The sequence below is a fragment of the Rosa rugosa genome, chromosome 7 (genome assembly GCF_958449725.1).
Source record: "Rosa rugosa chromosome 7, drRosRugo1.1, whole genome shotgun sequence".
Lineage (NCBI taxonomy): Eukaryota > Viridiplantae > Streptophyta > Magnoliopsida > Rosales > Rosaceae > Rosa > Rosa rugosa.
The window spans coordinates 10,308,538-10,591,148 of record NC_084826.1 but is presented as its reverse complement, the minus strand read 5'-3'; the positions used below and the strand labels follow the sequence as shown (position 1 = coordinate 10,591,148).

The 282,611-nt window shown below is 37.7% G+C and overlaps 23 protein-coding genes, 6 long non-coding RNA genes and 5 pseudogenes across 96 annotated transcripts in view; 11 read left to right on the top strand and 23 right to left on the bottom strand.

The window, feature by feature from the left end:
* The window catches only part of LOC133720759 (uncharacterized), a 1,950-nt pseudogene extending 891 nt beyond the window's left edge, over positions 1-1,059 (bottom strand).
* Positions 1-1,977, bottom strand: part of LOC133723640 (uncharacterized) — a 22,868-nt gene extending 20,891 nt beyond the window's left edge. The window contains exon 1 of the mRNA XM_062150532.1: positions 1,475-1,977. Coding sequence (XP_062006516.1) covers positions 1,475-1,523 — 49 coding nt within the window. The 5' untranslated portion in view covers positions 1,524-1,977. The remainder of the gene's footprint in view (positions 1-1,474) is intronic.
* A 9,894-nt stretch (positions 1,978-11,871) lies between these two features.
* On the bottom strand, positions 11,872-18,840 carry LOC133719740 (uncharacterized). 13 transcript variants are annotated; one of them, XR_009851445.1, is made up of 10 exons: positions 18,330-18,840; positions 18,112-18,199; positions 17,266-17,371; positions 16,331-17,184; positions 15,922-15,986; positions 15,373-15,748; positions 15,085-15,288; positions 12,466-12,565; positions 12,275-12,348; positions 11,872-12,180 (listed from the first exon to the last, which is right to left on the bottom strand). It is a non-coding gene; the product is annotated as an uncharacterized LOC133719740 (long non-coding RNA). The 13 variants fall into 13 exon arrangements; XR_009851447.1 differs by lacking the exons at positions 11,872-12,180; positions 12,275-12,348; positions 12,466-12,565 and adding an exon at positions 12,589-13,144 and having other exon boundaries at positions 15,398-15,502; positions 15,649-15,748; XR_009851438.1 differs by lacking the exons at positions 11,872-12,180; positions 12,275-12,348; positions 12,466-12,565 and adding an exon at positions 12,590-13,144 and having other exon boundaries at positions 15,373-15,502; positions 15,649-15,748.
* Positions 18,841-20,961: 2,121 nt separating this feature from the next.
* Positions 20,962-22,413, top strand: LOC133722815 (mitogen-activated protein kinase 9-like; annotated as a pseudogene).
* Positions 22,414-22,851: 438 nt separating this feature from the next.
* Positions 22,852-25,761, bottom strand: LOC133721484 (L-type lectin-domain containing receptor kinase IV.1-like; annotated as a pseudogene).
* Positions 25,762-30,972: 5,211 nt separating this feature from the next.
* LOC133723407 (uncharacterized) lies at positions 30,973-32,191 on the bottom strand. Its single transcript, XR_009852985.1, has 2 exons — positions 31,430-32,191; positions 30,973-31,308 (listed from the first exon to the last, which is right to left on the bottom strand). It is a non-coding gene; the product is annotated as an uncharacterized LOC133723407 (long non-coding RNA).
* An 11,150-nt stretch (positions 32,192-43,341) lies between these two features.
* LOC133719689 (phragmoplastin DRP1A-like) lies at positions 43,342-47,603 on the top strand. Of its 13 annotated transcripts, none has more exons than XR_009851380.1 (10): positions 43,342-44,237; positions 44,404-44,430; positions 44,653-44,725; positions 44,971-45,013; positions 45,115-45,180; positions 45,286-45,409; positions 46,095-46,145; positions 46,260-46,492; positions 47,058-47,148; positions 47,273-47,603. XR_009851380.1 is itself a non-coding variant. In XM_062145858.1 (8 exons), the coding sequence occupies exons 2-6, from the start codon at positions 44,405-44,407 to the stop codon at positions 46,467-46,469; spliced, it is 396 nt and encodes a 131-aa protein (XP_062001842.1). In that variant the 5' UTR covers positions 43,343-44,237; position 44,404; the 3' UTR covers positions 46,470-46,492; positions 47,058-47,148; positions 47,273-47,603. The 13 variants fall into 13 exon arrangements, 4 of the variants coding, with proteins under 4 accessions (XP_062001841.1, XP_062001842.1, XP_062001840.1 ...); XR_009851381.1 differs by having other exon boundaries at positions 45,109-45,180; XR_009851383.1 differs by lacking the exon at positions 44,971-45,013.
* Positions 47,604-50,098: 2,495 nt separating this feature from the next.
* LOC133721224 (uncharacterized) lies at positions 50,099-57,002 on the bottom strand. Of its 6 annotated transcripts, none has more exons than XR_009852115.1 (6): positions 56,815-57,002; positions 56,160-56,275; positions 55,289-55,565; positions 54,811-54,849; positions 50,521-50,646; positions 50,099-50,372 (listed from the first exon to the last, which is right to left on the bottom strand). It is a non-coding gene; the product is annotated as an uncharacterized LOC133721224 (long non-coding RNA). The 6 variants fall into 6 exon arrangements; XR_009852116.1 differs by having other exon boundaries at positions 54,811-54,846; XR_009852114.1 differs by having other exon boundaries at positions 54,811-55,565.
* Positions 57,003-57,011: 9 nt separating this feature from the next.
* LOC133721222 (uncharacterized) lies at positions 57,012-66,633 on the bottom strand. Of its 10 annotated transcripts, none has more exons than XR_009852111.1 (10): positions 65,153-66,633; positions 64,990-65,064; positions 64,741-64,910; positions 63,884-63,993; positions 63,545-63,642; positions 63,253-63,435; positions 58,722-58,937; positions 58,277-58,353; positions 57,375-57,491; positions 57,012-57,140 (listed from the first exon to the last, which is right to left on the bottom strand). XR_009852111.1 is itself a non-coding variant. In XM_062147772.1 (8 exons), the coding sequence occupies exons 2-7, from the start codon at positions 64,796-64,798 to the stop codon at positions 58,867-58,869; spliced, it is 390 nt and encodes a 129-aa protein (XP_062003756.1). In that variant the 5' UTR covers positions 64,799-64,910; positions 64,990-66,633; the 3' UTR covers positions 58,277-58,353; positions 58,722-58,866. The 10 variants fall into 10 exon arrangements, 3 of the variants coding, with proteins under 3 accessions (XP_062003756.1, XP_062003757.1, XP_062003758.1); XR_009852110.1 differs by having other exon boundaries at positions 64,990-65,052; XR_009852108.1 differs by adding an exon at positions 64,150-64,491 and having other exon boundaries at positions 64,741-66,633.
* A 2,498-nt stretch (positions 66,634-69,131) lies between these two features.
* On the bottom strand, positions 69,132-85,420 carry LOC133721384 (uncharacterized). Of its 8 annotated transcripts, none has more exons than XM_062147983.1 (26): positions 85,180-85,420; positions 84,959-85,079; positions 81,354-81,407; positions 81,026-81,079; positions 80,748-80,805; positions 79,549-79,632; positions 77,375-77,456; positions 77,145-77,297; positions 76,767-77,040; positions 76,540-76,642; positions 76,329-76,453; positions 75,232-75,313; positions 75,022-75,151; positions 74,792-74,943; positions 73,929-74,300; positions 72,550-72,925; positions 72,295-72,372; positions 72,011-72,203; positions 71,532-71,776; positions 71,325-71,427; positions 71,128-71,236; positions 70,738-70,819; positions 70,306-70,433; positions 70,049-70,220; positions 69,606-69,930; positions 69,132-69,490 (listed from the first exon to the last, which is right to left on the bottom strand). In XM_062147983.1, exons 7-16 carry the CDS (start codon positions 77,378-77,380, stop codon positions 72,910-72,912), a joined length of 1,413 nt encoding a protein of 470 aa, XP_062003967.1. In that variant the 5' UTR covers positions 77,381-77,456; positions 79,549-79,632; positions 80,748-80,805; positions 81,026-81,079; positions 81,354-81,407; positions 84,959-85,079; positions 85,180-85,420; the 3' UTR covers positions 69,132-69,490; positions 69,606-69,930; positions 70,049-70,220; positions 70,306-70,433; positions 70,738-70,819; positions 71,128-71,236; positions 71,325-71,427; positions 71,532-71,776; positions 72,011-72,203; positions 72,295-72,372; positions 72,550-72,909. The 8 variants fall into 8 exon arrangements, with proteins under 8 accessions (XP_062003967.1, XP_062003966.1, XP_062003963.1 ...); XM_062147982.1 differs by having other exon boundaries at positions 72,550-72,607; XM_062147979.1 differs by lacking the exons at positions 69,132-69,490; positions 69,606-69,930; positions 70,049-70,220; ... (6 more) ...; positions 72,295-72,372; positions 72,550-72,925 and adding an exon at positions 73,258-73,700 and having other exon boundaries at positions 84,959-85,099.
* LOC133722814 (uncharacterized) lies at positions 83,582-93,983 on the bottom strand. The gene is made up of 13 exons (XM_062149680.1): positions 93,514-93,983; positions 93,061-93,110; positions 91,668-91,784; positions 91,520-91,575; positions 90,905-91,013; positions 90,730-90,753; positions 90,449-90,643; positions 90,295-90,369; positions 90,074-90,211; positions 89,802-89,852; positions 88,968-89,719; positions 83,900-83,965; positions 83,582-83,812 (listed from the first exon to the last, which is right to left on the bottom strand). Exons 5-13 carry the CDS (start codon positions 90,987-90,989, stop codon positions 83,582-83,584), a joined length of 1,617 nt encoding a protein of 538 aa, XP_062005664.1. The 5' UTR covers positions 90,990-91,013; positions 91,520-91,575; positions 91,668-91,784; positions 93,061-93,110; positions 93,514-93,983.
* A 1,589-nt stretch (positions 93,984-95,572) lies between these two features.
* On the top strand, positions 95,573-105,736 carry LOC133720630 (uncharacterized). Of its 10 annotated transcripts, none has more exons than XR_009851955.1 (17): positions 95,573-95,910; positions 96,041-96,224; positions 96,457-96,561; positions 96,833-96,893; positions 97,102-97,179; positions 98,721-98,840; positions 99,016-99,100; positions 99,574-99,685; positions 100,284-100,612; positions 100,886-101,025; positions 101,114-101,257; positions 101,419-101,522; positions 101,616-101,716; positions 102,527-102,576; positions 103,455-103,563; positions 103,892-104,025; positions 104,366-104,537. It is a non-coding gene; the product is annotated as an uncharacterized LOC133720630 (long non-coding RNA). The 10 variants fall into 10 exon arrangements; XR_009851951.1 differs by lacking the exon at positions 101,114-101,257 and adding an exon at positions 104,602-105,736 and having other exon boundaries at positions 95,575-95,910; positions 104,366-104,424; XR_009851959.1 differs by lacking the exon at positions 101,114-101,257 and having other exon boundaries at positions 95,574-95,910; positions 101,641-101,716; positions 104,366-104,535.
* LOC133720629 (L-type lectin-domain containing receptor kinase IV.1-like) lies at positions 104,574-108,458 on the bottom strand (annotated as a pseudogene).
* A 5,252-nt stretch (positions 108,459-113,710) lies between these two features.
* LOC133722452 (L-type lectin-domain containing receptor kinase S.4-like) lies at positions 113,711-116,348 on the bottom strand. The gene has a single exon (XM_062149344.1). It carries the CDS (start codon positions 115,991-115,993, stop codon positions 113,951-113,953), a length of 2,043 nt encoding a protein of 680 aa, XP_062005328.1. The 5' UTR covers positions 115,994-116,348; the 3' UTR covers positions 113,711-113,950.
* A 3,401-nt stretch (positions 116,349-119,749) lies between these two features.
* LOC133722314 (ribulose bisphosphate carboxylase/oxygenase activase, chloroplastic-like) lies at positions 119,750-122,414 on the bottom strand. The gene is made up of 7 exons (XM_062149195.1): positions 122,219-122,414; positions 121,631-121,938; positions 121,430-121,535; positions 121,250-121,335; positions 120,638-121,110; positions 120,262-120,543; positions 119,750-120,142 (listed from the first exon to the last, which is right to left on the bottom strand). Exons 1-7 carry the CDS (start codon positions 122,264-122,266, stop codon positions 120,027-120,029), a joined length of 1,419 nt encoding a protein of 472 aa, XP_062005179.1. The 5' UTR covers positions 122,267-122,414; the 3' UTR covers positions 119,750-120,026.
* A 2,069-nt stretch (positions 122,415-124,483) lies between these two features.
* LOC133722521 (uncharacterized) lies at positions 124,484-126,301 on the bottom strand. Its single transcript, XM_062149404.1, has 2 exons — positions 124,828-126,301; positions 124,484-124,718 (listed from the first exon to the last, which is right to left on the bottom strand). The coding sequence occupies exons 1-2, from the start codon at positions 126,190-126,192 to the stop codon at positions 124,605-124,607; spliced, it is 1,479 nt and encodes a 492-aa protein (XP_062005388.1). The 5' UTR covers positions 126,193-126,301; the 3' UTR covers positions 124,484-124,604.
* A 4,485-nt stretch (positions 126,302-130,786) lies between these two features.
* LOC133723717 (transcriptional regulator TAC1-like) lies at positions 130,787-131,850 on the top strand. Its single transcript, XM_062150596.1, has one exon. The coding sequence runs from the start codon at positions 130,885-130,887 to the stop codon at positions 131,446-131,448; it is 564 nt and encodes a 187-aa protein (XP_062006580.1). The 5' UTR covers positions 130,787-130,884; the 3' UTR covers positions 131,449-131,850.
* A 4,416-nt stretch (positions 131,851-136,266) lies between these two features.
* Positions 136,267-142,307, top strand: LOC133722813 (protein DA1-like). The gene is made up of 7 exons (XM_062149679.1): positions 136,267-136,445; positions 138,592-138,661; positions 138,873-138,974; positions 139,083-139,290; positions 139,523-139,590; positions 141,734-141,809; positions 141,997-142,307. The coding sequence occupies exons 1-7, from the start codon at positions 136,267-136,269 to the stop codon at positions 142,305-142,307; spliced, it is 1,014 nt and encodes a 337-aa protein (XP_062005663.1).
* A 2,130-nt stretch (positions 142,308-144,437) lies between these two features.
* LOC133723784 (uncharacterized) lies at positions 144,438-145,681 on the bottom strand. Its single transcript, XR_009853267.1, has 2 exons — positions 145,147-145,681; positions 144,438-144,670 (listed from the first exon to the last, which is right to left on the bottom strand). It is a non-coding gene; the product is annotated as an uncharacterized LOC133723784 (long non-coding RNA).
* Positions 145,682-153,014: 7,333 nt separating this feature from the next.
* On the top strand, positions 153,015-156,856 carry LOC133721744 (uncharacterized). Of its 2 annotated transcripts, XR_009852327.1 has the most exons (4): positions 153,015-153,238; positions 154,127-154,389; positions 155,996-156,073; positions 156,168-156,839. It is a non-coding gene; the product is annotated as an uncharacterized LOC133721744 (long non-coding RNA). The 2 variants fall into 2 exon arrangements; XR_009852326.1 differs by having other exon boundaries at positions 153,015-154,389; positions 156,168-156,856.
* Positions 156,857-161,485: 4,629 nt separating this feature from the next.
* LOC133720076 (uncharacterized) lies at positions 161,486-163,084 on the top strand. The gene has a single exon (XM_062146263.1). It carries the CDS (start codon positions 161,680-161,682, stop codon positions 163,069-163,071), a length of 1,392 nt encoding a protein of 463 aa, XP_062002247.1. The 5' UTR covers positions 161,486-161,679; the 3' UTR covers positions 163,072-163,084.
* An 11,142-nt stretch (positions 163,085-174,226) lies between these two features.
* On the bottom strand, positions 174,227-175,844 carry LOC133722812 (uncharacterized). Its single transcript, XM_062149677.1, has 2 exons — positions 174,456-175,844; positions 174,227-174,337 (listed from the first exon to the last, which is right to left on the bottom strand). Exons 1-2 carry the CDS (start codon positions 175,842-175,844, stop codon positions 174,227-174,229), a joined length of 1,500 nt encoding a protein of 499 aa, XP_062005661.1.
* Positions 175,845-177,992: 2,148 nt separating this feature from the next.
* LOC133722811 (L10-interacting MYB domain-containing protein-like) lies at positions 177,993-178,346 on the top strand. Its single transcript, XM_062149676.1, has one exon. The coding sequence runs from the start codon at positions 177,993-177,995 to the stop codon at positions 178,344-178,346; it is 354 nt and encodes a 117-aa protein (XP_062005660.1).
* A 12,106-nt stretch (positions 178,347-190,452) lies between these two features.
* Positions 190,453-192,196, bottom strand: LOC133722227 (zinc finger protein 10). Its single transcript, XM_062149051.1, has one exon. The coding sequence runs from the start codon at positions 191,686-191,688 to the stop codon at positions 190,756-190,758; it is 933 nt and encodes a 310-aa protein (XP_062005035.1). The 5' UTR covers positions 191,689-192,196; the 3' UTR covers positions 190,453-190,755.
* Positions 192,197-211,270: 19,074 nt separating this feature from the next.
* Positions 211,271-213,070, top strand: LOC133721580 (tropinone reductase homolog). Its single transcript, XM_062148235.1, has 4 exons — positions 211,271-211,512; positions 211,613-211,820; positions 212,274-212,600; positions 212,710-213,070. Exons 1-4 carry the CDS (start codon positions 211,430-211,432, stop codon positions 212,878-212,880), a joined length of 789 nt encoding a protein of 262 aa, XP_062004219.1. The 5' UTR covers positions 211,271-211,429; the 3' UTR covers positions 212,881-213,070.
* A 2,536-nt stretch (positions 213,071-215,606) lies between these two features.
* LOC133723792 (tropinone reductase homolog) lies at positions 215,607-217,125 on the bottom strand. Of its 3 annotated transcripts, XM_062150658.1 has the most exons (6): positions 217,112-217,125; positions 216,839-216,898; positions 216,483-216,690; positions 216,174-216,390; positions 215,917-216,017; positions 215,607-215,777 (listed from the first exon to the last, which is right to left on the bottom strand). In XM_062150658.1, the coding sequence occupies exons 1-6, from the start codon at positions 217,123-217,125 to the stop codon at positions 215,607-215,609; spliced, it is 771 nt and encodes a 256-aa protein (XP_062006642.1). The 3 variants fall into 3 exon arrangements, with proteins under 3 accessions (XP_062006642.1, XP_062006640.1, XP_062006641.1); XM_062150656.1 differs by lacking the exon at positions 217,112-217,125 and having other exon boundaries at positions 215,905-216,017; positions 216,839-216,915; XM_062150657.1 differs by lacking the exon at positions 217,112-217,125 and having other exon boundaries at positions 216,839-216,915.
* Positions 217,126-225,311: 8,186 nt separating this feature from the next.
* LOC133720235 (uncharacterized) lies at positions 225,312-226,147 on the bottom strand. The gene is made up of 2 exons (XM_062146444.1): positions 225,845-226,147; positions 225,312-225,755 (listed from the first exon to the last, which is right to left on the bottom strand). Exons 1-2 carry the CDS (start codon positions 226,071-226,073, stop codon positions 225,538-225,540), a joined length of 447 nt encoding a protein of 148 aa, XP_062002428.1. The 5' UTR covers positions 226,074-226,147; the 3' UTR covers positions 225,312-225,537.
* Positions 226,148-232,362: 6,215 nt separating this feature from the next.
* LOC133723946 (tropinone reductase homolog At2g29340-like) lies at positions 232,363-233,737 on the bottom strand (annotated as a pseudogene).
* A 9,023-nt stretch (positions 233,738-242,760) lies between these two features.
* LOC133723940 (tropinone reductase homolog) lies at positions 242,761-243,987 on the bottom strand. Of its 4 annotated transcripts, none has more exons than XM_062150815.1 (4): positions 243,859-243,987; positions 243,552-243,759; positions 243,131-243,457; positions 242,761-243,002 (listed from the first exon to the last, which is right to left on the bottom strand). In XM_062150815.1, the coding sequence occupies exons 1-4, from the start codon at positions 243,933-243,935 to the stop codon at positions 242,832-242,834; spliced, it is 783 nt and encodes a 260-aa protein (XP_062006799.1). In that variant the 5' UTR covers positions 243,936-243,987; the 3' UTR covers positions 242,761-242,831. The 4 variants fall into 4 exon arrangements, with proteins under 4 accessions (XP_062006799.1, XP_062006801.1, XP_062006800.1 ...); XM_062150817.1 differs by having other exon boundaries at positions 242,761-242,975; XM_062150816.1 differs by having other exon boundaries at positions 243,140-243,457.
* Positions 243,988-248,212: 4,225 nt separating this feature from the next.
* Positions 248,213-249,617, bottom strand: LOC133722651 (tropinone reductase homolog). Its single transcript, XM_062149521.1, has 4 exons — positions 249,460-249,617; positions 249,121-249,328; positions 248,703-249,029; positions 248,213-248,591 (listed from the first exon to the last, which is right to left on the bottom strand). The coding sequence occupies exons 1-4, from the start codon at positions 249,534-249,536 to the stop codon at positions 248,421-248,423; spliced, it is 783 nt and encodes a 260-aa protein (XP_062005505.1). The 5' UTR covers positions 249,537-249,617; the 3' UTR covers positions 248,213-248,420.
* A 951-nt stretch (positions 249,618-250,568) lies between these two features.
* On the top strand, positions 250,569-252,418 carry LOC133723444 (tropinone reductase homolog). The gene is made up of 5 exons (XM_062150265.1): positions 250,569-250,740; positions 250,873-251,080; positions 251,483-251,699; positions 251,802-251,911; positions 252,034-252,418. The coding sequence occupies exons 1-5, from the start codon at positions 250,664-250,666 to the stop codon at positions 252,202-252,204; spliced, it is 783 nt and encodes a 260-aa protein (XP_062006249.1). The 5' UTR covers positions 250,569-250,663; the 3' UTR covers positions 252,205-252,418.
* Positions 252,419-261,634: 9,216 nt separating this feature from the next.
* Positions 261,635-265,261, top strand: LOC133723360 (ultraviolet-B receptor UVR8-like). 2 transcript variants are annotated; one of them, XM_062150177.1, is made up of 11 exons: positions 261,635-261,914; positions 262,001-262,074; positions 262,166-262,250; positions 262,470-262,607; positions 262,715-262,951; positions 263,120-263,335; positions 263,613-263,656; positions 264,032-264,214; positions 264,405-264,495; positions 264,583-264,623; positions 264,721-265,261. In XM_062150177.1, the coding sequence occupies exons 1-11, from the start codon at positions 261,716-261,718 to the stop codon at positions 264,841-264,843; spliced, it is 1,431 nt and encodes a 476-aa protein (XP_062006161.1). In that variant the 5' UTR covers positions 261,635-261,715; the 3' UTR covers positions 264,844-265,261. The 2 variants fall into 2 exon arrangements, with proteins under 2 accessions (XP_062006161.1, XP_062006160.1); XM_062150176.1 differs by having other exon boundaries at positions 261,640-261,914; positions 264,580-264,623.
* Positions 265,019-270,226, bottom strand: LOC133723359 (transcription factor LHW-like). 7 transcript variants are annotated; one of them, XM_062150174.1, is made up of 11 exons: positions 269,980-270,226; positions 269,409-269,805; positions 268,757-268,981; positions 268,216-268,309; positions 268,093-268,134; positions 267,862-267,965; positions 266,384-267,587; positions 266,181-266,288; positions 265,565-265,798; positions 265,340-265,465; positions 265,019-265,254 (listed from the first exon to the last, which is right to left on the bottom strand). In XM_062150174.1, exons 3-11 carry the CDS (start codon positions 268,786-268,788, stop codon positions 265,165-265,167), a joined length of 2,034 nt encoding a protein of 677 aa, XP_062006158.1. In that variant the 5' UTR covers positions 268,789-268,981; positions 269,409-269,805; positions 269,980-270,226; the 3' UTR covers positions 265,019-265,164. The 7 variants fall into 7 exon arrangements, with proteins under 7 accessions (XP_062006158.1, XP_062006154.1, XP_062006153.1 ...); XM_062150170.1 differs by having other exon boundaries at positions 268,757-268,963; positions 269,409-269,892; positions 269,980-270,224; XM_062150169.1 differs by having other exon boundaries at positions 268,757-268,963; positions 269,980-270,224.
* Positions 270,227-273,630: 3,404 nt separating this feature from the next.
* On the bottom strand, positions 273,631-274,260 carry LOC133722809 (uncharacterized). Its single transcript, XM_062149675.1, has one exon. The coding sequence runs from the start codon at positions 274,258-274,260 to the stop codon at positions 273,631-273,633; it is 630 nt and encodes a 209-aa protein (XP_062005659.1).
* Between the last annotated feature and the right edge of the window lie 8,351 nt (positions 274,261-282,611).

The following is a 282,611-nucleotide window of genomic DNA, read 5'->3' as shown; positions in this document are numbered from 1 at the left end:
AGCAGAAAAAGAAGGAAATTTGGTCCAGTGCCTTATATCACCATCGTGTCTGTCACAAGTTACACAAGCATTTGATTGTTATTCACCATCACAACTAGCTAAATATGCGTCCTTTCTCAATTGTAGATAAAAGAACAAAAGCCATACGTTGCTTCCCACTTCTCAGTGAAGAAAGTATAATTCTTGGTGTCAACAATCTCCCCTTCCCAAAAGGTGACGACCTACCACAATGAAAAGAAAGTAAATGCTCAATGAAGGCTTCCTATGATGAAGATACAACAGTTTCATTTGAATCGAGATAACATTTGATTATAATGCAGAAAATCGAGAAACAAAAGATAAAACAGATCAAAGTTCAATTCACTTTATGTCGAAGAGGTTGGGGATTGGAGAAACAAACAGCTAGATAGCAATGTCCAGAAAAAAGTGGTACCTCGAATTAATACGCAAGAGTGAGTTGCATGCATATTTAAGCATGCTGTCTAACTTAGTTCCAAACCCAAAGGAAATATAAAGAAAACCTATCTATGCTATGAGACACGCAGTTTTCAGCAATTAAATGGATACGAAGAGGCAAAGAGACGGTGAGTGAAAGACTGAAGAATTGAAAATCAGGCAAACTAAATTGGCTGCAGCACCCAACACAAAGAATGCATGCTTTGATTTAACTGTATGAAGCTGGCCATCTAATATAATTCCATTGCAAGATAGAGAGTACAGACAATCACAGCGCTATGGAAATGGAAACACCAATGGGCTACAAATCTCCTCATATAAACCCTTCAGACCACTATCTCAACAGATGTCAAGTTCCGTAACACTCCGCAGCTGCTTAACTAATTGACTGTTGTTAATGAATATATTGATACAAATCTAATACTAAAACATTGACATGAGGGCCGGCGATCAGCAAGGAATAGAGCAATTTCTTACTGGTGTGTCAGCCATGGGAACATTAAGTGCTTCCATGGTTCCGCACAGATAACCATTCTCAAGATCACACCCTTGTATCCGAACATTTACTCTCCAAGTTTCATCTTTTTGCAGACTCGAAACAGAATAACAGAATCATTAACTTAATGCTACAATAACATACCAGCAGTGCTACAATTCAATTCCCCATTTCCCAGAATAGATAATCATTACCAAACTATACAAGATCAAAAGCAGAGGGATTCCAATTTCACAGATTACAGAAGCCTAAGAAATATAACAATTACAGAAGCCAGGGGAAGAGAGAGAAACCTGGCCAACGCTTAGAAGTGTGAAGGGTGGGGGAGATGTCTGTCCGCAGTTTGAACCTTCAAGTGATGCACATATAGAATATGAGGATTTAGGATCACATTTCACAAGTGAATAGTTGTAAGAAGAAACAGTGAATAATTGGATCGTTGAATAGTTGAGGTTTGGCTAAGAACCCTAATAAGTATAAGGAATGGTTAAAGCAGTGGTGGTGTGAAATGGAGGGAAGTACCTGAATGGTGTTGAGGAGGCGCGGAGGTCTCTGCCGCTCGGACCGGCATTTCTGAGCTCAATCAATCAAATCCCAAACAGAGCCAAGGGACTCCGATTCAATACACCGTAGATTAGAAGAAGTTGACAATAGGATAATCTTTAGCCATGAATCCATGATCAGCCACCCCTCAATAGACCCAAGACAATAAACCCCCCCCCCCAAAACCTCGAGGAAATATAAAATATCACTAGCATATGATTCCAATGAAACAAGTTTCCGATTACCATCACTCACAAAGCAAGTTTGATCTTCAATGTGGAAGGAAATAATATAACGGTGGGAAGAGAGATGAGCAAAAGCCGTGGATTCGTGGAAGTTGAGGAGCAGGAAGGCAACTCTTGGTAGCAACACCTATCTCCACAGCAGCTCGCCAAGAACACATACTTGGGGAAACACAAGGTAATCCGATATGCATAGCCTTTGTAAAATCAATAGCAAGATTTCTTGTGGGAGAGACCATTAGACCACCTCTCCTCCGCCTTTGAATCAGAGTAGTAGCACTACTGTAGGCCTCATCATTTAGGGCCGGATGATGAGGCCGGACACATCCGGCCCTTGCATTAGGGCGGGCCGGCCAGCCCTATCCTTTCTCAAATAGGGTAAGATAAGGGTCATGCAAATGAAGCCCGGCCCTTTAAGCCCTAATAATTTTTTATTTTTTAAATATGTTTCTCTCGGGGGCGGATCCGTGGCCACCTAAATTATAGTTAAAATTATACTCTAATTGTAGACCATTAGATCATATAACAACTAATGGTTCAAATTAAATAATATTTTTTAATTTGAACCATTTAAGCCCGGCCCTTTAAGCCCTAATAATTTTCTATTTTTTAAATATGTTTCTCTTGGGGGCGGATCCGTGGCCACCTAAATTATAGTTAAAATTATACTCTAATTGTAGACCATTATGGTTCAAATTAAATAATATTTTTTATCGGTTTTTTTTTAATAAATGCATATTCTAAAATACAAAAAGTATAATCACTGTTTCCTTTTTTCTCACTCCTTCATTTACCGCAGGAAAAGCCCAATTTGGAATACCAAATCAAATGAGATTATCTATTTAGTCACTTTCTTCTCTAACCTCAATACCTCATTAATTTTAAGGTATCAATTGGAAAACTATTTAGAATTTTAACATAGAGTAAATTTTGTTTAGAGGTTGAGAAAAAAAAAATTCTTCGTTTGTTGATTCTACTCCTTAGGTGAGTTGCATATCAATCAAAAAAAAAAATCAATTTTATTTTCTCAATTAATTATTTTTCCTACAACAAATGAATTTAGAGAATAAGAGAAATAAGAAAGTAATTTGAGGAAATGGCTCCTGTAATTATTGAGCATTTTTTAAGTTGTCTGTAATAATAAATTTGAAGGAGAATAGGAAATAAATTAATGGCTGATTATTTGATTAGATATATAATAGAATATATTATTTAAAAAATAAATAACACATTTTGTTTAATTTGAACCATTAGTTGTTATATGATCTAGTGGTCTAGAATCAGAGTATAATCTTAACTATAATTTAGGTGGCCACGGATCCGCCCCCGTTTCTCTTTAGTCTATAACATACAACTTATCTCTTTTTTGTAATTGATTTCTAAGCTTTATTTTCTTTAATTTTTGTTTCCTTTGTTAAACAACAATTAATTTTGGGAGATTTAGAGAGATAGTTAATTAAATATAACCATCTTAACTAATATTTATAAATGTTATAACTTATAAGTTAATATATATATATATATATATATATATATATATATATATATATATTTACAGATTCTATCCAGAGCGGAGCTCCGCTTTGAAAATTAACGTGTGAAGTTCGAGTTTTGGGTCACTTTTCGGTCGCATATCCACATCTCGACCGTTCAGTTTTTAGGTACTAGTGTATAGATCGTCTCTGCAAATTTTCAGCTAAAATGATGATCGTTAAGGCATTGATAATTGCCTTAAAGCTAGTACGGTTCAGGTTGACAGATTCAGTTCGTCCATTGGTTTAAGCGAGTTAGATACCTTAACGATAATCAATTTGGCAGAAAATTTGCAGAGATGATCTATACACTAGTACCTAAAAACTGAACGGTCGAGATGTGGATATGCGACCGAAAAGTGGACCAAAACTCGAACTTCACACGTTAATTTCAAAGCGGAGCTCCGCTCTGGATTGGATCTGTATATATATATATATATATATATATATATATATATATATATATATATATATATTAAATATGATCAACAAAAAACAATGAGTCTTGTATTACCTATATAACCATTGAGCCACATTTTGAGATAAAAAAATAAAAATAATATATTTCTTTTTGTTAAACAAATTAAGGCCCATTTCGGCCTTATTTGGCCCTATTTGGACGGCCGGCCTGCCCAGCCCTTTCGGCCCTAGTGGCTCGGGCCTTTCGGGCGGGTAAGGGTTAGCATATTTAAGCCCCGGCCCTAAATTTTGTTGACTTTGACTAGACCCGGTCCGGGCCGACCCTAAGCCCTAAAATTTAGGGTAGGGCCGGCCCTAGCCCGGCCCATGATGACCGGCCCTTAGTATTTTCTGACCACTCTTCTAAGTTTAATCAGCATCACTCTGAGCTTGCGGCCAGTAAGTTCCTGTCTGCGCTTGGGACAAAGCAAGAGTATTGTGTACAGCACACAAACAATAGCAAGTACTCAACACACAATGAAGACAAGATTTCTCATAGTGAATTCTCATAGTCCACACCAATTCCGTTATCTATATTCACTACTAGAAAAAGGGCATAAGAGAACACATCCTATGTATGCCTTTTGATACCTATAGGGACAAATATGTGTTCCCATTGAGCCATAGAGACACACTAGTAAATTGACCTGCAACATGATACCTATAGGGACAAATATGTGTCCCCATTGAGCCATAGAGACACACTAGTAAATTGACCCGCGCGATGCTGCGAGTTTGTTTTTTTTTCTAAACTTCATATGGAATAGATAACGGGCGGTTCTAGTTGGACCTCTAAATTTGCTATTTGGACCTCCCATACTTTGTATACCTCTAATTTACTTTTTAGAATATTAGAAAAGCTAAGTAGACCTCCTTATTTTTACCAAAACACCCTTGAACATGAAATATAACAATCTATTACTCTACTTTTTATCTGTATCTTCAACCACGAGAAGAAGAATAAATCAAAATCACATGATATTGCTCTCTTATGAGTAGGTTTCTCCTCCACCAAAATTAATCAAAGGGTTGGTTCTCCACAAAAACCCTTGAAATCCTTCTTTTAGTAAATTCAAAGGGATTCCAATTTACTAAAAGAAGGATTTCAAGGGTTTTGGGTTGGAAAATCGAGTAATAACTATATCATAATATTCAATGAATTTAGTTTAAGAAAATTTCAAATCAGATTGTTTTGAATTTACTTTTGTATTAAATGATGGGTCATCTATAGAAATTATTATTGTTACTTAATTGTTTTAGGTAAATTATGAAACTATACAGGCAATATAAGGAAATTCTAAAAAAATAATAATAATAATAATTGAATGTTATATTTGGGGAGGCAAGAAGAGTTTTTTTTTTTTTCTTTTCATTTTTCTCTCTTTGTCCTTATTTGTCTTTTCATATGACTTGACAAAATCTATTAATAATTAAAAAAAGTTAGAGGTCTAAATATGAAATTTGGAGGTCCAACTAGAACCACCCATAGATAAATACTCACAATCTAAAAAATATAGGCGCTACTTAGTATATGATTTGTTTTGTTGTTAATATTAGATTAACAATAAATGGGATACAACAACAACAACAAACTTTTTCCATGATTTATAGAAATGTACAAATATAAAACAGAATTGTTCTCCCTTCAAAAAAAAATTAAAAGAAAAAGGGAATATGGCAGAATTGTAAAAAAAAAAAAGAAAAAAGGTTTTGACAGAATTGTAATTGGAGTCAAAAGATGAGGGTAAAACCGTCACTTCATTTTGTGAACAGTGATGAACAGTAGTAAGAGGCTAGGAGCTTTAGTATATTTAGAATAACATATGTGTGCCTATTGCTAAATGGAACACATATATCTTAAGTGTGTCCCCAAATAAAAGAGTAGGTCCCATGGGTCTTGTAGTGTATCTGGATTTTGTATCAAGTGTAGTACAATACTTGTACAAATACAGTAAAAATATACTCACTCTTGGGGACACTTACATCTGTGCCCTTGTGCACACACCTAGTTCACTCAGCTAGAGCAATTTGTTCATATATAACTATGACCATTAACCACAACCTTCAACTTTTCCATTCCAAAACTAAATCCACAACTCTAAATAGTTTGTGCAGCTCTTAATCACCAAATAACCCATTAAACAACATAAAATTTAGTAGATCTTTTGCTATTAATTCAGATTAAATGTCACACTTCTCTGTACACTTCCATTGGCCCTCAACAATACTTTTTACATTCCACCTGATGATTTGAACTATCTAATCGAAGAAACTAAGAGCAATATAAAGGTTTATAACATAAACATACATAACAGTACTTATTTCAAAGAAAACAACAATAACTGGGTAACTCGCACAATGCTAAGCAACCAAAGGCCCAAAATAACTCCCAAAAGGCATGCCCAATTTTAAAACTGAAATGCAAACAATAATCAACCATGACCACAATAGAACATATAGGTTTGTTCAAAGTAATCCAAAAGCAAAGTTTCTGAAAAGAGGATACCAATTAGCAGAGACTAAGAACTGACTTATAGAATATATCTTGGGATGGCTGATCGTAGAAAATTTGAAAGGTACTACAAAGTGCTTAGTGGCCAAGAAGAAACCTTTGCTTAATGTCTCGATGTATCACCTTTGGTTCAATGACCTTCTGTAAATAAGCAAGGCTGCAAAAAGTATATCTTGTTAAATAAGAACAACACCTTGGCATCAAAGGAAAAGTGAGATATCTATGGTGACGCATACCTCCATGAAGTCAATGCTCCAAGTTTCCATTGTTGATATACATGCAGTATATCTGAGATAAATATTTTGCTCTCGACACTCCTAGCAAGTATGCACAAATATATATCAAGAGTATGGGAAAACAAATGTACCCATCGAAACCCACAAATACGTATACACATCATTTTCAAATTCTAACTTTAAACGGTTTCACTTTTCCTAACAACACATCAGACAGAATACTTTTCATAAGTTGGAGGGCAGAACATTCCAGGAAGCCATCAAATGTGTATCACTTAGCTAGTATCATATTACAGGGAGAAAGTGCTTGACACCTCCAAGTAATCCTAATAATTGCTTTCTAATTGTTTTGACCAAAACTCGGTTACCCAAGTTGCATCTCTCTCAAGTTTATATTGAAATATCACATTATAATTGGTTTTCGACAACTATTATTGCAAGCCAATGAGTGTGAAATACAGTACCTTATGAAGAACATGCAGCTTTTCCCATTTAGATTGCATCAGAGTATAGATGTAAACGTCATTGTTCTTTGGGCAAAATGGCAGCACTACAAAATAACATTAAATTACAAAACTTTCAGTCAAAAATTGATCTTTAAGCCCATAAACTACACAGTAATACCCTTCAATTACCAGACTCTAGTAAAGCTTCAATCTTTATGATCAACATATAATTAACACAATACCTGCTAAAATGATTGAAGCTTTTCCCGATAATCATTGAAGCTTTCACAATAATAAACATATAATTAACACAATACCTACTAAAATTCTATTATTTTCTTCAAAGTCTCCAAATAACATATAATTAACATCATTTGAAAGATGAAAAGAAAAAGATCAGATCAGTGACGAAGGTAAAGTGGAAATCTGATCACATTTAATCAAATCATTATAACTATTCACCACTTTTAGTACAAACTATCAAAATATTGATTTCCTACTTATTAAAAAACTAAAATATAAACATGAAATAACTTTCTCTTGCTGAAACAGCAATAAAGGATAAACAATTATGAACTCAAAAAAAGGTGAGAAAATTACCAACTTGGTTGCTTCTCATGACAAAACCCATTCAAAGTTTTCAGTATAGCTGTAAATGCACACAATAAATTTATCAATTAATCCATCTACGAATCAAATATAAAAAATAGGGTTAAATACTGTTTACTCCCTGAACTTTTGCCCAAAAAACACTTCAGTCCCTGTCTTTCTAATTTCACACGTTTACTCCCTGTACTCTCAATTTTGGACCAATAGGTCCATTCTGTTACTCTCCGTCCAAAAATTCCGTTAAATTGCTGACGTGGCAGTCTTTTGGCTGTAAAATGTCTATTTTACCCTCGCTTACTGTTTTTTGTTTTTTAATTTAGTTTTTTCTCCTTTTTTTTTTTTTTTTTTTCTCTTCTTCCTCTTCTTCTTCTCCTTCAACCTCTCTATCTCTTCTTCTTCCAGGCCCAGCACTAGCACTAACAGCAAAAATGGCCGGCCTCAAGAAAAGAGCTCCTTCTACATATTGTGAATGGATCCTCTGGCTTTCCCTCACCATTCACTTCTTCAGCTCCTACCTCATTAGTAACCACCCAAATCAGAACAAGCCCACCACCTCTCTCTCCAAAACCCATTTCTCCAACTTAGCCTCCCGCGCCCTTTTCTAATCCGCCATTGATAACACCACCGCCGTCCTCAACACCACCACCGCCGACGTCGTCTTCGCTTAGCCGCCATTGAAGAACATCCCCAAGCCCATCGGAGCTCGTTCGTCGTCTTCTCCCAAGATCGGATCAGCTTCTCCTTGGATTGGATCATCTTCTTTCTCGGCCTCGATTTCAGGTTCGAATCTGAGCTTCGAACAGCTGCTCCACCTTAGAGCACTCCGTCGCCGACTCCATTTCGGGTTTGGCGTTGTTGGGCTTAGGCTTCTTGCAAGAAGAGGCCTTGGCAACCCTAGGCATGCTAAGGTCCTAAGAGAAGCTGAGGGTGGTGTTGGTGGCATCGGTGCACCGATACTCAATGTGGTGAAAGCGGCTGACCTTGAAGCTATCGGACCGGGGGTTGGACAGGACGAAGTTGGAGAATCTGATTCACAAGGTTCTGGGTTCATTGTAATTGTGTGCTGATGATGGGTGTGATAAGGTTTAGAGAAGAGTTGCCGAAATGAGGAGTTGGGCTTGGAGGGAAGTGAGGAATCCGGAGAGGGGGATTTGAGGGAATTGAGTCTGAGGGTGGCGGAGAGGATTTGTCGGAAGTGGAAGTGAGGAGGTGAAGAAGGAGAAGAGTTGGAAGAAGGAGAAGAAGAGAAGAGTTGCCGAAATGAGGAGTTGGGTATTGTTGGTCTCCTCTGAGGTTACTATTCACAGCGACATCTCCGGACTTTTGGTTCGATTCTGGTGCTGGCTTAGTCACAGAACAGGAATTGATGTTCAAATTGATTGTCAAAGGTAAATCTAAGTTCTTGGAATGAAACTATTCTTCACGAGATTTCTTGTCGAAAGTTTGGTTGGATGGAAACTGATTGGAAAATTGAGTACGGACTGATATGTAATTATATTGAATTAGCTTTGGAATTCGAAATATGTTACGATTGTTCTTGGCAGTGAATTCTTGAATTTTGCTACTGAAGTGGGTGAGTTCGGGTCAAGTTTGTTAATTGGACTTTGAACTCTGTATAGCAAAGAGGTTAGAACAAATTGATTAAAGGCAGAACTTGTTGTGCTGGAATTGTTGTAGTAACTGAGGTGATATTGTTATCTTGGTCTAAGTATGTTTACTGTGAAATTAATTGGGAAGTGGGCTTGGAGGGAAGTGAGGAATCCGGAGAGGGGGATTTGAGGGAATTGGGTCTGAGGTGGCGGAGAGGGTTTGTCGGAAGAGGAAGTGAGGAGGTGAAGAAGGAGAAGAGTTGGAAGAAGAAGAAGAAGAAGGAGAAGAGAAAAAAAAAAAGGAGAAAAAACTAAATTAAAAAACAAAAAACAGTAAGCGAGGGTAGAATAGACATTTTACAGCCAAAAGACTGTCACGTCAGCAATTTAACGGAATTTTTGGACGGAGAGTAACGGAATGGACCTATTGATCCAAAATTGAGAGTACAGGGAGTAAACGTGTGAAATTAGAAAGACAGGGACTGAAGTGTTTTTTGGATAAAAGTTCAGGGAGTAAACAGTATTTAACCCTAAAAAATATGTTAAAAGATTATATCATCTGACAAAGATCAATCTTTATCACTAATTTTTCACTTATCAAAATTAGCAAATCGTTATCACTAACATAATCCTAAAACAATTTCTCAAATCCTAACTAAAACTCTGAATTCATTAGACATCTTATAGAACTCGATCAACAACATAATGTTAAAACCTGTTTGGATCCAAAATGAACATTTTGGCCTGACAAGGCACGTCTTGGAGAAATTGAGCCAATATCAGTGGCTCAAGCTATATATTGTCGACAAGCTCGAAATATATATTTAGAGGCTAAATAAAGCCTACTATGGAAGTATGACAAGTCAACTTTAGCATATTTTTCTACTTCGGCTAGGAAAAACCGAGCTAGACAAGGAAGGAGGGGTGGCAGACTAACCAAATGAAATCGAAATGTGCTGAAACTTTCCAGATCCATTCTAGACAGCCCAAGGATCATTTCTTATAAAGAGTGCAAGAGCTTTTTTTGAGTGGAAGGCCTTCAAACAATCAGCCCAATTTTCTACAGAAGCAAAACTGGAAAACTGGACCTGTAAGAGGTCCAGCAGCATTTTCGGCCCAACCACATGGAATAAAAATCTGAAAATTTGTCAGGATGATCTACACTCATAGTGGAACATTTCATATGAAGAAATCGAAGGCATATAATGAAGTCTTGTTGGAGAAATAATTGAAGGAATAAAGGGGCAGAAACTGACCTAAAACCAGCTCAATATTCACATGTTCATGTTTCCTACCCACATGAAGAAAGCTAGATGCTTTTCTCTTTTTCCTTGGATATATTTTTCTTCTACAATCTCTTTAATAGATCATCACCACTTCCATGTTGCTGCACCTTCATGCTTTGCTTTCATTTCATCTTTTCTCTATCTTTTCCATATTTTACAAGTGAACTTAGATCTACTTTCATTATTTTTCTTCCACTCATCATTTCACTCTTCTTTTTCTTCCCTATATAAACACCTTCTCTTCTCATTCTAAAACACACATTCACAACACAACAACAACATCTCTAAGATGATCTAAGTTCTCTCTAGAGCAAACCTCTCTAAGAGCAACTCCTCTCCTTCTCTTTCTCTTAGCGGTGATCTCACTCCTAGTCCTAGTCTTCTCAGAAGCCGACTTTCAGTGCCACCAAACCCTCTGTCAACGTGCTTCGGTCCTAGTCTCCTCGGGAGCCGACGGTAGTGCCGCGACCACAACGGTTACTGAACCAGCCAAGCAAGGGTAACGCCCTAGCAACCCAGCCAAGCTAAAGTCACGCTTTAGCAAGTTCTCCTCACTTCCCGGTGGTTCTCGCTCTGCTCGATCTACAACATTGAGTATCGATTGTGATTTTCAAGAAGCTCAGCAAAAGTCCTCGCCACGAGGCACAAAGAATCCCACGACGAGGTTGGTGCTCTCCTCGTCCACAATTGCTTGAAAGAAGTCAGGTCAAGGGACATCCCCGACGACCACACCCGAACGGTGCTGGCACGCCCGCGCAGAAAAGAGACTGTTGACCAGCTGCAGCAAAATTGGAGCCAAACAAAACCCACAACACTAATTTACAAACAAATATCAAGACAAATTTTTCCTGCTGTCAAATAATTCAGTATTCACAACACATCAAATAAATCCCTACACTCAATCACCAAACGCCAATTTTCTGAACTGAAAGAACCAAAAGTACACAGCAATGAATCGAAAACACAAAATAAGAACAAAAGCTAATACTTAAAACTGTGAAACACAACCAAATAACAGATCAAACTGATAAAGTAATCTGGGGTTCACATCCAAAACCAATTGGCAATGGATGGAGTGACCCAAACCCTTATAAACCCATAGGCAAGGTCCCATTTTTCCCATGTGGGATGTATATATTCTCAACACGCCCCCGCACGTGTGGCGAATTTTCAAGCCATACACGTGGACAACTTTGGGTGACGTGGAGCCCGTGTGGCCGCGAAGCATGCACACGTGGGTAACCCGCTCTGATACCATGATAAAGTAATCTGGGGTTCACATCTAAAACCAATTGGCAATGGATGGAGTGACCCAAACCCTTATAAACCCACTAGCAAGGTCCCATTTTCCCATGTGGGATGTATATATTCTGAACACAAACCAAAAACTCAATTTCAGCGACAAACAACACAAACCAAAACCCATGTAATGCATATACAGATACATAGAGAACATTTTCTGGGGACATTCCACATCAATTTATAAGGTATGAAACTGTAAAGGAACCACCTTTACATTCTTGTTTTGGTTGATTATTTTCAGAACCCAGTAACGATTTTGATGAATAGGGACGTGGGTTTTGAGATAAATGCAAATGGGTCACTGAATTAACAGAGATGCTACAACTGGGAAGAAGTAATTGCAATCTTTTACAGCATAGACCGAACATAATTAGAGCAAATGATAATCAGCTGCTTGGAGCAATCAGGAAAGGACTGACCAAATACGAAGCGTATCTATGCTCTGCTTCAATCACCAGCCTTGGGCAACCAACTGACAGAGAATAAATGAAACAAATTAGAAGCCATGGTAGAGTACTTGGGATGATCAATTTACTCGATTTCTGTTCAAATCGAACATCACCCACCCGTGCTGACTTGAATAACAGTGAAATTCTTCCTGTTTCCCTCCTCTTCTTCTTCTCCTCCTCCTTCTTTTCTTCTGTTTCAACAAAATCCCAAAAGAAAAAATGGTTGTATTTAGGTCTAATAAAACAAAAACTCAACCTCTATCGAGGGTTAAACTGATCATCTGGAAGAGTTGATCTTAGTAGCTAACCTTGATAGTCTGCAAGAGTCGATGTCGGTGTACAGATGGTTGCTACAGATAGGTGCTTCCAGAAAAAGCAAGAGCTAACGTTTATCCTAATCAGGTAGACCTGTAAATTATCAGGAAATAAGGACGGAAACATAATTTCAACAAACCAGCTCGGCTCGAGCTGATACCAAAACGGCTTAGTAACAGTAACCGGAAACCCAACTTTAATATATAGTATAACTAGCATGAGAACCCGCGCGTTGTCGTGGGGCAGATTTTCTACTTTAATCTCTTTATGTTCGATTTTAAGTATTTGGTTGACAAAGATAACTAAGATGTGTTTACATGAAACGAAAAATATGCGTTAAACAAATTGTTTTAGAACTTAGTTTACATTGTATGAATCTAGTTCAAGGATATGCATTTTGTATGCAGTCTTTCTACAAAACATTATATTATCGAAATAATGGTGGATATCACTTCATCACAAAAGATCGCTATGTAGGGAGCAAAAAAGGTCTTCACGGCTTCATATAAATCAGTGTCTTATCCAAAAAATGTTGTCATGTAGGAAGCAAAAATATATGCACAGCTTTATTGATCTTCTACTGACAATGTTCTAAAGATGGTCCTTCAGTTTTCAATCTTGCTTGGCATGCACTTGATGTGATTTTGGAAGACATTCTCCTGTGCACTTGTACTTTGAAGCATTGAGAAATAGATAAAATATTAATTAGTAACTGTTATACACTACGAAGAAAAAGAATAACAATTAAGAAACAAAATAAGTTCAATGCATAAACATATGGCCGATCAAAGTCTTCTGATTGTCACAGTAACAATCAAACAATACTAACTCACTCATACTCATAATTTCAGAAAGATGGAATATCATGAAGGCAGGTCTACATACATGCTCAACAATACTAACCATTTCTAGGTTAGGAATAGCATTTAAATCAAGCCTTTTCAAGAATAATCAGATTAATAAGATGTACTTTATGAGAAGGTGTACTTTTTAGGATTAAATTCAGTTTACTCCCCTGAACTTTAGGCCTAAAATCATATTGGTCCCTCTTTCTGAAAATCGATTACGATGGTCCCTATACTCTCAAATGACATCACCCGAGTCCAAAATTTGAATTTGGCTCGAAACATGACGTCAGCTGCTGAGTTGGAGCCGACATGGGGGTCCACAATGAGGGCAAAATGGACATTTCAAATTTTCTCTTTTTTTTTTTTTAATTTTTTTCTCTATATTCTCTCTCTCTCCCCGATCTGCTCTCTCTCTCTCCTAGACGCTCCGATCCGCCGTTCGGATCGCTGCCGCCTCCCCCTCTCTACGAGCGCCCCGTCCGACGCATCGCCGCTTCCCATCCAACACAACTTCCTGCTCCTCTAGATCAACAAACTCTTTACTATTCTTCGCAATCTTCTGCTTTACATACCCAACATCTTTCCCACACTCCACATGGAACGTAAACTCTTTCCCACAATTAGTTCGAACATTAATCTCCTGAAGATCAGACAGCCTAAGAACCAAATGCATCATATTCCCATCCGACACTCCATATTCCCTCAGTATCGAATTGCTCCGAGCCAGTGCCCTCCCTCCACACAATAGCTTCTGCTTCTTCACAACAAACCCCTTATATGTCTGAATCCTAATCTTCACAGACTCAATCGAATCCGATTCCAACACACTCGGTTAGTGACCACCTAGATTCAAACACCCGGATGATCAATTCCAAACCCGAGATTGGAATTTACAATCTGTACACTAAAAACTAGAAAAGCCCCAAACTGCAACACTCCCCCTTCCCCCAATCAAAAGGGAACAACTTACCCGATCCAAACCCTAGGAATTCATCGCGATCAAAATTGCAATCGGAAATCAAATTATCACTAACCGATCAACAGCGACGACGATCGATCCTTACCCAGGAGGGAGAACCCAAAGCTGAATTGCGATTCGGTTGTAGCAGCGACTAGGGTTTTTTTTTGGAGGGCTCGGCGGGGACGGAGTCGAGGTGGGAGTTGAGGAGGAGGGAAGGGAGGGTCGGGTCGGAGCCGGGCCAGGTGAGGGGACGGCGGATCGGAGCATCTGGGAGAGAGAGAGAGCAAATCGGGGGGAGAGAGAGAATATAGAGAAAAAAAATTTAAAAAAAGAGAGAAAAATTTGAAATGTCCATTTTGCCCTCATTGTGGGCCCCCCATGTCAGCTCCAACTCAGCAGTTGACGTCATGTTTCGAGCCAAATTCAAATTTTGGACTCGGGTGATGTCATTTGAGAGTATAGGGACCATTGTAATCGATTTTCAGAAAGAGGGACCAATCTGATTTTAGGCCTAAAGTTCAGGGGAGTAAATTGAATTTAATCCTACTTTTTAAGTATGTTGTGGAAGTATGGTCTTAATTTTAAGGATGAGGAGGCAAGAGAAGCATCAGAAATAAGTGTTCTACAGCGAGGCTGGGGCAGGTAGGGAATCGTTCCCTATGTCGATATGTGATTCAAAGTTCTATAGCCATATAAAAAACAGATTCGGAAAAGAATTCAGCATCAAAGATAAGAATCAACAATCTAATGACACAAGACATACACAACATGAATTTAAATGTTGATTGGTAAGCATAGAGTACCTAGCTAGTTGGAAAAAGCCTTGTTTTGCTGCAGAGCTCCCTTTATGAAGTCCACCACCAACTGTGTCCAACTTCGCTTGATTCGACGTGTAACAATGATTAGCTCTTTGTATAATATGTATTTAGTGGTCCGGTATGATCTTGCCAAACTCAAATGCATCTTCAACCGGAGTGGACTCATCTGATCCATGGACTACAAACACCCTGTATATACAGAATCCCAAGTAACTTGGTCATGTACAAGATGCAAGAAATGAAAAGAAAAAAAATTGAGAGAAAAAAACATACAAAGAATCTGGAAATGGTTCATTACAGTTTGCTTGCCAGCAATCTTTGTCAATCTTGGGGCATGATTCATGCATATAGGTGCCTAGGCGATCCATAAAGCTTTCCTCAGCCATCCAAAAATTAACACTTTCTGCAAATATGGCATTAACTAACTGTGTGAAAGCCCAGCCTATACATTCACTCTGCCGACAGGTAGTTACTAAAAGCATCTAATCTTCTGCATTTATCTTTTTAAGCTACAACTTTTCACTCACGAAGCAGAACTATAAATGATACCATGATTTCGAAACCTTTATGTCTACCACACATGAAATTGGGATAGCTTATACCAATATCAATGAAACTTCCTTTCTGATTCCAAAAGCTAATCAGCATCCTGCACGAAAAAGTACTTCATCACTAATTGGTCTGAATCTAATTCATTAATAACCATCCAAACAATATAGTCTAGGTACTACCAAGAATTTTTCTTTGGGTATGTTTTAACAATAACAAAAGATTAAGCAGGGGTGGTGCACTGCCACTTATTTAAGAAATTGATAGGCATACCGCTTGATATCATTTTGTACAGGATGACCCTTGCTTACTGCTAGAGCCGCAGCTAGTTCTTCAACCTATTGATTAATACCACCAGCATTAGCACCTTGAAACGAATTTTTCATAATGTATTATATATTTCCCTATGTCCAGAGTAGGAGCTTCAATTTATGGGTAGCACATAACATACAACACAACATCAGTACAAAACTTCGAGAAAGTACTTCTGACCAAACTGATTCCCAGGAAACTGATACCATATGGTTATAGTAGATTACGAGTAAAACTTGATGAGACTAAATCAATCAAAACCAAAAACCCTTTTGACCCAAAACCAAATTGAAATCACATTCAAACTAAATTCCACACTCCGCCAAAACAAAAACCAATAATAATAATAATAATAAAACATTAAATTTACCTAGTTGTTCCCACTTGGTTGCCTCCTGAAACCAATTGATATTCAACACCTAAGCAAACAACTTCTTTCCATCAAAGCTCGTGAAATGAGAGGGGGGAGAACAAACAAACATAAACATTACATCATAACTGTCAGCTAAAAATAGAAGTTGATAATGAACTGCATTCTAACCAAACCAATCACTGTTCAAATTTAAAAGCTCAGCAAGTCAGCATTCATTTAAACTTGGTAACACGCAGACCTTGACATTACATAGGAAGAGAACTTTCAGCTTTAATCCTTGGCTAGTCATTACAACACCTAACACCATATCCAAGCATCAATTGAGACTGAGCCAATTCAGTTCCACCAATCAACAACTCACTGGAATAAGATTAAAAGTATCTGCCTTTTCAAATAAAACAAAAACTTACAACCAAGCTCATGAAATCATCCCGATCCTTCAGTTTCTAGTTCTTCATATAGACAATAAAAAGATGCCACAACCATATTCAAATTCCATCCCATTGTCAACTGGGTATATTGAATCAACGAAACATGCAGCAGCAAAATTGTAATTGCAGTATCATGCTATGCAACCAAATGTAAAAAAGTAGACATCTTTGACTCAATCATGTAAAAACTAAGGGGTCTGAACTCAGTTTCACGGCAATGCATTGGATTTGGGGTATTTACCACATTTAAATTTAGGAATTTATACCTGATGCTTTCGGCTAGTGAGTGGTTGTAATCAATCCATGAGCATTCATTCATCGTAGGACCAAGCACCCGATATTGAGTTAGAGCAGGTTGGGAAGCTTCTAATCCTGATTGATGAGCCAAGATGACCCTCTCGTCAAAAAGCACCTGCAAGGCTGCAATCAATGATGAAATAAATATAATCACATTATTTCTTCACAACAGAAATCTGAAACTTGACTATAGAGATAGAGAACCTTCATAAGAGGAGCACAAAAGTAAGCCTTCCTTTTTTTGGGGCGACCCTATAACCAATTCCTAGTACCTCTGACATTTTGCTTCTAAAAAATGAGCCGCTGGTCGCTGAAAGACAAAGAATATTCCACGATATGCTGCTAATGTCAAAACTAAACAGGATCTTGTAGAAAGTTCTGAGGCTGATTTATTAGGCAGAATTTTTTTGAATATGTAGGGTAAATGAGAAAGTTACCATTTCAGATTTCTGTTTGGCATTGGTGGGAAAACGAAGCTGGTTCAAAATCTTGGTTTACTTTGAACGAAGTGGTGGAATGCTTTGTATGCATATATAGACCAGTAAACTATTCACTCCTCATGTCAAAAAATGGCATAAGTTCTTTCATTCTCTCTTTTATTTCACCACAAATTCTCTAGAATTTTCTTTAAGTCTCTCTACCCTATACTTGTTAAGAAATGCTTAACGATCCATAAAGCTAGCAAAAAAAAAAACTCATATAAAGCTATTAGCTCTCAGTTTTCCTTTCCAAAGACAAAGTTGTTATGCATATAAATTGAACCTTCACAGAAATCCTATTATATCCAAAATCATGTTAAATAAGATTTGACGCCACTACATACCAGATTCTTTTATTTTGAAAGGACCTACACTAGATTGAGTTAACCAATTCTGTAAGTAGTTTTGATGTGAGGATTTGAATCTAATACTATTTACAACCACTTCTTTTTCTTTTTGCATGTACAGTTACGGGTTCAGGAATTTTTAAGCTTTTTCTAATGAATTTGTATGCATTCTAAGATGGATATAGAAATACAACAAAACATCAAGGCATTTGACAGTGAAGTACCTTAGAGGTAAGCTTTTTGTGCCAGCCTGTACTACAGTTGCAGCTGATTGAGTTGCAGATGCAGCAACCACATATAGCCCACAATTCCCTATAGATAACAGAAATGAATGTGTGTATGCATGTATCAATATCAACCATTTCCATCTAAACTCACACATTAAAGTAAACACAGATAGAGATAAAATACAAATAATGCAACTTGAGAAACAACAGATAACCTCAAGTGAGTAGCTTTGCGCGAAGCGACTTGTACTTGCATGGCGGAGATGAAGGCGGGCAAAACCGGTGGTATCCGTTTTGGGGTGGTGGATTTTCTGAGGAAGAACCATCGGGTGACCCGACAGAGTCGTTTTCCGAGCTTGAAACCTCTGATCTTTTTCATACTCGGCAGAAGAAATGAAATTGAGGAATCGGGTGTTTTGAGCGTTTGGGTTGTTACAATTTTGGGTTAGAGATAATGGAATTTGCTCAGGTTATCTGCTTCGGACATGGTAAGTCGGGAAAGAGTCGAGCAGATTTCAGAGTGACAAGTGGCTAACCTCGTGCCGACTGATCAAATGCAGGTTAGAGATGGAATATTGATTTGAGATGGAAATCACAGAAATCAATCCTTGCCGCGTATCTAATCAAACCCTCAACCACCACTTTCTTCGATATTCCCTTTGCTCTCTCTTTCTACCTCTCTGTGGAGTGAAGAAGCAAAGACACAGTAGTCTTTGTTGAGCTGATAGCCAGGTGTCGGAGCAACAGACAGGAGGCAGGGGAAAAATAATCTTTTTCAAATAACGGCTCGGCTCGAGCCATCACTGTTACTGTTCATAAGCTACAGTGCAGCAACCCTGTTTTAGTATATAGTAAATAGTAAATTCGTTCACAAACTTGGAATCAAAAGCCATACTATTTGCATAAGTATACACCTCTGAAAGTTTATTATTTCTTACAGCCTTTTATAAGTAATGGGAAACCAATTGAAAATCTCCGCCGCATCTTCTCAACATTCATGTATCACCGCCGTCTTTCCTTCCCGCCGAATTTCACAGAAAAGCGGTACTCTTGCTGAAATCTGGACTATTTGGTACAGTGTCTATTTCCCTAATTTGTATGCCTTTCTGAAGTTGGAATGCTTGTAATCTGTTCTTGCAAAAGTGTTCATCACATGAAGAGTTTCCTAATTTTTACTGTAGCTTACTCATATCTGGCTAATAAACCCTATATAAACCCCATATCATAGCTAATGTATATTCAGCTAACTTTATACTCCCTTATGAGTTTATGAATCCTAGCTAACTAATTTTGATTTTCTTTGCTGCGTGCATCTGCATCAATGATATCATCATACTCGTTTTTCAGAATATCATTCTATTCAAGCTCTCTCTTAAACCAATTTGTTGTGCTTGCTCACTTGCTGCTTGCAACCTGCTTCTGAAAATGTTCAATCTTAGTGTCAAGTTTAGTTTAATTATCTGTTACCTGGCTCCATCACTGTGGATGATGTGGCGGTTAATCACTACTAGAAAAAGGGCCTATAAGGGGACACATAGAATAGGAACAAATGAAGGATGTGTGCCTATAAGTGATCAATAGGCACATAAGAAGATATGTGTGCCTTTAGTTAGAAAAGGGACAGATGAAGTGTCCCCATTTGATAAAAATACCACATACACACTGCAAATATGTATTTTTATCTCCACATTCTCTCTCTCCATTGAGAAGGGATGGATGAAGTGTCCTTATTTGATAAAAATAACACGTACGCACTGAAATACGTATTTTATCTCCCATTCTCTCTCTCCCTTTTCTTCTTGTTTGTTTTCGATGTGTATTACGAGGTGTGTATTGTGACCCAAACCCTCTCCACTTCTGTTCCCAGCGCCACATCTCTCTTTGACAAACCCCGATCAAAGCCATCTCTCAAAAATGAACCCTGACCAAAACCATCTCTGCCTCTAGATAGGTTATTCGATTTGTAGCTTATGAGTTAGGGGTGGGAAACTTGAAGATCTAGGTTGGTTGGGAAAACTGAAGGGGATCTGGCCTGGGTGTAAGGGTTGTTCAATCTGGGTTCTTTGGTTGTGTTGTTCCATTAGTTTCTTCATCGGATTTTTCTTTTGTGTTCTTCAGTCCGGTTCTTCGATTCGATTCTTCAGTTGGGTTCTTCAGCGGTGGTTGTTGGTTTCATCGTACCATTGAAGCCAACTACTGTCAAGAAGGCTAGCACTGCTCTCCTTATGATGAGGTATTATAGTCAAATTCATTTTCAATTTCAAATTTCAAATTGGGAGCTCTTACTTCTTAAGCTTATATTAAGAACTAGGAAGTAAACTAAACGAAGCTTATATTATGGAAAAGAAGGTGCCTTTCTCATTCTTCTTTGCATTTCAGAATCTGGATCTTGATCTGATTTTGGTTCTTTGTTTGTTTTCAATAGCTTATTGTTTGTTTGGTTGAATATTGATCATGGTGGGTTTAGTTGATTTCTTAGGCTTTTGTTTGGCTTAGTTATGAAAATTGACCAATACAAGCTAGCGAAGATTGAAACTTTTTTTCGTTTTTGGTTTGATCAAAGATTCAAAGCTTCAAATTTTGATGGGTTAGGCATGGGCATTGTGCCCAATTAAGCTTAATTTTTTTACCCTGTTTCATTTTGAGGGTAATTGAACCTTTGCTCTGTAAAGCTTCAAATTTTGATGGGGAGGCATGTACATTTTTAGCAATTAAGCCTATTTTGACTCTATTTTTAACCTTGTTTCAGTCTGATGTTATATCAACTTATGACCACAGATTTTACTAATTTTGGTAGTAGTATGTGTTTTTGAAACCATTTCTGGATCGAAGTAATAAATTATAAGAATGAAAGAGTCTCTTTGTTTTTGTTTGTTGTTGATTGTTGTACAAAGCAATCTAGAGTCAGAATTCTTCACAGAATATGGAAAGGCAAGCAGGTGCAAAGTTCAGGAGGTCATTAGGAAAGGAAGTTATGGTGTTGTGGGTTCTGCGGTTGACACCCACACTGGAGAAAAAGTTGCGATCAAGAAGATTAATGGTGTCTTTGAGCATGTCTCATATGCTACAAGGATCCTGAGAGAAATTAAGATTCTTCATCTACTTCATCATCCTGATATTGTTGAAATAAGGCACATTATGCTCCTTTCTTCACGACAAAAATTCGGAGATATCTATGTTGTGTTTGATTTGATGGAATCGTACCTTCACCAGGTTATCAAGGCAAATGATGGTCTTACCCTTGAGCATTATCAGTTTTTCCTGTACCAGCTTGTTCGTGGTTTAAAGTATATTCATACAGGTTGGTATTTTGGACTAATTATAGTAGTGTCTGCAGTTTCGGTGATTTAATTCATTTTACTTTGCATTTCTTGCAGCAAATGTATTTCATCGAGATTTAAAGCCAAAAAATATCCTTACTAATGCTGACTGCAAATTAAAGATATGAGACATTGGGCTTGCTCGAGTATCTTTCAATGATGCCCCATCTGCTATTTTTTGGACTGTAAGTTGCTACCAAACAAATTTGAGAATGTCTATTGTCAGAAGTTTTTCATTTGCCTATAAACGATAATGGCTGCAGACTAAGCTTTTTTGTATCTGTGAAGGATTATGTAATTATGTTGCAACTCGATGGTACCGAGCCTCTGAACTTTGTGACTCATTTTTCTTAAGAGTAAGTTTCATTTAACTATTGAGAACTCTGATATAGATATGATCTATAAATTTTTTATTTATTTATTTTTTTTATCTGAGGTTTCACATGTTACTAAGATGGCTAATGGGAACATGCATAAAAATTGATGCTTCTTTATTAATCTGTGATCTTGAAAAGCCACATACTCTTGTCCGCTATTTTAGTTCAATGCTATGATTTATGCTAGACCTATTCAGAAGTTGCACAGCTTGTACATTTGTGTTTGGTGAAAGACGAGTTATATTGATCATCAAACATTCATGTACAAATTAGCTTCATTCAGGATGCAGCGATGATTCCAAACATGCCTTGACTGAATTGTGTAGTAGTATGGTCGGGTTAATAGAAGTAGTATGTGCTTTATTAAGTGCTGCGTTGATCATATAATTTGCATACTTGTGCAGTTTGCTGATCTGCTACAATCTCTATTCAGGAAGTATGTGTATAAAGGTAGTTGATTTCATATTGGAGCGGGTCGGACTGTTGGATCTAGTGCTGCTGAAGTACTTAGCTTTTTCATGTATTAATGATCCACTAAATTGAAGTTTCGTAGTTGGATATAGTAACTTATTCTATTGTAACATTGAAATACTTATTCATTAATGGGATTGCGATTACTGTTTTTATTCTTTGATATGGTTTCTAATGCGGGAAGAAATCTGCTTAAGGTGATTTTTCTGGGAAGAAATCTGCTGTCCCTAATACCCTGTGCCAAACCTGTCCCCATGCATTCATTGGTCCATAAAGATTAAGAAAATATTTTCTTAATCTTTTGTTCCATATTTTATTCTTTGTGGACCAATGAATGCATGGGGACTGGTTTGGCACAGTATTTTTGGGGACAGCAGATTTCATCCCGTGCACAAGTCCAACCACATTAGATTTTGAATGAGTATGTAGTTGGTCTGCTCATAATTGCAGCATGTGTCGAGTGGATTAATGATGAAACTTCTGTATTTTCTCAGATTCTTTTTTTCTTCCACCTCTTCCGTTTTGTTGGGTTGATGGTCTGTGTGTTCTTTGTTTTCTTTCAGATATGGTTGATACTGACATTGGTTTGCCAAATTAAGTTTGACTGATAAGGAAATTGTTTTCTTCCATATTCACATTGGTACTGACATTACAGATGAGAAAGAGCAGTTACTGACATTGGTTTGCCAAATCAAGTTTGATAAGGAAATTGAATTCAAGAGGGAGTTGCCACCAGGTGAGATAATGGTAATGCCGTTGGATGCCACTGTTGGACAACTAAAACAGGAAGCTGAGTGTCCTGAGGGATACATATCAAAGGGTTGGAGGGATCAAATGATATGGAAGTAGTAAGTCATTTTCAATTATATCTTTCATTATTATAGATTATTACCAACAACAAATTCCGCAGCAAAGCGCGGGGTACCATTTCTAGTATATACTTATTACTTGGAATCAACGACCACCTGAAAGTAGTGCCGACTCTGGAACATATGATGAATAGGAGGACTTATTGCCTAAAGAAGACTGATACGACATAGCATAGCCATCAAAACCTTCACGGTGTCCAATCGCTAAGTCACTAGAAGAAAGCCCGAGAAGTGACGGTTCTGGCAAAGCAACATCACCGGCCAAGTACTGAACGACTTGTCGCATGCTTGGCCTTGCCGCTGGCTCTGAATGAGAGCACAAAAGCCCAAGCTTCAACACCAACTCCACTTCCTCGGCTACAAAATCCGTACCAAAACTCTGATCTCTTGCCTCAAGGATGTTACTCCTATTCCAACAAGAAAACACCCAATCAACCAAAATCACATCTTCTGGACCGTGTGTCTTAGTTGGCCTTTTTCCGCAAGCAACTTCGAGCAAAAATGCCCCAAAAGCAAACACGTCGGTGCTCTTGGTGGCCCGACCTGTTATTGTGTGCTCTGGGGCTAGGTACCCGAGTGTTCCAACTACATGAGTAGTTTGAGGGTCTGTTCCATGGTTGTATAATCTTGCAAGCCCGAAATCTCCTAGCCTTCCATTGAATTCCCCATCTAGCAATACATTACTGGCCTTCACATCCCTATGAATCACAACCTGTTCCCACTCTTCATGAAGATAGAACAGCCCTGAAGCCACACCTTTGATGACTTTAAACCTCTGGCTCCAATTAAGGGTCACCTCAGGTTGATCAAAGAGGTATTTGTCCAAGCTTCCATTAGGCATGTAGTCATAGACCAAAAGCAGCTCCCCTTTTCGCCTGCAAGCAAGGCATTAAACACGGATGTTTAAAGGAAATATTTGTATACAAACGCTTTTTGATGTTTAAACTGTCAAGGAATGCAAATTAACACTTTATCATATACGGCAAAAATTTGCACATGGAGAGACTATTTTGATATGTGAAATGACTATTTTACATAATTTGATTACATGAGAGATGTGAAAACTCCAGACTTCATGCAAATAAGGTTGTGATAACATGACTCGAAGATTTTAGAGAAGAATAAGTAAGCAATGTATCATTGCCATTTAACATTGGAGTTTAACATCAGAAATATAAATATCAAAAGAGTTGTATGAAAAAAAATTACTAAAATGTACTGAAGTAAAACAGACAACTTGAGAAATTAGGTGAATATATTATCAAAATTTGAAGACCATACCTGCAATATCCCAACAGTTGCACTAAATTCCGGTGACGAAGCCGGCCAATACTAACAATTTCTGCTACAAATTCCTTCATCCCCTGTCTTGATTCATGTGATACCCTCTTCACTGCAATCTCAATTTTAGAGGAGGGTAATAAACCTCTATAAACTTTACCAAATCCTCCAGTTCCCAAAAGCTCCTTTTCCCTAAACCCTTTGGTGGCTATATACAACTCTTTGTACTTAAACCTCTGAGGACCATAATCTAGCTCCCAATCTTCAAGCACTTCTGCAAACTTCCTCTTCCTTCTTATGACATAAAGCACCCCAAAAACCACTAGCAAAACCAAACTCACTGAAATCAGAGGCACACCAAAGGTGAAAAGCATGGACCTCTTTTTACCTGCAATGCTAGGCAACTTGGGAAGTTTGGAAGCTATAAGGTCTTGAGCTTGGCCATTCATCCTAAAGCTCCAACCCACTACAATATGGGTTGTGAGGAACGAACCAGTTGAAGAGGAAAAGCCAACATACATGGTTTTGTTGAGAATTGGGGAAAGGTCATATTTCAAAGACAAAAGTGGAGTTGGGGGTTTAGTTGCAACAGCAATTGGAGCCATAGTAACTTCAATTTGCTTCTTGGTACCCTCATATTCAACCCAGACTCTCATTTCTTTACCACTGTTAAGAGTCAGGTTCTTGAAGTACTGACCATCAAAATAACCAGCTGAAGCAGCTTTGACAGAGCGCACGCCATTGATGTCTATCCCAACATGGTTACCATTGATGTCACTCAATTCCGGGTTCTCGATCGTGTCAAGCTCCACAGCAAAAACATGATTGGTGAATTTCCCATTGTTGGAGACGTTGAACAGGCTCAGGTACTGGTTTGACAGACCTCCGGGGAGGCCTCTCATCGGTGCGATGACAAAGGCGATTCCATTGCCGCTGAAAGTAGTGTACTGAGATCGGATGGCAAAGACAAAGTTGGTGGAGAAGGAGAAAGCGGAGTCGTTCTCTGAGTTCTTGAAGGTTACTGGGTTAGGATAGAAAGCATGACCACTTCTCTGTCTGGTGCCGTTTGTAAGCTTCAAGAGACCTTTAGGTGTGATCTCTGCTACGCCGTCTAGACTGAGATTAAGACCAGAACGGCCAGATAAACCATCATTGTAGATGAAATTGAGGTCTTGGGCTTCTGCGGGTGCCAGAAGTACTAGTAGTACTAGGAGAGCAGAAAGCTTGACAAACATGGATGGCTAGGCGTCTGTGAAGTTTGTGGACCTTCCTTCTTGGGTATTTATGGAACTAAACCCGCCAAAAAAAAAAAAGAGGAAAATCAAGGCATCTAGCAGGACCTTCTCCATGAAAGCAACATTTTTAACCCACTCTAACAATGATGGTCCAAATTGTAATGTATTACCAGTATATTGGGTAATACATTACAATTTGGACCATCATTGTTAGAGTGGGTTAAAGATGTTGTTTTCATGGAGAAGGTCCTGTGATATAGACGATTCAACGCCTGCTATTGTACGCAGCGATTTGGACCATCATTGTTAGAGTGGGTTAAAGATGTTGTTTTCATGGAGAAGGTCCTGTGATATAGACGATTCAACGCCTGCTATTGTACGCAACGGAAAAGAATGAATTATGGTACACGTGGTGATTCATGTTGATATACTTGTAGTTATTTTTTATTTGTCTCTTAATTTAATTTTTCTTTCTTTTTGGGTGTGTGTGTTTGGTGGGGTGGTAAGGCTTTGGTCTCATATATAAGAGGTCAGGAGTTTGAGTCCCATTAAGGGATGGGGTGGGGTTTTTTTTTAAAAAAAAAAAAAAAATTTCTTTCTTTTTTCATCCATACATGGTCCCTACCAAATTTGAGTGATATTATTAGCTTGCACCACCACATGGCAGTGTCATGTGGTACTCTTAGACCACACAATAATTCCTCGCAACTTGATTGAAAGTTTAGATGTTTCTATGTAAATATTATATTTTAATATGTGATTTGACCCTTCTGACAGCCAAAAAAATTTACTTTAACAGTTTTGGCCCATCACCAAGTTGTACCCACGTGCAGCTTGGACTTGCAAGACTCCAACATTCTTTTAAATTTCTACTATCTATACTATTATTAAGAGAAGAGGCTTTGTTAGCCAAAATCAAAATTTTTGACCGAAATGACCCTAAAACAGTAAAATACTTTGAGAATTAATAAATCACAAGGGCCATTATGACAATTGCAAATTATATTTTTATTAATAAAAATAAACAAAATAAATCCCACAAATTCCACTTTTCTCTCCCTCTATCCTTTGTATGCAATAACTGTTTTCATCCATTATTTTTTTTCTTTTTTTCTGAAAAGAAAAATACTTACACATGCAGAGCATGTGTAGAGAAATGCTAGTATTTTATTAATTGATCAATTAATCAATGATTACCTCATATTTATTTAGTTTTTTTTTTAAATTTTTTTTTCCTTTCTCCTAGTCATATTTCAATGCTATTAACTATATTTCCCAAAGAATCGTCTTTTGTCTTTCTCAATTTTCTCTCCGACGAACGACAAGACGTGAAATCAACTAGAAAGTAAGATTTGTTACCTTGTTAATAAATCACTTCAATTAAAGAAATTTCTTTAATTCATTACAAAGTTTAAATTTTTTTAGAGATTAGTTAATTTAATTTATTCTACCATGAAGATCGTAAATAGTGATTTCCGAAACCAAATGGAAGATATGTGGATGAGTGGCAGTATCATTACATACATTGGGAAAGATATATTTGCTTGTATTGATGATGAAACCACCATGTATAGAGAGCAATCGTCGTAAACAATTATAATTCGTTTGAAGATATCTGTTATATTTGAGTATATTAATCATTTATGATTTTCTTTTAGGGTTAATTACATATAAGTGCACCTTTGAATGTTTTTTTTAGTCATAAGGCCACTAACTAGTTTTTTTTCCCTCATAAGGCCACTAGATTAAAAAATGTGATATTAAAAACCAACATATTTACATAAATATCACTAGAGTAAAAAGTCAACAATCATTCTCTCTCTCCTCTCCGGCAAGGTCTCTGGCCAACTCCGGCGGGTCTCCGGTTGACCTCCGGCCGACCTCTGACGACCACAAAAGCTACTGTCGCTAACAACAACAGCTACTCTTGTGAGATTTTCGGCAATCTCCGGCGAGGTCACAAAAGCTACTGTCATCAGCAACAAAAGCTACTATTACCAACAAAATCTACTGTCACTAGCAACAAAAGCTACTCCGGTGAGATTTCCCGCAATGTCACAAAAGTTACTGTCACCAGTAACAAAAGTTACTGTCACCAACAAAAGCTACGTCCAAAACCAAAAGCTACTGTCACCAACACCAAAAGCTACGCTCACCAGCAATAAACGCTACTGTCACCAACACTAGAAAGCTACACTCACCAATAAGAAAATCTACTCTCGCATCACCAAAACTTACTCTCATCAACACCAAAAGCAATAATCAAGTGGAACAAAAATTACTTTCAGAGACTGAGAAAGCTATTCTCAAAGACTAAAAAAACTATGAAAATATAAAGGATACAACAAAAATAAAATGCTACTGGAATCGAGAAAAGAAAACATATTCAATGTTACAAAACGTATGCAGGGTTCAACAATAATGTAACTATATAAAAAGCTACTTCCATACTTGTAAAAAGCCACTACTATAATTGTGAAAATCTATTACAATAGTTGTATAAAGCTATTGTCAATGTTGTAATGCTACTATCATTTTTCAATGGTGACGCTCTAGACCCATATGCATCATTTGCCACCTTCAGCACGAGCCTTCATTTCAAAAATTTTTAGTTGGCCGAATGATCTCTTGGTCAATATAGGCTTCAATATCCAAATTCACATGATTTTCAAAATCTACTACTACAAATGCAAAGGGAAAGAACTCTGCAAGAATAAAGATACAACAAAATATTAGTATTTGAAATAAAAACTAAAAACAACAATGTATCACTGCGCCGCAAACGTTGCACTATTTATCAACTAGATAAAAAAATAATAATAATAAGCAATCTAAAAATCTACTGTTATAAATACAGAATGTTACTATAACATACATACGAAGTTACTGGATCAGTAATAAAAAGCTACTAACACAGATACAGAAGGCTACTATAAAACATGTATAAAGCTACTGGATTATTAATAAAAAGCTACTAACATAGTATATAAAGCTACTATAACACGTACAAAACTACTGGACCAGTAATAAAAAACTACTGACATAGGTTCTGCAATTTCAAGCTACTAGACCATCAATCAATACGTACTGCAATTTCAAGCATTTAACAACTTCTAACACCATAAACAACATCAGGTTCATAGCCCAGGGAATTCAATTCCTTCAAATCAATTACCAAAAAACACAAACAACTCAAATCCTCAAGAAAAAGAATTAGCCAAATCATACGGCCAACAATAAAAATCTAAGGCGACGAAATTAACTTTGTAGAAAATTACCAAATCTGAAACCAAAAAGAAAACAAAAAATTACCTGGAGCGAGAGTTTGCTGGAAAGCGCCTTGGTCGGTGTTTAGGGGCGGAAAATCGTTGTGAAAAGTTAAGCTGAGACGGCGGCGGTGGAGGCATGAGACGCGTCGGAGCTGTTGCTGCAGAGATACAGTCGCGAAACGGCGCCGTGCACCGGAGATTCAATTTCAGTCAGCCAACGCGATCCAGTTTTTCCATGACAACAAAATTCACAATTCCAGGAAAAAAAAAATCGAAACAACAATTAGGATAGTGATTACCTTCATGAGAATCAGGTGGCTTGAAAATCAGGAGGCTTGAAGGAGTCGACACCAAACTGAGCCCTAGACGAGATCGTCGATGCCTGGGCTGCCTTGCCTCGCCTCGCCGTGCACCTTCATCATCGTCGCGATCCTCCTCTCACCTTTCCGATCACAATCATCAAGCAGCGATCAGGACTTGAGAGGAAGGGGAGACAATCGGAGATCCAGTTCAAGCCGCCATAAGAGGTTGGACTTGCCTTCGAAGCCGGAGACGAAGTCGTCGCTATCGATCTATGGGAGAAGCAGTGGAATCCGTCGGCGGCGACAGTGATCTGCGGGAGACCAGAGTCGGCAGAGAGAGACAACGGCGAAATCGAAAGAATCTGGGAGATCCAGTTGATTATGTGAGATTTGGAGTTGCTGATTTGGAGTCTTGGATTTGGGCTAGGGGTCCGATATTAGGTACTTGGGGAACGGCTTGGACCAGTTGGTGATTCGTGCATGACGGCCATGGCTGAGACGGAGGGAGAGAATTGGAGTTGGAGGCGGTCATGGCTGAGACGGAGGGAGAGAGAATCGAAGTTGGATTTTAGAGAGATGAGAGAGAGAGAGGGTTTTGATTTTAGAGAGACTATTGGTTTTGTTTATAGAGGGGCAAAATCGTCAAGAAAAAAATAAATGGAAGATGAAAGTTGCCTTATATGTACAAGAAAAATTAAGTGGCTTTATGGCTAATTAAAGTTTTAAAATGACACTTGTGTGTAATTTTCAATTTCTTTTATCAAAAGAATGATATATAAACTAGTATATTTAAATTATTTTTTTAACAATAAACATATGCGATTTTATATATGTTATTTGATAAAATTATATTTTTGTTTAATATAATCATTATGATTTGAAAAATGACCCTCCTAATTCATATTTCTGGTTACGCCACTGCTCCTCGTTCATTTCAACGAGCCCTCACAATCACGTGCTCAGTTTTTTTCTTAATTTGTTTGCATTCTAATACCAGATAAATCGTAATATTAGAGCGAGGGATTTAATGATCAAAATGAATGATTGCATGATGAAACTCAAGTTAGGCTGGTGACGCGATCGTAGTGGCATGGTGAAGTATTTGTAATACGCCTTAAGCCTCCGCTTAGTAGGGCACCTCTATTTGCTGATGGATGGGGAAGCAATTCAAATCTTAATTTCAAAAATAAATTGCAATGCAAAAATGGAGAATATCACAAATGATCACTCAACTATAACTCATTCGATAGTTTGGTCACTCAATTTTCATATATATCACTTTAGTCACTCAATTATTACTCTGTCAATCACTTTATTTACTTTGCTAAATCCTTCGTCAAAATCTCAGTTAAATAGACAATACTTTTTTAAGGATTAAATTCAGTTTAACCCCCTGAGGTTTGGGGGTAACTTCATGTTAGTCCCTGTCCTCTCAATTTAATCAGAAACACCCCTAAGTTTTCCAATTCCAATCAGCCGTGTCCAATTCTTGAATCTCCATCCAATTCTTCCGTTAAGTGATGATGTGGCAGGATACAAAATTATGAAATTCCTATAATACCCCTTGTCAAACCTAAATGAAAAAAAAAAAACTTATATGCCCCTAATTTTAGATGAAATGTCCAGAACAAACAGAGCACCACCGCTACACAGAAGGCCAAGACGGTGGCACTCCTGTACCAAAATGCCAATGATCATTGTTTAATATCAAACAAATTCATCATGCTCAATAACTTTCTTTCCATATCACATCACATTAACTATTTCTAACGTGCCACCAATATCAACTCAGCCATTGTCATGTTTAATCAATACCAGACGTCAATTCAACAATCATTTTCTCATATACAAATTCCATTGGCATTCAAATTGCAGGAACAATTGTTCATTGAGTTAAAGAGTTTCACAAAATTACCTTCGTTTCAGAATGATCACAGAACCCAAATCCTTGCTCACAGTTTCGACTTAAACTCCAACAGTTTCTACCAGCAACCAATTAGTGAATTCAGCCTTCCCAAACAACCCAAATAAAATTGATCAATCCTTGGGTCGGCACCAAACTTCACAATTCTGGAAATCAACCATCAGTAACTATCAGAAGAGATGCAATAAGGTCTTAAATAAGCCGGAAACAAACCAAAGGAGCTGAGACCGTCACCGAGAATAGTGACACAGCGGCGGCACAACGTACCTGATTCTCCAATTCAACCCATTCAATAAACTGAGCTTGACTACCAGATATAAGCAGCCCAGATACCCGCGATATAGAAGGCCAAGACCGTGGCACGCCGGAGCCCCGACCCGTGAGCCTTCATTGTGAATGTGGCCGGAAATATCCGTCCAGATCCGGCCGACTTTACTAAGAGAATTGGGGCAGATTTGAGAGAGAGGCAGTGGGAGATGGAAGCTAGGTGAAAATTTACCTAAATGAATATTTTGTTTGTGCCTAACTGCCACAGTTCCAGCTATACGAACCAATCCTCCGATCCTTCTCCTCCGTCCACGACCCAATCAACATTGCCTCCTTCTCCATCAACCTCCGCAAAAACTCCGGTAAGGTTCTCGCCGGCCTGGGCAAGGCGCAGGGTCAGGATCGTCGTCACTAGTGGCTCCGGCTTCGTCGATAAATTGTTGGTTTAGGCATGTGATTATCTGAAGAAGAAGAAGAAGAACCGGGTCAAGTTCTGGAAGACTCGGGTCGAGGGGTCGAAGAGGCTTGAAGGGAGGCTGAGGGCGGTCGGGTCGGTGAATTCGGACCACAGCTGGTGCGCCGCCATCGTCGAGTGGTCAGCTTCCTTGAACCGGGTCACGATTCCGGTAGACATTGTGAAATGGGTGATTCCAAAGATTTGATTTTGGGGTGAGGAATGTGAAGATTGAGAAGAAATCAGAGATGGGTCTTTGGTTTTTATGTTAGTGCTATGAGAAGAAGAAGAAGAGCTGAGAGAGAGAGAGGAACGGAGGGGGAGGTTTTGTGTTTTTTCTCTCTCTTTTTGTTTTTTTAATTTTATGAAAGGACCATTTTAGCCTCTACAATATGTCAATATCAGAGTTAACGGAAGAATTGGATGGAGATTTAAGAATTGGACACGGCTGATTGAAATTGAAAAATTTAGGGGTGTTTCTGATTAAATTGAGAGGACAGAGACTAACATGAAGTTACCCCCAAACCTCAGGGGGGTAAACTGAATTTAATCTTTTTTTTAAATATGCATTTTTTAGAGGGTAATTTTGCCAAATCTCGCTTTAGTCACTTTTTCCAATCAATCCAATTCAAACTTCTCAGTTTTTTAATGCTGGGTGGATGAAAATATCTTTGATATTGTGGCGAAAAAATTCTTTTGTAACAGAAAAAATAAAAAAGTGACTAAAGTCAATAACAGAGTTAAAGTTGAGTGACCAAAGAGATATATTCAAAAAACGAGTGACCAAACTGTCAAACAAGTAAAAATTGAGTGACATTTGTGATATTCTCGATTGTATTTCATAGGAGCCCTTTTAATGAGGACCACTAAAATGAGGATTAGTTGATGACTTTTGTGTTAGACTCACTTTTCGATAACATTTTCGCAAGTCAACCGTTAGATGTTTAGATATTTATGTGTAGATCATTTATGCAATTTTTCAACCAAATTGAAGACATTCATAATCGTGATTTATCAATTATGAACATGAACGGTTCATGTTTGACAGATTTGGTTCGTTCATTAATTTGATCTAATTCGGTACCTTAACGATTAACAATTTGGAAGAAAATTTTCAGAAGTGATCTATTGATGCATACATAAACATCTAACGGTTGATTTGCCTTAGGATTAAATTCAGTTTAGTCCCTCAAACTTTAGGCCAAACATCAGTTTGGTCCCTCTTTTTTTTTTTTTTAATCAAACTCATCCCTGATCTCTCAAAATGCATCAACCTCGTCCAAAATTTGAATCCGGCGCTAATTGTGACGTCACTTGCTGAGTTGGAGTCGACATAGGGCCCCACTTTTCAGTTTTTGATGATAAAATGTCGAAACTACCCCTCTATTACAGATTTTTTTACTTCTTCAGATTTTTTTCTTTTTTTACTTCGTCTGCACTACCTCTCTCTACCTCTCTCTCTCTCTCTCAGATCACACTCCTCCCGATTCATAACCCTCAGCGGCTCAGCGCCCAATCCAACCTCCCCTTCCACTATGACCAAATCGATCCGGTGGCTGCCGACTCGTCCCCCACCGTCGATCCCCTTATGTGCAAGCTCGAGGATGCCATCCATCGGATCACCGTGCGCAAGTCAGCACCCGATTGGCTCCTCTTGTCCCCAGCGCGTACTGGGTCCTGCCGCCGTGGTCGAGATCGCACTGCCTGGCCCAGCTGGTGGAGAATCTGGCGAATCTGTTGACGGAGGAGGAGTCCATGTCATCTAACCATTGTTCGAGGCTGGCCTTCTTCCTCTTATTTCATTCAAGGTATGAATTTTATTGGATTTCAGTTCTTGGGTTTTGGTTCATTTATTATTTCAATTGCATAACTACGATTTGCATGCACAATTTGATCATCTGGGTCTGGTTGTACCGAAAAGGTTATTCTTGATGAAGAAATTAAGCTTATTTGATTGATTGATTCTTCTGGTTTTCTTGGAATTGAAGAATTCACGTTTTGCTGGCATCCCATTATGACAAATAGTGTTATAATTCTAATGGGAAAGATTTTGGGGACATTGGGATAAATGAGTTAATCTGGCGTTTTACATATGTATAAAAGTTAGGGGCATTGAAATCTATATTCAATCTTGGTCCGGATCTGTTGTAATTGCTATCTCAAATGTGATATGAGTAGTTAATTATACCTGTTTCTTATGCTTTCTTGTCCTTTTTTTTTATTGTAGGTTCACCTCCATTGATAGAGGCCTTCGTTCAAAAATCTGATATGTGAAAAAAGAAGAAGCTCTGAAGGTGAAGAAGAAAAAGAAAAAACGCGGAAGGCGAAGAAGAAAAAGAAAAAGAAATTGAAAAAGAAAAATCTGAAATAAGGGGTAGTTTGGACATTTCACTCAAACTGAGGGTCAAAAGCTGAAAAGTGGGGCCCTATGTTTGCTCCAACTCAGCGCATGACGTCACAATTGGCGTCAGATTCAAATTTTGGACGAGGTTGATGCATTTTGGGAGATCAGGGATGAGTTTGATTAAAAAAAAAGAAGAGGGACCAAACTGATGTTTGGCCTAAAGTTTGAGGGACTAAACTGAATTTAATCCTTTGCCTTAATATAATGGAAAAGTGAATTTCCCAAACCGTTGATTAGAAAGTCATCAACTAATCATCATTTTAGTGGTCTTTATTAGAAAAGCTCCTTATATTTCATATATGGGTTTTTTACTTCAATAATGTCTAAACTCTTCGAGGACTTTTGAAATGATACACGAACTTTCAAAGTTATCAATGTGATACTTGGACTCATTTTTTGGTACCAACGTCGTACCCGCGGTCGATTTCCGTCACAGAACCGTTAACTATGATCACGTGCCCAGCACGTGAGGCACTTAATGAGGTTAAAAGACTAATTTACCCTCAAAAGTATATACTTCAACAGTGTCTGAACTCTTCGAGGACTTTTGAAATGATACCTGAACTTTCAAAGTTATCAATGTGATACCTAAACTCATTTTTTTGTATCAATGTCGTACCTGCAGTCGATTTCCGTCACAGAACCGTTAACTATGACCACGTGCCCAGCACGTGAGGCATAAAATAAGGGTAAAAATGACCTTTCCCACTTCCTTTAGTTCTTCACGGGGTTTTTTACTTCAATAGTGTCTGAACTCTTCGAGGACTTTTGAAATGATACCTGAACTTTCAAAGTTATCAATGTGATACCTGGACTCATTTTTTCGTATCAACGTCGAACCTGTGGTCGATTTCCGTCACAGAACCGTTAACTATGACCACGTGCCCAGCACGTGAGGCACTTAATGAGGTTAAAAGACTAATTTACCCTCAAAAGTATTTTTTTTAATTTTTTTTTTTGCTTTTTTTTTTTTTTTTTTCTTTCTTGTTTTTCTTTTTCGACGTCTTCTTCCCTATGATTTGTCCCCTCCGATTGGAAGCCATGGCCGCAAATCAGATCTCACCTTCTCTCTCAACCACCCAACCCTTTCCAAGTACTACCTGACTACAACCACATTGAACTCAGCTAGATCGATATGGCTACCTTGCAAAAATTCAAGCTCCTCGCCACTCAAAGCCCTGTCGTCGCCTGAAGCCCCACGCGCAGCCCATCCACCAGCCCCGTCATCCACCTCCGCCGCCGTAAAACCCTCAGATTGTTCCTCACCCGCCCCGACTGCCGCCGATTGCCTCGCCGGAGTACCTCGTCCGATGCTCCCACTAAGTACTGATATTACAGCCGCAAATAACCAAAGGCCGGTTCTTTTTTGGACAAATTGATTAGAAGCTGGAATCAGTGAAATGATCATTGCCCCATTGTTCGATAAATCAGTTTTGGGTTTTCTCCCATCATCACCATCCTTCGCCTTTTCGCCGCTGTTGAGAGAGAGAGAGAGAGTTGTAGAGAGAGAAAGAGAGAGACTCTCAGTCTCCTTCACTTTTGCAGATTTTGATTCAATTACAAAGACACGGACTATTTTTGAAATTCATGAACTTATGCTGTGATGTTAGTTACGGTGAGGAAGCCGAGTGCCACAACGGCGTGGCCCGCCTCCGTCATATCTCCGGCAAGCTGCACAAGAATGTCTGGATTGCCGCCGACCATATTCTCTCTCTCTCTCTCTCTCTGATCCCTCTGTCTGAAATCTCAGGTAAATTCCAAGTCTCAGATCTGGAGGCCAAGAGTCGTGAAACGGTCTACACCGCTTTGGCCTGCAATAAATTCAGAGAAGCAAAGCCATCGAGCAAGTTGTGCTTGGAGAACTCCGATGAGATGGAGTCCCCGGCGGTGTCCGTCCATAAGAGAATTGGATTCAAGTTTTGCTTTGGGTTTTGCATTTTGCTAGGAAATGTCATCATCCCATCTGATTGCATTTTGCAGATGAAAAAGGAAATAGAAATGGAGAAGAAGAACTGAAGGTAAAACGGGACACGTGAAGAACTAAAGGAAGTGGGAAAGGTCATTTTTACCCTTATCTTGTGCCTCACGTACTGGGCACGTGGTCATAGTTAACGGTTCTGTGACGGAAATCGACCGCAGGTACGACGTGGATAAGAAAAAATGAGTTCAGGTATCACATTGATAACTTTGAAAGTTCAGGTATCATTTCAAAAGTCCTCGAAGAGTTCAGACACTGTTGAAGTAAAAAACCCTTCATATATTTATGATCCATTTTTTTGTCATTTTAAATGATCGCTTGTCAGAACAATTTTTCAATCACATATCGGCATCTCGACCGTTCAGTTTTTAGGTCTATATGATTACATCACTTCTACAAATTTTCAGCCAAGTTGATAATCATTAAGACATCCATAAGCGTGATTTACAATTGTAAACACAAACGGTTTCGGTTGGACAAGTTTGGTTTGTCCATCAATTTAATATACTTTGTTATCTTAACGGTAATCAATTTGTCTAAAAATTTGCATAAGTGATCTATTAGGTAGTCCTAAGAACTGAACGGTCGAAATACTGATATTTGATCAAAAAGTGGGTCCCAAAAAGGAGATATATATAGCCCTTCTAGTGATGAATTCCTTTTTTGGCCATTTTAAGGGATTGATTATTTTACAAACTTTTCGTTCATTTATCAACATCTTCATGATTTAGTTGTTAGATCTATATGAGCAGATCAATTTTGCAAATTTTTAGCTAATTATAAACATGAATGGTTCATCCATTGATTGAATCGAATTTGATACCTTAACGGTCATCAATTTGGTTCAAATTTTGCAAAAGTGATCTACACATTGGGACCTAAAAACTGAACAGTCGAGATACCAATATGTTATCGAAAAGTGAGTCCTACAAGAGATCTCTTAAAATAAAAAAAAAAAAAAAAAAAAGAATCCCTTAATAGAAGGGCTATATATATATATATATATATATACAGTATCAGTCCGGCTACGGTGCGGACGTCTGTTCCTTGCGAACGGTACGGATTTCCCGTTTTCCCCCACTTTCCGATCACATTTTCACATCTTAACCGTTCAGTTTTTAGGTCCTAATGTATAGATCACCTCTGCAAAATTTCAGCCAATTTGGTGATCGTTAAGGTATCCAAAACTGCAAATTACAACAATGTACACGAACGGTTCCGGTTCGACAGATTCGGTTCGTTCGTGTAAATTGCAGTTTTGGATGCCTTAATGATCACCAAATTGACTGAAATTTTGTAGAGATGATTTATACATTAGGACCTAAAAACAGAACGGTTAAAATCAAAATATGTGATCGGAAAGTGGGTGAAAACCTGAAATCCGTACCGAAATTTCGGTACGGACGTCCGCACGGACCGCACCTGAGAAAAATCCTATATATATATATATATATCCGAAAAAATGGATGCAGTGCAGCGATGTCGTTCGACATCAAGTCACATCCTGGTTACCTCCCATTTCAGATGTTTCTATGCATCTTGTTATCTTTTATTATTCTTTTTTCATTATAGATGCATTTGTGCATCTTGTTATGCTTTTTTATTTTATTTCGATGCTTTTGCATTGCTCCATGTACTCTTTCTTTTTTTTTTTTTTTTTTTTGAGAAAATTGTCAACTCATTGCATTGATCAGCGAAATTACACATAATGACCCATCCCGGTGGGACTGTCAAAAGAGTCACTACCTAAGTAATTCAACCTTTTTAAAGATCATGAAGCTCAGCCAAAATCTACCCTAAAATGTCCTAGAAAATCAAAGGGCCAAGACATTCCGAGTATTTTTGGCGACAAATCTCAGAGAGAAGCTACGAGTTCATTCCCCATAGGAGAATGAATTCTTACATGAAAATAATTAAAAGTAAAATAAACTACCCCAGCAGCCCAATTACCCCATGTGCCAGGCATAGGCCCAAAAGAAAGGGAAACCCTAGCACTAGGCCCAAAAGGGCTCAAAGCCCAACTGGACATACTAAGGCCACCCAACCCCATGGACACCCAAACCCAGCACGACGGAGTACCAGTCCACCTCCGATTGACGACGCCGGCCGAGGCAGTCTTCCACCATCGCCCACCGCCATCTTCGTCACTCCCAATTGCAGCCAGCTCCAATCTGGCACAGATCGGTGGCGCCATTGCTAGCCTGACACCGCCATCATCGTTAATATCCCCATCCGCCAACAGCCCCCAGCCACCCGGTAAAGCATGAACACCCGAAGAAGATCGCCGCCCGGTGCTCCACTACGCAGCCCATCGAACAGCACCGGTCACTGGTTCTGTACCTGGCCAACCATCCTCGATCCAGAGTGACCCGGATCCATCATATCCGCCACGAGAAAATCCCCGCAACGCAAGCGCACCACCGCCCCCACTTTTGAGAAGCTGACTACGGGGATCCCCGCCGTCCTCAAACTCCCAGCGACTAGACGAGAGGGAAAATCCAACTCCTCTAGCCCAATTTGCAGATCCGCCGCCATAAGGCCACGGCCTCCACCTACCTCTGAGAGAGAGTAACCTAAGCATCGTTATACAAGAATAAAAGATCGTTTGATAACTGCTCCATGTACTCTTTAGTGTCACTTAATATAGTTTGTCGTCTTCCATTAAAAAATAATAATAATAAATTTTTTTGACAGATTTAACCCTAAAAGATTAAAAAATTTTGAGAATAAATTAAATCACAAGGGTGAATATAATAATTATAAAATAGATTTTTATTAAAAAAATTAAAAATAAATGATCCCACAACCCCCAATATTCTCTCTGTAATAACTTTTTTATTTTATCTATTTTTTTCATTTTCTTAAAAAAGAAAAGAAAAGAGAAATTATGGAAAATGTCATACTAATGATAAAAATGTCACATAGTTTTCCACTTGATAAAAAGGTTTAGTGGTTATGAATATTAACTTGATGTTAAAAAATGTCAGTTTTAAAAAGCAAATTCTCTCTCTATATTCTTCTCCTCCACAGAGACAGGCCTCCTCTCGAGAGTGTCAATGGCGAAGAACGACGCGTCCTTGGGATCAGTGGGCGAGTTCTTGAAGCGGTGCCAGCAATCCGGCGAGCCTTCGACGAGACGTCTCCATAGATCGGAGCCAAACGCGCACATGAGGCTTTACGATGATCTCCTTACTAACGGGTTTGATTCTCTTCTCAATTCTTCCTAGTTTTTTTTCAGCTCTGGTATTTGTAATTGTAGTGAATTAAAGGTTCTGGAACTTGGAATTGGAATCAGGTACTACACGACGCGGCTGTGGATTGGGACACCGCCTCAGATGTTCGCTCTGATTATGGATACGGGAAGTGGAGAATTAAGGTCACCTGATTGGGACACCGCCACCTCAAATTCACAGCCGCGGCGGAGAAGCCGCTGCCAATATCGGTTGCAGCCTATTTGATGTGTACGCAAGCAAGGCCTTCGACATGATTAAAGGTTTTTTATTCGGGTTTGTGATTGGTGGTTTTTGCAGGTATTTTTGCTTCTTTGGCGGCTTTGATGTTCAATTGCATTAAGAAGGACGACATTGACTAGTCTCCTTCCGAAGAGGGTGAGTAATTTGTCCCAGCTCAAGATATATCATCAAGAATTCAGTTTAAATTTGATTCAGTATCGAAATAATTGTTTTCTTGAGTTTGATTTGTGAATGCCACTGGTGTTGTTAATGTTAGGACTCAGTACACTCAGTAGATGATCTAACCTTAACTCAGGCCATCAATTAATGATATGAACATTTAGATGATTCTACACTTCCGCAATTGAATATCAGTGTAAACTGAACATGAATTTGAATCTGGTTATTGATAATGATGATGATGATAGGTTTAACATGAATTCAATTAATGATGATTAATTGATGATACTCATTTGCTTTTATTATGTGTGGGATCGTTGTACATTGGTTTTAAATGTAGTCAGAAGCTTAGGTCTTGTAAATTGGAACGTCTTGACATTGTTGTTGTTTCTTGTTTGTGTATTTGTTCAAGGTTAAGTTTGGTCTCACTGATGTTGTGGCATTTCTTCTTTTACACAAGTATTCCCTTTCTTTAATGCCTTCTCTTCATTTTCTCTTATTCTTTCGTATGAGGGCAAAGTTACAGATAAATACCTTGGAGAGAAATGATCATGGCACAGGATTCATACATGTCAAGCTATATGTCGAATTAGAGGTAGCAAGAAAGAAGGGTAAATGTATTGTTTTCTTGCTTTCCCGTTACGAGCTGAACTATTGAACAAGAAGCTAAGTAGCAGTACAAAACAAAATGATTGAGATATGACTCCCAAGCCGATGAGTAGAACACGTACAAGTCTGTGCAGCCAACGTTGTTTCCATGTTTTAAATGATAATTTCAAAACGGGTGAAAGCCTCTATTCTTTCCATTGCTCACTGCATGTCTATCTGGGGCTCTGGTTAATCTCTCATTCTTTGTTTATTTGTTTCATAAAAGCAGAAACTTGTATGTTGTAGTTACACGGCACACTGTATTTTAAGTTTGGAACTTCTTCAGGAGCTGTATCTTAGCCTTGAGAACTTTCTAGTTAGAAACTTGTATGTGATAACAATACTATTGGGATGGAGTGGGTTATGTAATGCTGTATTGGTTTGATTTATAATACTCATAGTTAGGCCTCATCATTTAGCCCTTAGGCCCTAAACCCGCCCGGCCCGTAGGGCCGAAGCCCTACCCGGCCCTTACATTAGGGCGGGCCGGCCCTACCCTTTCTCAAATAGGGTAGGGTAAGGGTCATGCAAATGAAGCCCGGCCCTACCCTACGGCCCGGCCCGGCCCTAAAAGCCCTACCCTAAAATTTATATATTATTTTTATTATTTTTCTATATTACATATTTACATAAAAAGAAATAAGAAATATGTTATTTTAGAGAATGGGTATTAGATTGAACATTTGAACCCAATTAATTTATGTAAATCTAATTTTTATATCATACACTCCAAAGAGAATGGACACTAATTTTTTTATAAATCTATATTTATATATCATACACTCCAAAGAGCAACCTCTATCAATTCAAAGAAAATGAGAAAATCAACCGTTGGATGTGATTATTACAATAAATTATGCGTGTGGTTAAAAATTTAGTCAATTTCACCATAGTTTCGAACCCGATCGGATTGGTCAACCATATTCACTTGTATGTTTTCTTGGTTGACCGATGGCGTGACAACCGCAAAACGTGCTAATTTTTTTACATCACATTTTTAAATATTTCATCAATGGATGTGCGTAGATATAAGATAAAAATTTCAAATTTAATTACAAATATGTTGGTCTATACCAATTTGCCTCCTAAAGTTGTATAACTTATACATTGCATTTAAATGATTGAGGTTACCCTCCATGAGCAAAATGGGGGACAAAATGGAATTTTTTAAAATGAACTGCTGGATGTTGTTTTCATATGAATATATGTTAGTGGTAGAAATTTCAGCAATTTCCGCCTTCGGTTGGACCTCGATCTACCCGGTCAACTCAATACCCTAAATAGAACATAAAACAAATATGCTCTTAACCGGTCCTTGGAAATTCACTTTTTTCGATCTTTCAGCTCCCACACTCTCATGGGTAGGGGGTCTACTTACGGATGTCAAAATTTCGCAACGTTTGTCCTCGCATGGTGCCGCTCCCCTTAGGGAAGTTTGCTTGTGCAAAGCGTTGACCGCTACGTTGGACGCCTTATTCACGGCAGATCGGCCTAATTTCTTTACACAATACCTATCAATGTTGTATAAACATATGAGAATTTTCAGATTGGTCGATTTTCATTTCAAAGTTTTTGGATCGCACATAATCCTTATATGCCTTGTAATGTAGTATAACTAATTTATTAGGCTTGTTACCCTCCATGAGGAAAATGGGGGACAAAATGGAATTTTTTTAAATGAACCGCTGGATGTTGTTTTCATATGAATATATGTTAGTGGTAGAAATTTCAGCAATTTCCGCCTTCGGTTGGACCTCGATCTACCCGGTCAACTCAATACCCTAAATAGAACATAAAACAAATATGCTCTTAACCGGTCCTTGGAAATTCACTTTTTTCGATCTTTCAGCTCCCACACTCTCATTGGTAGGGGGTCTACTTACGGATGTCAAAATTCCGCAACGTTTGTCCGCGCATGGTGCCGCTCCCCTTAGGGAAGTTTGCTTGTGCAAAGCGTTGACCGCTACGTTGGACGCCTTATTCACGGCAGATCGGCCTAATTTCTTTACACAATGCCTATCAATGTTGTATAAACATATGAGAATTTTCAGATTGGTCGATTTTCATTTCAAAATTTTTGGATCGCACATAATCCTTATATGCCTTGTAATGTAGTATAACTAGTTTATTAGGCTTGTTACCCTCTCCAAGAGCATTGTCAGATTGATCAATTTCCATTTCGAAATTTTTGGCCCGCCCGAATAAGCCATAATCACTATGGGAAAATCCTTATCAGACGACGCTTTTCACACAACGAAAAAAAAAATTCCGTTGTGTGTTGATGAAAATGGCTTCAGACAACACATTTAAAGAACTTACGTCGTATAAGGCTGTTGAAATTCAAAAGTTTTTAGCTAGAAGGTCATTGCACAACACTTACAAGAATGGTCTGTTGTGTGAATGAAAAAAAAAAATGAGAGGCAGATTTCCCTCCTAGCGTGCTCAAATTTGGCCTCAAATTTATACTACATTGTACAACAGAATAACTATATCTGTTGTCTGAGTGTAGCTTATAAAATGTCATACAACAGGTTTTTACTTTTGTGTTGTGTGATCAGGGAAGATAATTTGGGAAAGTTTGGATTTGCCCCCAAATATCACTTATTCCTCCAAAGCCTACAAATTTTGATCGACATATGTGTGATGACTGTAAGCTCATACAACACAAATACGTAATTTGTGTTGTCTGAATGAGAAATGTTTGTCCCTAGCGCACCCTTCTTTACCACCTCCAGAATCCAGGTATTATCTCTTCTCTCTCTCACCGTCAAATTAAATATTTCACTAACTCTGTTTAAAGCTTTAGCTCACTAGGGCAAAAAAATAACAAAAAACTCAAAGCTCCTCACTCACTCTCTCTCTCTCTCTCTCTCTCGACACAGACCGAAAACCAAAACCCAAAGCTCCTCAGTCTCTCGACAGCGTCTCCCCAGAACCAAAACCTACGGCCAAAGCCTCACTCTTTCCCTCAGCTTTCCAGGGTTTCAATTTTCAAATCCCCACCATACTACGTCTGGATCCCCAAATTTCAAATCTTTCCCTCAGCTTTCTAGGGTTTCAATTTTCAAATCTCCACCACACTCCGTCTGGATCCCCAAATTTCAAATCCTCGATTTTTCAATTTTCAAATCCCCAAGATCTCGCTCAAGGTTTCGGTCTGGGCTCAGAGAAAAGAAGTGCAGTAACATAAACACGGAGGACATCCAAGACTTCTTTGAGCACTCAACCAAAGATGCTTTCTCCGGCGGCAATCTCTCTCCGATCCATTACCACCTTCAGCGATTCGATTAGGATTTTAGGTTTCGCTTTTTTCTCACTAATCGATCCAATTTCCGACGCGTCTGCCGCCTTACGATTGCGAGAAGTGAGTTCGCGAACTCGAAATCGAAAACAAATCCTATATGGTCACTATTTCGATCTTTCGAGTTTCGAAAACCAAATACAAAATAAGCTAAAATGGCATTTCTGAGGTCTGTGGCTAGTGCCATAGCTGCCTCTCTATTATCGGCTGCCCATGCCTTTTCTTCCTCTTCTTCCTCTCAATCTTTCCGATTCCCTAAACTCCAAAGCTTTCCTTTCTCTCCTCCTCCTCTCCAAACCCAAATCTTCTGTTCCTCGCTACAAGCCTTACCCACTCTCCCTCAGCTCTCCACATGAACGCTCCCACATCGGAATGGAAGCCCTCCTTTCAGGTCTCACTGCAATTCTCACACCATTCTTTGTTTTCTATTCATTCTTTGATGGGTTTAATCTGATTCGTCGATTTACTTAAATTTCATTGATGGTTTCTATTGTAAATCTTCAAGTACTTAACTTTTCTTTATTGATTCTGCAAATTTTATTGTTTTTCAACTGCAGAATGATGCTGTATTGCCAGAGCTACTGGTAACTTCCAACCTTCAAGAATTTACTTTGTTTTGGTTTAACTATATCGAATTGCATCTGTTTCTATTGAGAAATTTTGATTAGGATATGAGTTTCCTGGGCTGGAGTAGATTTGATGTTTTCAGAGGAAACAGTTATCTATGCTGGCGTTTTTTAGTTATGAAAATTTAGGGTCTACTGATCTTGCTGAAAATCTGAACTGTTGGTTTTGGTTGGTAACAGACAGAGTACATGGTAGATATGAAATGTGAAGGTTGTGTTAAGGCTTTCAAGAAAATGCTACAAGGTGTTGATGGTGAGAACTTTTGAGCTACTAGATTATACTAGAATTTTATGTTGTTTTGCCTCTCATCAGTAGCAATTATCTTATGCTTAATGGGATTTTCCTTTAGGGGTTTTGGAAGGTTTCTATTATTCAATAAACTAGATTACATTCCAAACCAAATCTAAATAGCAATGCCTAAGTACTTGCAGTGTAGCAGTTTGCGTGGTTTATGGTTGAATTGAATGATGAATTGAGTTGATGAATATTTGATTCAGGTGTATGACTGCTTGTTGGGAGCTGATGCTTTATGTGATTCTGGTGATTTGCGTGATTGCAAAGAATATGCTCTCGTTTGATGATTGTATTAGTTGTGCTTTTATCTCCACTTCCTATGTTCATCTGCACCTTTTAAGATGCAGGTCAGTACTATCTCACCCCTCGCCAGACTCAAAGCCATCTACAGTGAAGCCCCACTTCCCCAATCGGTACTCTCTCAGTGCTTTGCTCTCTTTCGCATTTGGGTTTAGGGATTTAGGGATCAGGGTCCGATTGGTTTTTGTTATTTGATTTGTTTCAATGCATTTTTGCAGTAGTGAAAGAGGATTTCAAATCTGCCGAAGCTAAATTTATGGTCTGAGGGTTGCTTGCATTTTTGTTTTGCCCACAAGGAGTTTGTGAAAATGCCTCAAATCTTCTTCTCTGTGTTTCTGCTCTGTGCGTCCTCTCCTCTGCTGTGTTTTTGTTTTCTTCCTCCGTTGGGAGATGGGCACGCAGCATTATATTTCTTTGCACCAAAACCAACTTGCAAAAACAATTAATATTGCTGGACATTGCTTTTGTTGTTGTCTTCCACTTCAAAAGATCAATTAATTATCATGCCATATTTATATTGCTTTGATTGCCACCACCAAAGAAAGCACACATCCGCCACTGAGTGCTTTGATTAACAGCATTTTCCACCATTCTTTGTGTTTGCATACTTGAATAATTAAACATGGTCCTTTGTCTTCTTGTTCACTACATCACTTTTGACCACTGTTTCAAGCTGTGATTCAATTGCATTTTTTGTCGCTTTTCAGAATAAAGGTGCGGCATGAAGGCTTTGATTCATTCTTAGAATCATGCCTTAATTACAAAGATTCTCGAGTCTTTATTTTTCGCATATGAAGGAAATTTACAGCAGCCATATATGTAGCACCAATTTTTTTTATCTCAACAGCTGCCCCCTCATCGAATTGGATTTGTGAATTTTTTTTGGTTTCAACAGCAGCCATATATGTTTATGTGTATCATTGTCTCAGACTCTCAGGGTTACTGCTGCTCCTAGAATAAGGTCATAAAATGCACTATGTGTCTGCTTCAAATCATTTTGCTTGATATTCTTTCCTTGTGATTTCAGGTTCATGCCGTATTGAAGGAGCTGGCTCAGAAGTCTTTCAATGTGACCTCGGTATGTTCTTGAATATACTGAATTTACCTAAGAGGATAGCTATTAGTTATTCATTATATCCTAAATTTGTTTAATCTATTATTTTTAATGGGATGTTTTCCCTGTGGTGTGTAGGAATTAAAGCAGTATCCCACTTTAAGAGTGGAAGTTGGGAATGCAAGATTTGAATCGCTGGATAGGATGAAAGAAGAGAGCAAGGAAGCAACTATGCAGCTAGTTGATATGGAGTGTGGTTACCTCACCGTTGAATTTTTCCGCAAGCTTCCTCAGGGTATTGAAAAGGGGAGAAATCCGACACACTCACTTTTTGACAGATCGATATAACGATTCCTACCTTCGGTGGGTTGGTAAGTAGCTATAACTTGAAGTACATGTTAAACCACCTCAATCATCTCCTTAATCTCATCACTCTAACAACCCTTTTATACTTGTTTTAAATTCTACTGATATTAGAACCTCCACTTAAAGAGATACAATTTCAAAATGAAATATACTAGTTGCTGCCTTAATCTAGTTCACTTCACAGCAAATTTGAGTACAAATGATATGTATAATAGTCTTGTTAAGGAGTTTTATGTCAGCGGCTTCGTTCATTTTCTGTCTTTGTCTCTTGAAACAAACAGGAAGCAATGTGTTAAACTATGTGAACATGGTATGCTCAAGTTTAAGGATTTCTATTCCAAAGTCTATTGTCGACTGTCAAGTACGAGAAGCTAAATGCAGCTTACTCGATCATTTTTTTGCTGAGCTAGGTTCAAAAGGATTTATTGTGATTTTTTTTTCTTGAAAACCCTTTATTTTGAATTGGTGTAGTGCTATGCGCATGTGTAGTGCTATGCGCATGTATAATGCTGAAAAGAATAGGCTGTAAGTTTCACCATGTAACTTATTGATTCATTTGCTTGTGTTTAGGCCATTCCTCCTCAAGGAGTGCGGGTACTTTATCATGTGCTACATGAGAGATATCATTGAGAATAAAGACATGTCATTGTTTCCTTCCAAGGTATCAACATAGCTATAAATATAGTCACTTGACTCAATTTCTCATAACTTTGTTATTATATCCATGCATGCCTCATTCACCAAAACGATTAAGTAATTCCTTTGATATAATAAATCAATTTCAGTGGGAGAGGAGAGGCAGCAGCCAATACACCCAAGCGGATATTGATCAAGTGCGAAATGAATGGGGGAAGTTTGTTGTCAACACATATGTGCATATATGAGCCATGAAGTAGCGGCTTGTTGTTGGTCCATTTTTGTTAAGGAAGGCATCTTTTTTTGTGCTTTGCTGTTGGCCCATTGTCATGCACCATGTGTGGCATGTTTTGTTTCGCATGTTTTGAAACAATAGACAATAGATACATACGTATCAGCTTAAAATGGGCATGCACTAAATGTTTGTCTTGTTTAAAATGTTGGGTTCAATGATTAGTGGTTTGCAATGTTTATATTTGATGGTTTGTAATGTTTATATTTAGTATGTAAATGGATCAAATGCACAATCTAATTCAGGAATGAGATATAATGAGACAACAGAATAGATATAATGATAACTGCCCGTTGTCTGAATGGCCAAAAATGCAGACAAATCACACTGCAATCATTCATTTCACGCATCGGTTTTTAACAAATCACTGACTTCTAATCTACACTCATACAACAGAAGTAATTGAATTCTGTTGTCTCAAAGTTAATCAGACAACAAAAGCAATTGAACTCAGTTGTCCCAAAGTTAATCAGACAACAGATATAGTCCAAAAACTGAAGTTTGAATATCAGTCAGACAACACACAAAATAAAAGTCTGTTGTCTGAGAAGGTCAACATACAACAGCTTGAAAACTAGCACTGTTGTCTGAAGGTAGCGCCGTAACTGCCGCGCAGCTGCGCCTGGCATCTGCCGAGCCACCTGCCGAGCCATTTGCCGAGTATCACACAACACGTTTAACACATACCCGTTGTCTGTATGTTTCTCAGACAACTGTGTTCCACCGTTGTCTGAATTTTCATCAGACAACGGCTCGCTCTACAACGGTGGCACTCCAAATCACACAACAGTTTTCTTCTGTCGTCTGATAAGGTTTTTGGCATAGTGAATTTTTTTTTATTTTTTTTATTTTTTAATTACGTTTCTCTTTTTTCTATAATATGCAATTTATCTCTTTCTTTGTAATTGATTTCATAAGTTTTGTTTTCTTTATTTTCTATTTTCTTTGTTACACAACAATTAATATTGGGAGATTTATATAGATAATTAATTGAATATAACCACCTTAAGTAATATTAATAAATGTTATAAGTTACAAGTATTATATGAATATAAAATATGTTCAATAAAAAACAATGAGTCTTTTATCACCAATACATACCATTAAGCCATATTTTGAGAAGAAAAAAATAATGTTTTTTTTTTTTGTTAAACAAAATAAGGCCCATTTCGGCCCTATTTGGCCCTATTTGAGGGCCGGCCCTTTCGACCCTAACGGATCGGGCTTTTCGGGCGGGTAAGGGTTAGCATATTTAAGCCCCGGCCCGACCCTACCCGGCCCTAAATTTTGTTGACTTTGACTAGGCCCGGCCCGGCCCGACCCTAAGCCCTAAAATTTAGGGTAGGGCCGGCCCTAGCCCGGCCCATGATGACCCCTACTCATAGTGAGATTACTATAAATCATCAATACAATGAATGAAGTTATTAATTTTATTTTCATCTTTTCTGGGCATTGTCAATTCAATTCACTACAAAGCAAGTTAAAATCCAGAATTTTGTTGGTGGTTGTACGCTTTTTTTATTTTGTTGACGTATAATGAATGCAATGCAATGAAGCCGTTAGAACATATATCTTGTAGTGTTTGTCCAACATTCTCATAGTCCATACCGATTCCACAATCGATATTAACCGCCACATCATCCACAGTGATGATGCCACGCAACAGATAATTAAACTAGACTTGACATGGAGATTGAACATTTTCAGAAGCAGGTTGCAAGCAGCAAACACAACAAATTGGTTTAAGAGAGAGCTTGAACATAATGATATTCAGAACATCATTGATGCGGATGCAGGCAGCAAAGAAAATCAAAATTAGTTAGCTAGAGTTCATAAACTCATAAAGGAGTATACAGTTGGCTGAATATACATTAGCTATGATATGGGGTTTATATAGGGTTTATTAGCCAGATATTAGTAAGCTACAATACAAATCAGGAAACCCTTGTGATGAACACTTTTGCAAGAACAGATTACAAGCATTCTAACTTCAGAAAGGCATACAAATTAGGGAAACATGCAGACACTGTACCAAATAGTCCAGGTTTCAGCAAGAGCACCGCTTTTCTGTGAAAGACGGCGGTGATACATGAATGTTGAGAAGGTGCAGCAAAGATTTTCAATTGGTTTCCCATTATACACTAGAATTGATGCCCGCGCTCTGCCGCGGGTTAGGGTAGGAAATATAGGTAAGGGTTATGAGGCAAAATTAACAAACAATTGTGGAAGATTCGATTTCGTTTGTGGTGAAGAGATTTTGTTTGAGAGAGTTTTAGGTGAGGCATTTTGTTATGAGGAAAAAGGGTAGAATGTTATTTAATGGCAAAGTTGAAAAGGGTAGAAAATATAGGTAAGGGTTATGAGGGAACATTTACAAACAATTGTGGAAGGAAGGAAGAGATTTTGTTTGAGAGTTGAACGTCCAAAAATTGCCTAAGCTGTATAGTTTAAAATCAAAGGTTAGGCATTTTGTTTTATAGTCCTAATTAAGTGGGGAGTTTAATAAAAATGATTTATAACTATCAACAGTTTTTATTTTATTTATTAATTTGTATTTTTTTTGCCGTTGGGCTATTTTCTTCAGCTTTAAAAAGGAGCAGCACCTAAAATGTCAAAATTTGGACAGACTGACTAAGAAAGTTGTTTGTGTAAAAATGACATATCCATTACCAAAAGAATGGAATAAAGCAACAGTGGTATTACTTCATTATATCACTGAAATCCATAATCAATACAATATGAAAAAGAACAGCAAAGTGTCATACATAAAGTTTATGATGATTACTACAAACGGTAGCCACTGTATGCTTTATCCATGTAAATGTTATGTTTGTTTGGATTTAGAAAGTGAGAGAGAACGCGCCCGCACTTTGCTGTGGATGGAGTATCTGATAATGGAAGTTGAAATGGAAGACAATATGCTCTCAAGCTGGTTGACACTCATAGATTCGTAAAACCTGGATAATGAAGCAGAGAATGAGACTTATAGAAAATGTGAATCAGATATGTTATCAGAAGAACTGTAAAGCTATGTTTTTTTTGGCCATCGAAATGTAAACTGTTGGCAAGAAATAAAATAAAGTGAGAACACACACACACACATACTTGTAAATATGAATGGATGTTGTTTGAAAAGTCTGTATGCAGAGAAAGAGAGACTCATTAAGAAGGTTGCAAGAGAAAGATAGCATGAAGCATGAAGTCAATGTTCCTTGTCTTGATTACTAATTTCTGAAATAATGGATATATGTTAGATTACATGTGTAGTAAATGTGAAATTAAAGCAAGTCGAAATTGCAGTGTTGGAAAGAAAGTTAAAAGTGATCTGTCAGGAGTGAAGTAAAGATTGAGATAAGTGAAAAAATACTCAAATATCTGATAAATGTTTGCCTTCCATCATAGTGTAAAACTGTTAAGCTGACAAAGACTATTTATTTTGTTTTGAAAATTCTGGTATTAGTTTTGCCTAACAGTAACTAAAGCAACGTAAAGAAATGCCTCTCAGGGGAAAGAGGTAAGATGAGGAACGAAGTAGATGCCTTTGATCAGTCATACCTGCTTTCCAACATGGTTATGGTAATGTGGATTGTGAAAAACTGATCAGGTATTGGTTGAAAGTACAGGATGTTTACCAAGTATATTACAAATCACAGGTGCAGTATGTTTTACTTAATATTCATAGTTATTTACATTGTTTTTCTGGCAAAATTATTTGTTAATATTTTTTTTCTTAACAAAAGAAGAAGAAGAAAAAACAACGTTTTAAAACACCATAACATCAGCAAATTCAGCTTCCAAGATACTAAGCTACTCCATTCCAGTGACCAAAAACTAAAATAGAAACATGATCTCATCAACATCCATTATTCAAACTCAATTACTTTCATATCGTCCTTCTCTTGTTAAAATGTTGCCAAAACAAACTGCAGACACAAAACCCTATCTAATTTTGCCAATTTCCTATTTGAAAAGCAACAATACATCATTTCCTTCTCAGAAATATGTACAACTGTTCTAAACCTCGAATTAAAACTGCAAAACATTGACAACAAAACAATAAAGAATATAAAACGTCAAAATTCCAATTTTTCAAATTTTAATCAAAACTGTTATTTGATTATATCATCTTATATAGAACTTAGTCAGTAACATAAAGTTAGAAGCCACCACAGTGCTATCATATAATTGGATATTTATAGAACATCAACTACGTCCCTAAACCCATTTAACAAAACAGAACAGGAAAACCAAAAGCTTCTGTAATACCCGAAAAAATCCAAATTAAATTCCGTGGATTTTTAGAAATGATTTCACGATAGTAGGAGCGAGTACGAAGCTTGGAGAAGTCGTGGAATTAGTTCGAACGATTTTATTTTCGAAAACGAACGTTTTTAGGGGGTCAACAAAGTTGACTTTTTATACGTTCAAAATTTGGGAAAACTTCCTTCATGAAAGTTGTAGAGCTCGTCGATACGAGTTCGTGGACATGTGGAACGCATTATTCGGAGTTCGTATGATTAAGTTATGAATATTTGAAAATTGGGAATTTTCTATAAATAGGAAAAATAACTGATTTTTTTCATTTAAGGACAAAAAAAATTTCTTTTTGCGGAAGAGCCCCCAGCCCTCCCCGATTCTCTCTCTCTGTTTTCCCCTCAGACCCGGCGGGTCGAGCTCGACCCGACCCGACTTTTTCACCCTCCTCCGGCCTCCTCTGGCCACGGACCCGGCCTTCCCCGAGCTCGCCGTCGCACGCCCAGCCGTTCCCTGCCACCATCTTGCCCCGCCGCTGCCCCCAGATGGAGATCGAAGACGCCCCAGCCGTGTGAACCCGACCCGACCGGAAAACGACTTTTCCGGCGTTGCATGGGCCGATCGTCCCCATTTTCGTGATCTCCTCCTCATGCTGATCATCCCCATGTAAGCCTTTCATCACGATTTTGTGTATAGAACGCTAGATCATGGTTTGACTTTTTCGACGTCCCTGATTTAATCTGAATCTGATCAGACGCACGAGATTAATCCAACTTCAACGCTTGATCTAGGACGATCTAGGCCGAACCAGGCTTAGCTCCAGGTATGAAAGTCGACCACCCTTTCATTTTGAACCAGTTTGTAGTTGGTCACTTTGCCATCTGAGGTGGTTGACCGGCGTTGACCGCCGCGTTGACCGCCCACTGACCACCGCTTGTGGCGGCGCATCAGACCATATTTCGAGTTTTCATTATCTAGGTGATGATCTATGCATCCATACGAGCGTTTTGATATATAACATGGTCATGTTAGAAAAAGTTGATAAATAGTGGATTTTCGTTTTGACGTTACTATTTAACGTTTTTACGTTTATCTTCGGTTTACGATCTGTGAAGATCTGACCATCGGTTTTGCTTCAATTTTGGATATGTTGATCGTATGACTGTCCCGGTGACTTTGTGAGGTCACGGGCGAAGATCCGACCGTTGGATCTTCGTATAATTGAGAAATAGTGATTCGGAAGGCGATTCGTGAGAATCTGACCGTCGGATTTTCATATAATTTTATGGAGATGTTTGTTAGAGTGATTCAAGAAGATCGGGGTCTTCGTGAAAATTTTGGAGGATGATCCTAAAGGCGATCCGTGAGGATCCGACCGTTGGATCATCATTAAATTCAGATCCGACCGTTGGATCATCGTATAATTTCGATCTGACCGTTGGATCATCATTAAAATTAGAATCCGACCGTGGGTTTCCGTATATGTGTGCTTTTGAGTTGTTGGCTAAGTTAAGATCATTATTGGATTAGGTGATCGATGGATTTATTTGGCGGACGATTCGTGAGATTGTTAATGGAGCTGTTAAGAAGACGCAGCTGGATTAGAGGTGAGTAAACCTCACGTGGTTCATATTACGAACCCAATATATTTAATTGCTTTATTTTGCAATCATATGAACTATTGTTGGTGTATTAGACATTCCTGTGTGAATGTCTGTATATATATATTATTACGTGAAATAATATGTATTGTTGGAGTTGTGTTGAGTTTATTGTTGAGAAACAATATATTGTGAGAGGTATTGAGTTTATTGTTGAGAAACAATATATTGTGAGAGGTGTTGAGTTTTATTGTTGAGGAACAATAAATTGTTGTGATCTGTGGAGATCACTAGGTCACGAGGTGACCATGGCATCTATTAGTGAATCACGCTCTCGTACCGGGCTGGTGGTTATTAATAGTATTAAATCGTAATCACGTCTGTGGCCGGACGAGTGGTTACGTTCAGTTAGAGCTCTAGTCTGTCTGCCAAATGTGGAGTGACCTTATGAGTGAAATTGAGAGTAACTCATAAGTGTCAATATATATATGGTAACCTTATGAGGGAAATTGAGAGTAACTCATAAGGGTCTATATATATATATGAGTCTGTCTACCAAATGTTGGGAAATCTTATGAGCGAATTTGAGAGTAACTCATAAGTGTCTATATATATATATGAGAGTGAGTGATCTTATGAGCTAAATTGAGAGTAACTCATAAGTGTCTACATATATATATGAGAGTGAGTGATCTTATGAGCTAAATTGAGAGTAACTCATAAGTGTCTATATATATATATGAGAGTGAGAAAGTAACGTGGGTTTGTGGTAGTCTTGAAATCTAATAAATCAACAGTTCTTTCTTGTTTACTCATACTGGCTGTAAAAAGCTTACCGGGTTTTGTGTTGTTGCAACTCCCGGTACACTATTCAAATTGTGTAGCGGGTAATCCTACAGGACAGGAGAACCAGGACGGTGATCGTGCGGTTAGAGCAATTGTTAGAGTTTTACAACAGTTGTAAGTTGTGAGGTGTGTTATGCTCATTTGAGCTTTATAATATATTGTGAGAGTGAATTGTAATAATGAACTCGAAGTTTCGAGATTTGGTTTTTTGTAATTGTAATTATTCAGGTTTCGGATTTGAATTTATCATTCAAAATCCGGGGCGTGACAGCTTCTTACTATCATTCAAAAAGAGAACAATGAGTTACTGAGGACTGAGGAGTGAAACTGTGAATTTCAAGCTACAGATCTCATTGGATTTTATGTTGCAATTCGGTAGGAGGAACTGTCCCACCAAAATGTATAAATCTTAGGTTTGGATAATTGTTGAAGGTGTGTAAATTGATTACCAGAAAAGTAATTAATTACGTGTATCTGAGTGATGCTACATTGAAGGAGCAGGATGTTGATGATTGTGTGTTTTATCTGTCAGTGTTCAGGTAGAAGGACTGAAAAGAGGGTCGACACTAAAGGATTTTATAAATCCTGGCAGGAGGTTGATACTTAATTAGGAATACATGAAATAGTTAATAAAAAGAAAAAATGAAAATGAACAGAAGAGGTTGAATGCATAGAGATGAAAGGAAGGTTTTACCTGTAATTGGCATCTATAAAATCCTTCCATGTCGATCTTCTTTGAGTCAGTTTCATTTGAGAGCCATAGACAACATAAAGGAGTATTAGTGTTATGTTGAAGACAAATTAGATAAAGGACAATAAAAGCAAAAAGGAATAGGTAAAAGAAAGCGAAAAGTAATGGAATTTGTTAGATATATTTAGTCAACGTAACGTAGATGTATCAATTGCTGTATCTTTTCCTCCATATCATTGTCTCAATGAACGTTACTATTTTCTGTTGTGACAGTCATAGGGTGATTTGGATGGATTGGTTGTTGAGGTTAGGAGAGTAACGTACATGTAAAGAATGATATGAAGGAAAAGGTATCACAATTGATTGACATATAAGTTACATGTGTAAAGAGTAGTCTGTAAAGTGTGATGTATTACGAAATCATGTGAAATGTTTTACCAACTAATCTGATTGAACATGAGTGTAAGGGATAGTGAAGTACGTTTTGCTTTGCTGTTAAGTTGAGCTGTGCTGCGGATTGTAGCTGGAGATTGTGAAGATAAAGAGTGAGTATGAAGCTCTTCAGGTTAAGCTTCGGCCTTTGAAAGGGGAAAAGCTTGCAATGGAAGAAGAGATTAGTGTGCTAATGTGTTCTTCCATTGCAAGATTTTCACATTTGAAGGGCCGAAGCTTAACCTAAGAGCTTCATACTCACTCTTTATCTTCACAATTATTACCACATTTGTCTCTGATTTCGGCGCTGGCTTGAAAATTATTGTCTGTACAAATTTTGATATTGTTTTAGAGAGCAAAAAGCATTCTTGATATTGTTGTTCAATGTGGCAATATAGAATGTAGAAAAAAATACCGAACATGTATTTTCAAATAAAGTACATTTGAGGAAAAAAAAATTTGTATTTTCAACTGAATATGGCAAACTGACTAATTGAATTAGAAATTATGGATGTAGAGAATCAAATGTAGTCATGCAAGAAAATTAATGGTGTAAAGTAAAGAAACAAAATTAATGGGTGCAAATAAGCAACATTGCCAACTGAACTTTGCTTAAACTTTCTAAAATTAACTGGCTGGCTTAGATGGTAGAACCCAGTGGAACAAAGATGCTCACATTATTGTTGTCATCAATAGAGCTATCTCCTACAATTGAGAACTGGTCCGTCCAAGCCAGCCAATTAAAGTTCCTAAAATTAACTCTATTGCAAATTTGTGGAATTCCGTGTGTAATTTGTGGTTTTAAGTAATTATGATGGTAGAACCTAGTGGAACAAAGATGAAAATAGTTGCAGTAAAGATGGAAAGGAATAGATGTTGGAAATCAATGAAGAGAAGATTGGATACAAAAGAAGACGGACCTTGTATGTTTGAACTGTTATATCTTGTCTGATTGTTTAGGGTGGCTGTGAAAATAATACTGGCTTAATTCTTCTTTGTGAGTGTTTGCAGACAGTACTATTGATAATGTGATTTCCTGTGAATGGGACGAAGTAGAATAAAAGTTAATGAAAAGTAATAAAAGCAATAGGAGCGAAAAATAGAAAGGTCAGAATTAACACAAAGAAGAAGATATATGAACCTATGATGGTAAATTGTTATAGAAAAGGAAGGGTGGGCAGTGCAGACATGGAACTGTATCTAATTCTCTGAATGTCCTATTTCAAAAGCAATAATTCCTGATTTTCTTCTCAGAGACTGTAAATTGATTATATTGTCTGGTATAGAAGTTGAAAAGCAATATAGCTTTAAAAGTTATCAATTTGAGCAAGGAAGAAATAATTTTATTTTTCATCGAATAAGAGAATTGTTTTTTTGTTTTTTTTGAGCAATTGTAAGCTGTAGGCACCTCAAAAAGGAGAAGAAAACAGAGACTATTAGACAGATTTATTAAAAAGTGTGAAATTATAGCATGAATGTAATGACATTTGAGAATTTATAAGATCACAAAAGGGTAGGAGAATTTATAAGATCACAAAAGGGTAGGAAAATTTATCTATTGTATGGCATACTTACATTGATGGATTTTAGTGCCGTCACTATGTACATAAATGGTAATACGATTAGGGAGCAAGTGATTGGTGGCGGTAATGAGGAGAAGAAATTAGAGAATGGGAGGGAGGTAATTGTTGATCTAAATGATGATAACTTGGAGGAAGATAGGGTGTTTCAATGAAACGTCCAACTTTTCGACGTTCCAACAGCTTGTTCCAACCCTATGTTCCTCCAAGCCATCTTCATTGAGATTAACAATTACGTCCATCCCATTTTCTAATTTCTCTTCCTCATTCCCGCCACCATTAACTTGTTGCCTAATTTGATTGCTTCGTCTGTTGAAAGTCCTAATACAAAATCCAGAAAAGTAAATTATTATTGGTGAATATATATAAAAAATGTCACATTGAGGTAAATGGGCATTTATTTTGAGATACAGTGAAATTAATCAGCGAACTTTAAAAAGAAAAAAAGATAAAAAAGAAAGAAGTTACTAATTGTGAAAGTTAAAGGGAAGACATGCACGTGCAACTGGAAAGAACTGAAATATGTGCGATGTTTAATGAAATATAGAAACTTACATGAATAGGAAGAAGGCAGATAGAGGTTACTTAGGTGAACAACACGGAATGTTGGTGTTTTTTGTTTTTTGAGTGTTGGCTGTCTTGGAATTTGGTCCTGATGTAATGAATTTTTTACTGTATAAAAAAGAAATCGAAAAGAAATCGAAATCAAACGATAGATACAACCAGCTAATTTCAAGAGGTAACTGCAAAATGAGGAATACCTTTGCGCGGGACATTGGGCAAAAAAAAACGGATCTGATTGTGTTGAAATGTGTGATAATGCAGTGAAGAGATGCAATTGTTATTGACTTAGAAAAGAGAAAAAGAAAAAAAAAAAAGTAGAAAGAACAGGGTAGTTGAGACCAAATATGGAAATGATTTGAACAACCAAGAAAAAGCGATCGAGTGGAAGGTAAGAATGGTAAAAGAGCAGTTTGTGAAAAAGGAATTCAAAAGGGAATACCTTTCCATATTTGGTCTCTAATAAAGTGCAACTGGGGTTTGAATTGTCTGGTTTCCTTCCTAAAGTTCCCAAATTTAAAAGGGATATCTTATAAAAGGGATATCTTTTATTCTAACAGCTGAAAGACCACATCAAATCAATTATCAGCATTGTCACAAAATGTATCAATTACACGTAAGTAATCATGTCATATAAATTGGTCAAGTGAAAGTGCAGTATGACTCTACAAATCCAGTAGCAAGCTCCTATACTCTGAAATTTACCAAGGCTTTAGCAAGGAACATGGTTTACATTTTTATAAATCTTAATGCAAAAATTAGGAGATTATGAAAGCACCAACAACCTGAGAGTATTCAATCCGTTCATTTAATTATTTTACTGCATCAAATAAGCTTCATCTGGGAACTGTATAGTAACGTTATGCAGCAAACACATGAAAAGATTTGTGTCATACCATCAGCATGAGTAAGTTGGGTAATTTGTGCAATGGTATTCTGTTGTAGCAGTAAGACGCAATGATGTAGGAATTGGCTACAAAACAAAGAGGTATAAGAACATAGATTTTTGAATGTGCAGTGAACCGCAAATGTTAAAATGAGCAGGAAAATGTAGACCACGTGATTAAAGAAACTGAGATTGAACAGAAGTCCACTTGTATGTTAGAAAACAGAACCCATCCTATAGACCAAATATGCAATGAAATGAGCTAACAAATTTCATTACTTTTTGCTTTCTTTTACCTATTCCTTTTTTGCTTTTATTGTCCTTTATCTAATTTGTCTTCAACATAACAGTAATACTCCTTTATGTTGTCTATAGCTCTCAAATGAAACTGACTCAAAGACGATCGACATATAGTAACGTTATGCAGCAAACACATGCAAAGATTTGTGTCATACCATCAGCATGAGTAAGTTGGGTAATTTGTGCAATGGTACTGTGTTGTAGCAGTAAGACGTCGAGAAGAAAATATGTCAACACCTTTAATTGGCAGCTCTGATGGTGGTGTGGATGATACTATTCAAGCAACCTTTGATGAAATTATCAACACCTTTTCTCAGTTTGAGACTGAACATGCAGTAAAACATCATTGTTGGAGTAGACAGAAATTGATACTGCAACCAAGGGAAGATGGAAAGACATCATTAGATTTGCATGCATAAATTCATAGAAATTATAACATCTACTTGGTTGAGGAGTCAAAAGTATTATTTGCAGGGCACAAACTAAATCTTCGCATTGATTTTCAACTTCAAAACTAACTATAAACAGTAGGAGAAATTTAACGGTTTTATCAGGATTGTGAACATATCTAAGAAGTGAGTATCATGACAATAAAAGTCACGGATAAAATGTTGATGATAAGCTATTCTCATCTGCAGTCAGCTTCATTTCAAGCATCGAAATTATTTGACTCAGCAATACTCAGGCTATCAGATATAATCCAGGATGAAGGCAGTCTACAGTGCATTAGTATAGTTTGACTTGCAAGAATGAGCCAGGACATATTTGAGGAAAGAGAAATAAAGGACTGTACTTGTCAGCTTTTTCAATCATTTACTGTTATACATCTGTAATTAATGTTGACAACCAAATACTGAGTATTTTCCACAATAGCATAAAACAATATTCCTAGTGTTCACATTTTTATCAATGCATTGTGTCAAGTAAAAGTACATGGTAGTGAAGCCAATATAGAACATGAAGATCAAGAGGGGAAAAAAAAAAATATATATATATATATATATATATATTGTAGTGTTGATTTGAATTAGATGATTTTTAACTATCAATGAAAAGTTGAATTTAAGTGACAATCCAAGGATCATTAACAATCAATATTAAAAATGTTGCAACGGCAATTATGAGCCGAATCAAAAAGCTAGAATTGAAATCTGATTTTATCTGAATTTGGTAAATTGGTTATTGATTTCAAATTTTAAGTGGCTAGAAAGATTCTCTGTAAACATGACAGGATATTTCTTCATGTTTAATTGGACTGCAGTTTTGAAGGGCCTCCATTGGAGACCAAACTGTTTGGCAGCAATATGGTTGGAGACTAAAAACAGAAACAAACGCTGGTTTCTGGAATTGAACTATTATCAAAAAGTATTATATTCAATTGATTATGAAGACCAAAAACAGAAAGAAAGGTGGGTTTCTGGAATTCAAATATGACCAATAGGTTTTGAAGTCCAAAAACAAAAACAAAGGTGGGTTTTTGGAATTCAGCTGGTTATTGAATTTAAGTATCATAAAGAGCTTCAACCATTGACAACAGTAAATTACTCTGATGCCAACAATTTTCCACAAATGATAGCCAACTTTATTTGCTTATTTGATTTCCACAATTGAGGTGTTGTCAATGTGAAGTTGTTGGTGATATTCCATCTATCTTTCTCACGTTGGCTGGCTATAATTCCCATCCCTTTGTGTGTACTTCACTTTTTGTATATCTATTGATACTCATATATATATATAGTGATATAGATATATATGATTATAATGACCACATTCAGAGAAACTGAGAGTTATGAACAGATTAACTAAAACAGTGCAACTATATTAACACAAAGTAACAATGTTGGCCCCTTAATATAGCATGTATCACACAACTTTAACCACATCCACAATTATGTTCACCACAGAAAAATATACCGTTAAAACAAATTTGCGCTCATACAAATAAAATTGCTATAATCAAGGATGTTTGAGCTGCAGTGATTGATTTTCCTCAAATAAATTGAATTAATTATAGCTGAAACTAAATTCTTAATGAAAGCAATACAGAGAAACATTGAAGAAGAAAGGTAAAGAGAGAAGAGAAAGCAAGAAAAACTTGTGAGGGCTACATTTTTACTCAACTGATGATGAATATTACAGAGTGAAGACTTTTATACTATTCTAAAATAACCACTCCTATCTAATACCTATTATACCCTTAACATCCCCCCTCAACCATATGCTTGGCTATCGCACCCAAGCATAATGGTTGGAACAAAGAAAAACCCTACTAATCTATCAAAGCATCAAATAAAACCCCAGCAGCACAAGAAACGAGCTTCAAATATGCTACACGTAAGCTGGTTGCCGTATGGTTGCTCTTCATTCACATAGAGACCAAAAGGCCAAGAGATTTTCTTTGAATCCATATGTAGCAGAATATATTCCCCTCTTCATCAGAATTGACCAAAAACATCTTTTGCAACTGTCAAGAAGCATCTGAATGGCAAGAATTGGAATGATGATTGACTTGTATCTTAGAGCAAGCCCAAACAAAACATTGGTGGCAGCACCTAACCTACAGAAATCAGCAACATCTTGCATGGGGCTGCATCAATTGCTAGTATGATATGCAGTGACGAACCCAATGGTAGTCCAGCCCAAGACCAACAGATACACACAAGAACAATTGCCAGTTCTTTACAACTTCCTGAACTCCAAAATTGTAGATTGTGAAGGATGATGGCAGAGCACCCCAGCAAATAATTGCAATTCCAATAGTCATAAGAATAGTGGAGAGGATAAGGTGCTTTTCCAAAGCTGGTTTAATGTCCTTGACAGCCTTAGAAATCAGTGGCAAACAAGGTTGTGATCAAACAAACAAGAGTACCCATAGAAGTTTCCATTCTCTGTTCATGATCCTTGTGACTACGGAATGGCTTTGTTTTCAGCACTTCAACTGGGTATTGAGAAAAGAATACTCTCAAATCATGGACACTGGAAGCATGGAGACTCAAACCAGGACCTCCTGATGGAACTCAATCATTTTAATCTGTTGTTGATAATACTCTGCCACATTATTCTCTGATATCTTCTTTATCCACCTCACTAAACTTCCTTCCACCTCCATAAGTCCTAAAACCAGAACCAACACCAAAATCATATCCAGAACCATAACCATCCCATTAAAAAGGAAAAGAAAAACTTCTTCTATTCAACTAAAACTTCTTCTTTTAACAATCACTTAAATATGCTTCTTCAAACTGCATTCAATTCTTCTTCTTCAAACTATATACAACTAATTCATCTACTTCTTCAAAATTCAACCAATTCTTCTTCTTCAAATCATTCAATTCTTCTTGTTCAAACTATATACAACTAATTCATCTACTTCTTTAAAATTCAATCCATTCATCTTCTTCAAAATTCACTCCTTCTTTCACAAATATTTACAACTAAATATTCTACTTGTTCAAAATCCAATAATTCTTCTTCAAAAAAAATGATTCACTTCTTCTTTCAACATTCAATCAATTCTTCTTCGTCAAATATATACAACTAATTCTTCTTCGAAATTCATCTAATTCAACAGAAAAGAGATTCCACCAATTCTTCTTGAAAATATCACAAATGCTTCTTCTTCAAAATTCAACTCATTCAACTATACTTTCAACATGGACGGATGAAAACTGGACATAACAACCAAGTACAGAGATTCCATGATAGACAATAGCTCAAGAGCAGAAAAGAGAGATGCCAATCGGAAAGAAATTACCAAAATCTCTGTGATTGTACCAAACGATCGAGATGAGTCCACACTCAAATTCCAGTGGAGGCTGCGATGATTATATTGCAGAGGTTCCGATGCGAGTTGAGGCACAGGAGTAGGCGACGACGTTTTGCATTCTCGGTTTGAGTTTCACTCCAGAAGTACTGAAATCGTATCATGACATAACGAAGAAGCTCTCTCCGATCAGAGAGAAATAGGGAGCCGATTAGCACAAGCATCGAGCAAGGATCCATGGCAGAGGGAGAAAGTGAATTTGGGGGTTAGGGTTTGGAATTGGGGAAAATAAAAATTGAAGGAAACTGATAACGCGAAAGCAAAGGATAGAGGAAGCAAGAACATCTAGGTCACCGATCGACCTGAGCTCCTGATACCATGAAAGCAATACAGAGAAACATTGAAGAAGAAAGGTAAAGAGAGAAGAGAAAGCAAGAAAAACTTGTGAGGGCTACATTTTTACTCAACTGATGATGAATATTACAGAGTGAAGACTTTTATACTATTCTAAAATAACCACTCCTATCTAATACCTATTATACCCTTAACACTTAATACATATGCAAATAAAACTGGTAGAAAATGGACATCAAATCGACATCTTTTATATCCAGATAGTATAACGCAGAAATATGCATATCAGTAGAATCTTGAATTTTTGAACCTGTTAAGGGATACCAAATTGATTTAAATATAGAATTGAATGCACCAAATTATTACTCTTATGAGAAATGACAAATAATTGGTTTAAATATATGCAGCAGAGATGAAATCATTTGGCGCTCTTGATGTTACAAAACCCAACTTTCATCTGTAAATTAATGGCATTGCTTTTTTCCCAATTTTATCCCAACTCACCAACTTTCCAAGTACGAATTTATAAAATTTTGAATGTCAATTAAAAGGCAAATTTGAAGTCTCACCTTCAACCTCTCTCAATGAACCATTGGAATGGCAAATTGGAACATTCCTAAAACATGGATACCGAAAGTACGTAATTCAAAGATAATCAAAAACATGTAAGAATGGAGGCGAGAAGCGGCAAGGGGAGAGAATTACTGGATTAAATTGGATCCATGTGGCAATGACAACTGATATCTGTGTGTCTGAATCAAAGTGGAGGAATAAAGGAGATGTAAATCAGATTGTAGAAGATATTAAAAAAACACATTATTAGAAAATATGTAAATGAATAAAAGTTTGAAAAGATAGTACCTTTAATTTGGTAATATATAGAAGAGCAGCTTCCTTTTGCTGAATTCTGTATGAATGTATTGCAGAGGAATTGTTGTGTTGTATCAAATGGTAGCCAACTGCAAGAAAAGGATACCAATTTAAGATCAGACTGTCATTTTAGATAATAATAAATGAATTAAAATTACTGGACAAACTGGTGATATACCAATATCATAGCTTTAAAAGTTACCAATTTTAGAAAGTAAGAATAAATTTGTTTTTCATTGGAGCAGAGATAAGTTTTGTTAATTTTTTTTTTAGCAATTATAATGTTTGAGGCACCTTGAAAAACAGAAGAAAAGAGAGACTGTTAGACACCTGATTCCAAACTCAAAATGAGCCATTGGTCGCTGAAAAGCCTAGGTCCAATTCGGACTCTTCTTTTCTCTGCGGACAATGGAGAAAACCATTCTAGAGTATTTTAAGACCTGAAAGAAATTTTGAATTAAACCACAAAAACAAACAATCTAAAGTTTCAATCGATTATTAAAAAGTGTGAAATTATACGATAAATGTAATAACATTTGAGAATTTATAAGAGTACAAAAGGGCAGTGAAATTTATGTATTGTATAGCATACTCACATTTATAGATTTTAGTGGCTTTATTATGTACATAAATGGTAGTATGATTAGGGAGCAAGTGATTGGTGGCGGTAATGAGGAAAAGAAATTAGAGAATGCGAGGGAGGTAATTGTTGATCTAAATGATGATAACTTGGAGGAAGATAGGGTGTTTCAATGGAATGTGCAATATTTCGACATTTCAGCAGCTTGTTTTCAAGCATGGGTTGAAACACCCTATGTTCCTCCAAGCTATGTTCATTTAGATGAACAATTACATTCATCCCATTTTGTAATTTATTTTCCTCATTGCCGTCAGTATGAACTTGTCGCCTAATTTGATTGCTTCGTTTGTTGAATATCCTAATACAAAATTCAGAAAAGTAAATTATAATTGGTGAATATATATAAAGAATGTCAGATTCAAATAAATGGGCATTTATTTTGAGATATACTAAATAAATTAGTGAACTTTGAAAAGAGAAAAAGGAAAAAAAGAAAGAACTTACTAATTGTGAAAGTAAAAGGGAAGATATGTATGTCCAATTGGAAAGAAATGAAACATGTGTGATGTTTAATGAAATATAAACATAGAAATCTGGGAAACAATACCTTTGATATGAAATGCTCTTCTCTCCACCGATCTGAATCTCGCAGACTCCACTATCATATAAAGCTGCTTCGACTTCTTCTTCTATTGAATCAGAGCGGATCGAAGTTGATGATGATGAGAACAAACTCTGGACTCTGGTTCTTCTACAAACTTGTAATTGCTTTGTATTCTAAAAAACACCACCGTCAGACTAAAACAAAAATGATCGCGAAAGAAGGGTGTAGCAGTTGGTGATTTTGATTACTGACTTTTGGGTTAGATAACAGTGATTCTTGATGCTAATGGAGGCTTCCCGAATATTACAGAAGATACTGAACCGTGAACTAAGAATTGTCAATAAATAGATATTATTGATTTAAATAGAGGATACTTAAAATTTAGTTTGTGGATTAAGTTGAAAAAATCATGTACCTTCTGTATTTAGAAATGGATCACAGAATGGACACTCAATTAGAGTAGTTGTTCGTGAAAATCAATAGTTCTATCTGCTACTGTCGAGAAGCAATTCATCCAAACGTAGCCAGTAAAATTTTGGTAGAATTAATTATAACTCTAGCTAAAGTTTACTGGCTGGCTTGGATGGATTGGTTCTCCACAGTAGGAGATAGGACTATTGATGAGAAGAATAAAAAAAGTAAATTACATCAGTAAGGAACTGATGAAATGAGGGAGCAAATTAATGGTGGTGGAGATGAGAAGAAGAAATTACAGAATGGGACGGAGGTAATTGTGGATCAAGGATCACCTCTATCGCATTCTATAATTTCGTCTTCTCATCTCCACTACCACTAACTTGCTTCCTAATTTCATCATTTGTTTATTGATGCAATTTAATTTTTTTATGGTTCTCATCAATTGTAGTAGCTCGTAGAGGTGAGAATTTGTCATAAATTGTAGTATCTGCTAGAGCCAAGAATCTATCCATCCAAGGTAGCCAGTGAATATTGATGGCTGACGTGGATGGGTAAGTTCTTATCTGTAGGATATAATAGGACCTGTAAAGATTAAATATTAAATAATAGGTAAGCTGTCAATTGACTGGAGTAAGGGTTATGAAACAAAAATAATATGCAGTATGAGATAAAAGGAAAACTGTAATATTTCAAATTTTGGATACAGGTTATATGTACAGAGGTTAGTATATTTTGTAATATGAAAGCAATTGTTTAGCACCCAAAACTGTAATGGTAATACTGTAAGTGCTTATGGATTTCTAATTTTGAGTAGCTAGAAAAGAGAAGTATATAATCCGATTTCAATTTTAGATGAATACATGAGGCTCATATGTGGTCGAAAGAGGGAAATTTAAAAGGCAAAAGTTCTGGAGTACTGCCACTTTCTAGATTCACGTTCCTTAATCTCTGTGGAAGTTTTTCTAGTTAAAGAAAAAAACTGTGCATCTTCTTTATCTGCTTTTTACACTGTCTCTCTCTTTGTTTCTCTCTGTTTTTGTCTCTCTGTTGCTCGTGTTTAACTCTTCGAAAACACTCATGAAAAAGAATTAAGTCTATTAATTTAGAAAATTTAGAAAACTAACAATTTAGAAAAGTAGAAATATATTGTGTGATATATTGAAATTAGCAGAATTTAAATGTGCATATTGATGTTGGAAAGAGAGGTTAATTAAGGAAGAATGACTTATCTTTGAGGCGACGAAGTTAAATGTAACGGATCTGTGATTTTGTATTCTGTGAGAATGAAGATGGAAAAAGAAGAAGAACAAAATGAATTAAACAAAGTTGGATTTGCTGTAAAAGAAGAAGAGAAAGGAAGTTTTTGATATTTAAGAAGCTGGATTACTTATCTCTGAACATTTCTTTTGTAGTGGACTTCGCTGACATTTGTAGTTGAAGAAGTATGATAACAGATGCAGAAACAATAATATTGTGTGTGAGGAAGTATAATAAGTAGAAGATTGTTTGAGAAAAGAAGAATAAAAAAAAAGATACATGTGTCAATTACTATATCTTTTCCTCCGTATTATTCTCTCGATGAACGCTACTATCTCAGATGTTGAAAATGATAGTCTGATGTAAAGAGGTTGGTGTTTGGGTTTAGGAAAGTAAGGTTCATTTAAAGAATAATATGAAGGAAAAGGTATCATGATTAATTGACATATAGATTAAATAGGTAAATTTGGAAGGAGAGGTTTATTAAGAAAGAATTACTTACATTTGAGATGAAGAAGTTGATCTACCATCTATCTGCATTAGATAAATCTGTTTCATTTCTGATTTTGTATTCTGTGAAAACAAAATACAATGTATACAAATTAATTATGAAAAAAAATAATGGACAAATTGGTGCTCTTAATCTGCAATGAATTTAGGAAGTTCGACCTTTTAAGCTCTCTGAGAATGACTATGGAGTAATTAGGGAACAATAATGTTGAGGTTATGGTGAATGTTGAGTTTTTGCTTAAGTGGTGTATAGTCATTCTTATTGAATTGTAAACGTCTTTAAGTAATATGGTAATCTGTGACAAATAGACAGATGGTTGAATGATAATTAAGTGATAATGTAATGATTATATATAACAATTTCAATGATAAAATTGTCTATCAAGTGGAAGAGAGTACATAGTAAAACTAATTGATATGAAGTTAATAAAAATGTGTACCTTTTTTATTCATAAATGAATGTGTGCAATTCTTTTTGAGTGCGATCATTTACAACAGCTGCAGATTCCTGAAATTTCTGCATTTCAAGAAATGTACAGTTGATCATATAGGTATTGAAAGACAGATTCATGATTTTAATAATTTTGAGCAGAAAGGATGTAATACATAATACCTTTATATATTGAGTGACACTGGTATAACTGTGTGACTTTGTTTCAAAAATCTCTGAGAAAAAATAAAAAGGTTAGTACAGGAAAATACAAAAAAAGGGAATCGAATAGGAAATCATATATAAAATTAGAAATTGACCTTTGTTGGTTTCACTGTTGGTGAAGTTGCTGAAGACATAGTCTGTATTATGGCATGAGCAGACAGAGGGGTGACAGATTTCAAATGTTTTGAACTTCTGTTCAAGTCCAAAATGTAATGTGTAAAGTAATATTAGAATATCACAGAACAATTTTTTGTTCTTTCATGATATTCTCCATGATATTGTAGCAATGGACGGTGAAAACCGAATTCCCAATCAATCAATGCATCAAAAAAAAAAAATTTGAATTATTCAGAGAGAAATTAAGGAACCCAATTTGAGAAAGAAAACCAAAAGATAAACGATTTGTAGTGAAATGCCAAGGTTTGCTTACTTTTGAAAGGAGGGCCACTTCTTTGCTCCTTGCGCTTTACTGTAGATTTGCGTAGGTACATAATGTTCAATATGTTATTGAAATTAGTGAATTGTATTAAATAATGCAAATGTGTTAATTATATCTTATACTACTTGATTAAACAACAATCTATACCCCTTGATTAAACAAAACTAAAGACATTTTATTATCTTGTCCCAAACTAAGATAACTTAAGAACATCCAAATATCCAATACGTATTGTAATTGAATGACTTTAGTTCAAAAAACTGCTATAAATCTGTAAGAATAACCATTATTTCTTTTCCCTAACTGATTGTTTCTTCATCAATGAAGAAGATAGTAATACCTAACTTATTTGAACTTATAAAGATATCGATCAACAATTTAGAGGTCTAATACAAAAATGCTAAAGAAGAGGAAAACAATTAAAAATACATTGTATACCACTTGAAAAGAGAAACACATACATATCTTGAATGACTGAATTTCTGTATCTATTGAATTTTAACATTTTTATAGGGCTGAAATGGTAGAGCTGATTTTTGAAGAAATGAATAAGACTTGATTAAGTTTGAGGTTTTGGTTTTTTTTTTTTTTGGACAAATTTCGAATTTGGGAAATGAGGAATTGAGTAATATGAAGATAAAGACATTGAACAGAAATTGAAAACATAAGTGATGTACCTTTTATAAGAAAAACAGAAATTTAGTGATGGTGTTGTCGTTCGTATTTTGATGTCTTTATTTTCATTGAGTCTGCAAAGAGTAGAAAACTCATTTCAGATCAGTAACTTTGAGAGAGACAATAATAATATGATGAAAACATGTAATACTGTAGATAGATACCTGAAATTTGGAGAAGATGAAGAATTGTTCTTGTTTCTGTTTTTTTGAATAGTGTGCTATACATGTAATTGTATAGTGAATGCATTAAATATAATGGAAGAATTATTTGAAACAAAAGCTGCTACGATGATTAAAAGGATAAAACATTACATGTTATTAATACAATATGATTTGCACATTGTTCAGTAGAAGATGGTACAGAGTAGCTAACATGGTCAATGTTTTTAGTATTCAAAAAATGAGCATGCTAAATTAAATGGAGTTCATAAAGAAAGTATTACACAAAAACGTCCAGTTGATTCATTGAGTACAGATTTACAAAGGTAGCTGACAAACCTAGCTGAACCAACTAATATACATCGATTACAGATATACATTGTTGAGTAGAAGTTGGTCAGTTTTAGTTACAGCTGGTAAATCAACTGGAGTTTATGATCAAAAAGTAGTTAGACAAAAGACTCCAGTTGATTCATTAAGTACAGATATAAAGAAAAAGTTGTACTCATTGCAGCTGCATAAATAGCATAAGTGTTATACTACAAAAACATACAAAACACTCCTTTCTGGTTGATGAGGTCTTTGCTCCTAGGTCTTTTGGTCATTGATTGATGATGATGTGGCTGTTTGATGTTGAGCCTGCGTATCAATTTAAAAGAAAGTAATTAAGATTGAATCGATTAGCAATATTGTGTAAATGGTATGGTACAATTGAACAATGATTTTTGGACTATTAAGTTTATCTAATTGTTACCTCTTCAGCCTTTTTGCTGAGGTAAAAACACAGTGGTTTTTCAGTTGTTTCAATGACTTCTTCTTTTTGTGAAGGTGGATAATCTGTTGTTGTGGTCATTGGTCCAAGTTCTGTAGACGGTAGTGAATCTTGTGGATCTGGGTAGACTCCTCTGACAATCAGTTTACCAATAGTATTTTCAATTTCTTCTGGTAGTGTTTATTTATCTGGATACAGTCGGTTAGTTACCAACTCTTGACAGGCAGCACCAAATATTTGCGCAGCTTGTTTTCCGATCAGCACGACAGTTGCTTCATTGCCAACATCCTCAATTGTTATGTAAAGCCTATAATTGCACATAAAATGATTGATTGGAATGAGGAAAACATAGATAGAGTAGTCAAACTGTCATGATTGAATTGAAATTTAATAAAATTAAACTCTCATGGTTTTATAAAGTATACCAGGGAAGAGCAATCTGAACATGTTGCTGTGTAAAGGTGAAATGATCACTGTTCTGTTTCTGTCTTAATTGTTTATAGCAAGATGGACATCCTAAGAAGGACATCCTTTGTACCACCAATTGTTCTTTGTCGAGAATCTACATATCCAAGCAGCACAATACACCATCTTTGTCTGTATGTATACATATATGTTGTTAGAGTATAGAAGGGGAAAAAATGTGAATGTTGATAATAGTGGAGAAGGTACTTTTTCATACCGTATGATTTTGGATTCAGTGTATTGAGATTAGACACAGTCATTTTTTTGGAGTCATTTACTTGTTCTGGTGTTGGGGACCTGAATGAATATGGAATCACCTTGATTTTGACCCCTGGTTTTGAAAATCTGCAAAAAATTTCGAGCTTGTATTGTTAATGATTCTGAAAATTTAGAAAAATGATTCAAGTGTTGGATATCCACAGAAAAGAAAGGAGCTTTAAAAAAAGAAGAGCAGAATCAAGTAGCTAGTTCAAATTCTGAAGCAATAGTGTTTTTTTTTAATATATAATTGAAATGTTGGATATCCATACAGAAGTAAAATTTTCCTATGAGTACTGAATAGAGTATTTTCCGAAATTACGGCATGACATAAGCATTTCATATGTCTACAGTAAGAATAAATAGATTTTATTACAATGAAAAGACTTACTCTTTCATATATTCTTCTCTCTGAGGAATGGATGAATCGATGATGAAGCAAGTATGCTGTGTAGTTGATGGATTAATCTGGTCTGATAATCATAAAAAGCCAAACAGTTAGAGAATTTATTGTTTAAAGAATAGTGTATTATGTGAATAACAATATCCAGGATAGAAAAGAGCAAACAATATGTATGGTCTAGACTACGACAAATCAAGTCTGGTAATCCGGTGAATTCAAGTTTATTCAGAAATAGGATTGCTTTTTCTCAAATATGTAAACAAAAATATTGTTAATTTCCATTGGTTCTTTCTAATCAAATTTAAATTTAAACGAAAATACTGATATAAAGTTAGGAAAAGAGATTGAGGCAAATATTTTGTCTTGGAATACACCAACCTTCAATCTTCTGAATACGATCAACAAAGGTGCAGGATGTTTTTGAATGGCCTCTACATGAAATCGCCTTGCAGTATGGCGCCAGAGGGCGATCCCTACATCCTCTCTTCTGTATTTCAAGTTTAAAAAGTTTGTTTCTGATTGTGAGTTAGACAGAAAAATATTTGTAATGTTGAAAGGATTTCTTAATATGATACCTCAAGTTTTCAAGTATGATTTCACAGTTTGTTTCCATTCTGTTTTCATTTTTGAGAGCGACTTGGCATTCTTGCACAACAGATTTCAAACAGCCATATAGATCTTGCATCACACAATAAGACAGAGGATTAGTTAAAATCACAAAGTATATGATATGCACAAAATTAGATCATTCATTTAGATGTTATAAACTTGCCTATAAGAACCTTTTGATTCTCCATAATTGCTTTGAGCTGGTCAAATTCAAGGAGAAATAATGCATGGCGTGGAATGGGCGGGAAAGTGTCTTCAACTTCAAAAAATGCTGTTGTTCGATTGAAATGAATTTGAGGTCGATGGTCAATCACTTTGTAGTTGGATGTGTTGTCTTTGGTGTGAAACTGGAAAATCTCATAGAGACGACCTTCCTCCATTTTTTTCTTGATATGAGGGTAGTCCTTTTTATCAATAACTGCGTGGAAATTTGAATGATGATGATATAAAAAGTTAGGTCCTAATAGAAAGCAACATTTAAATGGACCTCAAAAGATCATGTCTCATCACAGGACCTGTAAAGACATTCTCAAGATAATAGTTTTTCAATATGCAACCAGAACAACATGGCTGACCAGTTATTACAATAATTTTTTTCCATTTTAATATTCAATAAATTTTAAATAAAAATAAAAAAAGTCAAAGAAACAACCTGCGAGACCATTGATGGTGCTGATTGAGCATTTGATGATGTATGAACACCCATAGGAGCTTCTTCTCCAGAAGCTGATATACCATTATGCGGCTGTTTCTCCAGGACCGCCACCAGTATTGTGTGGAATACCTTGAGGTGGACCCCATGATTGATGAGGGGGAATGTGCTCCATGGGAGGATTTGCCTGCATCTGCAGAAAATATTATGATCATCCCATGTTATCGAAAGCTGGTTTAAATGAAGGTGAAGAAAATATATATCATGGACGAAAAATGACTTACATGCATTTCAAATACTGGAATTATACCGCGAAATCAAATAGCTCAGTTCATTGTAGCTCAGTTCATTGCCCAAATCATCTGTGAAATCAAATAGCTCAGTTCATTGTAGCAGTTTTGATAAATTACTGTCTGACACATGATAATACCTATTGTACCAGTTCTTCAATTTGAAATTTTGCTTTGGCACGTTTTCTAGTAACAGGTATATCATGTTCCACTGTTCAAAGGTTTCAATTTTTAGAGATAAATCCTTACCTTTTGAATGTAGGATAGTCGTTTGGAGCACAGAATCCATCATTATGAAAAGCTGAATCTGAAAATTTATGTAATAATGATTAAGTAATGTGTGTTACAAAAAGGATTGAATTAGAATTTTCAATCATGTTGCAATAAATGGTTAGAATGTCATACCTGAATGTCAGCAAAGTGTTGTTTAGAGATTGCTATGAGTGAATGAGTGCATTGGATATATAAAAATAAAGGTATACAATTGAATTTGATGGTTAGTTTTAAATGAGTAGATATGGAAACAGATGATGTGATGAATGATGAATATATTAGACAGTTGTAGAGAGAAGAATGGAACAGAATGGAACATTAATATTTGTTCCATCATTATGAAAAGCTGAATCTGAAAATTTATGTAATAATGATTAAGTAATGTGTGTTACAAAAAGGATTGAATTAGAATTTTCAATCATGTTGCAATAAATGGTTAGAATGTCATACCTGAATGTCAGCAAAGTGTTGTTTAGAGATTGCTATGAGTGAATGAGTGCATTGGATATATAAAAATAAAGGTATACAATTGAATTTGATGGTTAGTTTTAAATGAGTAGATATGGAAACAGATGATGTGATGAATGATGAATATATTAGACAGTTGTAGAGAGAAGAATGGAACAGAATGGAACATTAATATTTGTAACTTGAAAAGATATAAACAAAATTTAAAATAAACTGTGCAGTGAAATTAAAGGAATGAAATTGGAAATAGAATGTGTCATACATTGTTTGAAGAGTAAAAGACTTTTTACAGACATATATTACATTGAGTTTCAACTTTGCTTAATTGGAGTTATAACAAAAATTGCTAGTTTTTTAACTTAGGCTAGCAATTACTCCAATTGTACAAAGGATTTTGACTGATCAGTTTGCTGCATTTGTCCAAAAAGTTAAATTACAATAGTTGCAGCTAAACAAAATGCAGTGAATGACATTCATTCAGATGCATTGAAAACTGATCCGTATCGCAGCTAGAAAGCATTGATTCATATGCAGTCAAAAGACACAAAAGAGAGTGAAATAGGTTCACTCAGTCGGTTTTTTTTTCATATTGTTCTTTCTCTGGGAATGATGATGTTGATGAGGACACTACTGTGCTAGTGTGCTTGTTCTGCGCATCACTTTAAACCAGAAGTAGACGTGGTTAGAAATATTGGGAAGGAAATTAAGGAGAGAGTATTTAATGTTCACGATAAGGTACGTTATATAATTTAGTTAAAGTATTATTTTAAAAGCTGTTGTAAATTTTGAATAGATGAATGAATAATAAAATTAATAACTGTAGGCATTAAGAAGGCGTAAAATAAGTTATTTAAAATTTGGTAGTGTAGGTAGGATTTAATATATACCTCTTCATCCTTTTTTCAGAATCTGAAATGAACAATGCTCTGCTGCTTCCTTCAGTCATTCTCTTTCTTTGATATGAGAGGCGATCTGGTGTGGCAGTATTTGGTTCAGCTTGTGTTGATGATGGAGCAGCTTGGTGATTTGGGAAGATGTTTGTTACCAGCAACTGACCATAAGAATTCACCTTGATCAGAAATAGGCAGGTTTGGTCAATAACTTTTTGCATTTCTTCTGGTACAGTTTCATGTTTGGGGTAGAATCGTTTGTTAACCAAATTTTCACAGGTGATCTCAAACAGTTGCTCTGCTTCTGTTCCCATGATCATGACTGTTGCCTGATTAGTTTTGTCATAAATTTTCATCTCCACTCTATACCTGTAAAGAGAGCAGAAAAGGTATTTGTACATAAGAAATGAACGGAAAAAAACAAAAAAGACAAACAAATGGGAAAAGTATCTAACAACTCTGTCCAGACATAATTTAAATTATAGTCCATGGAGATAACTATTCCTCAGATACTAAGGTTATTTTTCAGTTAATCGAAGCATGTAGTGAACGGTCGAAGTAACGATTATAATAGCAATTTGAAAACTAACAAAATTGTTTACACAAATGAGCTTTAAAATCAAAAGCATAGATGGTGACTTATTTTCAATCGAATTGGTTAACATTGATTGGTATTGATTTTCAATTGCCTAATGTTTAAAACACTAATATTTGAAACTGCCATAAAATTTAGACTAAGCAAATTATACCTAAACCTTTAAAATTAAATTATGGAGTCACATTGGTTAATATCGATTGGCATTGACTGTCATATATCTAGTCTTTTAAACAGTAATGTCTAAAAATTATAATAGGATTACCATGGAAGAGGAATCTGTGTGCCATGGTCAATACAGCTTAATGCAGTGGCATCCTCTTTTTTTTTGAGCTGTTTATGACAACTTGAGCAACCCTTGTACCACCAACCATTGTGCATGGAGAATCTACGGATAGAAGCCGTACAGTAGACCTCCTTGTACAATATAAATTGAAGATTAGAAGCTGTGTGATTGTTGAAATGAAAACGGAAATAAATGTTGTCCTTTCATACCGTATATACATCTGGATCCAATGCATTGAGTTGTGAGACTGTCATTGTGGTCTGTTGTTTGGCTTGTTCTGGTGTTAGTCGCTTGGTTGGAGGAGGAATTGTTTTTACCCTGTCTCCTGGCTTGGAGAACCTGGAATTTAGTGACTGAATTAAAGCACTATTGTTTTTGTGTGAGAAATATAGTTGTTTAGGTGTGGTAAAACAACTTACTCAGCTTGGTATTCCTGTGTTTGTTGAATTTGTGGGTTTATCAGTATGCAAGAGTGAGTTGTACTTGATGCCTGAATTTGTTCTGCAAATTGTGAAACCAATTGTTTATGAAGAAATTGAAACAGTTTTTATCAATCGAAGAGCACAAAATGTAAAGAACTTTAAACAAAGCATGGAACAAACATAAATCAGACTACTGCAACTTATACCAAAGTCTTCTTTGGCTCTCGATCGAGGCATGTAGAGAAAACCCTCATTTACACGCCTTGATCGAACCAAAGAAGGCTTTAGTATGAGGGAAATTGTTAAATGTCTCTATCAATCACTCCTTATTCCCAGACTTTGATTCCACTGCAATCACAAACAATTCTCTCCAAAGACTCCAACCCAACAGATAAACCTTCGAATGCAAAGTTTCTTGCTGAGCATAGAACTTATCAAGGATAAACAATTTCAATCACATACTCTAATACATTCCTAATTTGTCTTGCTAACTTTAACATGTATCCATGTAAATTATTATTTCCCTTGCCAATTAGTCTAAGAATTAGTAAAGAGTTTACACCCTTTGGCAGAATTTTGGGTTCATCATTCCAATTGCTGTTCAAATTTTAAAACATATGCACACATGTAAAATTTTGTTTGGTACTGACAAATCCCCATACCAGTCTTTTAAAACAATTGCTGTTCAGCTGATTCATCAACACTCAAAGATACAAACTGCCCTACCCAGTTCACTATGCACACATGTAAAACTTTGTTTGCTACTGACAATTCCCGATACCAGTCTTTTAAAACATACTCTAACCAACCCACCCACATAGTTAAACTGTACAACCATCGCAATGAAATTGAAAAGCCTAGCTTGAATCCCTTTAAATTTCAACCCATATTTCAAATGAAAAGAAGTTAATATCTACATTATAACAATGTAAGCTGAAGTGAAGAAAGAGAGATATAATTGTTTTGAACACAAAGGACAAAAGTTTTGTATCATGAGGTGAGATAAGCCAAACTAACAGATGATAATAGATTGTTTAAAACTAATTCGGGCATGCTCTGATGAAGAAAAGTAATCTGTTATATTAAATTCTTACGTCTGAATTTTGTCACTCTGAAGCTTGTGATCAGAGCAAGTATTGCTGAACCTGATGCTCCAATACTGTCCAGATTGAATTTTCTTGCAGCGTCACCCCATAGAAATATTTTGAGATCTTCCCTCCTACATTTTTTCAAAACATGAAGTTCACACATCCAATGACAGAGTTGAAAAATTTATTCGTTGAAAAGATTATGGATACAATATACCTTAGGTTTTCGACAATGAGTTCAAGCTTTGATTCCATCTTGTTTGTGTCTTTTATAGGAACTTGGTATTCCGGAGTGGCTGATTTGATGCAGCCATAGATATCTACAATTAAAACAAAGACAAAAAAAAAAGAGGGACAAAAAATAAAGGTTTTTAGTATGGTTTTATATTTGGCACAGCGTATTAATGTAAAATAAAAGTGTTTTATTCAGTATTTGGAAATTACCTATGAGCAGTGGTTGGTGTTCAGCTTGTGGTCCTAATTCATTGAACTCAAGAAGGTGGAATGAATATTCTGGGATTGGAGGGACAACGTTTTCAACCAGATCAAATTTTGTTGATTCATTGAAACACAGCTGGACTTCATGATTTGCAACTTTGCATTTGGAACGATCCCTTTGTGTATGAAACACAGAGATGTCATATATTCCTCCTTGTTGCATTGTGTTGGCAATATGAGGATAATCAGATTCATCAATCCTGGCATGGATTGTATCTCCCTGTGTTAAATTAGATTGAAACATTAATAATGATATTGGAGACGCATATTGGTTCAAATTTTCAAGTTATTGAACTAATTTTATATGGTTTGCAGCAAAGTTACCATTTCATCAATTAGAAGATAGTGGAGGCCGTCGTATATCTCACTCTGGAATCTCCTTGGTCTCCACATTCTGGACACTTGAACTCTAACCTTCAAAGTTAGGGAAAAGGGTCTTATGTTTCGGATCAACGTTGGTCTTGGATTTTCTTCATTCTATAAAATAAAAAATGGTGATTAATATTCACAAATTATTGAAGTTAAGGAACAAAGATAATTTAAAATGGACTTACTGCCATTGCTTCGCTGTTCTTCTTACAGCGACTTGATTACAACTGATTTGTTGTTTGTTACAGTTCGGAGAAATAGTACTGGCTAACATGGTATGGTAAAATGAAACAATAAAGAAAATGAGTACCAATATATTCATAGGTTCCAACTATTTTTAGGGTAGAAAATATAAAGAAAACAATAAGCAAAGATAATTTATAAGATAGAATAAGTATGAACTATGAAGGTGAAGTTGATGAGGTAAGAGGTAGATGGTTATAACAATGGTATCAAAAAATATATGATGTGAAGTTTGAGATATTACCTCTTCAAGTAATAAAAATAACAAAGAAAAAAAAAATTTAAAAATGAATCCAAATATACAAATGGTGATGTATGATGGTGGAAAAGCTGAGAGAAGGACAAAAAAATAAATGAAACAAATTTAAAGCCATGGATATGTGAAAAGTATCAATTATGATAGCCATAAAATGGCATGTTCAGTAAAGATAAAAATTGCAATCAACAATTAAACTGATCTAAGTAATAAGAAGAACAGAACGGCTGTCTTTGTATGTAAGAGTGAAGGCAAACACTTTGGTAAACAAATGTATTGTAGATGATTGAAAAAGAAGCTAGATTGTCTAATAATCAAAACATGCATGTGTTAAATACAATGATGATTTGAAAAAGGGAGGAATATATTTGTAAAAAAGGCATTGAAAGACAACAATGGTGATGGATAAAGATGGAGAGTTCTCGAACTGTGAAAACCATGGGTAGCTGACCTTGCTGTGGGTTAACAGTTGTTATGGATAAAGATGGAGACTCTGAAACTGGACAGAGGCTGTGTTTGTGGTCTATATACTTGGTATTTGAGGGTAAGAAAGTGTTGGTACAGGAAACTCCTTTTTGTTACTGTTTGGAAAATCTTGTTTTCTGTACGGTGTGGCATGGCTTCAGTAATCAGTATTCAGTAAATCTGTAGCATGCGGCATGGGTTTTACTGACTTTAAGATGATATGTGAATAGTCCTTAAACATGTTGGCCTCAATGGTTATGTATGATTCACGTCAGCACCATAATGGATCTACATGTCTGGTTTTCTGTTTGACAGCTGTAAGCCACGTTGAATGTATACCATATTGTGGGTATCCACACCCATGTGCTATTGTTTTGTTTTAGATGGTGTAAGATTTAGAATATATTTATAAATGTTTTGTCATGGTCCTCCATTTTAGCAATTGTTTATATAATAGAATAAAAACAATAAAATATAAACAAAATATAGTTGTGATGCAGACATTGAAAAATTTAATGCGGAAAAAAAAAGCTGAAAAATCAAAATCCCAGATAACTTCTACCAAAGACAAAAGGAAAATGATAATAAATAGAATAAACATGATTAGAAACACATGCATGAACCTCAAAGTGATGGTTTTAACTTTTTTACCAACTTGATATTGTGGTCAGACAGTGAGGACAAAAAAATTTTGAACTACTCTCTGAGGGGATATGAAAATTAGATCTACTTAGAGTAGAGAAAGGAGAGAGGCATGACAGCCTCTGAAGCTCAGTCTGGTCAAATTAGTGTCCTAGATGTTACCTAAAGCAATAAAGTAGAAAAAGTGAAACCATAGAAGAGTCAAAATTAAATAGAGTAACTGAAAATCTGTTTATTGACATCATTAAAAGCTGCTTATTAATTCTATAGTTTCTGGATTGTTGGTTTCTTAAATCATGTCTGAATTTGAGGAATGAAAACGTGGTCAGTTTAAAATATATTTGGTATTATATGCTGAATTCATAGTATATAGTAAGGACAAAGGATAATGAATTTTGTGTCTGTGATTGAAACGAAATTGGATTCATTTGAATTGTTGGTACTCTTGCAAGCTAACGATGGAGTTTCGAATTAGGAGACCGGACCAAAAGTCTTTCAACATCTACTTTAGAAAAAAGAAAAAAAAAATTAAAGAACTTTTTCCTGATAAAGCAAAAAAGGACAGAAAAACAAAAAAGAACCCACTGATAATTTAATTAACCCATGCATAAGACAAAAAAGGTTTCAATTAACAAAGTGCAACCAAAGTTCTTTCTTTTTCAGGAAATAAAGAATGCAGATGAAACAAACAACTGAGAGGAACGGGTCAATAGCCATGTTCAGCAAAATAGAAATGAACGAAGACATAGCTACCTGTGATTGTTAAGCAAATCTCTGGCTCTTCTTACATGCAACATCATCATGATTACAGTGCAAATAATATAAGCCGAAGAGTACCTCCAAACAGATAATAAGTGAATCAATCAGTTTGCATTATGACCAATAATGAATACCAATGAACAGAGGAACAGCAGCAGAAAAATATATAAAAATGATGTACAATGTTTTGCATAGAATGTAGAAAATGGAAAAAAACAAAAAAAAAGTGATTAGGACAAATCAATTTACGTTATTATTGGGCTATATATACAAATTGATGTTAGGGAGCTACTTCTGGATTTACAAATTGATCTTAAGGTTATGAATACAGATATTATAAGATCAGTATATTGCAATTGTGCTCTTATCAACATCGTGTAGTACTTAAGCCACCCTATAATATGCTTTATATATCAGAGTTGGACCGTCTTAGATATAGTTACAGGGGTGGAGTTTGGAACAGGAAATCATGAAATCAACTAAACTTAGAGATGCAGCAACATTAAAGAGAACAGCCATAGAACATGAGGGTAGATGATATTGTAAATGGGGAAGAAGAAAAAAACCAACAAAACAAAAACTGTTGTTTATCGATCATCTAGCAAATTCAATTGATCAATAATGTCAAAAATGAATGCATCAGTCATGAAACAATAATTCTTGGTTGGTATTTATTTCATATGATTTTTGAAAGTGCAGAAAAGAAAATTACATGCTTCAGTTATTTGTTGAGTACTTAAAGCAGAAGAAATGTTTTGAAAATACTTTGTGTCCAATAAAAGAACGTGTGGACAACCAAAAAAGCTGCAAATACTGTTGAAAGTGTAGATACTGAATTTGAGAAATCACATTTTAAACAAACATTCTAATTCTCCTAGCTGCATAAATCTTTTGAAATCTTTTGAAAAATCAAGAAAGTTTTTTAAATGGCCAAACACTATAACTTTACCACAAAAACAAAGCAAAAATCAAACTCAAATTAGCCAGGCCAATCAGCCACTAAAATGTGAAACTCTGACACAAACAAAACTGCTAAAAAATTAAAACCCCAATGAGTTGATAACCAATGAAAGTAGAAAACAAAATCAAAACCAAACCAATTGTACCCCAATCAGTTCTAACACAGATAGTTCACAAATTTGAAATTGTGTGAAAAGAAAAAATAAACTTCAAAGGGGACAGGGCAGGTTTACCTGTACGAAATACAGATATTGTCTTCACTTCAAAGTAAAAGTGAAACAATTATGTCACCTGAAAAGACAATATGAAAATCAACAACCATATACTACCAACCGCAAAATCATATCGCTAAAAGTTATGCCAATGTCTAGTTTCTCTTTCTAAAGCACTAACATGAACAAAAGAAAAAACGCAAGAAAGAAATATAAAACAAAATGTTTCACTCTTGATTTTAGACTGTAGAGCTTTGCACAAAAGACGCAAGAAAAAAATATAAAACAAAATGGCTTACCCTTGATTTTAAACTCTAAAGCTTTCACACTTTAACTGCTTTTTTGTTTTAAATCTGCACCAAAGCAGTTGGTCAGGGAATAAAGAAATTCTGGTTTCCAACTGGACTGGAATATGATTGCATTGGAATGTGAAATAAATATGCAAACCAAATGAATTTTCACAAAGAAAGACCGGTCTTTTTCTGCAGTGGAATGTCTCACCGTTCACAAAGAAACTGTGGGTTGCGACTCCATTGGAATATCAAATAAAGCAGAAGTAAAAACTGAATAATCATAAAGTTAAAGCTTGTCACAATCCAAGAAAGAAATATTAAAAAAATGCTCCACCTTTTATTCGAAACTCTGCAGCTTTGACACTTTAGTTGCTATTCTGTTTTAAACCTGCACAAAAGCAGTCGGTCAAAAAAAAAAAAAAAAAAACACAGCATATATAACCCAAACAAAAAAAAAAACCGAGAGAGAAAACCAAGAAGGTGAAAGATTATGAATTCAGCATATCGGTAGTAGTTAAACAAATTTATTAAAAAAATCAATAGAAAAGAAAAAACCTAGATAGCAAAATTCATACTGAATCGGAATACAACCAAAGAAGAGATGAAACCAAAAACCCATAATAACACAATATTCAGATGCAAGATGGGAGTTTGTAGACTTATATTCCAACTATCATTGTCAACTACATTGATAATATTAATTGCATAACTCTTCAACTTGACTTTTCTGAACGTTTTCTCAAGTCCAAAACAAAATTTTCTTCAGATTACTAAGTCGTAAGCTGTATATGGTTCTACTCGTAAAGAAGGTACACTTGATCAATTTAAACCGAAGAATGTACCTATTTAGAAACATCATGGCACCATTTTTTGAAAACATGTATAATAGAAAGGAAAAACAAAGAATTATTTACACAAAGGATACAAATATCTGAGAACTCAATCCGAAGAATTCCATTCTTCGTAACTCCATTATGAAACCTAAACTATTATATGACATTCCCAAAAATTGTAACTTGAGCTGAAATTCTGACAGAAAAGCAAAAACCAATTTGTCCAAATGAATTCCCAATTTTGATCACTCAAGCATACAACATTGATCATTTGTACATAAGTTATCAATTACTCCATAGTTTTTATATATGTACACACACAGATAAATATATGCACTAAGATTTTTATCCACAAAGGGTTTAGGGTTCTTAAAATCTTACATTCTAAACCTTAACTATATGACAAAAAGAGTGATAGTGAAAATATCAATGAAATCACAGCACATCAAGACTATGGTGGTTTCCTATGTTAAATGTTCATAAATTTTATTTAATTTTATCCAAATCCAATATTCTCATTTATTCAACTTTATTCAACTATAGTGGTTTCCTATGTTAAATGCTCATCAACTTTATTCAACTTTATCCAAATTCGATATTCTACTTTATTCAACTTTTTACAAAAACTATCTGCTCAAAACGATCTTAATGCTGCTGCATCGATTAATTGAATCAATCTGAAAATTTTCTCATTCCTTTCATCATCAGGTGAAATGCATTCACTAATAGAAATTGCAAATCTATACTAAATTTGACCAATCACTGCATTTTGTTTTAAAATGTCTAACCTTTAACAACTGTGTTTACTTTGGGCTCAGTTAAAGCTTACCACCAAAATATTGCAATTAAATCACTAACATATTATATCAAAAATGTTCTTCAATAACATTTTGCTCTTACTATAGACATACCAGCTCTATACTTTATAGAAGTATAGGCTAATTATGTTACCGCAAAAGAATCTATACTTCATTGGTTTAAGGAATGAGAATTGAGTAAATAACTCTGAAAAAAAGGAAAAAAAAAACAGACTTGGATCCCTTTAATAGATTCTTAGTTTGAAATATGCTTCAGTCTTATCTAGCAACTAATACAGATTGTTGGTGTTGTTTAATAGATGTCTAGTCCTTGAAATGATGTATACAATCACGCAAACCAAATTATAATACAATAGTTTTAGTGTCAACTTTTATGCAAACTATATCTGTGCATCTTCTTTGGTCCAAAAGAATTGATAACATACACAAACCTGAGTAGAAATATCCTAACTAACCATAAAGCAAAGAGTCCTGCAATCCAAAATGCATTTATGGCAAAAATGCAACTCTTTTTTGTGCCCCTTACTTTGAGAAAATATTCCATTTTGAGGTAAAAAGGCATTCAAACAATAAACTAACTGTCCAGCCATCTCACAGGCTCTACGTGATATCAATGAATTTGAAATGAAGTATATTTGAAATGAAGTATATGTATTGACAAAAGTACAATTTGGTTCACAGAAAACCAAGGATTTTGGACTGCCTGACCTTGTTTTTTCAAATCTATCATATCTCATTGTTTTTTCAAATCTATCATATCTCATTGTTTTTTCAAAAGACCTGAGATTTATATAATGTGTAATTCCGTTGATATATTTTTTGAAATCTGTAATGGTAAAGCTAATGCTGCAATCTTTTCAAAACCTTTGATTGTTCCAAATTTAAATAACAGTTAAAGATGGTAAATTTAACTATATTTCCCAAAAACCATAATCAACTTTGGATCCTTCACTGTGTAGCACCGTTATCGAATTTAACCATACTTTAGAAAGGAAATTATTTGAACCGTGATCAGCTGTCAAATTGCCTTCATCATAATCAACTTTGTTTATCCTACTAAGAACACAGTGCTCACTGACATCGTCATGACCTAATCCACTCTGATGCAACTTAGAGAAAAGAGCTAGAGCTTCTTTGTGAACCTATAGCACTATAGAACGCAGCATTTGAAAATAAAAATTGGAACACACATATTAAGAAAATTATGAGATGACTAAAAATTCACTCACTTTATCAGCAATGGATTGACAAAGAAGTGTGTTTCGCAGATTATATCCTCTAAGACAGAGGAAATACTAAAGAACATAATGAAGAAACAAAAACTATTGAAAACCAACACCACAGTTCTAAGAAGAAGAAAAAATAAACTATTAAAAACCAATACCACAGTGCTAAAAAGAAACAAAAACTATCTACAACTTCCTTTTGCAAAAAAGGCCAATACAAAGTAAAATCATTGCAAGGGAAGACCAAATAAGAAAGGAAAGTATAAAAACTGTGCTAAGAATTCATCCTATACATCAAATGAAGATTATGCGGCAGATCAAATTGCATGCCTAGATGAAATTCAGGCCATCGTTCAAAATTAGAGATGCTAAATCCATGAAATCAAAATATTAGATGGCAACAGTCTGATCCTTAATCTAAAGAAGAGAGAGCAGGCATCGTTTTTTTTTTGAAGGAGGGACCTGGGGAATAAAAGAACTTGTTAGTTTTGTGAAGTAAGAAAACCAAGTGTTCCCATCTATGCTCTTAATAATAACTTGCTTTGGATCTGCCCCTGACTTTACCACCAAACATATAAGCTTCCCCATGTCTCCTAAAATCTCAGCCTCCGACTCAATCTCTTCATGCATCAGAGATTCAAATATCAATTTCAAGTATAAAGTTTCAAAGACTGGTGATATGGGTTTAACTCAGAAGTTAAGACAGAGAGACTGAACTTTAGTTTTGACCCTTGAGTAATATGAAATGGTGAAGTCAACAGATTAGCAACAGATTAATATTGATCAAATTTCTCCTTCTTATGGAATTCAAAATTCAATATATCTGTTTTAACTATGACCAATTGCTTATGAACACAAAAAACAGAAAGAAAGGTGCCTTTCTGGAATGCAACTACTTATGCAATTTAAGTACCATGAAAAACTTCAACCATTTACAACACTAAATCATTGCGATCCGAACAATTCTTCACAAATCACTACGAAAACCAACTATCTTAATTAACTCATAACCAAAATGTATTGCAGGGAAATTGAGCTTTGGGGATTCAAAGTTTTGCTTACCTTTGAAAGGAGGGCCTCTTCTCTTGTTCTTTTTTTTTGTTGACTAAGTATCAGATCAGTTACCAGCTGGGATTAAGAACTTTTTAATTGTCATTGATGAACGAAGATGAGCTACTCTGTCCTGCCATCATGAAGAACCACCTGTTATTAAACAAATTTGAAAACTATCCCACCATTTGTTCACAGCACAAATTTGAAAGTTGAATTTAGAGACAGAAAACCATTATAGCAGGAGCACAAAAGAAGGGCTCTTTCTCATTGGATAAGACGGGGATGATGGGCACCGGGAAATGGACGATGAAGCAGGTTGCTGACTCGTCCATCGCGGCGCCAACTATTGCGGGCTCGTTGGATTGTAGATACTTGAGTGGATTGAAGGAGGAGAGGGAGAGTGTGAAGGAGGAGACTATCCAGATTCCAGAGTATCTGTAACCGCGTGAGGGATAGTTTTCGAAATATACTGCATTTTTTTTTTTTTTCAATTTTCTTTAAAGATTATAGACATAATTTATACATTTTGTAGCACATCTTTATAAACTATATTTTTAGTGTATTTGTTTGGCATATGATTATCATTGTTTATCAAAATTTTTAAACCATTTCTTGATGTGACTCTTGATAGTGCTACATATAATTGTCCGTGTGTAAAAACAGGTTCTGGTAAATATATACCAACTTGATTTAATGATTGACCTTGGCTTTTGTTAATAGTCATAGCATAACATGGTCTTATCGGAAATTGCCGTCTTTTAAAAATAAATGGCCACTTATTTTCAGATACATTGAGATCAATTCTTGGTATGAAAAAATTTTGACCTATGTTTTTTCCAGTTAATATTTTTGCTTCTATTAATCTGTCATATAATTTTGTTATTATTAATCTTGTACCATTGCATAAACCAGATGTTTGATTTAAATTCCGTAATAGCATGACAGGCATTCCAATTTTTAAAATCAATTGATGTGATGGTAAGCCATTAAATTCAAGTGTATTTAAAAATTCAATTGGGTACAAAGTATTGATACCTTCATTATTTCCAGAATTGACCAATATGCTATCAGCACTTAAATAAATTTTTTTTTCACCTGGTAACGAATTTATAATATAATCATTTATATCATTGACTGTAGAATTTCGTGGCGTAACAATTGCACGTTCTTGTAAATAGTTAAAATTATTGTAATTAATATTGAAATTAGAATAAGTTGCAAGGAAAATTGCTTCTATTGGATCTTTATATGTATGAATAAGCAAGTCTTCTGGAATTTCAACCCAAGATGCATCTCTATCATTGTCATCATTAATTAAACATATATTACCTTCTCCAATTTGTAATAACCAATTTGCAAAACTTGAAATATTTATTCTTTCCTCATCACTCAAATTTTTTTTTGATAATCTCATATTTTCAGTTAAATGAAATATTTTGAATGATGACCAAAGATATGAACTGTTTAAGGAGACTTCAATTATTTGCTCTTTGCCTCCTCCAGTAATAACAGGTAAAATTTGTCTAAAATCTCCGCCTAACAAAATTGGTTTTCCAGCAAATGGTTTATTAATTGGTGGATTATTTGAATTAGATAAAATATCACGTAAACATTTGTCTAATGCCTCAAAACAATATTTATTAGCCATTGGAGCTTCGTCCCAAATAATTAAATCTGTTCTATCAATTAATTTTGCAAGATGAGTGCCTTTTTTTATTGGACATATTGATAAATTATTAATGGTAAGAGGAATTTTAAATCTTGAATGAGCAGTTCTACCGTTTGGAAGTAATAATGAAGCAATTCCAGATGAAGCAACAGCTAAAACAATTTTGCCTTCACATCTTAATTTATTTGCTATTGTATGCCATAAGAATGTCTTACCAGTTCCTCCATAACCATGAACAAAGAATGTATTACATGTCTTTTCTTCAATTGCTTTAAGAACGTCATTATAAATAATTTTTTGACCTGTATTTAGCTGACTCACCAAATTATCGTGTTCAAGCTTCAATTGAAGACGGTCATAATTTAGTTCTTCTCTCAGTAATTTGTTATCTAATTCAAATATTTCATTTATATTAGGCATTGGCAATTGATGATCTTTTAATGAACTTGAAGATTTATTAAATATCTGTTCTAACTCAAATAATACTTTATTTTTCAATTCTGCTTCTGGTAAAATTAAAGCTGGATTTGAAAGTTCAAGTCTAGCTTTGTGGATAATATCGTCGTTCATATGCATCCAACATGAATTTAACAACATTTCAGGATTTACAACATGACAAAATAATATTATTGTAACAAAAAGTTGCCGAATTTCAAAAGATGTTGCAGTCTGGAAAGATTCTGTTAATGCTTCAATCCATTCCTTGTCATCACCTAATAAGCCTAAAACTTGGCAAGCTTCTTGGTAAGAACTATATGTAATGCCATTAACTGTTTTTATTGAATCATAGTTGCAACATCCTTTTTGAATATTTAACAACATTCTCATGAAATATAATTCGCCTGCAACAGGATATACATAAGCTATTCGACCAATTGTGTGATATTTTTTTCTTGGCGTCCAATATTTGTCACGATCATCCCAAACAAATTTAGTTGGAAATTCTGTATAAGTTAGTCCACATCCAGCTGGGTAAATTGAATTTGCTTTAAACCATCCAGTTAGCATTGTATCTTCTGTGCTTTTTTGCTTTAGTATTGATTCCAAAGATTGATGTTCATTAAATATAACATTTTGTTCTAAAGGCATATGAATAGGTAAATGTTGTACAGCTGGATGTCGAGAATGGATTGAAAATTCAAATAGCCTCCATACAGATTCGTGTGGAGTTAAATAACGGCAATTAAGATAGGCAGCAATTTCGTCGTTTAAGTTTTGATGTAATAAAATTCGAGCTCGATCTGGTCCTTTATTAATATATTTAAATAAATATTTAATCAACATTGATTGAGAACATGATTCAACATTAATATGAGCATTATATCTTAATAATAAATCTCGGTTATAAGGTACAATAAAATTATTCCCAATATGTATATTGTTTTTCACTACAAATTTTGTATTATCATCACGACGTTTATATATTGAAGGTCCATTTCTTTCGCATATAGTATTTATGTTATATGGTTTTGGAAAAAATTTTGAACACTTCCCATTTCGCATGCAAGGAGATTTAGTATTTATTTGTCCACAAGGTCCATGAATCATAAATTGACTTACAATTTCAAAAAGTTCTGGATCAGTATCTTGATTTGGTAATTCAGCGGAAATAATAGAATCTATATCAGTTGCTGTATAACATTTGTAATCTTTTTTTAACCAAAATAACATATGAGCATGAGGAAGTCCTCTTTTTTGAAATTCTATTGTATGAACATCTGCTTCAATTTCTCCAAAAGGTTGTCCGGATTTAATATAAGCAACCATATCTTGCAATTTGATTTTAAACATTCGTGAAATTATATCTGGTCTATCTTCTGCTTTATAGTTGGGTTTATCTTTTAAATATCGTTGTATTTCAACCCATTTAACATTGCAAGTAAAAATTATAAATAAATCAGGATTACCATATTCTCTGCAAATTGCCATAGCATCTTGATAATTGTTAATCATATTTCTTGGACCTCCTGTATGAGAACTTGGTAAAATAATTTTTCGACCTAAGTCGCAGACTTTGTTAATTCCAGCTGAACGTGCGTTATAAATATCTTTATAAGTCTCGGTTCGAAAATTTTTTTGGTTTTGTCTAATCCAATGTAAACGACTTTCTTCAACTGTTGCATAAGCATCTACTAAATACTGTTGAAATAATCGTCCACCTTTTAACAAAGTACTCATTTTATTATTTCTATCTTGAAGTTGATATGTAATAAAAGCTCGCATTGATATATTTCGTTTTTTTTCTGTGCGACTTTGTGCAATTTGATGCATTGGTATATTTATTCTATAACCGTTTTCACCATAAGGAAAAAGTATTGGATACTGTAATGACATGTATTTTGGATGTACTTTAGAAATGCGCTGTAAATTTCCGCTATTTGATTGAATAATAATATCTTTATTTGAATCAAATTGTCCAATGTCACCAACTATTAAACCACCAATTTCTTCACTTGTTGGCTGTTCATATTGTTTACTATCAGTAGGTTGATGATCAAGTATAGTCATATTAAACGAAGATAAAGAATGAGCTTCAAACTTGTTTCTCATTGTTCGAAATTCTTTTACTAAATCATTGTTTTCATCAAACATTTTTATCAGTCCTTGTACAATATCTGGCTTAATTTTCGTATTAACATGAGTAGGATCAATAGCATTAATCCGATTTGAAATCTCATTTTTTGTATCATATATGTATAGCTGAGCAAATTTAGGACATTCTCCATCAGAAGGTAAAACAGAACCCATTAAATGGTGTACTTGCCCACTTATCTTAAAAACATAGGGACCTGAACCAATGTTAATATTTTTATCAATTGCTGCTCCCATTGATGTAAAAGAAAACATTGAATTATAGACTCTAATATTCTCTCTAAATACTCTGCTATTTGAGTCATTATTTGGATCTAATAATTGTTCAAGAAAATATGGAGCTTCTTTTGATGACTGAACTTGGATTTGACCTTTTTGACAGCAATTTGTATAAATGAGAGGTGCATTTGAAGATGATTGTTTAAGAGCCTCTCTAGACCAAAAATTCGCATTGCAATAATTGCATTCATGAATATTATCACCCAAATCTTCATATCTCATAATCAATCCTACAACAGTAATATTATATTTAGTAAGCAAATGTATATGTATATTTGATTGATACACAGACTAAAATTTAACAAAAATAACCTGCTCTACTTTTCTGATATGATGCCTGACCGAATGAGAACGAACAGTGACCTGAATGTAAAATATGACATAAATTAATAACAATGATGCCAATTATGATAAAAATTACTCAGACTGTAAATATGAAGTCATGATGAATGCAGAAAAAATTATACCTCTTATTCCATTAGGTTTGTATTAATTTAGATGAAAGGAAAATCAAAATGATCGAACAATGTTGTAAACATATCATGAAATGTTTTTAAAAACTGATACAAATTCATCCACTATACCTGTATGACTAACATGCGAATGTTCACTGTTAACAAAAGTTTGATTCAACAACAGAGTGTTATTTTCTTCAGCAGGTTCAACTCTTCTAATCAAGTGTTCAGAGCTGTCATTTTTTTCTGTTACTGCAGGTTCAGCAACTATAAAAAACATTAAGACAATGTTATACAATTTGAATTATTGAAGAACAAAATACATTCAATTTTAATATATATATATATACCATGTCTTCGCCCTCTTGATCTTCTATTCAACTGTTTAGAAGTGTATTTTTCCTCTATTATTGCAGGTTCAGTAACTATAAAAAACATTGACACAATGTTACAGAATTTGAATTCATGAAGAACAAAATACATTCAATTTTAATTTATACATACCACGTCTTGGTCTTCTTGATCTTCTTTGATGCATTCCCTCTGTACCAAAATCCCCACTATCAGTTTGGCCTCTCATGGCATAAAAATTCTCACTGTTGTTTCTTGTTTCTATCTCTGCATCACGATTTAGACCTTCAGCATCATTTTGTTCCAACATTCTTTTTCCTCTTTTGTGCGTGATATCACATGCCATAACTACATTGAAAAGAAAGGGAATTAAAATAACAAATGACTCAAAACCACTCTTATAATCAAATCTCAATCCAAAACATTAAAACTACCTGAGTGCACACTGTCCCAAAGCTCTGTAAAATGAACAGAAAGCAAAAACCAATTACAAAATGCAACATAGTTAGTCGGACAAACATAGTTATATCATGTATTTTGTACAAAAACAGCACACAATGAAAACAAACAAAGCCACTAACTGAGTAAACATAAATTCAAAGTTCATACCTGAATACGAATCAAAGATGGACACAACGTTAAACAGTAGACCAAGGAACAGTGGCAGCCAAATGATATGTAGACTATTTTGCATAAATTCTGTAAAAAGCAACCGTAACTGTAACATAATTATGAAATTAATTATATAACTACAGAAAACAACAGCAATACAATATTTGTTAAACTAAAGCACAAACAAAAGAAAAAGAAAATAAGAAAAATAAAGGAGAAGAATCTGTCTTACAACAATAATTTTTTTTTTCAATTTCTTCAAAGTATGTGAACAACCACGCTCGTACCAGTTAGGTTTGGTTTACATAATAGATATGAATGATAAGGACATCAAATTGTCATGCATTACATTCCTGTATTAAAACTAATGCTTCATTTAACTTGCAAATATGTATGACATTGATTAGCGCTCACATGGCAAAAAACTACACTTCATTTGCCATTAGTTAACTTAAAAAGAAAAACAGAAAAAAATAAAAGTAAAGACACAGTAATTTATTAAAACTCAAATTTTTTCAATCAATCGTTCAGATTCCAAACCACACAGACCCAAAACATCAAAACCCCTATGAGTCAAAATGCAAAGTTTTGAAATCAATATGAGAGCGTCACCTTCAGCTTTTTCCAATCGATCACTTAAATCCCAAACTGGAGCGCAAACAATACCCCTAAAACATCAAAGCTCATATCAATTCAAACACAACCACAAAAAAAAACCCCAATGAAGATAAAAAAAACATAGAAATCAATAAAGCAATACCTTCAATTTGAAACCTTTCAAAATCGACAGAAAGGACGACCCAAAATTGATCCAAACAGAATTCAAACCAAGTTCTTCTCCTCTTCCTTTAATCGGCCTCGCCTGCTCCAATCCTTTCTATTCTAAAACAACAGGTCCTCATTACAAATAAAAATTACTCAAAACCTATCACTATGATTTCTTCTTCATGAATACAAAAATTAATTGAACTATAATATTTACTCAAATTGATAAAACAATTACAATAAAATCCCCCAATATTTTAACAGTTTCAATCAAACAATACTAACACAAAAAAAACACAACAGCAGAGATGCAATCCTTACTTCAAGAATTTGGCAAATTGTTTTGATATACCTGCGGGTCTTTCTCTAATTAAACACTGTTATATAGAAACATAACCCATTAAAAGTGAGCCAATCCTGAATATAAATTAGCCAGATTGGACACTTTGAGAACCAATGACAACCAAAACAAAAAAACAAAACTCATCCCCAGCACATTCTACAAATGAACATAAAGGGCAAATAATTAAAAATTCTACCGTTATTAGTTCTAAATTTAGGGGCAGTTTTGTTGACTCAAAATGAAATAAAATCAAATCCAAAAAAATCAAGCAAAGCCTGACAATAAATTAATTTATAAAAAATTCTACACCAGAAAGTTGAATTATAAATGTCAATAAAGTTAACCCACAACTTAAAAAATAAAATTTTAACAGCCGTGTGAACATATAGCTGCCAAAAAAAATATAAGAATTCATACTGAGATTGTGCTGTAGAAATTGATATGCTAAATAACATTTAACCTTGTTAAACTACAGGCAGAAAAATAAAGTCACATTTCCAAGTAATCACTCCTCAATATAAGAAAGTCAAATTTTCACTCACTCCTGATTACAGATGACTGAATGAAAATGAAAAAATGACAGAAGAAAATGAAAAAAAGACGGGACATTAGAAGAACAGAGACCTCACCTTCTTATATTTCAACCATCATTCATTTAAACATGCACAGGTTAATCTTACAACCAAAATATTTATTTATAACCACAATCTGAGTGAATTATAACCACATTTACATATCACTTCCATTCCTCACATGTCCATAGAATAGGCTGCACATTGTTGTTATTTTGGAAAACAGTTAAGTAAATACATCAAATGTATACAAACTGATCCAAAAATGCTAAACCCAAAATATTTTGAAACACGTAGATATAAAATTTATGAAATGTATCAGTTTTTATAATATTTGAAACAACTATACTCTTTCTTTCAGTACAATTAGAAACAGAAATATAAGTTTATCACAAATTCAGGAATACAAACAATAATAAAAAAAAACTCACAGCTCAGAAAACAAAAACCAAATTGGCTTAGAAACAACTAACCTCCTACTCAGATGATGACGTGAAAATTGCCTTTTCTGAACATCAGCTATCTGTGCAAAGCCAAGCAAACAATCACACCCAATCTCTCTATTTCTTTGTGGATCATTCTTCATAAGCAATGAATTTGAAACAGATAGCCCAACCAATCTTTAATAATTTGACAATTCATTGTCCTCTACAAAATTTTTAACTCATTGCACATGTAGCGGTCTAATTGTTTTGATTTTAAGAGCAATAAATAAGGAAGTACACAAAACAACCCACTTTCAGAAATAACAATCGATTCCTATCATTGAAAAATTATTTCAAAGCTATTACAAATCTAAGAATCAGAAACAATTATCCCCCCAGTTCATTCAAAATATCCCAAAACTATCATCCCCCTCAAAAACATCAACAAAAGAAGGAAAAATCCAACAACAAAAAACCCAGAACGATTGAAACTACAAATACCTTGCAACCGATCTATTGTCGCCGAGATCTTCTCCTTTCCTCTATTCCGTTCGTCTTTCTTTTCTCTTCTATCCCTCTTTTCTTTCTTCTCTCTTCTTTCGTTTCTGCTTTCGTCTCTTCTATTCCTCTTTTCTCTCTGCTCTCTTCTCTCGGCGAGATCTTCTCCTCTTTTCTATTCTTCTTTTGCTTTTTTTGATCTTGATCTAAGTGGCTGAGTTCCAAACCCGACGGTTATCGGCGAGATCTTCCCCTCTCTTCGATTCTTCTTTTCCTTCTTTTCTCTTCTTTTGCTTTTTTATTTCTTGATCTGAGCGGCTGAATTCCAAACCCAAACAACGATCCATATCCAACGCAGAGAAGAGCAAGGTCAGAAATGACTTTTCCACCTTCTTGATATTATCCTGGAACAGTGAGGACAAATAGGGCTTTTCCGCCCCTTATAAGAAACAGTAAAACAGTATTCTTCATCCTTTATATTTACTATAGGGAAAAATTCACCAACGGTGTCTGGACACTTTGGTGACTTTCAAAATGATACCTGAACTCTGAATGTTATCAATGTGATACCTGAATTCATTATTTCGTATCAATGTGATACCTACGACCAATTTCCGTCATGGAACAGTTAAATTTTGCACGTGCGATGCACGTGAGTAACTAAATAAAGATAAAAAGACCGATTTACCCTCAAATTTTTTTTTTCCTTTTTATTTTTATTTTTCTTTTTCTTCTTCGATATTTCTTTCTTTCTTCTTCTTGCTTTCTGCCTTCAGCGACCACTGGACTCCACCGCCACTGAGCAACTGGCTCCTTCTCCGCCGCTCGAACACCTCCCTCTGCCTTTGCCGACCTTCACTCCCAGCCCGCCGATCAAGCGCGCCACCAGCCTGCCGACGATGCCGACAAAGGTCCAGGTAATCAAGCGCGCCACCAGTTAGCAATCAATCCGCCCACACCTCCTCCTCCCCCGACCGCGACATCACCATGGAGTTCGCCGCGGCACTGCGGAACCAGGTGGCAACACCAGCAGCGGCGGTGAGAACCAAGAAGACCTTGCAGCCCACACCTCCTCCTCCCCCGACCGCGACATCACCATGGAGTTCGCCGCGGCACTGCGGAGCCAGGTGGCAACACCAGCAGCGGCGGTGAGAACCAAGAAGACCTTGCAGAAACTCTGATTTTCATTTTCCATCACCACCCACAACCACACCTCCACCAAAACTCGAACTCAAACTCAAAATCCATTAATATCAAGTTATTTAACTACAACAAAACACCAGCAAGTTTACAGAGAACCCAACCAAATCCAAATCCAAAACCAAATCCCAATCCCAATCCCAATTTCAATTTCAATTTCAATTTTTGGATCCTCGATTTTTGGACCTTCGTCGGCATCGTAGGCAGGCTGGTGGCGCGCTTGATCGGCGGGCTGGGAGTGAAGGTCTGCAAAGGCAGAGGGAGGTGTTCGAGCGGCGGAGGAGGAGCCAGTTGCTCAGTGGCGGTGGAGTCCAGTGGTCGCTGAAGGCAGAAAGCAAGAAGAAGAAAGAAAGAAATATCGAAGAAGAAGAAGAAAAAAAAAAGAAAAAAAAAAAAAGGAAAAAAAAAAATTGAGGGTAAATCGGTCTTTTTATCTTTATTTATTGACTCACGTGCATCGTACGTGCAAAATTTAACTGTTCCATGACGGAAATTAGTCGTAGGTATCACATTGATACGAAATAATGAATCCAGGTATCACATTGATAACATTCAGAGTTCAGGTATCATTTTGAAAGTCACCAAAGTGTTCAGACACCGTTGGTGAATTTTTCCCTTTACTATACACCAAAGATGAGTTCACTGTTCACGCGCGTACTGTTCATGAGCAGTAAATTCACGGTACTGCACTCCATTTTCTGTAGACTGTTCACTCGGTTACTGTTCATAGGACAGTGGAGTGACGGTTTTGCCCTCCTGTGATTTTATTTTTCGGCTGGGTTACTGTTCCTAGGCGCTGATGAAGTGACGCTTTCGCCCCTGCGTAGTGTTTCTTGCCTCGACACCTGGGTGCTGCTCAGTGCTATCGTGTCTTCGCTACTTCGCTCCACAGAGAGGTGGAGAAAGACTGAAAGAGTGTCTTTGCTACTTCGCTCTACAGAGAGGTGGAGAGAGAGAGAGAGAGAGAGAGAGAGAGCGAAGGAGGTGGTACTGTTTGTTGGCATCTACGATTCGGATTCGATCTTCCCTGCGTAGATTGGCTGAACGCAGAAAGCCTTGGTTCCTGGGAGATTTCAGCTTGGGAAAGCTTTCGCAGTGTTCGTTTTGGGAGGCAGAAGGCCTCAACTAAGGCTATTCAGGGATTCGAGAGAAGGAGGAAGACGTACTTCGTTGGCTGAGAATTGCGCAACCAATTTGCGGGTAATCAAAAATGGCGTAATTGCTGGGTCATAGGTTCTGCATGTTGTCATTCCGTTCGTTTCTGTTCGATTTAGCACTTATTTTGTGAAAGATTTTTCGGTGTGTGTCTGATTTGGTGTTTTTGTGACAGATTCCTGGGTGCGTGATTGATTTGGGCGAGGAGAGGGAAGGCGATTCTGGAGGAAACGGGAGAGGAATTCACAACAAAAGAGAGTGATCGAATTTCCAAAAGACTGAGGGGCCGGGTACGAAAGAATCAGAGGAATTCAAGACGGCTTTAGCACCGCCCTTAACCAAAGACTCTGAGTGTGAAGGTTGGTTTTTTATAGCTTTGGTTATCAATTCGAGTCTTTTATGTTGGATATAACTTTGGGTTTCAGCTGATTGAATTAAATTTTTGTCCTTGGAGTAAGGATTGGGACACTGATGAAGTTATTTGCTTTGTTTTCGCACTAAACCATTAGATTTGATTCTGAATGTTGGGTCTCTGCAATCTACTTATGAATGATTGTATTCTACCATTTGCTTTGTGAACTAATGATTTAGTGTTTGGACGGACCAATCATCAAGAAGAAGACTTCAAGTGGGTTCCATCATTCTTTTTGTCCAGAAAGATATTCATTGGAGGCCTGGCAAAGGACACCACCTTGGGTGAGATTTTTTTATTTTTTTCTATGGTATCGATTAACTTCCGACTATTAATTTAGTGTGATAATATATATATAGGTCTATTATTGATTAGGGTTGATAGTTTTGATGGGTTTTCTTCAATTTGTTTGTAGTTTTCCACTGTGTTTGTTGTATAATCTGGTGATTTACATTATTTGTTGTATATTCTGATACATGCACGCATTCATTTTCCAAGATAAACTTATTTTTGTTTCAAGGAAGAACTCATTTTTTGTTGTTGTTATCATCTTAGTGGGCATTGATGGCTGATTTGGAAATTCTGGGATTATGAAGGAAACTGGGTTGAACAAATGGTACCTATCTTTTCAGTCCTATTCTTATTTCTTACTGACCTGTGAAACAAAAAGTGATGTATTACTACCCATGTACAGTTTTTGAGTTTTTTTTTTTAATTGATGTGAGGTAAAAGTTGTATTCATCATGTCCCATGTAGTTTTTCCATCCATCTCCCCTGTTTCTTCATGATGCAATTTTGAATTATCTGTACTGTTTCCATCACAGTGCGAGGTCCAGATCGTGCAATGTGTTTGGTTCTAAAGCCTGTAGAGAGAAAATGCGGAGGGACAGACTGAATGACAAGTATGCTCCAGTTTCATCCTTAATGTTCATGCTCTCTCTTTGTTCGGAACATTTTATCTAAATAGCAAGGATTCTTTAGCTTTCATGAAAATGTTCATCTCTTTTTGATTTGTATACAAGGTTCTAGGCCAAAGTTGAGTTATTTTGTAGTTCAAGTGAGCGAATATTGAGGATGCCAATATAGTTCTATTATTTCATAGGATTTTCAAAGCCTTGGAGAACCTATTAACATTACAATTTTAATGACAAGTTAACAAATTAAAAGATGACAATATAAACAGTGGCCAAAACTTAGCTTTGCGACATATACAGCATGCAACATGATCATTTAGTTTGTTAAGTTTGCCAAAACAAAGTCAGCTATTAACTGATTTTCAGAAACAGGGTTTTCTTTTGTTTGTTTTCGGTTGTGTATAGTTTTGTGGAATTTGTACTTAATTTCTTAAAATATTCTTCATGGTCTTTGATTGTGGATATGTTTATCAAGCATTAATAGCTGTTTCTTACATGTTTGGTTTATGGATTTGTTTTTGAAATTTCAATAGTTTTCAATAGTAAAGTCAGTTAAAATATTGTACTATGTATTTCTGGTTTATCAGTTTGTTCCCTTTACTATCTTCGTTTATTTCATTCGAGTAATTTCTGGGTATGTATTGCTGTTTCAATGCATTCAAACTGTGACTCTTTGTTCCCTTTTGCCGAAATTTACTGATCCTCTCTTTGAAAATGGGTTGATCTCAAATTGGGTTTCTGTGGCTTGCACTTTTTCATTGATATTGATGTAAAGGTTTGTAATTTCTTGCAGAAAGTCACAGACCCATGTTTAGTTTTTGACTTGGAATCAGTTTGTATAGTATCTGAAGCAGCTAAACATAAAATCTATACAAACTGATTGCATTGAAACAAAGAGTATAGCTGTTTCAAATACTATAGAAACTAATAGATTTGATAGATTTTATGTTTAGCTGTTTCAAACTGTTTAGGGTTTAGGACTTTGGAATGAGTTTGTATAGATTTGATCTGTTTGCTTTGTTGTTTTTCAAAATAAATACAACATCCAACATGTTCTATGTACATCTCAGAAATGGAAATCATATGAAAATACGGTTACGATTCAATGAAATAAAGATTTTGATTCTAAGTGTGACCCTTGCATCTTTGAACAAATGATGGTACAAGTATGGGAAGACCAAGTCTGTCTTCTTCTAATCTCCTATCTTTCTTTGATTTTCTTCTCTCATTTTTTATGATTATTACGATGTTCCAATTTTTTAGATGTTCTTCCGAATATTGTTATTGAAAGTTGGCCTAAGTTTGGATTAAATTTTCTTTATCAAGATCCAGAAAATAATAGCTATATAAAAGATGAATACGTGCAATGTGTTATGTGTAAAGATATGGATGTTAGTAATGGAGACCGAAATTGAAAACAAGAACTTTTGTGTGTACTAATCTGTAGGTGATCAGAATTAGGATTTTGTAAAGTAAATACTTGGTTTCACTCTGTGGTGATGTTTGCTTGATGCTTAACTAATTTGCAGAGAACATTTGTGGGGGTGGACTTCTTTAGCGTATTTCAAAAGGTTTGTCTTCAAACAAAGGATTAGCGTGTATCTAATATTGAAGAGTTCTCTGATGCAGTAGGTGAGCTGAAAGTAGAGGTATGACTTTGCTCTCCCCAACTGCTTAATACTTTTCATTTGGGTTTTATAAAAAATTTGGTAGGTTGTTCTTCTCCTTTATATTCGAATCTTTTGTTTTTGCTTCTTTCTTTAACTTCCTGCAGTCTTATGTGTTTTGTGATGTCTGTATTGATGGTTATTATTTGTTGGACAGAAAAAGAGGGTTTCTCTACTAATGGCGGCTGCAACCTTTCAAGTGGCTACAGTTGGTTCTCTCATTGATCTGGCCACTACCCAAGGTATCTACCTGTTATTAGGTTTTTTCTGTGCATTTCTTTGTTTCACAGTAATTGCAAGTTACTTTAGATTGAACTATATTGTTATCTTTGAGTAACAAATCATGCAATTATGGAACTGAGTTCTCAATCTTGCTACTTTTCATTTTGATTTTCATATCACTGCTCAAATTCCTCAATTTTTTGATTTATCTTGCTTGCTTCCTGGGTTCATAAAGTAATTGCTCCTGTTTGGTTTTGGTTTTGGTTTGTGGGATCTGTGATATTTTGCTATTGCATACAAGTCATCAATGAATGAATCAAAAGTTAAGTAAGGCTCTTACAGTGATTAATTCCTACCTCTAAAAAATTGATGCTGATGTTGTGAAATTAAGTAAAAGAAAGAAGTACTAGATATAAAAAGACTACATGCTCTGATTGAGAAATTGAATATGTAGAGGAAGCCAAGACTGTAACTTTCTTTCTATTTATTGCAGGAACAGTGTAGAGAGTTAGAGAATTAGTTCAGTGGGGGATTTTCAGATTGTGAGCACATGCAGATGACGTTAGCCAAGGAATTTCAGCACATGGAGTCTTAAGTATGCAAAGGTTTAGAGAATTGATTACTGTAACTTTGGTGATTGTTATCTCCCTGTCTATGAATGTTGGATTGTGTTAGTTATGACGTCAATATGTTCAACTTCACAACTTATTGTTCTCTCCCCCTGATTTGGTTCTCTGCAAATTTTTAGATCAGAGTTTTTTGTACTTCATATTTTTTATTGCTTCTGGACTTTAGGTGATATTGTTTTCTGATTTGTTTTAGATTTGGTTTGATTGTTTTGTTTCTTAATAGGGATAGGTACTTCCATGTACATTTTCGGAATAATGTATCTTGGCTTCTACACCATCTTTTTTCCTTTTCTTTTTCTTTTTGGGGTTCCTATTTCATTATACACTTGAATTCAGAAATATGTATAAGAAAATTCAGACAAGATATTATAATGTTGGATTAGAAACACCGCAACAAGCAAACAAACCCGCAGCAGAGCGCGGGCAATTTTGCTAGTATAGAGAAAAATATGAGTTAACTGTTCATTCGTAGTTACTGTTCATTCGTAGGCAAAAAGACGACTCTACCCTCATTTGGATTTCTTTTACGCCTCTGCCACTGACCTTTTTTTCTTCTTCTTCTCTCTTCTTCCAGAAGCCTCCTAGACCGACTTTTTTGCTCTCTCTCCTCTTCTCCGGGTTTCGCCCTCACTTTTTTTTCTTAACTATGGCTCTGCGATTCAGTCGTTCTTGAATCCTCTCTTTTTTTGGGTTTTTTTGCTCGACGCAGAGAGAGAAGAGTGCAGAGGAGGAATGGAGAGAAAAGGAGAGTTTGTTTCCGCTGTGCCCAGAATAGCCCAGTTGTTATTGCTGATGAAAAACATCCCCGGAGATTGGGGTTTTGATTGCTGCATCTCTTATGGCGATCTGGAGTTTTCAGCAAAAGAAGAAGGGGTTTTATTTTCAGCAAAAGCAAACTTCCAGGTAAATTTGGATCCTTTAGAGCTTTTACCTTCTTGGGCTTTTCTGAAAAATCTGATGACTCTGAACTTTTGTTCTGGGTAGAAAATATTGGACCGGAAGACATGAGTATTTAAAAAAAGCCAGCTTTAGTGATAGTCATTGATTGCTGTATCTGCTGTTTCTAATAGTATGTTGAGTTCATTTTTTATCTAATGGATGGAATTTTCTTCCACTACTTTTGGATTTAATTCCTCTTCAAGGTTATCATTGAATTAGTATTTTGCAATTGTGTAGATACTTTTCATGAAGTGAAGAGCAAACGTGAAAGAAGGAAAGAAGACAAAGCTTTGACAATGCAATTGTTGGCTGTGGCATGTTTGTCCCTTGCAGCCAAAATGGAGGAGATTAATGTCCCAATCACCCTTGATTTACAGGTTAGGCATTGGTCTCATTTTAATTTGATTTTTCTATAAGTTTCTGATTTAGTTATTTTGAGTCCTAAAGATTTGAGCTTTCAACCAGTGGCCGAGTCAAATGATGTATTTGAGGCAAGTAGTTACTCCATTCTCATTCATAGATTGCTTCCTCCTTAAACTCAATGAGGACGAAATCCCACTTAAGGCTTCAATCTTTAGAGCAGTTTAATCAGTTTGAGCAAAACCAATGGTACCCAATTTTCCGTCTTTCTCAATTGTTAGAAATTCTGTAGCACCCAGTTTCCATATATTGCTATAATATTATAAAATTAGTGGTGAGATAAAGAAATAATTGTTGTACCAATTATGAAAGTAACGCTGATGTTTGTGGTGGGTTGGAATTCAATGCAGGAATTGACTTCATGGAATTTAAACCTTCAGAGTTTGCAGCAGCAGTGACCATTTCTGTAACGGGAGGAAGCATAGCATTAGATTACACTTAGAATTCAATCTCGGTGCTTATCCAACAAGAATCTCTTGATATTTCTTTGCAGACTTTCTTTATTATATATTGTATGTTGATCATTTTGACAATCATCTAATTGTAGCTTATCAATGGTGATTTGGATGAAGCAAGGAAAGAGCAAAAGTCAAAACTTTGAACATCAAAGACAAGATAATGTTGACTGGCAAGAGACTCCAGTTGCAGGTACATATCATTATTTGACAACCTCCTTTGGTAAAAAAACAATGAAAATAGCCTGTTGATATATACTTTCTTATTTAAAAGTTTATGCTACAATTAAAATTGATTGATTATTTTTCAATAATCATCTTTAGAGATCTAGGTAAAAGAACTTAATAAACTCTGCTAGAGATCGAGGTGTTGCATTTTACTATAGTAAACTTATGCCAAACACTATACAGGTAATGGATGTGAATGAAATCTCATTGCCTCTGCTTCACTTGCTTTTAGTTCGTACTTTCTGGATGGAAATTGCTAGCATGCTGATCTTTTTAAAGCTGTTTTAAGTTTGGCTGTGAACACTGAAACCAGGGTTTGTTTATTGTTTAATTTTTATCACATGTTTCAGTCTTCTCTCTCTCTTTTCTGTGTACTTATTTATAGTTTAGGTTCTTTATATAAATTATCTGCAGGATTGAGTTTGGTTCTGCATATATAAATTCAAAAGATTCCAGTGAATTCAATTTTTATTCTTTGGTTCGTCCATTGTATTATTCATGCATGTACAACATAGTAGAACATCAACATCATCATATGAGAATGATTTCCATGACTTGATGTACATGTATACGACCAAGAGAGGAATAAATGAAAGGAAACAAATGGTCATCTCAGAAGAAGTGAACCAACTGCTATTATGTTGTTGGTACTGACAAAATTACGACTAGAAGTTCCTCATCTGCATTCCCTTGGAGCCTTGAACATAATTTTTTTTTTTTTTGCTTGGTCTCAACTTTTAATGTTGATTAACTCTTTCTATTCATTGCTGTATAGGTTGGAGCTATTGTTGGACTTGATCAATATGTCAACTACTTCAAAATTCAGTAAGTTCTGGTGATTCCTAAAATATAAGTTTTTTTTTTTTTTTTGGACTGACACTATCGTTTTCCCGTTGTTTCCCTTTTTCACTAGAAATTTCATTTATCGCTGAATGCCACTGCATCTGATTCTAAGATTTGTTAGTGACATTGGTATATTTGCGTGCCAATGATCTCACTGAGGACAGAGCCTAGAGTTTTATTCAGTACTAAGGGTCAAATTGCCAATGCATCTTAGTTGACAGAATTCTTAGTTTACAATGCTTTGCATACCAATTACCTTATTGAGGACAAAGCATAGAGAAAAGGCAATACCAAGATATATTGAGCCGTCCCCGAAACATATTACTGCCCTCGCAAGCCTTCCTTTGTTATAACTTGAGGTTCACATGGGTTTTAGATCCTTTGCTTAACCAAAATTACACCGAAAGCAGTGCTGCAATTTGAATATGTGCCAAAAGCTTATATCTTGCTGCAATCTCATCATGAATTGATAAGATCCTACTGGTGTTCTAATATTTATATGAAGTTAATATACAAAACATTAAGATAGAAAATCTATTACATTTTGTTTCAATTTGGTTTGATAGAGTAGTAAAGCCTCCCTCAAGATCAGAATGGTGTGGATACCAGTGATTGTGATGGTTCTGTTTGTTTCTTACACCAGCATAATTCAATGCATAGAGAGCTCTCTCATTATCTTTGTTCTTTTAATGCTTAGTTTATGAATTGATTTTCTAGGTGTAAATTCACCTTAGCAATGATTTTGAGAGATAAAATTGTGGCTTATAGTTTGGTGCTTCTAATATGAATGTGTAGATTCTAAACTATAGAGGGCCTGTTTTTGGTTTTTCACTTAAACTTCAATATCTGTATGTTTGCAGGCTGAGGATACAACAGAGGATTAAAAGCGCAGAGCTCAGGATGTTAACCGAGGAGCAAGAAAATGAACTTCCGAACTTTACACCATTCATTCCATTGATGTCTCCCTTGGTGAGTTTCCTCTCTGAACTATTCTGTTTCTATTTTGATGATGCCCGCACTCTGTTATTAGTATTTAACTCGATGCTTAAAACTTTAAGATTATATACAATGATATGTAATTAGAGAACGACGATTTTTCTATAATGCTTCATTTGGCAACTGATAATCTTTTGTACCAATGGTTCTTATATTGCTTTTTGAAGTTCGGTACTGATTATGAAAAGAACAATTTCAAAAGTATTAAGTAAAAAGTGAAGCAATATAACAAATATTAAGCTAATGATGTCAATAATAATGCCTTTTCCAGTTTCATTGACTGACTTGCTTTCCTGTCAAGTTGTAGTGAAGTTGATCCCATAGTAGCATCCTTCTCCGCAGGAGCAGTTGGACTGATCTCAGCACTGATGATGGTTGAAATAATAAGCAAAACACTGCAGGAGCATCGGAGATGTAAATATAGTCTTGGACCTGGTATAACCTTTATGTTCTCAACCCTTTTGAACTTCGGCCAGTTTATGAATCAAAGTAACAACAGATACTCACTTTCAGTTTTAACTAGAAAAATAAATAAATAGAAATAAACTTTTTCTCCAATGTAAATCTGATTTGACAACACCATAGGAATATTAATCATTTCCATATTTCTCATTGCTTCTGCATAAATAGATCTCCTCTAGAAAAGCAGCAACATGGAATTAGTACTACATATATATGTTTTCTAATAAAACAATTGTCCAATAGGATTAGGTTAGAGTCAAATCAAACCTAGATATTATTTATTCTTTTATTAAGTGAACTTTGGTGTTTGCAGCTTATGGCTCATCTTCTGATGCAATGACTATAATCCAACAAAGATCTCCTGTTGTTAAGGTACATTAGAGCGTTTTTACTGTACATTAAAACTGTTTTGCTTTCCTGTAGTAGTGCTCTACTTTTGAATGTTTTGAGGGGATCACATTAATTCTATCATTAAAATGATAATTCTAAGTAGGGGATGATGATTTTTTCTGTGGAACATCTTTTTTTTTTTTTTTTTTTTTAATAAAGATGAAAACAAAAATACAAGAGGGATGGAGGACTAAGCCAAGGCCAATCCCAGAAAAGATACACCAATATGGAAGCATAGCAAGGAACATTCTAGAATGTTCATAACCAAACTCAATATATTGTGCATCACATGGCCTCCCTCGGACAAAGGGAAAGATCCTGACCACCTAGACAATGAGAAAAGGATGAACAGTGGAGGCTGCAAAGGAAGGCAGCTTTAACGAGCTTCACATGGCTCCCAAACGCACTCACCAGACAGGAAAAAGGCATCTGAACGAGAGTTTGTATGGCAATTTCAGCTGTAGGCTCGGTTTTGATTTCTAAACCCCACTTCTGCACGCGTGAAGAAGCGTGCTCCACCGCGCAGTACCAGTTGGCTTTTTAAAGCATAAAAAACCGGAGGAGCCTGAAGAGCAGGTACACAGATCGCAGTATCATACACCCCTCAGCAGTCCCAAAACAATGGAAACTGCGACGGGAATATAAGACAGTGTTGGGTCAGGAGCTGTGGGAGGACCTGAATAAGTATTATCATGGTATGTTCCACAGCCCAACGTTTATACTTTGTATTACCGTGCCTGCCAAAAAAGTGGAGGAGCCTCTCACCAGTGGGGGAACGAAGATGATGTAGACCCACATTTGGACCCGTGAAAAAGCATGCTCCACCACATTGTTTCAGTTGGATTTGTAAGGCACAAATAACAGAATAAGTGTCCGAAGACAGATGGTAGTATGAACCCCCTCCCCCCCCCAACAGTCCCAAAACTTTGAAATGCGTGACAGTGTTGGGTAAGGAGCTGTGGGAGACTTGAATAAGTGTTATCATGGTGGATGATAGAGCGAAACCAGTTCCAAAGAATGGAAGGACGGAATAAAACTCAGTTGATTATGTTGCTGCCAGCGCCCAGCGGAAAGAAGCATGTTATTGTGTTTTCAAGCTTAAACTTTCAGGGGCGGCAGAGAATTAATGTACCTCCTTTGTGCTCTATAGCTTTACATGACTTCTTCTGTTAGTAAATATGCAAGCATTCTTTTTTAATTTAAGTCGATACTTACTTGCAAAGAGTTGCATTATTTTGTAATGTGTCAAATGACAAATTTTTCAGTTATTGATTTTAGCTTACGATTGTGATCATTACTACAAATTTGAGAAAAGAAAAACCCGCAGCATCGCGCGGGAGTACTATCTAGTTACTTATAAAAGGCAAGAAATAATAAACTTTCAGAGGTGTATACATATGCAAGTAGTATGGCTTTTGATTCCAAGTTTGTGAACGAATATATACTTCTTGCTTGGAATCAACGACCACCTGAAAGTAGTGCCGACTCTGGAACATATGATGAATGGGAGGACTTATTGCCTAAAGAAGACTGATACGACATAGCATAGTCATCAAAACCTTCACGGTGTCCAATCGTTAATCTGTTAGAAGAAAACCCGGGAAGTGACACTTCCGGCAAAGCAACATCACTGGCCAAGTACTGAACGACTTGTCGCATGCTTGGCCTTGCCGCTGGCTCCCAATGATAGCACAAAAGCCCAAGCTTCAACACCAACTCCACTTCCTCGGCCGCAAAATCCGTACCAAGGCTTTGATCTCTTGCCTCTAGGATGTTACCTCTATTCCAACAAGAAAACACCCAAGCAACCAAAATCACTTCTTCTGGACCCTGTGTCTTAGTTGGCCTTTTTCCGCAAGCAACTTCGAGCAAAAATGCCCCAAAAGCAAACACGTCGGCCCTCGTGGTGGCCTGACCTGTTCTTGTGTACTCTGGAGCTAGGTACCCGAGTGTTCCAACTATCTGAGTAGTTTGAGGGTCTGTTCCATGGTCGTATAATCTTGCAAGCCCGAAATCCCCTAGCCTTCCATTCAATTCCCCATCTAGCAACACATTACTGGCCTTCACATCTCTATGAATCACAACCTGTTCCCATTCTTCATGAAGATAGAACAGCCCTGAAGCCACACCTTTGATGACTTTAAACCTCTGGCTCCAATTAAGGGTCACCTCAGGTTGATTAAAGAGGTATTTGTCCAAGCTTCCATTAGGCATGCAGTCATAGACCAAAAGCAGCTCCCCTTTTCGCCTGCAAGCAAGGCATTAAACATCCGTGTTAAAGGAAATATTTGTATACAAATGCTTATAGTGTCTCAAAATGTTTATACTGTCAAGGAATGCAAATTAACACTTTATCATATACGGCCAAAATTCGCACATGGAGAGACAAACATATCTAAATATACATAATTTGATTACATGAGAGATGTGAAAACTCCGGACAAAGGTTGTGATAATATGACTTGAACATTTTAGAGAAGAATAAGTAAGCAATATATCATTGCTATTTAACACTGGATTTTAACATCAGAAATATAAATATCAAGAGAGTTGTATGAAAAAAAAATTACTAAAATGTACTGAAGTAAAACAGAGAACTAGAGAAATTTGGTGAATATATTATCAAAATTTGAAGACCATACCTGCAATATCCCAACAGTTGTACTAAATTCCGGTGACGAAGCCGGCCAATACTAACAATTTCTGCTACAAATTCCTTCGTCCCCTGTGTTGATTCATGTGATACCCTCTTCACTGCAATCTCAATTTTAGAGGAGGGTAATAAACCTCTATAAACTTTACCAAATCCCCCAGTTCCCAAAAGCTCCTTTTCCCTAAACCCTTTGGTGGCTATATACAATTCTTTATACTTAAACCTCTGAGGACCATACTCTAGCTCCCAATCTTCAAGCACTTCTGCAAACTTCCTCTTCCTTCTTATGACATAAAGCACCCCAGAAACCACTAGCAAAACCAAACTCACTGAAATCAGAGGCACACCAAAGGTGAAAAGCATGGACCTCTTTTTACCTGCAATGCTAGGCAACTTGGGAAGTTTGGAAGCTATAAGGTCTTGAGCTTGGCCATTCATCCTAAAGCTCCAACCCACTACAATATGGGTTGTGAGGAACGAACCAGTTGAAGAGGAAAAGCCAACATACATGGTTTTGTTGAGAATTGGGGAAAGGTCATATTTCAAAGACAAAAGTGGAGTTGGGGGTTTAGTTGCAACAGCAATTGGAGCCATAGTAACTTTAATTTGCTTCTTGGTACCATCATATTCAACCCAAACTCTCATTTCTTTACCACTGATAAGAGTCAGGTTCTTGAAGTACTGACCATCAAAATAACCAGCTGGAGCAGCTTTGACAGAGCGCAAGCCATTGATGTCTATCCCAACATGGTTATCATTGATGTCACTGAATTCCGCGTTCTGGATCGTGTCAAGCTCCACAGCAAAAACATGATTGGTGAAATTCCCATTGTTGGAGACGTTGAACAGGCTCAGGTACTGGCTCGACGTAGCTCCGGGGAGGCCTCTCGTCGGAGCGATGAAAAAGGCAATTCCATGGCCGCTCAAAGTAGTGTACTCTCCTTGGATGGCAAAGATAAAGGTGGTGGAGAAGGAGAAAGCGGAGTCGTTCTCTGAGTTTTTGAAGGTTACCGGGTTAGGGTAGAAGGCATGACCAATTCTGTCAATTCTCTCTTTGGTGTGGTTCGTAAGCTTCAAGAGACCTTTTGGTGTGATCTCTGCTATGCCGTCTAGACTTAGATTAAGACCAGAACGGCTAGAGAAACCATCATTGTAGATGAAATTGAGGTCTTGGGCTTCTGCGGGTGCCAGAAGTACTAGTAGTACTAGGAGAGCAGAAAGCTTGACAAACATGGCTGGTTAGGCGTCTGTGAAGTTTCTGGACCTTCCTTCTTGGGTATTTATGGATCTAAACCAGCCAAAAAATAAGGAAAAATCAAGGCATCTAGCCGATATCCGAGAAGACTATATTGCGTAATTCGTTACAATTTAGACCATCATTGTTAGAGTGGGTTAAAGATATTGTTTTCATGGAGAAAGTCCTGTGATATAGACAATCCAACGCCTGCTATCGTACGCAATGGGAAATTATAATATTGTCCCGAATTATGGTGATTCAGGTCGATGTTATTGGCTTATATGACTTGTACTTATTTTTGATCGGTCTCTTAATTTAATTTTTCTTTCTTTTTTCACCCATGCATATTCCCCACCAAATTTGAGTGATATTATTGGCTTGCACCACCACATGGCAGTGCCACGTGGTACTCTTGGACCACAAAATAATTCCTCGCAACACAACTGGTTCGTCTCCCCTATACTAGGTTTTGATTGGTCAATTCCCTTAGGAAGAAAATCTAATTACAATAATCATAGGCATATACAACTCGTCTTTCATTTCAACGAGACTTCACAATCATGTGCTCTGTTTTTTTCATAATTTTTTTGCATTATACCAGATAAATCGTAATATTGGAGCGAGGGATTGTAATGATAAAAATGAATGATTGCATGATGAAACTCAAGTTAGGCCGGTGACGCGATTGTAGTGGTGAAGTATAGTAGTCCTCCATTCTTAATTTTAAAGATAAATTGTGAAGCGGAAATAGTTTTGTTCCACATTTTTTCTGATTAATTCGTGTATTTATTTTATATATATATATATAGCGGAGTTCCGCTTTAAAATTAAAATGCTCATTTAGAGTTTAGGGTCACTTTTCGGTCGCATACTCACATCTCGACTGTTCTGTTTTTAGGTACTAATGTATAGATCATCTCTGCAAAATTTCAGCCAGATTGATGATCTTTAAGGTATGTAACTCACTTAAACCAATGGACGAACTGAATCTGTCCAATCTGAACCATACTAGCTTTAAAGCTTTATTAATGCCTTAACGACCATCAATTTAGCTAAATCTTTACAGAGATGATCTATACATTAGTACCTAAAAACTGAACGGTCGAGATGTGGATATGCGACCGAAAAGTGACCCTAAACTCTAAATGAGTACTTTAATTTCATAGCAAGGTCTCGCTCTGGATAGGATCTGATATATATATAGGTGGTTCTATTCATACCTCTAAATTTTTTATTTGAACCTCTCACAGTTTTTAGAAAAATTTGATCTCAATTATACCCCCTAAATAAAATTGAAAAACAAAAATCAATTTAAACTTCGCTGCATCATTACTTTCTCGTTTCATATCACCTGGTTCTCTTTCTTTCTCTCATTCATGTACTAATGCTAAAGGTCAAGGTCTTATATCTCCCTCTATGCATGTTTCTAATATTAATATAATAAATCAGGCGTAGGAGGTGGTGTAGCTTCATTAGTCATCGTCAGGGTATGGGTTTTGTCTCCCCCTTTTTTGTTCTAATTTAGACTTTTACTTCAAAAAAAATAGAAAATACATTATGAGTGAGCAAAAAAAAATTCGCAAGTTGGAAGTTGGAAGTGAAAAATAGGACAGGGTTTAAATATGAGCAAAATTAGAAATTAAAGTATACAATATTAAATGAGGACCAAATAGCAAATATAGATGTTTGGATAAAACCCTCTTATGTGTATATATCAATGTTCTAAAACTCGGCCGCCTAGGCGTTGGGCGGCAGCTCTCCGACTCGAGTAGTGGTAAATCGGCGGGGTTAGGCGGGATGGAGTTGGGCGGCCGCCGAAGAGTCTTATGCGAGCGCCTAGGCGGTTGGGCGTTAGGTGGCCTATTGACAAATCTGGAGCGGTGGTGAACTAAACGAATTTGGCCCTAGACGAGATGGTCGATGGATGCAACCGACGACGTAGATCTCAGTCGTGATCCCCAAGGTCCCTGGCAAGGAAAATCAGACAAGACACTTGAAGAGGAACCAGTCGTTCCAATTTGGGTTCTCGTCTCCAAATTTGCCGATGTAATCTGTTGGGTCTATGTTGAATAGGGAATGTCAGAGCAATACTTACAGTAAAATTGAGTGAGAGCGAGTTGTGATAGTGGAAATTAGGCGAGTCCACGAGTTCTTGAGCAAGTGGTTCATAGCCATGGTGGCGGAGATAACAAAGGAGAGAGGACTATAACTTACCGAGAGTCCGAGAGTTATTGAAAGAAATCATGTTTCTTTGATATCCTATAATATTAAGATTCTTTGGTTCATCTCTTGGTGGCCATCAGGTCATGTGTTCGAATGTCATTGCAATCTGGGAATAATACTCTTATAGAATATTCTCCATTATTCTTATTTATTAACAATAAGTCTATATATCTATATATTAATATATATACACTTATTTATATTTTTATATGTTATAAAAATAAATAAAACTGCCTAGGCGCCGTCTAGGCGCCCGCCTAGGTGTCTAGGCGTTAGTCCCCTGGCCACCGCCCGACTAGCACCTAGCGATTTTTCGAACCTTGGTATATATATAAATACAATATGAGATTGGAAAATCTCACCGGTAGTGTAAGGGAATGTTAGCAAATTAGTTCTTGTAGTTTGAATCATTTTTCAACTGGAGTTTATAATGTCGATACCTGTGATTAATGATCAAGGATTAATTTAAGACATTGCCTTGTATTTTATATTTCTATCCTTGAATCTTGATTGCTAAACTAAAAATAGGGAGGACTGGACCAAAAATTTGACCAATTTAGCCATCTCCGCATTTTCAATCAAATAAGAGTATGGGATCCTCCTTTGGTCTTGGTCTTGGTCTTGGATTGGTAAGGGCAACTCCAACCTTGGGGTGCCAAACCAGATTTTGGGCAATTTTGAGACTTTGGATCTCCAACCTTGTGTTTTTGGGGGGTCTAGTCCTATAAATATAGGACTTGGACTCATTTCTAGTCTCATATTTGAGACTTTTCCAGGACCAGATCTGATCACTGTACATGGGGGCCAGCAGATGGGCTGCGTCAGCCCAACTCACGGAGAAACGCACTGAGGAAGCGGAAGTGAAGGAAACGCACGCTGAGGCTGAAGAGGAGGAAGTGCACGCGCAGAAAAGCGCTGGAGAGAGAAAAAGGAGGTTCATTCAATCTGTTATGGTGGGGCCGCGCGCGCATTCTTGTCCCCTCCCGACTGTGGGAACCCCCAACGGTCATGAAATGGATGGTGGAGATTAGTCCATTTTCAATATGGACGGACCGATGTGAGATTTTTTTTCTTTCTTTTCTTTTACTCAAACGTATCTATTTTTAATCCGAGGGCTCAGATTTGATGAAAAGAAAGAGATCAATGGCTCTTATTAAATCAAGGGTTATTAATTCCATTTTGTTCCAAAAAAATTTAAAAAATTACCAGAAAATTGAGGGACAAAAAATATACTTGTTGAAAAAAATATACCTTATTTAATTAAATTAACATATTTTTAATATAATATTCATCAACATTATACTTATATTATATTTTAGTCAAGAATAGTGAAAATAGCACCCCCATATAGCACTTCATTGTTGGAGATGAGAATTGAGTCCTATATGAATAGTGCAACAAGGGGGTGCTAAAATGAGAATAGCACCCCCAAATAGAGCCAATGGTTGGAGTTGCCCTAAGGAAGGGTCTTATCTGGGGAGGCGTCTCCTAGTCATCTTTTCATACATTTACAGTCAACGTTCACTACCCAAGTTGAAGAAATAAAATTACAAAACAATGTTCAAGGTTGACGACATTTAAAGAAATGAAATAAACTCAATTATTTGGGTTTGCTTGAGATAGTCCTAATAATTTATCAAATCCATTCCCCATGAAAGTAGTTTCCACGGAGTGTTCAAAGAACCGCTTATTTTCCCATTATTGTTTTTTTTTTTTTTAATGTTTTTTTATTATTCAGTTAGGTAGTTGGAATCTATGACTTTGAATGGTTTGTTTTCTATGTCAGATTATTCTCTATATATTGGTGATGTAGACTGCAATGACTGTTTGAACAAATTAAGAAATATGTGTGACAAAGAGAAGATTAATATGGGATCAGCTCTTCTAAGTAATTACAATTTTGTATCGATTTGTTTGATTAATCAATTAAACTTGTCCAAATTTTTACTCTAATCTCACTATCAATCAATGTCACATGGCATTGCTTGCGCCACTTCCATCTCTCACACTAGGAAAGACGGCATATTCTCCATTTCCTGAAGATATTGACTTGTAATTTTGTGCGTGTGTGTGTAAATACACATAATTACTTTAAGAATTTGAGAATTTTTATTACTTTACGTACATTAGTATATGACCTAATTCAATAATTTCAACAGTTGATTCTTTAGATTCTTATGCAAGAATTGTGTAAACTGTGAGTGGACTTGAGGTGGCAGCTGAGTCACTGGACCGCAATTAACAAGAAAAATTGATGAGGACTACAACCAATATAGAGTCTAATTTTTTGACTTTAATCTAATTAACTCTTTATTTAATTATCGTTTCATTTATCGAGCATTGATTGGTTTCGAATATTATTTGGTTTGGATTATATTTCAAGCATTATTTATAACTATTTGCATTTCGCTAAGCTTGGAAAAACATGGCTAGCTACTGTTCTTAATTCTATCCCATGTAGTCAATGTCACGTATTAGTCACTAGTCTTTGTGAACTATGAGACCCCTCATTTAGTCTTTGCATATGCTTCCAAGTCATCGGATCCTACTAGCCAAAAAATCAATGCAGCCGACATTCGAGAAGAACATATTGAGTGGACATAATTAACACTTGGACTCTTGGAGTCAAGGGTTGGATGCCATTGTCACCCTCATCCCAACAATTACGACATTATATCAAATATGAATTTCATTTTACAACTGAAACAGGATGCCATCGAAAATTAAGCTCGAGCAAACTGAAGAGGGAAAACGCTCCAGAATAGCACACCTCAAACAAATCAAAAACTACATCAAACATTCTTATATCAAGAAATATGGATCAGCTTCAACTTAACCCAAAATTCTTGGTCTTGCAAGTTGCAAATCTAAATCATAAAAATTCAACACTAGCAAAAAATAATTTGATACGTTAAGCTAGGTCATTTGTGATGTGTATGTTAGGAAGGTTGTAAATATGGCGAAAAATAAGCAACAATACATTCTGCACATATTTGTGCATCAAAGTGTAACTTACACACTCAAGTTCAGAAAGAGTCTTATCTCTGAACGGTAGTAAACGAAACCATCAAACTCATATTGAGTTTTAACTAGCAACACACATTTGTATTGAGCAATCCAAAACATGCCATCGCTATAACTCGAGAATGATGTAGTAAGCGCTTATTTACCATCTACTAAAAACTTCATTATTGTTTCTCAAGGGTTTAAAGGATGGAAGACGTAATTAATTGTTGAAACCAAACTCTATACTTATGTTCCTTAGGAACTTGGGTACAAATATTTGCATGTAAACTTTCACTCCAGTGATTTCAAACAGTATTTCATCAACAAAACCTCATAAAAGAAACCAAAAACACAAAAACGGATAATATAGAAAGAAAAAAATCTGAATTCTATCTGGTTTGCCCATGAAGAAGATAGAGAGGAGAAGTAGAAAGAGAAGCAAAACTAGCATCCATCTCTTTATTAGAGTAGCAGCTCATCCTATCAAACCATTCAAACGAAGAAGACGACGCAAACGAGCTCACAAAGTCATCAAACCCGGCCACATGGGACCCACTCGGCGGTCTCACCTCCTCCGGAATCTCAACCTCCCCGTCCAAATACCTCACCACCAGCCTCATATTGGGCCTGGCCCTCGGCCCATGGGCCGAACACATCAACCCCAACTTCACCACCATAACCACCTCCCGCTCATCATAAACCCCATCAAGCCTGGGATCCACCACCTCAAGTACCTTCCCCTCTTTATACCTGTTCCAAACCCAGTCTACCAAAACCAACTCCCCGGGCTTCGCGTTGGGCTCAATGGGCCTCCGCCCGCATACCACCTCCAGCAAAAGCGCGCCAAACGCATACACATCCGAACCCGTACTCGCCTTCCCGGTTCTCGGCATCTCCGGAGCCAAATATCCGAGCGTACCCACGACCCGAGTCGTGTTCGAGTTCGACCCGTGTTCATGCAGCCTCGCCAACCCAAAATCCCCGAGCCTCCCATTCATTTCACTATCCAGCAACACATTGCTGGCCTTGACATCTCTGTGAACCACAACCTGCTCAAACCCTTCGTGTAGATAATGAAGCGCAGAAGCAATCCCCTTTATAATCCCAAACCTCTGTTCCCAACTCAACACCCATTTCGGTTCATCAAACAAATAAGCATCCAAGCTTCCATTTTGCATGTAATCATAGACAAGCATTAGGTCGCCTCTCCGGCGACACCATCCCAGTAATTGGACTAGATTTCTATGCCGGAGCCTACCTATGCTTGCGATTTCCGCTACGAATTCCCTTAGGCCCTGTTTCGAATCGTTCGAGATTCGCTTGACGGCTACTAGTGTTCTGGAATTGGGGAGTGTTCCTTTGAACACTTGGCCGAACCCGCCTTCGCCGAGGAGCTCTTTTCCTCTGAACCCTTTTGTGGCTTTTTTCAGTTCTTGGTAGGAGTATCTGTGTGGGCCGAGCTCGAGCTCCCATGACTCGATTGGCTCGGCGTTCTTCAGCTTCCTGATGAATAAGTAGATGGATATGGAGATTACAGATAGAGTGAGAGCAATGGCTGCGACTGAGACTCCGATTTTCAGAGCTGTGTGATCTTTTCTGGGTATTGGAATTTTAGGAAGAGAGGCCAGATGAAGGGGTTGGGACTGTCCATCAATCTTGAAGCTCCAGCCCAGAATGTAGTGGGAGCTGGCAAGCAGACCTGTTGAAGCTGAGAACCCAACATACATGAACTCTTCGAAAATCGGGGAGAGATCTACATGGAAAGAAATTAGTGGGGTTTTGGGTTTGGAAGAGAGTGGTGAGATTGTGACATTGATTACATTTTGAGCTGAATCATAGTCTATCCAGGCTTGGATTGCTTTCCCACTCTTGAGGTTGAAGTTTTGTTTGGTTGTAGCATCTGTGTGATATGCAGCTTCAGCTGAGGCGTTTGATTTCAAGCTGTTGAGGTCGATCCCTACATGATTGTCATTAATATCTCCAAATTCCAAGTCTTGAACTGTGTCGAATTCGATTGCAAAGATGTGTGTGGACGAGTTGCCAATATCACTGCCATTGAAGAGACCTAGATATTGACTAGGCAGAGAATTGAGATCCTTCGATGGGGCGATTGTGAAAGCAAAGCCATGGCCGCCGAGCTTTGGATACTCAGGAACTATAGTGAAAGCAAATGAGGTGGAGAAAGAGAAGGCCTTGCCATTTGTGGAGTTTTTGAATCGAATTGGGGAAGTGTAAAAGGCACTACCCATTAATCTACTGGTGTCATTGGTCAATTTGAGAATGCCAAGATCGTTTTCAAATTCTGCTATTCCTGCCAAGGTTAGGTTGGTGCCCACATGTTTAAAACCAGGATAGAAGAGCTCACTGACCTGAGATGAAACTGGTATTGAGAGCAGAAGAAGAGCACAGAACAATATCAGAGGATCTGCCATGTCAGGTGCAAGCTTCAAAGCATTTGGATCCACACAGTTGCAGTAACTAAGGAAGGGTTTGAACGAGGTTGGTGGGATTGGAATTCTGGGCTGTCCTATGAGGAAAGTCTAAGCATGGTATAGATGGTTTTTGTTGAATCTGAAAAGAATAATAGAATGACAGTGTGTTTGTTAGAGCAATGAAGAATTTAGTCAATTGAGGACACCCATTAATTGGGCACATGGGCCATCATATACGAAAGATAAAGTGAGAGAGTGACAAAAAGCAGCCTATGAATTACTGGAAGTTTCTCTATAAGGAATATGTTGTGCAGGTAGAGAGCTATAGAAGATGGACTCCAACGTCAGAAATTCGCATAGTTACAAGTATGTCCCTTCCTCTTATTTGGTGAGCCGATCGGCATACTAATGACGTTTTATGTGAATTGTCTTCTTCTTCTTTGCTCTTTGGATTTTGACCCCCTCGTAATAAAAACAGGTAAACTTCACTGATTGGTTTTGCCTTTTTCCTTCTTTCACTATCCATTGAAATTTGGTGGGCAATCCTTGTTGAAGTAGAACGTTATCCAGAAAAAAAAGGTTAGGTAGCGTGCTAATTGTTAAAAAAAAAGGTTAGGTAGCGTGCTAATTGTTAAAAAAAAAGGTTAGGTAGCGTGCTAATTATTTAGCTTAACCCTCAACTGAGTGGGCTGAGGGTTAGACCAAACTTAACCCTCAACTGTTGAAAGTTTAGCTTGTCAAGAAACTTCAATGCGCCCGAGTTAAAAAAAAAAAAAAAAACTTCAATGCTAATTGTTTAGTACCAAGTTGATAGGAATCTTAATTCTTTAAAGGGATTTTGTCCATTTACCCTATTTCTAGGGATTTTTTTCCCACTAACCCCATTAAGTTTTTTTAATTCTCTTTTACCCAATACACTCTAAGGGAGTCTTCCCTAATACCCCATTAAGATATTTTTTTTTGTTTTTAATTTTTTTTAATACCATTTTACCCCTCACCCCTTTGTTACTTAGAGAAAGAGGGAGAAAATGGAAGAGAGAGAAACCATAGGAGACTTCGCCGGAGCCTGTCACCGGCCGCCGGAATCCGGTCATCGGTCGCCGGAATCCGGTCACCGGTCGCCGGATTCCGGCCAACTTTCGCCGGATTCCGGTCACCGGCCGCCGCCCACCGGATTTTTCTGAAAACCTCTATTGCCCTCCAATAGAGGTCTATTGCCCCCTAATAGAGTGGCAATAGATGTCTATTGCCCCTCAATAGACGTCTATTGGGGGCAATAGACGTCTATCAACCATGTATTGCCCCCCAATAGACGTCTATTGCCCCCTAATAGAACTTTCGGTAGCCGGAATGAGAACTAATTTTTCTAAGATTAGACAAATAAAACTTTGATTAAAGAAAAAAATGAGGTAACTACATTAATTCAAAACATATATTGCCCCCCAATAGACGTCTATTGCCCCCTAATAGAACTTTCGGTAGCCGGAATGAGAACTAATTTTTCTAAGATTAGACAAATAAAACTTTGATTAAAGAAAAAAAATGAGGTAATTACATCAATTCAAAACATATATTGCCCCCCAATAGACGTCTATTGCCCCCCAATAGACATTCAAAATTTATTTTCTTTCCTTCTGTCCCGTTACTTAAAAAAAAAAAAAAAAAAAAAAAAAAAAAAAATCTGATTTGGGCACCCAGGTTCAAGAGCTGCGTTTCTCGCCGGTGGTCCGACCGGAGCTTTTACCAGAGAGGTAGCTTCGAGCAGAGCTACTTCGTCGCCTTCAGGTAGCTTCGACCGGATGATTTGTGCCTAGACCTGGATGCACTCCCTCGAGTACCCGGCTGGGATCATCTGCTCGGTGACGTTGCGGAGGTCAGTCACCGCTGCATCTCATCCTGCAACCGGCCACCACGAATTGGGCAAACCCGTCGGCCCTCTGAAATCAACCTGGAAGAGCCAGGGTCGTCGCCTTCTGTCCACACCTCCGATCCGCCCTTCTACCTTGAGCACGATCAGACCCGGGTCTTGATCACCCGACCCCCAACCCGAATAGTCCCTAGCATTGTAAATCTCGAATAGTCCTTATTAAAGTCCGGCGGCGATAATCTGCTCTTGGTCGTTGTTATGATCGTCGAGGTCGACTCCAATTTGGACCACCGCCGGAGCCGGAGGGGAGAGAGAGCCTGGGTCGTGCGCCGGAGCCGGAGCCGGAGGGGAGAGAGAGCCTGGAGGAAAGGGAGACGGCCTGGGTCCAGCGCCGGAACAGGAGCCGGAGGGGAGAGAAAGCCTGGGTCGTGCGCCGGAGCCGGAGGTCAGTAGGGAGAGAGGGAGGGGCAGAGAGAGATCGGGATGAGAGAGAGATTGGTGTTGAGTGGGTGTGGTTGTAATTGTTTAATTGGGTTGAGGGCAAAATGGTCATTTCCTATTAAATTGTGTATGTGGGAATAAAAATCTGTTGCTGGGGTAAGTGGGATAACTTTAGCTCATTTTGGGGCTTTTGGTCAAGATCCCTTCTTTAAAATGCCGAGGGGAACAGGCTTCAATGCTAGCACTAAACAATTTATTTAGTCATTATGCTTTTCTAACTTGATTGTAGGTGAAGGACTACAAAGTTCATACCCACTATCCCAGTTTATATTAGAAAAATGTGGGCTGGGGTTGTAACTAGACTTGGGGACAAAACTTTAGGTTATAGAAACAAAACTGTGCTTGTTTGTTTAATCACTAAACCATTTTTATGGCCAAACTTCATTCTTTCGGTATTAAACAAAACCAAGTAACCTCATATGATGTCTATAAACAGATCCTGTGGAATATGATGATATAGACTTCGCTTCAATTCTTGTCATGCGCATGCCATGATGATGAGCTTGTGTAAAAAATTTATTGATTTCCTTTTCTAAATGAGAGCTTATATCATAATCTAATTCCAGATGAGAGCTTATTTTACAATGCTTGCCTAATCTTTTTTGGCAAATTTTTCCTTTTATTCTGATGTGCAAAGTCTAATAGACTTGATGGAAAGGTGCAATGATTCCATGCTCGCTTTATGAAAAGGGACATGTCCAATAATACCACCTACATGCATTAAAGTTTTCTCCAGATTAGATATCAAGGAATCTGCAGATGTGCATGTCTTAGACGCTAGAAACGAATGGGGGATTAAAACAAAACCCACTTGCCCTGCTAAGACAATTGTTCAGACCCAATTTTCTGTAGCTTTTGTTTTGTGGCACAGGGCACAGCACATTTGGTTCTATTGGGACACACATTACGACATTTCCAACTGCTATAAGGTACAAAACCATGGGGATAATGGGTTGGTAGATCGCACCGGCTTCATCATAAAACAGATACCGGTACGTTTATTCAGAGTTTCAGACACAATTGGACTTAATCATGTGCCTACTTTTCTCATAACTGATCGCGTAATATTTCATATGGGTCTTACAGAAGACAGTATTGTCTTTGTTTGTGCTGTTTTTGGTTTTGTTTTTCTGTTCTGGTTGGCTGTAATTGATAGGGTTGCATAATGGATTAATAATACACACACCACTACAGTATTATTCTACATTTTATGTTCATCTTGTAGTTTGATGAATTGATTTTTAATAGGCTAGGGCCAAGCAATTCATCCTGATCCCAATAGACCTGAGTTGTTCAGACTAACAAGGGCAAACCACTCAAAACAAGAAAGTTTAAGACTACTGAATGATTGGCATCAGAAGGAGTCCTCTGGTTGAACCTAGGACCTCTTTGAAAATGTAAACTGTGAAGCATGGGCCTCTCCATTAGATTTTCATGTTGCTGTTTTTGGTACACACTGGTGTAGGACTAGCAGAATTTAGTTGAACACTTCTATATGTTTATGGTATTTGACTAATTTTCATCACTCTGATATATTTTACTCAGAAATCTTTACCTTACAGATTAACTGACAGGTATTGAGGCTGAACACATGTACTGCTGACTTGAAGCATGAGAATGGCTGCACATTCATTTTAGTATATGCTAAATCCCTACATTACAACTCTAAAATTGGTATAGGCAGCTCCCGTCGTCACTCCTAGCTGTGGGATCGAAGTTTGCAGCAGATGGATCAGTACAGCCTTCAGGGACAGGAAGTTTAATCTGTTGAGCTGCATTGCCTGCATCCAAACAAATATTAAAATGGCTTTAATACTTTCTCCTCAGTTTGTTGTTCCTCTATAAATCCTAAAGCCAGATGCAACCCTATCATCAAGGCCTTTAGGATGAAGAGCCTAACCATAGAAGTTGCCACTCTTGATGGCATCGTCATTGGCGTCTCCGAGAGCTGCCTCTTTCAAGTATCTGTCAGACAGTTGGACTCTCTTCACATTCTCCTGCTCTTGCACAAGCATGTTTCCATACTCGAGGAGCTTCTCAAGTGTCATCTTTGGCTGATTGAAAGTTGGGGGTCCTTCTTTTGAGTTAACAAGCCTCTTCCCAACACCTTCTACTCCAACACTTGCAACCCACTTCCTCACTTCATCATCATAAATTCTTGCCCTGAGGGCACCGAAGAAGTCTACATGCAAACACAATGATATCAATCTCTTGTTTGTGGTTTGTTTTGTGATGCCTCGTGTACCAATTTGTGTCAAAGAGTGGGCAAAACTTACCAATTGACTGACCAGGGAAGGTGTCAACAAGCTTGACAATGTCATCAGTAGGAATATTATCAGTCTTGAAAATTCCTGTGCAGACACCAATTCGGTCTTCACGAGTAGGCGCCCAGTAGAATTTCTCCATACGTCCATCTCGGATGAGAGGGGCATACAATGTGGAGAAGTCATTTCCGGTGACTATAATGGGAACACGGGGATTCTCCTGCTTATTGTACATACCAGGGAGTTGGACATTGGTCGGATTGTCTGCAATGTTCATAAGGGTAGCATTCACCATTTGATTGTTGACGGTGTATTGAGTAGTTCCACCAAGTCTTCCAGCTCCTGCATCCAAATCATTAATGAAGAGGCAGCACATTTTGCCCTTGCTGATGATGTCTGCTGCTTCACGATACCTTTGCCTGATCAGTTTTGCTGGCTCCCCTGCATTTCCACTCTCCAGTTCTCCAGCACTCATCATAATAGGGCTGAGTATTCATATTCATTATAACATGGTTTAGTAACTATAAATTAGTCATTAAATTCCAACTTAGTTGATCCTAAACAGTAACCAAGTTCATAGGCAAGGAAGCAGAAGAAAGAAAGACGCGCTGAAAATTTGCATACTTGATTCCCATCTTGGCAAAAACAAGCTCACATTGGAATGACTTTCCTTGACCTTTGCCTCCCCAGACACCCAAAATAAGAGGAACCTGTCACAGCAATTATGAGTACCCCAAACAATTTAGCTACATTAGAAACCAAAGCAAACAAATTTGGATCAAGATCCAAAAAAAATTGACCAACCTTGATGTTTGGCAGGTTCAAGAAGTTCTTAGTAATGTGAACAACAAGCTTATCCATGAAAGCTGGAGCAATGTAGAAGCCATCCATAACGTTATCCAAACTGTACCTGAAACAAATTTCAAAAGCACCAATTGACTTAAATGGATCAAAATCAAGAAAGTTGGCGTCCTTCAAATGTTTAAAACCTGATCAAGTACTTACTGGCGAAGACCAGTGCTGATGTAATCATAGGAGCTCATGATGGCATGGTGAGTCCCACTACCAGTTGGAGCTTGGAACAGAGTGTCCACCATTCCCTTTCCTCTGGTGATGTCCTGCTGATCATCTGAAGTGTCGAAAGCAAGTCCTCCCCATCTGTCTTTTGAGGTCTGCTTTTCCTCATCGTATTCTGCAGCAACTTTGAAATTCCGAGATGAAGTCCTTCTTTGGGTGACTTTGGAGCTCAAATTCTTGCCTAAGAAAGCAGAGCTCGGAAATGAAGATGAAGCACCTGACCGATTCAACTTCAACTGCACCAATAACCAAAAAATCCGCAAAATTTAAGAAATCAAGGACCCAGAACATGGAAAACCAGTATCACAACCTAAAAGGGTCGAAAATAGAAACTTGCAAGAAAGTTTGTTGTACCAAATTGGCAAAAGATCAGTGTATCAGACCCAAAAGTCAAGAGAGAAAGTGAAAACAATGAGAAAAGGGTATAAATGTTTCAAATTGATGAGTTTAATTGACGAAATCAAAGGAAATCAAAGTTGGGTTGGTTACAAAAAGGGCGGGAAAATCCCACAGTACCGGTGCTCTGTTAACAGCTCCGATGGTTGTTGAGATTGAAGCAGCCATTGATTGCAGCACAAGTCGAAAGCTTGCTATCAAATTAATGGAGGGTTTGAAGGAACAAGAGGAAGTGAAACTGAATTAGGCAAAACTGTCTGCGAGATTTGTCTCTTGGGAAAACAGAGAAGGCAATTTGAAGAATTTATAGGAGTGTGATCACTGTGATGAGAAAAAAGTGAAAGTGAAATGAGATCATGGAAATTGGCTTACGAATTCCCAACGGCCACAGAGTTGGGATTGGCGGTATTACGTGGCGGATTGCGTCTTGTTGAGATGGACGTTGGTTTTGGATTTGTGGCGGGTATTATGGGCTACATGGGTTTTGCTTAGAAACTTATAGAGGTTTCTGGGTTTTCCCTTGAAAAGGAACAAAATGGAGGGTTCCCGGCACTCGATCATTTGAGGTTAGGGTTTAAGCGTCTCTGTGTCCACAAACCATCTGTAATTTTTTGACGGCATCAATATCATAATTTTTAAGGTTGAGAAGTTTTACTCAGTTAATGTTTAAATGTTATTTATTTAATATTGCATCTATAATGTTACTATTTGGTCAACAAATTTAATTTATCTGAATAAACTACACTAATTATATAGAATATAATGTATGTAGAATTGTGTATCATTCCTTATTGTTAGTTTAAGGTTCAATCACTTCAATGTGTACCTATGTACATGATACACACAAACTTGATGAGCCCATAGTTTAACACTTCGACACTTCTTTGTCATAAAAAAAACAAAAAAAAAACCACTTGAACAGTTGTTCTATATCTTCATGTCATGTGGCATAAATAACATTGATGTAAACAGTAAACCACGACTAAAATAACCGGCTAGAGTTGGAGTGGTTTTACCTTTCAAACTTCGTAAACCAAATACCAGCCACAAAAATGAAAAAAAAAATCTTGAACTCCCAGCCACCAAACAAATCACCCATTCGTTGTGGAAACAACTAAAGAGAACTCAAGAACCTTCTCATGTGACAACAATTATAGAAGCAATTATTTCCTTTGTGTGAAAACTTAAAATGTTTCAAAATATCTTCTGCGGTTCTGCCCCATTTAGTTGGGGATAGGACGTGACACGATAACATCTTCATTTTCATTATCCCAATGTCCCATATCATTGGGAATAGCATTATTGCTGACTTATTTGATGACGTGTATGGCCTTAACCTCAATGGAGTGGGAGACTAGTTAAAAGAGAATTCAAAGTATGGAGCTTGCCATACTCATTATTCTGTCCCATGATCAATCCTATCTACACTTTTTGCAGCTTGATTTTTATGCTATAGAGGTACACATATACTTGGATTCATGGATTTAGATTGTTTAGTTACCATTATCCTAGCTTTTCCTAAGCAATTTCGATCATTGACTACCGTATGCTTAGCTCTTTACAATTTTCTTACTAATTTTAATGCACAACTAAGTCTGTTTAAGAAATTTTGGCAAATATTTAGCTACGTACTCTATTGTAGGAAAAAGAAAACGTAAATATCTAATTAGTACTTTAATGACAAATTACATGCTACACTCGGTCAATGCATGTTTAAATGTGTGTTGAGTATATATTGAGATTGGATCATTGAAATACGATTAATTGGATGAGTAAGCTTTCTTCTTTGGAATAATATAGCTCAATTGCCCAAAGCTCCCAAAAAAAAAAAAATTATCAAAACCCTAGCTAAGTTTGCCAATGAACTAATCTATCAACATATAATTTGTCGTTATTTAAGACACCTTCTTTGGAGAGAGGCCGAGACAAGATAAATACTTCTTAACTTTTTATTATTATACGCAACCGAAATAATTCATGATCAGGGACGAGGCATGTGGGGACCCAGTGGGTCCCGTGCCCCACTCAACTTCTCAACATACAAATCAAGTTCAGTTACCTACAATCGTGTATTGTTAGCTTGGTGCAGTGGTTAGGCTTGGCTATGCTAATATAGAGGTCCCCAGTTCAATTCTCTTTTGCAGCGGTACCTTTTATGCTATTTTCTTGCTTAATATATTCATTTAAAAGAAAATCAAATATTGTTGTGATATTTTTATGCTATTTTCAATTCTACTTGTACTCTTTTTCTTGCTTAATATATTCGTTTAAAAGAAAATTAAATATTGTTGCAAACAAATGATTGTTTGATTTCATTTATTGCGAAAAAAACATTTAACTAATATAGATAAGGAGACTGTTTTAAAACGATTTTAAAACATGAAATCACGTCGATGACAATAACCGTTTTAATAAATAGAAATTTTGTATGTTTGATATTTTCTATTTGTGTCCAATAAACTTAAAATTCTGACTCCGCCACTGTTCATGATGTTCTCTATATTCTTTAGATCGGAGGAGTCACGCTCTCAAAGCAATTGCAACCTCTGACCTTGAGCAGTACCACATTTTGAACCCCTTCTCCGCCATCGATGATCTCGCAACATTGTCTACGTGGTGCCTGCCAATAATAATTCCCAACGTGTTAGGCACTATATAAGTATATCATGGTTCAATGTATCTAATGTAAAATCATAAACAATGAACCAAAGGACACAATGTTCTCTCACCTTATTCCACAAGTTAGGTTTGAACTTAGAAGCTGAGGCATTGAAAAACTGAACTCTCAAAGCAGCAATGTAGTCACGTTGGAGACAATCTTTTTCTTCTTTCTCCGCGTACCTCTTGTACATAGTCAAAGTCTCATCCCCACCAATACTCTCAACCCGATCCAAGAAATACACAAGCGGTCTCTTACATGGATCCGGGCTCACGGATCGGGTATTGAACGTGTACGGACCCATTTCCCAACTCCTCCATGTCTGAAACGTCTCCAAGGCTGTTTCCAGGTTCTTTGCCGTCACCAACGACGGGTACAACTGCACTGTGTAACCCCAAGACACTGAAACTGACCAATTCCGTCTCAAGTCATAGCAAAAACTATGCTGTAAGGTCCGACCCGGATCCATTTTATACACACGTACCAACTTCTTAACTGAGTCAATCGGGGTTAGGCCAGGAAACATGGGCTCCACGTAATCCAAGTGGTGCAGTGACACTAGTGGTGCTACCGGGTGCGCCGCTAGCAAACCGTAAGGACTCCCTCGTATGTCAACCTGGTGAAATCCTAGCTCTTTTGTTAAGGGCACCCCAATCTCGCTCAAACATCCCCGGACCTTCTGATCTGAGCCGTAAAACGCATCATACCTATCAATGCACCCGTCCAAAACCCTAACCAACTCAGCTGCCAATGGGTAGCTTATAGCAAAACCACCACCGCCGTAGGCCACAGTGTACGAGTGTATCACATCTTGCTCCACACTCTCGGAATTCCCGCCAATGTAATACATCTGATTGTGATCGTATTTCGCTAACACCGTAACTAAGTTGTCAGTGAAAAACACCGTATCATCGTCTCCCATGACAAACCACCTTACATTCTCAACGCCCAACTCGAAACTCTCTTTTACAATTCTTGCAATTCGAATGGCGGAGCGGGAACCGTACCAGCAGGAGTACTTGAACCGTGATGTGTCCGCTGAGACTTTGTACTCTGGCGAGGTCTCTGGCCACGTTATGTTGGGCGAGGGTTTCTGGTCCAGCCAGATAAACCCGCGGGTGACATTAGGCTTCCACCATAGGTCAATGTAGTGACGGCGTTTGTTCCACGACTTCACCGAGCCTCCGATGCCGAACAATATGTGGGAAATGTTTGTCTTGTCGGAGTCATTGACGGTGGTGATTGTATGGTGGTTGAAGATGGTTGGGAGCACTACGTTATGGTGTTGGGTGAAATAGTGGGGGTGGTTTGATAAGACGAAGTAGAGGATGAGAGAGACTGAAGCCACTGAGCAAAAATATATGGCTTTGATTGTCGGAGGAACTAAAATGAAATTGAAGGGGTCGTGATTAATGGTTTTTCTTGTAGAAGACATCTCTCTCCGAATCTCCGATGAAACTAAATATCCAGGACAGAGAAAGAGAGTTGGAAATGAAAATCTAAGAAGAGATAGATGATGGTTTACCAATCCTGATATTTTATGATGAACATGGAGAGAGGTACTACATTGATGCCTAAAACATCTCCTTTATAAATAATCTCTATCTTGACTCTTTCACTAAAATACTTCCTTACGGGTGTAAAACATTTGACTTTGCCTTTACTTCAAGGGTTGCTCAGCAAGGTCCCCAACCTAATTTTTCTAATGGTCATTGGTCCTTTACGTGATTGCAGGGTCGTGACCAATTGTCTGGTTAACTAGGTGGGTTGGCCAGTTAGACCCACAAGTACACTACTAATCACCATATTACACGGATGCAATCTGTGTGATTACATCGAAATATCTACATAAAATTCGTATATATTTTCCGGATGCAATACATCGAAATACATTGAAAGACTACTAGAAAAACATGTCATAATATCACACATATGCAATCTATGTGAAAACATCAAAATACATAGAAATCCGTGTGTAAGTGTAGTTTCACACGGTACAATAACAGATTCACTCTGTATGAATTACAAGCGTTGCTTATGTTCTTTCACTATGACACTTTGTAGACGGATTTGTGTCCTTGTGAAGCTCTATGACATCACTTTCCATGTGTAACAGCCTATTTTGCTAGTGGTGATACAGTACCTTTCTAATGAACTCAATCTTCATGGTTTTGTGCGTTAGTTTGTTAGAATAAAACTAAACAAAGAAAAGGAGAAAAGGAAACTATTGCTAGGTTGCATGAACATAAATTTGGGTTGGATGGGTTTGAGTAGGGGGCCACATTTGAAACTACTATGGACACTCTTGATATTGCAATGACTGCAATCAAAATGTCATTTTTGGGCTGAAAGTGCAACTACTAGTTCCACTATGGAAAGATTTGGGCGACCCATTGTTGCAAAGTAGAAGCCTTAGCTAGGAACTAGGAAGTGAAAGAAGGCTAATTAGCTAAAGTATAACATAAGTATATATATATTCCCAAACACCAACTGACCAAAGGACATTTTTAATTATTTTTTAAGTCAACATAGAGGTTTTTATATTTATTTATTAATTTCCTGATTTATTCATAAAAAATAAATAAAGTTGCTTAAGTATATAATAACTTTTTATGTCACATCACTCATAACAAGTGAGCCGATGTGTAACTTTAATCTCCCTATTAAAAAAATATATGTCATACATGATTCTGATTCTGGACGGTGGTGATCGAATGACTAATTGACTGCAATACTACCCACTAGCGGTTGCTTGTGTTGGTTTTGAATTACATATACGATTTGTATCAGAAAAACAAATTATATATACGATCGATCAGCCCGCACGTACCGTACGTAAGGAAGTGTCATTATCTAAATACTGCACATTTAGGAGCTGTTAGGCACGTAATATATAAGTGCTTAAATTCCAAAGTCTCAACGGATGGTGATGCATGTCCCATATATGTATATATTATAACTATTTAACCACTACCATGTCACTAACTAATTTTCAAGTCATCGGTCATCCATGGGTCTTAATATAGTTTAATCTCAATATCTCCATCTCGGTTCATGCCTTCAAGCTTAGTTAATTCTTAGTTAATTATCTAGCTATATGATCCTAACTTTATTGTCAATATCTGATGCAGAACGGATGACAGCCCAATTCGAAGAACAGTTGGATCGTGCTAAAGGAGGAAAACGAAAAGTGACTAGTAGACACGAAACAGCTCGGTGTCCGATTGGGACGTGCTTCGCCATGAGATGTGGCATTTTTCGGGCTTTCAGGCTCGTTTAGGGCCTCAAAACTGCATTTTTCTATTTTTCGGAGTTTTGGTTTTCCTAGTTAATTTTGGGTTGTTTTCGTTTTTACCCATGGGCTTTAGGGTTTCATTGTTAGTAGCCCTAGGGTTACTTTTCTCTTATTTATGCGGCTGCAGAACCTATCTTTCATCTTTTATCAATAAAAATAGAGAATTTTCTCTTTTATCTCTGATGGACTCCAGAACCCTTTTGTTAGGTTTATTGCTGGTAAACCTAGTTATCAATCCGACTGCGTCAATATCAATCTATACCTCTACCCGATTTCAGAATCTAATATACCTAGCTGTCTACCTAGCTATTAGGATACCTAGTAAGCCATATGGTACACCTTTAATGGAATCAATTTTACATTTTGGTTTTGGTTTTGGTTGATATAATTCCTATCTAATGTTTCAAGCGTTCACTTGGTCATCAAAGTCCATCACAAAGAAGTTTATGGTCATGCACAATTAAATTTAAAATCAAGTATTATGTTTAAAATTAAAATAATAAGTGAATATAAATTTATTAGTCACTAGGTGATCAAATAAACAGTTCTGAGCGACTTTTAACCTATGTTATATTTAAGATCACACTTTTGCCAAACATATAACTAGCAGTTTAAAATTAATATTTTTTCTCTTCCATTCATAATTTCTAAGATCATATTAACTTCTAAAGTACTTAAAAAGCTAAAGTTTAGAGGTCAATGGATGAGTCTTAACTATTGTACATGTATTAGTACATAAGTTTCTTGTATAAGGCCGCAGAGGATATGCAACTATCAATGAACTTAAGACGTTGCATAATTAGAGTGAATACATAGATCAATTGAATTAACATATATCTAATTTCATGTGGATACAGTTAATTACCGAGAATAATATGATGATGTAACATGTTAATTAGATGCACCAAATCAACTACATAGCTGTACATAGTACATAGAATAGTGGTATTAACATGTTTACTCTATGTAGGTGGCGAGTTTCTTATTTTGTCAAATGATCGCAATCTCTTAATGGCATGGTGAAACTCAATATCGATCACCGAATTTATAGTTCGGTGGCAACATAGTGGGAAAATTGCTTGTATTGGTATATTATGTCTTTGAGTAAGTATTTATTTTTCTGTATGTCACCATAGTTGTAAAGTAAATGGAGTAGTTAGTAAAGCACTATTCGCTAATTGATGCTTATTAAAATACATTATTCTAGATGAGACTCATGTTATTATCTCAAGAACTTCTCTTGATGCATATTGTAATCTGGGGTATATTCATCATGTCCCTCCAATGTATTATACGGTTTCATTAATTAAGGCTTGAGGGCAGCCGCACCGACTCTTAAAAAAAAATCACAAAAAGATTAAGGGCTAGAAGTTGATAATTAATCTCTACCGTTTTTTAAATTTTACATGCAGCAGTATGACAAATTAAATTGCATAAATTTTTAGAGGCTCCTAATTCCAACGAAGAGTTTAACTTGTTGAAAACAGTAACCACTGAGTTTAATGTGTTCAAGATACTCTTCAGTAGTGCTACATTAAGTTTTCATTCATTTTAATAATAAACAGATTAACTTTCAGCGCATGGCAAGAATATGTTAACTTTGAGGAAAGTCCAAAAGCTGTAACTAATTTTCAGATTTTTCTTTGGTCCATACAGGAAAAAAAGTACGTATAAATATCAAGGTTCTAAAAAACGGGCTAGGCGGCTCCACCCGGTTCCGATTCTGGCCTAGTCGATCGAGCTAGGCGTTGGGCAAAAAGTCGGCCGCCTAGGCGGCCTAGGCGGTGCTGGGCAGGTCTCTCTGGGAGCTAGGCGGTCGACGATTAAGCGTTTCTGTGTTTTTTTTTTTTTTTAAACTCTTCCACAAAACACAAAACCAAACCCGATCAGAAACCTATACACCAACCTCGATCGCCGCTTAGCCTCTCTCCCTCTATTCTCTCTCTCTCTCCGGCATGGTGCTTTGAATACTTTTTGGGTTTTCAAGTTTCAGTCTTCAATTCTTCAAGCAGCAAAGCAGACGTCCTCAAGGCTCAAGAAGATTTATGGGTTCGATACTTTGATTTATGGGTTCGATACTATGTCTAGTAAGCAACCTAGTATTCAAGAGATAGAAGAGAGTAAAGAAAGAAGAAAGATGCAGAAGACAGACCAAGAGATAAAGAGAGATGCAGGAGATGAGAAAGAAGACTAGAAGAGAGATGAAGAAGATGAGATGTGTGGGGTGGGGGTGGTTTGTTTTTATTCTTTTTTCTTTTAAAGAAGTGGTGTAATGGTTGACAGCTAGAGCTTCATCATTAATTGCCCACTTTTTTTAAGTTTCATTATCAATTAATCTGAGAATGCTTGAGATAATTCATGCATATTACTATATTAGGTGATTAAAAATTATTATTTATTAAGTTTATGTCATAAAATAATTAAAAAAATTAAAAACCCGCTTATTCCCCACCTAGGCCCCTAGGCGCTAGTCTCTGGATCACTGCCCGACTAGCGCCTAACGTTTTTTAGAACCTTGATAAATATACATATATACCACTATACTCCAACAGATACTGCCGGAATCCAAAATAAACATCAATTTCAGAAAAAAAAATAAAAACCAAAAACAACCGGCCAAGAAAACAAAAGAAACACCCTAAAAAAATCAGTATGTCACATTTCCATGCTCAATTAAACTAATAAGAACAAAAATTCCTCTGACCGAAAATAAAATACTATATCTTCATGCATGTAACTCCTCTAGTAGTAGTAATCCCAGAGATATTGTTTTCTCAGTTGACCTGACCTCCTCTTCTCCTCTCTCTGTTCTTCCCCTTCCATTATCAAAGCATGGAGAGGAATCACTCCGTCAAAAAACTCGATCTTAAATGGACCTCCGACGATCAAATCAGTAGTTTGGGGCAGGCAAAGTCCTACGCCTGTACCTTCTGCAAGCGAGGCTTCTCGAATGCACAAGCTCTTGGGGGACACATGAACATTCATCGAAGAGATCGAGCCCGGATCAGACAGTACTCGGAAGATCAAAACCAACTCTCTACGGATGAGGTGACAAACTCGTCAACTGCTGCTCATCATGATCCTCCTCGTGCTAATAATTCCGAACAGAAAACTTCGTCACACTTGGAATTGAAGGGAACCAACATGATCCTAAGAAAGCCTTCATACCCTTTCAGTACTAGATCAGAAGATCATGAAATTGTGGTTCGTTCCAAGGGAAAAATGGGTAGTTCGGAAGATGTTCAACAACAGCTTCAGCTTCCTTTCTTTCTCGAAGAACCAGTATTAGCAAGTGACAATTTAGCAGGTCATACAAATGGCTGTGGAGAAGTTGAGGAGTTGGACTTGGAGCTCCGCTTAGGATCCGAGCCACCCGAGAGTCCGAGACAACTTTGAGCACAAGGAAATCTTTTAAGCGAATCTGCAGTGATTTAGACACGCGGATTGGACTATTTACAAGGAAAAGAGCAAGGTTTAGTTTTTTCACCCACCATCTTCTACCCATATTATTGGACGTACGGGACAATAAATTGAACAGTCATATACTATTGATGTTGTTTGTACTTCTTGCTGGTACGTTGTTGTTTGTAATTCTTGCTGCTATCGCCGCTCGCTTTGTGATTAATTCTTTGTAACTTTTTCGCTTTTCTTGTTTTGTGGGTTTTGTTTTGGTTGTCTAAGTAGTGTTATATATCTATAAAAGAGACTTAGAGGTAATTTCTTAACTCTTTAGCAGAATCCTTGTGTGATAAGGATGTACTTTGATATTTTTTTTTTGGACGAAATGTACTTGGGTGTTTGTTTATAACTATACAATGGTGTTCATTTAGTCAGTAACTAATCTAATGGTGAAAAATAAAATAACTCAAATTAAAAATAATTATTTTTACCGTTATATATATTTACATCTAGTGGTTGAGCATAATTTTCTTAATGAGTTACTGCCCATATGAACATTATCATATAATTATTTGTATGAAATTTATGATGGATTATCCTCACTACTAGTAAAACAGCTAGTAGACACTGATTTCAATCCGTATGTGTAACTCTCATTACCCACTGAAATCTGTGTGGGATGGTCATTAGCCACCCTACACTCACGGATTAAATTTCTGTCCCATTTGAGGGGGGTGACCATTGACTTTTGCGTACACAAAAAAGAGTCCGTGTGAGTTATTTAAAAGGGACCCACCAATCTCTCATTTGCTGTATATCCATTAGGAACATCAGTGTGAATGAAATATTGCACAAATCAGTGTGAACCCCATATACAATTTATAATTTAGTAAATTTTAGAAATTATAATTTTTTTAGTAAATTTTAGGAATTATAATTTTCAATTCTAATTAAAATATCTTTATATCTAGCAAAAATTTCTCAATTTATTGAAAAATAAAAGTGATATACGAAGGAGGCTTCTCGATCCCAACAAAAACATAGATCTCGATCCAATACAGAGAGATCAAACAAAAGGATAAAATCTAGTATTCTAGTATGAAGATTAAACCTCTGCAATAAGTAGAACTTATTGACAACATAAGAAAACTAAACAACAAAACACAAAAAAAAAATACATAAACAGAAAGAAAGATTGCAGCCCAGATCCAACTTCAAAACGTCGCGAAAAATGCCAATCCAAGCATCACTATTCCAGCCACCCAACAGATCGGACCAAATCCAACCTAACACATGCAGGATCTCCAACAAAACAGCGATCACAGAGGTGAATCCACCAAAAAGAAGCGCATACACCGACGATATCATCAACCACCCCGATGGGAGCACCGACGTCATCTCCTTTCCGATCCACCAAAACTGATCCAGCAACACGATCCGCCTTCAATGTTTGGGGCTGCTTCTTCTTGATCTATCTGCGCAGGGGCGGAAGCTCGGATTTTCTCTATATGCGTTCCACACAGACTAATATGAGTGGTTGTTTGATTAGAAGGAGATGAGACAGAGATTGGGATATTTGAGTATTTGAAATAGGCTTGGGAAAAGAGAGGAGATATCGACGCTCGACTGTAATTAAAGACCATAGCAGACGGGTAGAGAGAGAGAGAGAGAGTAGATAAATGGAGTTTTTTAGTTTTGAAAGGCAAGAAAGAGAAGAATGCAGTTTTCACGTCCATGTACGTGTACCTAGTTAATTTTTTCAGTTAAATCCATTCATTTCAATCCACACTGATTTTTGTAAGTATTTATTTACTCACACTGATTTATGTGAGTGATTATTTACTCACATTGATATCTGTGAGTATTTATTTACTCACACTGATTTCTGTGAGTATTTATTTACTCACACTGAATTCTGTGAGTGATTATTTATTCACACTGACATCTGTGAGTATTTATTTACTCACACTGAATTCTGTTAGCAATTGTTATTCACATATTATGTTTTGAAATTCTTTCTAATAAATCTTTTAATTTTGAGGAAAGAAATAAAAATTTATTGAGTATAAAATTGTTTAATAAATTATATATTTATTATTCACACGGATATCTGTGTGTAAAAACTTTGTTACAGATATCTATGAGTATAAAGTTATTTAATAAATTATACTTTTGTTATTATTATACACGAATATCTGTGTGTAAAAACTTTCTTACAGATGTCTGTAAGTACAAAGTTATTTAATAAATTATATATTTTTATTGCACACAGATATCAGTGTGTAGAATATTTCTCACAGATGTCTATATCTATTAAATATTTAAGACACACGGACATCTGTTTTGCCACAATCTCACACAGATTTCAGTGACAATATTGTCAACATGTGCTCATGTAGGGTCCAGTAGATCATTTTACACTGATATCTGTTGCTAGAAACTAAATCCCACAGATTTTTTATCAGTGTGAAAGTCAGTAGGTTTAAAGTCAGTGTGCAATAGCATTTTTGCTGGTAGTGGGCCTCTTATCTCTTCTCTCTTCCTGAATTTCGGGCAATAAATATAATTTGACTAAATGTTCTCGAGGTTCGCTACCCACTGATATCAATTGATCCTGGGGGTCTTTCTAACTCGAGGGTTTAAAAGTGTGAGTACTGCAACTGCACCAAAGTGATGAATAGACTAAGGCAACTGCGTACTTAACTAAATTTAAGAAAGCATATATCAACTCAATACATACATGGTGCTAGCGGTTTGCATTCAGCTGCTATCAGGGCCAAAAATTACGATTCCGGTTCTACAGAATGCCAGATGATGCTGGGAAAAGGGTACGTATATGTAGATTTGTAAGCTTATTAGTAATAATCTTTTGATTTGTTAAAGGTATAGTGGTAATCCTGTCAAGTTGTCATCATTAATTGGTAAATTGTTGAAGTATAAAAGCATAACTGAAATGAAAAACATGATCAAGAAGTAAAAATGCAGTCAATATATATGATTATTCTGTTCTCCTTCCCTCCCCCTCTTCTTCCTTCCTTTACTTTGTTTTCGTTCATTGTTGCTGAATAATCCATGAGGCTTTCAGGCATAACTGCATACCTCGCCCATGAGACTAATTAAATCCAGTGCTTATTGACGCATGAGAAACATGCATGTTGCATCTGCACTCAATTAGGTTTGCCTGTCATGCTACTATGTCAGATAAATCAATTCTGATTTAGAAAATGTGATGTTGTAAACGGACGAAAGAGGCTCTCAGAGTTGGGGATCAGGAGGTGTTTCTTTTGGGTATTTATGTTGCTTTTTTTCTTTTTCGGCTTGAGCAGGCGTGCCGTTCTCAATGAATGTATGTAAGCTACCTCTGTCCATGAATAGTAATCTACCATGGTATCAAACTCTTGATTGTAGGAGGGTTTTTGTTTGAATATTGCAATTGTACGTAATTCACCATTTCTTTATTGGTTAGCAAAATGCAGGTTGTCTGTTACAACTTACAAGCCTCTGCAGACATGCATGAAAAAGACTCAAAGGTCCAAGATCTATAGAGGTATAATATTCCTACGATCTCTTCGTAGTTCAAATAGAGGATATAACTTCAAATAAGGTAAATGTTATCGTGTTAAATCAACTGAATCAACTCTTTCCCTGATTTTGTATTACATATATTTTTGTAATGCTTTATAATATTGCAGCTAGTGCAATTTCTTCATACACATTCCTCCCTCTTTAGGCTCCTAGCTAGTAATGTGTTGATACAGTCCTTTAAGACTATCAGGACTTCGGGTTTGGATGATGCATGCACATTGTTTTGTTTTGCTGTAAGATGAATATGTTGACCATCATTTACTAGTAGTCATTTGTGCAATGATCCATTACTTTCACCAGGTTGTGCAGATTCATTAAAGTGTATGATTCTGTTTATACCTTAGATTGGATTAGGACCGGCCCATGAACACGCATGTTAAATTAGCCCTACGCTGACCTTGTTAGCAGCTTGTTGTATGGGAATCTCTCGCCTGAGGTCTGAGGATAAATGTTGAGCAGTGTAATTGTTTTGATATACCCTGGATGCATGCATCAATGCATCATTGAAGTTTTTTATAATAGTTGAACAAGTTTATTATTATTATTATTTTTTTTTTGGTTACAGGTTGTTGAACAAGTTTATTGTCTCATATGCATTCGGATTAATTTGACTCATTTATTATTCATGCATGCTATTTGTGTCTAGTGTCAACTGTCTAGTAATAGTCAACTAAAAGTTAGAACTTAGAACCATATTATGTTCTGTTGAAAATTGCATCAACTAAAAGTTCTCCTATCTTCCTCTTCCCCCACTCCTCTGTAGACCCATACTTCAGATCCACACACCAAGTCAATGATTTTCCTTACAATCGAGAGGGCGACTTGCTGCGAGGAACCAGAGATCCAAGAGAGTGGCTTTCGAAGTATGGCATGCAATTGAGGGGTAGAAAGCCGGAATTGGGTTGGGATTAGAGTTAGAGGAGAGATATAGCTGATGGGTACGTAATCTCAAATTCTCAATTACATTCCAGAATGGAACCAGAAATACAGAATGGACAGAAGCTTATTAGAGAATTGATTTGAACTAAAAGGGAGAGCCAATTCTCTCAATAGTTCTTTCTATCTCATCACAATTTCATTTAATGCTTTGATCTGATTTGGGTCCTATGGTTCTTTTCAATATCGAAATTGATATCTTTTGAAAGCTTAATTTTCATTTGGATTAAGTTGCGGACGAGTGTTTTGCAATTCTCAGTACCTTCGCTGCTGAGGTTTTGGAATTGGCTGGAAATGCTGCAAGAGACACAAGAAGAAGAATTGCATTATCCCAAGGCATTGGCTGTGAAGAATGATAAAGAACTCGGAAAGCTGCTTGCTGGTTTGACAATTGCTCATGGTGGTGGATGCATCAACCTGTGCTTCTGCAGTCTGCTAAAGAACTCTGGGAACACGGCTTCAAAGGAGCCCAAGTCTCCATCCAAAGCCACCTAAGAGCAACTCCAACCATAGGCTCTATTTGGGGGTGCTATTATGAGAATAGCACCCCCTTGTTGCACTATTCATATATGACTTAATTCTCATCTCCAACAATAAGGTGTTATATGAGGGTGCTATTTTCACTATTCTTAATTAAAATATAATATAAGTGTAATTTTGATGAATATTATATTAAAAGTATGTTAATATAGTTAAATAAGGTAAAAAATTGTGAAGGAGATGGAGGATATTTGGTGTGAGGAAATAGAAAAAAATGGGTTGGTATTTATAGAATTTCCCACAATTTACTGTTCCAATGGGTATATTTTTTTCCCTCAATTTTCTGGTAATTTTTTATTTTTTTTTTGAAACAAAATAGAAATAATAACCATTGATTTAATAAGAGTCATTGATCACTTTTTTTTCCTCAAATCTGAGCCGTCAAATTAAATAGAACCAATTTGAGTAAAAGCAAATAATAACCCATTTGTTGGGCCCATAAACAGTATCCGAGTCTTGGTCTTAGAAAAGTCTCATATTGGGATGAGCCCAAGTCCTATAATTTTAGGACCAACTCCCCCTAAAAAGCATTGTTGGAAATGAAAAGTCCTATAATTCAACAAAATCTAGTTTTGAACCCTATGGTTGGAGTTGCCCTAAGAAGGCGACGCTTTACTTCTCTCAGTAAAAAGATATTGGGTTAATAAAAATGAATTACTAAACAGAGTTAGTGAGTTAACTGCAATGACACGTATCAAAATATTAAGGGATGAGACAGAATAGGGACAGCTGATCTCCTCCCTAGACTATTTCCGTCGAACAAGAATTGCCGACACTACTTTGAAAACAAAACTGATGTTTGCAGCTACTGTTTTGAAAACGAAAGAGAAACATGATCTTTACGGAGGCAACTTCGTACACCAAAACAAAAGACATCCAAATTACTAACCTCACTGGCTAATATATCAAAATATGTCAAAAGCTATCAATTCGTCACTATTAACTTGTGAAAAATACCAAAGTCCCCCTAGAGTTCAAAATACTACAACATAAATGTACTTGATAGTGGTTTTCTTTGCAGTTATAGTTAGACCACACACTTCCCTGTCGATCATTTTGACTTGCACTTGTATTTTGTTCATCACTCTAAAAATTTAACACTTGAGACATTTTTTTTGGCAAATCAACAAAAAATTTAACACAACATTATCGGTTGCAAATATAACTAAAGAGCAAATGATTAAACATAAACTAATAGACTGTACCTTCTTATTTTCTATTGTTTTCCTTTTTGTCCTGGATGTTGACTGTGCTGAGGACGAATAGTGAGCCTCACAACTGTTGATTAATTAAAAAGTCCTCGTTAGAAGTTTTCCCCCCAAGAAAAATAGGTATATTGCAGAGAAACAAAAAGTAGGAAACTTTAATCCTCCTGCTCCACTTTGCCAAGGAATAACAATTCCTTATGCTCGGAGGTAAAACATTAATGTATTCCTAAGGAGGTTAGAAATATATACGGTCCTTAATGATGTAGAACGAATGGCAGTCTGAATTGAAGAACAATTCGATCGTGCAAAAGGAGGAAAACCAAAGTTACTATTGTAACTTTCGCATTTGGTGTCCGATTTGATTGTGCCATAGCTTTTCGGAAAGGGAATCGCGCTAGGAACAAAACTCGTGGCATAGTGTGGCATTTTTCTGGCTTTCGGGGTCGTTTAGGGCCTCAAAAATGCAATTTACTGTTTTTCAGAATTTTCGGTTTCCTAGTTTGTTTTGGATTTGTTTTAATTTTACCCGTGGGCTTTAGGGTTTCATTGTTAGTCGCCCTAGGGTTTCTTTTCTCATATATAAGCAACCTTAAAACTCCAGAATCTTTGTTCTAGATTTATTGCTTGTAAACCTTAGGTGATCTTTCCGACTGTGTCACTTGAATATCTAGGAATCAAAGAGAGACTCCTTATGCATCTATATATAGGCGACTCTCCTGCTTAAGAAGACATAGATTGTTCACTAAAAAACGATTTTTACAGTTGGACGCATTGTATCATGACTAAATATGAGCACATCAGCCGTGGAGAGCATCTTTTATGTGATGTTTGCAATGCATATTGTGTAAGCATTTTATGTTAAACTGTTCAGATTCTATATTTATAATTCATGTCTTTCAACTGTTTTTGAGCAGCGATGTACCAAAACTTTGCGTAGTCGGGTGGGTTCTACCATTACGTTCTTGCTTAAGACATGCTAGATTAAAATAGCAAAAACAAACTAGAAATTCCTCATTAATTATTGCATAAATATAATTTCTCTCAATTTAATTACTTTTTTTTTCACATAAAATTTGACGGGTGTTTTCCAAAATTTATATACTTGTGAGCTAAATGCCTAAAAATAATATGCTGTTTTCTTTTATTCTACAGGATCAACTCGAATTGGTGCATGATACATTTTGGGACCGAAGAAGTTGTAGGGAACACTTCTTTGACGAGACTCCTTGGTGTTATAATTGTGACAGATTTCAGGTTTGTGGAAGAAGATACTTTAATTTAATTATGTCCGTTAGCTCAAAAAATAGTAGGACAATTTCTTGTTATAATAAAGTTGAAACTCAGATGACGGTCTATGTGCAGCAAGCTGGAGATCAATATTTGGACTTAGGTGACGGCCGATTAGCTTGCTCAGATTGCTCCTCCATAACTATTATGGATCCGAAGGACTTCAAGCCCCTTATTGAAATGGTGCATAAATTTTATAGAAGCTTAAATCTCAAATTAGTTGAAAACATTTCTGTATTATTGGCAGATAGACATGAGATTTACAAGCTTTGCATCAGCAAAGGTAAGTACCGTAGTTTAACACTGAAAATATCAATTCATGTCACAGTAAATGTCTCATCGTGAATCCATGATATAGACCTATGTCCCCACTCCCCAGGCAAAACTTCCCAAAATAAACCGGGCCGCTAGAACCAAATGCTACAAACAAAACAACATTTTATGATATTTTGGTTTTTTATTTTGTGTTTAAACATTTGTTAATTAGACTATTTATCTACTTATACTTGACGTAGGTACGCTTGACGTAGGTACAGAAGTACTTGGCTTAACAATATGTGGTGTCCTTGCTTTCATCAGACGGGTAAGAGTTGTATAAATTAATCTTATTGATGAAGGGATAATTTTTTAAGAACGATAATATACAAGAATCTCTATCTCACATGTACTAAATTTAACAATTAAAATTATAATAACTTCAATTGGTCGTATAACTGTTTCCTTAAGCTGTTGTTTTTTTTAACCTTGAAATCTATTATCTATATATAAGGCTAAGATCCATTTTTCGTTTATTTCTGGTGGAGTCATTAATAAATCTTATTTACCTTCTTTTTTTTTTTTAGCAGAATAAATCCTATTTACCCGGAAATTCTTTTAAGTGTATCTACATGTTTGTGGTATTGTTTGATGAAAAATGCTAGAGATCCCAAAAATTTGTACCAAAATAGGATCCCAAATGACATGGCACATGCCATATCATCACCCTGTGATTTCCACATGGTTTAGGTTCTTTGCAAATTTTTTTTTTTGTCAAAATAAAATAAAAAAAATTGTTCTTGTATGAACAATAGCTGCATATCCTAAACGTCATCCATGTATCACACCAAGCCACCATCACTACACCTTCACTGGTTAATTCACTTGCTTTAAAAAATTACCCAGATTGTTAGGTAAACAAAGGACGGTTAGATTCAGAAGGAGACTCGTATTCCTTGAAGCTAGTTTCTTCTAAATAATCTCTCACAAACAAGAATTTTATCTCTAAATGGATCTGTCTCCTTTACAATTGTGTACTTTAGCCATTCAAAAGATGTGAAAAAAGCTTGGATGAGTCCTCGAATTTAGAAGTGAAAAATATTTTATTAGGCTTCAGGGCATAGATCACTAGGGTATGGATATTGGTGGTATCATCGTTATGATCAAAGGGAGGAAAGTAATAATTGGGAGACTGATTACAGAGGAAGTTTAGTGAGAGGGTATGGGGATGCGGTGATGGCAACACAACCGGGGATGCTTCCCCACGAATGATCTCAAGTTGTTCTTGGATGATGATATATGGCCAAATTCCGCCAGACCTTATCATGAAAAAAGCTCTCTGGTAAAGAGTATCAGCATCTAGTTGTTGTGATTAATTGGTCATCATCATCATCATTTCTGATCTTGTTCTCATGTTTCCTTTCCTTTATTAAAAATAAAAGTACCAATTCTTTCGTTTGTGTTCATGTTGAATTAGACATCGTTTTTGTTCATTGTTTGTTTGCAGAGTTTAATTCATCATCTTCTTCTGTTTGGGTAATATTAGGGTTTTAATTCAAAATATTATAGTAGTTTCTAAAAAATAAAATAAAAATTATTCACACATTGGAAATTAACATGTTAAAACAGATTATGTGGCAGCTGCCAAATCATTTGGGATTCATATTTGGTATAATCTTTTGGGGTCTCTAGCATTACTCTTGTTTGATTTGCAACAGATTAAAAAATGTTCAAACAATGGAGGGAATATTAAAGTGGAGAGAAAAGTCAAGACGCTCTTTGCAAAAAGCTTAGCATTCAGATTTGGGTACAGAAAAGCGATGGTGGTTCTACTTCTGTTTGGCCGACCAGAGTATCTTACTATCCTTTAACTCAAAATTTATGTTATATATACTTTATATATGTTCTTCTCTTTTCTTTTTAAGCAAAAATCCCCATTTTAATTTAAATTGCACCATTTTTTGCAGTACATAAAATTTATAAGATCATATTCCTTCTTAAAATTATTGAGAGACTTACTAGTATTACACAAGTGATTTTGACGCTCCACTTTACTAATTGAACTCTACTTTTAACTTCACAAAAATAGAATGCAAGTGATAAAATATATGATAAAGTGAAGTGCTAAGATCATCACCCTATAATTGTTAATACCTAGAAAACTCCAACTTACTCAACGGGTAGGGGAGTAGGAAAGGGCCGCAAAGAGTTTGGGTGGTCTCTTATTTTGTGACGCACATGCAAGGCCATCGATTTTGGAGGTCTCTTATTTTGTGAGTTGTGACGCGTCCGATGATACTAAACATAGCTTTAACTTTTACGAATCCTACTTTTTTCACTAGGCTTCGTAGAATCGTAGATTCTAAAACTAGCCATCGAAGTAGAATAGTTAAGCTTAGTATTGAATTAGTCGGACAATTTGTTTTCTTATCTGCTTTATGCTAATATATGTTGTGTTCCTATTATAACAGACATTCTTTGTATGCAGTGTGCTGATGGGTGGAGCTTTGGCACATGAAATGATGCATACATGGTTGGAGCTTCAAGGTTTGACTGTGGAATTTTTTTCTTTTTTTCTTTTCAAAACTAATTTAGAAGTCAAGTTACCATTTATTATCATGGTTTATGCATGTAAAACTAACTTATGCGTACATAGTTAATTTCAAAACCCAATTATGCATGCATAGTTTATTGTCATTCATTCATTGACTATATCTTTTATTTTAATAATTAGTGGGCGGTGGGATATTGGAAAAAAGAGTTAAAGAAGGTATTTGTGAAGTAATGAATTACATGTGGATGGAATGGTTTTGTGCTAATGAAGGTGTTGAGTACTCCTATAAAACTGACGAGCAAGCTGAGTTTACAAGAAAGTTGAAGGAGTTCTACCAACAGCGAAAGGAACGCTGTGAAGACGAATGTTATGGCCAAGGGTTCAGAGACGCTATGTGGGCAGTGCAAATATTTGGCCTCGAAACTACACTAGAACATATTGTTCAAAAAAGGAGCCTTCCTGAATCAATGGTGTATCCCTATGTGTCCTGATTTTTATATGAAGAACAACCCAACAACTGTATACTACTACAACTAAATTAATTAATCATAAAACCCACAGCAAAGCGGGCATATTAAAGCATATTTAGCAATGCTAGCTATTTTTGAGTCAAATTTTAGCTAAAGTAGCTAAAAAGTTATTTTAGCTAGCCACTTTAGAATTAAGTCGATCTGCATCAATGTTTTATATTTTAGTTAGTTTTGAATTTATATTATTTTTTAAATGAATATTAAATAGTTTAAATGTATTTATAAATTACATAAAATAACTTAAAATGAATGTTTTAAATTATAGAGAGCTTCATCCCGCTATCTATATTTAGGAGCGAGATAGCTAAAAGTTATAATAGAGAGCCACTTAGGAGTCTGGTGCAGCAGCTGAAATAGATAAAAAGTTAAACATGCTCTCCAAAATAGCTAAGGAGCCAAAATAGAGAACCTGCTAAAGATGCTCTTATACGATAAGATAATTAGTTAATGGGTTTTGCACCCTATGTAGAACAAAAAAGCATAGTTGCGTAGCTACACATGGGCTGCAGTGGGATATATCCCACCCCAAATTCAAAAAAAAAAAAAAAAAAAACTTATAGCTTAATTTTAATTTAAAAAAAAAATATATTAAAAAGTACCACATCTCAAAGTTTTAAACTTTAGCCCATATATTATTAAAATATATTAGTTAGTCCACTCCATCCTAAGTGAACACCGTTCGTTCTCGGAAAGCCGAAACACACATACCATAAGGGTTTCCGTGATGGCGAGCGTCACTCCTACTTCAAAAATAAGCCCAAGCTCGATTTCTGGAGCCATATAAAATAAACTGAGGCACCATTCAATATCTTTTACAAGTTGATATTGGTCGGATATGGAGTCATTAAATTTCAGGATGGTTCAGAAGGATTTAAAAAACACATCCGTGGCCAAGATTTTGTGTTGAGCAGTTGTATGGAGACTCCTAAGAGAAATCGGATGACTAGGTCATGTCTTCATCCGACTTCTCTAAGAGAAGTTTTACAACTATTTCCTGGTCGATAGTTGATTCTTGAGATCACAAACCAAGGCGACAGTGCCCATAAATGCCTTTAATTTGGATCAGGCTTCTTCTCGACTAACAAGAGCCTTCCCACAGCATAAGCATGACCGGATATTGCCGCCTTGCCGGAGCCGCAAACAAGATCTTCCCGTAGTCAGACGAGTGGAAACTTCCATCAACTATCTTCGGAGAATAGTGGAGGGAACGCCAAGGGATACGGTTCCTACTTGGGAAGTGGGAACAAATGCTTCAAACTTTATTTTTCTGTAATTCTTTGATCTCTCATCTTTACTATAATTTTTATAGTTACTATGAACATTCAAATTCGATTCTTTCTTAAATTAATGGCAGTATCGTAGTTGGCCACGGACCAAAAAAGAAGTATGGAACACATAATGTTTAGGCGTTACCATGTACATGTAGTAATTGGTCAATCCATTAACAATTACATAACTAATAATTTATAACGTTTATATATATCATACTAGAGAAGGTTGCAAATGGCAAACAACGCGGATTTTAAGGCAGCACGTAATGTGTAAACTCGCTTGATGAGTATGATGGTAATACTTGATGAGTATGATGGTAATAGTGTTGCATTTATTTTTGTTTGGAAGGAATATTAATATTGTTGCATTTTGATTTTGTGAGAGTTTTGGCTCTTCCTTTTGATTTTATATCTTTTAATTAGTCCTCCAAATTTAAAACAATAATAGTGTTTCTTGTAGTTTTATAGATCAAGTTGTGATGTTCTTGAGATATGAATTGAAGATCAAGGCGTCTCCACTACTAGCAAAATGGGCAACTCACACAGATTTAAATCTGTGTGAAATACTAGTATTTCACACGGATGTCAGTATGTAAAAGGCTGTACCTACGGTGCAAGCACGGAATGGTTTTTCGGTTGCCTTCGGAGGGGGCGCTAATGCTCTATTCACACGGTTTTGGGAGTCCGTGTGGAATTTGATGTGGGTCCCACTTGTCTGTCCACATGCATACTTAAATTGGGTTCAATCCGTGTGAGTCGAAACTAATATTTTAATATCCTGATCAGTGTGAAATAGTTTCCTAACTCACACAGACATCTGTGTGGAAGAGTGATGGCATTCAAAAAATAAAGAAAAATTCTGCAAATGAATTAACAAATAAAATTACATCAGCAATCTGATTTTTTTGTCCATCTGAATCTTTTGTCTATCCCAGCAACTACCCCACAAATGCTATGGAAACTGGAAAGTATCGAAATTCTTCTTCAGACTCTCTTCATATTCTGCTAATTGTACTGAAGCGATGTTCTTTCTCTTTTCATCATGTTGCATACCTGTGAAGGAGAGAAGAGAGACCATCATTATATACACCTCTGCAAAATATATACATATATATGATTAGCAGATCGGGACTACAGAGAGACAAAAAGTGAAGAACACCCTCAGCCTTACAAACCTCTTTTTTTTTCTTTTTTTCAGTGACAATATTTGAATCAGAAATATTAAGCTTGAACAGATCCAGGGAAGAAAAAAAAATTTCCTTTCACCCCTTGGATTTTTAGACAAACAAAATGAAGAAACAATTAAGAAGTTCATTGCGTACCCACCAATATCAACAGTAAAGAAAGTAAACCATATAAGTCAATCAAACTAAATAGAAGAAGCCAACTCTCAGACCAGCAACATGAAACATGAACAACGCCCCAGGTCAAAATGAAGAAGGGGAAAATAAACCCCATCATGCCAACAAAAATTGAAAATTTTTACAAACATATTAAAAAGAAAAGGAATTAAATTGGGTAAACTTCACCTATGAATCAAAGTAGTTTGCCTCAAGTAGGAAAGCCAGAAAGTGAAGTCTTGATGTTGAAACCGAGGGTGTGAGAATAAAAAGAGAACCCCATTTCAGATCCATCTCTCTTGTATTTTTCCTCTCTCAGACTACCTTCACCTTCACAAAAACCAGGTGACCGGCCTCTCATGTGATAATGGGTTTTTATCATCTCTTTATTACCCCAAAGCAAGTGGCAGCACAATTTTCTATGCCCTAAATTAACAAAGCACACGGATGTTTGTCTAAATAAAGACTCGGTGATATCAATTGTCATTCAAAATTTCACACAGATTTCAGTGTGTATTTCATTTAGACACAGATGTTTGTATGAAAAAAGCTTTTGTAATAGATGTCCGTGTGAATAGGTGAGAAAGAATTGTAACGCTGCCATTGAAATCTGTGTGAATTGGTTTACACACAGACATCTGTGTGAATAGGTGAGAAAGAATCTTAACTCTGACACTGAAATCTGTGTGAATTGGTTTACACACAGACATCCGTGTGAATAGGTAAGAAAGAATATTAACTCTGATACTGAAATCTGTGTGAATTGTTGTTTCACACGGATTTTTGTTGTTATTAACTACACACAAACTCACGTGGGCCCAATTCTACTTAGTTCACACGGTTATCAGTATGAAATTATATTTCACACAGATATCTGTGGCTGTTGAAAATCTGTGTGAGTTGCCCGTTTTGCTAGTAGTGCTCCCTCACTTCTCAAGACTAATAACGCAATTATTTATCCTTAATTCATCCAAAAACTAGTAGTAATCCCTCTTAATTTCTAAATTTAATTTCATCTCTGCATGTGGCTTAGAAATTTTGCTGACGAATTCTTGCATTTCTTTAACGATTTAGTTCTGGCAAAACAATGACCAACTTATACAAAGAAAATAGCTTCTTAGAAAGTGATTGATAGTTGCAACCGTTGATCTTGAGAGTTTGAGCTGCAAAAACCAGCGGAATTACACTGACCATGTATATTTACCTCCAACATGACCCACAGGCACATATGAAATTTGGCCGCTTTTGGCAACTGAATAGCCCTGTATATTTGGTTAGAAGACACAGGTTCAATCAAATCCCGGTGGTCAAAAGCTTACTGCTTCCGTTGTAACTACATGAAATTTGTATTACTAAATGCGTCTTCATTTAGAAAATACTAACCCCCCGTCATATGATACGTTCTTATTTTGATAACAAAAGGAGAAACCCTTTGAACCACCAAAGCCATAACATCAAAATTAAAAAGTGAAAGCCTTAATCTCGTTGCCCATATTTGAGGAGGTGATAATTGATAAGGAACGTCCAAGATTTGTAAGAGCATCAACCATGAATTTGCTTCCTAACTAGAGAACATGTTTAAAAACTGGTGACAAATTGAAAATCGAGACATTTTTCTTTCTTCCACATATCTTCATATCTAGAGTGAGAGAATCTTAGATAGGATCAACATGTCACGTTGTTGGTACGCCCAACCAATCATGGTCCATGCACAGAGGTAGTGGGGGATGTTTTGAGTATTTCATTTTAATAAAATATTGATAGTTCGGAATACAATTAAGTGACAGGGAAACATATAGGTTAAAACAGAGATTATGTAAACCCTATTTTACCTAGCGGCGATTGCCACGCTCACCCTATCATTGTCTCCTCATGGCAGCGACGTCTACGGTGGTCCCAGCTAGCCTCCAAACCCAAAACTTTTGGGTCAGATCCTCTTTCTCCCATCGACTGTCTTTGATTTGTCAAGATGTGAACTGTCCTCTTGGGACAGCAGTCTGCAGTCATGGTGGTGGTCGGATCGGTGGAGGCTCCATTTTCAGATCCCTGCACATGATAATGATAGTGGTGCTCTATACTATGGCAACAAAGTTTTTACAGCTGGGTTGACTTCGTCCAGAAGCATAGCTGCACGTAGGTGCAGTCCATAGTTTGCAGATCATCACCATGCTTCATCGACACCAGACTTGTCTTGGTCAGAACCACAAGTGCTGCTGAAGCTTATGGCGGAGCATAGCTGGATCTGGGTGTCCAGATCAATGCGGATGGGCCGATTTTGGCCTCCAATCCGAACCCAGCTTGCAGTGACTTCAACGAAGGATGTGGCATCGGAGATGACCCTCGACGGCAGTCACTTGGCTGGTTACGAATTTTGACATGAAGATGGTGGCTAGAGCTATCACGACGGTGGTGTTACTGCCGCTGGTTCAGAGTTGTTGGGTTTGGGCCAATCTTTATGGCTACGGCCTAGTTGCTGCTGTGGGCCAGAGAATAAAGATGAAAGAAGAGATGGGTTTGGGCCCTTCATTAATGAGGCATCTACGGTAATGCGGGTCGTCAGGAGTTTGCGCAGTTGTGGGGCCCACTTCATTCTGCTGTTGAGCCGATTCTCTATATGGACTGGGCATCAATTGTTCTCGGCACAACATCCAAGCCCTAGCTTGCAAGGCAAAGGAAAAATATAGATAGGTGTGGTAGGGACCTATTTACTATGTCGTGCTATTCTCCATAGTTTATAGGCTCGCTTTTAAACAAGTAAGTGGTTAGTTCGAATATAGGTGGTCTGTTTCTATGTATCACAGTAGTTCTCTTACTTCTTGATATGTCTAGTCGAATGCAGCAGAATGATATGTAATGACCATCTTGACATGCGTTAATGAAATCTACAATTCTTTCAAAAAAAAAAAAAAAAAAAGATAGAAAAACATGATTGGCTAAGCGTATCAATCACGTGGCACGCCTGCCCTACCTAAAAATTTCTTGTCTAGAATACTACTGAAATAATTAGTATCATAGTTCCACTTCCATCAAATTAGCTATCCCCGGTTGGACCTTAATAAGTAGCTGACAATATTCCTGAGTGGTGACATGTTTTCTTTTGCTACATGGATATAATTGAATTTGCCTGAAACTGTCATGGCCCATGTTACCTTCTTCGGGTATATGGATTCGTATTTCTATTTGTAGTTTCTTACTTACTAGCAGAGCCGACTCTGATGTTGTGCAACGTGGTGATGGAACAGGGCCCCCAAATTTTGGAACCTTTACATATAATTCAGAGTGCAAGTATATATATGATCAAAGAGCCTTTATTACATGAATCACTGAACTGCTCCTCCCATCTTACTGTATGAAAGTATGAGACTATGAGTTCAATTCTCATTGCATGCCATTCTCTTTGTACTTCTCTTCCCATCTTATTTTTTGGGCCCCTTTTCATTCCTCCTTTTTTTTTTTTTTGGGTAGATACTACATCTTGATCCTTCTTTCATTTATTTGTGTTTTTTGAGTAGTATTATATTTATCTTTGTTAGCAAAAACAAAAACTAAAAAAATAATTTTATATTTATATTTATTTGTATGTTATGAAAATTGTCAATGATATATTCATGTAAGACTGCATAAAGAATTAAAGGCCTTATTTTCTGTCTCGCACAGGGCCTCTAAATTTTGAGACCATAGAGTACATAGAACTAGGTCACTCGTTTGACACTAAATATATCGAAATAACATGAATCCTCATTCGGTACTACTCCAGATGATTTGCTAGAGGCATGAAAGTGCGTAGCTCCCTAAAATACTAAAGAAATTATTGCAAGTAAACTAAATTACTAACCTAAAGTTCCCTCAACAAAAGAAAATAACATAAAGAAAAAATCTAAGTATTTAGAAGCCCAACTGGCCCAAAGAAAAGTTAGAGCCCTAGGCCCAATTACTGGCGTAGCCCAGTTCCACCTCTACCTTCTTGTACTGAAAAGGTCGCACACAAACCGCAAGCAACCACTGCTGCCACGACACGCTGCAATCGTACCGCCGCCGCCCCATTTTAAGGAAACCCGGCGTCACCACACTGCCACCACCCAGAGGAGATTAGTGAAATCGGAATCTCGTGAGTGTTACATCATTTACATAACCTATAAACGTACATTTTCTTCTCAAAAAACAAAAAAAAACAAAAAAAAAAACAAAAACTATAAACATTTGAAATTCAAACACTTTGTTGTTAATTCCATCAATTCGATCTCATGAGTGTACATCATCTACATAACCGATAAACTATTCCTGGTTTTTCCTACTTCCTGCGAGGGATCGATTGCGGCCAGTGTAGTTGGCTTATATATATATATTTTTTTTTTTTTGGAGAATAGTAGTTGCCTTATATCCTGCTTACTAGTAACTTGGTAAAAAGTAGCATTGACTTGGCAAAAAGATGGATATACGTACTTTAATTGGTTTGCAGTTTCTAGCGTTGAGGAAAGCCATTTTGGATATAATGAAAATGAAACGAAGGTAAATTTGATTTTATATCATTATGTTAACAAGAGTTCATGAAAATTCTGGTATGCCCAGCAGATGATTAACTAATTAACTAATTAATTATATGCTTGAACAAAGATATAGACTAATGAAACCATGCCGGTATGCACCTCAACCTTTTGAATTATAATCGATCAACCAATTTAAAATCTGTCTCTCTCTCTCTCAACACCCTAAACCGTCAACTGAAGGAAACAGACCCGGAACAACAACCGCCACCGCAGCAGGGTGATCCTCCGGCGGACAAGCAGTTGCAAGTGATCTCAATCTTGTTGCAACCGCACAACATCAGCGGCCCCTCGTCCCCCTGCAGTTGGCTTCCAACAAGGTTAGCAGCTTGAGGAGGCGCTCCAAGACGACCTCCTGCGCCTGACATCCATTGGAGACGACCTCTTCCTCTGACATTGACTGCCGGTCTTTCAGGAGGAGGTGGCGGCGGGTTAGGGCTTGAGTTGGGGTTCTGGATGGGTGGAAACGTTGGTAGAGGATTCTCTTCTCCTCCCAAAGCTGGTCGCATACAATTTTCCATTACCCCGATTAGCATGAAAGAGTCTGTTGGCAAGTTTGAAATTTGGGTGAGACTGAAATTTGAGAGAAAAACGGACGGAAAGGCTCAATTTGGCCATCACTTTCATCTTCGATTTGTGAACTTTTTTTTTTTTTTTTTTCACTCGACTGATTTGTCACATCTTCATGAGTTCCAAGAACAACACGGAGAATCTTTGCAGCCTTTTTTAGAGTTAAAATCGCAAAACAGTACCCATTTTATTTGACATTTTTAGTATCTAAAGTTTGATTGATAAAAATAAAATAAGGTACTAAAATGATAGTTTATAGCGATGGATTTCTATGGAGCATCCAGGAACAAGAATATTCAATCGGACGGTGAATTCTTACGTGGTCCAAGGAAATCAAAGGTCCGCTTCCACGATTTCATCTATATCGAATCTTAATATTAGAATAGCTTATATAGTCATGACTTACCACTGCACTTACTTTTGATTGATTTCTCCATTTTCGGATTTAATTGGAACCAATGACTTACGCCTATTCTCTCTAAAACCTAGAGAGAGAAAACAGATTTGAGAAAACCCATCTCCCTCCCCCTTCTCTTTGCCCGAATCTTGATCCCTTCGGATCTAGATCGAAGGCTTGAGAGTTGGGGGCCGGCTCTCTCGTTTTAGCCTCTCTTTTTCTCAGTTCCTCTGTCTTTCATCATTTTCTCTTGCTTCTCTCACACCCCTGCGGTGAACTACATCCATCTTGTGGTGATTTTGCTGGCTTATGTCCAGTTATAGAGGACTTTGTTCCTCCTTTCTTTGCCGATCAACCCAAAAAAATTTCATATCCAAAAAACTCCATGATTCCCCTCACCCATCACCTCACACCAGCTCCCCTTCATCTACCAAAGACCATCTCCATGAAGGATTTCGTGGCTACCTCTTAAAAGTGCGAGTCACTTACCGTATGGACTATGGGCGCTCACGCATGGGTGTTTCACCCCCCATTCTCCGCTGGATTTTTTATTTGCTATTGGCTTTTGTCCCATCTCGGTGGCTGTATTCCCTTCCCGGTTTGAGTCTCTCTGATGGAGAAGAGTGTGTGTGTGTGTGGTATTAGTTCCTTTCTCTCATCCCCTTTAATTTTGGTTTTGATTGGATTTGCTTTTTGGGATTGTTCTGGCAACGGCTATTCGGTACTCATCACTCCGATTCAGCACTTCTCGCATCCTCTTGGCTTCTGGTGGCGGCAGCGGCAGCGACTGCAGCAACGGTTGTGCGGAAGAGTTTGGGCGGCGGCTGCTGTGCTAGTGTAGGAGTTGATGTTTATTTTAATTTTTAGGGTTACACTCTTTTGCCCTATCCATATGGATTATGGTTGAGTTGTAATTTTCCTTATTAGGTTTATTTGTACTTGGACCTTGTTTTGGGCACCTTCCATTGAGTTTACTCTCATTTGTAATTGTTAATGAAATTTCATTAATATCCAAAAAAAAAAAAATGACTTACGCCTATTTCTTAGGGCTTTTAAAGAGCATTTTAGTACCTTATTTTATTCTTATCAATCAAACTTTGATACATACATGCAACAACCTTTAATTCTCTGTCTCTCTATCTCTCTCTCTCTCAAACCTTGCGGCATAAAACCCTAAAACAAAGTTCACCCCGTCCGGCGGCGCACCGCTTTGGTGGTGTCGTTGTCGGACGGGTTTCCTCTTTCTTTGCCTTGTGGTGGCGCAGCTGTGATTGGGATATAGTTTTCAGTCTGGCGGTGCAAAGATCCAAATCGGATAGATTTGGCTGAGATTTCCTCAAGAAGACAGATGGAGGCATGGCCGATCAAGGACCGACTTCCGTTGATTAGAGTACTGTTCGGCGACAAGGAGGTGCGATCATCAGCGGCTTGATTCTGATGGTGATGGTTCGAGATTGGCTAGAAAATTGGGTTTCTGGTTGGGCTCGATTGCGGTGGTTGCAGGAGTTTCTTTTTGGGTTTGTTGGGATGGAGGCTGCAGGTAGGGGTTTGGTGGTGGTTGACGGTGATCTAGTCGGGTCGTGGTCATAAGATGGTGAGTGGAGTGTCAAAACTTCCTTGAAATCGTTGTTGGAGAGGTGGCGGCAGCTACATAGAGTGGTGGCTGGGTCGATTATGGAGTGGCCTCATGACGGTGGGGTGGTGGCTGGGTCGATTATGAAGTGGCCTCATGACGGTTGGTGCGTCTACCGTTGTGGGGCCCACCGTTCTGTAGGACCGACAAAGCATGGGTAAGCGGACCACTAGTCCAGAAGACTGAGCTGTTATTTCTGGCTTTGTTGCATTTTTGCTTGGTGATTTTGGTAATAAGTCCATACTCTCTTGAGTTAAGGTTGTGGTCATGGATTTCGACGGATGGTTTGATTTGAGTAGCTGGGTCGTTGCTAACAGGACCCAGTCTTCTGCTGGCTTAAGGCTGTGCGTTTTATTATCAGCTTGTGTTGAGGTTTCTGGGAGATCTTGGGATGGCCCCCCAAATAGTTTTCTATTGTGGTCATATCCTGTCCCAGTCATTGCTACTTATTTTGGTCAAATTAGCTCGACCAACTTCTCAAGTTGGCATTCGTTGTTGGATCCATTAACTTGTCAGTCTCTCCTCTTTAGAGTGAGGATATGTAGTGTGAGGCTTGAGTTATTTGTCTTTAGTTATTGATTAAAGACTATAATCCTTTGTTGAGTGCTGTGATTGTGATGTAATTGCATGAAGTTTCTATTGATTAAAAAAAAAAAAAAAAGCCTTTGATACATGCCATCGTCAACTATAATCACTTAAGACTCAAAGCTCATTATTGACCGTGTAAATGGCGTTATTAATCCACCCTGGAGACTAATCAAAATTATCCAAGACATCTGGGTCTTCATTCCTAGGATCCCAATAAGTACAAAGATTCCATGCACCTTGGTATCACTTGCACCAGCAGTGTGCAAGTCACGTGCACTAACAGACGTTGCTATTCAGTAGGTGGTCGACTGGTTAGTGAAGAAAACTGAAACGAAGAACCAAAAAAGCAATGCTCAGTAAAAACAAAAATTACCCCGACCAGTGCATGCACGTGGTTATTGAGATCGATCTTCCCGAGTTCCCAATTCAATACCGAATCCGGAGATCTTCTTAGCATTCAGCCCATAAAGCTCAAATTCGGCTGCAAGTCGTTTGCTTTTGGGTTTAAATTTGATTCGATTTTATTTTATCCAGATGATTTCTTGTTAGGTGAATAAAATTTGACATACAACTCCATTCTTTCAATGGGTCTATTCATGGGATTAACTGATTAGGTTTTCTGAAATTATTGTTTCTTATTGATTGGGTATGTGAAATCCATGTTTGAATTTCTGCAGCTGCTGATTGTTTGGAATTGAAACAATCGATGCTTCGTTACTGCAATTGCTGGTTGTTTAATGTTTATTAAAACAATTGCTGATTGTTTGGAAAATCCAGTGGATGATCTTTTTCGTGGGGGAGAAAATCTTGTAGAATTTCCAAAAATAGAAAATGGTAGTGTTGAGCGCACTGTGTGCTTTAATCCGGTTTGAACTCAAAGTTGCAGACTTTCTTTCTGACGTTCTATATATTCCAACTTTCTAACTGAGCTAGTGTACTACGTAGCAGTGTGGTGATTTGTTGTTTATGTTGTTATATTCACTGAATTGAACTGGTTCACACTGGGAGTACTGTGACTCTGCTAGTCTAGGAAAAAAGTAGAAATTTTTTCTCATTTTGTTTAGCGAGGTTGTTAGGTTCTCTGGTTATGCAGAGTTTGCCAATTAAGTGAAGTTCTGTTATCCTTAATAATGTCAAGGCTCTTATCTACTTAATAATAAAAAATGTTCCTTTAGTAATAGTACGCCTTGCATAATTGTCATGAACTCATGATATTTAGAATCTTGCATACAAGAATCATTTTGTGGTTGCATGTTAGGTTTTAATGTGATTGCATGTTAGGTTTTAATCGAATTGAGTGTGTGCATTTTGATTCTGAAAATGATTTTGAGGCTGGTTTGAGCTCAGTTAGTGAACTATGATTGTGAAAAATGGAATCTGACTTCGGTTCAGGTGGTGATGGTGACGGGTTTTACATGTTGATTGTGTTTTCCACAGAGATTAGAGGACCAAACTCCGCCTCTGCCAAAAGTGATAAATGCAAAGTACTCTCTCTTAAAAAGAAGACATTATCAAGTAAAGAAGGACCTGGTGTTATCCCAAGTGTCAGACAGGAAAGCAGACTACCAAGTCCACGGGAATTAAAGTCTGTGAGAGGTTTATGAAGGAGCCACCAACAGATTTATTCAGCAAGCTCTAACTTGGACTTGAAGTCCATCATAATGCAAAACCTGAGCTTAAAACTGCCTATGCCTGCTAAGGTTAGAACATGTTCTATGGAGCTCAGAAGCTTTTATGTTTTACATATTTGTTAGTTTATACATGGTTTGTCTTGCTATGTGAATTAAGGTCCTAAATTTGTTCAAAGATATCGGACTGGTTCGGTGAAAAGTGACGGGAGGATCCTAGAAAAAGAAGTAAATAACTAACTACATCAGCAGGTGGTGATGGTGACAGACGGATTTTACAGTTTGATTGTGTTTTACTATCTCTGGCTCTAATTCTAGGATTATTCCATTATATCTTATTTCTTTTTGCCAAGCATATAATCATATAATGGATTCTGCAGACATTAACTGAACTTTTGGTTTATTTTGTTAACAAAGTGTTTAGCTTGTGGAAATGTTGAAAGATGTAGTTCTATCAAAATTAGGAGTTCATAAGGATCGATGTGGAAGAGCCTATGACGATCCTATTAACTCACATTCATTAGGGCATATCATTCGGTTATATAGAACACATGGTTAATAACTTATTACTTTCTAGTATCCTATTTGTTTTGAATACCATATTTAGTGCTCGCCTTCGTATACTTCACTCTTGCATTCTTAGTGCCACGTGTATCTCATTTCTATTTTTGGACTATAAGTAGTATAAACCTTTGTTTTGGTTATATTGTTGTTTCATGGTAGTGAGGATGCAATCCTTTTAAGCTCAGTGTTCAGGGCCAAATTACTTAATCATCTGTCTCCTTTTGATGTTTGTCTTTGGAGATACATCTTTTGCTCTATTGACAGTGTTGAAATTCAAGAGAAAAAGAACCTCCCTGAAATATTCCCCGTAGTGTCTTCGAGTCATAAGTTGAGATGTTATCTACATGTCAAGACTGGAGAGAAATTGGCCTCCATGTAATAATGTCTTGCTATAGAATTTAGTGATGGGTTGGTACTCATCTCTTGAAAACAGACACCCTCTGTTTGGAAAATGTTTAAGGCTTTAGGCATGCAGTATGATTGAAAATGTTTTAGAGTCTGTGAAAAGATACACTTGTTTTCAATTCCATACACAATTTCGAGTTAATTTTTTCTGCCTAACCTCTAAATAGTATCCTTAAGGCATTGGGTACTTTACATGCTGAAAGGAAGGTTAAGGTGTCAAACATATTAGATCCCTATAGGCGCCTTTTGATCATTTAAAATTTCCTCTTTAGTGCAGAACTTATACCCTTAAAAATAGGGTCTTTGACCCATTAGAGTAGTTTGCATATGCTGAGACAGCATGTGCAGCCAGCACTACATCATTCAAGTTTGATGGTTTGAGTCGGTATCTCCACCACTGAGGATGGCACTACAGTTCATTTAAGTACGGCATGACGGCTTCACTCTTGGTTAGTGGGTTAGGGGCCATTGGGAAATTGTAAATGTTCCAGTTTGCTCACATCCTTATGTACTTTTTGCTGGTATTTGTTCCTGTGATCCTGTCAGTTGCTAGCTACTGGAGAACACATATTCTGGTTCTTTCAAATTACAGATTAGTTAGTTTCCTGGAAAGTCAAATAAGAGAGTTCAATATCTGCTTGTAATTTGTTGCATGACCAGTGGATGCTTTAATTTTTCTGACTTTCTGATCTTGTGCACTTATTGCCAGGAGTCATTTGTCTTGTCAGCAGCTTGATGCCTTTTTGGCAAATGTTAAGAAACTAAACGCCCACGAGCAAAAAAAGAGGTACAAGCTCTTTCTCTTTGAGCTCAAATTGTGGTGCTATTTTCCAGTTGATTTAGTGACTGTTACTTATCTGTAAATAACTGGAACATTTCAGGAGCCACTGCAGAAGGCTGATGAGATTTTTGGGACAGAGAATATAAGGACGTATACGTTATATTGGAAGGATTGATCAGTCATAACGTCTATAGAACCCTATATCCCATATTTGAAGGGTTGATAACTGTCCGTGTAACTCGTGGCAATTGAATTCTGTAAATTCAATCCATTTTTCATGCAATTAAATATGAATCTGCAATAGTCAATTCTTTGAATTCCTTGAACTGTACAAGTAGCAACTTTGAGAGAATGTTAGAAAATGACTTGTTCTAACTTCTTCGCAAGCCTTACGAAGTTGGAATAAGTCATTAGAGGGTAAGATATTGCTTCCTGTATGGCTCAGAACTCTCTTCTTTTCAGATCCAAAATTAGATATGGTAACATTGCAAGTTCATGTTACTTGCTTCATGGTCTGTCTAGAGAGGCATTTTACATCGTCAAGGATGCTTTTAGCAATTCCCTGATGGGAAATTGAATTTAACATTGTTTTCATGTTAAATCGATAATCTGTTTTATACATAGTTGATAGTAGTTGTATAGTAAAAAAGATTCTAGTTAGAAGCTATTCCGTTATGTTATTGACATGTAAACATATCAATAACATACTCCAGGTCTTCTCATTCTGGCACATCCAATGCTCCATCCCCTTGCTCCATATGCAAGCAGAGCCAGAACATATATGCCCAAAACTTCAAAACTCTAACTGGACACTGGACATAAAAACCAATTAAGTCTCTTCCTTTTGAAAAATCATTTAATCCTTGAGTTATTAGTTAAGAAAAATCATTTCATGTCAGCTTGGAAAGTAAAATTCTATTCAAAATTCAAGGTAAAGAAAATAGAAGAAACAAAAACAAAAATGGGTAAACAGTATGGAAAAGGTTTCACCGTCAATACCCCCTTTGGCTTCATGTGATAAGACACGCTTCAATTGCTTGTCCAGTGTCCGTTGAATACCTGTTGTAAACTTGGACTGCGACCTGGGAGGCGTAAAAGTGAAAGTGGTAATCAAAATATGAAACTGGAGCAAGATGGAGCTACTTCGAAGGTAAAAACTGGTTCAGTTCCGTAGTCTTGAGACAAGCATGAAAATATTAATCACACTATGAAAATAATAAATATGTATCAGTAATTTGTGATCTGATATTCATACTGAGATGCATCAATATCACTGGTGGTCTTGGTAGCATTGTCTTCATATTTAGCTTCATCGTAATGAGGAGATCAGAAGGTAAAGCCCTGTCCCAGTGAAGTGGTTTACGCGTGACTATATGACACTAATAAGGTTTTCCCTACTGCCCAATTAAGTTTTTTTTTTTTTGGGGGGGGGGGGGGGGGGGGGGGAGTATTTTGCCCTCATCCATTTGTTACATAGAGAGCTCTCGAGAGAGAGACCACAGAATACTTCGCCGGAGTCCGGTCGGTGGTCGCCAACCGCCCACCGGATTTCTCTAAAAACCTAGCCAGAGGTCATCGGAGAGGTTTATTGCCTTCCCGTTCCCCCCTCCCCAATAGATCTTTATTGGGGGGCAATAAAAATTTATGAAACCTCACTTGAAGTCCCCAAAGAGATCGTCAGAGATCTCATAGGGGGTCGGAGAGATTTATTGCCTCCCGGAATGAGAACTAATCTCTCTAAAATTAGACAAATAAAACTTTGATTAAAGAAAAAAGAGTAGATTACATCAATTCAAATCATTTACAGCCCCCCAATAGACATTTATTGCCCCCCAATAAAACTTTATTACCCCCAATAAAAATTTAATTGCCCTCAAAATTGAGTCCATATTATTCAATTGACCTTGATAAAGATATATACCATACATGTTCCATATTATTCAATTGCCAAAAGAAAGAAGAGAAGCCAAATTGGAGTATTTGTGTATTTTGCCAAAAAAAAAAAACTAAAACTATCAATGATCCTCAAAATTTTCAGTAATGCACAGAACACAAATGCTGTGATTGAACAAATAAAAACTTTCAGAGAAAAACTCAATTCGAAATAATTGAAAACAAAAGGGTCAAATGCTCAAAACTAAGCTTGGTAAAGAACCATTGGTTCTTGCCACTCTTGAACCGGTCCTCCAATCTGGCCTTGATCTCCTTGGCAGTTGTGACATTCTTGTCGTGTGAATGCAATGCATCGATGTCAAGGCTGTAGCCCGCGAGCATCACCTCCTTCTAGATCACCTTGCTCGGGTACTTGGCTACTCCGGTCACCAAGCAGTGCCCGTACCGCCACTCACGTGTCCCTTCATCAAAGGCCGTCACGATTACCGCCATCCTTCCGGCGAACAGCCGTTGAAGTAGGAGCACAACTTTGTTTAAACCGGTTCTCCAATCTGCACGAACTCACCGCCGTATCACCTTCATCGACCTCGTCTCGCCGCCGGCCATCTAGATCAGAGACCAGAGCTGAAAGCCGTGCGTTGGTAGAGAGAGAGAGAGATAGAGACAGAGAGAGAGTCGGACTGGGAAGAGATAGAAAAAGAGAGTCGTGCCGGAAAGAGAGAGATGATAGAGTGGTATAAAATGTAGTTTCTTAATTAAGTCAGGGGCAAAACTGTCATTTTGCTTTAAACTGGGTAAGTGAGAATAAAAATTTGTTGTTGGGATGAGTGAGTTAATTTAGCCCATTTTGGTGCTTTGGGTCAATGTCGACCCTTATTTTTATTCTAAAGGCTATTGCAGGCATTTTAAAATTTGGTAAAATTTTTGATACCAAATTACAACTTCCCTTTATAGCAATAAAGATGTAAGTAAAAACTAAATATGCCTCATTTTTGATACCAAATTACAACTTCCCTTTATAGCAATAAAGATGTAAGTAAATATGCCTCTCTCTCTCTCTCTCTCTCTCTCTCTCTCTCTCTCTCTCTCTCTCTCTCTCTCTCTCTCTCTCTCTCTCTTCTGGTGAACCTCCAAAGAGGAAATTTATTCAAATATAAATAAGAACCAGACAGCAAAAAAAAAAAAAAATGAAATAAGAAAATTACAGATTGGGGAACCATATAATTCTACTACCGGTTAAGTTTAAAGGAGTCAAGATTGATGAAGTAAAAAAGAAAACTCTCTGCTAGGGTTTTCAAAAAAACTCTCTTACCTCCGTCCGGCGGCGCGTCAACGGACGTTGTCGTCGGACGGGCCTTGTTGCTGGGTAATCGCGCGTGGTCCCTTCTATCGGGGTGGCTTAGTTCTTGATCGTTGAGTTTGATGGCTGGTGGTAGGGGAGATCAGAGTTGCTGGGGGGTGGTGGTTCAGTACTTACAGGTGGAAGTTGTGGGTTGGTTGGGCGGCACGTCTGGGGATGAAGAGGGCGAAGGAGATGGGATTTGTGGCGGGTCGAGTCCTGGATGGTCAGAGATGGTGGTGGATTGTCGATCAATTCTGGGTTGGCGCTACGAGTCCTCGACTCGATCTGGGTTGGGTGGACTTCTGGATTGGGGTGTGGGCTGTGGATTTCTGGCGGTGGCGCGACCGGGTTGGTGGATGGTCGGCGATGGTGCGAGACAACTGGTTTCGGGGCGCGCTGACGGTGGATGTTCGTCGCAGGTGGTGGCACGTCAGGAATGGGGGGACGAAGATGGGGGGCTGTGCAGGAACTGGGCTGGGCCCTCCCCTACTTGGGCTGGATGTGGGGTTTGGGCTCAATTTTGGGCCCTGCCCTGGTTATCTTTTTATTTAATGTTGTTTTTTAAGTTGTTTTGTTGCCAATAAGATCGGGTTTGCCATGGTGGCGGGATTGGCTGTCACTAGTGTTTTAGGGTTTGGTTTTTTTGGTAATAAGACACTACTAAAGGTGTGGCAGAGACAATCTTCTATTTCGCAGTCTTGGGGGTCGTTCCTGTTCTGGAGTTGGGTCAGCAGCGGTGGCGAAAAAGTCTGGCATAGACAATCATCCTTGGCCTTCTAGTGGGTCCTTCCTGTCTGGGATCGGGTCGGAGGCGATGGCGTTTTGGAGCAGTGGTGGATGGATGGTGTTGACAATAGGGAGGTGATGGTGTTGGCTTTTTTAGTGCCATGTCTGAATGTCCGGTAATCCATTTGATTGAGTTTAGGTCACAACGAGTGTTGACTTGGTCAATCAAATGCTGGTCAGGAGGATTCTGGTTGGTGAGTTTAATGTCGACACAAGTGAGTTGTCTAGTCTTAGAGTTATTACTGGCTGGACAAGAGGTGAGATGTTAAGGGGTCACTGCTCCTGCGCGTTTGTCTTTGTCATACAGTTGTAGTGCAAGTTTAGAGTCAGTCATTATAGAGTTCCAGTGTGAAGTCTAGAGGCCATTTCTGGGTTCGAGATGTCGCCTATAACTCGTTGTAAGCAGTTCATTATTAATGAAGTTCTTATTTGATCAAAAAAAAAAAAAAAAAAAAACCAAGACCAAAGGGTGAAGCCAAGTTCCGGTCTACTAGACCATTTGAAGAACAACCAAAGTAGCAAGAGTATCTAAAATCTGATTACCTTGATCATACTCACACTACTTAATTTTCACGCTCTTTTTGGATTTTGAGGTAATCAAAAGGACGAACTAAAGTTAGGTATGGAAGCCTCGAAACCCCCTAATTTTCATGAACAATCTAATTAAGCTCCATTATTTATTTTGGTTGTAGCCTAGTTCTTGCTCAAATTCATGTATAGGACAACCACCCCTAAATTAACAAAAAAAAAAAAAGTTTTTCTTCAAATTTTAATTTGGAATTATCGATCTATCAGTCAATTATTTTTATGTTATGTTGTCTTAATTATATCAAATCTGAAATCTGAAATGTTGATTTGCTTTCGGTATATATACCTCAATGAGCATACTGCATACTAGCTAGAATCTTTTTTCCAAATCAGAAATGTTAACTTGTAATCCGCCCCCTGGAGGTAACTCTCTAGTACATACATCTTATTACTTCCAATACCAGTAACATATATATATATAATCTGAGTGGGATGACAACGTTCAAAAATATTCTTTCCTGAGCTTGTCTCTGTTCCTCCTCCTTTGTGAGCATCCCCTGAGCTAGTCTCAGCCCCGGTGAGATCATCTCCCTCATTAATTTAGCACCGAATCCAGAATTATTCCCTCAACCACCCAAATTCAATTAGCCCAACCACCTTCCCAGCTTAGTCACTTCCGTCTTGCCCCCCCTTCGTTTCATCCCCAGACCATTCAATTATCATAACCACCTCCAGAATCCTCCCACCATCTAATCAAAAGCTTCTCTCAACATCTCATCAATGCTTTCGAGCTAGTCCTTATTGTCTACCCATAAATCCCATCTGCCCCGCCAATGCCTATTAGTTAATTCTTTTCCCCTTTCTACTACTCTGTTCTTGTTGCTTGATTCTGCACAATTGAGTCTCATATCAAAGAAGCAAGTAAGTCCTTGCCTTTGCTATTCTGGTGAAACATTGCAAACTTGTTGCTGACCATCTCAGCCTGAAGCTACTCAGTACTCTACCCAAGGATCAGCTGAACCTGTTTGAACTGCTGTATCTCCAAGCCAAGGTGAGAACCCCAATGTCTTTAATTACCCCCCTCCCCCATCGGCTCAAACCCACAACATCAACATTTCTACTATTTCTCCATCTCATCACAGCCCTACACCATTCTCCACCCAAAATACCTTCCCCAATTTTAACCATGGAAACTGAAAACCCAGATACCCAAGACCTCATTATCCGAATGAGAGAAAAACTTTGCCTTCGAACCTTGGACCGATCGGTTCGGCTTGCAGCTGTAATATTTGCAGATAAAGTCCCCCATAAACCCACAACCATTGACATGTTGAAGAAAGCCTGGGCATCATTCGGCGAAGTGGGAATCACTGCCAGGGATGAGAGAGATCCCACTGACCGCCTGTTTGCAGTTACTGTTCGAAATGAGGAAGCAGCTAGAAATATAATGGAGAATTCACCATGGTCAATTAAGGGTTACTCAGTCCACATTCAAAATTGGCCTGAACACCTTGCCATTGAGGAGCTGCCCACCAACAACATCGCGGTTTGGATCCAGATGAGGGGTGTACCCCCATATATGTTCTCTGTCAGAAATGTAGAAGAGATGGTGGAACACTTTGGTGAGTTCATCAAAATGGACGACCCGCTTGAAAGTGGAGAAGGTACTTATTGCTTCCTTCGGGTCCGTGTCGTGCTTGATGCTAGGAGGCCATTACCCACTGGATTCACTCTTCCAAGAGATGATGGAAGTCCCTCCTGGGTTGAATTTAAGTTTGAAAAGTTATCTCGATTCTGTTTCTGCTGTGGCCGTCTTGGACACATTGAAACCATCCAGACCCCTTGCCCGAACAGTGAAGAACCAAGGCCAGAAGGCATTGTCTATGGGGAGTGGAAGATAACTAGTGCATTCCGGCGACCGGGACAAGCCAACCAAGTGATCCGACCAGCTAGAAGGAGGAGAAGTGCAGGCCAAAGAATTACACCAGAAAACACCTTGGAGATCGGACAAAGCCCACAAACCAAGAATAGTCAGAGGGTGTCTAGTCCAAATCATAGCCAGCTTATGAAAGAGGGCAGAAACAGTGACTTGACAACATGGAATCCCTCAATGGTACAGTCTGAGCATCACACCTCCCTAGGCCCCTCCAACGGGCAGGAGCCCGTGAACCACCATCACCAACAGAGTTACAGTCTACCTCTCCCTAACCCACTACACCAAAATAACCAGTCAAAAAACCACTCCATCACTACCCAACACCTCTCATCCATTGCACATGAGTTTGTGGGGCTAGAGAGCCAAAATTTCCAAGCACCTACGTTCTTCCATGTGCAATCTCCAATAACCTCAGTTGGTCCCAGCAATATAACCACACTACCATACAACAGTAACATGTCCAATACCACTTCCCCCCAAGATCTCAATTATGGCCAATCTCACAAACTCTACGCCTGAGCGTGTGATTTCCCCAAATGAGCCCCGTTACCTCCACCATCCAATAGAGTCAACCCATCCAAACAGCAACCCCACTACTTTCCTCCCCAAGAGACCCATGTTTGTGGAATCAAGTGAACCTGCAACTCAAAACAAAACCCAAGACAAGTCCTAAACCCAGACGCTTTGTCAAACATGTGAGCAAAAACAATACGAATGGTCAGCATTCAGATTCAGGGGTTTCTCTTGCTAATGAGTCGGTTGGAGGCGATCTCCTCCAAGGCGGTGGTGGCTGGCCGACAGCCACAGGGCCCCAATGATACAACTCTCTTGGAATTGTCATGGGCTAGGGCGCGCCATGACTAGCCAAGCTCTTAAGGAGCTAATTTTCAAATTCCGCCCTATCTTTGTTTTTCTTTCAGAAACTAGAATGAATAAGAAAAAACTCAAAAAAAAGAGAAAGGAGTGCAAATTTTCTCATGGAGTCTCTGTCAACCCAGTGGGTACTGGAGGTGGATTGGCGTTATGGTGGAATGATTGTGTTTCAGTTCAGGTACTCTCCAAATCTACAAACCTCATTGATACAATTGCAACCTTCAAAGCTGATGGGTCCAGTATCAGAATGTCTTGGTTTTATGGCCCACCAAAGAAGGAGAAGAAAGCATTGTTCTGGAATAGTATAATGAACCTAGAAGGAGCTATTGATCTACCCTGGATTTGTTCGGGAGATTTTAATGAATTCATTTGGCCCCATGAAAAAGAAGGAGGAAATCCTTGGAATCCGGGCAAGAGAAGATATTTAAGGGACTTTATGCAAGCCAACAATCTCATAGATATCCAATTCAAGGGGCAGCAATTCACATGGAGCAACAATTGGCCAAATGGGGGTCTAATCAAAATCAGATTGGACCGAAGTGTGGTTAATGCGAGTTGGATTGAGCGTTGGCCTGCCTCAAGCGTTTTCCACTCTCCTATGATCGGTTCTGATCACTGCCCTTTAGTCATTGATACTGATCCTCCAAGTGTGAAAGGACCAAAACCTTTCAAATTTGAGCCTAGTTGGATTGAGGACCCAGAGTGTGGGGAAGTTATATCGGAAGCTTGGTCTAATCATATGGGAGACAATTTTGCTCAACAACAGTGGACAACAAATCTCTTTCAATGTAGCAAGGCCTTACGGCACTGGAGTAAGAAGTTCTCAAACAACAGAAGAAAGATTGAATGTAATATTGAGAAACTTCAAGTTCTACAGACAAGATCAGATCCGGAAGCGGGGAAGCTTGCTAGCAGTCTCACTGACGAACTTGCATCCCTTTGGGACAAAGAGGAAAAATATTGGGCTCAGAGATCAAGAATTAAGTGGCTGAAGACAGGGGATTCCAACTCAAGATTTTTCCACCTCACCACCATCCATCGTAGGCAAAGGAATAAGGTGTTAAAGTTAAAGAATAGTGAAAGCACATGGCTGGAGAAGGAAGAGAATATTAGAGAGGAGTTTGAGGGGTATTTCCAGAATTTATTTACAGGGAGTGGGCCTAGAGATTGGACTGAAGCTCTTGATGCAATAAGACCAATCATTTCAGAGGATACAAACAACAATCTCTCCCAGCCAATATCAATTGAAGAAATCAAGGATGCAACCTTTCAGATGGGAGCTCATAAATCCCCAGGCCCAGACGGTTTTCACGGCGTTTTCTACCAAAAATTTTGGAAGAATGTGAACGAGATTGTTAAAAGGGCAGCGAAAGAATTTGTCAGAACGGGTGAAATACTTGAAGACCTGAATCGCACAAACATTGTACTGATCCCAAAGGTTCCAAACCCGGAATCGGTTAGTCAATTTCGCCCTATCTCTTTGTGCAATTATTCCTACAAGATACTGTCCAAGATTTTGGCAAACCGCCTCAAATTTATTCTCCCGGATATCATATCACCAGTTCAAGGAGCTTTTGTACCAGGCCGTCAGATCCAAGATAACATCCTAGTTGCCCATGAAGCCTATCACTACTTAAAGTTGAGAAAGAGTGGTGAACTCCATGAGCTAGCACTCAAGCTTGACATGAGCAAAGCTTATGATAGGGTTGAGTGGGACTTTCTTGAGGCTATTCTACTGAAATTGGGTTTTGGAAGAAGTTGGGTATCTTTGATTATGGGTTGTGTCAGATCAGTCACCTTTGCGGTAACAATCAATGGAAAGACTGGAGAGTACTTCAAACCCTCAAGAGGATTAAGACAAGGAGACCCCATATCTCCTTATCTTTTCCTTTTCACCACGGAGGTCTTCTCGTCTCTCCTTCAAAAAGCTGGTGATCAGGGTACTATTCAGGGTATCTACCTAAGCAGATTCACCCCCCCCCCCTTACCCATCTCTTTTTTGCAGATGATTCACTATTTTTTATAAGGGCCACAAATGAAGACTGTGAGGAGTTAATGAGGATCATAAACCTCTATTGTGAGGCATCGGGTCAGCGGGTCAACTTAGAAAAGTCTAGTCTTTATTGTACACCAAACACTCCTGAAAATCTTATTGAAAGTTTGAGAGAGATCCTTCAGGTGCCCTTGACTATTAACCCAGGGAATTATCTTGGACTCCCAACAGTGTGGGGTCGGTCAAAGAAAGCTTCTTTGTCTTTCATCAAGGATAGGCTCATGGACAAGTTGCAAGGTTGGAAAATGGGGACTTTATCTTCCGCCGGAAGAGAGGTCTTGATTAAATCAGTGGCATTGGCAGTGCCCAACTATCCAATGCACTGTTTCAAGTTCCCTACTACTTTATGTAAAGAAATTGATGCAGTCATAGCAAAATTCTGGTGGGGTCAAAAGAAGGAGGAAAGCAAAATTCATTGGAAAAGCTGGGAATACTTGGGGCTGCCAAAATTAAATGGAGGAATGGGTTTCAGAAACCTAGGAGATTTCAACACTGCACTCCTAGCCAAGCAGATCTGGAGATTATATACTGAACCTCACGCTTTTTGGGCAAAGATGATCAAAGGCATATACTATCCCCATTCAGATGTTCTACAAGCAGGGAAAGGTTCTAGAGCTTCTTGGGCCTGGAGCAGCTTACTTGAAGGAAAAGCCCTTATTGAAGAAGGGGCTAGATGGATGGTTGGCAATGGTTGCTCCATTGACATTTGGAAGGACAAATGGATCTTGAACTCTGAGTTGGGTTATATCCGTCCCATTATGCCCATCTCTCCTTCTGTGCCTACCAAAGTGTCTAACTTGATTGATTGGGATTCTTCTACATGGAATCTACAACCAATTCTTGGCCTAATTACAGAGAGTGACATGCAAGAGATCGAGATGCAGATGTTCAGTGACACCCTGGTAGAAGACAAATTAATTTGGCCCGCAACAAAGAATGGCTCCTACACTGTAAAATCAGGGTATAATCTCTTCCACTCTCTAAAGTTCAAGCCCACAGGATATATGAGCCACTCCTCTCACAGAGTAAACCAGGTTGTCTGGACTACTATTTGGTCTATCCAAACCCTCCCCAAGATCAAGCATTTTCTGTGGCAAGCTGTCAACAATGCTATCTCTACTTACTACAATCTTTTCAAGAGAAAGATTGTTGCTTCCCCTATTTGTCCAAAATGTGGCCTAGCTCCGGAAACAATTGAACACATCATCCTACTATGCCCTATTGCTATATGCACTTGGTTTGCTTGTTCATTAAATTACAAACACTACTAGAAAAACCACATTTTAGGACACCCTATAAGGACAGAGTTTTATCGAGGTGTCCTAATAACCCTAAGAGGACGAGCTAAAGAAAGCAGGCGCAAGTCCCGCACTTTTTTTCGCCAAAAGTTGAAAATTTCCCACACATATTTTGACTGCCCTCTCATTCTCTCTTATCCGCGTCTCTTCCTCATCGAATAAACCACACCAAATTGGAGCTCATATTTTTCACTCTCTCTCATCTGTTTCTCACTTTGCCAGATCTGTGTGCTTTGGTTGATGATTAGAAAGTCCCTATTTCTCTCAAACCCTTGTTTTCACCAGATCTGTGTGAAAGCAGAAGCAGAAAACCACTAGGCTCTCCGACCTCCGAACCTCCAGAACCCACATCAACAACCTCCTTAAGCTCCTCTCCTACGTCACACCGACCTCGCCGTCGCCGCCTCAGTACGTCGTCGAATCTCTCCTCTCCATCCAAGCCTTCTTCACTCCCGTCTTGCCTGACCTCCCTTGGTTGATGTAGTTTCTGGGCAGTGGGTTTCTTAGCTGTTGCAGTAAAGTGGACAAAGAAAAACCAACAGCAGGCGCTCGAGTTGTTTTGGATATGACTATCTGACTATCATGAGGGCTCTTCCAAGAGAGGTAATTACGATTCTATTATTAATGATGTGAATTGATATTGTGTATGTCTGTCCTTTTCTGAAAATGTCATACTCATTTAAACTGTGTATTAAGCTTGCGTTCCTTTATGCTAATGCAATCTATAACATTTCAGGTTTGGTGGGTAGATGGTGATAGACTGTCCCTTGTTCCAGCCTCAGAACAAAGAAAGCTTTTCAGTGGGGATTGCTACATTCTGCAATATACATATCTTGGCAACGAAAGGGATGAGAATCTATTTTATGCATGGCTTGGTGGTGGGAGTGTAATGGTGAGTTGGTAACCATGGCTGTTATGATTGGTATTGATAGGTTGTTGTAGCTTTGTGAGATTTATTCATAGTTCTAGTCATGACATCCTGGAGGGAAAAGAAGAAAATAAAAGACCATATAAATTACTACTTTACCTGGGAAAAGCTGTTTAAGTTCCGAGTTACTATGTATCTGAAGCAACTACCCAGCTTCTGGTAGCCTTTAGTGAACTTCAATCTTCTTCTTTAATTGTTATTTGTTTTGCATGCAGGAAGATAGAACAGATACTATCTCTCATATGAATGCCATAGTTGAGTCAAGCAGGGGAATCCTGTTGTGGTAAGTTCTGTTAAGATAGCTTGTTTAATACACAGTTTCCATGTTCATATAGTTGATTGAATTCTTCATTTAACTGCATCACTCATGCCAATTAGATTTCCCTGACTTATGTTTTCAGGCTCAAATTATGGAGAACAAGGAGCCATCTTAATTTTTTTCAATTTTACAGACATTAATTGTTTTTAAGGTTTACACCTCTCTATTTTTTTATATTTCTTTTCCTAATGCAATGTTGGTTTTGTTTCAGATTAATCTTATGTTGATAGTGTCTCATCTTCTGAAATTTTTTTGCTTTTCTTGTAGGGAGGCAGGAGTCAACGATACAAGAAGTTTGTGGTAGAAAAGGGTATTGCAGATGAAACTTATGATGACAGCAAGACAGCTCGTTTTCGTGTTCAAGGGACAAGTCCTAATAACATGCAGGCCATATAAGTTGATACAGTAAGCCTTAAATCTCTCTTGAGAGTTTATCTTATAATGAAAATTTCTGTAATTCCATTTTGTTTTAGCTTTTTACTTATGTACAATAGCTTCTAGTCAATGAAAGTGTGTCTCTTGACTTCTGATCCTCCAGTATTTGAATTACATATGCCTGTATGATTTGAGTATAAAGTGGTACTGTTTCAGGATTCAGGCTCTTTGAACTCTTCCTATTGTTACATCCTATAAACTGGTACATCTGTTATCACTTGGATTGGGAATCTCTCCTCGAGCAGAGATCATGATCTTCTTGACAGAATGCTGGAGCTAATAAATGTGACTATTTGTCAAATTAGGGTTCTTGCTAATTGTGTAGTAATTCAATTATGAATTTTGAACTATTATTGCTACTTAATTGTGGTTTTTTTTTTTCAAAAAAAATTTAATAACTACCGGCAATGTGCAGATCTACTAGTAGTATTACCAGGATGAGTTTTGAATTTTGAAGCCGTCAAGAGGAATGATGCCACTGGGCAGCCTGCTACTGTGACTGCTGGAGGGTAAGTAAATAGCTTTATGTGGAGAGTGTAGATCTGGTCTCTAAACAAACAACTTCATAGTATAATATGGATATATTATCTACAATGAGATGAATTTCATATTTTCTTAGGTAATCTTAATCAACTTTGTAGTTCCAGCATAACAATGGCTTTGGATGTATAAGGATTGCCGTATTCTTGAAGGATAAGTAACTGATTGGATTTTCGATACAGCTAAATAAGTTGATTTGGAAGACTTTCATCAATTAACAGTATAATCTTTACCTGTTTGTGCTTTTGATATGACCCAAAGCAGGATTTATACTTGTTTATCCTGGCAAGGAGATAAGCTGATGGTTATTGAAATTTGTAGTTTAGTTAGGAAAATTTGGATTTGTTGACAGATGTGTTTGGAGTGGTAGGGACTTTTCTTGGAGTTGTTCTCTTTCAGTTTGCGACTTGTCCTTTGTATGGGTTATTTGGCTGGAAAGAAATAGTTCTATATTTAATCACATGCTAGCTAATTTGGATCTTCTTTCACACAAGATTGTATTTGGCTTATTTGTACATATTATGTACAACAAAGCAATGGGGTGTCATATGGCTATGGCGAGATTAGTAACGTAGAATTTTTAAGAAACAGAATAAATGGAGAAAACACAGTGGGTTAATAGCTGCTGTAGTTTGAGAAAACCTGGGGAAACAAAGAAGAAAGGGAGGAGAAGAGAGACAAAATGATAATACCAAGGCAATAAGTCTTCAGCAAAACTCAAAATTTCTTTCATTCTGTCTTGACATTACATAGTTTTGCTACAGAATCAATATTTGATAGTCTAGAATTGTAAATCTGATAGTAATTGCTTGGAAATCGTTGTTGAACTGTGCTCTGCGCCTATGTATATGTAGTTTTTGATCCTCAGTGTAGTTTCTGATCTCAAACTATCTAACCCACCTCTGCATCTATATAGTTTCTGAACATATATATGTTGAATTGTTTTCCTTTTTTTTGGTGTTCTGAGGTTTCTTACTGCCAAATTTGAGTTGCTGGTTTTTGTCAAATTTTTTGTATTTACTGCATTGTAAATGTTTGAACTGCTTTACAGTGCTAGCACTTAGAGGAAAGGACTACGGCAAGTCAAAGATGAGTTATCTGGGCCATGATTTCAGGTTATTCTTATTCTTACTATCTAGTAATCATTTAAGTAAGTTTTAATGGATTAATTTTCGTAGTTTTAGATTTTGAACATTTGGGCCTCTGGTCTGTAAAAGTTTATCTTCTGGGGATCCTTCTCAGTTGTTGCTGCATTATCATCCAATGTTGTAATGTGCAGATTTCACTATCTTCATGGCGTGCAAGTGAAAACATAAATGTGGTATTGCTCATATTTGCATAAGAGGTTAGTATAGTATACTATGTTACCATAAACATTGCATAAACATATATGATGGAGTGCACAGAATGCAAGTTTGTTATAAACAGATATAGAGATTCTAAATGGATCACCTGCGGTTGGATTGTTTCAATCACTGCTAATAAGAAGGATTAAGTCACTCTTTCTCTTTGCAGTCTGGAAAGCGTGGGTCTGAAGAACATGAAGATGTGTTTTCTTTTCTGGTTGAGACAATGGAGGCAGTTGTAAAATCCTGGCACGAAACTTCAAAAGTGGAGGCTAGAGTTTACTTTCTCCTTGATAACGAAAAAACAGATACTGAAAAATATGCTCCAGTTGTGAATATTGATAAGGTATTGAGTGTTAGGATGTCATTGCAAATATATCCTTTTGCTTGTTAACCATACTAACACGTGAAAACTTCTTACCTAATCAATGCTTGCCTGTTGTTTCAGGCCTTTGAATCACCCGATACGCACAGAAATTGTTTTCCTTTTCTTAGGCAGTATGCTGAGGATTCTTTCTCCAGAGCATCTTGCTTGGTGACCCCCAAGAGTATCATGTCTTACCCACAGGTATTTTTTACCTTCACTTGTGTGTGTGTGTGTTTTTTTTTTTTTTAAATACCTTCACTTGTGTTTTACAATGGCGTAAATTCAATCATCTGAGGTGAAAAAAAAATCATGTGTGACATGATAAAACTTTGGATAGATGATAGCATTCAAAACTTTCCTAAAATGCACCTGTCTCTGTTTCATTTGTAATTTACCAACTTGTATGCTTGCAACGGCCCAGAATAATGTAGCTCACATATGCTTTTGAGGTGTGCCAACAAGTTTCTGTCATGGATTTTTTATCATTATCTGTTTAAGTCGCTTATAGTTAAGAAGTTTATGAACATTTAAGTTTGGTAGCACGTGCCAAAGTCTTCCATGTAGCCTATGTGGACAGTTTATCTCTATGAGGGTTCAAGAATTCAAGTTGTCCTTGTCTGATATAAATGTTGTTGCATTTTCTTTCCTAATATAAATGTTGTACTGGTTTCAGACTACATATGGGCCAATAAGTTGTCTAGCATGGACATAATCAAGAAGTTGATTCTTTTTGTGCAGTTTGTGTATGGTTATTGGTCTATCACAGAATCGCTACCTCTAGCTGTTCTTACAAATTGCTAAATCCAACTAATATTTGTGGGGCCTAATCTATGATCTAAATAGAGGGTGGATAATGACTTAATAATAAATGGAATTTGTAGTTAAAAAAGAGATTTCAGTGATCAATTGCATTTTGCAGGTTTGGAAAGGTCAAGGATCAAGGAAATGGAAACATGGGCAACATGATGGTTTCTTTGTTCAGTTTGAGACACCTTTCTTGCGAAAGTTGTGGTTTATTCCTAGTTCCAATGAATTTGTTTGCATATGATGTATTTTGATTAAGTTAATATTGCATTTGGTGGTGTATTTTGAGGGGTGTACAATTGGAGAAAGCTTCCTTTTATTATTAATTATTATTATTTTTTTTGGGTTTTTGTACAAGTTTTAAGGACACGTTTTGAACGTCCTCTATGACTCTTTTAAGTGTCCTGTTTTAGTTTTAAGGACACATATGAGTGTATTTTTTGTGTCCTCTTATGGTTTTAAGGACTCCATTTTCAGAGCTTTTAGGACACAGTTTGTGTGTCCTGCTATAGAATAGAGGACACCTATTAGAAGATATAAGGATGCAATTTAGCTGTCCTCTTATGGATTTAAGGACACTGCATCTAGAGTTTTAAGGACACACAAACTGTGTCCTCGTATAGAAAAGAGGACACGTTTTCAGTGTCCTTGTTTGAGACTTATAATGACTGCTGGATAGAGGACTCTTTAAAAAAAGAGTCCTTGTATGTATTTAAGGACACAGTTTCAGTGTCCTTAAATGGTGTTTTTCTAGTAGTGAAAATTAATGTCCAAGAGATTACCTCAGTTGATAGATGGATTGAACAAATTCTCAAGCTAGCAGTCCCACATAAGGAGCTTCAAAAAAGTTGCCTTACCACCATTTCCTTCATCTTCTGGGAGCTGTGGAAGAGTAGATGTCAATTTATCTATCAGGCAACCAATACTCATCCAATGATGATTGCATCTCGAGCAGAAAAAGCAGCCCTGGAGTTCCTGAAAGCAAAGAAACATGGTCATCAGCTGGAGCCAGGTATGATTTCTAATTGTACCCCCTCCCTTTCTGTCCCTATTCCTACCTCCCCTTTCCCCACTCACACTCCAAACCATACTCTTTCCTCCCAAAACCCAAACATTGCCAACCTTTCACACTTCTTCTCACGTCTTATGCAACCTATCTCCAATCACAGTGTCACCAACACTCAAAACCAACAAGCCCCTGACCATCCGTGCTCTCTCCCAAACTCATCCCACCTCTCCCAAACAACCCAAACCAATAACCTCACTGCTGATCCCAATTCTGATCTTGCCAATCCACATCAAACCCACTTGCATCTCCACAATCAAAACCCACCACAAATAACCCACAATTCACAAATTCATCCCCATAACATAAACCACAACCCCAATGATCCAAACACCACTTGGACAAAGCCACCATTGGGTGGCATCAAAATCAACTTCGATGCAGCTTGGGATAGAAAATCTAACCTGACTGGTCTCGGTGTTGTTGTGCGAAATGATAATGGAGTTCTTGTGGATGGTGCATCTCATCATTGCCGGTCAAATTCGGCAATTGAAGCTGAAGGAAAAGCTGCCATCCTTGCCCTCTCTCTTGCCCAGAAGTACACTCATCTCCCTATACAGATCGAATCGGACTGCCAAGAGCTAGTAAAAGACATCAACGGTATCGATTCTGGTAGGGATTGGCGAATATCCCCTGTGATTACTCGAATTCGAGCAGCTCCTCCCCCATGCAGGCTATTCTCATGGTCGTGGATTTCCAGAAAAGCAAACTGCGCAGCCCACCATATTGCGTCGCTTAGTGTGAGGAAGACGTGCCCGGATGTCTGGATTGACAGGCCGCCGTCTTCCCTGGTTCATGTTCTCTCACGCGATGGATTACCTTGTCCTCCGCCGGCGTCAATGGCTGGGGGGAGACCGTAGACTACTGCTGGCCTTCGTTCTCTTTTATAGTTGTTGTTGTTTCTTCTGTAGCTTTTCTTGTGTCTTCTTAGTTAGCTTGTCTAGTCGTGCCTTTAGTATGGGCTTTTGACTATGAAAGCTTGATTGTTGTTTGCTGGGCCTTGTATGTTGGGTCTAGTCTGTTCTTTCGCCCTCTGGGCTTTAATGAATGTCTTTTCACGTCCAAAAAAAAAAAAAGTAACATATATCACTCGTGAGTAAGTTGGTTCAAGTTTAAGAAAAAGAACCCACCAAAAGGGCTAATACTAGGATATACACCATGCCAACAATGGACCCAAGGATTATCATGCGCACACACAGACGAAAAGGATTAATGTAGCCCATCTCAGCAACGATTCCTCAGATTAGAATACAGCTAGCAGATGATAGCATTGAATCCACTAGCATTAAGGTAAGACCATTTTAACTGCAGCTGAACGGAGATTGTCAGAAAGGATCTCAGTTCATCCCATGATTGTACATGGTATACTCAATATGGGCCTGAAGAGTGTCTTGGCAATTTCCAACAAAATTTAGGAACTGGCCCAAATATTTTTGGGACATTGGCCCACACCATTTTTAACGGGAAAAAAAAAAACTCCTTAATTAAAATCTTTTCAGATGGTTACATTAGCCCAAATCTTTCCAATTTGTTACACAAAATGAATCTGAATGAATCAAGGATCAGAAACATATTTCAACACCACTCGAGTCCCCATCGCCATTTGTCTGACCCAAGGACTTAGAATTAGCCTGTGTTTTGCCTTCTATGGAGGAGTCACACTCTCAAAGTGCATGCAGTCTCTAATTTGGACCTGTACCATGCTATTAACTCCATCGCTGCCATTGATGATCTCGCAACATTGTCTACGTGGACCCTGCCCATTCAAGTCATAACCTAAGTTAATTTCTGCAGACTTACTTTGTTATGTCACATCGAGAGTGAGAATAGAAACAAGTTGAAATTTAACAAGACATCCATAGATATATGCTTACCTTGTTCCACAAGTCAGGGCTAAACTTGGAAGCTGAAACGTTGAAAAACTCAACAGCCAAGGCAGGGGTGCAATCACAATGCCGGCATTCCCCTTGATTGTTCCACCAGGGCAAGTACCTGTTATATGTAGTCAAGGTCTCATCCCCACCAACGCTCTCAACCCGATCCAATAAATACACCAGCGGACTCTCACAGGGATCCAAGCTCACGGTTCGGGTGTTAAACGTGAAAGGTCCTCCATGCCGACTTCCCCATGTCAGGAACGTTTGAAATGCCGTTTCCAGCTTCTTAGCGGTCACTAACGACGGATATAACATCACAGTGTAACCCCATGACACTGAAACCGACCAATTACGCCTCAGGTCATAGCAAAAACTGTGCTGCAGGGTCCGACCCGGATCCACTTCATACCCGCTAATTAGCCTCTTCAAGGACTCCATCCGGGTTTGGCTCGGAAATATTGGTAGGACGTCGTCCAGGTGGTGAAGTGAGACTAATGGGGCCACCGGGTGTGCCGCTAGTAAACCATACGGAAGCCCTCGTATATCCATTTGGTGAAACCCTAGCTCTTTTGTCAAGGGCACCCCAATCTCACTCAAACAACCCTGGATCTTTGAATCTGAGCCGTAAAACTCATGATATCGATTAATACACCCGTCCAAAATCCTAACCAGCTCAACCGCTAATGGGTAGCTTATAGCAAACCCAGCACCACCGTAGGCCGTAGCGTACGAGTGTTCCATATCTTGTTCCACACTCTCGGAATTAGCGCCAATGTAGTACATCTGATTGTGGTCGTATTTCGCTAACACCGTAACTAAGTTGTCGGTGAAGAACACCGTGTCATCGTCTCCCATAACGAACCATCTTATATTCTCCAACCCTAACTCGAAACTCTCCTTCACGATTCTCGCCATGCGAATCGCAGACCGTGAGCCGTACCAGCAGGTGTAATTGAACCGTGATGTGTCCTTGGAGACTTTGTACTGTGGCAAGGTCTCTGTCCACGTCATGTTAGAGAAGGGTTTATGGTCAAACCAAACGAACCCGCGGGTGATGCTAGGCTTCCACCACAGCTCAATGTAGTGTATGCGTTTATTCCACAAATTCCTGGATCCCCCGATGCCAAAAAGAATGTGGGATATGTTTGTCTTTTCGAAACCATCAACTTTGCGGGGGTTGAAGCAATTGGCGTCTATTTTGTGGTTTAGAGAATTGAAAGAAAGGGATTGATTAGAGAAAGCAGAGTAGAAAACGAGTGAAATTGAAGCGATGGAGCAACAAAGAGCTAGACTGATCATAGAGAGACCATTTGTGGGGAAAACTAAAAAGTTCCGGTATTTGAAGTGATTTTGAATGGTTTCTGATCTTGCTTTTGTAGAAGACATCGATCTCTCTTAATTTTCTGCCGCAGTTAGAAAATAAAAATGATAAGCAGGAGGAGGATTTGGAAGCGTTGAGGGATAACCAAGTACATGCAGCTACTCTAATATAGTTGCAAAAACACAGTTGCAGTCAATCCGCAAATACAATAATTTAAATGAGATATTTAAAGTACCAAACAATATTAGGTAAGTAATCTACTTCAAAAGAAAAAGAAGTTAATATAAATTGACCAAAATAACGTCTTAGGCTCTTTCTCTCTTAGCTATTATCCTATGAACCTTTGACTAGTTGATTAACTTGGTAATTGACGAAAATAAATAAATCTTGGAGTTGAAACAATTACGGAAGAAGTTTGCTGCCCATCCGATAACGCCCACCTTCTTATTTAATGATATGTGCCTTCTATTTTAACCTTTTTTTTTTTTTTGAGTTCAAATAAATTCCATTGATAGAACGGCCAGAACGGCACATACAAACGGTCCATAAAGACACCCGGTACCATTCACTGTTACAAATCTTGCTCAAGTAAACCAGAGCTTGCCCAAACTAAACTTGAAACTAGGCTTACAAAAAATACTTTTGAATTGAGCCTCCTTTTGCCAATGCACGCAATTGTGGTGCGCCAGGAGGTTCAACTATTTAGTGCAAAAACATAGCAGAGTTTAGTGTGCAAGCTAACATCCAACTTACAAATTGCTTAGCTTCCTAATACAAGGAATTATTGTAATTTAGTCAAAAACTAAAGAACATAGAATTGGGTCTAGGGCAACAGCCCAGCCCAAATTGCCAGCCCACTAGGGCTCCGTTTGGTATTGTGGTTTGGGATTAATTTCTACTTATTTTTAACATTTTGGGCTTTAAGCCCGTTTGGTAAACTTTTCAAACCTGAGTTTTTTGCTAAAATTGCGGCACAAAACCTCAAATATTAAAAGCAGGTCGCGACTTGCTTATTCTTACCGGCGTTGAAGGAACGCTTATGAAGACGCGCTAACTTAAATGAATTATTCTGAAATCCTAAAACACCCTCGTTGAAACTCATGATTGACAGCACCAAACTCCTCAAATCTACGCGCGCTTGCTCTGGTTTCTCTTCAAATCTGCCCGCGCTTGCTCTGTTTTCTCCTCAAATTTGGGCGCGCTAGCTTCTTTCAATTCTAGGGTTTGTCTCTTATATAAATTCTGCAGAGTTTTTGTTCCTTCTGTAGTTCTTCTCAAGCTTCCTTCTGGCGTTATTCTCAAGCACGTTTCATTAAGGTTCTCTCTCTCTGTCGCTATCTCTCTGTTCCTATCTAATGCCTTAGATGAATTTAGATGCATTAACTTGTTTGTGAATTGATATATTTATTTATATATTGAAGGGGCAAAAGGTTGATTGCAGGTGCCAATTTGAAGAGGTGATTTCTATGCAAATAGGTAAGTAGTATTCTCTGAGTACTCACACTAAATCAAAGTTTTATTGATATCAAACCTCCAGCACTCTTTTTTTTTTTTTTTTTTTTCTGGGTTCGTATTGTTTGTTTTGGTGTTTTGGGTTCGTATTGTTTCTGTGCCTTTGTCATGTTTTACGGCCTTGTTAAAGGCATTGATGAATTTATTGGAGGCATACATGTATTTAGGCAGCATGATATAAAACAATAGAATGTGTTCAGTAGAAGAGTTGGTACTATTTTATAAACATTCAATTAGGAATTCTAGAATGGTGGCTCCCTTTGTGAGGATTCTTTTGTTTTGTTTGGACATTCATTGATTATCAACGTTTGTGCTTTGATGTAATAGTTTTAGACTTGCTGCTATTTATAGTTGTGTTGTAATTTCTGAAATTTTAGTTACAACTAAATGCAATTGTGTTGTGCTCGATGAATGTGACTCAACATGATTGCTTATAATTAAGTAAATACTATAATTGGGAGGTTATAAATCATGTTCTTATTTACTTTATGCTCATGCTTCCTAATATATGCTATTGCTGTTATCACCATAACAACATTATTGATGTTTTACAGTAGCTTTTCACATGGGCGTTGGTTTTGTTTTTTAATCTGTTGGCTACAGTTCTAAGCATTTATATATATTTATAGAGCTTTGTATATCGGTGTATGTAATTTGAAAATAGTATATCGGTGTATAAACTTTGTTCTTCTTTAGTAAAGATGGGAAGGAAGAAGATTACTAGTGATAATAGCACAGAGACCATCAACCTTGAAAATGGGCAAACTGGAACTAAATCTACTAGCTGGAATTCTCAAACAGTAGCTATATTTTGTGACTTATGTATCAAGGAAGTTGGAAAAGGACAAAGGCCTGGTACTCACTTTAATAAAGAAGGATGGGCTAGTTTGGTTGCAAACTTTCATGCAGAGACAGGAAATAATTATGACAAATCACAATTGAAGAACAAGTGGGATTTACTGAAAAAAGAATGGAAAATATGGAAAGATCTAATCGGAAAGGATACTGGCCTTGGTTGGAATCCCACTAAAAATACTGTCGATGCATCCGAATAATAGTGGAGAAATAAAATACAGGCATGCAGCAAGAAGTTTAAGAGCACTAAAAGTGTCTACTTTTTTATGTTATTTATTTTTATATTGATAGTATTATGTCTCCATACTAACTATTACCTTTATGAAATATAGATAAATCCGTAATATAAAAATTGCGTGTTCTCCATACTAACTATTACCTTTATGCAAAATCGTCTTTTATGTTCTTCTTCCTCTGACTCTCTCTCAGCACCGATGGGCAGCTTCGAAGAACCCAGCAAGCCCATCTCCCTTTACGACTTGTTGTCCCCCTTCACTCATCTCCAAACCCGATGGCCCCCCTCCCCGCTTTCATCCCCTACTCCGATCAACCCGACTTCGACCCGACCCAGTACCTCCGCTCGGTCCTCAGCCTCAACAACAAGCGCGTTCACGCCCTCCGCAAGAAGCAGAATAGCATCATTCCATATGAATATCTCTCGCCCAAGGCAAAGTCCTCACTGATCTTGGACCCGATTTTGAGTCCCACTGAATACTTCGATTGTAAAAGTCCGTTGGGGTTTCGCGTGAGTTGAGCAAATAGAGAAAGGTTTCATGTGGAAGATCCAGCCAGGGATGTCGTGGGTAAGGTTGCGTAGCAAAGTAAGGTTGCGAAGTCAAGGTGCCGACGAAGGAGGCGGTGAACACTCGATCCATTTATGGTGTCTCTTCTTCACCCTTGTTTGGATGTCTCTAAACAACCATCTAAGCTATCCTTTTCCCCTGATGGGCAACTCCCTCTATTTGATTCAGATTTTCATAGACTGATTTTGTGCAATTGTATGAGAAGCAGCCAAGGCCGCCTTCGCAGCAGCCAAAGCCACTACACAACTGCAAAAGGCACCTCGCCACACCCAAACTAGTCTTGGCAAAGTTGCCAAGTGGCATGGTTCTGTCTGTTGCAGGGAACGCAGTTTTTTTACCAGTTTGAGAGTAATTGGGTTCCTTTTAGGATTAGAATGATCAGGGGAAGGATTCGTATTTTAACAATATCGTTAGTTAGGAGAATTAAAATTCAATGGAAGAATTTGAACTTAAAGAGATTTGTATTACTTGATACAAATGACCATTGAATATGAACTTTTAAATGACTATCTAGTATGAAACATATGAAGTTGATGTATTCTATTTGACATAGTTGTTTACACTTTACACTCAATTTTGAGGGATAACTGTAAGTTTGCGAATATCTAGATTAGACTACTTGGGAATGTTTGTTTTAATATCATCGGCTTACTCCATGTGTCTCGTTAAACAAGTTATGCAGCAAGGAGTCACTTTCAAGTTTTTGACTTCCTAATTAACTGGGGGCACAAATACAAAGGGACCCTCTTTTAAACATAAACATCATTAGTGAAAAACGGACAGAAAAAAAGAAGTAGAAAACTGAAAATCACATAAGAGAATGAAGAGATTGTCGCAGAACACAACCAGACAAAGTTAACTCAGTCTGTTTCTTTCTTTCTGTGTTTGTTTTGAGTCATTGAGTGTGTAGATTTAGTTTCAAGAAATTCAATCTATAGAGGAGATTCGTCTCCATTTGGGAAGGCTTGGTTTTGTTTTGTTTCGTGTACTCTGTTTTGGCTAAAACGGAATGATATGGTTTTGCCTGAAATAGTTTAGTTAGAGGTATGGTCATTGTTGTTAATGTGCTTGTCGTGTGTTCACTGAGTTGATTGAATTTTTGGTTATTAGATTCATTACTGAAAACAAGGGCAGGCCTTACTTTGAAGAATTTGAAGAATCCCGTTATGCATTTCTTTGTGCCTTCATACAGAAGAATTCTATAGTGACACCAGAGTGGGCCCTGGAGTTTTGGCTCGCTCTGTTAAATCTACATGATGCAACAACCAACACATCAAACACAAGATCATATCATACAACACATATACAATATCAATTAGACCAGCTGCACAACATCCACACAGAAACTGCAGAATAGCTTTCCTAGTGGAACTAGGACTCCACCTGGATCATTGACACTCTGGATCCCTGCAGAAACAACTTGACCAAGGTTAGACATCTTGAGCAACTGGAAAAGGGATGAATAGCAGTAGCAGAATTCGAGAAGAAAGTCTTCTGTATGTCAGCACCAAAAAGCTTCAGAATGGGGCTGAACAATATGCAAAGACTGGTGGTGAATACAGGGACTTTGCTCCCTATTTATATTGGCCAATAAACCCGAGCTGGACTCATCCCATAAGGAGTTCTGTCACGCCCCGAATTTTGAATAACAAATTCAAATCCGAAACATGAATTAATACAACTCACATAAATACAACCTGAATTTTTTCTCAAAACAACCACACCTCACATCGCTCGATATTACATAAACCAAATCTCAAATTTGTTTATTACAGCACACTCTCACCAAATTATATTGTAAGGCTCAAATGAGCATAACTCACCTCACAATTACAATTGCTGTAAACTAAAACAAATTCTCTAACCCGCACGATCACCGTCCTGATTCTCCTGACCTGTAGGATTACCCGCTACACAATTTGAATAGTGTACCGGGATTGCAACAACACAAACCCGGTAAGCTTTTGACAGCCCGTATGAGTAAACAAGGAATTGCACGACTTTAAAGAACAATTCAATTTAAGTGATTCTTAGTATAAAAATTGAAGTGCACAACGTCACTTCAAACATCAATCAACTCACATCTCACCATGACCATCCAAACAACTAAACTTTCCCTTTCCAATATATACTCAAGGGTATATGATAGTTATAAAAACCCTTCCACGCAACATGTCATACTCAAAGACACATAAAAACTTGAGGTTATCCCTCAAACAGTATGATGGCAGACAGACTAGAGCTCTAACTGAATCGTAACCTGTCACCTTGGCCAAGGTTCAATCTTACGATAATACGTGTCATAATCATCGACACACGATGAAGACACCTGCCACTATCATCGACGCACGATGAAAACACTTGCCACAATCATCGACACACGATGAAAATACTTGGCACTTTCATCGACACACGATGAGAACACTTGCCACAATCATCGACACACGATGAAAATACTGGGCACTTTCATCGACACACGATGAGAACACTTGCCACAATCATCGACACACGATGAGAATACTTGACACCATCATCGACACACGATGAGAACACTTGACACTAACATATAATTCGTCTACACATTTCAACTATCGCACTTTACTCAACTACTCTTTATCACGAACAACTCAATACATCACACAATGTCATAACTTTCAATATATATTTCACGTAAATATATATATATATATACGTAATCACCTACACAAGAGTGACTACTAATACCATCTATAGTTCACATGCAATAAAAACAAGAAATTCATTTTTATACTTAAATTCATTTTCCTTACCTGTGAGTAGTAGCCTTATGAACCGTAGTCGATCAAGTTCATATTATTTCAAAACAAATCTTTATTTTCTTAAAACAATTTTCCACACCTTTATAATTCAATATAAATCACTAAATTTCGGTTCATGAAGGAACCATGTGCGATTTTACTCACCTCTAATCCAGCTGCATCTTCTTAACAGCTCAACAACAATTTCACAAATTGTCCGCCAAATCGATCCGTCAATCACCTAATCCAACACGATCTTAACTTAGCAATTTATTCAAAAACCATACAAATACAACAATCCAACGGTCGGATTCTAAATTAATGATGATCCAACGGTCGGATCCTCACGGATCGCCCTCAGGATCATCCTCCAAAATTATCACGAAGATCCAACGGTTGGATCTTCCTGAATCGTCCTTACAAACATCTCCACAAATTTATACGAAAATCCGACGGACGGATTCTCACGAATCGCCTCGCTAATCACTGTTTTGCATTTATACGAAGATCCAACGGTCGGATCTTCTCCCATGACCACACAAAGTCACTGGGACAGTCATAAGATCATCATATCAAAACTACAAGTCCATCTGACGGTCCTAACTTCACAGATCACAAATCTAACGATCGAAATCGATCGAAACTTAAAAATTCATAACTTAATCATACGATATCCAAAAATTGCGTATAATATATCGAAATGATCGTATTGAAATATAGAATCTAAAAATGCACAGAAACTATATTTTTGACCCCCGGAGGTGGCCGGAAAAGGGACGCCGGAGTTAGGGCAGAGCCGCCGCCGACCACCGCCAATGGTGTCGGGGCCGGGCTGCTCCTCTTCCTCTCATCATGCTTAACAACTTTCATAACTATCATGTAAGCTGAAAATGACCGGAAGTGGTTGAAATTACCTAAAACAGTCGAGGTGGCCGGAAAATTTCCAGAATCCGGCGAAATTTGCAGAATCTGGCAAGGCTTGATTTCGACGTCAAAACTTCAATTTCAGGCTTCGATCCCTTCTAGAGAGTTGTTAAGAACATCAAGGAGAACTCACTGGTTCAAGAATCAATCAAAACGATGCACTACAGCTCGAGATATACCGATCGAAAGATTTTCGTTTCGGATTGAAAACTTACCGAGCTCCGACGAACGTGAAACCGGTCACTCTAGGTGCAATCCTCCTAGTATGATGATCAGCAGGTTGAGGGGAGTTCATGGAGCCAAGGATCGGAAGTTTTGGTGGCCGGAGCTAGGAGAAAACCGGCGTTGACCAAAATCGAGCTTAAATCGAAACCGGGCCGCCGCCGCCGCTAGGGGCCGTGCCGCCGTGCAAGGCTGCCACAGACAGGTGCGCAAGGACCATACGAAGCCAATGGAAGAAGTTTGGTGAGGATCGGTGGCCGGAGGAGGAAGATATGGCCAAACGAAAATCGGAGGCGATTTCCGGCGGGGACGAGGGCTGCAGCAGCTTTTTTTCTATTTTTGTAAATTCTGAAACTATTTTCGGAAATTTCCGAAAATGGAAGCTTTATACTAAATTGGAAACTTTTTCAAAAAATCATAACTAATTCATACGAACTCCGATTTTTGCGTTCCACATATGCCCGCGATCGTATCGACGAGCTCTACAACTTTCATGAAGGAAGTTTTCCCAAATTTTGAACGTATAAAAAGTCAACTTTCGCGAGCCCCTAAATAACGTTCGTTTTCGAAAATTAATCGTTCGAACTAATTCCACAACTTCTCCAAGCCTCGTACTCGCTCCCACTATCGTGAAATCAATTCTAAAAATCCACGGAATTTAATTTAGATTTTTCGGGGTATTACAATCCACCCTCCTTAAAGAAATTTCATCCCGAAATTTAAACGTAAGTCAATTCCTCTTGACTAAGGTTGACCTAACCATCGAATCTCCATCATTCCCAAAGTTGTAGTAATCTACAAAGCCACAGTCCTTTGTATAAAATACATTCCTATGGCCACTAAATCCTTTCATCACAATGTAAACTCACAAAACAACTGCTCAACATCACTCCACATCAATTACACAAAATCATCACATGGATCATCACATAGATCATCACTTAGATCTTCACTTAGATCATCACTCTGTACTGGCATACAAGCACAGTAAACACTCCCACAAAGTGTTTCGCTACTCAATTAGCATCACGGTAAATCTCTATAGTAAAACTCAAGCATGCACCATTCTTCACAACAATAGAGATGCATCACTCAAAACAAATCATCCCCAAAAGTACGCCAATAAAATATGTCACCCAGTGACGATGACTTGGGCTTGCTCAATCCTTGGGCTAAGCATTAGGGCTGGCCAATTGGGCCGAAGAAACCGAACCATTCACATTTCGAACCGGCCCGAACCAATTTGGGTTTAACATTTGGGCCTACCATTCGGGCCGAACAATTGGGCTCACCATTTGGGCCTACCAATCGGCCCACCGACTTCCAGCTCGGCTACGGTATGAAATTGTACATACCGTAGGTATACCGTATATATGTATGCATACCGTACAGACCGTATACACGTATGCATATCGTACAACTGTATATATGTATGCATACCGTACAGACCATATATACGTATGTATACCGTACATACCGTATATACGTCCGTATATCAAGCATATACGAGATCCAAAAATATTTGTAAGAGGTAAGGTTCGAACTCCCGACCTCGAACACGAAGGTTTTGCTCCCAACCACTGAAGCAAGAGCTGCCTTCATTAATATATGCTCACGTGTTATATTTATTATGTCATAAGCGACATAAATAAAATAACGGGGGAGGCAAGGTTCGAAACCTCAACCTGCTGCACGAAACCTTTGTCCCCAACCACTGGAGCACAAGCTGTGCTTAATATAATGTGTACAAATGTTATACTTATTATGTCATACATATATACGGTATACCTACGGTATGTACAATTTCATGTTTATCTTGATAGGAGACTTAGAGTTTATCACAAACACTTAATGTAATTCAGGTTGATTACAAATGAGTTCCCTACTTCTACTAGGAGATATACACCCACATAGATGACTGGAATTAGAGTTGTAGTTATGTACTTCTTGTTATTTCCATAGGATTAAATCAATTGGTTTTATCTTAATGTAAATCAGATGATGTTAAGTCCACATATTCTAACACGCTCATGTCCACACATTGGATATTTGAACTGGATCAGTTTTCAGTAATGCTGGTACTGGTAATCTTAAAATGATAGCATGCCTTTGTGCATGTTGTGTGAATAATTGAATCTTTAAAGAAGGGTGAATGAAGTAACCTAAAAATTGAGTAGATGAAACCTTTCTATCTGCGATATGCTCTCTCTCAATGTTCTTCGATTTAGTGTACTTTTGTCTAGTACAACGCTCTTCAGAGTCAATAGTTTGTTTACATTATTCACCGCCGTATTTTTATTAAAAGGGAAACTAGAGATTTTACCCAATAAGTGAAATGAAGATTGACAGTTGCATTAGTTAAAGTTGAATTCAATTGGCTTATCTCCAAGACCGAATCAGACGTCCATATTTCATCTTGGTTGGTTGATAAAAATGGACTTCAATCTATTATGCACGGAAACGCGGGCATTTTTGCGTTTCCCGTTTCGGAACCGGAAACGGGTCGGAAACGCGTATCCGAATTTGGAAACGGTTTGGAAACATCCGTATCCAATGTGGAAACGCCAGAATGTAAATAAATAGGAAACGTGGGGGTAATATTGACTTTTTACTTGCAAAAATTGAAAAAAAAAAAAAAAAAACAACAACAACAACAGACCTAGATCGAGAGAGAGGTCGCGTCTCTCAGACAATTGCAGTTCGGTCGTTCCTCTTCTGCTCGGAGGAGACCCAGACCCAGTTCGGTCAGGAACGACCATTTGGATTGATAATGTTTGATTGTCATAAACTAGTACTTTGTTTATGTTTCATATTTTTTTTCTTCTAATTTTATATATATATATATATATATATATATATATATATATATATATATATATATATATATATATATATTTAATTGGCGTTTCCTTCACGTTTCCGTTTCCTATTACATTTAAGATTTGCCGTTTCCACGTTTCCGATCGTATCGTATCCGGAAACTCATACCTGTTTCGGTGCTTCTTAGACTTCAATGTAGATACTGGTGGCGTTTTACTTACAATATTAGTTTCAACTGTCTGTGTATCCATAATAGATTCAACTAGTTTCAACTAGTTCTTAATACTAGTCAAGAGGATTTTCTCCCTTGTATGTATGCATGCAAAACTAATGAGGTAAAGCTTGTTTCATGATTAATATCAGTCTGTAGTGCAGTTGTCTTTATTCTTCATTGTCATGTTTAACAGCGTGGCCAATTTGAAACTCTTTTGTAGGTCAATGGTGCAGCTAGCTCTTTATTAATTCTTGGACTTGTTTAGAAATTGCAAGATGGAAAATGCAGTATTCAAGTAATAGTACATTTATATTATTCAACATGTTTTTTTTTTTATCCAGAGGGAATAGAGTTTCTCACTATCTCAGTTGGATATACCGTAAAATCTTCAATCCTAAACCCGATAAGAGAAGTGCAGATTTAATTCAAGATTAAATTCATCTTCATAGAAGAAGATATGGAGTGCCTATGTGGGTTTTTTAAACAAATCCGGGTTTCAATTAGATATGGGTTGCATTGTATTTGCAATATCTTCCAAGTTCACATCATCCATACACACAAAAATTTGAACTAGTTCTTAATCCTAGTCAAAAGAATTTCTCTCTAATTGTATTCACAAATGTGTTGGTGGAAAGTATGACAAATATAAATTTGAGTTTCAAAATACTGTCAATGATATGATCCTACTATGCCACTAATACACGTGTTTTCATGCCTATTGAAATATTGTCATATGAGAAAAAAGATTTCTTTTTAGTTTTTTTATTTGGATACCGGACACCCAAACTTACTTCCCAACCTTAATGGGAGACTACTCTGCAGGCGGAGAGGGAAATAACTCGAATAAGATGAAGATGAGGAAAACGATGAAAAATAAGCATCATCGATGGGAATCAGTGTAGAAGATTGGAGGTAAAACAGGGGTAAAATCTTGCCTTGGCCAAATGAAGAAAGAGAGTAATGGCCTTCTCAAATAATTTTGCGTGCAGATGATGATGTAGTGCATGTATTTCTGGGGATGTGAAAGCGACAGGATGCAAGCTCCCACTTTAAATTGCCAGATTTCTGATGAGTTTTTCACACCCAAATTCTCATCAGTACCCAAATAGGATGGGAAATTGTTTGAAGCCTTCCTCCAACAATGGAGCACCAGCTCCCCGTCAAGCACCACCGCAGCAAGCGCGTGGAGCTGGTGGCAGGGCAGAAGATCGGCTCAATCAGCTGGCCCAGCCTCGTCAAAGCTCGAGCTCAACCTCTTCTTAACCGAAGTCAGTCTGAAAGGATACGTTTGTTGGGAGCTATGATGCACGGAAACGCGAAAATGCCCGCGTTTCCCGTTTCAGAACCGGAAACGGGTCGGAAACGCTCGGAAACGCGTATCCGAATTTGGAAACGGTTTGGAAACGTCTGTATCCAATGTGGAAACGCCAGAATGTAAATAAATAGGAAACGTGGGGGTAATACTGACTTTTTACTTGCAAAAATTGAAAAAAAAAAACAACAGACCTAGATCGAGAGAGAGGTCGCGTCTCTCAGACAATTGCAGTTCGGTCGTTCCTCTTCTGCTCGGAGGAGACCCAGACCCAGTTCGGTCAGGAACGACCCTTTGGATTGATAATATTTGATTGTCATAAACTAGTACTTTGTTTATGTTTCATATTTTTTTTTTCTAATTATATATATATATATATATATATATATATATATATATATATATATATATATATATATATATATATATTAAATTGGCGTTTCCTTCACGTTTCCGTTTCCTATTACATTTAAGATTTGCCGTTTTCACGTTTCCGATCGTATCGTATCCGGAAACTCGTATCCGTTTCGGTGCTTCTTAGGTTGGGAGAGAGAGAGATGCTGAGTGAAGGAGGCCGTAGGAGTACTTCCTCCCTCGGCTATCCCACCCTCCTCCGTTGTTGCGGTTGCAACGATACCTATATCGTTTGCAACTGCCTCACTAGAGGTGGGGGAGGACAAGGTATCGTTTGCAACTGCCTCACCGGAGGTGGGGGAGGACAAGGCTGAGAAGGCGGTTTGCAAACGAAGATGGCGGTGGCGAGAGATAAAATTCAGTAATCTGCAGTGACTTAGATTAATGTAATGTTTCCTTTGTTTGTTCTGGGCTGAGGCCTTTTGGGCTTTGCCCTTTTAATTTTAATGAGTAGTATGTCGGTTGTTTGTTCTGGGCCTGAGGCCTTTTGGGCTTTGTCCTTTTAATTTTAATGAGAAGTATGTCGGTTCTGAAAGTTGTTTGCGTATTTCAATTCATTTCGTCCATCCTACAGCTTTTTCACATTTATGTTCAACCTGAGACGAATAAAATAGCTGGATGAGAAATGCATAGGACAAGTTTTTTTTTTGTTTGGTAAAAGTTGATTTGGGTTTTACTTGTAAAGATTAATATTGGGCATGAGACAAAGATACAAGAATAGCAACAGTGATCTCGTGAAGTGAAGGAGTTGAAGCTAGTTGATCTCGTGAGAGCTGGAACTTCCTCCCATGCAAATATACTCACTGAGTTGTCAAAACAACTATAAACTATGACTCCCAACACACCTACCTAACCTAATTTTTCCCAGCATTTATTCTTCAAAATTCTCATTCTTTTTAAACTAACAATATTATTGGACTCCCTCTTGGATTTGGCAAAAACTACTCCCTAAAAGAGAGAATAATTGCCCACGCAAGCTGATCAGAATAATATCTCTCATTCTCTCACTCATTTCTATATTGCTCCCCTTATATAGAAGTTCCAAAACGACATCTGCTTTCCCATGTGCACCACTGCCTCTAAAACTTCTCTGTGTAAGTCTCAGACCTATCCAACTCATACCTCTTCATCACGACAAACCCTCCCAACCATTTTTACGTACATGTAACACTTCGTAGAAGCCGAAGCAAACAATCTCACTTTCCCTAAACTGGTCCAATACAGCTACGTATATTTATATACAGACCCTTCACCCTTGTTTTATTCAATTCAGTTTCATTTTCACATGCATCGTAGAAAACAAAGACCCACATCGAAAGGTCCTCGATCTTCAATTCATTGCCTTTTCTGGGAAATAATTTGTTGGGTTTGTCTTAAATTCCTTGCCCAGCCTTTTTCTGTTTTCGCTGTGAACTAATTAAAGTCCAGTTGGTTAGTTCTATATTAATGTTTAGTCTTCTATCAGATTAGTTCCAGACATTAAATGAGGGCTATATGTATGCCTAGCTAGGGTTAGGGTTTATACATTGGGGAATCATTTAAATTTTTAGTTTAAAATCTATAACTAGGGTTTTGTGACTGATGGGTATTGAAACTGAATTATAGATACACAAGAAGATCGAAACAAAAGATGCTTAGATAGTAGCCTACTACAGGTGGTGTGGGGATAATATTCTCTTTTTGATTAAATAAACTTGATATTATAATGTGATTGTGAATACTTAATTAGATTGATTCCATAGAGTTGGTGGCAATTTTGGACAGATTTGAGAAGAGGGAGAAAATGTAAGAGAGATAACACAAGCAGATGGATTTTAGCGGAGGGGGGAGCAAGAGATCTGAGATGGTGATGATAATAATACAAGAGAAAAGAGAATCGATGTTGGGAAGTATCTGACTTTATGTGGCTTTGATAATCTCATTACTCAGCATTTTTTGGGGGGTAAGTTTAGTTGTCTCTATGACTCTATCTGATAGAATGTCAGTGAGGTACTGAATGGGAAAAAGAGTCACCGGTCACGATATTCCATGCAAGTCTTCGTCAGTTCCTTCACCCTTCAAACCCCACAAGCATACACTCCTAGTTAGTCTCATTTCCTAAATCTTCAATTCCTCTCTCTTTGTCTAGATATTAGCAAAGCAAATACACTCCAAGTCATCTGAACAATTAACCATCTCTCTTAAGTTTTGTAGAATATGTGTTTTCAGATTGACACGCTGACAATTTGATATACCTGAAATATCTTGCACTCCTAGTTAAGCAAGCTCATTGCCTAAATCTGCGATCTTTCTTGGTCTCTCTCTATCTCTTTGGCAATTCATGAAGAAATTACTAGCATAGTCCTCAGAGCAATCAACTTACCACGTACTTATTCAATTAATTTTTGCTCAAAGACGTATTATTAATAATCTGACAACATAAATACCAGATACCTAGTTTTCACTCATTCTACAACTTATACTCCAGTCTTTCTCGCTATCAAATAGTAATTTTCAACAAGCATGTTGCTGATAAAAGAAGAGGGCCTCGAGAATATCGGCCTAAAAGATCAAATGTAATGTGAAGCTGGGTAATTTGAGATAACATGGTGGATACATGTGGATCTTGGCAAAACTATCCGAATCTTAATCCGCTAAACTGTTTAATTACTCATAAAAGTAAAGACATCTGTTTCCTAGAACTGAGCATGAATCTAAGAAACAAGACAATGAATCAATTTGGAAGTTTTGAAATCTTATGTCAAATTCTTAAGTTTCCATGAGCTTAATTAGTAATGATCTGGCTAAGGAACCAACAAACTATTACAGTGCTATATACAATAATATTAAGATTAAGCTGAGATGTATATATATATATATCTATTGTGATTATCAACAAAGGCCATTCTTTCATTTCCTTTCTTTCTATGACTCCCATATGGTCATCGTTACACCCTAAAAATTCATCATATAGCACACTCCAAGAAAGCCAAGAGGTCCAAACAAATCAAGCATAGAGGCCTTGGCCTCAAGATTAAGGGCAAAATTAAATGTAAAAGGAAGAACGCCAACCGACATGATCGAATTAACAGAAGGTCATGTAATATGTCTATATATCAGCAGTTGATGATCAATCAGGTTCTGCTATTTGATTACCTTAGGCCGGTCTCCGAGCCTGAGCTCAAGATCCAACTCTTCAATGGAGCTGGGGCGGCTAAGTACTTCAAAACCCTCCGATTTTAGGAAAAGAGGTAAAGAATCTTTGGATGATTGCTTCTCCTCCATTATTCTTCTTCTCTTGCAACTAATGATAGCTTCATTTTCATCACCACCAGCTGACACAGATGGACGAGCACAGCGGACGACCAAATTCAAACTCACAGACAAATCAGTTGTAACATAATCAGCACCCTTATTAGCCCTACATGACCCAGATTCCACAATTCTCGAGATCTTCTCTGCAGCTTCAGTCTTTCTTGCAACAGAGTTATTATAATATCTATTTGCGGTCAAGATTGACCTGGACGGAGGAGATGATACAGAGGATGACCTAGAAGTTGGGATATTCAAGGTAATTTGCTCTTGACCACAATTTTGATCTTTACCTGGTAATTGAGTCGAAACCCTAGAAGGCGATGAGGGAGGATCTGAACTAGGGTTATTAGGGTTATAAACCAAGGCACAAACTTGATGATGAGATGGGTATTGATGAAAAGTGCCCAGAGATGATGAGAAGGGATTGATTTGGACAGAGATATCCTGATGATTCTGATGATGATGGGCAGTTTCGACATTTTGGTCATTATTGGGAGACTGCTTGAGTCTAGCTCTGTCTCTCCTGTGGACATTCATGTGGCCGCCAAGAGCTTGAGCCGAACGAAACTCTCTCCTGCAGAAGCTGCAGGAATAAGATCTCGGTGGCCATATGCAACCTCCGAGAGGCCCCGCTGCATCTTCTGCAAAAGCTTGTTCTTCCCACGACGATTCGTCATGGGAAGGCACCTGAACTTCATGAGAAGCACTCATCAGACTACTGTGCTTGCGCTTTGCCCACATCCAGTACCGTGCTTGCTCCATTAATGCAATACCAGCTGCCAGGCTTTGAAGTTGATCGAATCGAATTCGAATCTACTGAGCAAGGTTAGAGAAAGAGAGTGGTGATGAGGTCTGTATTTAAGCTAGCTGCAAGAGAGTTAAAAGTACTTGGATTGATCTGAGGAAGTGAGGTTGCTTAGGAGAGTTGTTTAGAAGGTATAAAGTGGTGGGTACTCTACCTCTTGCTATTTGTTTTTTAAGCTTTTCTGGTTGGGTTTCATCAGTATTCACTGATGAAATGAGAAGGTATGATTATTTTTCTCTCTGTATTTTTCTTGAGGAGGGGAAGCAAAGGCTTAATAAATGTTCACTGTTGTGGGTCCTGATGAGACCCTCTTGTAAGATGAGGGTGCTTATAGACAAACTGAAACAATCTGACTGAAATCTCCTCGAGGGTCCTTGAGGGAGATTTAAACAAAAGAGCTAGTGACAACAAGATGCTTCAATTATTCCTCCTCATTTGTACTTAGATGTAACTCGCAACCTCAAGTCAAGACAGATGATATATACATAGTACCAAAGATATTAACTATTTATGGTTTTACCTCCTGGATACTTTTAGTTTTGCTGATTCATATGCTTGAAGCATCAAAAAAGGAAAAAGAAATTCATATGCTTGAATGAACAACTCTAAGAACAATTACCGGTATATAATTCCGGATACGTACACAGATATGTTTTAGAGTGGATGTTCATAAAAAGGGTTTTTAACAAGCTATCCTATTTCTCACCATCACAAATTTTAATTCAATACTCTAAATTATTGATTTCTTTAAATTCTTATATATGTATTAACTATGCAAGAATTAGTCAAATGAAAAATCATTTGGTAATCAAAACTAGTGTTGTATAGACAAATGTAGTATATGTTGGAAATAAAACGAACGATAATGATGGTCATGCATGAAATAGCTAAGTGATTTCTAATTTAGCTGATTCTTGGGACTAATTATTTTTACAAAAGAGGTTAACAAGTAAATGGTTCGGATCATTGCATATTAATCCATCAAGTCCATGCATTTCACCAAATGAAGGGCCTCTATAGTCCTCTGCTGTAATTTTATTCCTACATGCAAGTAAAAACTTTTATTTTAACAGTTTAAACAGAAAACCCTAGATACCAATGTTGCCAGCTGCCTTCACAATTTTATATTCACTGTTTTATTTTCTTATGATCGATTCGTAAATATACACGTGTGCCGAATATTGGTGGTCTTCTGGGTTGACAGGAAGCCGTCCGTTGTTGAACTTCTGGCAAGTATGAAGTAACAACATCTAGAACACGTACGTAAACGTCCAAAGACACCAGTCAACTGAAGACCTCTTTTTTAGCTTTTTTTTAACATAATCTAGGACCTAAAGGAAGAAATGCTAGACGAATGAGAAAAAAAATTTAGATAAGTAAATGGCAGCATGCATGCATCTATATCGTTGCAATTCTTTCTCGTTGGTAATATGTGATGAAATTTAACTTATAGTAAGAATTTGGACATGTTAATCAAAAATATCTACTCTAATACTATGATATTGTTGTCGATTCACCATCCATTTGAACAGACTAATTTTTTATTTTTCTATGTATACCCTTTTCCACTTTTCTTAATTTCTTCTGAAGTTGGCTTTGAGAACGTATCATAACTCTCGAATTGGTTGACGCAATCCAGAGAAATGGCAATCATTATTATTAGAATTTGAGACTCATTGGCTCATGGTATATTTGTAACTATCAATTATATATTACAGATATGAGTAGTTCATATTTTCTCCATTTGGAGTTGTAGACAATTTACGTTGTCATTTCCCTAAAAAAAAATATTTGTTGAACTAATGAATGAAGTTAAAAAAAAACATTGTAATTTTGTGAAAATCAGAGGCAACACGTATAGTTCAATGATGGAAGAATTGTATACATCGGATTTCAATGACACAATTTTGTTGCTCTCAAATCTTTTGAGAAGGGAACCAAGTAGCTGATGCTTTGGCCAATTTTGGTGCTTCATCGACGAACTTGACTTGGTGGGATTCATCTCCAGATTTCATTAATCAATTTTGCATTCTAGATAAACTGGATCTTCCTAACTTTCGTTTTAGATAATTTCTGTTGTTTCAGCATTAGAAGTCATGTTTTCTTGTCTATTCGAGTTTTATTTGTTTTGAAAGACGGGTTGTATGCCCTTCCTGATCATTGGTATTTTTTTTTTTTTTGAAGGGGTAGGATTGTCCTCTCCTCATGCTTATATTTTTCTATATTTTAATAAAAAATTTACCTCGCCATTGCGGGTTTTGATTAAAGAAAAGAAAAAAAAAAAAGAGGCAACGCGTATAGTTCATGGAATACATTCTTGTTTTCTGACTTCCGTATCAAACAGTGGACGAGTCTTTTTACGGTTTTTTCAAATTGTATATCATGTGTAATCCTTTAGGGTGTCAATTTTCTTGGAAATAATAGAAGGGAATCATCAACCATTCTCAATTCTTTAACAATACAAGTTCTAGTTGGTTGATTAATCATCAGGTTAACCTTCATTTCCACCTGAAATTAGAGTTTTCAAAACAAAGTAACGTACAAGACTTTGATGTCAATAAAGTCGGTCAATAATGACGAATTTTAAATTCCATGCCAGAAATTAATGATTGTTGTGATACGGGTCAAGTCTTTAGTTTTTGGCTTAAGCATTCGGCCAGGTCCATTTGACTCCTCCTAATGTATGTGTCAAGAAATAGCCATCGTGTCCTGTAAAAGGCCACTCCAAGACGATCATGAGTCAAGCCCTCTATATATATATATATATTAACCCAAGTCTTTTATTACATCATATTGAGGTCTTGAATGACATAGTCACGTATGGAGACCAAGATCACATGTATTTATACAATGATCAATAAATATAATTAATCAGAGAGTTAAACAAATATGTAAGTTTCTATTAAAAAAAAAAACAAAAAAAACTAGCCACAAGAGCGTAGCCAGAGTAATCGTGAGAGAGGAAAACCCTAGCCTACAAAACATTAATTTTCCCGTGAAGACGATAGAGATGGAAGCTGTTGATGAAATGGCAGTGCGCTTGGCCGCATCACTGGGACTAGCAGATGCACAGAAGCTAGTAGATCTTAGACCACCGAAGGGGGAAAGGCTGCGAAGGTCACAGACGTACTTGGTGGGAAAGCTACTGACTGCTCGAGGTTTTAACAAACGCTTGTTTATGGGAATCTTTCGGCTAACCTAGCTAGCAACTCAATGGCTGCTATACTATCCAGTAACATGATGACCGGTTATTGTTTACTTTGCCGGACCCGTCGGATCGTAATAGGATTCTTCAAGGAGGGCCGTGGGGTTTTGATCGTGCCCCGGTGGTGTTAGCACCCTGTGATGGTGTCGGGCCTATCAGAGACGTCCCCATTTTCGCCTTAGCTTTCTAGATCAAGGTGCATGGATTCCTGTTGAGAATATATACATCCCACATGGGAAAAATGAGACATTGCCTATGAGTTTATAAGGGTTTGGGTCACTCTATCCATTGCCAATTGATTTTGGATGTGAACCCCAGATTACTTTATCATGGTATCAGGGCCAGGTTATCCCACGTGTGCATGCCTCGCGGCCATACGGGATCCACGTCACCCAAAGTTGTCCACGTGTATGGCTTGAAAATTCGCCACACGTGCGGGGGCGTGTTGAGAATATATACATCCCACATGGGGAAAATGGGACATTGCCTATGGGTTTATAAGGGTTTGGGCCACTCCATCCATTGTCAATTGGTTTTGGATGTGAACCCCAGATTACTTTATCATGGTGTCAGAGCCAGGTTACCCACGTGTGCATGCCTCACGGCCACACGGGCTCCAGGTCACCCAAAGTTGTCCACGTGTATGGCTTGAAAATTCGCCACACGTGCGGGGGTGTTGATAATATATACATCCCACATGGGAAAAATGAGACCTTGCCTATGAGTTTATAAAGGTTTGGGTTACTCTATCCATTGCCAATTGGTTTTGGATGTGAACCCCAAATTACTTTATCAATTCCCACCAGCTTTCCACACGAATCGGTGCCTTCAGTGAGTGGGGAGTGCACTGGGACGGTACATTCAGAAGGATACAATGGAGTTTGATGCAGGTCAGATTCAAACTAAGGTTGAAGTAGACCTGATGCAACCGGTGATTTTTTGCCGGAGTTTCACGGTGACGACAGCATTGATGTGGACCAGGATTTCTTCTTTGAAAACCTATATGGATGGTGTAGGGATTGAGGTCTCCTTACCCATGTTGGGTTGTCGTGCTCTGGACCACTGCTGCCGGAAGTCCTGAGAGTTTAGATGACTTCTACGCGACAGAACATGGAACGAGTGTTGAACAGGGTAGATGTGACACCAACTGCAGGTGCATCCTTGGTCTTTGGGGCGTAAGAGGTTTCAACAGTGGCATCTGGTTTGAACAGGTTTTTGCCTGCTGCAAAACCTAAGTTAAGGATAGAGATACACCTCCGATCGGTGATAGTGGCCAAGGACAGGATAGAAAGCCAAGATGGTGGAAATGGATCAACGGCAGGGGAAGCTGAGGATGGACATGATCTGGTGGTGGAAACAACGACTGCATCTGGTCTAGTTATGATTGAGGAGGCTGGTGGACAAATGGTGCAGTCAGTGGTGGCTCCAACAGCAATGCACATGCACAGTTGTGGAGTGTGCAGGAAGAGAACATAGGAGGATGGGGTGTCGCCAAAGAAGCTGCATCTCAGCCTCGCTGTGGGCAGAACCAACCTAGATGCTATATCAATGGGCTTGTTTGCTATGAAGCTAGTACATGAGGCACCCAAGAAACGGGGTAGACCAAAAGGTGCAAAAAATAAAAGTAAGCCAGAGATCAAAGCTGTCTAAATGTTGCCAATGAAGCGCTCACGGGCGAAGCGAGTCAAAGCTCCAGAAAAGTGGAAAGGTTGATTAATGGTTTACTAGAGTTCACTATATCTAGAACTGAGGATAACCCTAACCCTTCAAAGGGAAAGGAGCTCATAGCTGTGTAGTCTTATTTTGCTTTATTTAGAATAAATGTCTATGCTAGCTAGTAAGGGTCTCTCTATGAGCCTTTATAGAAGTGTTTGGCTTCACTGTACCACAATTGCGTGCTCGGCGTGTGAAGTTAGGTAGTCTAGATTGCTTACAAGGCGAGGTATTTTTGTTAGCATGAGCTACTCTGCGCTACAATTATTGAAACAGAGTAGTCATTCTTATACTATTCTTATCTATGAAACAGGGGCATACAACTTGTATGTACTCTTTAATTCAAAAAATAAAATAAAACAAAACTAATAATTAATCTCAGCAGAATTGAATAATGTTACTGAGACTAATTCGTCTGCGTTCTTAACATACGTTTATCTAAAACCTTTCTTGTTACATGTACGTTTTTCATATGACGAAGTGGTGTTAGCTCAGTGATTAGAGCACCCACTACCTATGTACGAAGTCATGGGTTCGAGTCACCATGGGGGCAGGAGTGAAACCCTTTGATCCTCTTTTACAAAAAAAAAGTACGTTTTTCATATGAATTTTGTTTTAATTAAGCGATCATTTGCCTTTAACCACATCTTATAGATTGTCAAAAAGTAAATAAGTAAAAGTCATATTTGTACGATTGTACTTGGCTATGATAAATAAGATCATCCGGAGAGTAAAATAAACTTTTGTTTCAATAACCAAATCTTCAGAAGTTGTAAGTATGTACATGTATCATATTTTGCTTTTTTTGTTTTTTTTTTTTAAAGGGGTTTGGAACGCTGGGAGGCTCAGCCTCACGCCCGGTTCCATTTATTATATTAAAATTTTGCAACCGAGGGGAGGGGGACATAAAACCTGAACCCCGTGCTACATAGTAACAATGACAATAATCCTCGTAGAGTACATCCTGAATAATAGCAGGAGTCTCATCTAACCAAACATCATCTAACCCAGAAACACTAGCAAGGTGTGCAAGTCTATGTGCAACACCATTTGCTTCACGGTAGATATGTCGAATTCTAATTGATTGAAAAGCAGTCATGTAGTCTTTACAATCATCTAAAACTCGACTTACCTCCGATAAGTTCTCCTCCTCGCTATTGAGAGCAGCAATCAAAAGGGCAGAGTCGCTTTCAATGTCAATTTCCGTCCAACCTTGGTGTATACCAAGAAGAAGACCCGCTCTGCACGCCTCCGCTTCCATATTGATTGCCGAGTGTGCATGCAGAAAATGTCTTGCAATAGCCGCAATACCCGTGCCCATCTCATCTCTGACCACTACTCCAATGCCTCCAACACCGTTGTCCGCCCTAAAAGCACCATCAATATTTAATTTCAGTCTACCACGCGGAGGACATTCCCATTTAGCCACGGGCCTCTTCACATTTTCATATTTTGTTTTCAATAATAAAAAGAGTCCATTTTGTAATAAACTATTTTCTCAGTATTATTTCATCTCTATATAAATAAAAAGATTGATTTTTCAAAACAACTTGCCAACAGGCTAGGGTACGGTGGGAAGATAATAGTAGATTGATTTGAAATGGACTAGGTCACATGTCTGAAGAAGCTCAGATCTCTTGAAGAATTCCATCCTGCTAAGATGGATCGGCTTCATTTTCAAAACTAGAATCCCTTTAATTCCAATATGTTCGACAAAAATGAAAGGATATTTACATTTCCTATAATACAAATAAACTTAGAGAAGGACTAAGACTCTTCTTTAATGATAGAATACCCTAGTGAGATTGTCCTATCCAGAGAGATTCTACGGAATTAATGTCCTCATTCTCAACTTGTTTATCTATGATTTAATTAGACATATCTTAATTTAGGCCCTCATGGTTTCTTCATATAAAACAACGCAGAATGAGAGGGAGGAAGGTGAAGAGGGGACAGTTTTCAAAGACAAGTGAAGATCGATGATGGTGAAAGTTAACAAATATTTGAAGGTCTTGTGTGTGATATGATACGTGAGTGACTGGAAAATAATAGAGGATAAAACATATTTCTTCAACTATTGCGGTTGTTAACAATTTTTATGTCAAATTTATTTTAAAAATGTATGTCGTTCGAATACATTACCTGAGTATGAATGAATTTTGTTTGTAGAATAATTTCTGAAAATTAATTACTTATCCACAGTTAGAACAGTTTACTTTCACTGCTTCCATTGTTGGGACTTGTGAAATCAAAAGCTTAATTGTCATCCCCTCTGCATGTTTCTCAAACAGCTAAGCAATATAAAGGAAAGCATGTACTTACCTTTCTGTCTGCTTGCGAAAAGTATACCGAAACTTGACATATACAATTCTAAACATAATTACTAATTAAATTATTGTAGAGTACTGTTGGTAATGTCATTGTCTTTGGAACTTATTGTTTTAAAACAAAATGAAGACAAGTTTAGGTGCAATTGGCCCTTTTTTAGTATAAAACCTAAAGAACACGCACCTTCAGTAGTAGAAAGAATATATTTTTTTTTTTTAGAGTTTCTCTTGTGATCTCCAAATCTGCTCATTTGACCTCACTCTATTATGAATTATTAAATGACATATATAACCTACTATAAAATGACTATTAAGGACAATAATTATACCAAAAAAATATTATATTTATTTTATGTAGACTTTCCAATTCAATAATATTAGATTGTATTTCTTATTATTTTCCTTATCTATTTTCATTTTCCAATTTCACTACATACTCATTAAAGCATTCATATATATTTAATAAGAATTAAAAATATAATTATATTTAAATAATTAATCATGTGGTACAAACAATATAGAAAAAAAAAACATTAAAAAAAAGGATTTTTTTTTTTGAGAATAAAAACAAATGATTTCTTCATTTTTTTTTTGCACAACTAAAATAGAAAAAAAAAATTTAAAAACAGACTAGTTCATGGCATTTTCTTATTGATTAGATTAATTTTTGAAACTCAAGTTTGATTAAGAAATGTATATGTAGTTAAGATTTATAGAGTGATTAAATCATTGAAATAACTAAATTTTTTATTTTAAAGATAATAATTTGTTTGCAAATTATATGAGTGAGGCTATTTGAGGAAGTTTAGTGAGGTTTAGTGAGTAAATTTATTATTTGAAAATTTGATAAAGAGGTGTAAAAAGTATAGAGGTCAAGTGAGTAAATTTGGAGGTTCCAATAGAAAAACTTTTTTTTTTGGGTCAAAAATAGAATATATTATTGAAAACAAATATTTCAAATAGATTGTAATAGAAGATAATCCACAATATACAAAAGTCATTTTCTTTAATTCCTTTGGCGGTTTCACCTTAATAATGTGTTACATAATAAATTAGTTTGGGATTGCTGTGACTTTTGAAAAAAAAAAAAAAAAAACTGTTGCTGTTGTGTTGTGAGAATAATCAGCTGTGGATTAAAACAGTTTCGTGTTTGGTGAACAATACTTTTAAAAGTGTTGTCAGTATATAAAACAACTTCAGAGTATTGGCTAGAAACAATTCGCGCAGAGCCAGAGGAACCCTAAGGCCGCGTTCACTGTTGTTGCAAAATTGGTCTCGTTCGGCGGCGCCAGGACGTCTGGGGTGGCCTCCGGCCTCACCGCCGTCTTGGGGTGTGCTGCTGGACGGGAGATCGATAGCTACTGCCCTTGGGACTATGTTGGAGAGGGTTTTTCCCGGCTTTGTCAGTTTGGTTTGGCTGGGTTAGAGGCGGTGGGTTGTGTTGTTACAGGCCGGTTGTCAATCCCCGTGGAGGTTTTTCTTAGACCAACGGCGACGACATGGTTTTCGATAGGTGGAGGTGTGGGGTTGTGGGAAACCGGATCGGGGGACGGTGTTGTTTGGTGGTGATGCAGGTCGGTGGTGCTCGAGACGGTTTGGATCGCTGCCATGGTGGTGTGAATCGTGACGATGCGGGTTGGCGGTTGAGGTCAGACCAAATTCGGCCGGAAAGTGACGTACGACGAGGGTTGGGAGCAGATGGTGGACTGGGCCCGAACCAGGTTGATGGGTTGTGGGGATCTTCTTGGCTGACTACCCTATTGGGCTTCAGGTTGTTGGGCTCGGGTTTCTACCCTAGTCTAGTAGCTTCTGAATTTGGGTTAGGTTTTAGGCCCTTGGCCCAACCCTATGTTTTTAGCTTTTTGTCTAATTACAATAAGTTCCCTTGTATTAGGAGCCTAACGAGTGTAGTTTGGCTTGTCTATTCGCTATGTTTTTCCATAGCTTATAGGCTCGCTTTTAAGTGAGCGTTAAGTTCAAATATAGTTGGTCTATCCTATGTACCACTGTGACTCCTCCACAAATCCTTGTTTTGGCTATTGTTATGTGTCAGCGGGTGGGTATGTAATGACCTTCTTGGCATGCGCTATTATCAATGGAATTACCATTATTTCAAAAAAAAAAAAAAAAAAAACAACTTACGAGTGTTTGGTAAATTCTAAGTAAAAATATTGTAGATATGTTTATTGACCACAAAGGACATGATTTAAAAATTTTTATTTTCTTTCATCCTAAACAAATCGATCATGTCATTTATTTATTTTCCCTCCAAAAAGAAAAAATAAAAGAATCAAAATCTATATCTTGTATATAGGTATGTACACATAGGAATCAATAGAAGAAAAAGAAAAAGAAAAAGAAAAAGAAAATAATCAAAATCTATATCAACAAGTCCCATGATATTCATTTTCACAAGATTGATGTCATGAGTATATACACAGATCAAGGGAAGCAATAGAAGAAAATGAAAAGAAAAGAATCAAATAGGAAGAACATATGTATATTCATGATAATGATTGATATTTTCAACAATGAGTGAGGGTATTACTAGGATTTTATAAACCTTCGCGTGTTTTGATCGAAAACAGCTTCTAAAAGTAACATTTGGGTTGCATATAAAATTTGCTATCAGTGATCTATAATTTTCAATTAAAGCTGTTTTTTATTAATTTATCAAACACAATAAAATCTAAAATTTTAAACAAAAGCTGATTTTCTTTAAAAGGAAGCAATCCTAAACGGGGTCTTAATCCGCCTCATCATAAACCTCTTTCATTATAATTGAAAGCTAGTAACATCTTTTTTTGATGAAAATGTTCATTGGTTAACTTAATCTGTGTTAGATCACTACTTATACAATCACCTCTTCTACAGGAAAGAATGACTTCTACCTTATCGATAGTACTTGAACAAGCAAACGTATATGATCTAGAGTTGAGTCTTCTATTCGACATGGGAGTAGTAGCGAATTTATAATCTTTTCTTAAGCAAGTGTTTGATAGTGATAAGGATAATGATTTACTGCGGGAAGGCTAATATTTTTATGTTTTTCAAGTACTCCTAATTTCCCAAACATACATTAAATTTCGATAAAATGAATGTTCGATAAATTAGTAATCTCGATAATCCAACTTTGGATCACAGTTTACAAACTAGGCCTCTTCTGAGGTAATTTTATGAACACTTTAACCGTGTAAGTTTGTACTAACACACAATATAAGAAGCTCTTTTATGAGTTACCATAAATCAAACCTAAGACTATTTCCTACATCCTATAGTCACCCCCTTTAAATCAGCCTAGTGCATCGGATGATCTTAGTGTGGCTCGCAATGAACAAATAACCAGCAGATATGTGGCTTTCTCATTAATATTCTAATAACGTACATTCGATAGTCAAGAGCTACGTTATGAGAAGACTACTGTTTTTTCAAACCATTCGACGGACTTGAGAGATTTCTACTATACTTCTGATCCATGAATAAGGGCATTATTCGTATACAAATTAATCAAGAAGATTAGTGTAAGAGGTATTTGGTTGTATATCACCATCAACATATGTCGCCTAATGAGAGATAGATACAGAGGACCCTCCTTGATTGTTGTCTATAGGCAACTTTAGGTGACACTGATTGACAATTTAAACAAGTATTTCTCATTTGCAGAAACTTAAACGGCAAAGAAGGCAAACATTCAGCCATGTTTCATGCTTATACCCTAGCTAGCTAGATATGGAGTCTAATATTGGCCAAAAAAGAAAATTCTGTGGAGTCTACTATGTATATTACATGTTTATAAGTAACTGAATTATTTTTCGATTAACCGTAGCTATTATTGGTGGTCATCCATCAATCATTATTATATATCCATCACTTCATTATTCGTTTTGCAAATACCTTTGTCTGCCTAGCTATCAAGATCATTGTTATATATGTACCTGGATTTGTCCGGGTGCATTTGGGTCACAAATTGACATTTTAATATATCATCAACTTGTGGATAAACGTCATTTATCTTACTAATTGTTGAGCTAATTCCTTTCACATTGTTGTAAGCATTTGAATTCTTAGTTGATGGCTCTAGTTATGCAAAATCCAAATAGAATTTTGGGTTTTAGCAGTGGATGTAACTTGCATGATATTCCTTCCATATGATCATGTCAACAAATATAGAAACCACTGATTATGCTTTTGGGTGTTAATCTTGTGTTTGCGTCGAAACGATGTCGTTTCCAAATATGAGATTACAACATTCTGGATGATATAAGATTTAGTGCTTGCCAATTAGGGGTTGCACTGAAATTATAATTAAACGTACAGACGTTTCGAATATAAGCATATATAGCTCCACCACAATTACATAAGCAGATGATCACGTTTTTCATTTCAAGGGGGCTGACCGTCAATAAGCTTGAGTTTTGTGGACCATCAATAAGTTTAAGTTTTGCTCTCCTTTCCAGCAAGGAGGGGATTCTATACCTTTTGTATTAAAATTCTGTTTAGAATACTTTAAACTGGTAGACAAGAAAAAGTTAATCTCGAATTTGTTTGAATATTGTAAATTAACTCATGACCAAAACCTATGGATCAGAATTGACAATAAAAATAAATAAACTTGGCATTGCTGATGAGCTGGCCTTTTGATTATTTACGAATTGAAAGATTAATTAGATACAAACAAATATAGGTATTTGTGCTCTATACATTTAAGAGTACATTTTTTTTCTTTTTTGGGACAGATTGAGAGTACAGATTTAACATACAAACAAATTGAGAGATTATAAATAGGCCTACAACAGATTCCGAGTCCACTAATAATTGGGCCATTAGTACGAAGCCCTTTCTATTTTCAACAACCTCTTCTACAATGGCATATACCCAAGTACCCAACAACAATTATGGGCTTTTTTTTACACCTAAACAAGTGACCTATCTTTTTTTTTTTTTTTTTCGGTCTCTTTCTGAAATTAATATTGCCTGAATAAAACTGGTGTAGTCCCACACTCGGACAAAGTATCATTCGTTTATTTTTACCAAAAATAAAAAAAGTATCATTCGTTTTAATCTATGTTTGAATAGCATGCTACATCATCGATAAGGTTATGATTAATCAATCTTGAATGAATTGACATCTGTGTTTATTTTAAATATTCAAAGTTTGACTATTTTATTTTTCTTTATCCTCTTACTTGTTTTTCTTCTGTAAAATCCCTTAATTTTAAAATGCTAGTGGCTTTACCAAGTTATTGTTTTGAAAGTACACAATGATTATCACGCTTCTTTGTTTTAATCATTATTGCAAACATATGAAACACCGACACTTCAGATTGGTGACGTGTAACTGTTTAATATTCTTTGACATGTATTAGGGTTGTGTCTGTCAACTCTTACTTTCCAATATTTATGATGATAGAACAATGACATGACAAATAAAATAACCCCTAATTTTTCTTCTTAATCAACTAAGATGAAATGACTATTTTCCGACCTAGCCGCTCTCTGCTAGGGTTTCTCGAGGACTTTTCTTTGACAAAATTTCCCAAATCTCATCTCAAGATCCATGGCAGATGCCATTGCTAGTATCTCTGTTGCGTTCCAGTTGGCTGCTTCCGCCTGGGTTGACCTAGGATCGGCGGGAGCGGCGGCCCTCCATGATGATCACTGGTATATATGGTGGGGCGTTTACTTGGTTCGAAAGCGAAATTTCCAGGGTTCAAGGGCACTATTCCTATCATCTGGAGGATCAAGAATGGGCTTACCATTCGTGATGTTGGGGATCGCTATGTCTTTCAGTTTGATCAGGAGGCGGAAAGAAACCGGATCCTGCATGGTGGACCATGGTTCTATAGGAATACCATGTTGATTGTGGGGGAGTATGATGGTTTCGGTGCTGTAGAGGCTGTTCCTCTTTGGAGACCTGGGTGGCTGTCAAGGGATTACCTCCGACTTTGCGCAATAAGGTGGCCTTGGCATTGGTTGGATCCTCCATTGGGCGGGTCATAAAGTTTGATCAAACGGCTCTTAGCCGTAAGGAGGATGAACAGAGGATCAGGCTTGAGTTTGATGTGAGGCGTAGGGTTAGGGTTTGGATGGTTTTTACCTTTGCTCCTACGGTGGAACCTGAACTTGATCTTGTGTTTGAAAAGGTGAAGGGCTTCTGCAGGGATTGTGGGCTCTTTGAGCACAATGTGATAGGTTGAGACAAGTTACTGGTAAAGGAACGAGAAAAGTTCATGCTCCAGCCGCCGCCGGCGGCATTGGCGGATCTCTCCATTTTTTCACCTAGCTCGTCCCGGGGTTCTTGTGCTTCGACGCCCAAGGGTATGGCGTCGTTGGCTGGTGTGGTATCTGTTGGGAGTGGGAGCAATGCGATGATTATTGGCTCTGGGGCAGATCGCGGTGCTAAGAATGGGGAACTGACCGATATGGCGTCAGTGGAAGGGCAGACGTCGCTGAGCTCCAAGAGTGTGGGAACTCCAAGCTTAGTGGAGAAAGGTATACTAGGGCTAGATACTGCATTTCTAAAGAACTGGGTGAGTACTTTTTCTTCCCCTCCTGTTCTTGATGTTATAAAGAAGATGGAAATGCCTGTGGTTGTAGCTCCTTCACCTGCTATTATGGATGAGGATGTGACTAATCAGGAGTTGGCTTCTCTGTCTGGGAAGAAGCGGAAAGCATTGAATGACTTTGCTAGAACCTGGAAGCGGTTCTTGGCTCTCCAGAACCGGGCCTCTCAATTGAGGAAGGATTGACTTTGGCTCTGAAACATAAGCATGGTCAACTTCTGATATCTCCTAAGAAGAAGAAGATGGGAAGACCAAAGGGTAGTAAGAATAAGTCCAAGCTAGCTCGGGATTTGACTCTTGATGTGAAATCCAAACGTCCGAAAAAATGGAAGATTCATAGTAAGGCTTCTGAGACTGATAATGCCAATGCTACTGAGGGTGTAGTGGTGCAAATTGAGGAGGCTAGTCCTATTGTGGCCTCGGGTCCAATTGAAGGGGGAGTGGGCGAGGACTCGCCTACTTCATTTGGTTCTATTTGATTTACTTTTAGGTCGCAAAGTTCAGCTGCTGCGTTGAATTTTTTATGTTTGCTTCGGAGTTGCTCGATCTTTGTTAGAATAAAGGTGCTTAACTTTAAAAGGTGGGTGTACTTGGGGTATACTGGGCTCTTATTCTGTTTCTAGAATAGGTTTTTAGGGTACTCTGTAATACGGCTCTTTCTGACGGCCCCTTAGGGTGTGTCGTGTTGGTACTGCTTGCTGAAATACAATATTGGGATGACCTCATTTTACTCAAAAAAAAAAAAACTAAGATGAAATGACAAATCAAATTCAATTTGCAACCATTCTTGCAAATATCTAAAGCACCAACTCTTTAAATTAGTGGAGTGTCACGTGTACAACATTCCTTGACACGTGTTCGGGCCGTGTCTATTGACTATGAATTTTTGACACTTACAATGACACAACAACGACACGTCTGTTGACGGAATTGACATTCTTTTGACATGTTTTAGGTCATTCTTCAATTCTACAAAACAAAAGTTGAATTTATTTTCTTCTTTTGAGGTACAATATAACCTTGATAAATGAATGTTTGATAAATTAATAACCCCGATTAAATAATAAATATCTTCAGTCCCAACTCAGGACCGGTGTATAATATTAAGAACCTCGCTAAATGCATATGTAAGATAATAATTTTTCTAGACATCCTTAAGAACCTAGTGAATATATAAAGTAATAATTGATGAAATAAATGAAAGAAATATAGTAAAAAATATTAATAATTGATGAAATACATAAAAAAATAGTATATAAAAATTAAAAAACATAATAATTAAAGAACTTTTTAACAATTTATATTTGAGTTTTTCTATTGGAACCTCCAAATTTACTCATTTGACCTCCTATGCTTTTTACACCTCCCATCAACTTTGCAAGTACTAAATTTACTCACTAAACCTCACTAAAGTTCCTCAAATAACCTCATTCATATAATTTGCAAACAAACTATTATGTTTAAAATAAAAAACTTAGTCATTTCAATGATTTAATTACTCTATAAATCTTAATTACATATCCATTCATTAATCAGATAACATAAATCTCTTTTTCAATAAAAGAAAATCAAACACAAGGTATTGAGTTTCAAAAATTAGTTTCTAATCAACAAGAAAATAACATGAACTATTATGTGGTTTTTTTTTTCTTTTTTAGCTGTGCAAAAAAAAAAAAAGATTTATCATTTTTTCTTAATGTTTATTTTATTTTCTCTATTTTATGTATCTCATGATTAATTATTTAATTTTTTTTTAATTACTAGCTCATGTTTTGTTTTTAACAAATACTTTGGATAGACTTGGATTTAGGTCATAATATGATTTATTTTGTTTTCGCTCACCATTATGAGTTCAATACGTATATCATACATTTTTATGTCACATGATCTTAATCATATTTTTAATTCTTATTAAATATATATGAATACTTTAATGAGTATGTAGTGAAATTAGAAAATGAAAAATAGATAAGGAAAATAATAAAGAATACAATCTAATGTTATTGAATTGGAAAGTCTAGAGAAAATTAATATAATATTTCTTTGGTATAATTATTGTCCTTAGTAGTCATTTTATAGTAAGTTATATATGTCATTTAATAATTCAAAATACAGTGAGGTCAAATGAGCAAATTTGGAGGTCCCAATAGAAACACTTTTTATATTTTCTCAATTTAACTAAGGGGAGTGAAATCCACACTCCTCATTTTACAATCCACACTCCCTCTTTATTTTTTTGGTAACTTAAATTTTGTCTTTTTATGAGAATTTTGACCAATGAGTGAAAGAGGAAGTGGGGATTACAAATTAGGGAGTGTGGATTTCATCTTTAATTTATTGCAAAGTATGTACCAAATTTGGTATATTATTTTTTATTTTGTAGCAAGTAGTTAGTCAAAGTTATCACTGCTTGATATGTCTCATTCGAAGAAACATTTGGTATAGCATAATTGTCATTTGAATTTTGATTATCTTTGATAGACAACCTAATCAAATTAGACTATGATATATATATATATATATAATTTTTTTTTTTTTTTTTTGAAGGGAAGGATTAGACTTTTTTTTTTTTTTTTGAATAGGATTTGATGTTATTAGATATCAAAGCCATGAAAACAGGTCAGAGTCTAACAGAACTTACATAAGAAAACCTGAGACAAACCGGATAACCTATCTAAGCCACTCTAAACTCATTAAAATCTAAAGGGACGCTCGCTGAACAGCAAGCCTAAACTAAGCAAGAGTAGTCTTGCTCTCTAAGGAAGAAATATTCATCTAGTCTAATCTGCCAATCACGTAATTGTGGTATAAATACCAACTAGAAACGTCTTAGAAAAGCCTATAGAAATTACCCCTAGTTCAAAAAGCTTGAGTCCAGAATGTCTAAAAGATTAGAGAACTTAAAGAGGCGCTAGTCCCTCCCCTTTAGGGTTGGAACCAGCACCATCTTCAACCTCTGCAGTAGCCAACAACCTCGGCATCAGGTTGGTCTCTCGGCTCTTGGTTGTAGTCTTCTCGCCTAAGTCAGTATCATTTTTCGTAGTCTTGCTCGTCCCCGCCGTACCATAAGGCAACTCATTCAAATTACCCACAATATGGCCGCTCTTCCTCTTTGGTTGCTCAACGTTTCTCTCCAACAATCTCATAATCATTGCAGCCAGGTGCATTACAGGAGAGCCCAAATGTGATAATATATCCCAGGCATAAAATACACCCTTTGACCTTCTATAGAAATTGGGCTGCCCAAATGCTCTGGGCACCCATCCTTTTAACAACCCGAAATCAGCCTCGGCACCTAGTCTAGCGCCGCCACTCATCTTAACGGCCATCCTCAGCCAGGTTCCTCCTGCAACGCCGACGCTCTTCCACACTGCTTTAATTTCTTCCTCAGCTAGGTTTCCATCCAAACTAGGTCGTCTTTGCCACCACGACCCGACAGTCGCAACCTAAGCTCGGCAGTCGAGGAATCAAAACCAGGGATATACATATCGATTCCACCAACATCAACACTCCGCTGTCTAGCCAAATTGTCGGGATGCCACACCGAAATAGCATATGTCGTCCCACCACCGTCATCCCAAAAGGTCAAGCACTCATCAGCTAAATCCTTCTCCCTCAGAATCGGATCTGCAGTAAGAAATTGGATACGTCCGATTAGAATCGAAGCCAAGACCGGCCATAAAAAGACCGTAGGGAGAAAGCTGACGCCGGAGCGAGTCTGGCGCGCTATATGAGGGCAGCAAGGACCGCCGTCTTCATGCTCTGCGCCTCCAGTCGGCGCTGCTAGGGTTCCACGGGGGAGAGTTATCATATTGTTTTTTTTTTACACGTTCTAAGTAAGAGCAATTTTTTTTTTGTCTCTCTATTTTGGGAAGGATTAGACTATGTTATCTAATTCAACTACAAATAACATAGAACTCTCTTTAAAGTAATAAATATTCATAATCCCAATATTATTCATTTATAAAAGTTTTACTCTATAGTTGCAATATAAAATACTAACTCTAAACTATCAGACTTAAACAACATTATAAAAAGGAGAAAGGAGAATAGGGTTTTGAATCTCTTAACTGCTCTGTAATATTTTGTGGTTTGGAAGATATTTGTTTTAATATTTAAATTCATTTTTAAATACTAAATATAAAATTCATTATTGGGTCAATAATGTATCGCTTCTTAATCATTTAAGATTTTTCTATTTTTGTCTCATATCGCGCCGTGTCTATATCAATGCTTCTTTGTTGCAAACTTGAGGCCTCTTGACCAAAGCTAGACTATGTATTATGTATATCAACATTATAGTGATAATTTGGTAGGGCTGGATTCGGTTGAAAATCGACTAATAAATCCGTCAACCGGCTACCGACCGATGTTGGTCGGTATTCCAAAATCTGAAACCACATCCGTACTGTCTCCGTCGGTTACCGAGGGATCGGTATACTGAGATTTCGGCTTGCTTCGGCTGGAGTTTCGGTTTAACGACGTCGGCGAGAATTCGAAGAAAATAGCCAGATTTGAATCGAATGCAGATGTGATGAAGGAGGTTATGTAGATCTGATGATGTGGATTTGACGATACAGATGAATGAGATGATGGATAATTGGAGAAATGGAAGAAGATGAATGAAAGACAAGAAAGATGAGGGGGATGAAAGAACTTGATGAAAGAGGAGGAAGAGAAAAGAATTGAAGAAATTAAAAAAATGGTTTTTCGATGAGGATGAACTGATGAGTCGAAGAAGACGGCTAGAAAAGAAAGAAAGAGAAATAGAAAGTAAAAGAGGGTTCTGGTGTTTTGTTTTAATTCTACCGCCTAACATGTAATAAATATAAACTTTGTATATAATATATTGAGAGCTGGTCGTGCTCCAGTGGTTGGGGAGCAAGGCTCTCGTGTATGAGGTAAGGGGTTTGAACCCTGCCTCTTACCAAGGTTTGTATGTTTTTGCATATTATGCGGTATGTACGTACATACGGTCGGTACGGTATACTGATGGTATGCAATACGTCATACCGTAGCCGAGCCGAAGCCTTCAATCGATACGGCTTAGCCTAGCCGAATATCGGTAAGCCAATAAAGTCGGCCCATCTCGGTATGGTCCGGTTCGAATTCCAGCTGGTTCTAGCCGAGCCGAATATCGTTTAGCTGATAAAGTCGGCCCATCTCGGTATGGCTTGGTTTGAATTCCAGCTGGTTCGGCCCAAAATGCCAGCCTTATAATTTGGTAAACCCCATTTCCGTATGTACGAACACTGTTCCATAATACACATTTGGCAGCTGCTTAATTCTTGAAAGTCCAGTCCTCATCAGACCAGGTCCAGTGGTGGGTTTCCTCTCCGGTTTCACTCGGTTTGCTTTGATGGGTTGCACACCAAGTGTTTGTTAAAAATGCACCAACCAATACGCAGTCAAAGGTACCCAATACTAATGCGTATGCGTTTCACATTCTCACTAGCATCACCTCCAAAAAGTAAAGTATGATTGCGTTTAGTGCCGTTAATTTTCCGGATTGTTCTTTTATCTCAAACTGATAACAACCCCTGAATCAAAGTACCTTACTATATCTCTCCGTATACGAGATTCCAAGTTTCTGATTTGATCGGAATTGAATATATCAAAGTCAAGCGTATAAGTTCTTGACGTGTTTTCATATACTTTTATCATTATATTGTTAAATTCAATTGAATATTCACTCACAACCACCAACTACTAGCACGAAATTTGACTTGGCCCAACGAGGGACAGACATTTGCTTTCAACATTTTCTATATATATTGACAGCTTTCGTACAGACCAATGAATCATCTTCGTTATAATTGATTCTGCTCAATCTGTCATACTAGGTTTTTTGCCTGTTAAAATCTTCAAGTTGCAGAAGCAGAAGCAAAACATGGCTGGGAAAGGTTTCAACAGTGAAAGATGGTCTCTAAAAGGCAAGACCGCCCTCGTCACTGGTGGAACGAAAGGCATCGGGTAATTACATTTCTCTACTCTCTAAATTGTTTCCGTTATTTTTTCCCAAGTCATATTTGTTCTGTAGTAACTAAATAAGTTATTGTTGGCTATGCATTAGGTTTGCAATTGTGGAGGAGCTAGCGGGACTTGGCGCAACTGTACATACCTGTGCTCGTAACGAAGCCCTGCTTAATGAGAGGATTCAAGAATGGGAGAGTAAGGGATTTAAAGTGAGTAGTTCAGTTTGTGACCTGACCTCTAAATCCCAAAGGGAGGAGCTGTTGGAGACTGTCTCCTCTGTTTTCGATGGAAAGCTTAACATCCTTGTAAGTTTATTGCCTTTTTCGTCTTCTTTCTCTGTTTTATCAGTGACTACATAATAGCTACACCTTATCACCTAGCATAACTATGACTTTTGACCTTGCTATGTGGTACTTTAAGATGAAATTTTATTTATTTATTTATTTTTTGGTATTTTGTCTGCCCAACCTCTTGTCTTGTCAATATGGTATACTCTTGTCTTGTCAATATGCTCAAGTATACCAGATAGCTTCGTTTCTTGTGGTAAAAGTAATGACATATACTTGAAACTTGTCCACAAGTACAGGTCACCTAATTAACAGTTAAAGTAAAGTAAAAACACCAAATGATATATGATACCCAATTCAAATCTGTTCTGAAGCAGAGCCATACAATTTCAATTGGCTTTATGGTTTCTATTGCTTGAACTCTTGGTACCGAAACCGGTAATTAATTTCGATTAACGCTGCTATGTGCAGGTAAATAATGCAGCAACTGTCACGCTCAGAACTACTACAGACTATTCTTTGGAAGATTTTTCAAGCATGATGAGTACCAATGTCGAATCTCCTTACCACCTTTGTCAACTTGCACATCCTCTCTTGAAGGCCTCAGGCAATGGAAGCATTGTATTCATCGCCTCCATCGCCGGTATAAAAGCTCTGCCTAGACTATCTGCCTACGCGGCAACAAAAAGCGCTGTCATCCAGATTTCGAAGAATTTGGCTTGTGAATGGGCACATGATAGTATTCGGGCAAACACTGTAGCACCATGGGCTGTCAACACCGGGGCTAAACCTGATAATGTGAATAGCTCCTCAAAATCCTACAACTTTTTTTTAAAATGACCTTGTGTTTTAGTTTATTACTAATATGATAGAGCAATCTAACATGATAAATTTCATTTTGCATCAGGATGAGCATTCTGCTGACTTTAGACGCTTAATAGGTCGAACTCCCATCCGTCGCGTTGCGGAGCCTAATGAAATTTCATCCTTGGTGACTTTCCTCTGCCTTCCTGCTGCTTCATACATCACTGGACAAGTTGTTAGTATTGATGGAGGATTTACAGTTAGCGGTTTCTAGTATACTCAAAACTCAAAATACAGGTTGCCAAATCAACAACCTGTGTACTCCCTAGTTTGTTCATAGTTCCATATTTCTTGGTCAATAAGGTTTGTGCAAACAGTAAAAAGAAAAAATTGCTGTCCGCAGACAAGTCCTTGTAATTTTGTGTGTACTATATAAAAATAAGTTTTGGATTTGTTTTTGCTCACCTTGCTGGATTGCATTTCCCTAATGTGAACTGTTGGTCTTGTCCACTGGTTACCAAATTAGTCAACTTATGAATGATATTGACAAGTTTGGATTACTCAAAAAAATCAGGATCTAATAATTGTTTTTGGTAAGCCAATTAGTCAACTTATGAATGATATTGACAAGTTTGGATTACTCAAAAAAATCAGGATCCAATAATTGTTTTTGGTAAGCCAATAGACTTTAGAGGAAGTAAACAATTACAAGGTAGAGAGATACAATTACAAGGTAGAGAGATTGCCATCAAGAAAAATCTTACTAAAGCAAAAGAAAGAAAAGTCCAATAATGTTATCCCCTATAAGACGTGCGTTAATCCATTGTTAATAGCCAACAAAGACCCAACAAACTTAGCCAACATGCAGTTCATGATTTTACCAAGTACGTACTCAGTTTCTTCCATTCTTGTTACTAAATATATAGCAGGTCAAAATCTCATATTATATAACTTGTTTAAAAAATTGAACATACAATGCTGAAGTAAAGTCATATATACATGGCTCTAGCTCCAGTTCTTGGCTAGTTGGCTCCTTCTTCTTCACAAATCATGCATGCAAGGAAGGTTGTTTTGTCTTTCAAATACAAACGTGTGAATACCGTAATTTGCTTAATTAATGTGTAGTTTCCTTCTAATTATTGAGGCTGTTAATTGTCGATCTGTTATTAAACTTAACAGTAGAGTTTTGATCAATGATCAGTACCATAAGAGTTCTTATTCAAGATATATAATTAAGGCATGTTTGGTATGCTTCTACACGAGTTGTATTTTCACAGTATCGCTTTTGTTAAGTACGTGTATTGTAATATGCATGCTTGGAAATGCAGTGGAAAACACTTTCCAGAAACAAGTGCTTCTTCTTTGTAGATCAGAACAATTGCTTGTACTGATCGAGATATAGAGATCCCCAGAAATCACTATTAGTTACTTTTGTCAAACGCAACTGTTTAGGAAGCGATGAGTGTTTCTAACTGTTTTAAAAGCACAAGCCAAAACCGTCCTTAAATTTGATTATTCGATAGCTCAGATGAGCATTTCCCTGTGAGCTAGCTTCTACATAGAAAAGGAGTGAAGGAGAATTTTTTTTATTTTTTATTTTTTTAGTAATATTTTTTTATTTTTATAAATGGATAGTGCGATTGCCCTCAAGCATTGATTAATAAAATTGCTGAATACAAATGGAGAACATTGAGCCTAAAACTCTGATTACAATAAGCATCTAGAGAACGTCATGAAATAATATGAGGAGCCCCCAACCATGATTCCACCCTAGATGCAGTCACCATCCACCGAGAGAGACCGAGAGAGATGAAAAAACACTCCCCAACCCAGCTTTTGAGCTTTAAGCACGTCAACCATCCAGACAACTTGTCCGGCCGCATGCACCATATAATGGTGAGGCTAGTTGCCAGCGCCAACGTCGAGGTGGTGCTGGACAGACACGACTAACCACGGCGCTCTCAAGTTTTCCTTCTCGAGGGTTTTCTCAAGAGAATTTTTATTTTTTTTACCTTTCTTTAATTTCCTATGTACTGAGTGAAGGAGAATTCTATTCTCACTTTGATTATTTGTTTTTGGAGGGTCAATGTTTTTGTTATTTTATTGACATACTATTCACATGTTGAAGATCTCAATATTTTAGGTACAATTCAACTTTCATCCGACTAATACATGATTAACAAAATCATATATTCCGACAAAGTAAACGTTCAAAATAGAGACTTTTGATAGCAATTTATAGAGACAGCCTTGCATTTAACCATACCTCTCAAATATGCAAAAGAAAATTGGGTAGGCATGAAATTGCGAACGTCAACAAACACCAACTTATGTAAGAGAGATGACAGAGAAAGGTTTTTTTTTTTTTTTTTAATAGATAGAGAAGATTTTTAGAATGATACTAAAAGAACCTTTTCTGATAGGCATGAAATGATTGAAAAGTATGAAGGTAGATATTATACAAGAGTCTATATATAATAGGTCATATCCGAATTTTGGAAAAAAAGAAAAGAAAAAGAAGACAGATCAAATTATGCTTTTCATATTTTCTTTCTTGAAATTTCATATTTTAGGTTCTTTGAGAACCTTTGTGTCTATCCAATTTGGTGCAGAAGCTCTTAGCAAACTCTTCTACACTTTTTTTTTTTTTTTTTTTTTTTTTTTAAAAAAAAAAAACCCCCTCAGCCCACCCCACCCTTACATATGTCAATGAGAATCGAACCCATGACCTTTACAATGTCGGAAATTATAACTTACCAACATGTCACTTTTTTCTTCTACACTTTGTTTTCTATGCATATATATTTTGATTTTTTTAATTTTATTTATTTTCACCTGAAGGGAATGAGATTTGAACTCATGATCTCTACTAACTAACATGTCACAACTTACGAGCAACAAATTGTTTACATAAAATGTCCATATAGTAAAGAAAAGTAGTTATTATTGTTGAACTTATTATTATTATTTTGTAGACTTGATGGATAATCTACAATCTTCTTAGAAACCGCAAACAGTAAATCCTCCATCGACACTAACAACTTGTCCATTGATGTAAGAAGCAGCAGGGAGGCAAAGGAAGGTCACGAGCGATGAAATTTCATTAGGCTCTGCAATGCGACCGATGGGAGTTCGACCTATTAGACGTCTGAAATCATCAAGATGACCATCCTGATCATGGAAATGAATTACGTTTGAAATATTAGATATCCCAAAAATCATATCAATTCAAATCAACCGCTAAGAAAAACACCGTGTTAAATTCAAAAAATTTGTTGGCTTGAAGGGATATATATACATTTTCTTCAACTTTAACGCCAGTGTTTACAGCCCATGGTGCCACAGTGTTTGTTCGAATGTTGTCTCTTGCCCATTCACATGCCAGATTCTTTGAAATTTGGATCAGTGCACCTGTATATTAGCAATTAATATTAAAATTAGTAAAGGATCATGGGTGGATATTTTTTTTTTTTTGGATTTCCTTGGGGTCATAGCATATACATGCAATATTATGTTTTTCTTAAATTTTTTTTTTTTAAAATTTCTATCAAGAAATTAATGACTCACTCTTTGATCCTGCATAAGCGGATAGTCTAGGTAGAGCTATGACACCAGCTATGGAGGCGATAAATACAATACTTGCATTTCTTGATGCCTTCAGGAAAGGGTATGCAAGTTGGCAAAGATGGTAGGGAGATTCAACATTGGTGCCCATCATACTCGAAAAATCTTCCAAAGTATATTCTGTTGTACTTCTGAGTGTAACTGTTGCGGCATTGTTTACCTATCGCGAGACAAATGAACATAGATATTAAATTTTACATAAGCCGAGTTTAAAGTCAGATGGGGCAAGAATGACCAAGGCAATGAACTTACTAGGATGTTAAGCATGCCGTCAAAAATAGTGGAGACGGTCTTAATGAGCTCCTCTCTTTCAGATTTCGAGTTGATATCGCAAACTGAACCGCTCACTTTGAAACCCTTGTTCTTCCATTCTCTAACCCTCTCTTCCAGCTGTGCTTGGTTGCGTGCACATGTATGTACAGTCGCTCCAAGTCCAGCTAGCTCGTCTACAGTGGCAAATCTACAATAAATACCACAGATTACAAATGTGTAAGTAAACAAGCAACCATTTAAAATAAGAATATTAGATATACACACGAAATATTAGTAAAATTTGAATCTGGAAATACAGAAATGATGAAGGGACAAGAGATAGCTAGCTAAATTACCCTATGCCTTTAGTTCCACCAGTGACGAGGGCGGTCATACCATTCAGAGACCATCTTTGACTATTGAAACCTGCCATTGATGTTTTTGCTTCTGCACATATACGAGTCGTTAAGAAATGAAGCTGTGTAAGAGTATAAGTAAAGAGAGAGTGAACTAAAATGTCGATGTGAATAATCTATGAAAGCTGCTCTAGCTTATATAGCAATTCTTGCTGTACACCGACATTGACATCAATCAAATACAAAAATTTTAAGGCTATAGGTCTGCGTAACTCGACTCGATCCATTAATTGTTATTCTAAGTTTCAACTGATAAAAGATAGTGATGGTAATGGAAAATGTACAGCGGCACTAAACGCATGGTATATATAGTAAACAGAAATATCAAAGTGAGAAAGTTAGATTACAATATGGATTCATAAATTAAGCATGCACGATTAGTTACAAGATTCAACTAACTATTCTAACTAACTGCTGCTGCTTGCACCTGAGCTTGGACCTTCTGATTCCTGGAGATGTCCACATGTGGCATTTGTCCAATATCTATGAAAGGAATAGTCACCCGGACACTTGACTCTGAAAAGTATTACTTTAATCACTTAACTTAAATATTGTCTTACACTTTAATAATTTCTCTATTTTCCCCTTACAAATCTCGCATGAAATTTTTTTTTTTTAATTAACAAAATTTTCATTCAACTCAAGCCAGAATGATACGGATACATACATTCTCTTGCCAACTCTAAAAGCAAGTTTAGGACGTGGCATACCACTCATTAGACAACTAGTGCTCACTTATTCCAAAGTGAGTCTATGCACTATGAAAAGAAAACATAGTAAATAGGCTAAATCTAAATAAAGCAAAAACTTCAATTTTCTCCTTGCCCATAGAATTAGGGTTAGAACATTTACAAGGGTCAAGCCACCGTGATCCCAAATACAAAATCTCATAGAGCCAGAGCCCATCAATTTGTGGGCCCCAATCCAAGAAACATTCCCAAATATTTTGGGCACCCAAAACTCCCTAACATATTTGGGCCAACCATATTGGTTTAGACTTCCATATCTCTTTGGGCACCCAACTCTTCCTGGGCACTCCCTCATCAATCTGGCAGCATCACCATATTGCCGTTGTGGTTAGGGAAAAACTGCCATGAGTGCCTCATCCCGCAAGCACCATGCAGTGGCTAGAGCTTCCAATCCACTCCAATCCCGGCCCCAGTCCGTCAAGCCACTCGTGGCCTTCAAAATCAGCCCCGATCCGACGACAAACCAACATCAAGATACCCGATCTTTTACCAGCATCAATCTGCATCGATGAATCCTTCCAAACTTCCGATCTGAGCCGCTCTGTCACCTTCATCAAAACCCAAACCGGAGTATTCTTAGCGTCGCCGAGGTTGAAATCTGCTGCCATGACTGCCCAGTTATCACTCGACGGACCACCTCCTTCGAGATCCATAAGTGTCTCATCCTCCTCATTGTCAAAGCCTACCAAGATTGCAATTTTAATAGCCCCTGTTTTAGTCTCAAGCCATCTATGGTTTTCTTCGTGCTTGCAATTTTCGCCAAGTCAAGATTGTTCCGGCAAGATGTGATTCTAGTGAAAGCACGCAAATCTAGACGTGGATGTTTTGTTGCCAAGAAGCAACAACGGTGAGGGGCTAGAAGCAACAGTCGGGTGTGGAGAGGGAGCCCCCACTTAGAAAGGAAACTGGCGCCAATCTCCACGGTTGAAGCACCAAGCCAAGGCAGCTAGGTTTTGGGAGCCTCGTAGAGGCCATACACTTTTTTCCAAATCTCATTAAGATAGCCTAGTTATTTAATTTGCGAATTAACAAATTAAAAAAAAAATCCGTTTTCTGAATTATTCTCAAAGATTCGGAAAAATTCACCTTTTTTTTTTTAAGTCTAATTCGATTATTCGCGAATACGTATTATTCTCGAATTTTCAATTGAAAAGAAAGCCAAAAATTAATTTAAAAAATTATTTTTTATTTTATTTTTTCAAATTTAAGATTAATTTTAAATTTTAAACTTTTATAATTTAAAGGTTGTACAATTAATAGTCACAAACATTCCAAAAGTTTTTTTTTTTTTTTTTTGACAGAGTAATAGAGATTTCATTTAATCTCAAAGCCAAAACGACACATACAAATAAACCCTATATGCTTGTACCCTAAATCAGTGGTCAAGCAGGTAAGGGAATACAGGTTATACCATCCATTAGTACAATGATGCTCATTTGAATTTTACGAGCCTACACAACTACAAATCTCAGCGTACACTAAGAAAACTAGCTAGTTCGAATCTCCATTCGTCAATGCACTCAATTGTGGTATTCCAGGAGATTCATTAACTTGGTGTAAGAAGAAACCATAGCAATATAGACTAAAGCCCACTAATAAAGCAAGCCTAAACTGGGCCAAAACCCACTACTTTCCCCGAACAAACTAGGGAGTTAGTGGAATTTAAAAAAAAAAACCTTAAAAACCCTAAAGCCCAAAAGAAAACCGTAACCCAAGGTCCAGCAGTACTAGAATGATCCAAGCCCAAAACGTCAGCACGCCCTCACATCAGGAGATGGCACCGCCGCTCGTCCTCGCCGCCACCGTGACCCGTACCGCCACGTCCCATGCTGCCTCAGCCTCCGCGACTCGTACCGCCAGGCTGCCATGGTACCACGCCACCTCGACCCAAGCAAACCGGCCCGCACCACTACGAAACCAAACGACGATGCAGCGTACCACGAGCCAAACGTCTAACGCCGGTCCTGGAAACCCACGACGAAGCACCAATACTCACTGTGATTCAGAGACGACGGTCAGAGACTCTATCAAAACCAGCATACCGCGACCTCAAGCGGAAACCTCTCTCCCATGAAAGCTCCTGGGCAAATAGCATCAATATCCCGTCCGGCAGCAGACCGTGGCACGTCAGCGAGGCCAGAGGCCAGCGAAGACGTCCGGGTGCCACCGGACAGGGCTGATCTGCACGCACACAGCCGCCGCCGGCCTTAAGCGTTTTCCCACGCTAGAGAGAAAAATCTTGCGAAAAAAAATTCTCCGCTACTGACAGGAATAAACAAAATATATTAGTTACAGAAAGTTGAAATACATTCCAAAAGTTATTATTTACACTTTTCATTTATTAAATAACTTATGTTGAAGTTTTGAATATCAAAATGGTAATACTTGAAAAAAGCTATGATCACCTTGATTCTTCAAAATTTATGTTTTAGAGGTCATATAATTATATCTAAGTACTAAACGCAAGAGCCGAAACCTAAACCCTAGGTTTTCGAGTCCAGCAACGATGCCTCCTTGTCCGTTATGTTCAGCGACGACGGTCATCGGGTGTCTTGCTGGAGGAGTGGGTCTTGTCTGGGTCCAGTGGGTCTTACAGAGTTGCGAGGAGATCTATTTCTCGGGGTCGCTGTTTCTGGGTCGAGTGGTGTCGACCGCAGGTGGTGAGGCAGAGGTTTGTGTGATCGTTAGGTGCTGGTTGAAGGCGGCGGCGCTAAGGCAAGAGGATCAGCTGGTGGTGCTGCAGCTTATTGGAGGCGCATTGGTTTGGTGTGATAGGTGATCTTCTCTGCCGGTCGTGTTGCAAAAGGGAGGCAACAAAACTATTCCTTGAATCCGGCCTCGTCGGGGTGTTGGAAAGGCAGGTCGCTAGAAAAGCTTGGTGACGGTGGCGGCATTGGATCAGCAGGAGGTGCAGGATCTTCATCCTTCTGCTAGCTCGGGTTTTGCCTGGGCCTGGGCTTGGGACTCAGCTTTTGGGCTTGGTCTCAAGTTTTGGGCTTTAGGTTTTTAGCCTAGTTGTTTTAGTTAGATTGTTTGTCTATGCTAGTAGAAGCTTCTCTAGTAGCCTTTGTAAAAGTATCTGGATTTAGCGTACTACAATGGCGTGTTTGGCGTCTAGAGTCTAATAGAATAGATTGACTACTGGACGAGTAGATTTTGTTAGCATAAACTACTGTAAAAGCTATCAATGTCTGAATAGAGTAGTCTACATATATCAATGAACTAGAGCCATATTAATTTATGAGCTCTTTATCTCAAAAAACTATATATAAGTACTAGAAATGACACATATCCATCCGTATTTTACGTCTATATTTTTCATTACATTTTATTTTAAACAAGTACGTATCGAATTTTATAATTTGCCGTTTCCGTATTTTATGGTCAAATTTTTTAAAATATTTTTCACTAAAATTTACCGAATTATTCACTTACGTATTTTTAACGTTTAATTCCCGTCCCAAATATTACTAACTGTGTATGTAATAACCTCATTTTCCATTACCTTAATTATTGAATTTTCTGGTTTTGGCACTAGAGTAGTGATGATTTCTTTTTTAAAAAAAAAAAGAAAAGAAATCTGTGAGGCGTGTTGAGCAACAGTGAAGCAGTGCTTCTGCTTTACTTCTTTTGTATATTGAATGAGAATTGGTGGAAGGCGGTAGGCAGCACAGTGCTTCTGCTTTAGTTCTTTTGTAGTATTGTATGCGATTGTTGGAAGGTGGTAAGCAAGCACAGAAGAGAAAAAAAAAAGAGGAAAAGAAATTCCACTCTCTCCCGTTCTCACGTCCGAAAACAACCCAAAGAACAGAGCAAATTTCTCCAAGATTTTTCTCGCTCCACAGGCCATCGATCGACCCCAGACCACGTCCCACGCCTTCGCCTCCTCCTTTCGCAGCTGCCGGTAACAGCCTTTCGCCGTCTCGTGGGCCGTACACGGCGGTGGAGCACAAGGCCGGTTTACCCCCGTTTTGATTTCAAGCTTGATATCTCAAGCTACCAGTCACCACTCCTCACCAAACTCCATCCACAAGCTCGCCTCAACGTCCTGAAGCTCCCAGAAGTGGCCTTGCACGGCGGCGCTACTCGTGGTGGCGGCTGGAAGCCAGACCCGATCAAATCGAAAACCGAAGCTTCGAGCAATATATCTCGCGCTACAGGACGTTGTTTTGAGTGTTTCTTGAACTGGTGAACTCAGAGTGAGGATCTGAACAACTTTCCAGAAGGTATCGAGGCCTGAAGTTGCAGTTTTTACGTCGAACTAGGAGCTCGCCGGTTTCTGGGTTTTTCCGGCCAACCGACTGGTTTGAGGTAATTTCTATTCCTTCCGGTCATTTTCAGACTTCGTGCTAGTTATGAAAGTTGTCAAGCATGATGAGAGGAAGAAGAGAAGCCCGGCCCCGACACCATTGGTGGTGGTCGGCGGCGGCTCTGCCACTAACTCCGGCGGCCCTTTCCGGCCACCTCCGGGGATCAAAAATATGGTTTCTGTACATTTTCAGATTCTATATTTCAATACGATCATTTTGATATATTATACACAATTTTTGGATATCATATGATTAAGTTATGAATTTTACGATTTCGATCGATTTCGATCGTTCGATTTGTGATATGTGAAGATCGGACCGTCCGATGGACTTGTAGTTTTGATATGTTGATCTTATGACTGTCCCAGTGGCTTTGTGTGGTCATGGGCGAAGATCCGACCGTTGGATCTTCGTATAATTGCTAAACAGTGACTAGGAGGCGATTCGTGAGAATCCGTCCGTTGAATTTTCGTATAAATTAGCGGAGATGTTAGTAAGGACGATTCAGCAAGATCTGACCGTTGGATCTTCGTGATGATTTTTGGAGGATGATCCTAAAGGCGATCTGTGAGGATCCGACCGTTGGATCATCATTTAATTTCGATCCGACCGTTGGATTGTCGTTTGATTATGTTTTTGAGTTATTGGCTAAGTTAAGGTCATGTCTGATTAGGTGATCGACGGTTTGATTTGGCGGACGATTCGTGAAAGTGTATTTTGAGCTGTTAAGAAGACGCAGCGGGAATTTAGAGGTGAGTAAACCTCACGTGGTTCATATTACGAACCAAATAAATTTAATTACCTTATTTTGTCGTAATTGCGTGAAAATATTTATGAAATAAATATTTGTTTTAAAATCATATGGACTTGATCAACTACGGTCCATGGGTAAGTAAAATGATTTTTACTATACAAATGAATTTCTCGGTTTATTGCATGTGAACTATAGTTGGTATTAGTGATTATCCCTGAGCGGATAATTACGTATATATATATTTACGTGATTATATGTGAATGGTGTGACATTGAAGAGTGTGGAATTGGGATGATTAAATTATCATGAATTGACATGTAACTTACCATATTTATATGTGATGAACATGATTGATGAGTTCTTGTTAATATTCATGATTTACATTGGAGGATGTATAGAGTTAGAGAATGTAGGATTCTGAGGATGAGGTCTCCGAAGTTCGACGGTTAAGGATAACCGGAGTGTTTGTGTACTGAGGACGGGGATGTCCAAGGTGCGACGGTTTATTATTAACCGAAGTTGTGTGCTGAGGACGGGGATGTCCAAAGCGCGACGGTTTATTATTAACCGAAGTATATGGTGCTGAGGACGGGGATGTCCAAAGCGCGACGGTTATAGTGTTAACCGAAGTATTTTTGCCGTTGCTTGACCCTAGGCCAAGGTGTCAGAGGTAACGAGGCAGTTAGAGCTCTAACGTGTTATGGGATGGGACCAAAGTGGTGATAGTGTTGTGAGATAGGACCAAAAATGGTGATAGTGTTGTGTGATAAGACCAAAGTGGTGATATTGAATGGGTTTGACGTTTGCGTCGTGGATGTTGAGATTGTTGGTTGTATTGTTGAGTTATAAGAATTGTAATTTAAAATCAACAGTTCTTTCTTGTTTACTCATACTGGCTGTAAAAAGCTTACCGGGTTTTGTGTTGTTGCAACTCCCGGTACACTATTCAAATTGTGTAGCGGGAAATCTTACAGGTCAGGAGAACCAGGACGGTGATCGGGCTGCTTAGAGTAGTGTTATGTGAATTACAGCATTATATTGTGAGGTTTGTTATGCTCATTTAGAGCTTTGCAATTTTACTTTGTAAGAGTGAATTGTAATAATTAACTCGAGGGTTTCGAGTTTTTGTGTTGAGTGGCGAGTGGTGTGTTTGTTTGTGAGAAAAAAATTCAGAACGTTATTTGTATTAATTGTTTATTCATGTTTCGGATTTGAATTGGTTATTCAAAATTCGGGGCGTGACAGTTTGGTATCAGAGCGTAAGGTACATATTTGGTGATAATCAGTACTCCCCGAGTGATGGCCCGTCTGCAGCGGATCCCCATCATATACTCTTCGGTACTGGTATAATCATTGGGTATGTCTTAGTATGGGGTCTAGACAGCGTGTATGTCTGTAGGACGGTAGAGTTGTCTTCTAAGTTCGTATTAGAATAAGTTTAGTTTCCGCAGGTTGTAATCTTCGAGGAATAGAGACCTCTAGATTTAACTCTGATGAGTCGGTGAGATTTGTTTTATGGAAGTGAGGTCCTTTTGGATGTTGAAGTGTTTGGTTGAAGGCATGATGTTGACCTATGCACGTACCTAGTGTGGATACGAGTATGAATTGTTATAAATTTTGTCTTCTTAAGTTGGACGTACAGATGTTTAGATGGGGTGTACGTATCAAGGATTAGATATCTTGTTTTATAAAGAGACGTCTTAGTGGAGTTTTGGTAATTGACATGTGATACGTGATTAAAGTGACTCTGAGGCAATTATGCTGACCTTGTGTGAGATTGAATTCTTAGTGTAGACTAAGAAGGTTGTGTGGTGATTTTATATACACTACGTGATGAACTTTTAGAAGGAAAAGTTATGAGTAAAAGTATGGGTTTTTCCCTGATGTCTATAGCAGACTTGTGCATATGGCAGCCTTGTGGTGGTGCCAGTAGTGTTTATTTTATAACAGTTTTTATGGCAGTGCTTGTAGTGCTTTAGTGGTAGTTGTGTGATGTAACCATTTGATAGAACTCACCTTGGTTAGGGTGTTAGCCATTGAACAGGATTCTTGACTCTGTGGTTTGGGAAGAGATTGATATAAATTTTTGAGTGTAGTGAGGTAATTTGGAGATACTTAGGTTATCTATAAGGAGGGTGGTGGAGTTTGTTATCGAGGTGATACCAGGTTAGATACCTATATTAATGTCGCTTTATTGGATGAAACTGAACTTAAGGAGTTGAAGGTTCAAGGTGAGAGTTTACTTGAGTAGAGATTCATTAGAGCTAGTATTTTTCCATGATGGTACTGTATTGAGAAAGAAGAAGAATGTGGCTATGTTCCTTCTTTAAGGTGAAACATGACCATGATTAGATTTGGTACTAAGGATATGAATTATCGATAATGACTTGGAGCGAATTTGTAGCATTCTTTTGAGACATGTACTTTCCTGCCCAGTGAAGGATATGTTAGTGTTCTAGTTCTAAGGATCACGAGCATAAGAGGTGTTAAGTTTGGTGCTCTATAGGTGTTTCTGAATGGGAAGTGTTTAGCTTTATTAATCCCTAATTCTAGCGACGAAATTATTGTGTTTGGTTTGACTCAGAGGATACTAGCTTGACCTCTGTGTGACTTAATTGATTGCTAGGTTTTGAGTGATTGTTTTTATTGCATCATTATGAAAGATGTGTGCAGCAGAGTTCTCGATGGTTTTTGAAAAGAGTATTGAGTGACCAAGGTTCGATCCTTGGTGTTGTTGTTGGTTAAACAAAAAGAAAAGAAAACATGCACACAATCTTATTGATTTTATATTACAAAAAGGGAAACGAGGACTATTCTATACTAAGCCTAGTCAGCAGCTCCGGATGGGTTGAGGCTGAGCTCAAGAGAAACGTTTGAGCCACTGTGGTAACCGCCTGAGCCACCAGAATAGTAACCAAATGCGCTACCTTCCTCGGAAGTAGTCTTCAGGTTACCAAAGACGTCCTCGCCGTGCACGGGGAACAGAGGAAGAGTTTGAACCTCCTGGTGATCTCCTCCTCGTTGTTGTAGGGATGTTTGTCCTCCTGTTGTGCCAAAAGAGTTGTACTGGTATTAGTGTTGAAGTGTGAGGAAGATTATGAAACAAAATTTAAATCAAGAAATCCTTCATTACCAGTAGAATAGGTGGAACCAAAGTTGAGATCAATGGATCTACCATCATCAGTAGAACTAGTGGACCCAAAATTGATGTCGATGGATCCACCAGCTGGCCCAAAATTGATGTCGATGGATCCACCAGCACCAGTAGAACCAGTGGACCCAAAATTGAGATCGATGGATCCACCAGTACCAAGAGAACTAGTTCCCATGGGCACTGGAGCAGCCTGATTACACCTATTCATCTGCTTCTCTCGAGCCCTGACGTTCTGGAACCAAAAGTAAATGTTCTTACCCTCAACATGTCCATACTGGTTCAGCTGGAGGCAGATCTCGTGAATGTGCTCTATAGATGGGCACTTAAATCCCTTGACGTAGTAAAGATCCTTGAGGATTCTTATTTGTTCTGGAGTAGGAATCCATCTGGTACGGCTTCGCCAGAAATCCATGTTGGCACTACTTCCAGCTGCTTGGGTGTTTCCTCCCTCCTCTGTTGGTTGCTGTTGTTGTGGTTCCATTTGTTGCGGGGTTTGGAGCTCCATTAGTTGCAGAGTTCGTGGCTCTCGGGTCATGAGGTGAGAGGATGTGAATATCGAGGAATACATGGTTTAGTGTTTGAGGGAGATTTTGTTAGAAGGATTGGAGTTGTTGAACTGGTGATTGGAGATCTGGGATTCTCAGAGGAAAGATGAAATCGAATCTTCAAATGGGAGAGAAGATCAGAAGAGAAGGATTGAAATTGATGAAGAAAGGATTTGAGTTTCGAGAGGAAGACTGCAGAGTTTGAGAGAGAATGGCTGGGGAAAAAATTCTTTTCTTTGGTGTGAACAGTTTTTCTCCAGGATGCACCTATTTATAGAACGAGGTGAGCAGATCTCCACCGTTGGATGGACGATCTCTGAGATTCAATCTACGCGTTGAATTAAAGTCATCCGAAAACCCGGAAAAGTTGTTGGCGCGTGGAGAGCGTGTAAGGGGACAGGCCGAACCTCGAGACGCTGTGGCAGACAGCTTTAGCCGAAAGTGATTTGCTTTCCGTAAATCACGGAAGAGACGTGTCGTGGCACGTGGAGTGTACCGACAGTTTGTTGTTATTCTATCGCTTATGATAGAATAAATAAAAGAAGTTGCATGGATAGTAACGAGAGCAGCTGGTGCTCTAGTGGTTGAAGAGCAAGGCTCTTGTACAAGAGGTCAGAGGTTCGAACCTTGCCTCTCGTTTATTTTTATTATGTTCGCTTATGACATAATAAGTATAACATTTGTACACATTATATTAAGCACAGCTTGTGCTCCAGTGGTTGGGGGAAAAAGGTTTCGTGCGGCAGGTTGAGGTTTCGAACCTTGCCTTCCCTGTTATTTTATTTATGTCGCTTATGACATAATAAATATAACACGTGAGCATATATTAATGAAGGCAGCTCTTGCTTCAGTGGTTGGGAGCAAAACCTTCGTGTTCGAGGTCGGGAGTTCGAACCTTACCTCTTACAAATATTTTTGGATCTCGTATATGCTTGATATACGGACGTATATACGGTATGTACGGTATACATACATATATATGGTCTGTACGGTATGCATACGTATATACAGTTGTACGATATGCATACGTATATACGGTCTGTACGGTATGCATACATATATACGGTATACCTACGGTATGTACAATTTCATACCGTAGCCGAGCTGGAAGTCGGTGGGCCGATTGGTAGGCCCAAATGTTAAGCCCAATTGTTCGGCCCGAATGGTAGGCCCAAATGTTAAACCCAAATTGGTTCGGGCCGGTTCGAAATGTGAATGGTTCGGTTTCTTCGGCCCAATTGGCCAGCCCTAATGCTTAGCCCAAGGATTGAGCAAGCCCAAGTCATCGTCACTGGGTGACATATTTTATTGGCGTGCTTTTGGGGATGATTTGTTTTGAGTGATGCTAATTGAGTAGCGAAACGCTTTGTGGGAGTTTTTACTGTGCTTGTATGCCAGTACAGGGTGAAGATCTATGTGAGGATCTATGAGATAATCTCTGTGAAGATCTAAGTGATGATCTATGTGATGATCCATGTGATGATTTTGTGTAATTGATGTGGAGTGATGTTGAGCAGTTGTGTTGTGAGTTTACGTTTGTGATGAAAGGATTTAGTGGCCATAGGAATGTATTTTTATACAAAGGGCTGAGGCTTTGTAGATTACTACAGATTTGGAAAAGATGGAGATTCTATAGTTAGAGTCTGACATGAGAGTGAAGTATCCACAGCTCTTTGTGGAATTGGGTGCTTGAATTTCGGGACGAAATTCGTTTAAGGGGGGTAGATTGTAATAACCTCATTTTCCATTACCTTAATTATTGAATTTTCTGGTTTTGGCACTAGAGTAGTGATGATTTCTTTTTTAAAAAAAAAAAGAAAAGAAATCTGTGAGGCGTGTTGAGCAACAGTGAAGCAGTGCTTCTGCTTTACTTCTTTTGTATATTGAATGAGAATTGGTGGAAGGCGGTAGGCAGCACAGTGCTTCTGCTTTAGTTCTTTTGTAGTATTGTATGCGATTGTTGGAAGGTGGTAAGCAAGCACAGAAGAGAAAAAAAAAAAGAGGAAAAGAAATTCCACTCTCTCCCGTTCTCACGTCCGAAAACAACCCAAAGAACAGAGCAAATTTCTCCAAGATTTTTCTCGCTCCACAGGCCATCGATCGACCCCAGACCACGTCCCACGCCTTCGCCTCCTCCTTTCGCAGCTGCCGGTAACAGCCTTTCGCCGTCTCGTGGGCCGTACACGGCGGTGGAGCACAAGGCCGGTTTACCCCCGTTTTGATTTCAAGCTTGATATCTCAAGCTACCAGTCACCACTCCTCACCAAACTCCATCCACAAGCTCGCCTCAACGTCCTGAAGCTCCCAGAAGTGGCCTTGCACGGCGGCGCTACTCGTGGTGGCGGCTGGAAGCCAGACCCGATCAAATCGAAAACCGAAGCTTCGAGCAATATATCTCGCGCTACAGGACGTTGTTTTGAGTGTTTCTTGAACTGGTGAACTCAGAGTGAGGATCTGAACAACTTTCCAGAAGGTATCGAGGCCTGAAGTTGCAGTTTTTACGTCGAACTAGGAGCTCGCCGGTTTCTGGGTTTTTCCGGCCAACCGACTGGTTTGAGGTAATTTCTATTCCTTCCGGTCATTTTCAGACTTCGTGCTAGTTATGAAAGTTGTCAAGCATGATGAGAGGAAGAAGAGAAGCCCGGCCCCGACACCATTGGTGGTGGTCGGCGGCGGCTCTGCCACTAACTCCGGCGGCCCTTTCCGGCCACCTCCGGGGATCAAAAATATGGTTTCTGTACATTTTCAGATTCTATATTTCAATACGATCATTTTGATATATTATACACAATTTTTGGATATCATATGATTAAGTTATGAATTTTACGATTTCGATCGATTTCGATCGTTCGATTTGTGATATGTGAAGATCGGACCGTCCGATGGACTTGTAGTTTTGATATGTTGATCTTATGACTGTCCCAGTGGCTTTGTGTGGTCATGGGCGAAGATCCGACCGTTGGATCTTCGTATAATTGCTAAACAGTGACTAGGAGGCGATTCGTGAGAATCCGTCCGTTGAATTTTCGTATAAATTAGCGGAGATGTTAGTAAGGACGATTCAGCAAGATCTGACCGTTGGATCTTCGTGATGATTTTTGGAGGATGATCCTAAAGGCGATCTGTGAGGATCCGACCGTTGGATCATCATTTAATTTCGATCCGACCGTTGGATTGTCGTTTGATTATGTTTTTGAGTTATTGGCTAAGTTAAGGTCATGTCTGATTAGGTGATCGACGGTTTGATTTGGCGGACGATTCGTGAAAGTGTATTTTGAGCTGTTAAGAAGACGCAGCGGGAATTTAGAGGTGAGTAAACCTCACGTGGTTCATATTACGAACCAAATAAATTTAATTACCTTATTTTGTCGTAATTGCGTGAAAATATTTATGAAATAAATATTTGTTTTAAAATCATATGGACTTGATCAACTACGGTCCATGGGTAAGTAAAATGATTTTTACTATACAAATGAATTTCTCGGTTTATTGCATGTGAACTATAGTTGGTATTAGTGATTATCCCTGAGCGGATAATTACGTATATATATATTTACGTGATTATATGTGAATGGTGTGACATTGAAGAGTGTGGAATTGGGATGATTAAATTATCATGAATTGACATGTAACTTACCATATTTATATGTGATGAACATGATTGATGAGTTCTTGTTAATATTCATGATTTACATTGGAGGATGTATAGAGTTAGAGAATGTAGGATTCTGAGGATGAGGTCTCCGAAGTTCGACGGTTAAGGATAACCGGAGTGTTTGTGTACTGAGGACGGGGATGTCCAAGGTGCGACGGTTTATTATTAACCGAAGTTGTGTGCTGAGGACGGGGATGTCCAAAGCGCGACGGTTTATTATTAACCGAAGTATATGGTGCTGAGGACGGGGATGTCCAAAGCGCGACGGTTATAGTGTTAACCGAAGTATTTTTGCCGTTGCTTGACCCTAGGCCAAGGTGTCAGAGGTAACGAGGCAGTTAGAGCTCTAACGTGTTATGGGATGGGACCAAAGTGGTGATAGTGTTGTGAGATAGGACCAAAAATGGTGATAGTGTTGTGTGATAAGACCAAAGTGGTGATATTGAATGGGTTTGACGTTTGCGTCGTGGATGTTGAGATTGTTGGTTGTATTGTTGAGTTATAAGAATTGTAATTTAAAATCAACAGTTCTTTCTTGTTTACTCATACTGGCTGTAAAAAGCTTACCGGGTTTTGTGTTGTTGCAACTCCCGGTACACTATTCAAATTGTGTAGCGGGAAATCTTACAGGTCAGGAGAACCAGGACGGTGATCGGGCTGCTTAGAGTAGTGTTATGTGAATTACAGCATTATATTGTGAGGTTTGTTATGCTCATTTAGAGCTTTGCAATTTTACTTTGTAAGAGTGAATTGTAATAATTAACTCGAGGGTTTCGAGTTTTTGTGTTGAGTGGCGAGTGGTGTGTTTGTTTGTGAGAAAAAAATTCAGAACGTTATTTGTATTAATTGTTTATTCATGTTTCGGATTTGAATTGGTTATTCAAAATTCGGGGCGTGACAGTGTATGATAGCAGGCCCGTATTAACTATGTTGAATATAGGAATTTGTCTAGTTACCATCTTTGAAATCATTAGGTATATATTATTGTATCACGTACAAATTAAGTGGTTAATCCGGACTTTAAACTAATTCAACTCGTCTTTGTATTTGAAATATATGCATACAATCAGGTATAAAGTGAGATTATTAGTTGGGTTAAAAACTTTAAACCTCACACGACCTAGCTCTGCTAGGGTTTGGGAAACGGCGTCCCTTCGTCGTCCCTGTACCTGCTCCATCTCATGGAGCCTCTCACGGGCTTCGGCCTGTTCTTTCTTCTTTTCATCCCGTCCCAAAGTGGCGGTGATGGCCGGTGTGCTTGGCGATGGCGGCCGTTTGCAAATTCAAGGAAGTTTGTCGAAGGAGTTCTCATCCAGGGACTGGGCTTCGACAACTTCCTTTAGTGGTGCTTTTCTTTGGTTTCCGACGGACATCATGTGGATTCCAAAGGCGGGACAATGGAGCGCGTATGTTGCTCCGGTCATTGGACTCGATTGGACGGCAGCGCATTGGGGAGAGTGTTGGGGAATGAGGGATCCGGGCATCGATTTTGTTTTGGATCCTCACGGTGGTGGTTGTAGGGGTTCGCGATTTTGTGGTGTTGTTGGTGCCGGCCTGGTGGTTCGTGTCCATGGGTTTGTGGTTGGCGGCCTCAACTCGTCTGCTCTCAGCGTTAGAAGGAATCGAATCTGGGATCCAGGTGGGATTTGCAAAGGGATCCGGATCCAGGAGGGAGTTGGGTTTGGGCTGCGTCCCACTATTGTTGTTGGACTGTTGCTCATTTGCTAAAATGGTTTAGGGCTCCTATGCCTTATTGGTATTGGATTCGAGACCCAAGTCTTTGGTATCTGTTCGTGAAAGATCGTATGCCAACATGGCCATGTTTTGACACCTTTGGCCGGCTTCGATCTTTAGGTGGAAGAGTGCCCTCATTCCTCATTCCGGCGCCAAGTTGGCTTTTGTCAATTTGTGTGTTGGAATTGCATGGGTAGTCAGACCACCGACTACCCAATTCACTACACGGCTGCAATCTGTAGTGTAAAATCAGCGCTACGTCTCGACGTTGCTGCTCTTGCATTTTTAAGTTTTTATATTTCTTATGTAATTTTCTTTTCGTACTGTTTTATTTCCTTATTGATGTCTTTTTTTTACATCGTATCGCTGTAATCTTTATTTTCAATAAATGGTTGACCTCCTTCGATTCAAAAAAAGGTATAAAGTGAGATTGAGAAAATCATAGAAGTTGTTGTACAACGCATCAACGCTTGACTTACATTTCTCCGCGAGTCCGCGACAGTACCATTGCATTTTATTTGCCTAGGATTCGAATATATGAAACTATCAGTAACATGCAGAGTGGAGGAATTGATTCTTATCCACGGAAAAAATCATCAATAAAGACAGTAAGGACTGTTCAAAAGAAATTTGTTAAGACACAGATAATGTACGAGCTATATATATAAGCTGTGGTGATCCCCCTATTTATAGATCCATCATGGACTCAGGAGCTTCTTAGAAGCCACAAACTGTAAATCCTCCGTCGACACTAAGAACTTGTCCGTTGATGTAAGAAGCCGTAGGGAGGCATAGGAAGGTCACGAGCGATGAAATTTCATTGAGTTCTGCAAGACGACGTATGGGGGTTAGACCTATAAGACGCCTGAAATCATCAACATGATCATCCTGATGCAAAATCAAGTGTAAAATGTTAGAACTCTGGTGTGTCACTGTCACAAAAATTGTGATAGTGTAAACTTCAAGGTAAAGAAACATCAAGGTTAATTAGGCCATAGAGAGGATTTTTACATGTTCAACTTTAACTCCGGTGTTTACAGCCCATGGTGCTACAGTGTTTGTTCGGATGTTGTCTCTTGCCCACTCACACGCCAAATTTTTTGAAATTTGGATTACAGCACCTATTATATAGCAATAGTAACAACTGTTTAAGCTCATGTAATTGATTAAGTATAATTAGAACACTTACATAATTTTATTTAAACTAGAAATTAATAACTCACTCTTCGTTGCTGCAAAGGCGGATAGTCTAGGTAGAGATATAACACCGGCGATAGAGGCGACGAACACAATACTTCCATTTCCAGAGGCCTTCAAGAGAGGATATGGAAGTTGGCAAAGATGGTAAGGAGATTCTACGTTGGTACTCATCATGCTTGACAAGTCTTCGAAGACTATAATCTGTAGTACTCCTGAGTGTGACTGTAGCTGCATTATTTACCTGTACACACATAAAGCAGCGTAATTAGTTAATCAATTCCATGCACACTTGATTTAAGAAAATATAGAGAAAAAGAGATAGTGAATAAGTAGTGATGAACTTACAAGAATGTTATATAAGCTTGCCATCAAAAACAGACGAGAGTCGAGACCGCCTTAATGAGCTCCTCTCTTTCAGATTTAGAGGTGAGGTCGCAAACTGAACCAGTCACTTTGAAACCCTTGTTCTTCCATTCTCAAACCCTCTCGTCGATCTATGCCTGGTTACGAGCACATGTATGTACAGTCGCTCCAAGTCCGGCCAGCTAGCTCTTCTACAATGGCAAATCTACAGACAAACGTGCATGAAACAATTAGTCAACTTTAAATTTGGAATCAATAAATAATGAAGCTAGATAGAAGATATATGTAGCTAAATTACCCTATGCCCTTGGTTCCACCAGTGACGAGGGCGGTCATACCCTTTGGTGACCATCTTTGACTATTGAAACCTGCCATTGATAATTTTGCTTCTGTATGTATGCGCGTAACTCTCTCAGTCTCTCTGTATATATATTTGTTTCATTTACGTGGTTAATTAACAGGCAAGAAAGCTGTTAACCGTGTATGAATGTTATAAGCAAAGTGTAGAATTATTAAGTGTGAAGGAGAAAGGAACAAACAGCGTATTCCCCCTCAGCTGCTAAACCGTGTAGAATTTTTTGTCAGTTAGTTAGGGATGGTCAATTCAATATGTAGATTGGAATATAGAATCATGCAGGTAAGTGTTGAGAATATATATACATCCTACATGGGAAAAATGAGACATTGCCTATGAGTTTATAAGGGTTTGGGCCACTTCATCCATTGCCAATTGGTTTTGGATGTGAACCCCAGATTACTTTATCATGGTATCAGAGCCAGGTTACCCACGTGTGCATGCCTCACGGCCACACGGGCTCCACGTCACCCAAAGTTGTCCACGTGTATGGCTTGAAAATTCGCCACACGTGCGGGGGCGTGTTGAGAATATATATACATCTCACATGAGAAAAATGGGACCTTACCTATGGGTTTATAAGGGTTTGGGCCACTCCATTCATTGCCAATTGGCTTTGGATCTGAACCTCAGATTACTTTATCAGTAAGACATCCCTATATCTAGTTTATATGGTTAACCTAATAACTACACATATACAAGGAGGAACTTGTTTTTTTTTTTTTTTTTTTTTTTCCGGTCAATGAGGAACTTGTTTAATTCTTTTAGAATTTCACTAAGAGATCCCTTTTTTTTTGGACATTTTAAGGTTTGTGAGACCTACTTTTCGATCGCATTTCGACATCTCGATCACTCAGTTTTTAGGTCCTAATGTATAGATCTTTTCTGTAAATTTTCAACCAAATTGATGATCATTAAGGTATCAAACTAGATTAAATCAATGGACGAACCGAATCTGTCCAACCTGAACCATTCATACTTATAATTGTAAATCGCAGGAACGAATGCCTTAACAATAATCAATTTATCTGAAAATTTGTGGAAGTGATCTACTCATAGAGACTTAAAAATTAAACGGTTAAGATGCCGAAATATGGTCAAAAAATGGGTCCCATAAGAGATCAGTAAAATGGCCAAAAAAGGGGATCGCTTAGTACGTGGAAGGGCCATATATAGAGAACCTCCTTATTTTAAAAATTTGAGGATTTTTACTACTTACACTTGTATATGACCTAATCCAATGATTTCAACAGTTGATCATTTAGATTCCTATGCAAGAATTGTGTCTACAAAAAAATCAACCAAAGTCATAATCCTTAGGTCATTCAAAATTGTGTAAACAATTATAGTCCGTTAGATAAAAGTAAAACGAACATAGTTCTAATCAAATGGTTAAACGTTTTCCGATTTGGCTAATTTATTGTAGGATATATACACACATAAAACTAGAGAATGAATGGTTTAGATTATTAAACTACGTACATGCTAAAAATAAAAACATCATCACATTTTAAGTTTAAGGAGGTTATCTCTAGATCCTCCCTATACAGACACACACACACACACACACACACACACAGAGGATCCGGATTATGGGACACATTATTTTACACAAATTTTTACACTTCTTTTTAGCGATTAGATCTAGTTAATTTCAATGGTCTTGATTAATTTCCCTAATGATGTGGCAAATGACATGGAATTAATTTTTTCCTCAACCAAAAAAAAATTTAGTTACAATCATTTTATAACATAAAACTAAAATAAAAATTTCAAGAATACAATGAGAAGAACAGAAGACTTATGTTTTTCAGAAAAGGAAAAAGAAGAACCAGTGCGGTCGGGGAAGACAACAAATTAATGTTGGCGACGTGGGTTTGAATTTGGGGTGGATTATAAAAATTAGGGTTTTTGAGTGAATTGAATCAATTGATGAAGGCGGTGGTGTGTTAAATAAAGAACTGGGGCTTGAATTTGATGGTCCAATAATTGCAATCTGGGGAAAAATTGTTAGCGTTCATGTGGGATGGTGGTTGTGAACCCAGAATATTTGCTGAACATGATATTGGTTGCTTGGTGATAATGATAATTACATGAACTCTTAACAAAAAACATTACTTTTGCGATGGTGTGAATGAGGCAAATTGTGGTAGAATAGACTGTTTGCTTCAATTCGAATGACATTGAAGTTCTCTTCATCATCTAAAGCTAGCCGTTTGGCCAGCTCAATCAAAGACTCCTCCATTCTACAAACCAACTAAAGAAAGCAAGACACCCCCACCACACCACTCGCACTCCCTGCCACATATATATAGTAAAGAAGGAATGAATTGGAAGGACGAGAGAACTCTAGGAATTGAAACCCTAGACCAAACCCTTACTCAGCCAGTGAGAAGGGACATAAGTTTTTTCGGGTTCAATTTTCTCTCCAGAAAAGTTTAATTTAAATTTCTTTAGTTTTTTGGTTGATGATTTTTTTAATTTCATGTCATTTCCACATCATGAGGGAAATTAATCAAGACTGTTGAATTTAGCTAGATCTATTGGCTAAAAAGAAGTGTAAAAATTTTGTGTAAAATAATGTGTCCCATGATCCGGACCCATACATATATATAAAGGTCATTCGAGTGAGAGAATCCTTGTTTTGACTATTTTAAGAGATCGCTCATTAGACCTACTTTTCAATCACATATTCACATCTCAACCGTTCAGTTTTTAGGTCAATATGAGTAGATCATTTCTACAAATTTTCAGCCAAATTGATAATCATTAAGGCATTCATAACTGCGATTTACAATTATGAACACGAACGGTTCAGGTTGGACAGATTCAATTCGTCCATTGATTTAATCTAGTTCGATACTTTAACGATCATCAACTTAGCTGAAAATTTGCAGAAGTGATCTATACATTATGACCTAAAAACTGAACGGTCAAGATGCCGAAATACGATATAAAAGTGGGTCCCACAAGATATACATTAAAATGGCCAAAAAAAGAAATCTCTTAATAGGAGGGCCCTACATATATATATGCTGCAAAAATGGCATCCTGCTTAAACTGGTTGGTTGATGTTATTCTAATGATTTCTTAATAACACTATTAACGGAAAATGTAGGGTACTGGTACTGAATGCAAGGTATGATTATTGACTTAATGGATGGAATTGTTGATTCATTTAGAATGAACGAAAGGTTTGATTAATTGACATTTTCTGTGGATTAGTTGATTAATATTTAGGATGTCAAATCGCACGCAGCTAGCATTAACACTAGGACTCTACTTCCTAATTATAGTCGTATGTATCACGCATTTGACAATGTTAAGATCGCACTTTCTCAACCCTAGAATAAAAGCTGATCTCTTCAGTATTCTCAAAAATACAAAGACCCATACCCGGCCGTCAACTTTCTTTTTGTTAAACGTGTTGAGAATATATACATCCCACATGGGAAAAATGGGACCTTGCCTATGGGTTTATAAGGGTTTGGGTCACTCCATCCATTGCCAATTGGTTTTGGATGTGAACCCCAGATTACTTTATCATGGTATCAGAGAGGGTTACCAACGTGTGCATGCCTAACGGCCACACGGGCTCCACGTCACCCAAAGTTGTCCATGTGTATGGCTTGAAAATTCGCCACACGTGCGGGGGCGTGTTGAGAATATATACATCCCACATGGGAAAAATGGGACCTTACCTATGAGTTTATAAGGGTTTGGGCCACTCCATCCATTGCCAATTGATTTTGGATGTGAACCCCAGATTACTTTATCAAAACGCTGGGACTCTCAAATTTGTTTACCAATTTGTATGTATGAAGATAAGTGATACAGTGTTTCAGTTATAGGTTCAAAGAACCGATCACTCCACCACTTGGTAAAGACGTTTGGCACTCAAAATTATATATCCTTAGCAATATTGAACTCGTTAACACTAGATTAATTTTTTTTTTTTTTTTTTACTACTATGAGACGCATATTACAATCACACAAATCAATCAACTGACGTACTTAACTAATAACTATGGACGAACTCGAGCATGAAGAATTGAAGATACGTACTAATTATTCCAGTGAAAGAAAAGGATGAGTGGATGAACCTTCAATTGAGCCATTGAGGGCTAAAGATCAAGTGATTATCGATTAACCATGCACGTCAAAAACTTACAGGTTGACTTTGATGAATTCAATTCAATAAAGGTCGTTCAACTTACCAATTCTAATTAAGTAACCAATTAATAAAAGATAACAATGGTAAGGAAAATGTACGGCGGTACTAACGGGTGGTACGTACGTGTGATTGAGTTTCTGGATTGGAGTAGCTTATTGCCGAAGTTAGAAATGTTAAACTACGTACGTATAATTAACCAAATAAAAAAATCCCTCAGTTATCTAGTTAACTGTTATCGAAGAGTACCGAAACCGCTTACTATTAGATTAAATACAAAGTAATTACAAAGTGTAATTTTTTTTGTATATTCAAGAGCCACGGATTCTCAATACTAAAGTTTGCAAATCTCTACCTTGGATTCAACACTCTCTGCTTCCTTCTGTGCTTCCCTCTTTGCTTTCTTCTTCGATCCCTCAGTCCCTTCTTCTTTCGATCTCTCTGGTTTCTTCAAGATTCAAGATCTGACGTTTCTGCAACAATGGTGGCCACAACTACAGTCTCTCTTCTTACCAATCTCTTCAGTATAATCTCTGTGAAGCTCGATGACAACAACTACCCTACATGGCATTTTCAGATGCACTCTCTGCTACGCGGCCATGGTCTTCTAAATTTTTGGATGGATCTCATTGTCCATCTCAGTACTCCATTTCTGATGATGGTCATCTTACCCCAAATCAGACTGAGGATCTTGAAGAATGGCTTGAACAAGATTGCAATCTCATCTCCTTGATTACTGCTACTCTATCTCCTGAAGCCCTTTCTCATGTTGTTGGCTGCAACTTGTCCTTGGAGGTATGGACTACTCTGAAAGATAGATATGCAACTGTGTCTAGATCTAATGTGCTACAATTGAAATCTACGTACTTTGCAATCCATTGAGAAAGGTTCATATAGTATTGACAAGTACCTACTTAGGGTCAAGAATGCCAGGGATAAACTTTCAGCTATAGGTGTTAAGATTGCACATGAAGATATTATGATACTCATACTTAAGGGTTTACCATCTGAGTTTAGTACAGTTAGAATGATGATTAAAGCTAAGCATGCCCCAATCTCTATGTCTGAGCTTCGATCCTTGCTTCTTGCTGCTGAATCTTTGTTAGAAAATGAGTCCAAGACCCTTGCTTTACCATCTATGACTGCCATGGTAGCCAAGAATGCTTCTTGTTCATCTGTGTCTCAGGATGCTAAGGGCATCTTGCCTACACCTACCTATCATGGCTATAACGTCCTTGCTGCCTTCCACAATAGATCTAGGAACAATAATGGTGGCAACTATGGAGGTTTTAGAAACAATAATGGGAGAAATAATAGAGGTTTTAGGAACAACAATGGTGGCAACTATGGAGGTTTCAGAAACTATAATGGGGGAAACAATCCTGGTGGTTGGAATATGCTTACAAAGGAAACAATGGCTCAAGAAACTTTGCCAACAAACCAACAAATGGATTTCAGAGTTCCAATGGCTACAATGGACACAATGGTGGCTTCAGACCAAGAATTGTTTGTCAAATACGTGATAAGTCAGGCCACTCTGCTCAAACTTGCTGGCATCTTAGCAAAATTCAAGGCAATATGGAATCTCCCTCAGTCATTGAGTGTCAACTCTGTGGCAATCTTGGACACTCTGCTGCTGAATGTAATCAAAGACAACAGTTTTCCAGTCTTCAAGGGCAACACACAACCATGACAGCCTCCCTCCAACACACTCCTGCCACACCAACTCATGAAGTTTGGATCACTGATTCAGGAGCTTCCTCACACATGACATCTGATATTCAAGCTCTCAAAAATGTCACAACTTATGCAGCTGGTGATCATGTCCAAATAGGAAATGGTGCAGGTTTGACAATCAAGCATATTGGCAATGATTCTATCTTTCTTAGCAAGCATGTTGTTCTTGCATTGAAGAAAATTTTGCATGTTCCAAAGCTTGCAGCACAACTCTTATCTATTTATCAATTATGTAAAGATAACAATTGTAGAATGATATTTGATGAATTTTGCTTCTTTATATAGGACAAGGTGACAGACAGGGTGTTATTCCAAGGCCTCATTGAGCATGGCCTCTATCCCATCCCAGTCTCCATTTCCAGAAACTTGTTCACTCCATCTTTAGCCTCACACACAGCCTTTCTTGGTTCCAAAGTATCTCACTCACTTTGGCATAAGAGACTTGGTCATCCATCCAATGACATTACTTCCTCAATGCTAGCAAAGTCTAATGTCAATTCATCTTCTGATTTCTCTAGTAGTATTTGTGAGTCATGTTTAGCTGGAAAATTCACAAAATTGCTTTTTCCAAAGTCTAGTACTAGATCATCTGTTCCATTTCATACAGTCCACTCTGATGTATGGGGGCCATCTTCTCATGTTTCCATAGAAGGTTACCAATACTATCTCACTCTCATAGATGATTGTACCAGATTCTGTTGGATTTTTCCATTACATAATAAATCAGAAGTTTGTTCCTTGTTCATTGCCTTTCACTCCTTCATTTCTAATCAATATTCTGCTTCTATTAAAATTTTACAAACTGATGGTGGTGGTGAGTATATAAGCCATAGACTTCAAACATTTCTCATCAAAAATGGTATTATTCATCAAAAATCATGCACATACACACCCCAACAAAATGGCCTTGCAGAAAGGAAAAATCAACATATTGTTGAAACAGCTCTTACACTTCTTCATCAAGCATTTCTACCTCCCAAATTTTGGTTCCATGCCTGTGCCATAGTAGTGTTCCTCATTAATAGAATGCCTTCTCCAACACTGTCTATGTCCTCGCCATTCGAGTTACTTCATTCTAAACCTCCATCACTTGAATCATTAAGAGTTTTTGGATGTGCCTACTTCCCACTTATGAAACCCTACAATACCAATAAGCTTCAAGTGAAAACTGTCAAGTGCATTTTCCTAGGTTATTCACCTGGATACAAAGAGTTCATTTGTTTTAATTTTTCTAACTCCAAATTCATTATATCCAGACATGTTGTTTTTGATGAACAGTACGTCCTTTCCACATCAATTCATACAGTCCAGCTCATCAACTCCTTCTGCTTGTAGTCCAAGTCCTCCAACTCCATTTCTTCTTAGACTTCCCTACAAGCCTCATACATCCACACAGCACCATGCCTCACCTGTCTTGCCTCACACCTCGACAAGTATTGTAGATGTGACTGCTCATGCGGATGTTATAGTTTCCTCCCCACTCTCTGCTGTCCCTGCTCCTGTTACTATGAATGATGCACCAAGCTCATCCACTGATCCTTGTTTACTGCATGGAGAAGTCTACATTCCTATATCTGACATTGAAATAATCTTGGATCCTTATTCTGCTGCAAATGTCCATAACATCCAACCTCAGTCCACAGCTACTTCAGTTCCCAACACTCATCATGATAACCAGAAGCAAGAATGACATATACAAAAAGAAGGCTTTTGTTGCCTCCATTACCTCTTCTCCTGAAACTGTTGAGCCTCAGTCCTACAAGAAAGCCATGATGATTCCAGTTTGGAAAGAAGCTATACAGGAGGAATTCAATGCTCTTACCAAACAGGGAACTTGGACTTTGGTTCCACCTCACCCTGACAAAAATCTAGTAAGCTGCAAATGGATTTTTAAAGTTAAGAGAAACTTTGATAGTTCTATTGCAAGACAAAAAGCCAGACTGGTTGCTAGGGGATTTAGCCAAGAAGAAGGTATTGATTATGCTGAAACCTTCAGTCCTATTGTGGATTGTAATGCAAGCATTACTCCTTGTCTTCCCTATTCAAAGTTGCTCCGGGATGATGGTGCTCCATTTACAGATATGTAAAGACTTACAGGAGCATTGTTGGCTGCTTGCAATATCTCACGTTTACACGACCTGATATTGCTTACAGTTTCAACTCAGTTTGTCAATTTATGCAAGCCCCCACAGATGTTCATTTTCTTGCTGTGAAGCGTATTCTTCGCTATGTTAAAGGTACCTTGAACTATGGTGTTACATTCAGAAGAGCTCCGCTTGAATTGAAGGCCTATACTGACTCTGACTGGGCTAGCGACCCTAATGACAGAAGAAGTACTAGAGGGTTTGTCATTTTTCTTGGCAACTGTCCAATCTCATGGAGCTCACGCAAACAAACTTCAGTTTCTCGTTCTTCCACCGAAGCAGAATATAGAGCAATGGCTAATACAACATTTGAGGTTCTTTGGATCCGGCACTTGTTACATGACTTGCAAATTCCTTTGCCTTCTGCTCCTACCCTTCATTGTGACAATGTCTCTGCACTCGCTCTTGCCTCCAATCCCATCCACAACTCCAAAGTGAAGCATGTCGAAGTTGACGTCCACTTTACTCGGGAGAAAGTTGCACGTGGTGACTGGCTTTGCAATTTGTTCCATCCCTTCAACAGCTTGCTGACATCCTCACTAAAGGCCTTGACTCTCCTCAGTTCAGATATCTTTGTGGCAACCTCATGGTTGGTCCCAACTCCCTACCATTCGGTTGAGGGGGGATGTAGCAATGATCAAACTAGTGATGAAGTCAAAGTCAACAATCAAGTCAAGGCTTCCCCAAAGTCCACGTGTAGGGCTGAAATTGTTCAGCAAGAAACAAAGTTAGCTGAGCTTAACTAATTAGGGTTAATTAGTAACTAATTAGTGTTAATCAGTTACGATTAGTTACAGGTTTTGCTATATAAAGACAAGCATAGCTACAGTGTAGTAGTTCAAGCGTAATCAAACAATTACATCACTATTCTCAATTCTCTCTCTCTTTCTGTTACATCCTCTTCTACTTCATCTTCTTCTTTCATCCAAACCCTACTTTCAGCAGACAATTGGTAGCACTTGCAATCGAACGCTTAACAGCTGCTGGATTTCATACCCAAGAAAGAAGAAGAAATGAATAAAAAATTGCAGGTAGTAATTGACTGTCTATACAATGAGTTTCCTAGAAACCGCTAACTGTAAATCCTCCGTCAACACTAACAACTTGTCCATTGATGTAAGAAGCAGCAGGAAGGCAGAGAAAAGTGACCAGTGACGATATTTCATTAGGCTCGGCAATGCGGCGAATCGGAGTTCGACCTATTAGCTGTCTGAAATCATCAGAATGATCATCCTGTTGAAAAATGAAGTTTAAATGTAAGCTGTTATCTCAAATATATATAATTATAAACTAGCTAGTATAACATAAGTAAGCTAGGTTAAGTTCTATTATAAAGTGGAAGGTTTGGAGAGGAAGCTTACATTTTCAACTTTAACGCCGGTGTTAACAGCCCATGGTGCTACAGTGTTTGTGCGAATGCCATCTTTTGCCCATTCACATGCCAAATTCTTCGAAATTTGGATGACGGCACTTTTTGTTGCTGCATGGGCAGATAGTCTTGGTAGAGCTTTTATACCGGCAATGGAGGCGACGAACACAATACTTCCATTTCCTGAGGCCGTCAAGAGAGGATAAGAAAGCTGACAAAGATGGTAGGGAGATTCAACATTTGTACTCATCATGCTTGACAAATCTTCCAATGCATATTCTGTAGTACTTCTCAGTGTCACTGTTGCTGCATTGTTTACCTGAAGCAACATAAAAGACATTGATTAGTTAGTCTTCAATATAACAATTAGATCAAGAATGAGAGCGAAAAATTAATTTAAGGTGCCAACTTACAAGGATGTTGAGTTTGCTGTTAAAGACAGATGAAACGGTCTTTATGAGCTCCTCCCTTTGAGATTTAGAGGTTAGGTCACAAACTGAACCACTCACTTTGAATCCCCGGTTCTTCCATTCACGAACCCTCTCGTCAATCAGTTCTTGGTTACGAGCGCAGGTATGGACTGTTGCCCCAAGTACTGCTAGCTCTTCGACAATGGCATATCTAATCCACACGAAAAATTATAACATTGTTAGTTAACAATCATGTACAATAATATAAGTAAGTATGATCCCAGAAACTAAAATAGAAGAAAGAACTAACCCAATGCCTTTAGTTCCACCGGTGACGAGGGCGGTCATACCCTTTAGAGACCATCTTTGACTATTGAAACCTGCCATTGGTATCTAGTTTTGCTTCTGTATTAGTTTAGGGTTTAAAAGGCAAAAGCTGTGTATGAGTGTAATAAGCAGAGAACGCTCAGGATGTGTGGGTACTCAATGAAAGCTGTGTATATATAGTGCATTCCTGTCGTACACCGATATTGACATTAACCAAAAAATGGATTTATAAATTTTTGAAGAAGAAATTCAAACAGCGTATAATTGCATTTCCTCCTTAGGCCGAGTCAAACTTTTGGTCAGCTATGCTTATGGATGGTCAATTCTGAAAATTGATGGGCGCATATATAGAACCATGTCAAACATATATATGGCTGACTTATTAATTAATTAATTAATAATCATAATCGAGGAAGTACTTATTGGGAATTCTGTTAACGTGTGTATATATGCAGTTATCGCTGCTGCAAAAATGGCATCGTGCTTAATTGATTTGGTTAATGCTATTCTAATTCTTTCTTGGTGAATAAGTATACTAATTACGGAGGATGTACGGTACCGGTACAGAACGCAAGGTATGATTAGTCGACTCTGTTGAGTTGATTAATTGGCATGCAGGTAGGATTAGTCAGTTGTTAATTGGTTCTTTCTCAACCCTAGCTAGCTGGCTAACAATGATCTTATTCTCTCCCGCATCTCTCTTTTCCTCAAGACCAACCTATTGCGAACAAAAGAGCCATACCCACTTTCTTTATGCTTTTTCTTTTTTGTTGGTTAACATTGGCGAAAAAAACAGGGGGATAGAGAATCCTCTTCCCAAAATTTATATATGCACGTACGTTTAGTATTCGATTAAATGATCAATTCATATAACTATAGTGTGATCGAATACTGAATTCATCAATTAATATACTTGAATAAAAAGAAATATTAATATACCCTAACATTACGCAAAAAGAATGGGAAATTCTAGTGTAGTGGTGGGTATCTCATACCCACATTTACAAAAGTGAGAACAAATTTTGTTGTCAAAGTTGTAATTTGAGTCCTACTTTGTGTAATCTTAGTTCTAATAATGGTAATTACACATCTTACGACATTTTACAAGTTTTTGAACAAATTCGTTGTCAATGTTGTAATCTTAGTTCTAATAATGGTAATTACACCTCTTACGACATTTTTACAAGCTTTTGAACAAATTCGTTGTCAATGTTGTAATTTTTGTTTAACTATATGTAAATAGTGTAAATGAATATGGTAACTTTTGTTCTCAATGTTGTAATTTTGGTTCAAATACTTGTAAATTTTTGTTCAAATAGTTATAAATGAGGGTATCTCATACCCACCAGTACACTAGCTTGTCTCAAAAAGAATAACCCTTCACTTCACTTAGGGGTAACCATCCATATAAAAAACTTATATTGGAAATTGTCTGTGAGGTTGGCTTTGATTTATTGCATGAAGTCAATAACGGTCATCTTAGTTGATTCCGTTAATTGTTATTCTAAGCATCCACTTGTAGAAAGATAATCATGCATGGTAAGGCAACGAACGCATGCTATTATTACCCAATTTAGAAACGTTAATCTGCCAAATATGCGTAGCTATTGTAAGATTTATATATCCAATTGGATATATAAAATTGATTATCCAGATGGTCTCATTAATCGGGTATTTTATAGACACTTGACAGCTCTTGTGATTGTTAAGGGTATAATAGGTATTAGGTAGGTATGGCTATTTTAGAATAGTATAAAAGTCTTCACTCTGTAATTTCATGATCAACTCAGTAACAATGTAGTCCTCTCATTTTTCACGTTTTCCCCCTCTCTCCCTTTCTCTCATCTTCTTCTTCCTTCGTCTCTGATTCATAGCTCAGCTTTCATGGTATCAGGAGCTCAGGTCGATCGGTGACCTAGATGTTCTTGCTTCGTCTATCTTTTGCTTCCGCGTTTATTAGTTTCATTCAATTTTGATTTTCCCCAATTCCAAACCCTAACCCCCAAATTCAGTTTCTCCCTCCGCCATGGATCCTTGCTCGAAGCTTGAGTTTTTCAATGTCGCAGTTGTTCTATTCTGGAATCCGAAAGTCATCGATATCAAGCTTCCAAGGCCTTGCTCAGTGCGACGTCGTTTTCCAATTCGAGTGCGGACAAGCCATTCCCTCCACCGGAATTTGAGTACGGATTCATCTCCATGGTTTGATACAATCACAGAGAGTTTGGTAATCTCTTTCCGATTCACTCATCTCTACTCGTTGTTCATTTGCTCTCTGCAATTGTTGTTGCTCCACTTCACTATACTGTTGATGTGCTAGTCTATTATAGTATTATGGGATCTTGCCTAAGTCGTTTTTGTTTCATCCGTCTACCTTGCACGTCATTATGATGAAGTATATTGATAGAATATTTGAAGAAGAAGAAGAAGAAGAATTGATTGGATTTTGAAGTAGAAGAATTAGTTTTAAATATTTGTGAAAGAAGAAGTGAGTGAATTTTGCAGAAGAAGAATTGGTTGAATTTGAAGAAGTAGATGATTAGTTGTATATAGTTTGAAGAATATTTGAAGAAGAATTGAATTTTGAAGAAGAAGAAGAAGAAGAAGAAGAGTTGAGTTGAATTTTGAAGTATTGGTTGAATTTTGAAGAAGTAGATGATTAGTTGTACATAGTCTAAAGAACAATTGAATGAATTTTTGAAGAAGAAGAATTAAGTGAATGTTATAGAATAAGATTTAGTTGAATATTGAAGTTTGTTTTCTTTTCTGGATGGATGGTTCTGACTTGACAAGTGGGATAGTAGAAGATCGATGTCAGCTCATGGTGTTTTGGATTGTGAGAATGGCTCTAGTGTGAAGGAAGTCTCTGAATTGAAGATTTTGGTTAAATTGCTTCTGAGTTTGTAAGTGATGAGATGCCTAAATCTGGGTTTGTGCTGTGGTAGTGAAGAATTGGATGTGGTAGATAAGGCTGAGATGTATCTCACTAAAAAGAAAAGTCGTATGGAGCATCTTTTTTTTTTTTTATGGTGATCAATCTGTGATGTAGTATAGATCTAATGATGGTGTATTTCTTTCTGACCTGGTGGAGATATCACTATTGGTGAGTTACTTAAAAAGAAAGCAAGTGAAGTTGTCCATGTCTCTGAAAAGGTTAAATGTGGATGAGACAATGCAGCATTATGACATGGGTACCCTACCTGGAATCAGAAGAAGTGCAACTGACCAGTTTCCCACCTCAGTAAGTTTTGTGAAACTTGCTGATATGTGAATGGGTTATGTTCCTTGCAAAATTTTGAGTTCATTAAGTTGAACATCCACAAACTCTGGTGCTCATTCTGCTAGTTCACAAGTATCTACCATCAATCCTTGAGAAAATGCAAGAATTTGAGAGACTGATAGAATGAATGACTAAATGATTGAGGTGTTGGTGACGTAAAGGAGTATGCAAAGGTGATGCAGGTCTTGTGCATATTACTGGAAACTGATTGAAGTGATGGGTTTAGTTTTTCAATTGGTTTAGTTTTTGCTAGATTAGTTGGGTTTTTCTTTGTTCCAACCATTATGCTTGGTACCCAAGCATATGGTTGAGGGGGGATGTTAAGGGTATAATAGGTATTAGGTAGGTATGGCTATTTTAGAATAGTATAAAAGCCTTCACTCTGTAATTTCATGATCAACTCAGTAACAATGTAGTCCTCTCATTTTTCACGTTTTCCCCCTCTCTCGATCCCTTTCTTTCATCTTCTTCTTCCTTCGTCTCTGATTCATAGCTCAGCTTTCGCTCTTGTAATATTGGGTGTATCGCAGTATCAGGTTTGAGTGTTCTATGCTTCCATTGTGCGTCGGGTTTGATCAGGATCAAATTTACTAACAGAAATTGACTTGGCAAATGAGGGTTGCATGCAAGTTTTTCAAGAGTACAATGTAACAGGAATGCTAGTATTATGTTCTTAAACTTTAACTTCCACAGTTCAAAGTGTTGTTTTTCAAGATCCTAATTGTTCATTCTCACCATCAATATCACCTTTCCAATATTGTTTATGTAAAAGATCAACCAATTCAGAAACTGTTAAATCATCTAATTACTATAACTAGCTAGCTAGTCTAGTGACTTTTGAGGTCCTTTTGGTAACAGTTTTCGAAGTTCCTTTACGTACAAATGTATTATGTACTGCTCATTCATATCTTTGGTATGCGGAACGGTTTGATATCATTTTTCTGGAGAGATCCTCTTATTGTGTAATTGGAATGCAATATATACGTTGTCTGATAGATGTTGAGCCATATGACAAACTATTCACATTTGGAAGATCTGAACAATTTTGTACGTATGCATATTCAAGTGAGGTGTATACAATTTTTTTACAAAGTAAAGTAGTATAAAATAAACACAAAGACCTTCGACATTTTATTGTTAACAACTGCACCACAATTTACTGATTGTGAAGCTGGTGATTTCACCAAAAAAGAATAAAGAATGTATGGAGTACTGTTATATATAGAAAATGTAGGTATTGACTAATTGGCAATCCTACATCGAGTTTCCTAAAAACCGCTTACGGTAAATCCTCCATCAACACTAACAACTTGTCCATTGATGTAAGAAGCAGCAGGAAGGCAGAGAAAAGTGACCAGTGATGAGATTTCATTAGGTTCCGCAACGCGACGGATAGGAGTTCGACTTATTAGCCGTCTGAAGTAGTCAGAGTGGTCATCCTGGAGGAAAATGAAGTTTAAAATGTTAGATATCTCAAATTCATCAACACATGCAGAACCTTCTAGGTTAAGTTCTATACATATAGTTGCAGGTTTGGAAGGGATGCTTACGTTTTCAACTTTAACTCCGGTGTTAACAGCCCAAGGTGCTACAGCGTTTGTTCGAATGCCGTCTTTAGCCCATTCACACGCCAAGTTCTTTGAAATCTGGATGACGGCACTTTTCGTTGCTGCATAGGCAGATAGTCTAGGTAGAGCTTTTAAACCAGCAATGGAGGCGACGAATACAATACTTCCATTTCCGGAGGCCTTGAGGAGAGGATATGCAAGTTGACAAAGATGGTAGGGGGATTCAACATTTGTGCTCATCATACTTGACAAATCTTCCAGATCATATTCTGTAGTATTTCTTAGAGTGACTGTTGCTGCATTATTTACCTATATACACATACATTTATACATAGCAGCATAGGTACACTTGGTTTAAGAAAGGTGGAAAAAGAAAAATAATGAAACCAGTGAAGCTTACAAGGATGTTAAGTTCGCCGTCAAAATGAGAGGAAACAGTTCTCATGAGCTCCTCTCTTTGAGATTTAGATGTGAGATCACTCACTGAGCCACTCACTTTAAAACCCTTGCTCTTCCATTCTCGAACCCTCTCGTCAATCTGTTCTTGATTACGAGCGCAGGTATGCACTGTAGCCCCTAGTCCGGCTAGCTCTTCCACGATGGCATATCTAAAGCATACCGAAAAATTGATATGGTTAGTTCTGAAATTTACCATATAAGATACCCATCAACGAACTAGTGAACATGAATTCAGAAATACAGAAATGATTGGTATGAAGATCGAGAAGCAAAAACTAACCCAATGCCTTTAGTTCCACCAGTGACGAGGGCGGTCATACCCTTCAGAGACCATCTTTGGCTGTTGAAACCTGCCATTGATCTTTTTGCTTCTGTGTATTTGGTAGTACGTACCGGAAGTTCGGGCAACAAATTAAGCTAGCTGCGTATTTCTTGACTTATAAGAAAGAATTAATGAGCTGATATGTGGATGACTGTAATCTATGAAAGCTGTGGGTATATATAGCTTTCTTGCCGATCACCGTTCTTTTTCTTTTTGAAAGGGCTGATCACCGTTCTTGAAATACCAGAATTTTAAATTGATCATGAGCAAGAAAGGATCAAACAGCGTACTGGCCCCTCCTATTTGGCTGAGTCAAATTGGCCAAATTTTCTGTTTAATTACTTGGTCAAACCACTAGAGCTTACAAAGATAGAGTAGAATTCTTACTTTGAAAATGTAGGTAAATGACCAATGACAGTATAAAGATGACCATAATAGGAGCAAACCGGATCTGAAAGCTAAAGAAATTGAAGCCAACGGATAATTAATTGGACTAGGGCAACTAAGTTCCAAGAGGTCAACAACACCATGCCCTTCAAATTTTTTTGTTAATGTTATTATACTATCAAATTGAATTCTAATATATCAAATGATCGATGATTAGAATAACATCAAATGATCGATGATTAGAATAACATCAACTGGATCAATTAAGCACGATGACATTTTTGCACTAATACTGATTAAATAATAAATACATTGTTATGCATGTAAAGAAATCCAGCTTACGTTCCTCCTCCTGTATTGAATCGAATATATGAACAAGGTCAACCCTATCGAGGAATATATAAATATTTGAGTCTTTGACATAGTGCATGGTTCTATATATTACTTTCAAATTCAATATATTGAATTGACATTTCCAATCACTAATTGAAAAAGAAATTTGACTCAGCCCAAGGAGGGCAAAAACGCTGTTTGATCCTTTTTTGTTCTCATTAATTAGATGATTTTAATATTTCGATCATTTGGTTCAATTCATGTCAATGTCAATATCGGTGTCTACCAAAAACCCTATATAAACACAGCTTTCATAGCCTATCTAAACATCCATACCTTTGAGTTTATTAGTTCTGCTATTATTACTCATACTCATCATACAGCTTACTAATTTCTTTCCCCTACCTGTACGTTAACCAAAACCACTTGAACAAACAATTTAATGGCAGGGTTCAACAGCCAAAGATGGTCTCTAAAGGGTATGACCGCCCTTGTTACCGGTGGAACTAAAGGCATTGGGTGAGTTCTCTCTTCTCGATCTTCGTCAATCGTTTCTTTATTTTATAATTCAAGTTTCACCAGTTCGTTTCTCAGAATCCTCCGTATGATTTGGTTCCAGGACTAACATATCAATATTTTCGTATGATTTAGATATGCCATTGTGGAAGAGCTAGCCGGACTCGGGGCAACTGTGCATACCTGTGCTCGCAACCAAGAACAGATCGACGAGAGGGTTCAAGAATGGAAGAGCAAGGGGTTTAAAGTGAGTGGCACAGTTTGTGACCTCACGTCCAAATCTCAAAGGGAGGAGCTCATTAAAACTGTCTCGTCTGTCTTTGATGGCAAGCTCAACATCCTTGTAAGTACATCTCCTTGATGTGTGTGTGTGTGCAGGGCCCTTCCACTAAGAGATCATTTTTTTTAGTCTTTTCTAGGGATAGGGCAGTAAACCAACTTTTCGATCACATTTCGGCATCTTAACAGTTTAGTTTTTAAGTCCTAATATGTAGATCACTTATGTAAATTTTCAGCCAAATCGGTGATCGTTAAGGTATCAAACTAGATTAAATCAATGGACAAACCAAATCTGTCAAACTTAAACGTTCATACTTATAATCTTAAATAACAATTTTAAATGCCTTTTATATATATAATTATACATACTTTGTTAATTTTAAAACACTTGCAAAAATAGTATAGCAGAATGAGATCGAGAAACTGAGAGTGGAAATAACATTTTCATTTAATTATGTATATGCAGGTAAATAATGCTGCTTCAGTTACCCTGAGAAGAACCGAAGAATATACTTTAGAAGATTTATCAAGTATGATGGGTACCAATGTTGAATCTTCTTACCATCTCTGTCAACTTTCATACCCTCTCTTAAAGGCCTCAGAAAATGCAAGTATTGTATTTATCGCCTCCATAGCTGGTGCCATAGCTCTACCTAGACTATCTGCTTATGCAGCAACAAAGAGTGAGTCATAAATTTCTTAATTTCTTAAGCAAAAAACTATTTTCTGTTATAAACTAATTGATGAGCTTAATTCACTAATCGTTTTTCGTTGCTATTTCATAGGTGCTGTTATCCAAATTTCAAAGAACTTGGCATGTGAGTGGGCAAGAGACAAAATTCGAACAAACACTGTAGCGCCATGGGCTGTCAACACCGGTGTTAAAGTTGAAAATGTAAGTATGCCCTCCGAATTAACCGACAATTTCATAGATTTTAATCATTTTATTAACCTAGCACAATTGTGTTTTGAGAGCTATATCGATCTAACATTTTAAACTCCGTTAATTTTTATCAGGATGATCATTCTGAGGATTTCAGACGATTAATAGGTCGAACTCCAATTCGTCGTGTTGCTGAGCCTAATGAAATTTCATCCTTGGTCTCTTTCCTCTGCCTTCCTGCTGCTTCTTACATCAATGGACAGGTTGTTAATGTTGATGGAGGATTTACAGTGAGCGGTTTCTAGCATACAGATCAATACAAGAAGATGCCAATTGCCAACTTTCTTTATTCGTTGTATGTGGATAATTAGTCCCTCCAATTTGTTCACATTTCAGGTTTAAAAAAACCTTTACCTAATAGTAAAAGTGCAACACACTGTTGGCAAAAGATGTGTAATTTGGAGTTTACTTTCAAGAATTTATTAATAAATTCGACAACTTAGTTTGGATTCAGCTAAAGCTGAACTCTACCTGGTTGCTTAGATCTTTCAAATGCAAACACTATGGTTGTCTTGACAAAGAATTGACAAAAATAAGATTCAAGAATTCTGAGATGATTTTAATCATTTTTCTTTCTTTCTTTGTGGAGACTTTTCAGAAATTATATGCACCCACCCTTCTGCTTAATACACATCTCATTTTTAAAAAAAATATACTATTAATTTTACCCTTCTTAAAAATATTTTTATTTATTTTTAGATAATTCTTCCTAATTTAATAGGAAAATATTATATACACATCCCTAACTACTTAATACACACCCTTAAAATTTGTTTGTCCAACATTCTTTCCTCTTATACTCTTCTAATAGACAAAAAGAGAAAAAGAAGAGGCGATGACCATTGGTGTTGCAACATCACTAGCAAGCCACGTACAAATATGATCTCTGATGAACAATCAGAAAGAAAAAAAAAATATAGGATTAAATTTAGTTTTCTGCCCTGAATTTTGGGGTTTAAATCAGTTTGGTCTCTCTTTCTGAGAATTAATCTCTTTGGTCCCTATACTCTCAAATGACATCACCCGAGTCCCAAATTTGAATTTGGCTCGAAACATGACGTCATGTATGAGTTGGAGCCGACATAGGGGCCCACTTTTCAGACTTTAATCCCCACAAGGTGGGCAAAATAGACATTTCTAATTTTTCTAATTTTTTCTCTATATTCTCTCTCTCTCTCTGAAGCGGCCATGGAAGCAAATCGAGCTTCCAAGCGACCTCTGGGCATTCGCATCCGCAACCAATCCCAGATCCAGCTCCACCGCACCCTCTCGGGTCGGGTCATCAACAGCTTCCTCATTAGCTCCGAGTCAGACCGGAAAAGACCCAAACCCATCGATTCTTCCAACGGCAACGACCTCCTCAACTCTCTGATTAAGGATCTCCGCGTCAAACGAGTCTTTTCCCAAACCTATAAGCCACCCGAGAATCTAATCAACGACACCAAATCCGGCACCGTATTCTCTCTAGCTGAACCGGAAGGTAATTCAAAGGAGGCGAAGACTGGTGTTTTGCGGCTAAGTTTCGATGCGTTTTCCAGCGACTCCGGCGATCATTGACAATGCATAAGGTACAAAAATCGATCTCTTCTTCATGCTCTACACTATAGTATACATGGTTTTCGATTTTGCTTGAGTTATAAATGAATTGGTTTTTGGTTGCTTTCGGTGCCGACGGAGCTTACTGTGCACTGCGGTTTTCTGGGATTTTTTCCGGCAGCTGTTCAAGAGGTTTTGGGCTTGTATATGAAGATTTTTGGAGCATGACTAGATTCCTGGTTGGAATTGTTAATTCAAGGTATACTATGAATTAAATGGCTGGTTGTGATTATTGATTTGGGTTGCTGCTTGATCTTTTTGGGGTCGATGGCGAGGTCGCGGAGCTTCTTGGAGAGGCGGAGGGTGTGGTGGAGGAGCTCGGAGGTGGCGTGGAGGTTGGAGAGCTGGATAGTGAGGGCACTAATGGAGCAGAAGAGAGCTGGGAGAGTGAGGGTGTTAATGGATCGGACGGTGGAGAGGGCGTGGTCAGCATACCGGAGGGAGGAGAGCTCGGAGAGGAGGTCGGAGTGGCAAGAGAGAACCTCGGAGAGGAGCTGGGACTCGAGGAGGCGGATGGCCCGTTGGATCTTTTCAGCGGTGGAGGCTTTCATCTGAAAAGAGAGAGAGAGAGAGAGAGAGAGAGAGAGAGAGAGAGAGAGAGAGAGAGAGAGAGAGAGAGAGAGAGAGAGAGAGAGAGAGAGAGAGAATTTTTTTAAAAAAAAGATTAAATTAGAAATGTCTATTTTTCCCTCCTTGTGGGGTTTAAAGTCTGAAAAGTGGGCCCCTATGTCGACTCCAACTCAGCACATGACGTCATGTTTCGAGCCAAATTCAAATTTTAGACTCAGGTGATGTCATTTGAGAGTATAGGGACCAACGAGATTAATTCTCAGAAAGATGGACCAAACTGATTTTAACCCCAAAATTCAGGAGAGTAAACTGCAATTTTTTTTGAATTATATATATATATATATAGTTTGGCTCAAGTAAATGACATCTATACGTGGTCTCAAGAACTGATGTATAGTATCATGTATCACTCAAGTTTGCATAGGAGGTAAAGATTATAAAGAAGGCTAGGAAAACCAATTGCATGCACGTAAGATATATCTACGGCTTATTCATTCAAAATATATATATATATATATATATATCTACGGCATTTTGGTTAAATAGACTTTCTCCAAATTATTGATATTGAAATATAGTTGGCTTTAGTGTATTAATAACAACCCTTTACCTAAATCATTAACAAAGATGAAAAAGAATCGACCAATAAATACAAATGAAAAAAAAGAGGTGAAGATGGGGCACAAGGATATAGAAATTTGGGTCCAAATTGCAATCACCATCGCTGATAGGTATTGAAATTCTTGAGATGAACAACAAACTGCAAACTAATTAGAAATCAAAATTTGTGAAAGCAAATGATAAACTTAAGGTACTACAAATTCAAGGCACAACAACATTCCTTGCATTTGTGAGAAGGAAGTCTCCCTCATAGCACATGACTCGATGATTCCAGTGACCAAGATTTTGGCTATGGAGGTCAAGAATATCTGACTTCGTTCTTTGTTTTATTTTCTTCAGTTTCTGTTGAAAGGGTAGAACTGTATTTAAAAAAAAAATCAAAAAGAGAGAGTGTCTATTAAGTAATTAGGCCTATGTATATAAAATTCTTCAACATAATATTATCTAAAACACAATTAAAGAAAAACTGCAGCTACTTGAAATTAGCAATGGTTAATCGATACAATAGCTTTGGAATTCTGGAAACATGAGGCCTTAATGCACATACATCATTCACAAACGAGTCAATTAAATAAGGTTTCTAACGAATTTGTTAAAAAAATTATTAATTAAACTCATATAAAGTTATACTGTTGACGTCGTGTTGAAGATCTCTTAGAGCAGAAAATAATTTCATGCTCAAGTCTAAGATCAAAAGAGTTGGCCTTTAAAAATTCAATTTTTGCGATCACAGAGAGAGAGAGAGAGAGAGAGAGAGTATGACATTAGGGTTAGATTGTTAGACCAATAAACTAAGGAACCAACTCGATGTGGTTGGTTTGGCACAGTTCGGTGCGGTTCCTGAACGGAGATTATCGGTGCCAGATAGAAACCGACCCGAGAAAGAGGAGATCGGTTCGATCCCGGTTCCTAGTGTTATTCATCCCTCAAAACCGATGTATCACACACGTGTTATAATCCACTTAAACCCTAAACATATCAGCCAGTTCAAACTCGATGAAAACCTCTCCTCTCATGTGTTCTTCCCCCAATTCAACAGAAACCCTAAACATATCAGCCCCAAAATACAATCAATCGATTCAATCAGATTGAATCGAATCATTCCCCGTCCTTCAGCTTGACAGATTTTCATTCCCAAACTCGATTTTCATACCCAAACTCTTGCTTACGAACAATCTGGGTCTAGCCGGTCTGTTGCTTCTGATTCCGAACAATCTGAGCCATCATCTGCTTGCAATGAAATCATTGTTGCAAGCAATAACCCAGAAGCTGCCCCAAAATAAAAATCAAGCAAGGCTTGAAGCACTATTCCTGTGAAAAGAAAAAGAGGAAAGAAAGGCCATCAGAGGTCAGATGTTTGGGATCATTTCATGAAGGTTGATCATACATTAATCAAGACTGTTGATGGAGCTGAGAAGGTGGTTGGCAATACCAGATGAGCTTAATGTCAGTACTGTCCAACTCATTTGGCATCCAATCCATATGATATTGGTACTTCATCTCTTAGGAAACACATAGAGATAGTTTGTAAAGGGTACCCGGCTAGACTTAAGGTAGAATCTCGGCAAGAAGTGTTAACTAATGATGGGAAAAGAGGTCAAGGTACGTAGTTTAGTTTCTGTGAATTGGAGTCAGGAGAATTGTATTGAAGCTACTACTCATATGATTGTTGTCGATGAACTTCCCTTTAGTTTCATCGAAAAACCTAGGTTTAATTATTTTTGCAATGTTGTTGTGCCTTTCTTTAAAGTCCTTTGTAGGAAAGTGATAATGAAAAACTTTCTTTGCATATTTGGCTAGTTGCCTTGGTGATTGCTCATTTGATTCTTGGATAGTTGGATTGGTGGAATGCTATAATGAGGAAGCTGGAAGGAGTGAACTGTACTGCTGATGGAGTTGTGCAGTTGTGATTCACTGATTTGTGCACTGAACTGCTTTGGAGTTGTGTAGTTGTGATTTGTGCACTGCATTTGTGATCTATGGACTTGCTTTGCAGTTGCTTTGCTTTGCATTCTGTTTACTTGTTTCAATTTTTTTAGCTATTGTGGAGTTGTGATTTTGTTGGATTGCCATTTTTTTTTTTTAGTTTGAATTGATTGGTTGTTTTGTTCCAATTCATCAATTGTTATGAATTGCTGGAAATAACTCAGTAAATTGAAAAGTGTTGGTTGTGTTGTAGTTTTGCTTACTGCCTTACTTGTTCTGTTTCAGTTTGTACTTTGCACTTTTGCGGTTTGCAAGTTGGATAGTTTGTAATTTGTAATGGTAGTATTGCTTATAAGTTTGTGTTTTTGAGTTTGTATAGTCTATGTTTCAGTCTTTCTGATGTTGGATGAGTCATGAGTGAACTGATGCAATTTTGACTGTTTTGTACTTGTGAAACAGTTTGTAACTTTGTGAAACAGATGTTGGTAATGGTTACAAAGTGACTTTGCTGGGAATCTGTGTGCATACTACATAATTTGTAGTTCTGTAGTTGAAAGAGATGAGCATTTCTTTAGTTGTTATGTTTCAAGTCATTTCTGGTAGGAACTGTAAAAACTGAGAACCGAACCGTTTGTGATCGGTTCGGTCCCATCTCAATTCTCAAAGTGAAAAGCACCAAATCCGAACCGAAAATTAATACTCAGTCTTGATCTCAGTTCTACTACTTGAACTGTCAAAACAGAACTGATTCCAGCCCTAGAGTGTGTGTTGTTGCTGTTGCTATTGCAATTAATAAGAGAGACAATGAATGCAATTTTTTTTACTGAAGTCATAATTTTTGAATGAAATCATATACATCTCATTAATCTCATGCCATAATGGACTATTACATACTCTTCCTCTGTCATTTATGAGCATATAAGAAGTTTGTGGTAGTACCACTGAAATGCTTAGATTAGGTCCACTCATTAAACACTCCATGCTCACTTAAAAAAGCGAGCCTATAAACTATGTCAACACAACGACATAGTAAATAGGCACACCAAAATAAAAAAGTGCATAGCTCCCTTAAAACAATAGGGAATTATTAGAAAGTAAAAACAACTAACTAAATATATAGCAGGCCCAATGTCTAAAGGATAGTCAACCCTAGGCCCAACAGCAACCTGGCCCAGCATAATCTGCCCATGTGAAGATCTGTCAAGAGTACTCTCGAACTGCCGCCGCCTTTGTCCAACATCGAAACAAAAACCTAGAGCATCCCCTCCTACGCCACTCAATGGCGAAACAATAACGCGGTGCACCTAACTTCCACGCCATAGAAGCATTGAACAAGAGAACCAGCGACTGCCGTAAAAACTACGAGAACCAAATAATAGGAAACCATCCGTCCGGCGGCAGCTAACACGACAGCAGTGCGACCAAGCTCAGCACTAATGCCGCCCACCACCAATTGAAGAGTGATTGAAAAACAGAAAGTCGGCTAGGGGTTAACAAGAAGAGAGAGACGGCTAGAGAGAAGCCGCGTTATAGAGTTTACTTTCTATTTTCTGATAATGAATGCAGTTGGGGAGAGAGACGAGGGAGAAAAATGAAGGATAGGAAAGGAAAATAGGGATAAATTTGGTAAATTATTTTTATGGGGCTTATAGATAATTACTCAAGACTTATATACTCATACAACCTTTTACACTTATGAAATTAACATATACATAATAATTATATTAGGAAACATAATCCCAATTAATTATAGAAATTACATAGCTCATGCCGACAAGAATTATCAGCTTAGAATATTTTTAGCAATGCTAGCCATTTTTGAGTCAAATTTTAGCTAAAGTAGCTAAAAAGTTATTTTAGCTAGTCACTTTAGAATTACGTCTGCATCAATGCTCTCTATTTTAGCTAGTTTTGAATTTATATTATTTTTTAAATGAAGATTAAATAGTTTAAATATATTTATAAATTACATAAAATAACTTAAAATGAATGTTTTAAATTATAGAGAGCCTTATCCCGCTCTCTATATTTAGGAGCGAGATAGCTAAAAGTTATAATAGAGAGCCACTTAGGAGTCTGGTGCAGCTGCTAAAATAGATAAAAATCTAAACATGCTCTCTAAAATAGCTAAGGAGCCAAAATAGAGAGTCTGCTAAAAATGCTCTTAGCTATGTTATAAACAATTACAGTTCAAATACGACTTGTGCTAATTTATTTATTTTTAGGAAATGAGGTCAACACTTGTATTGAAATTTAGTGAGGAGTACAAAAATAACCCCCCAAATTACATAGTAGCACATGACCAAAGATGTAAACACAGAAAACTCACTTTCAAAAAGATTTATACAAATAACGACATGAGCCCAGGCCCAAAAGTCAAATGATGCAAGTCTGACTCCCAATTTTAATGAAAAATGACCAAAATACTCAGTTTGATAAAATATTTACGTGTATGCCACTGACCAAATACTAACGCCCAAAACGAAAACCCAAAACAGATAAGCATCAAGATAGCTCGACGCCTTAACCCATTCTCTGAGTATCTCGGCGGGTTTTCTGCAAATTTCGGCGATGATGCGAAGGTCGACCACCAACGTTCGAATGGTCTCGGTGTCTCGATCACGTCTATGGTTTGGGTTTTCACAGAGAAGCTCAGATGAAGTTGAATCGAAGCCGGAAGTCTCAAGCTTTCGGGCGAGCTTTCTGGGAATTTTCCGACTAATCCGGCTAGGGACTGAGCCATGCCGGTGAACCTACCGATGAGCTATCCGGTCAGTTCGAGCTTCGGCTCCGGCGGGAGCCACTAAGGCATCCGGCTCTCTAATACTACAGTCGCTCCTTGCTTTCCTCTGACTTCCCTTCCGGTGTTCTGCGGCGCCTCCGATCAGGACCTCTGGTTGTTCGATGAGCCGAGTCGGAGCAGTGCGAGGTTGAATTACTACGACGCCGCTCAGGCCAATAGGATTGCTGATCTGCTTCGTGCTACTGACGTCTCTTGCTTGTAAGTGTGTTATTTGTTCTTAGCAGCAGTTTTGATTTCCAGGTTTAGCTAGCTTTGACATTTAATTGCAGTAACGATTTGAAATTTCACCTGTTTGATTGTTTCTATCACCTTTGAATTTACCGAATTTTGGATTTAAGTAGGTTTTCAGTATAGTTGCATTTGTTTTTCGTTTTCTGTTTGTTAATTATTGCTAATATATATATGGTATAGTGTTAGGAAGCTGAGGGAGGATACTGCGGCAGTTCAATATGGCTATGTCCAACCTATGAATCTTCACGATGAAGTTTTACAGTACAATCCAGAAGCCTTTCAATACACCACTCCAGGTAAACGAAGTATTTAATTGCTTTTTAACCACCGTACTGTTGGTCGCAAGTGTAGCTACTTTAGAATTCACTCTATTGTTGTTTACGTGCAATTTTTCATTTTCCATATTGTTGCTTTGGTTTTCTGTGTCGTTGCTTGGCTACAACTAGCAAAATGCCTAGACATATTTTTTGTTACTTATTTTAATTTTAATTTTTAAAGTAAGAGTAGAAGAACTAAAGAAATTTCATTATGAGGGCAGTAGCAGGATTAGGCGATGATGAGTGCAGTAGCAGAACACAAGTACAAGGGCAGTAGCAGAACTGGACAAGTATGAATACAGCGAGTACAGTAGTAGGATTGGACAAGTGCAGTAGCAGGATTAGGCGATGACGAGTGCAGTAGCAGAACACAAGTACGAGGGCAGTAGCAGAACTGGACGAGTATGAATACAGCGAGTACAGTAGTAGGATTGGACAAGTGCAGTAGCAGGATTAGGCGATGACGAGTGCAGTAGCAGAACACAAGTACGAGGGCAGTAGCAGAACTGGACGAGTATGAATACAGTGAGTACAGTAGCAGGATTGGACAAGTGCAGTAGCAGGATTAAACGATGACGAGTGCAGTAGCAGGATTGGACGAGTGCAGTAGCAGGATTAGATGATGAAATTAGAGTAATAGGAGAGTAAGGTTTTGTGAAGTAACATAAAGAGGTTATTCTCAAGGGAAAAAAAAAAAAAAAAAAAAGTAACATAAACGGATTATTCTCAGAAGAAGAAAAAAATAACATAAAAAGATTATTCTAAAAAAAAAAAAAAAAGTAACATGAAGAATTATTCTCAGAAAAAAAAAAAGTAAAAAAAAAATAGTTAAGGGTAAAAAAGTAAATTGACTCATGACATGTTGCAAGTGGAGAGCAGATTGTCCTTATTTGTAAGATTTGATCCTCATAAAGGGATTAGATGTCAAAAGAAGTAGTCAAGGGTAAAAAAGTAAATTAAATCATGACATGTGGCAAGTGGAGAGCACATTGTCCTTATTTGTAAGATTTAGTCCTTATATGTTTAATTCAATCTTTAGAGGATGTATTTGTTAAGTCATCTTTTGTCAATAACTTGTATGTAATTTGTTATTTGAAATATCTTATTATATCAAATTTTCAGTTAAGCTCGTTTTTCTAAAAGTGGGATGAAAAAAAATTCCTTTAAAAAAAACTTAGAGATCCACTTCATGTCGGCTCAACTTCCAAGTGGAATTAAAGCTTCAATCAAATTTTTTTTTTTTTGACGTGAGAGATTCAATCAATTAAGAATTCAAAAATTAACGATTACTAGATTAAACGCATAGGTGGCACCCATCTGACCGTGGAAAATAAACATCTATGTGATCCAAACGAATATCCGTTTGCCACGCGGCGTGCGCTGGTGGAGTTCTAGTTTTCCCCCGCCCACTTGAACCGTAAAACAATTTATTAAAACTCGACCACGCGGCACTCCACCTAGAGCGCCTCACATGTTAAGTCGGCAATGGTCCTTCTCTTCCAGAAAGTTCCAACACCCCCGTGCTTTAAAAAAAAAAAGAATAGTGTTCCAAACTCGCGGCCCAGATGCTCCCACGTGGCACTCGTTACGTCCTGAAAAACGATTCGCCTCGATTTTCTGAGACCGTCTGAAACTTCAGACTAAAGGACGTTGCTTTTAGTAAACGGAAATTCAAAAACTGAGCTAGCTGCGATGAACGGGAACGAGGACGTGAAGATGGAGAATCGCAGAGAAGCTTTGGTGTATATGTCGGGATATTTACCGGGTGTCTCGCCGGAAAAGTCGCCGATGCTGTCACTGGAGCCGGTCCAGTTTCCGAGTCCCGTGGACGGTGGAGATTCGTGGAGGGACGTCTGCGGTGGCGGTTGTGGATTCGCTATGGCCATCTCAGGTTTGATACTCGAGATCTTGACCTGATTGGCTTTGTATTGCTAGCTGTTGGATTTTTATGTGAAACAATGTTGTATGTTTGATTAGAGAGTGGGAAACTGATAACTTGGGGATCGGCGGATGAGGAAGGACAGAGCTACTTGGTTGCGGGGAAGCATGGGGTAATTCTGTGATCTTGTAATTACGGAAATGAGTTATGAATTTAAACTCTTTGGGATTGATTTTGGAGTTTTGTGTAAATATGGTGTGAAGGAGACTCCAGGGACATTTCCTCTCCCAACTGAAGTCTCACTGGTCAAGGCTGCTGCTGGTTGGGCCCATTGTGTTTCTGTTACAGGTACAATTTCGTGGCCATGTCCCGGGTTTATGGATTGTAGGATCATGTACTACTGGATATTTGTGTTGGAAATGAAAGGATTTGAGTAGTTGAATTGATTGATGTGACTGCTTTGTATCTGTTGCATTTAGTATATGTGTGCATTATTAGCAATTTTATGGTTCCCCCATCGGATAGGAGTAGAATCTGAATAAAAGTTTCTAAATTTTTAACATACAGAGGCTGGTGAAGTATATACATGGGGGTGGAAAGAGTGTGTTCCCTCGGGGAAGGTATTCCATGATTTGGCTTTGGTGGGAAGTATTGACAAGGATGCTACAACTACCGGGAAACTAAGTTCATTACCAGCTGAACAAGGTAGGTCTGAAACCTAGGTTTTATCTTTGAGAAGCAATGGGGGAGATATTTTTCTTCTTCTTTTTTTCAGAATCAATGTCATTTTAAGACTTCGTTATGTTAAGCAGGAAGATCATTGTCTCAAGGCTTCAATTTTAGTGGTGAGACAGTATCTCATCTTGACAGCAAAAGGGCCGGAGAGGAAATTGCAAAGCGAAGGAAAACTTCGTCAGCTAAATTAGAACCTGAAAGCTCAACAGCAGCTGATGAACTCTTCATCGCATCGCCTTGTCTTGTAACAATGGGTCATGGTGTGAGGATCACTACAGTTGCTGCTGGCGGACGCCACACTTTAGCATTATCAGGTAATACCACGAGGTCAGGGGCTAGCAAGGCCCCGTATGCTTCTGATTTTTGGGATAGTTGCTATTTCCGTGTGGAAGTACGACGCTTTGGAAGAAGTACGACGCTTTGGAAGATTTTTGATGTAAAGCAAGACACCTGATGCATCATAATTTTAACCGAAGTTTCAGATATGGGACAGGTTTGGGGTTGGGGCTATGGAGGCGAAGGACAGCTAGGTTTGGGTTCACGGATGAAGATGGTCTCTTCTCCTCATCTCATACCCTGCATCGATCAATCTGCTTCTGGGAAGGACAGGTTTTCTGCAGTATCTCAAGGATCAAAATTTCCTGGAAGTTATGTGAAGGAAATCGCTTGTGGGGGTCGACATAGTGCAGTAATAACAGGTCTGCATTTCATGGATGGTTTTATACTAGTCATTGCTTAAAGTGTTAACATTTTTACCAGAGAAACAAGAAATAATCCAGGGATTAGGTCCGAAGGTTGTCTGTGTGAAAACAGATTTATACTTTTTCTATATTTTTTTTTACTTTGGCTAGAAGTGCAGCAGTGAGATTATTCTTGGTGGTTCTGTTGGTTCTCTTAATTTGATGAGAATCAAATTTTATGCAATCGTCTGCATATTTTTTTCATTCCCATCATTTATAATTTTACAATGCGCAGATGCAGGAGCACTGCTTACTTTTGGCTGGGGCCTGTATGGACAGGTGAGCTTGCTATGCTAGTCAAGTTGTCCTTCATTGAGTGAATTATGTTCTGCTGCACCCTCATTAAATTCTATTAGAGTTGGGAGTGCCTACTCACTAGCTGTTCAATTGGAATAGTATTTTTCTTATTTCTGTGTTTGCTGAGCCTTAAATTTAATCAAGCTGATTCCTATTGTTTACGTCTGAATGTGGTGCTTCTACCTTTCTTTTGAGAGGCGAAAGGCAAAGCCTTACGAATTCTCAATACATGGAGAAATAGGAAAAAGAAAGAGAGTTGTTTCGCTTGTGTAACGAGTCCCAACTGCTAGCAGTCATCTCGTGCCTAAAGCATGAAATTTATATATATATATTTTAAAAGTTTTTCTTTTGATCCAGTGTGGGCAAGGGAATACGAAAGATCAGCTAAAAGTTACTCGTGTGGAGTCATTAGTGGATACTAGAGTGAAAAGTATAGCTGCTGGACTATGGCATACTCTCTGTATATCTGTTGATGGCCGTGTATATGCTTTTGGGGGTAATCAGTTTGGACAATTGGGAACAGGTGCTGAGGAAGCTGAGGTAGGATCCACAGTTTTTCACTTTATTAGTCTGGAATGGATGCATTAAAATAGTGTTTTGACTCGGATGCTTTTTGGTCCTGCAACTTTAAAAAATCTGCAATGTTTTATGCTTTGTTATACCCTTCACAGAAAATTAATCTTTGCAGAGGAGTTTTTTGTGAACTAACTGAACTCATCTACTACTTCAGACTCTACCTAGGCTTCTGAACTCTTCAAGTCTGGAAAATAAGCATGCCAAAGCAGTTTCCTGTGGAGCACGCCATAGTACTATACTGACGGGTAAGGCCAAAGAAACTAACAAGGTTTTAAATGGTTCAAAGAACTCAATCTGGTATAAATACAGTTTTATTTATTTGTTTGCAGAAGATGGTCAGTTATTTAGCTGGGGATGGAACAAGTATGGGCAGGTATGGTTCCCTAGTTCTATGATCAAACATTAAGCTACAAACCAATATATTGCCATATGTTCTTGGTGAAAACCTGTCTATTCCTGTTTGAACGCAGCTTGGTCTGGGTGATTCTGTGGATAGGAACATTCCTTGTCAAGTTTCTATAGATGGCTGCTTGCCTAAGCATATTGCATGTGGCTGGTGGCACACACTATTGCTGGCGGAAATACCCATTTGAAGTGATGTCCATTAGAAACAGAGACAAGAGGATGACAGTTAGGATTGACCGACTAGCAAAGTAGTCTGTGTTCTTAGATGCATGCTGTTTGTGCAGAATATAACATTTTATCAATACGTGCGTGCACGGAGGCTATGAGCTTTGTATTCCATTCTTTGTAGTTTTTAGAAGCTAATAGTCTTCAAACAGCAAATAATAGATAAATCTCTCTTGAGTTTGTACGCAAACAATATAAGTACTTCTAGTGATTCATATACATTGCACGAGATATTTCCTTTGTCTTCTCTTTATTATCTGGTTTACAATACAGGAGACGGTGTCTCAGATCTTGCTTGATAGGGAACCTCTTCTACGTTGCAGTAGATGTAGAAGAGGCCAAAACACATCCATTCTGTGAAATCCTCTGGGAGCCTGAGCATATTATGGGAAAATACCTTTAAAAAGGAGAAATAAGCTTCAAATATATTTCACACAACGTAGTGTTACAAAACTATACCTCAACAACAAAATGTGCCCACAAGTTGTTTGAGCGGGTTTCCATCACACCCTTCAACACTGTTAACTCCAACCGTCTGATAGCTTGGGCGATTTCAAGAAAGAGCCCGTGTTCATCACATAGCATCTGCAGTAGTGAATAGTAATTGGAGGTTGGGTGAGATTTTGCTAACAGAGGTATTGGTTTGGAAAATTTAAAAGTGGGGGTAAATTGTAATGAACAAACCTCTATGAGCATATGCCCTGGGTGTTCGAGATCTTCCACTACAATGGGACTAATCTGGAGTTCATTTCCAAGTTCAAAAGCCCTGCTTGTGCCATTTGAGGATCCACTTGGGGTCTCATTTGTGTTATTGCAACGAGGTGCCTGCAGCATCATCTCAGACCAAGTCAAACTTGTAATGCAACTGATAATTTGGTAAAATAAAGGATAAACTGCAAGCTCCTTGAAGAGAATCATCTGCAAAAGGAAATGCAAGTCCTCACAGAAGCTGTTTCACTTTGATACTCTGTTACACATGAACAATAATAGTTTTACACTCTGTATGCAGAATTCAAGTTCAGGGGACAACAGTGGTGCTTGTGATGACTGTTCAGCGATATTCAGGTTTAGCTTCCCAAATTATTTTACAATCTTACTAAACGCTCCGGAGATGAAAAGCTATGAACATGAACTGTTCTCTTGTACAGGCATTATGTTAACAATTCCTACTGTTATACTCATGGTTCCTCAAACTGTAAAGTAGTTGACAACAGTTTCTGAAATTCATACAGCAAGATATCCTTGCTTTTGAAAAAAAAAAAAAAAAAAGACACATGAGACATGAATTAACTTTGCATACCTCTTGATCTTGATGTGCATAGGACTTCAATTTTTCAGCTTGGTTAGACATGCTTCTTAAATACATCATGTGTTTTATTGTTCGGTCCAAAAGGCCATCAATGCTGCACTGAACTTACCACAGATGAAGATTTCCTAGTTAGAAAAATATATGTAACCATGTACTGCCCCACAATAAATACTGAAATGTAAAACAGTACAAACCTTGGCACCATTTGGGACAAGTTCTCGAAGTTCCTTGACACGATCCTGAATCAGTTGTCTATCTCTTGGTCTTAGCTTTGGGCTATTGCCAGGTTTGGCCCTTCTTGCATTGGTGCCGGACAACTTCTGTTCCCTTTTAGGCTGAGTAGGAGTGTGTCCTTTTGTTCCCTTTTCTTCCTGCTCATTGTCAACCACAGTGTTCATCATGCCTGTGAAAGAAGATGAAGTCTTGCGCGTGGCAGGCAAAGCAGATGTATGGCTCCATATCATTGGTTCACATTCCATCGGGCCGCCCTCTTCAAATTTCAATTGTTTATAGGAAGCAGAAAATTGTCTTGATGAGGTTGTACATGATTTAATACCATCTGATATGCTAGATGATGTGTCATCTTTGGCTACTGAAGCTTCCAAGAGGTTCTCAGCATCACATCCGTTGGAAAACCATGGTGGGTTAATGCTGCTAATAAGATCTTTCTGCACACCAGAGCTGCTACATGTATCATCAATGGAGATGGATAAATCCCATAACTGTTCATTGGTTTGTCTCTGGAAAGATGTTCCAAGTGCTTTGTGTAGCTCACTAGTTTCAGGAAATTCAAAGAAATTATTCACACTGTTGTGCCTTGTATCATTATTGAATTTGAACAGTTGTTCTGCTGCACTTCCAGCGGTGTTAGAATTGAAACCACCAAAGGATTCTCCAAAAACTCCAAAATTATAACCGCCATTCTGAGAAAAGGCAAAAAGTTCTTCCTCCTGACAAGACAACCCAAATATCTGATTTTCCACCATATCCAGCACACTAGTGTGTGTAGACTGATTGACTGTATTTGCTTCTCCAGTGGAACAAAATGCCGGAACACCAATCTCACATTCACCTGCATTTTTAAGAACTGATGGATCTATTCCAAAATGTGGATCTTCAATGGTTGGAAATTGCACAAATTGCTCCAAAGTCGACAGTAGGTTATCATTCCGTCTGTTGTTGCCAATATCTTCTGACGTTTCAACTTTCAGTGGGTTAATGCCAACAGTTGATGACTCATATGTGTTCTCCATTAAACCAGATAAAAGTGACCAAGAATATGGAGCTTGAATGCCCCTATTTAAGTTGGAAGATACAGCTTTCCCCATGAGATTGTGAATATCATTGAATCTATCTTTCATAAAAGCAACTACTGCCAGATCTTCATCAACCTGAAATCTTGATCGGACAAGAAAGGTAAATATAAGATAATCTACAATCAGATAGACGAGGGTACACTCACAGACACATATACAATGCGATACAGAAACTAGACTGAGAAGCAACACAAAGAAATTACTTTCCCGAAGGGAAGAACATCCCAGATACATGCAGCATGAGCTACAACATACAAAACTGCTTGTAAACTATTCATTTAGTAAAATGACACCGGAACAGGGCATATATTGCTTATCTAGAAAAGGATGTGACACTCACAACCAATGACACTCACAACCAATGCAAGACATTTAGATTAAGTTTAGAATGAGCAGGCACCGTTTCCAAGGAGCCAAATTGCAAAACTCCATGTGGAAGTACAGGTACAAGCAAAATTGTCTGCATGAAAAATGAAATAGGTCAGCAGATTTTCAATCATTTTGAAGTAATTACATATGGATATTGAGCAATAAAATTCTCAAGCATGCAGATGTCACTAGGATTTTGACTGAGCCAAACAAGTTACCTTGACCCCCAATGCAAACTGAAGCAACCATTCATCTGGACACTGCAAATAAAAGTATACATCTTTCAGATAAACTGTTCAGTACTTGCAGAATTATCATGAACTTGTTCTACTAAAACTTACATCCGAAACTAAGTTAGAGTCAGATACGCTGGTGCGCAAACCATCGAGGAGCACCCAGCTATGGTTTCCTGTACTTGCAACCTGACCGACAACCCTGAGAATTATTCAAATCCACAGTGAATCAATTTTCAAATCCACAGTGAATCCACAAATCCACATGAATATTAAGGCATTGTATAGCTTGCTAGTATCTCTTTAAGAGACAAAAATTGTGCAACGTAGGGTCAATTACGATGGCTCAATTTTTATAAGTGCCTTGTATACATCAGTGTGTTTGTCAGGAGAGAGAATCTGTGGACAAGCACAGTAGTAAAGGCGATTTTGCCCAACCGGAGTGTTAGGGACTGATGGTGAAGATGACATAAAGTAAATGTCTTTAAGATCATAATTTTTAAGGTCCAAGATGAACTTACCAACCACAAACTTCTATATTGTTGGTGGAAAATATTGGTAATTCGATATTTTCAAACACATTTTGAACATGTATATAGAAAATTTTTGAAAAGAATTTACAGAGACAAGGGTCAAGATAAGATTGTACCCCTTTCCAAATGTGTACTGAAGATGTGACATATCAGCCACTGCTAGTCCAATTGGATACCCCGCAGATCCACCTTCATGTATGCCTGTTGCACACTTCTTAAAAGATATCTCATTCGCCTCACCAAAGTAGATACTATCTGTTGCACGATCCACAGTTTCTCTTGGTTTGGGTTGGTGACAGTACCCATCCTCCCAGCTCAAAATCCTTTAGATAACAACAAGACTAAAAAGCATCATACTGGGAATCATCAGTAGCTTCAATACTCATGGCATACAGAATATACTCGCACTAATAAAACCACTGGGATGTCAGAACTCAAGTCTAGTAAGAAGCGAATTTTCAGGAATTGTAGATTATATGTTTCGTTTATGATTCTAGAAGATGAAAAGCACAATATTAGACCATGTTTGGCAGCACCAATAAAATCAGGAACCTAATGGCGATTTTAACAAAAGAATCTAACACATAAGAAAAAGAAAAAAACATCTTGATCATCATAGAGAAAAGTTTGAAACTTTAAAATGTTAAAAGCATTTTCATGAACAACTTTATCTCTGAATCCAAATCATGCCAATCACAATGAAATCAGTACAAGTGCAAAATTCTTCACAAAAACCGAAAGAATGGCTCAAAGAAAAAAACAACTCACAAATCGGTCTGATGCTTGAGCTTCCAAAAGACCCCATAATTCCAAAGCGAATTGCTGCAGAGGTTCTTCAATAACTGCCTCAGAGCAGTAGTCCCCATCTCTTTTTAACTCTCTCAAACGCTCAAATTAAAACTAACAAACACAATCAATCACATTCAAAAACCACAAAAACACAAAGAAAACACTCCCTAACTGCCCCGGTACGAAGCCCGACCCGCCTGTTTAATCCGTAGCCCTGCTCTTCTCTTAATCGGAGGACCAGTCGAAAACAGTTCCATCACTAAACCTGCTCTTTGCTCTCACTATCACTATCACTATCACTATCTAAACTCAACTCAATCAAAAACCACCTAAACAAACCGCGAATCAACCACCAAAGTTTCGGCGTTCATAATTTCTGCAAAGACCAAAGCAAAAGGCGTCATTGACTAGCTTGGACCCAATAATCCAACTCGCGCTGCTGTCGCAGATGAGCTAATATCGCCTAATCATTCGAAAAAAGAAAAAAAAAACAAAATTGACTGAGACTGATCAGCTACTTCAAGAAATGACAAAAGTCTGTTAGCTTTACCTCTAGAACTGAAGAAGTGGCTCCTGTTGTTCATATTCGTTAGCTTCCATGACTCTCTCTGTCTCTCTCTGTGTATTAAGTGAACTTTGTGTGGAAGCAATTTGGCCTTTTCCGAACTCCAAAAGCTCAAAACTCTCCAAACGACACAACGTCTTCTTCACCCGTCGCCAGATGGGGTGGGGTGGGTATGAGTTTATATAAAAAGTTGCCGCCACCGGAGAACCGGTCACGTTTAGTTTTTTGGGGGCGGATTTGAAACTTGTTCAAAGTCAGATTCTATAATTGGCTTTGAATCATAAGTGGGACTGGGGGCCCACAGATCTGTTTTTTAATGGGCCGGAGGAGGGCCCGTGATCTGGTACTCTGGTTATATATAATAAAAAAACAAAGAACGGAGGGGATTCGAGGTAAGCGCGTAGGTAGGCGAGCAGTGAATCTGGTTGAGAAAACTCGCGCCTTTTGGCGGGTTCTCTGACGTGGGCCGCACTCTGCCCCAATAAACGACACGTTGCACCATTAAAAGAAATATATATATATATATATTAAATTTTGGACCTTCGACTTTTCTTGATAAAAAATATTCTGTCTTTGAATACTTGTGTGTTGGAGGCGAAGCTTTCGCGATCAGGACAAGAAACAGTGAGTTCCATTTGGTAATTTTTGTTTATTCAATGTCATTATTATGGTTTTAGTGTGTAACTTTCATGCTTTAATGATAACCATTAGTGGTTTTAAGTAAAGTCATGGATGATTTAAGTGCAAATTAAGCTGTATTCGATGCTTTGATCGATGCCCACCAAAGGGTTTTTGAATTTGGGGATGTCTTAATTAGTTTGAACTAGTGGAGTTTGCGAAAAGTTATCAGCGGTCTATGTTTAGTTATTCTACCATGTGTTTTACTCAGTACATAGAGCGATGTTGTATTGATCTAACTATATCTGTTTTGTTTATCATCATTATTTAATGTCAGTGAAATTTGAATTTGAGACTTGATTCTTATCCATAAGTCCATAACTAAGAGGTTGTATTTGAGACTTCTACCTTGTTGATTCTTATCCATAAGTCCATAACTAATTAAGAGTTGTAGCTCACCAGCAAAGTCACATATATGATAAATAGGCATAGGGAGTTTTGTCTACTCTAGTCAGCAATAATACATGGATGAAAAAATAACGTAAACGTAACTTGAGAAGACATATAAGATCCCCATTTGATCAACAATGACAGAAAGATAGTTACATTACTAGTATATTAATTAACAACTTTCAACACGTAGAATTAATGCAGATAAGTAGTCGAAGTTTTCTGAAGTTTTATATACGTACAAACCCTTCTAAAGCTGATAATAGTTGACTTGGCTATAAGCAAACCGATTGATTAAGCACTATTGATTGCACTTTGCATGATTACGTCTAAGAAATGAAGGTTAGCTACTACAGACTCCAAATAATGAATATTTATATTTCAATTATACTCACTTAATAGACATGAGGTAGGCGCCATCGACATATTCTGAAGCAGTTAGAGTGTTGACTTCACTGCATACTGTTGCTATTGGTTCTGTGATTTGTTTATTAAGTTTGGTTGGAAGATACCAGTGTATATCTATACTATTATTAAGAGAAGAGGCTTTGTTAGCCAAAACTGAAAATTTTGACAGATTTATCCCTGAAAGATTAAAAAACTTTGACAATAAATTAAATCATAAGGGTAAATAGGACAATTATAAAATAGATTTTATTAAGAAAATTGAAAAAAAATTATCCCACAACCTCTACTTTTCTCTCCCACTATTTTCTCTCTGCAATAACTACCCATTGAATCTATTTTCTTTTCTTTTTTTGAAAGGGAATCTATTTTCTTTTGCAGATAATTTTTTTTTTTTTTTTACAATTAAAATTTTTCTTACACATGCAGAGCATGTGATTGCAGACTAGTATACAATGAGACGAAGTGGCAATTTATGTGCTAACCCGAAAACTGTGTTGAATTTGATTTAATTAAAAAACACAAGTTTGGTTTGTGAAAAGTTTCATCTCCCCTGTCGTGGCAGTTAGCTTAGCAACAATTGGACCGACCACCGACCATGTATTTCTTAAGCTCAAATTATTAGACTGCTGGCGGCTACAACAGAAGTCAGCTCTATGAAAATTCATAAAGTATCAAATAATCTTTTGGTGTCTCTTCCAAGTAATGATCTTATTTTTCTTTTGAAACGGCCGAGTGATGATCTTATTAATCTGGAGGAAATTATGTAACTACCAAGGAAGATGCCATTTATGTATGAACCCATGAAGTACGAATCTGATGTAGGAGAGTAATTGGAAAAAAACTCAAAAAATAGAAAAAGTATTTGGCTATTCAGATATGCCTAATGTACAGCATACAACCTAGCTACCACTTTGATTATAGCTTTTACAACTTTTACAATTGTTTCGAAAATTCACGTTCAGAATACATAAATGGTGGAGTGAGTGGTTAAGTAATTTTGTATAATTTTAATTTTATTTTTTGGTATTTTTGATTTGACGTTATTTCTCATCACATCAAACAGATTTCTATGTTTTTTAATATTTAGGGAGTATTTATGTCAAAATTGCAAGTTATGATTGATAAACCCTTTTTTTTTAAATATAATATAGATGATACGATAGTTTAATAAGATGACTCTTTTTTTATCAAATGAGACATACCAATAGTATGCTCCGTTCATAGAATAAAGAAATAGTACAAGACTACTCCCATAACACAATTAAGCTTTGAGTAGTCTATGCCCCATACAAACACCTCGCCTTGCAGGCAATTTATTCTACCTAGTCTCACACGCCGAGCATGCAATTGTGGTACGCTAAAACTAAATACTTCCACAAGACTCATAGAGGTATCTCTACTAGCATAGACAATAGTAACTAGGCTAAACCTATCAAACAACTATTGGCTCCTTATCCCTTGATGGATTGGAACCATGAACTGCCTCTACCACGGTGAATTCCGGTAGTCCATTCACCAATTTCTCCTCCTTCCTAGGAGTCTTGAGCATCTTTGCTGGTGACTTCTTCATAGGTGAAGCATGCACAACCTTAAGCTCCTTTGCCTTATTCTTTGCCCCTTTTGGTCGTCCCGGCCTCTTCTTGTAAACTTCCTTCACATCTTTCACAGAACTCAATCCCATTGTCATAGCATCCAAATTTGTCCTGCCCACTGCTAAGCTCAACCGCAGCTTCTTTGGAGAGATACCATCTTCCTCCACACGTTTTCGACGCATACCACAACTAGGAACTGCCTCCATCAACGCCTCACTTGAAATACCACTCCCAAGCAACTCCTGCCCTAAACCTCCCGAAGATGGCTCACTACCAGTCTCCACCTGCTCGTTCAAAGATGCATTGTGCACCCCAGAACTTCCTTCACCACTACCGGTGACAAGTCGACGCCTAATTTCCTTTCTCCCCTTTGGTTTAGCTGCTGGCAGAAACCTCTCTAGCCCTACCTGTGGACTCTGCTGTGCTCCAAAAACCATCGACGGTCCAACATGAGGAAACAACTCCACACGGTTCAAAACCCTTTCAAGATTTCGCCGTGCCTGCGATTGGTTAATCCTGGCCTCAACCGGCAGCGGCGTCCCAACGCATGGTTATCCCACATGAGTAATCAAACCACACTCTTGACATCTGCCATAGAGGTTTTCAAAGAAAAGTCCAGATCCACATCAACCCCATCATCCACCGTGAAACTCCGTCGGAAAATCACAGGCTGCAGAAGGTCAACCTCAACTCGGATCCGAATCCTTCCTTCTTCAAATTCTGTTGTGTCCTTCTGCACATACCGCCCCAAAGCGCTACCAATCCTTCTCAAGCAACGATCAGTATGAAAATCTGGTGGCAGGCCACGTACCTTGATCCAGAAGGCTAAAGTAGAGAGCGGAACATCCTTGATCGCCTCCACCCCATCATACGGTGCTAGAACGACCGGAGCTCTATCAAAGCCCCAAGGACCACCTCTAAGGATCCGGTTTCGGTCTGTTGGATCCGTCAAGGTGAACAGAAAGCGGTATCCATGTTCCTGAGCAGTGTACCGTCCATTCAGCCTCCATGCACGCCGGAACATGCCCATGAACGATCTCTTATTGAAAGCCCTAGCCGTCAACAACTTCCCCACCAGATACGTTTGAGAACGACGCAAACCCTCTCCACGAGCCGGACGAAGATCCACCGGCCTGCGAACGTCGGCCAGTCCAAGAGAAGCTGCCAGCCGAACAGCCATCTCATCCACCTCCTCCATGTCGTCAAGCTCAAAGACTTTCGAAACTAGGGTTTTTTCTTCCCTCTCTCTCGCGTTAGCGGCTAGCCTTAGATACTTTAATAAGATGACTTGACATAAGTTTATAATAAAACATAAATTTGGATGAAGGTGACTAAAGTGTATCTAGCTATAGCTTGGTTATGAAAAGTTCAGAGCGGGGTAGGGTCATATAATATCACTATACTAACATATACTTGGTTACAATTTTTTTTTTTTTTTTTTGAGGATGTGGTTACAATTCTTTTTAGAGGTCATACAATGGGATTAAAAAAGGTTAGGTGAAGTATAGTTATCCATCATTAAATCGTTACATGGGTAACAACGTAAACTTCGGGGAAACCATGTTGATGTTCTTCTTTTGATGACGTTTCTTTCAGGAGCCGGAACTAATTCGATAAGTTCTGCTTATTGCTTACAATCTAAGCTAAGCCTCTGATGACATCTTGTAGCCAATAGACTACTGCCGACATGGTTGATCAAGTCATAGCAGCCAAATTGCTGATGACGATCAATAAAAACGACTTATATCTATCTAGTTACTTGGTTTATATGAATCTCACATCAAACGTAGTAATTTTCTGGGCCATTCTCATTACTTAACTGCTGTATCGAGTTAACATTTCGTCCATTTATGGATCCAGATGTAAGTATGTAACCACTCAGCGTTGAAGAAATGTAAACAACAAATTAAATAAGGGAAAACGAAGTCCGGATATTACACTTAGGCCATGTTTGTTTCCTGGAAAGTGGGCATTGGGAAAGTAAACACTTTCCTTTCCTGCGTTTGGGACAGCCAAGGAAGGGAAACACTTTTCCAAAGGAAAGGAAAAAGTGAGGGAAATTGGTTCCCTCCCCCCCCCCCCCCCCCCCTCGGAAACACTTTCCCAAAGGAAAGGAAATTGATTCATTTCATTTTCACCAACCAAACATGGCCTTATACTCAAGAACGTCGACCGACAATTCCATAACAGAGAGAAGTGAGAAGTTATTGGTCCGACGGCAATATAATTATAGAATTGCCATACAAACACGTGCGTGGGGCTCACATTCAATTATACATCTTGTAATTAGTCATTTAAGATTAGGGTTTAAACAGTGAGAGATTAGGGTTTACAGAGAGAAAAAATAAATAATAAATACAAGATTAGGGTTGGTTTGTTTGATTTTATTTATTTATTTATTTATAGGGTATGTTTGCTGGTTGAGAATCTTGAGATAGTTTTCAATCCTTTAAAATACCAGTGTGCTTATTGAGCAGCTGAAATACACTGCAGCCGCGCACCTCCAAATGTGACCAACAGATCGATTATTAGTACTCGACTCTAATATATTAGGGTTTTGCTAAATGAAAAGTACTGGGTCTAAGATCGATACACAAGCCCCAAGGCATGGCTGCATTCTGAAATGAAAAAAGTGTCAAAAAAAGCGTAGTGCAGTAGTAGTAGTACGGAGGTGGAGTGTAAATGAAGGCACCAGACCAAAAGGAGCATTCAACAGAGAAAGGGCACCTTCCTCTCCCCAGCTTACCAGCCAAACCCTAATCGAATCTTTCCCTTGCTTTCACCACTCGTCGCTTTCTCCGTTGAGCGTACGCGTCACAGATGGGGCTACTGGTTAGGCCCGCGCTACAGTATCTTCGCAGGAATTATTGCACAGTACTGAGACAAGGGGTGCTTTGTCGGGGAGAGACACCATACCTCTTTGTTTCTTTTCTTTTCCCTCCTTTTTCTTCTTCGATTCGTTTTGCCTCGTCTTTATTCAATTGAATCTTAACCTAATGCCAAAGAAGAAATTCAGATCGTCCATGAATCCTGTCATTGAGAGAAAGAAAGCTGCAGGTGGATGAGAACGATAGAAATTTGACTGATCAACATATGTGGAATGTGTCGATATTCTATTACGGTGATTGCCAGTGACCGGAATTTTTCTTCGTGATAATGAAACATGAAAGTGTGCCTACTAATTTGCTTAGTTTGATCTCGGTTTTCTTTTGGTGAAGTTCATCGAACACTAAATTGTTCAAGGAAAATAGCAATTAAATATATGTTTGGTTACCGTCACTAACACACCCTCCTTGCAGGCTTGCATATATTCGCTAATAATAGAGCTAAGGTTACTCCAACGATCGAGAAAACCCTAGCCTTATCTTTTTGGATGGCTAAAAGTCTAAAATGGTAGGAAAATCAATTCTTATTAGCTCACCATGCCCGCCAACTATTAGTGCAGTTCGAATTCCCCTGGTGAATAAAAGACCCAAACCCTAAACCCGCAGGTCCAGTTTCATCAAACTTTTGCAATTAACTGAATAACTGCCCTCGATATATCATGAGCTAGCTGGGTTTATCATTTGTATATCAAAATGATCATTTACCAAAACTAGTTGCATCTCTGAGTTTACATTTCCACCATTAATCTATGAGCTAGCTAGTCATGCATCTCTCTTCCCCTTTTTCTGTAAACCCTACTTTATTCTTTACACAAAAGCTGCATACATGTTCTTTAGGTTCTGGGACCATATATAGATCATATGGGAGAGAGAGCAAAAGATAACAATTAATAGAGCCTGTACAAGTCTACATGAAGCGCAGTAGATACATGCCTTTACAAAGACGAATAAAACAAAATGATTTGCATTATGCAGTAGAGTACTATTCCTGAATAAGACAATTAACAACTGCTTTGCTTCCCCAATAGAGCGGGCAATATTTGAGCACGCCTGCGCCCCACTTGAAAAAAGTCACATTCTCGGCTTCTAAACCCTAAATCCTAACCTCAACCTCAGCTTGTATATAAAACAGGGGTACGTACGAAAGGAGGTTCTAGCTTGGTCGATCAATGAAGTTCACCCTATTTGGTCGATCTGCAAAACAAATAGTGGAAGGTTCAGAGCCTTTCAAAGTTTCAAGTGGCCGGTAATCATCTATTATGGTCCAGGAACTGGAAAAAAAAACAATAAGTACTACTTGAAACTTTCATCAGTTAGTGGAGAGAGCATGTGCAAGAGACCACACTACGAATTGTGAGGGAGTAGGCTAGTGTCATGATGATTGGCACGAGGGCTATACATGTATAGCTTAAAATTTCAAGAATTTAGCTTAGCCAGGCACATGACATTCTAATCTAATATGAGGTTTGGATATTGGTCTATTAATTGAACCATATTGTCATGTAACATATATAAGCTTAAAAGATCGACTAACGATAGCATGCAATAGCAGCAAAGTATGGTTAAATCATTATAGTACACCTTCACTATCTGTATTTGTTTATGTTTATATTTATATTTATTATTCAGGTTGAAGATGAGCAAAATGATAATTGCGCACAACAATAAAAGGACTCGTGAATGCGCACAACAATAAAATTGCTCACACAATTTTTTACAGACACAATTCTTGCATAGACTCTCTCTCTCTCACTCTCTCAAATTCTATATATATATATATAGAAGACCTCTTTACTTTAAGAATTTGAGAATTTTTATTATTTTACACTAACATATGATTTAATTCAATAATCTCAACCGTTGATCATTTAGATTCCTATGTAAGAATTGTGTCTACAAAAAATCAATCAAATCCATAATCATTTGGTCACTCAAAATTATGTAAACAAATGTAGTCCGTTAGATAAAATTAAAACGAACATTGTGTTAATTAAATGGTTAAACATTTTATAATTTTGACTAATTTTTTGTTGGATTCATGTGTGTGTGTATGTAACAAGAGAATGAATGGTGTAGATTATTAAGCTACGTACATGCTAAAAAAAAAAAAAATCCTCACTTTTCATGTTTAAGGAGGTCCTCTCTTGATTATATATATATATATATATATATATATATATATATATATATCAACGGTAGAAATGATTGAATTTGATCATTTACAAGTGTAAAATAGTAAAAATCCTCAAATTCGATCTTAAAGTAAGAAGGTCCTATCTAGAACAGGCTTACACACACACATACATATCATTGTCAATCTTCGAAGATGTTTCCAGCCAAGAGATCGACTTTGCTGATCTTTTAAATCTGCCGGGACAATCATGCATGCTTGTAACATTACCATGATCCTCACAACATCGAAATGGCCAAACACTGGATCGAGCATAACTGATGAGTCAGTCAGCCTACCATTCGATCGGCCGAGGCTCAATGAAGCAATGTGTGGTTCACGAGATTGGCCCGGTCCATGGCACGGTGCAAAACTTAGTCAGGGAACCTAATCCCTCTCCTATATATGAGGAAACAAGGTGGCTAGCATTTCTGTCCGTCAAGCAGAAGTTCATAAGCGGACTGTGACACAAACCGCTCAAATGCAACATTGTGGGCCTGAGATGATACAACATCACGTCTTGATGTAGAATGGACAGCAATTAGAGGCTGACAATCTCTTGAGGCCCAATGATATGGTCCAAGATTTTGAGTCATTATATTTTCAAAATGAATTACTCATGAAAGTTCAATACATATGTTCATGCTTTCAATTTTAATAGTATAAGTCTGGATTGTAGTAGAAGATCTTCTTTGTAACTTTTCTGTTTTTCCTTATAATGTTCATTGACCCTCCATTGTGATATTTTATAGCACAAACTAAAGTCGTCAGGCTCATCGATCACTTGTAGCTTCACTGTGAAGGCTACATTCTAACAGATACACATCATACTAGTAGATAATTTGGCGTAGCCCCTTCTTTTGTTCCTATATAGACATTAATTTATCCCATTTAGACACATCATATCATTCTCATGAGAGTAATTTATCCCATTTAGAAATTAAAGTAATGGTGTCACTTCATTCTTTATTATACTACTCTAGGTTAAGAGATTATGGATATTGATGATCATCAATAAATCTTGCAAGAGAAGATTGCACCGGCTGTTGCCTGATCTCCCCGCCTCTTACAAATGAAAAATGCAAACCATACTATATTTGTTCCATAAATATTCAGAGATTCTAGAACAATTAATTCTAAATTTGAAATTATTGATAATTGTCAATTTAAAATCCACTATGATTGGAGATGAAATCCAAGACGTTGACATGAACCTAAGCCCTGATGTTGCCAGAACTAGTTTTCTTATCCAAGTGGAGCTTATATTGCATTTGATTTCAGAAGGGATAATATTACCACATCAATTGAAACGTTGACAGTGTGATGGAAGCTTGGTGTCGCCCCCAGATTAATGCTCCATTAAAGCTTAGTTTTTCTTTAGCTTAGGGTTTGGAGTGCTTTCGATGACTGCCTTGAAGCTACAAATTCAAATGGGAAAAGAAAACGACACGATCGACGAAGATTGAAGATTGATTTTCAGTCGTGGGATTGGTCGATGATGCAGGCAATGACTTCATCTACGACAGAGACAAATATATGAAGAAGTTAGAGTGATGAAGCTAGCTGTACAATGATTCATCCAATAGAGATATCTATGGTTGACGAATGACGATTTTTAATTAGAATGAGAATTCTTAATAAGATTGATTTGATGTATGGCCGGTCTAAACGTTTTACTTCAATTTGAATTCAGATAAAATTAAATAAATATTGGATTTGAATATTGTAATGATACTTGCACTAGTTGGAATGGTTAATTAACTAATTAATAACTAAGCTGATGGTTGATACTAACAATAGAGTAGAAATTAACTTGCGATTGAGGAATGACTATGATAGCCAAAAAGTTGCAAATTTGCAGTTAGCTAGTTAGATAAATATTTTTAGGCATATGGATGTTCAAATTTTAATCAAGTACATATTCAGGTAGCAGAAATGGGTAGGCCATCAAATATTACTGCATTTTGTCGATTTGTGGATGATATATACTAACTACAAGACATATTTTCTCTCATCTACACCTTCTTGTCCTGTAACTTCTCCGAGAGATCATCATCTTTCGCCAAAAATTCTCACTCACTTGGGCTTGAGATCCAACACTCGGAGTCATCCATCTTAAGTCATTTTCAAAAGATTGTTTAACTCATTCGCTTTTTTTTTTTTTTAAATTCTTAACTCATTCTATCCTTACATATGTCAGTGAGAATAGAACTCATGACTTTTACAATGTTAGAATTATAATTTATCAACAGGTCACAGTTCACCGACATTATTTGAGTTATTCGCATACTATTTACCCTTTTATAAATATCTATTCGAAATTTCAAATTCCATACAAATTAGATAATTATTACCTATACTAACGCTCTAGCTCCCTATGAACAGTAACATCCATATTGATTTACTGTTTTATTCCTCTTTGTTATTTTATTACGACTATGTCATTCAACCTTCAATAGTGAATAGTAATATTTGTGTTATTTTACTGTTTTCCCCCTCCTCTAAGGATCCACCACCCACTACAAATATATGCACGTAATTTCGGCCTTAATCTATAACTCACACCATTCAAATGGTGTGTTGGCAGTTTCTAGTCTATACTAAAGCTCTAGAGTCTATGAATAGTAACATGCAGTATTTATTTACCATTTTGCCTCTCCCTCCCAATCAAAACCCACATAATCCAAGCATATAATTTAGACCTTAATTATTAAATTAGATATAGGAGTGAGACAAGGGAAGATTTTGATCTCATAACTCACACCATTCATATGGTGTGTTAGCAATTTATAGTTAGTTTGAAATAGCTAGCTTTTTTTTGGACGAATAGTTGATAAAAATAGACTAATCATAAAAGGTAAACAGTTTTATATTTCTAACCTTGAACTGTGTTTTCAGCAAACCAAATATGGACACTTTATAGATAGGGCTAAATAATGTTTAGTACCCTGTGGTTTGGGTCGAACATCAATTGAGTCCCTCGACTTTCAATTTCATCAAAAACACCCCTGCGTTATCAAATCTCGTCCAATAGATCCCTCCGTTATCATTCCATCGATTGAAGCCGTTAAGCTGCTGACGAGGCATGCCATGTCAGATCATGTGGGCCCCACATCTCAGGCAAAATTCCAAAATTGCCCCTGCTTTTATTCCACCTCCAGATCCAGCGCCGTCCTGCTGCAGGGGGTTGAGAAATTGCCTCTCTTTGGATTAAGGTAATAATGTATTTGGATTTCCTTTAAAATCATCAGTACCCATAAACCCCATCAAAACCCAGCAATTTTAAGACCCACCCTTTCCTTTAGCTTTTCGGTTTCACCTACCTCATCCATGGCGTCCTCTCTTCACCCAAACCCGATGACCTTCCTCAGACCCGTATCCGGATCACTCACAACCACGCCCACCCCCACCGTAGTCGGTGTTCCTGTACGGTGCGGCCACAGCTGGAACTGATCGAAACGGACCTTCGGCATCATGGTGTACCTTCCAGAGACTGGTCGATTTGGAAAGGATTTCGATAAAACTCTTGTACCTGACCTTGACTCCCATCCGAGTCAACTCCGCGCAAGACTCAGTGGCGGGCTGGGACTTGTCGAAAGTGGAGGAGGCGAAGAGGGAGCGGTAGACATAGTGGAAGGAGTAGAGAGGAACGCATTGCCAGAGGGGGGCGAAGTGGAGGTCGGAGTTGGTGAGGAAGAGGAAGGCGATTTTGGGCTTGGTTTTGGAATCGAGGGAGAGGCGGGTGAATGAGGATTTGGATCGGACTGCGCGGGCGAAGAGGGCTTGGTCGTCGATTTCTTCGGCCGCGGGGATCGTGATTTGGTTATTGGGATGGAGGAAATGAGGGGCGAGGAGGAAGAGGAGGGGGAGAGAGAGGAGGAAGGCGAAGGAGAGTACGAATAGGGTGGAGAACATTGGAGAAGACGAAGAGGACGACGAAGACAAAGAAGAAGATCGAGGGCATGAAGAGTTACTGCTGCTACTGGTGAGACTGGTTAACTGGATGTGGTGGAGCCTCGAGGCATCCCTTTCTCTTTGAGGGTCTGGAATTGTGGAAGACTAAGAGCAACTCTCTCCCTTATCTGTGTGTGGGTTTGGGCTGAAGAAGAAGAAGAAGAAGAAAGAGTGGTGGGTGGTTTCCGCGACCCTTCTACGCCGAGGTGGCTTTGGCGCTCCCTAGAAATGGGATGGTGGAGGAGATTAACACTCTGGTTTGTGAGCTCAAAAAGGAGAGCGGAGGGAGTCCAGTGGGATGGTCATAAGGGCCTGACAAGGGTTAACCCGCAGATTTGGGGCTGTGATATGGGTTAGAATAGAATCAGGGTCGTTTTGGGAATTTCCCTTCATGTGGGACCCACTTGTGTTGAGTCGGAATGCCATGTCAGCAGCTTAATGGCTTCAATTGACGGAATGATCTATTGGTCGAGATTTGATAACGCAAGGGTGTTTTTGATGAAATTGAAAGTCGAGGAATTGAATTGATGTTCGACCCAA

What these genes read in the sequence shown, in the direction of transcription:
- LOC133723792 (XM_062150656.1), bottom strand. Translation starts at nt 216,915, where the DNA reads ATGGCAGGTTTCAATAGTCAAAGATGGTCTCTGAATGGTATGACCGCC. An exon ending in ACGGCATGCTTAACATCCTA is followed by an intron (nt 216,391 to 216,482) that starts GTAAGTTCATTG and finishes GTCTCGCGATAG; the next exon opens with GTAAACAATGCCGCAACAGT. An exon ending in GCGTTAAAGTTGAAGAAAAT is followed by an intron (nt 215,778 to 215,904) that starts GTATATATATCC and finishes TTCCATGATCAG; the next exon opens with GATGGTCATCTTGATGATTT.
- LOC133722521 (XM_062149404.1), bottom strand. Translation starts at nt 126,192, where the DNA reads ATGTCTTCTACAAGAAAAACCATTAATCACGACCCCTTCAATTTCATT. An exon ending in AACCTAACTTGTGGAATAAG is followed by an intron (nt 124,719 to 124,827) that starts GTGAGAGAACAT and finishes TATTATTGGCAG; the next exon opens with GCACCACGTAGACAATGTTG.
- LOC133722812 (XM_062149677.1), bottom strand. Translation starts at nt 175,844, where the DNA reads ATGTCTTCTACAAAAGCAAGATCAGAAACCATTCAAAATCACTTCAAA. An exon ending in GCCCTGACTTGTGGAACAAG is followed by an intron (nt 174,338 to 174,455) that starts GTAAGCATATAT and finishes TTGAATGGGCAG; the next exon opens with GGTCCACGTAGACAATGTTG.
- LOC133723444 (XM_062150265.1), top strand. Translation starts at nt 250,664, where the DNA reads ATGGCAGGGTTCAACAGCCAAAGATGGTCTCTAAAGGGTATGACCGCC. An exon ending in ATGGCAAGCTCAACATCCTT is followed by an intron (nt 251,081 to 251,482) that starts GTAAGTACATCT and finishes ATGTATATGCAG; the next exon opens with GTAAATAATGCTGCTTCAGT. An exon ending in CCGGTGTTAAAGTTGAAAAT is followed by an intron (nt 251,912 to 252,033) that starts GTAAGTATGCCC and finishes AATTTTTATCAG; the next exon opens with GATGATCATTCTGAGGATTT.
- LOC133722314 (XM_062149195.1), bottom strand. Translation starts at nt 122,266, where the DNA reads ATGGCTGCTTCAATCTCAACAACCATCGGAGCTGTTAACAGAGCACCG. An exon ending in ATCAGCACTGGTCTTCGCCA is followed by an intron (nt 121,536 to 121,630) that starts GTAAGTACTTGA and finishes AATTTGTTTCAG; the next exon opens with GTACAGTTTGGATAACGTTA. An exon ending in CAAGAGTGGCAACTTCTATG is followed by an intron (nt 120,143 to 120,261) that starts GTTAGGCTCTTC and finishes GTTTGGATGCAG; the next exon opens with GCAATGCAGCTCAACAGATT.
- LOC133723940 (XM_062150815.1), bottom strand. Translation starts at nt 243,935, where the DNA reads ATGGCAGGTTTCAATAGTCAAAGATGGTCTCTAAAGGGTATGACCGCC. An exon ending in GGTGGAACTAAAGGCATTGG is followed by an intron (nt 243,760 to 243,858) that starts GTTAGTTCTTTC and finishes CGTGTGGATTAG; the next exon opens with ATATGCCATTGTCGAAGAGC. An exon ending in ACAGCAAACTCAACATCCTT is followed by an intron (nt 243,458 to 243,551) that starts GTAAGTTGGCAC and finishes ATGTTGCTTCAG; the next exon opens with GTAAACAATGCAGCAACAGT.
- LOC133723360 (XM_062150176.1), top strand. Translation starts at nt 261,716, where the DNA reads ATGAACGGGAACGAGGACGTGAAGATGGAGAATCGCAGAGAAGCTTTG. An exon ending in CCACACTTTAGCATTATCAG is followed by an intron (nt 262,952 to 263,119) that starts GTAATACCACGA and finishes CCGAAGTTTCAG; the next exon opens with ATATGGGACAGGTTTGGGGT. An exon ending in GATGGAACAAGTATGGGCAG is followed by an intron (nt 264,624 to 264,720) that starts GTATGGTTCCCT and finishes GTTTGAACGCAG; the next exon opens with CTTGGTCTGGGTGATTCTGT.
- LOC133721580 (XM_062148235.1), top strand. Translation starts at nt 211,430, where the DNA reads ATGGCTGGGAAAGGTTTCAACAGTGAAAGATGGTCTCTAAAAGGCAAG. An exon ending in GGTGGAACGAAAGGCATCGG is followed by an intron (nt 211,513 to 211,612) that starts GTAATTACATTT and finishes GCTATGCATTAG; the next exon opens with GTTTGCAATTGTGGAGGAGC. An exon ending in CCGGGGCTAAACCTGATAAT is followed by an intron (nt 212,601 to 212,709) that starts GTGAATAGCTCC and finishes ATTTTGCATCAG; the next exon opens with GATGAGCATTCTGCTGACTT.
- LOC133722814 (XM_062149680.1), bottom strand. Translation starts at nt 90,989, where the DNA reads ATGCAAAATAGTCTACATATCATTTGGCTGCCACTGTTCCTTGGTCTA. An exon ending in ATCAAGAAGACCAAGACGTG is followed by an intron (nt 90,370 to 90,448) that starts GTATGTATAAAT and finishes TGTTTTTTATAG; the next exon opens with TTACTGAACCTGCAATAATA. An exon ending in TTCGCATGTTAGTCATACAG is followed by an intron (nt 89,853 to 90,073) that starts GTATAGTGGATG and finishes TTTTACATTCAG; the next exon opens with GTCACTGTTCGTTCTCATTC.
- LOC133723359 (XM_062150170.1), bottom strand. Translation starts at nt 269,506, where the DNA reads ATGGGGACTACTGCTCTGAGGCAGTTATTGAAGAACCTCTGCAGCAAT. An exon ending in CAGTACACATTTGGAAAGGG is followed by an intron (nt 268,310 to 268,756) that starts GTACAATCTTAT and finishes AATAATTCTCAG; the next exon opens with GGTTGTCGGTCAGGTTGCAA. An exon ending in AGTTTGCATTGGGGGTCAAG is followed by an intron (nt 267,966 to 268,092) that starts GTAACTTGTTTG and finishes TTTTTCATGCAG; the next exon opens with ACAATTTTGCTTGTACCTGT.
- LOC133722809 (XM_062149675.1), bottom strand. Translation starts at nt 274,260, where the DNA reads ATGGAGGAGGTGGATGAGATGGCTGTTCGGCTGGCAGCTTCTCTTGGA.
- LOC133720076 (XM_062146263.1), top strand. Translation starts at nt 161,680, where the DNA reads ATGTCTTTAATTACCCCCCTCCCCCATCGGCTCAAACCCACAACATCA.
- LOC133721222 (XM_062147773.1), bottom strand. Translation starts at nt 64,798, where the DNA reads ATGATAGTGGAGTCTGCGAGATTCAGATCGGTGGAGAGAAGAGCATTT. An exon ending in CATTTTGAGTTTGGAATCAG is followed by an intron (nt 63,643 to 63,883) that starts GTGTCTAACAGT and finishes CTTTTCTTGCAG; the next exon opens with TTGGCTACCATTTGATACAA. An exon ending in TATATATTACCAAATTAAAG is followed by an intron (nt 63,436 to 63,544) that starts GTACTATCTTTT and finishes ACTTTGATTCAG; the next exon opens with ACACACAGATATCAGTTGTC.
- LOC133722813 (XM_062149679.1), top strand. Translation starts at nt 136,267, where the DNA reads ATGCTGCAAGAGACACAAGAAGAAGAATTGCATTATCCCAAGGCATTG. An exon ending in ACGGCTTCAAAGGAGCCCAA is followed by an intron (nt 136,446 to 138,591) that starts GTCTCCATCCAA and finishes TAAACTGTTCAG; the next exon opens with ATTCTATATTTATAATTCAT. An exon ending in TACATGGTTGGAGCTTCAAG is followed by an intron (nt 141,810 to 141,996) that starts GTTTGACTGTGG and finishes TTTAATAATTAG; the next exon opens with TGGGCGGTGGGATATTGGAA.
- LOC133722811 (XM_062149676.1), top strand. Translation starts at nt 177,993, where the DNA reads ATGGGAAGGAAGAAGATTACTAGTGATAATAGCACAGAGACCATCAAC.
- LOC133722452 (XM_062149344.1), bottom strand. Translation starts at nt 115,993, where the DNA reads ATGGCAGATCCTCTGATATTGTTCTGTGCTCTTCTTCTGCTCTCAATA.
- LOC133721384 (XM_062147979.1), bottom strand. An exon ending in TGGATCCAGATGTATATACG is followed by an intron (nt 74,944 to 75,021) that starts GTATGAAAGGAC and finishes ATATTGTACAAG; the next exon opens with GAGGTCTACTGTACGGCTTC. An exon ending in ACACAGATTCCTCTTCCATG is followed by an intron (nt 74,301 to 74,791) that starts GTAATCCTATTA and finishes CTCTCTTTACAG; the next exon opens with GTATAGAGTGGAGATGAAAA.
- LOC133722227 (XM_062149051.1), bottom strand. Translation starts at nt 191,688, where the DNA reads ATGGAGCAAGCACGGTACTGGATGTGGGCAAAGCGCAAGCACAGTAGT.
- LOC133719689 (XM_062145856.1), top strand. Translation starts at nt 44,405, where the DNA reads ATGATGCTGTATTGCCAGAGCTACTG. An exon ending in TGATGCTTTATGTGATTCTG is followed by an intron (nt 45,014 to 45,108) that starts GTGATTTGCGTG and finishes GCACCTTTTAAG; the next exon opens with ATGCAGGTCAGTACTATCTC. An exon ending in AAGCCCCACTTCCCCAATCG is followed by an intron (nt 45,181 to 46,094) that starts GTACTCTCTCAG and finishes TTGTGATTTCAG; the next exon opens with GTTCATGCCGTATTGAAGGA.
- LOC133720235 (XM_062146444.1), bottom strand. Translation starts at nt 226,073, where the DNA reads ATGAATAGGTGTAATCAGGCTGCTCCAGTGCCCATGGGAACTAGTTCT. An exon ending in TGGTTCCACCTATTCTACTG is followed by an intron (nt 225,756 to 225,844) that starts GTAATGAAGGAT and finishes TTGGCACAACAG; the next exon opens with GAGGACAAACATCCCTACAA.
- LOC133722651 (XM_062149521.1), bottom strand. Translation starts at nt 249,536, where the DNA reads ATGGCAGGTTTCAACAGCCAAAGATGGTCTCTGAAGGGTATGACCGCC. An exon ending in GGTGGAACTAAAGGCATTGG is followed by an intron (nt 249,329 to 249,459) that starts GTTAGTTTTTGC and finishes GGTATGCTTTAG; the next exon opens with ATATGCCATCGTGGAAGAGC. An exon ending in ACGGCGAACTTAACATCCTT is followed by an intron (nt 249,030 to 249,120) that starts GTAAGCTTCACT and finishes ATGTGTATATAG; the next exon opens with GTAAATAATGCAGCAACAGT.
- LOC133723717 (XM_062150596.1), top strand. Translation starts at nt 130,885, where the DNA reads ATGGAGAGGAATCACTCCGTCAAAAAACTCGATCTTAAATGGACCTCC.